This window comes from Erythrolamprus reginae, chromosome 9 (assembly GCF_031021105.1).
Source record: "Erythrolamprus reginae isolate rEryReg1 chromosome 9, rEryReg1.hap1, whole genome shotgun sequence".
In the NCBI taxonomy this organism is placed as follows: domain Eukaryota; kingdom Metazoa; phylum Chordata; class Lepidosauria; order Squamata; family Dipsadidae; genus Erythrolamprus; species Erythrolamprus reginae.
The window spans coordinates 30,135,296-30,423,653 of record NC_091958.1 but is presented as its reverse complement, the minus strand read 5'-3'; the positions used below and the strand labels follow the sequence as shown (position 1 = coordinate 30,423,653).

The following is a 288,358-nucleotide window of genomic DNA, read 5'->3' as shown; positions in this document are numbered from 1 at the left end:
GGCATGTCGAATACCACAAACAATGTGTATCAAAAGATTTCCCCCCCAAAATAAATAGTGAGTCACAAGGGAGCCTACAGCAACAAGTTCCAGCTTGTGCGTTGAGTGCCAAACAAACGATAAGTATTGGGACAAAATGTTGGGGTCAACAAGCACTATGTACCAAATTCGATGAGTTTCAGAACAGTTGAGTATCCAGGTACCAGTGTAATAACGTTGACTTCTGGGTACTACAATAAATAGAAATTTGCATGGACATAGTTTCAATTCTTGTCTGCAGTAGAGCATTTTCCCCAGCCATGTCATATCTTTGAGCAAGTTCTGAACTCAAAATTAAATGTCCAGGGAGTTGATATTTATTGCTATGTTGCATGCAAAACTGGAAAGATAAAGTATTTGATCCCAGAGAAAATATTGTAACCGGAGCTAATTTTTATAATACATAATCTGATGGCAAAAAGTCCTGAGACAAAGGACACATCACATCATAAACTAACTTCCAGATTGGTTTTTAAAAAAAATATGGTAACTACAGATGGTCCTTGACTTACCACAATTCACTGTCCAAAGCTACACCAGCACTTAAAGAAAAGCAACTTATTACTATTTTCACACTTCCAACTATTACAAGCATCCTAATGGCTGCGTGATCAAAATTCAGACCTTTGGCAACTGTTTCATAGTTACGACAGTTGCAGTATCTGGGGTCATGCGGTCTCCTTTTGCGACCTCCTTATAAGCAAAGTCAATGGGGCAGCCCGATTCACTTAAGAACTCTGTTAGTAACTTAGTGCAGTGAATAATTTAACAACTGCTGCACGAAAAGTCACAAAATGGGGCTAATTCACTTAAATGTTTTGCTTAGCCACATAAATGTTGGGCTAAATTATGGTTTTAAATCAAGGACTAACTGTAGTTAACTAATTGAGATAGTTTTTAAAAGGTGAGTTCGACGGGAGCTAACTGTACCCTTCTTTAAAGTGTTTTTACAAGATGGTTAACCAAGATCAACCATTTAGCATATTTTCAATGTGTTAATAAATTTCAGTGTGGATTTTCCAGCATATTATCACATGAATTTTTACAACGTACTAATACATTTCACTGTAGATTTTTACAATATATTATAAATTTCAGTATCAATTTTAATTTGGTCTAATATATTTTAACATAGATTTGCATACTATACTAATTTCACAATGGATTTTCACAATGGGATAATAACTTTTATTATAGATTTTCCCACCAGGCAACCACATGGATTTTTACAACATGCTCATACCGTATATTTCAATATAGATTTTTACAATATGTATACATTTCAGTGTTGACTGTAACCTGGTTTAATACATTGCAACATAGATTTAAATACGGTGCTAATCAATTTCAATGTTCATTTTCACAATGGGCTAATCAATTTCACATTGTGAAATTTCATACCATTTAGTAGCCGAGAGGACAGGCTATTGTGAAAACCCAGAAGTAAATATCTTCAGAGAGGGACAGCATATGAATCCAGTTAATAAATAAAATAAATAAATATCACCAAACAGGGGTGGGTTCTAACCAGTGAAGGGCTACCAAAAATTTTACTACCACATGGTGGGCGGGGCTTGTGCAGGACTCCCAGTATTTTCTTTTAACGTCTTTCAGTGCAAATTGGGTGCTCTGGGGTGGAGCTCCATTTTCGCTACCCCACTGCGTTCTCCCCCGTCCGGGCAGCAGCCCACCCCTGGTTCTAACTTCCCTCATCGCCAGTTCACTTCCTCCCATGCGGCATGCATGCAGGCGCATTGCGCTCCATATGCTCGCACTGTGCAGGCACACGCACGCACTGAGCTGAAAACTCAGCTTCTGTACATATGCAGAAGCAACAAAAAAAAACCTGTGCATGGACCAGCACCAACAGAACCAGCTCTGTGGCATCATCACTGGTTTACTACCGATTCTATAGAATTGGTTAGAACCGGTAGAACCCACCTGGGCCTCCAGAGTTAGGGGTTGCTTACCATACACTTTTAGGAACATGGACTTTGATCCGTGACAGCTGCCTCTCCAGGTCTTGGACTTCCTCTGTGAGCTTCGAAGAGCTTTGCAAGTCTTTCTCACCTCCTGTTGGAGGAGATCCAGATTTTTCCTCACGGCTCTCCATCTTGCTGCTCATAATGGCACAGGTTGTCTGAAGAAACCTGGGTGACAAAAGTCGCAGAAAGCAAAATCATACCTCACTCAAGATGTCCCTCACTCTCTGGATACGTTGCTCATCTATGTCAGGGTTGGGGAGCAATGGCCCTCTTCAGACTTGTGGACTTCAACTCCCAAAATTCCTGAGCCAGCATGGTGATTCACTTAACAACTCTAGCAAGTAAGGTCATAAAATGGGATAAAATTCACTCAACAACTGTCTCACTTAGCAACAGAAATGTTGTGCTCAGTTGTGGTGGTAACTGGAGGACAACCTGTCAATCCGGGTTCAACATAACCTACTTGTTCACATGCTGTGTGAATGAACATCTTTCAGGAATTTAGCTCCACGGGATGAAAGTTGACTATCTCCAAACTTTGGAGAAGCATTCATGGAAGGAAATGCTCCCCCAACTCTCAATAATGGTTGTGGACAAGCCTTGAAGCTAATTGTTTTTTCCTCAGTACAAATCAAGATGAACAACCATGGATGTGTTTGCCTTATCTCTGTCTCCACGCATCCCACGTCTTCCGCCGTGTCCTTCTTCAACGAGAAATTCCAAGGAGGTTTGTAAATGGCAGAGCAGAAATATATATATTTTTAAAAGGCTGGCAGCTTTACAACAGGTCAAGCTGTTCCCCACAATCCTCCTTCCCTCCCTCTTGATTTTGTCCACTTCCTTCTGAGAAGATAGAAAGAAGGAGACCAGCCTTCAAGCACATCCTTGATTTAACATTATTTGCGCAGAAAATACTGACCGTTAGTCCGGAAGATTATTTTAAGATTAGATATCTGTAATCACCACTGTGGTTATGTTTCTCAATGAAGCACTGCTAAGGAAACAATATGACAAGCTAAAGAGAGGGGCGGGGATTGTTGTTGGGGTTTTTTAAACTTCTCCTTTCAGACATTTAAAACTTCCGAGATCTTCTGAGGCATTTTCAACTCGATAATTATAATTTCTACTTTAAAAAAATAAAAATCCTCCTGAGATCCTGAGACATTTTCATCTCAATAATTATAATTTCCACTTCGCATTTGTCAGTGTATTTGTTTCCTGTTATTTTTCTTGAGAAATGAAAGTTTCTAGCAACCAAAATACAAAGTTTTCTTCCAGCTTTCCAGCATTTTTGGCTAACAAAATAGAACAGATTCTAAACTAAATGACAGAGAGAGAGAAAAATTACTACCAGGAGAAAATTACGGAAAGTGATAGTAAAAGTTACTTTCAAAGCAAAACAGAAGTCTGGGCTTCAGACACAGCAAATAGCAAAACGCATCTCCTTAAAAACAAATACTGTAAGTGCAAAGAGAAGATTGCAATATTTCTAGCACGTGGTGCTCCCCCACCCCACCCCAAGCTTTTAAACTTTGGAAAACTTGAAAGTACAATGCTTCCATGCCAGCCATAATGGTTAAAGGCATGTGAATTGCGCTGGCAGTTTTGCCCTTTGTTTCTCCTTGTTTCTTTGATTTTAAATGTGCTTGTCCCTTGTCCCTTGTCCCTTGTCCCTTTTCTAAATTCGCCCGTCCCTCCTACTGACCTCCAAGTCTCTGCTCTTTCCTGCAAGATCTGTTGATCTCTGTCTCCATGACAACCATCTTCCGGAAGCAGAGGCCTCTGGGAGTCGTAGTTTGCTCCTTTGCCCCAACCAGCTTAAAGTTGCTCCAGCTGAGGAAACAGGGATATTCAGAATGAAATTTCTGGAGGATTTCTAAGAGAACAGCCCAGCACTACCTCTGCAATAGCGATCAATCCAACCCACCTGTTTTAATTTTGGATTCTCCCCTCACCCCTTTTGATATCATCAATAGAAAAATTGATTTCTTCAATTTTCAATAATAAGTCTGTATAAACGGTCCTCAGCTCACAACTGCGACAAGAAATTATATGGCTAAGCAGCATAGTTGTTAAGTGAATCTGGCCTGATTCTACAAGCTTTTTTTTTGGCCATGGTTGTTAAGCGAATCAATGCAGTTGTTAAGCAAATATCCCCCGCAAGTTAATTTTGCTTATGTCCCTACTTACTGCCGCTATCGGTGCACTCCGGGTGGCTGAGCAGATTTTGCTTCTGCACATGTGTAGAAAGCAAAATATCGCATGCACATGCGAATTTTGCAATTCTGCACATGCAAAATTTTGGAGAGTTTGGCGCATGTGCGGAAGAATAAAATGCTGAAATCTCTGCTGTGTGTGTGTCCCCTCACGAAATTTTGCTTCCTGTGCCTGTGCAGAAACAAAATCTAGTTCGGATGCACTCGCTCGCCTAGCAGTCAGCTGGAGCGGTGTGCACGGCTCCATTTCTGCTACGAGAGCTACGGTGTGGCCTGTACTGGTAGCGGCCTGCCACTGCTTATGAGACACGGACAGGAAAGGCCACAAGTGGTCTTCACAACCATCCATTGAATATTGTTCAAAGTGACAGAGGCCCCCCCAAAAGGGAGACTAGACCATTTCCCACCCCTACGACCGTTGCAGCATCCCCCGTGGTCACGTGATCAAAATTCAGGTGCCTGGCAACTGGTCCATAGTTATGACGGTTCCAGTATCCTGGGGTCACGCAATCCCCTTTTGCGACTCTCTGACAAGCAAACGGAGAAGCCAGATTCACTCAACGACCGGGTTACCAACTTAACAACTGCGGAAGAAAGGTCGCAAAAAGGGGCAAAACTCACTTAACCACTGTCTTGCTTAGCAACAGAAGTGTTGGGTTCAATTGTGTTCAATAAGCCTGTACTGGTGAGCCATTACACAGCTCCAAAATAAAACATTTTGTGAAGTTCTGGTAGCCATGCATAAAGGAGACACCAGCATTGATTCCAATGGATCTTTTGACGAACTAACACAGACAAGTCCTTAATTTATGACCACAACTGAGCCCAACAGTCCTGGTGGCACAGTGGTTGAATGCAACACTTTTTAAAATGCCACAGGACGCGGAACAGATTGCTCAAAAGCGGGACATCTGATCACCTTATGCTAAACCCCTTAGATGGGACTTGCCATTGTGTCATAAACATATCTTGCCGCAATCATCATTTTTTCCCATCTTTTATAATTCTTTTTCTTTTCTCACCCATGCTCCTTCGGAGGAAGAAGTATTTGAAACTTGAACATTAGCCAAATAATTGGAATTTCCAGTGTTTGTGAAAAGAGTTTTTTATTTTATTTTATTAAATGTATAGGTCGCCCCTCTCTAAATAGGGCAACCTATAAATTGTGTCTTCTCTAATTTCCGGGTATCTCCTTCTTTCTTTCCTAATTCAAGCTAGCCACCAGTTTTCAGCAAAATAAATCAATGGATAAAATTTTCATCTCTTGATTATTTCTGTCCCTTGGAGCAGTGTTTCCCAACCTTGGCAACTTGAAGAGCATTCACTGGCTGGGGAATTCTGGGAGTTGAAGTCCAAATATCTTCAAGTTGCCACGGTTGGGAAACACTGCCTTAGAGAGAGCGGTGGGGGAGTCTGCATTAAATCTGGCACTGATTCTCTTCAAAAATCTCTCCCACAGCAGTTTTAAAAAGAGAGGAGGAGATCAAAAGTTGGGAAGAACCAAGAATTTTCTACCACCTGGAAAGCCAGACACCCCAAAATACAACCAGATTCTAAACAGTGGCTTCTTGCCTTGGACTGCTGTTATTAGACAGTATTTTCAGAGGCCTTCGAAGGTCTGAACCTGGCAAAGGAAGAGTCATCCCAAGAACCTTGGAAGGAGGAGATCAGCTGGTTTAGAGAGAATATATATAAGGGCAGAGCTGAGAAAAGCCGGTGCCATCTCCCCCTAGACGCTGGTGAGTTGCCAGATGTTATGGTGAGGACGAGACAAGACCAGGAGCAACCTGTTTGTCCTTACTCTGTAGTCCAGCAGGGATTACTTGCAAGTAAGTGGAACATTACATTGCATCACCTCAAAGGAATGCCTTTGTGTTGTGCTAATAGGTAGTTCATCTTTTCAACTTTTTAGATTTGCTTTTAGTTTTGGTATTGAAATAACTTGTTCTTCTTCCGAGAAAGTGACTAAAGAAACAGATGGAGTTCCTTTTTGTTTCCTTTTGGGAATTACACATTTCTTTCATCAGGAGTGTGTGTGCGTGTTTGAATTCTTCAAGAGTTCCCTTTGCAGGATTATTCTCTGAATTTCTTCTGAATCCCAGAATGACTAGTTGTGGATTCTTCTTTTAAATCACTTAAAAAAAACAACAACTTTGATGTGATTGTCCTTTACTAGAGTTCAAGAAGACAGGACAGCCACACAATCTCCGTCATTTGAGTTAGAGCAATTCTCAAAATTAGACTCTACCACTCCCCATTTCAGTTCTCTGTTGAGCTGATTAATTGTTTTAAACAGGTGTCTGAAAGATGGATTTTTAATCATATTTCACCCGGATGATGTAATGGGAATATCCTTGCTTGTTTTGAACCAGTAAAATGTATTTAAAGGCAAAAGAGTCTTCTTAGGGCTATAATTGCCTCTCTTCGTTGAACTAGAAAATATTTTTAAAATGATGGCCACCCTAAGAAACAAGTGGTTGAAAATACTTTTATCTACTGTTAGAGAGAATAATTAATACATTTTAAATTAAGATTGTGGAAGCATTTTTTTCCAGGTTTAAGTAATTATAGAACAAATACGTTGAAAATTGTTATGCTTCTGGGTTTTATAATATCTCAATGGCTGTAATTAGAGCAATATATTTCATTACATATATATTTTAATCATGTATGTATCTCTGAATTATATATTAGTAGCTAAATAAATTGAATTAATGCCAATTAATAAACTAACTGCCAGCTTGAAAATGTCTGTGGCATAGAAGGCTTTTTTAAGATGAGATATATTGCAATAGTCAGTTTGTCTTGCCCTAATGGAATAGTAATAGCCACAAACTAACCTAGTAAAACTAGCCAATGAAATTAGTTTATCATTCATTGTGTTGTGTGAACCAGAAACAATAGATTCAATTAATTGAACAGCCAATGCAATGTCTGAATGCAAGACAGGAGTTCAGTCAATCTGAAGAAACATATGTAAATACAATCTCTAGGATGTAAAACACAAACTACCCAGTAATCTTAATCACTTCTGGCCTACCTCAATGTGGTTAAGTTGATCCTTTGTGGCTTCATGTGGCTCTGAGAACACATGAAATAAATTTTGGAACCTGTAGTTAATTTATCTACCTAAAATGTGTTGCACTAAATATAGTCACTAAACATAGAAGAGAATTTCCCAACTCTATTCACCATAGTTGTGTTTGAATGGCATTCTGAACTACAAACTAGCTAACCATGACTGTAGCTTAGCCTGTCATGTGAATGTCAACAGTGAAGGTTGTTTATGGTTCAATGTGTTTCCAGTATGCAGGAAAGTATTGAGCTGAATAAGCCAACATTCTCTTAACAATGGTTGTGTTTTTAGAGACAGCTGATAAATAGAGGCACAGTGGTGCAGTGGTTAGAGGGCAGTACTGCAAGCTACTTCTGCTGATCACCAGCTGCCAACAGTTTGGCAGATCGAATCTCACCAGGCTCCAGGTTGACTCAGTCTTCCATCCTTCCCAGGTGGGTAAAATGAGGACCCAGATTGCTGGGGGCAAGAGACTGCTGTAAACTGCTTAGAGAGGGCTGTAAAGCACTTGAATCAGTACATAAGTCTTAATGCTATCATAGTGGCCAGATTTGAAGGAAGAGGGTTCTTGGAGGTGTAAGTGAACTGAGAATGTCACTAGGTCCCCCTCTAGTGAGGAAAGTTCTCCATTGCACAACTGTTCAGGATGAAGACCCTCCAACCTCTAACATGCCCACAGCAATGTCCTCATCTCAAAGGAATCAGAAAAGTTAAGATGGCGGCCATTCAAAGCCTACTGTTTTTAAAGTAAGTCATTTGCACTCAGCACCTTAAAAAGGGGAGGGGCTTAAGTCACATGGCTATGGCCACCATCTCAATTTTTAAAAAAAACCCCATCTCTGGTTTGCTACCTCACGTTCAAGGTGGGTGAACCTTGGGCACAGATCGATCCATCAATTGGGAAACAAATTCAGCCCGTGGGGGGAAAAACTATGAAGGTAAGGCAAGTAGAAGCTGCAACAAGATGTAAGGGTGAGCATAGAGCTCAGCGAACGAGTCTTTGGCCTCTGTAGTCATTCTTAATTCCATCCCTTTTCAATTGCAGATATTTTATCTGCATTTTTAAAAAAAAAATATTAAACCATTTTTTAAAAAATATTTTCTTCACATGTTCAGCAACCTGGCTAAAATTGCAAATAAAAAAAAAAGAATTTATTTTATTATGAATCAGTTTGCTTAGCATCCAGTCAGGGTTATGCGGGGTTATCACCCCAGAATTATGGGACATGATTAAAAACATTCAGATTGCAGAAATGGGGTGACTTTGGAAATTTGGAGTGAACCTGGAAGCTCAGCATGGTTGGTTGGACTCGATTAGATAGAAGAGCATCGAAAGAAGATCAGGGAAGCTGAAAAAAAGAGTGCTAGAAGATTCTGATGGCAAATCTTTCTATATGGTTACCAAAGCTCCATCAAAGCACCCAGGAATTAATTTCGATTTGAAGGAACCTTGATCCTAAACAAACAAACAAACAAACAAATAAATACCTTCTTCTTCTTTCAGGATATGATTATGATGTTCTGGCTTATAGTCCCAATTCTCTTCTTCCCTGTGATTCAAAGCTCTGACTGTAAGTTTCTGGTTTCCTGCTAAAGGGAGGGTGGGTGAACCTCCAGCTGCATCTAAGTCTACCACCTTGGTCCTTTAAGGCCCAGAGGTCTCCAACCTTGACAACTTTGAGACTTGTGGACTTCAACTCCCAGAATTCCTCAGCCAGCAAAACTTTAGGATACTCTTGAGAAGAAGCAAGGCCAGGAGTATTAGCTCCGTCCTTACGGTGGAGTGACATGAAAAGAATTTTGCAATTGGCAGCCTGAGCAACTAGGGAGGGTCTCTTCGGAGCATCTTGCATGCCCCACCCACCACCCAGCTGTGGGCCGTGCCATCTCTTATCTGACCGCTCTCTTAACAGTGTCTCTTGGCTCAGGCTCCAAGGTTTTTCCCACCCAGAGATGGATAGCCTAGTTCCCCAGAAGAACCTGTGAAAAACAATCTTCCCAAAAGATTTGTGGCTCAGTTGTATATCTAAATTGTTCAATCAGTTAATGTCATTGTTTCAATGAAAAGTGCAGTTTAATGTTTCCAAATGTAAAATAAAGCACTTGGGCAAAAGGAATCCTCAATCTGAGTATTGTATTGACAGTTCTGTGCTAGCAAAAGCTTCAGAAGAGAAGGATTTTGGGGTAGTGATTTCTGACAGTCTCAAAATGGGTGAGCAGTGTGATCGGGTGGTAGGAAAAGCAAGTAGGATGCTTGGCTGCATAGCTAGAGGTATAACAAGCAGGAAGAGAGAGATTATGATCCCACTATATAGAGCGCTGGTGAGACCACATTTGGAATACTGCGTTCAGTTCTGGAGACCTCACCTACAAAAAGAGATTGATCAAATTGAATGGGTCCAAAGATGGGCTAAGATAAACTACAGGAAATAGTATAAGGGCAGACTAGATGGACCAGGAGGTCTTTTTCTGCCGTCAGTCTTCTATGTTTCTATGTTTCTATCAGATATTACATACACCCAATTAAGGTTGTCCCCCACTAAAGGTGGATTGTGAGGCGAGACCTCCACCTCCAGGCCACAGATTCACCTGATGAGGCTTTGCTGGTTTGTACGGCCCAGTTTCTGGCACGCCATGTCCCGCACTGGCCCATGGACCAGGGGTGGGTGGCAACCCTGGTTTATCACATCCATATCAGTAGTGGGCTGCTGCAAGGATGGTCCCATACGCCATCCCAGTAGGGAAAATGGAGATGTGCACACATTTCCATGTCCCCGATGCGTGCACATGCTCCTGTGCAAGATTCGGCTTCACTGATCCATGTACCGTATATATCAGACACTCCTTTCCCCCCCTAAAAGAGAGTGGAAATGTTGGTCCATCTTATACACCGAATACAGCTATTTTTGGCCTCACAAAGCCCCACCCCCACGTTCCATTTTTGCAAAAAAAATGAGTCCATTATTTGCAAACAAATGGGTCCGTTATTTACAAAAAAAATGGGTCCCTTATTTGCAAAAAAATGGGTCTGTTATTTGCAAAAAAATGTCTTTGTTATTTGCAAAAAAATGGGTCCGTTATTTGCAAAAAAAATGGGTCTGTTATTTGCAAAAATTGGATGCTTGGAAGGTTTGGGAGACCTGCAGCATGCTCCTTGGGGCTGGGCGAAGGCAAAAACACCCCATTTGTGGGGGGAAATGGGCCATTTTGGGGGGAAACGGGGGTGCTTTTGCTTTCCCCCAGCCCCAGGAGCTCTCTGCAGGCCTCCCAAACCCGCTGCCCATCCCATTTTTGCAAGAATTGGGTCCGTTTTTGCAAAACGTGAGGTGCACAAAGGGTTTGGGAGGCTGGCAGAGTGCTCCTGGGGCTGGGGAGGACAAAACCTTTTTTTTTTTACTTACCTCTTTGAAATCTTGGTTCGTCTTATAGTCTGAAAAATACAGTACCTTGTAGCAAGTTAGCAATGGAGAGAGTGTGAGGCTGGCAGACATGGGCTGCAAAAGATGAAGGACCAGTAGATGGCAACAAAGCCACACAGAAAACAGTAACTCTGCTGCCATCTAGTGTTTGGTAAGCTGTGCAGCTTAAACCTGGTGCCTCCAAATGCATACTTTCATACAGAATTGAGGTGCACATGATGGGGAGGATATTTTTATAAGACTTCCAAGAATTGCTCTACCTGCCCTAAAGTGAAAGGAGCCAGAAATAAGTCACAGTAGTAGTGAGTTGCTACCAGTAGGGTAGAAGACGAAGCACTAGTGGTGGCTGCCAGATTGCGCAATTTGCGCACAACCGCTACTGGTGCCAGTCCTATGGTCACTGCCATCTTTTTTCATATTTTTGGTCCATGCACATGTGCAGAAGGAAAATCTTGTGATGTGACGTGCATGTGTATATGAGATTTTGGCGGGTCTTTTGCTTCTGTGGATGCACGGAAGCAAAAAAATCCACCAAATCTCACATGCATGTCCCCTTGTGAGGTTTCCATACAGAAGCAAAACCACACTGGGATATGCATACATAGTGCGCACATGCACACAACACAACCAGAGCTGGACACACAGCCCCCTGGTAGCGGCGGTAATGACAATCTGCCCCTGAGTCACAGATGTAGAGAACGGAGATGTTGGAGGGGAAGGGTCGAAATTAGGGTTTTCTCTGTGGGTGACAAACCAACTGATGGATCCTTTCTGTTCTAGACCATTTGATGGAACTCCGTAAACCCAGCGGAGAGGAGATGGTGAGACTGCGCAGGAGTTTGGGACCCTGCCTTCCAAACCCCTGTTTTCACCAGGGAGTGTGCAGGGTTGTAGACAACAGTGCAAATTGCACTTGTAAGACTGGCTTTACGGGACAATTCTGTAAAGGTAAGATGCATCTGCTCTGGGATGCAAAGATCTAGATCTCCCAGGTTCGGAAGGAATTTTGTTTGTTTGTTTGTTTGTGTTGGAAGGGACCTTATAGATCATCTAGTAGATCATCTAGTCCAGTGTTTCCCAACCGGTGTGCCGCGAGACAAGGTCAGGTGTGCCGCGAAGCTCCTAGGGAAGCTCCAGCTGGGTAAGGCACTGCCAGTGCCGGTGCCTCCGACCTGGAGCTCCCACTCGCAGCTGCTCCCTGGCTACTGCCCGATGCCACTGTTTCCGACGCTCTCCTGCTGGGCTCCAAAGAAGGAAGGCGGGGGAAAGGAGAGCTTCAGTCTTCGCACCTCCTTTCCCCCGCCTTCCTTCTTTGGGGCCCAGCAGGAGAGTGCCAGAAACAGCGGCAACGGGCAGTAGCTGGGGGGACAGTTGCGAATGGGAGCTCCAGGTCAGAGGCACTGGCAGCGCCCCGCCCAGCTGGAGCTTCCCTGGTGTCGGTGGCAACTAGTGTCCTTTGGGGCCCGGCGGGAGGGCACTGGCGGTGGGAGCGGGAGGGTGCCGGCTGCAGTGGCTCCAGGCAGTCGTGGGCAGATGGCAGCGGCGAGAGGGAGCTCCAGAGAGAGAGAGAGAGAGAGAGAGAGATAGGAAGAGAGGCAGAGAGAGAGAGAGAGAGAGAAAGAGATACATAGCAAGAGAGGCAGAGAGAGAGAGAGAAAGAGATAGCAAGAGAGACAGAGAGAGAGAGAAATATAGCAAGAGAGAGAGAGAGAGAGAGAGAGAGAAAGAGAGACATAGCAAGAGAGAGAGAGAGAGAGAGAAAGAGAGACATAGCAAGAGAGAGAGAGAGAGAGAGAAAGAGAGACATAGCAAGAGAGGCAGAGAGAGAAAGAAAGAAAGAGATAGTAAGAGAGACAGAGAGAGAGAGAAAGAGATAGCAAGAGAGACAGACAGAGAGACAGAGAGAAAGAGAGACATAGCAAGAGAGACAGACAGACAGAAAGAGAGACATAGCAAGAGAAGCAGAGAGAGAGATAGCAAGAGAGACAGAGAGAGAGAAAGAAAAAGATAGCAAGAGAGAGAAAGAAAGAGACAGAGAAAGAGAGATAGCAAGAGAGCCAGAGAAAGAGAGAGAAAGAAAGAGAGATAGCGAGAGACACAGAGAGAGAGAGAGCAAGAGAGGGGGAAGGAGGGAGAGAAAGAAAGAGAGCCAGAGAAAGAGAGCCAGAGAAAGAGAGATAGCAAGAGAGACAGAGAAAGAGAGAGAAAGAAAGAGAGATAGCGAGAGACACACAGAGAGAGAGCAAGACAGGGGGAAGGAGGGAGAGAAAGACATAGATGGAGGGAAGGAGGGAGAGAGAAAGAGAGCAAAAAAGAGGAAGAAAGAAAGAGGGATGGAGAGAGAGAAAAAAGGGAAGGAAGGGAAAGAGGGAGGGAGAAATAGAGCGAAAGGGAGGAAGAGAGAGACTTTTTTTGTCCAAACTTTTTTTAGCCCCCCCCCCCCCCCCCCAATGTTCCCCAGGATTTTTGAGCCGCGGCTCAAAAAAGGTTGTGAAACACTGATCTAGTCCAACCCCCTGCTTAGGCAGGAGCCCCTATAGACCATTTTGGACAAATGGCAGTCCAATTGCCCCTTGAAAGTGTGGGAGTGCTCACAACAACCTCACAGGCAAGCTGTTCCATGGGTTGATTGCTCTGACTGTCATGCGTGCTGGAGCTGGCATGGGGCAATGCCTCATGTGCTCTCCAATATGACTCCATGTGCCATCTGTGAAACACATGCCACAGGTTCTGTCAAGGTTCCAGGTAGCATCTAAGCTAAATCAGAGTCTGAGTCAAATTATTCCTCAAAGTTCCAATTTATTGCCGGACCCGTCCTGGTACCCACACTGGGAAACCTGAATCTGAGTTTCCCACCCAGTTGAAAGTTCTCATCCCTGTTGTCCCCCACCCACAACCTTGTCACATTGCCCGCTCAGATTGTGCCAGTGTGGCCATTCCTCCTTCTGCTTCCACCCAGGTGGTAGACATAGGATGGCCTTGAACCCCTCGAAAGAATGCTTTGTGGTTGCATCTGTTCTTCCTGAAAATCACCCCTCCCAAGTTCCCATAAACATCAGGCCTTCTGTAGATAGTGTGGCAAGCTGTCAGTTTCTCTTCTGCACCAGCTTGACAGGTTCACTATCACTGGTATAGGGTCTCCTGCTTGTTCAGAGGGGTGGACTAGATGACCTCCAAGGCTCCTTCCAACTCTATTGTTTTTCTGTTAAGATATGCTGGTGAAACTCCAGTGCAAGGAGGAGTACATGGAGATGCTGGTGAAGAAGGAAGTGTTGGAGACCCTGAAAGTGCCCCTGAAATTGGTGCATCTGAAGAATCGTTCCTGCGCTGTCTCTGAGCACGATGTGGATGGAGAAAGCTTTTTTGGAGCCAGGCTGACAGGCGAAAACCACACAGCCTGTGGGTCAGCAATCGAGGTAAGGGGAGGATACAGGCACAGTAGGTGGTCCTCGACTCACGTCCACAACTGAACCCAAAATTTTCCTCGCTAAGCAACACAATGGTTGAGAGAGTTTTGCGCCATTTTACGAGCTCTCTTGCCACGGCTGTTTCATGAATCACTGATGGGAAGTCAGTGGCACAGTTATTAAGTAAACCTGGCTTCTCTGCTGACGTTGCAGGTCAGAAGGTCTGTTTATTTATTAGTTGACAGGTTCTGCCTACTCAACAATGTTGTCTGGCAGGACCTAGGGGAAGAGCCTTCTCTGTGGCAGCCCCGGCCCTCTGGAATCAACTCCCCCCAGAGATTCGAATTGCCCCCACCCTCCTTGCCTTCCACAAGATTTTGAAGACCCATTTATGTCACCAGGCATGGGGGAATTAATGCACCCCCTTCTGACTAGTAAGACTTGGGTATGGGTATGGGTATGGGTATGATTGTGTAGTATTGATTGTCATTTAATGATAGTGGGTTTTAACTATAGTTTTAATCATTAGATTTGTACTGTATTGTTATTGTAAGCTGCCACAAGTCTTCGGAGAGGGACGGCATACAAATCTAATAAATTATTATTAATTATTATTATATTATTTTATTAGATTTATAAGCCACTCTTTCTTGATAGACTCAGGGCAACGTACTTAGATAAAACAATAAATTATAATTAAACCCTGTATGAAATATTCCTCCATTCTAGGCCAGAGCAGGATACTATGGCCCAATGGCCCCAGGCCAGCTGGCAAAGCCGTGTTTTTAAGGCCTTCCAGAAGCCTAGGAAGGTGGGGGGGGGGGGGGTGCGAATCTCTGGGGATAGTTGGTTCCATAAGGCTGGAGCAGCCACAGAGAAGACCCTCCCCTGCAGTCCCACCCGCCGACACTATCTGGATGAAGGGATCTGGAGAAGGACAACCCTGTGGAGTCTGATTGGCCGCTGGGGACTATGAGGCAGAAAACGGTCTTGTAAATGACCTGGTCCTAAGCCATGCAGCACTTTATAGGTGATGACCAACACCTTAAATTGCATTCAGAGACCAATTGAAAGCCAATGCAGCTCGCGGAGTGATGGAGTGATGTGGGTGTACCTAGGCAGAGGTCAGTCGCAAAAAGGTGGCAAAAAAGTGATCCTGTGACCCTGGGGCACTGCAGCCCTCATGAATACATGCCGGTTGCCAATCTTCTTTATTTTGATTATGTGGCCACAGGGAGGCTTGCAATGGTCATTATAAGTCACTTTATTCAGTGCGAGTATAACTTCAAACAGCCACCAAATGAATGGTGCACATGTAGGTCTTACAACCACAACTACTTTCATTAAACAAGTCATTATGTGACCAGGTTCAATGTTATATCCTTTTTTTTTGTCATTAAGCAAATCGGGCTTCTCCAATTGACTTTGTTTGGTGGAGGCCGGCTGGCAAGGTCACAATCAGCACTCAGGTGACCTTTTCTTGTGGCCTGTTGACCAACCAGCCCCTCCAGCAGCCGAATCAGAGGAAGAGGCAGTGGGGCGGGAGTCAGGGTCAGCATCAAGGCAACCTGTGACCTCCGAGGGGGAAGAGGGAATGGAGCTGGCCGAGAGAGTGACAGAGGCAGAGCCTGGGCTGGCCGTCAGTCCTCGGATGGAGAGTCAAGAGCCCCCAGGTCTGGAGGTGGCTGACGATGAAGAGGAGGGATGGCTGGGGCCAGTGCCTGATGCACGGATGCACGGAAGGCAGAGGGGAGGAGAGCAGAGGAAACCTATGGGCCGGTCCTTGGGAAGGAAGAGCCACTGCTGCTAATGAAGCCCCACCCTAGTTTTGGGATCAAAGGCAGGGGGCAGAGATGAATAAATGTGACAGACAACTACTCCTCTTCCGGATGGATGGATTTGTTAGCCTGCAGTGAGAGTGAAGCTTTTTGCAGGGGCTGCTAGCACTCCTAATAAAGGAATCATTGACTGAAATAGAGAGGGTTTGTCATGTTTGGAGAGTTAGAGCACCCTTGAATGCTGCCTTTGTTTTAAATAACTGCTCCCAAATTGTGAGAAACTTGCAATTATCATAAATGCGAGGACTGATCTTAAGCCCCTTGGTGGTACTCATAAGAGCTCATCCAATTTAGAAATGGCCACTTTGGGTATTGGATTACTAAAGTCTTCACGCACAGTTCTGATTTTAGCCCTTAATGTAGTTTCTGGTTCTTTTTGTAGGTCAACAGGTCTCACGTGTTTTACACCAATATGATTATGTCAGACCGGGAAGATAGTGGTGTGATTACCAGGAGTAATGTGATTATGATACATTTCTCCTGCATCTATGCCTACAAGCGTGTCGTCAGCTTGCAATACTCACTCAAGGCTATGGACAGGTACGTTGTGGCTTGGGTTATTCTAAACATTCCCTTTAGCTACCTCTCTCTGTTGTCCTGGATAACTAGGATGGCTATGCTAGTTTTAGGCCAGTCTGTAAACTGGCAAGCCTGCATTTCAATGGAGGAAGCAGTGGGCTTTGGCACCCGTTGTACGTTATTTTGAGACAACCATGATTAAAGTGCTTGGCTTGACTATGGTCTACAGATCAATGTCATGTTAGATCCCATCTCCAACAGGTTCAGCTAGAAAGGATCCCTATCTTAAACTCCAAGGTACTAAACAGATTACAGATTATTATTAGACTTGGAAGGGACCTTGTAGGTCAGTGATGGCAAGCCTATGACAGGGGTGGCACAAGTGGCACACGGAGCCATACCTGCTGGCATGCAAGCCATTGCCCAAGCTCAGCTCCAACATGCATGTGTGCCAGCCAGCTGATTTGTGGCTCCCATGGAGGCTCTGGGAGGGTGTTTTTGGCTTCCAGAGAACCTCCGGGGGGATGGGGAGTGGGGTTTTACCCTCCCCCAGCTCCATGGAATCTTTTGAGCCCGGGGAGGGTGAAACACAGGCCTACTGGGCCCACAAGAAGCATAGAAACATAGAAGACTGATGGCAGAAAAAGACCTCATGATCCATCTAGTCTGCCCTTATACTATTTTCTGTATTTTATCTTGGGATGGATATATGTTAAATCAGAGGCTAGAGGCCAATGAAGAGGATAACAGCTCTTTATTTAATAATCAGGAACATCTAAAGTGACCAGCTCGCAGGCAGGTAGCGACTTAAAAAACAAGCGGCCAAAACCGCACCTTATATACATTGTTACTAGCGCAGGGATTGGTGACAATGTTTCAAGACTTCGCGCTGGAGCTTCCTATTGGTTGAGCCCGGAGGCTCCTTATTGGTCGCGCCCAGGCTTCCCATTGGTTGTGCTAACAGGCTTCTTATTGGTCACCCTGCTCCAATCAGCGATCACCTTTATTTTAGCAACTTGCAAACATAACACCCCTCCCCCCATAGGTCGAAATGACTGTCAGTCATTTAGGTAGGTTACGTAATCCTTTAACCTGATTGGTGGCTTGGTTGCTCGCCCAGACCTGCGCAGTTCAGTTTGTTGGGAGTTGTCCTCCTGGTCGGCTGGCTCCTGTGCAGCTCCGTCCGGGTAAAGGTTGCCTTGGCCTATGGACGTCGATGCAGCCATACCAACGCCAGCCGCCAGGGTTCCAGGACAGCCATCGCTGGATGCCTGAAGATGTTGCGGTGAGTAGAACGGTTGTTCTTGCTGGTTTCTTGTGGTGTGATCTGTGGGGAGAATGTCATTGTTATTTTGGGGTAATTCTGTGGGATGTCATTTTCTTATTTGGTTGACGTGTCTTCGCCAAATCCTCCCATTGTGAAGGAGGATTGTATAGGATTTGGGACCGGTTCTATGTTCTATGGTCCCCTCCCTCCATTGGAGGTTGGAGTCAAAGTCTTTGGCATACACTGGGTCGCCCGCTTTAAAAGTCCTTTCAGGCTCCCCCGTTGGTTTGTCTCTTTCTTTGGTGTATTCCGGGTGAAGTCTGTCCAGTTTTCTTCCCATGAGAAGCTCCGTTGGACTTTTCCTGGTGCTGGCCGAAGGTGTAATGTGTTGGGCCATCAGGAACTCGTCCAGCTGCTGTTGCCAGTCTCCGGGTGTCGATCGGTGAAGGGCTTCTTTAGTGAACCTCACCATGCATTCAACCCGGCCGTTAGTAGCCACGAAATGGGGTGAAGTTAATGCATGGCAGATCCCCCGTTCGGCTAGGAAAACTTCCATTTGTCTGGATGTCAGTTGTGGGCCGTCGTCGGAGACCAGGACTTCAGGTAATCCGTGTGTTGCGAAAATTTTGCGGAGTGCCTTTATTGTAGCTGCCGTTGTAGTTGAGGTCATTAGAACAACCTCCAGCCATTTTGAGTAGGCGTCCACTATGATTAGGAACGATTGGCCCGCTAATGGGCCTGCAAAGTCTATATGAATGCGAGACCACGGTACCTTTGGAGTTTCCCACTCCATTGGCTTAGTCTTGGGCGGGTTTGGGCGAGTTTGTTGGCACGGATTACAAGTTGCCACCCATGTTTCTATGTCCTGATCCAAACCTGGCCACTATAAATGGCTCCTAGCCAGGCTTTTCATTCTCACCATGCCTGGGTGACCCTGATGCAGCAATTTTAATGCTTTCTTTTGTAGTTGCTTCGGAACTATTACTCGGTCACCCCACAATATGCAATCCCTTAACATACTTAATTCCATTTGTCTACTTTTAAATGCTTGACAAGTTTCTTTTGGTATTTCTTTTGGCCACTCCCTTAGAACCCATTGTTTGACTCGGGATAACACGGGGTCTATATTTGTTTCTCTGGCTATTTGGTCTGTGGATATTATCGGGTTTTCCTGCATTTCAATTAGTAACACATCTGAGGCTGGGGCTGGGTCCTTTACCAAGTCTGCCTGGGGGCATCTGCTCAGGGCATCCGCATGGCCAATTTCCTTCCCTCCCCTGTGCTTGAGGACATAATTGTAAGCCGCTAAGAATATTGTCCAATGGGTCATCCTTGGGGAGAGGAAAGTGGGGGTCTATCCCCCGCTAAAATTCCCAATAGGGATTTATGGACCGTAATTAAGGTAAATGAGCGACTGAACAAATATCCATGAAATTTTTTAACACCTGCAACCAATGCTAGCGCCTCTTTGTCTAATTGAGAGTAATTCCTTTCTGCCGGAGCCAGGGTTTTTGAATAAAATGCAATGGGAGCATCGGTGCCGTCTGGAAATGTATGACTGAGGACGGCTCCTATCCCGAAGGGGGAGGCGTCGCATGTTAAGGTTACAGGCATGGTAATATTATACTGTACAAGAACACTGTCTGATGATAGTAATTTTTTAATTGCTTGGAAGGCGTTGTGTTCGGTGGGTCCCCATGTCCAGACTGTGCCTTGTTTAAGTAGACGATGGAGAGGCTCCACTACCGTGGCTTTCTGTTTGAGAAATATGGAATAAAAGTTTAGTAAGCCCAAAAATGATTGTAACTCAGCCTTGTTTGTCAGGACAGGGGCATTTTTTATTGCTAGTACTTTTTCTTCTGTTGGATGGATGCCTTCCTTGTCTATAGAGAACCCTAGAAATTCAACACTGGGGACTGCCCACGAGCATTTATCTGGTTTTATGCGGAGACCCATTTCCTGGAATTTTGTTAGTACTTGTCGGATTCTTTCCCATAATTGGGGAGCTGATGTTGCAGAGATCAGCGCGTCGTCGAAATATGGCACCACCCTGGGGATTTTATTTAATAGGCGCTCCATTCGGCTTTGGAAGATGCCTGGGGCAATTGCATCTCCGAATTGTAATCAGGTGCATTTAAACGCCCCCCGGTGCGTTACTATTTTTTGAATTTCCGCTGTTTCCTCTGAGACAGGTAATTGCTGGCATGCCTGGGCTAAATCGATTTTGGTGAAAATGGAGCCATTTCCTAATGTGTGCAATAGATGTTGCACTACTGGTACTGGCTAGGCATTGTGCTGCAAAGCTCTGTTAATTGTTGCTTTGTAGTCAGCACATATTCGAACTGAGCCGTCTGGTTTTAAAGGAAGGACAATTGGGGTCTCCCATTTAGCGTGATCAACCGGTACTAGGATTCCTTGGGCAATTAATTTGTCTAATTGTTGGTCGACTTTTGGAAGCAGTGGTAAGGGTACCCTCCGGGGTTTGAAACAAATTGGGGCCACTGTGGGGTCAAGGTTAAATGAGATTGGGGTGCCCCTGTATGTGCCCAGTCCTGGTTCAAATACATCAGCAAATTCCCTCATTATATCCATCGGGGGTAAATTCGAGTTGGCAATGGAGTGAATTCCCGTAATGCCCATACCAAGCGGCTGGAACCAATCTAATCCCAACAAAGTATGTTTAGGCCCATCTACAACAATTAGTGGCAACATTCCCTTAAACCAGAGGTCCCCAACCTTTTTTGCACCAGGGACCGGCTTTAAGCTAGACCAGTTTTCCATGGCCCGGTGAGGGGGGGGGGGGAAGAGAGCTAGCTGTCAGCGGCGCCGTAAAAGGGGCGATCAAGAGAGGAATGGGTGAATGAATGGACGGAGGGTGGGAAGGAAGGAAGGAAAGAGGGAAGGGACAGGAACAAAAGAAGGGTGCAAAGGAAGCAAGGAAAGGTGTGAAAGGGGAGAGTAAGAGAGGAAGGAGTGAAAGAAGGGAATGAGGGAGGAAGGAAGGGAGGAAGGAAAAGGAAAGCAAGAAATGGAGGGAGGAAAGGAAGGAAAGAAAGAAAGAAAGAAAGAAAGAAAGGGGGAAGGGACAGGAACAGAGGAAGGAAGCAAGGAAACTTATGAAAGGGGAGAGTAAGGGAAGAAGGTAGGAAGGAGAAAGAAAAGAAGAAATAGAGGAAGGGAAGGTAAAAGAGAGAAAGAAAAAGAGCAAGAAAGAAAGCAAGAAAGACAAAGAAAGAAAGGCAACTTCAAAGAAAGGCTCACTGAGCATCTCTCACTCTCTCTCTCTTTCTATCCCTCTTTCTTTCTTTCTCTTCCTTTCTCTCTCTCCTCTTCCTTTATCTCCTCTCTCTCTCCCTCTCTCTTTCTCTCCCCCTCTCTCCCCCTTTCCCTCTCTCCCTCTCTTGCTATCTCTCCCCCCTCTCCCTCTCTCTTTCTCCCTCTCCCTCTCTTTCTCTCTCTCCCCCCTCTCTTTCTCTCTCTCTCCCCCTCTTTCTCTCTCTTCTTCTCACTTTCTCTCTCTTGTTTTCTTTCTGTCTCTTTTGCTTTCTCTCTCTCTCACTCTTTCTTGTTTTCTTTCTCACGCTCTTTCTCTCTCTTGTTCTCTCTCTTGCTATCTCTTTCTCTCCCCCCCCCTTTCTCACTCTCTCTTTCTCACTTTCTCTCTATCTTGCTGTCTGTTGCTCTCACTCACTCTCGTTCTCTCTCCATTCTTCTCAGCGATGACGCGCGCACGCCCTGCCCGCCTCACCTTTGCGAGAGCACTTTCGCCCCGGGCTCTCAGCAAGGGGGTTTGGAGGAGAGGCGGGGCCGGCGAAGGTGATATTGAATGTCGGGGGAGAACGGGCGGCTGCAAGCGCTCCCTATCCCCCTGCTAGCCCACTCGGAATATTCAAAATAAGAAAAGCCTTCGCCGGCAAAGGTTTTTCTTATTTTGAATATTCCGAGTGGGCTAGCAGGGAGATAGGGAGCGCGTGCAAATACCCGTTCTCCCCCGACATTCAATATCACCTTCGCCGGCCTCCGCTGAGGAAAGCCTTTGCCGGCATTTCCTCTCGTTGTCAAGGAGGCGCAGCGGCGGGCGGAGAGAGGGAAGGAGGGGGGGGGGCAGCGGCGTCCCTCCTGGCCTTGGCGGGCCGCCCAACCCTCCCCACCTCCTGCAAACGCGGCGGGCGGCGGGGGGAGAGCGAGGAGCCGGTTCCGGCGGGCGCGGGGCTTGGCTGGCTGGCGGGGGGAGCGCCGCTGGTGATGCGGAAAGGCCGAGGGGGCCCTGGCGCCGCGGACCGGCTGAAAAGCTCCAACGGCCCGGTCCCGGTCCGCGGACCGGCGGTTGGGGACCTCTGCCTTAAACCCTTCACAACATACAGGTACATTGATAGACCCCAACACAGGAATAGCATTTCCCTGAAAATCTGAAAGTCCAGAAGTCCAAGGAATTAATTGTTCCTTTTGCATGTGTGGCAAGTATAGGTGAAATTTATGCCATGGCATTATGGAATGACACGATCCCGTATCAATTTCCATTTTGCAGGGTCGATTGTTAATCAAAAGTGAGGTAAAAAGTTTCCCCTGCGTTGGTGAAGAGTTATAGTTAATGGGGAATGGGGAATTACCTTTGCAGAATCCTGGGCGGAAACCGGTGGTCTGTTTGAAGTTCCCGCGGTTATAGGGAGCGTTGAAATTTCCGGACGCGGTTGGTTGGTGCTGCCAGGGTTGGGCAAAATCCCCTGGCGAAGGTGCTCAGCAAACCTTGGTGATGTGCCCCTTTCTATGGCAACGACGGCAGAGGGCATCCTTGAATGGGCATCTGGATCGGGCGTGTGAGCTGTTGCAACCGAAGCATGGAGGAAAAGGTCGCCTTGGGTTGTTGTATTGTGGTGGGCGGCGAATCTGAAGACAGTAGTCCTCCTCTGTCGCTGGGTCGGGAGGTTGTGCAGCGGTGTCTTCGGTGGTTGTAGGGTTGTTTTCGGCTACCTTGTTTACTGTTGGTTCTGATCGCTTGAGTTTGGCAACAGATGCGTCGGAGACTTCCGCGGCTTTGACAGCTTTTATGATGTCTTGTAAGGAGGCGTTCTCATCGATGAGGTATTTTTTCTGAAGATTCAAATTGCTCATGCCGAAGATGAGACGGTCAATTAGCTGTTCTTCTGGGTCTTTGTATTTGCATTTTGCAAGTAAGGCCCATAGTCGGGTGACAAAGTCATTGATTGACTCGCCTTCAGCCTGCTTCAACTGGGAGAATTTGTTTCGGCTGATGCGAGCAGGAGTCGTTGGCTGGAAGTGGTTCGCGAGCTTTTCCTGCAGAGCCATCCAGGAGATGCTCTCGATGGATTCTTCATCTGCGAGCGTAGTAGCTAGGTTGTAGATCACTGGACCGCAGTAATGGAGGAATATAGCTCATTTTCTGTTCTCCGATGCATCGTCTAGGTTGCTTGCTTGGAGGAAGATGCGAAATTTGGACATATATGCCATCCACGTATCTTCATCGGGGTTGAAGAAGGGCAATGCGTGCGACATTGCTGAAGCCATCTCTGTAATGCGAAGGCTCGAACCCCTCGTCGCCACTGTTAAATCAGAGGCTAGAGGCCGATGAAGAGGATAACAGCTCTTTATTTAATAATCAGGAACATCTAAAGTGACTAGCTCGCAGGCAGGTAGCGACTTAAAAAACAAGCGGCCAAAACCGCACCTTATATACATTGTTACTAGCACAGGGATTCGTGACAATGTTTCAAGACTTCGCACTGGAGCTTCCTATTGGTTGAGCCCGGAGGCTCCTTAATGGTCACGCCCAGGCTTCCCATTGGTTGCGCTAGCAGGCTTCATATTGGTCGCCTTGCTCCAATCAGCGATCACCTTTATTCTAGCAACTTGCAAACATAACAATATATGCCATGGATATTGCCTATCTGGACTTCAACAAAGCCTTTGATACGGTTCCACATAAAGAGCTGATAGATAAATTAGTGAAGATTGGACTTAATCCCTGGATAGTTCAGTGGATTTCAAGCTGGCTGAAGCATAGACATCAGAGAGTTATTGTTAATGGCGAGTATTCTGAGCAGAGACAGGTTACAAGCGGTGTAGGGATTATGTAAGCCAAATAAAAGCCACACAAAGTAAATTAGCCATTTATTTATTTATTTATTTATTTATTTATTTATTTATTTATTTGTTTGTTTGGATTTGTATGCCGCCCCTCTCCGGAGACTTGGGGCGGCTAACAGCTATGCTTAGGATAATGCAGAAACAGTTATCTGGACAAGCCTAGTGAAAATTTGCTTGGAAAAAGTGACTCATAAGTTAGCCATGAACTTTGGACAGACAAGGAGCAATAAAAATTCCTTAGCACGCTCATGATAGACACAAACAGTGTGATTGGCTAGCAATTCAGCCTCCGATAGGAGCTTTAAGTAAAAGTTAGTAACCTATTAAAAGCTTTAGATGAGCGTTTTTGTAACCAATTAGAAGCTTAAAAGAAATAGCCTATAAAAACTTGTGTATTCAGAAGCCTTAAGGGTCTGTTCTGGGTCCTATTCTTTTTAATATGTTTGTGAATGACATAGGGGAAGGTTTGGTAGGGAAGGTTTGCCTATTTGCCGATGACTCTAAAGTGGGCAATAGGGTTGATATTCCTGGAGGGGTCTGTAATATGGTAAATGATTTAGCTTGACTAGATAAATGGTCAAAGCAATGAAAACTACAATTTAATGTTTCCAAATGTAAAATAATGCACTTGGGGAAAAGGAATCCTCAATCGGAGTATTGTATTGGCAGTTCTGTGTTAGCAAAAACTTCAGAAGAGAAGGATTTAGGGATAGTGATTTCTGACAGTCTCAAAATGGGTGAGCAGTGTGGTCGGGCAGTAGGAAAAGCAAGTACGATGTTTGCATGCATAGATAGAGGTATAACAAGCAGGAAGAGGGAGATTGTGATCCCCTTATATAGAGCGCTGGTGAGACCACATTTGGAATACTGTGTTCAGTTCTGGAGACCTCACCTACAAAAAGATATTGACAAAATTGAACCGGTCCAAAGACGGGCTACAAGAATGGTGGAAGGTCTTAAGCATAAAACGTATCAGGAAAGACTTAATGAACTCAATCTGTATAGTCTGGAGGACAGAAGGAAAAGGGGGGACATGATCGAAACATTTAAATATGTTAAAGGGTTAAATAAGGTTCAGGAGGGAAGTGTTTTTAATAGGAAAGTGAACACAAGAACAAGGGGACACAATCTGAAGTTAGTTGGGGGAAAGATCAAAAGTAACGTGAGAAAATATTATTTCACTGAAAGAGTAGTAGATCCTTGGAACAAACTTCCAGCAGACGTGGTTGGTAAATCCACAGTAACCGAATTTAAACATGCTTGGGATAAACATATATCCATTGTAAGATGAAATACAGGAAATAGTATAAGGGCAGACTAGATGGACCATGAGGTCTTTTTCTGCCATCAGTCTTCTATGTTTCTATATGTTTATCCCAGGTATGTTTAAATTGAGTTACTGTAGATTTATCAACCACATCTGCTAGAAGTTTGTTCCAAGGATCTACTACTGTTTCAGTAAAATAATATTTTCTCATGTTGCTTTAGATCTTTCCCCCAAATAACTTCAAAAGTTGGGAAACAGGCCGTTTCTGGCTTCCAGAGGGCCTCCAGGGGGTGGGGGAATCTGTTTTCATCCTCCCCAGGCATTGGATTATGGGTGTGGGCACTCATGCATGTGTGATAGCGTGTGTGCACATTCTTTTGGCACCCAAGGAAAAAAAGGTTCGCCATCACTGTTGAAGATCATTTTAGTAGGAGTCCCTACACCATTTCGGACAAATATCCGTCCAGTCCCCCCTTGAAAGTCTCAAGTGTTGGAGCTCTCTCACAACCTCCACAGGAAAGGTGTTCCACTGGTTGATCGCTCTCACCATCAGAAAGTCCCTCCTTATTTCCAGGTTGAATCTTTGCTTGGTCAGCTTCCATCTGTTATTCCTTATCTGGCCTTCTGGTGCCTTGGAAAACAGGCTTACACCCACTCCCCCAAACAGTATGTCTTGGCATAAAACAATTGCCAATAGGTTTATTATTTATAGATATATCAACAGGTCCCATATCTCCAAGGGCCAGAAGCAACAGATAGGGTAAGCAACCTCCAAGACCTGAAGATCACCTTTGGCATGGAGTGGGTTTTTTTGCCTAGTCAAAGGTTCTAACCAACAATATTTGCAGGATGAAATCTTATTCCAAGAATAACTTTTGTAATCTATAGAAGAATTTACCAATCTAGTGCCTAGCCTAGAGAAATAATAAGAATTATGCTCGGCCTTAACTCCTCTCTTCCAAGCTAGGATGTTTATGGGTTAAGTTGGTGAAGGGTGTTGGATACGTTTGTCGCCTTGACTGCCAAAGTTCTAAGCCAAAATTTCTTTGCCTGCCCTCGACAGGAACACTGCATGCTGGCTTTATTTATTTATTATTGAGATGTGTAAGCCATCCAACTCCTTTCAGACTCTGTTGAAGGCTACATCTCTTAAAGTTGCCAAGATGGGGAAACATGCTGTATTGTAGGCAGAATATATTATTGTGTATAATCTTTCTCTATTCTTAGAGAAATATAATCTTCTAGAGCAGCAGTCTTCAACCTTGGCAACTTTAAGATTTATGTACTTCAACTCTGAGAATACCTCAGCCAGCTGAGGACCAATCCATCTGAACCAGTAATATGATTTTTTTTAAATTACTACTTGTTCTGTGGGTGTGGCTTGATGGATGTGGCAGGGGAAGGATACTGTAAAATCTCCATTCCCTTCCCACTCCACGGGAAGGATACTGTAAAATTTGTTTGTTTATTATTGAGATTTATAAGTTTGTTTGTTTTTCAAAATATGTAAAAGATAGCAGGTGTTGGTAATAAACATAAACAAAAGCAAATAGGTACAGATAAATTTGGCCAATAGGACAGTAAGACAGGGATGGTAGGCACATTGTTGAGAGAACGAGTGGTGCCAGTGGTCAGTAGATCATTGACTGGTGTTGTGGTGAATGTTAGAGATGAGCGTCCTCATTCTGTTTTCCTCCAAGTGTGAAGTGCGCGCTGTCATGCGCTCCCTAAATGCTAAGGGCAGGAATGCTGCTGCGATGGGTGCCCAAGATTTTTCTCGCCGATTGCTGAATTTTGAATTTTTGGGCTGAAAGAGAATGGGCATGGCGCCACTGCATTGATTGACGTTTGCTCTCTGGAGTAGGGTGATAAGCCCAAGTTTCATCCCCTGTCACTATACAGTTGAGAAAAGCCTCGCCTTCAATCTCGAAACGGTCAAGAAATTCTTGGGCGGCACTGACTCTGTCAATTTTGTGTGCATCAGTCAGCATCTTGGGCACCCATAGCAGCAGCGTTCGTGCCTTTAGCATTCAGGTAGCATATTACAGCATGCACTTTGCACTTGGAGGGAAATGGAATGAGGGCGCTCCTCTCCAACCTTCCCCACAATGCCAGTCGACGATCTACTGACCCCTGGCGCTCCTCTCCAACCTTCCCCACAATGCCAGTCGACGATCTACTGACCCCTGGCACTGCTCGTTCTCTTCCGCTGGCTTCCTGCTATGTGATAGTAACACCTACTTCCCCCACAAACATTCCCCGTGAGAGCTACATACCTTGTAACCTCACATTATGGATAACCCTTGTAGCTGAGCTTCAAACTGAAAAGGTGCCATTGACTTCACATGGATTATTTAGGAGAGCAATGCCTTAGCCCAAGAGGTCTCCATATTGTGCAACTTTAGGACTTGTGGACTTCAACTCCCAGAATTCCTCGTCAGCAGGGCTTCGAAACTCATCCCCTCTTCACTCAGATACACCTTTCAGGCAGACAGGTTGACAGTGCGATCTCTCTCTTTCCTAGGGTTGTGCAATTTTCAGTCAAAGAAGGGGACTTCACCGTAACCATGGGCCTCTACGAGAGTGCCAACTTCAAGAAGCCTTACAGCCTGCAGTCGCTGCCACTCCTCATGTCGGACACCGTTTATGTCCTCCTGCAGATAGAAGGGCAAGACCAGGTGAAGTACTTCTTCCTAAGTGTGGAGGACTGTTGGGGCACCCCAACGAATGACCCCGACGACAGCACCAAGCACTACCTCATCATGAAGGGGTAAGAGGCAAGACTGGAATCCCCTGTAGGGTGGGTCCCCTGTAGGGTGTCCCCGGGGTGATTGGCCCTTGAACAAGTTATAAGTCGAAGACTACCTGTAGTCTCTCCAGTTGTCTTTTGTCCTGTTTATGAAGATTCTCCCTTATACCAAGTCATGATTGTCACAAAGGTGTTTCTTTTTCAAGAGTCAACTGGACTTTATTGTTTTTCTTTGAAGACTTTCTCTTCTCATTCAAGAAGTTTCCCCATTATCCAAAGCTTCTTGGGTGAGAAGCAAAACAAAGGAGACCAGTTGCCTCTTGAAAAAAAATACCTTTGGGACAACCAGGATTAGGGTGGAGGAGGAGGCAATTGTTTGGAGTCACCAGCACCAGCAGTGGGTCCCTACCGGAATGGTAAAGGACACTGCACCAATTGTGAAAGTTGAACTGTGTGCGCAGCTTCAGGTGTCCTGCGTGCACACACATATGTCCCAGCAGATTTTGCTTCTGTGCATGTGCAGGAAGCAACATTTCATGAGGGCATGCGTGTGTGTGTGAGATTTCAGTGATTTTTTGCTTCTGCATAAGCGGTGAAGCAAAAAATCACCCAAAACTCAGACATGCGTGCGTTTTTTCATGATAATTTGCTTCTTGCACATGTACAGAAGCAAAAACACTTTGAGATGCATGCACAACAAAGACACCAAAAGCTGCGTGTGCAGCTCACCAGTAGCAGCAGCAGGAGCACTCCATCCCTGGTCAGCATACTATGAAACCAATCTCTTTGAGTGTGGGTGGGTGGATGGATGGATGGATGGATGGATGGATGGATGGATGGATGGATGGATGGACAGGCAGTCCTTGAGTTACAGCCATTCATTATAAGTGACTATTTGAATTTACAATGGCACGGAAAATAGTGACTTATGATCACTTTTCACACTTACAATTGTTGCAACATCTGAGATCTGTCACATTATTAGAATATGAATGCTAACATATATTGCAGTGTCCTGAGATCATGGGATGACTTCCACTCAATTTTTTTTTACAAAAAAAGTATTTTTTTTTTTAATGATAGCACCTATGGCGTCCATTGGCACTGACAGAACTGGTTCTGTGACATTGTCGTAATGTCAGCAGTGCCTTGCTACTGGTTAGGGCGAACCAGTCTGAACCGGAAGGAACCAACCTCTGATCAGGGGGTGCAGATAATTAACAATCTCACTTGGTCTTCCCGCTCAACATCCTTAGTGAAGCGTGGAAATCAGCGTCTGCATTTCCTGCATCAGAAGAGGAGAGCACATCTTTCCCCTCTGTCCTGGCCACGTTTCACAGAGGCATAATTGAGAGCATTTTAACAAATTGCATCCTGGTTTGGTTTGGTGTCAGCAGTGCCTTAGATAGAAAGTCCCTACAGAGAGTGGTGGGGACAGCAGAGAAGATTATAGGAAGCCCACTTTCCATTATTCAGGATATTGCTTATAAGTGTTAAGTGCTTAGAGCTCATTGTTAGATACAACCCCCCACCCCCCCCCAAAAAAAATAATGGTTTCTGTTGCTCCCTTCTGGAAGAAGGTTTCAAAGTATTTCTAGTAGGACTACCAGATTCTGGAACAGCTTTTGTTCCCCAGGTCAATGATGGCGTACCTTTTTTGGTTCATGTGCTAAAAGGGTGTGTGTGCATGTGCTAGCATGTGCTCATGTGCCCTTCCCTCCCTCTGCACACACACGTGCTGCCCCTGCATATCCGCACAATCACCCCATCTCTGCACATGTGCACTGAAGCCTGCAACGGTGGAAAAACAGGCCAGTGGGCAAACTGGAAGTTCAAAAAAATGGACATCCAATTGGCCTATTGTGCTGTTTTTTGCATTCCAGAGGGTTTAGGGAAGCTTCTTCAAGCCCCAGAACACAAAAAACAGCCTAGCGGGCAAACTGGAAATCCATTCCCCAAACTTCCGGTTTGCCTGTTGGGTGGGTTTTTTGTACTTCAGGGCTTCAGGGAAGCATCGGGAAGGACAAACTGCCTTCCTCAAAGCCGAAGATGAGCTGACAAGCGTGCACATGCATGCTGGAGCTCACATCGGGCGACATCTCATGTGCCCTCCAATATGGCTCCACAGGTTCACCATCATGACCCTAGGACATCCATCTGTCTGATAGATCGCAAGATTTGTTTCTCTCGCCATGTACATGGATACATCCAAACTAGACTCTTGTGTCATAAATGTGGATGTATGCATGCCGTTTGTTTGTTTGTTTGTTTGTGATTAGTGTATATTCAGAGTGACAATAAAGTTATTCTAAGGCTAAGTCAATCTTGGCGTTAGTCTCTGCTTTGACTGCTGGTGGGAAGGGCAGCTTAAGGAAGCCTTGGTCTCTTCCAGGTGTCCACTCGACAAGACCCTGCAGTTCCTCGACGCCATCGGAACCAGCACCGTGGTAAAATTTAGCTTTCAGATGTTCCTGTTCACGAACATGTCTGAGGTCTTCCTGCACTGCCAAGTCCGTCTGTGCATTCTAGCTAACCAGGAGCCCTGCGTCAAGGTGAATGCACATCTCTCGCGCATGACTGTGCGACACTCGGGGCTTTCTTGGGGGTTGAACGGCTTATTTATTTGCATTTCCCCCCCCCCCAACTCTGGGGAAAGGATTGGAATCCCTGTGAAGAAGGAAAGAGCTTTTGGGAATCCTTGAATCAAGCCAAAACCATAATGGAGATCAGAATGGGGGTCATCGGTTGGTTTGGTTTACAGGGCGAGCCAAATAACCTCATGGTAAAGCCACTTTTATTTGGAGCCAGTGTATTATAAATATTCTGGTCTAATAGTCAAGGATTTGCTTTGTTCCAATCAAACAAGGCCATTTTTAGAACACAGACAGGACAGAATATTGGAATGAAGAATGGAATATAGAATAGAATAGAATAGAATAGAATAGAGTGGGGTGGGGTGCAATAGAAATAGAATTCTTTATTGGCCAATTGTCTTTGGTGCATATGTTCTCTGTGTACATAAAGAAAAAATAAAATACGTTCATCAAGAATCACAAGATACAACGCTTAGTGATAGTCATAGGCTACTACAATAAGCAATTAAATCAAATAGGAAACAAATGAAAACAATATAAATAGTAAAGATACAAGCAACATGGTTATAGTCATAAGTGGGAAGAGATTGGTACTAGGGAGGATGAGAGGAAGAATAGTTATACAGTCTTAATAAATAATTTGACAGTATAGGGGGCCATATATTGGGATTGCTTCATTATTGGCCATTAACTCACCTCTTTGTAGGGGCTTCTGTTGAGCGCGAATTTACCTCTTTCTTTTCGTTGGGTGAAAGCAATGTCCCATCAAGCAGAGGAACAAGAGGCAGCTGGAGGATGAATACATGAAGGTGGTATCCTACGGACCCATTGTGCTTGCAGCCCCCTCACGCAAGGAAACACGGAACACCAATGACCAGCCATCCTTCTGGGGTATGCCCCCCTCTTCGGTTTGGTGCCCCTGGGAGGAGGGGGCAGTTGTGATTCCACTTGAGATTTTTGAACCCCGATGCCCTGGGAGGGCCTTCTTTTGAAGCCCCCCAGAGTTAGAGGGTGGGGTGGGATCTTAAAGAGTAGCACTATCGGCTGTCTTCATCTCTTTATTTTTAATGTTCCCTGAAATATTCCACCCAAAACATACATCGAAAAAAGTATCAGCATTCCCATCCGTATCTCCAGTGGATCTGAAAAACTGATTTTTAAAAAAACGAATAAAAGAAAAAAGAGAATAGGCTTGCTTTCATAAATTATCTGGGCCATTTTTTGGAAGCAACATTTTCAGTTTCTAAACAGATTGCTGTAATATTGTCCTTCCGCCTGTCTTCTTTCTCCTCCTTCCTTTTCCTTATTCATCCATCCATCCTTCCATCCATCATCTGTCTCTGTCTGTCTGTCTATCATCCATCCATCTATTCATCCATCCATCCATCATCCATCCATCTATCTATGCCTGTCTGTCTCCATCCATCCACCCATCCATCCATCATCCACGCATGCATGCATGCATCCATCCATCCATCTATCCATCCATCCATCCATTCATCCATCCTTTCATCTATCTATCTATCCATCATCTATCCATCCATCCATCTATCCGTCTGTCTGTCTCCATCCATCCATCCATTCATCATCCATGCATGCATGCATCCATCCGTCCGTCCGTCCATCTGTCTTTTGTCTATCTATTTTTCTATTTTTACATCCATCTATCCATCCATCCATCTAATCTAATCTAATTTATCTCTATCTACCCTCCATTGTTTCCTTTCCGCCTCTTCCTTCCTTCCTTCTCCCCTCTTTCCCACTCTTATCTGTCTCTTCTTCTCTCATTCTCCGTCTCTCACCCCCGTCTCTCCTCTTTCTCTCCCCCTCCCTCCCTTCTCATTTCAGGATCGCAGGTGTGGGTCCCGGTTGTGATGACCACAGTAGCCATCATTGCATTCATCATCTTCGTAGCTGTCGTGAAAGGCATGAAGAAGTGAGAGACTTCTGCGAGAGCAGACTTCCAAATAAATCTATAATTGCAGATCACGTCGGGACCAGTTTGCCATTTTCTCCCCTGAAAGAGGTTTCCAACAGCTGCCGCCCTGCAATCTTTGGAGTGTCTTCCTACCGGGTTCTCCTTCAATGGAATGAACTTAGTTTCCAAGCTTCCTTTAAGGCAGAGGTCTCCAACCTTGGCAACTTTAAGCCAGGTGGACTTCAACTCCCAGAATTCCTCAGCTAGCAAAGTTGAAGTCCGCCAGGCTTAAAGTTGCAAAGGTTGGAGACCCCTGCCAGGATAGGAGAATGTCGAAGAGCTCCTCACAGTCAAAGGTCGAGATCTTGTCCTCCCTGAATGACCACGTTGCTCACATCCTGTCATCTCACTGGCTGCCCATAGATCCTCCTGAGAGATCTCTTCCGGGGGGCTTTTCCGGACTGGGAAGTATCAGCAGCCAGGGAGGCGGCAGGCCGGTGAGAAGACCTGGAGCAGAAAACGGCAACTTCGGCCGTCTCCCCAGGAGTGAAATGCTCCCGGTTGACTTGTGCCTGCCAGTCCCCACAGAACCGATCGCGAAGATAACGTGAGCTTCCGCCTACCTGCCCGGATGCTGCCATTTGGGTTCTTATGCCCTCTGCACCAGGCAGGGGTTGCAACTGACTTCCGCTACCGGTGCAAAAGCGTGCACAGCTCTGGGTGACCAGCATGTGTGCGTCCGGTGTGCGTGGGCACATCAGAGTGAGATTTGCCTTCTGCACTTGCACAGGAAGCAAATCTTGCGAGAAGATGCACGGGTGCACAAGATTTTGGCACAATTGCTGAAATCTCACACGCCTGCACATCCTCTCATGCAATTTTGCTTCCTGTGCATGTGCAGCCACCAAATCTTGCTCCGATGTGTGCATGTGCCCACCAGTCAGCCAGAGCTGCACACACAGTTCCATTTTCACTACTGGAACGCCATTTCCCCCCCATCCAGGTAGGAACCCAATAGTGCTCTGCGTATTTGCAAAGCATTCTGTGCATGTGCAGAGGGTAAAAGATCCCAAATGTTGGCATCCGGGCAAGTGGGTGGAGCCTCTTGCTGCCTTCACGACCGGCTCTCAGGCGATCGGCAGGCACGAGGGAACCGGGAGCGTTCCACCCCTGCGCCTCTCCCCCTCCCCCTCCAGTTAGAAGCGAGTGCGAGTGTGTCGCAGGGAAGTCTGAAAGAAATTCTCGAGTGTTCTGAGAATAAAGGGGAAAAACAGAGGGGGGGAAATTCTGAAGAAATTCAAAATTTGACAAAAGCGAACTTCAGCACGGCTTTATCTCTGAGGCACGGTCTGGCTTTGGGGAACCAGTGAAGCCGCAACATGATGACAAATATCGCTGTGTTCCAGTGTCTGGTCTTGCTGACCTTTTTTTTTCTTATTTTCTTCTTTTTTCTTTCTTCTTTCTTATTAACCCATGTTTCGGGGTAATGAAAGAAATGTTTTTGCAGGAAGTACGAAGTTCCTGACATCTTGATTTAGAAGAATGCCTCTTCTAAACCTGTTAGACCGCAAAGTTGTTGAAATGTGCTTGGTAGTTCAAGAAAAAATAGAATAGAAAACTGCTGGGAGCAAAAGTCAGAAACCAACCAGACCCACTTATATTCTGAAAAAGAGTATGTTAACCCTGACTTCCCTTTCCGTGGCCAACCCTCCGGTCCAAGGCCACACTCTCAAAATGTGGCCGCTGCCTCCCAAAGACAGCTTATCCTGTTGAAGCTTTCATCCGAGTTTGCAAAAGGGAACCAACAAGCTTCATTCAGAAGTTGGAATCTGACCTCACAATCCAGTTTTTACCTATGATGTGCAAAATTTGTAAAAAAAAAAAAATTAGGCATTTAGCCTCGATTGTTAGTGTGCTAATATACAGAGCAAGAATTCTAATTTAACTTTATGAAAACAGGCCTTCTCTTGCTCTAACCCGGTGTTTCTCTGTGGGTGAACTTCAACTCCCAGAATTCCTGAACCAGTGTGCCTGGGGGGGGGGGGATTTTGAGTGTGGAAGTCCACTCGTCTTAAAGTTGAATTCTGAGAGTTTAAGTCCACCTAAAATTCACCTATCCAGAAATTCCCAAAGTTGTGAAACATTGCTCCAGCAGATCTTTTTGCTAGGATTTTTATCACTGATGTTGGATTTCTTTTGCGGCTGTGGTTGGTGTGTATCAGCAGCGTGCAAGGATAGAAATAAATAAATGCAATTTGGGTCAACCCACCGGTTCTCGTTTACCTCAATTCAGTTGCTTAATCACACCCTATTCGGCTACACTTCCTTGACTTCCCTTCCCTTCCCTTATTATCTCCTCCCTTCTCTGTCGAATCATAAAATTGTAGGTTTGGAAAAAACCTTAAAAGCTGGGTTAGGGTTAAAGTTTTAGTCCAACCTCCCGTGCAAGCTAGGAGCCCTTATATGGTTGCCCCATTTTTTCTTGAAACCCTCCCATGATGGAGCACCCAAACCTCCGGAGGGCAAAGCCGTTCCACTGATGAAATTGTTCTCAGCCTGCCAAGAAATTTCTCTTTAGTTCTAAGTTGGATTTCTCTTGAATGAACTTCCATCTGTTACTTCTTAATCTGATCTCAAGTACTGTACTCTGGAGAATAAATGGATCCCTTCTACCCTATGGCAGGCCCCTTCAAGTCCTGGAAGATGAGCAGTGCATGCTTTTTTGAGGGTGGGGGTAAAAGTCTTTTTTATTTTTCTCCACTTTTAAACAGTGCAAAATCATGTACCTTCAATCTTGAATACAATACAATGAATTTACATTTACAGTATATTCGGTATTTATCATCCAACAATATGCTGCCTCCTTTACTTTTATCACCTGGAAAACTTTCATATAAACTTTTTCAATATCATTATAAAAACTTACAATACTATTACATCTCATCTATTTGCTTTCACTTATCTATTAAATTTTATTACATTTAGGCCAGTTGTTTTCAATTGTCATACAGTACATCCTTTTTTTAAAAAAAATATATTAAGTTTCTACATATAAAAATAGAAAGTCATATTTATTTACCTCTTAAAAATTTCTTTACCTTTATCATATACTAATTGCCCTTCAAAAATAAATTATTTAATCATAAATATTAATTATCCATACTTTATCATCCAAATTTTACAAGATATTATCATAAACATACTATTCCCAAGGAAAGAAAGGAAGCCAAATTATATCAATTAAATATACTTGATTTCTACTTAATTTTAAGCAGTGTATAAATTTGATCAATAATAATTAAGATGCATGTATCATGTCTCCCCTAAGCCTTCTCTTTGTTAGGCAAAGATACCTCCTGGATTCCTTTAGCTGGTCATAGGATTCAACCTCTAAATCCCTTGTTATTTTTAGAGCATTTCTTTGCTTGAGGCTCCGCCCACCTGCCCGGACGCTGCCATTTGGGTTCTTTTACCTTTCTTTTCATATAAGGCTGCAAAACTCAGTCAAGTGGACACCTGGTAGACAGTCTAAGGTTAAAAGTTTTTGGGGTTTGAGGAAGAAACCACAGAGTCAGGTAGTGCATTCCAGGCATTGATCCCTCTGTTGCTGGAGTTGTATTTGGAGCAGTTTACATTTAATTTGAATCTATTACGTGCTCCTGTATTGCTGTGGTGGAAGATGACGTAGTCATTAACAGGAAGGACATTTTGGTATATGATTTTATGAACTAGTTAGATCAAATCGGAAGTGACGTAGTTGTAAATTGTCTAATTGCAGTATTTCAAGTATGATTGAATCAAGGATGTCACAGTACCAAAGATATTTTGTGATGTGGTCTTAAGAGACACTATTCATCCATTGCAAACCCTTCTATGCTCCATGAGAGTGAGAAAGAAAGAGGGAGGGAGAGAGAGAAAGAGAGGGAGGAACAGAGTTAGGGAGAAAAAGAGATTTTTTTTTGCTCTATATAAACCAAATTTTTAATCAAGCCCCCCACCCACACATCACACACCCCACACACACCCATCAATGATGTACCTCTTTAACAATGTAAAAATCTGGTCACTTTACCCAATCGCCTAAGCATATTGCATCAGTCAAACTTTTCCATCAAACCTATCTCAGACAATCATGACCCCACGTGGCCCAGTGGGAATCTGACAACAGCCAATAGAATACATGTTTTTGTACAGGAACAGGAAGTTCAAGTGAAAAGCCCAAGAAAAAAACCCCACTCTCAACTCCATGTGGTCAGCTGCCCAGAAGCATGTGCTTGGTGGTTCTGCTTCACCATTAAACCCACTTTCCAATCAGCCTCCATGTTTCTAGTATCTTTCTCTTAGCTTGGGACAGAATCACATGGATAGTTCTCCCTACAACCAATTCATCTTGGTTAAATTTATATACTACCTCAGGCTTACACAAGCAGCACACTGTTGGAGTACCGTTTTGCAGAAGCTAGCTCACCCAGATAGCCAAGACTGCCTCAGACCAGGATATCAGGATATCCGACTTGCTTCAGACACTGGGCTTCTTGACAAAATGTATGCCTTCTGTCTTCACTCCTACCAGCTCTGGCCACCAATCCTGGTTTCCCCCAACCTGGTTTTCTTCTCAGTTCTTCTCCAGCTTTGGAACACAGGAATACTGGAACACTCGAACACAGGACCTTCAGTCTGGGCTAAGCAGCCTGCCTCGGACCAGGATATCAGGAACCCTTGTCTTGAAGCTAATTGAAGACACATACTGCAGTTTCTTAGGGAAATTTTTACTTCCTTCCCAGAAAACCTACTCTAACTATTTACAATGTAGCTATCTCTCTAGCCAGTTACTATACAAAGTACAGTACTCACAATTCTCTATCTATTGTTCCCAGTTACAATATTCAGCTACAAGTCTTCACCCACCACGAGCCACACAAATTCACAAGCCACTCTAAACCATACTAAGCTACAATACCTTCAAGCCAAGCCACAAGCCACACTAATGTAAAGGTGCATTATGTATGTATGTGGAATTCTGGGAGTTGAAGTCCAAATATTTTCAAGATGCCAAGGTTGGGAAACACTGAGTTAGACTAAGCAGTTGTTAAAGTTATTACAATTCTTCTCTGTGCAATTTGGAATATTGCATCAGGTAGGCCCCGATCCTGACACGCACCACAAACCCGTACTTCAGGGGTCCCCAAATCCCGGAACGCAGCCCACTACCGGGCCTCGAGCCCTTGGGAACCAGGCTCTGGAAATGGCAAAGGAGTGTGTGCCTGTGCACATCCTCACAATGTTAACCCCCCACCCCTTTGACAAACAAGTGCTGCAGAAAGTTATCCCCCACCCTGCTTCTAGTAGCTGGGGAATTCTAGGAAATAAAATCCACAAATCTTAAAGTTGCTGTGGTTGAGAAACAGAGTTTTAATGTCCCTCTAAGCAGGGAATCCCTGCTGACCAGTTCACGTCACTGCCTCTTTTAAAAAAATATAATCTGGCAATTTCTCACGTTAAAGTGCTGAAGGGTGTGTAGTTCCTTCAAATACAAGAAAATTTCTGTCGCTTGGGGTTGAACGGTAGAGTCTTGGCTGCTCCCTTGAGCTTCCTGGCAGACGTTTCATCACCCAACTAAGCGACAGCAACAGCATCAAGGGAGACATACTGGCCATATTTTTTTTTTTAAAATCATCCATCATAAATATGTAATTAAGAAGATACCTGTACTAATAAAAATTTGTATTTAATACGTGTGGTTTAAATTTCAATGTACTATCATCTATTTTTTACCTCATAGAAATTGTAAAAAATATTTACATTAGAAAAGAAGAGCCATGCAAATACAAATTGCGATTTATGACCACAATTGAGCCCAAAATTTCTGATATTTGTTAAATGAGTTTTTTCCCCATTTTATAACTTTTCTTGCCATATTTGATAAGTGAACCACTGCAGTTGTTAAGCTAGTTACACAGGTCTTAAGTGAATCCGCTTCCCCTTTGACTTTGCTTATCAGGTCACAAAAATATGTGTTGGTTGCCATGTGAATTTTGATCACACGCCCATGAGGATGTCGCAGTGGTTGTTAAGTGTGAAAAGTGTGCCGCTGTAAGTTTGAAAGTCACTAAACAAACTCTTGTAAGTCAAGATTTCCTATATTGAAGAAAAACAGATCAGTGTCCTCTCAAAACTATTCACAGGTATGAAAGTCATCCAAGTCCACCAGAGAATTGTATGGCTGAGTCCTTGTGCGAGCGTCTCTCATCCAAAGTCCCCCTGGACAGGATGAGGTCAGATGGTAGAGCTGGTGGACTGCAGCTTCAGGCTGCTGGAAGTTGTGCATTGCATGGAATTCGACCTGCGAGACTGGAGTACTTTGGCCAAGTACCAGAGGAAGATGAGGAAACCTGGAGGAACAGGAGGAGGTCACAGGGGTTAAGCAGTTCCCAGAAGGGAGCGAGGAATTCAAAGACACGGCTAGAACTGCAGTGTCATGTAGTACTGTAGGAAAAACCTCGAGGAAAGGAGAAAGAGCTGCAGCCAAGGCTGTTCTTCCCAGGCTGGTTAATTACCAATAATTAATCTACAATTAAGACTCAGATGCAAAGGCAACCTTATACAATTGTCTTTATCAAAACACATGCTAAAAAACAGCGATGAGATAATTGGAATGCCAGGCCAAGCGCCAATTCAGCCGTAATCCGCCAGGTCCGAAAGCAGGCCAAAATAGGATTGAAAATTCTTAGTCATTAATTCTCAGCTCTGACACTTTACTCACTAAGCCAGGGTATCAGAATCCAGGAGGATTACGAATGGCTCTCTGCTGCAAGTCTTTGCTCCCTATTGTAGGAACATTGATCTTCCACACCCACTTTTCTATGAGCCTCTCTATTTATACTCCCAGGGATGGCCACATGTACATAGAGATATTCAATGCCTGAATCTACGTCTATAGAGATATTCATGTCTAATTGCAGTATTTCAAGTATGATTGAATGTCCCTATCATCCTCTGACATTATCGCAGCTGGGGGTTCTACAGTCTCTGGTAGTTCCCCAGGTTCTAGACCCCCTTCACTTTCATTCTCAGACAATGTTCCCTCTAATTTTTTGTCAGTGTGGGCGGAAAAGTATAGTGTCTGAGGCGTCATAGAAGTATAAATAAATAAACAAACAAACAAACAAATAAATAAATTCCCTTCTTTTTTATTAAAAGAAATTAATAATAAAACAAAACCAAAATCTATTACTATTATTACTATCTTCTCCTCTTTTTCCATCCCTGTCTCCTCCCCCCTTGTGCGTGTGTGTGTGTGTGAACTCTTAAACCATTTCCAATAACAGGTGAGGGCTATTGGAAATGGTTCAAGAGTTCACACACACACACACACACACACACACACAAGGCTGGTTTTTTTTTTCTGTTATTATTTGGGTGCTTTTTACCATATGCTTTAAATCAAGAGTCATTTCTCTCTTTCTCTGTCCCCCTCTTGCTCTCTCTCTCTTTTTCTCACTTTCTCTCTCCCTCTCTTTCTCTCTCGCTCTGTCTGTTGCTCTCTCTCTCTCATTCTCTCTCTCTCTCACTCTTTCTCTCTTGTTTTCTTTCTCTCTTTCTCTATTGCTTCGTTTCTCTCTCACTCTTTCTATCTCTCTTGTTTTCTTTCTCTCTCTTGTTCTCTCTCTTACTATCTCTCTCTCCCCCCCTTTCTCTCTCTTTCTCACTTACTTTCTCTCTCCCTCTCTCTTTCCATCTTGCTCTGTCTGTTGCTCTCTCTCTGTAAGTGAGGGGGCTGCAAGAGTGCTTTCTCCGAGCACTTCGGGAACGCCTGCCCTGCCTCTACTGCAGCCCCCTTGCTGAAAGCTCGGGACGAAAGCGCTCCCAGTGAAGGGGCTGTGAGAGGGGTAGGGCGGGCATTCCCGAAGCGCGCGGAGAAAACCCTCTCCCAGCCCCCTGGCTGGGACCACAGATGAGCAGGAGGAGAAGCCGCCGCCGCCACCACCACCGCCGCCACCGCCGCCACCACCGTGGGAGAAGTTGCGCCCCAAGGTGGGAGGCGTAGAAAGCCGGAGAAGGGGCGGATCGGGCAGGTGGGAGGCAGCGGCAAGAGGCCAGGGGTGTGAGGGGGCCAGAGGCACTGTGGGGAGGCGGGCGTGGCCGCGGCTCCCTTTCTTTCCACCCACGGGCTGGCAGGGGGATGGGGAGCGCGCAGCTTACAGGGAACAGTGCTCTCAGACTCAGCTGGCAAAAACACTGGCCTAGGCTACCCAGACGGGTCCAGCTCATCCTCCTCAAAGTCCGCGACCTGCTGAATCGGCCCTGGGCCACTCACAACAAAGGCAACAGACCAATCAAAGAAATCTGAATCCAAGGCAGAAATGTAATCTGAATCTCAAACCACCTAACTCATTTTATGTAGTCTAACATGCTCTGCAAATCCACCCTGTAGATAGTGCAGGATAAAATAACGATGGTCCCAAAACCATCCAACAGGAATTGTCTTCTCTTCAAGTCCCAGCTGCTCCAATGTTACCACCACAAGTTGTTATATGTGGTAGATTGGTTAGGTCGGAAGGCAGAGGAGAGGAGAGGGAATCTATGGGCCGGTCCTTGGAGCAGAAGAGCCACCGCTAATAGTGAACCTCACCCTAGCTCTGGGGATAAAAGGCAGGGGGCGGAGATGAACAGACATAACAGACAACTATCCATCTCCCTGTCGGACAGACTTGTTAGCCTGCGGTGAGAGAGAAGCTTTTTGCCAGGCTTGCTGGTGCTCCTAATAAAGGAATCTGTCAGCCTTGCTGTGTTTCATCCTATCTTCAACTGTACTTCAGCTGTCATGAGAATGGAGGGGGAGGGGGGCTGTTTGGGATTTGGGAGGGGGAAGTCTGCTCAAGGAGCCCAAGAAAGTTTCGTTTCTCATGAGAAGGAGTGAAGAAGGGGGGGGGGGGGTTAATGGCATACATTCCAAAAGTATGACACGCTGGTGAAGATGCGTCCACCTGATGAAGATGGACCATGGGGATTGGGTGAACTGCCAAGGGGGGCAATTGGGGTTACTTTGCAATAGGCATCTCTCGTGCCTTTTTCCTCCGTCTTTGCTTTTCTTTCAATGCAGTCACTTCTGATTTAGTAAAGATGACCTTTGAAGTTCAAAATGGACTCTGAGTCTTCTTTTTCTAAATTCTGAGCAAAGCAAACCTGACCTTATCATTGATTTAATTTCAGAGTGTTTATCATGTTTGGGGAGCTGGATCAGAGTTAGATGAGCAACAATTTGATCATCCCATTCTGTTAGGATCTGTTTCACTTTCACAAGCTCAGACTGAATTGAAAAGGTGAAGTCACAAAGGCAAAATGCAACTCTTGTCTTGTGTTGTGTTGCATGAAAATCCAAGGGACAAAACCTGATAAAGTGGCAGATCTCAAGACGAAGAGGAGCAGGAATACTCACTGACCTTGGAGAGAGTTGATGATGGTGAAAAGATACACGACCACCAGGTTGAAGGTCCCAGAAGCGAAGGCAAAGAAGGCCAACCCCCAGGGGAGGCCCAGGACGCAGCTCAGGCCCAGGAGCATCACCACATATTCCCATTGATGCTCTCGATGTCTCAGCCTGAGAATCTTGTACACCATAGTGGCCAGCATGATGCTGTTAAAGAAGAGCACCAGGCTTAAATAGCCCAAATTCAAGAAATCGTTGATCTCCTTTTTGGTAATCCAACAGCTGAAGAAGAAGAAGAAGAGAAAAAAACAGAAAGGTTAAGTCCATATATTACAGTTTAGCTGGAAAGCACATGAAAACTGGAATATGAGCATTCAAATAGGCTGGGAAAGTTTCCTTAAGATGACACCTTCCCCCCAAAACAGGACTTTCCCGGACACTCTGGTACCAATCATGAAGACGATGCATCCCGCCCTCTTTGTCGCCTCTGCTCATTCCCTGATTCCCTTGTTCTCCAAGGAACTTGGTTGATGGAAATGATGTTACAGCATTACCTGGATACAGGTGTTTCCACCATGAGCCTCAAGGGGCCAAAAGATGGGCTATGCTAACAGGGCAGGTGGGATAATGAGCCTCGTTGCAATACATCTTGATAGAAACATAGAATCCCAGGCCTCAAAGGGATCTTTGAGGTCTTTTAGTCCAACCTAATTTTATTTATTTATTTATTCAATTTATTTTTAATGCCGCCCTTCTTAGACTCAGGATGGCTTACAACATGTCAGCAATAGCACTTTTTAACAGAGCCAGCCTATTGCCCAAAGACCTCTATCATCCTGGACAAATGTTTTTCCAATCCTGTCTTGAAACCCTCCAGTCCTGGAGCATCCAGCCAGCCAGCAATGGAGCACATTCACGATAGGAGATTAAAATAAATTAATCTGGGAAATTGCGATACAGATGAAATTCAAATATTCAGGCCGAAACTGAAGGACAGAAAGTGACTCTGTGTAAACATTTATGCGCCACCCAGGCAACAAGTCATGTGGGGTAACTTAGAAGAGTCTTTAGTTGACTTAGTACAGTGGTACCTCATGATACGAACTTAATTGGTTCCAGGAGGAGGTTCGTAAGGTGAAAAGTTCGTAAGATGAAACAATGTTTCCCATAGGAATCAATGTAAAAGCAAATAATGCGTGCAAATCCTTCAGGAAAATCCCAAACTTTAGAAGGGAGGTGAACAGAGGGCAGGGAGGAGCAGCTAAAGGGGGCGGGTGGAAGAAGCAAGGCTAGGCTACAGGGTGAGTGGGAAGGAAGGAAGGCAAGGGGGGCACCCCTCCCTTTTCTTTCTTAAAAAGACACCCCCTCAGTGCTTGCAAACACGCTGTACTCCTAGTTAATTAAATGGAGTTTTTTCCCCACTCCAAGCCACCCCTCCCTTTTCTTTCTTAAAAAGACACTCCCCTCAGTGCTTGCAAACATGCTGTTCTCCTAGTTAATTTAATGGAGTCTTTTCCCTCCTCTAAGCCACCCCTCCCTTTTCTTTCTTAAAAAAAAGGGGGGAAAGGAACCCCTTCATCTTAGCAGCAGCGGCTTGGGTTCATAAGGTGAAAATAGTTCGGAAGAAGAGGCAAAAAAATCTTAAACACAGGGTTCGTATCTTGAAAAGTTCGTTAGAAGAGGCGTTCGTAAGATGTGGTACCACTGTATATCAATGATTGAATTGTGACCTATTACTGTTTATAGTGACCAGTAATGGGCCGCAGCCGGTACGACTGGGATCACCGATTAGTTAGTAAAAACGGCAATGTGTGCGCAGCTACACACACACCCCAACATGCCCACGTGTGAGATTTGGCTACAGCACATGCACAGTGCATGAAATATCACATGAGGACACTCACATACATGAGATTTCAGCAATTTTCAGGCTTTTTTTTTGCTTCTGCGCATACGCAGAAGCAAAGAAATGGGCCAAAATTGCCAAAATCTCACGCATGCACATGTCCTCATGCGAGATTTTACTTCTCCATACATGTGCAGAAGCCAAATCTCATGCCAGGGGCGCATGCTTGCATCAGACGCCCATCCGCGCCTGTGCCCACTGCCGGGAGCGTACCTCTAGCACCAGCAGCAGGAAGCCCCTCAATGATAGGGACATTGTGAGTTTATGCACTGGAGACAAATTCACTTTACCAATAAGGAATTCTATGATCTTCAACACAGATTGGAACTACATAAATTAGTGTACAATTTGTGTATTCAGTCTATATGGATCACAGTGGGACCAGTCTGGGGTCTCTATACAGTGATGCCATTGTTGATTATATATTCACACTCATCTCAGGCAGGGGTGGGCTCCTCCCAGTTCGGACTAAATCACCCGAATCATTAGCGGCCCGCTGTTGATGTGACAATGGCATCACAAATCCTATTCTGTCGCTGCTATCAGCTGCGTTTTGTGCTCTGTCAGGCTAGTGAGTGGAAATGCATGACAGGACATCCGGACCACATTGTGATGCGAACCAGTGGCAAAGGTAACTGGAACCCACCCCTGACCTCAGGGTTATGATTTAGTGCAGTAATATCTCCAGATGTTGGTTCTCAGCCTCTGCTAACCAGAGGTGGCTGGCTGTTAACCCTCAAGGGGTCTGAATATAGGGTAGGGGGCATTTTGTTCCATTCCCCAAGAACTTACATAGTTGTGGTGATGTATTTTTCCCGAGACTGAGAGACCTTAAGAGCGTAAGGCCCATAGTAGGATTGATCAATCACAAAAATTAGGCATACGATGAGTACAGGAAAACCTGCAGAGGAGAACACCTGGAGTTAATGTCACATCCTGCCCCCCCCCCCAATTCCACAACAATTGTTGAAAAATAAGTTCAAGCCAGTGCCAGTGGGAAAGAAATCTTAGAAAAATATAATAGTTCCAGAGTAAGAGATAGTGAGGGACAGATCCAAAACAAAGATGGGGGGGGGGGAATTATCACTCACCCCAACCCATTACGGACAGCTTGACAAGTAAGCATTTCATGTAGGAGTCGAAGACTTGGATCACCATCCGGTAGAGGTTGTAGCCCTCAATGGCCATCCAAGTCAGGCCCGCAAGCATGCTAAAGTGTAGGAACATCCCGCCAGTTTTGCAAGCCGTGTCCCCTCTGGAAGGAGCCAGGTACATCGCAATGAGGAAGCTCACATCGAGAAGGAAGATGGCCCCAAGGAGATTCATGTGGACATAGATGACGTGGTCTCTCTGCCTTTTCCTGAGAAGAAGGAAGACCATCATATTTCTCTTCTTGGTTCTTATTTATTATTTATTTATTTATTGTTAGAGTTGAAAGGGACCATGCAAGTCATCAAGTCCAACCCTTGCCTGAGCAGGAATCCTAAAGCACCCCAGCCAAGTGGCAGTCCAATCTCCTGTTGAAAGTGTCCAGAGTTGGGGAGTTCACAACCTCCGCAGGCAGGTTTTTCCAATGGTTGATCGCTTTGACCGTCAGGAAGTTCTTCCTTACTTCTAGGTTGAATCTCTCCTTGGTCAGCTTCCAGCCGTTGTTCCTCGTCTGGCCCTCTGGTGCTCTGGAAAATAGAGTGATCCCCTCCTCTCTGTGGCAACCCCTCATATACCTGTATACAGCTATCATGTCCCCTCTGGCCCTCCTTTTCTCAAGGTTATCCATGCCCAGTTCCTGCAATCTCTCTTCATAAGTCTTGGTTTCAAGTCCCCTAATCATTTTGGTTGCTCTTTTCTGCACCTTCTCCAGAGTTTCAATGTCTCTTTTCAAGTGTGGTGACCAGAACTGGATGTAGTACTCCAGATGTGGTCTAACCAGGGCATGGTAGAGTGGTATTAATACTTCCCTGGTCTTTGTTCTGTCTGGGTGCCTCCAGACTTCAACACCAACTGAAAAAAGCAGCCAGACACGCTGGTAAAAAGCAAAGTCACTTTATATCTTTGAAAACAAACAGAGAACAAAAACTGTTCTTACAAACTGGAATGCTATGAGGCTTCACAGAAGAGTCACGATGGCCAGACAATACAGCAGGCTTCTTGCTGGCACACACACCACTGTAGAGAATAAAACCCACGCCTCCCCCAAGTTTTCAGCCTTCAAGGCCACAAGCCAGGATCAGAGACGCCAAGGATCGAAGCAAGGTCACAGAACTCCCACAAGATAACTCTCCACAATACAGGAAGGGCGGGCCTGCCTTTTCAACCTTTCTGGGGAGAACCACACCCAAACCCAGCTGTTGCCTATTAGGGATAGAAATACCTGGCTAATTGTCCCCTTCGTTGTGCTGCTCTTCTCTGCCTCATATCGATGATGGCTTGTGCGTTCTCATCTAAGGACTCCAGGCTACTCGCTGGGGAGAGCTCCCCCCGGGGGTCTCAGGCTGTTCTCCCTCTTCCTCGGCCTGACATTCCTCCTCCTCCCCGTCTGCCTGGTCCTCCTCCTCCTCCTGTTCCTCGTCCTCCCCCTCTGAGCATGGAGCTGGCAGAGTTCCAGCCGTTCCCTGAGGAGCCTCAGACTGAATCACAACAGTCTTGGAGTGTATCCCTCCGTTGATACAGCTTAGGATGGTGTTAGCTTTTTTGGCTGCTGCTGCACATTGCTGGCTCATGTTTAGTTGATTATCCACCAAGACTCCAAGATCTCTTTCGCAGTTACTGCTGCTAAGTGGGGTTTCTCCCAGGCTGTATGTGTGTCTAGGTTTTTTTTTACCAAGGTGAAGAATTTTGCTCTTGTCGACGTTGAACATCATGTTGTTAGTATGGGCCCATAGTGTTAATCTGTCTAGATCTTTCTGTATTTTGAGCCTAAGACTCTTAGAGTCTCTATGAGACTCTAAGCTGAAGTCATGAAAAGTCTTAGCACCTGTTGTAGGAAAAGGTTTAATCCCCAAAATATGATCCCTAAGTTATCTAACCTGCTTCTGTTGGAAGAAATATCCGTCTAGTTCGGTTCCAAGCTGGGAGAAAGATGCTGGAAAAAGCACAGAGGCTGATTGGAAAGAAAGTTGGTTAATTGATGAAGCAGAACCACCACCCGCATGTGGCTCTGGTTCAGCTGACCCAGAACTGCCTGCTGTCTTTGTGTGTTGCTCCGTTCATCAATAAACTTTCTTTCCAATCAGCCTACATGTTGCTTTCAGTGTCTTTCTTCCAGCCTGAAATTGAACTAGATGGATATCTCTTCCAAGGCTTTCCTACAGCTGCTCTGCAGACCATTCTCATTGTCCATTGCTGTTGGCGGTGCTGGTTGGGGTTCATGGAAACTGAAGTCCAAGAGACTGGACAGTCACAGGTCACCAACCTCTGTCCATCTCAGAAAACATCTATCCTTCAAGTGCACACAGGCTCCCATCCCCCAAAATGCTGTCCAGAGGAGATTCATGTGGATATAGATCTGCCAGTTCTCCAAAATTTCCACTACCGGTTCTCCAGAACCTGCTGGATTTCACACCTGCTGCAGTGTCTCTGCCAGTGAAAAAGGAGCTCACGGGCGCTGTGTGCTGTCCTCCCGAGCTCTGTGTTTGCTGGCAGAGGGTTGCAGGAGGCCATCACAGCCGAAAACAGAGCTTGGGAGCCTGTTTTCACTAGCAGAGCACTCGGGCCCAAAAGGCACCCTCAACATGAGTGACGTTGAGTTGGCCATGCTACCCCTGGTCACGCCAGACCCCCCCCCAGGTCAAACACAACCCTGATGCAGCCCTCAATGAAATCAAGTTTGACACCCCTGACATAGACAATATCCTGTCTGCTTCTTCCTATGAAAAAGAAAGTGCATCATACTCATCTTCCTGTTTCATGAGCCCCCAGTGGAGCACCTTCATCCTTCAAGGACAGTTGCATTACCTGCTGCTCTTTGGATATTTTGTACTGCAGCTTTGGCAGTCAATTGCTACCTGGGACTTATGGAAATAGGCCCAAAACAGCTCGAGATCTACCCTCAGAAAACGTATATCAAATGCTCACCAACTCCCACCCGCCTTTGACTACATGCTGTGGCGTTTCCTTCCTACTCAGATGGGAGGTGAATGTCCCACTCTTATGGCCATCTATCCATTCATTTTAGAAATCCTGCAAAAGCCTTCCATAATCCTGCTTTGGCAATTATCCCCAAACTCATTATCTGACACTTCATTGGTGTGTGGGTGTGGGTGTGAGACCACCTGGAGAAACAACAAAGTTCACACAAAATCCCACCTCAAATCCTTACAGATTGGTTGAGTACTGGAGAGAAGTGTTTTTAATAGGAAAGTGAACACAAGAACAAGGGGGCACAATCTGAGATTAGTTGGGGGAAAGATCAGAAATAATAATAATAATAATAATAATAATAATTATTATTATTATTATTATTATTATTATTATTATTTATTAGATTTGTATGCCACCCCTCTCCGAAGACTCGGGGCGGCTCACAACAATAATAAAAAACAATATTATAGTGAAACAAATCTAATATTAAAAAAGAAGCATATAAAACCCTATCAAATTTAAAAACCAAACAACACATACATACCAAACATAAACTATAAAGAGCCTGGTGGAAAGGTGTCTCAACTCCCCCATGCCTGGCGGTATAGGTGGGTCTTGAGTAGTTTATGAAAGAGAAGGAGAGTGGGGGCAGTTCTAATCTCCGGGGGGAGTTGATTCCAGAGGGCCGGGGCCACCACAGAGAAGGCTCTTCCCCTGGGGCCCGCCAAACGACATTGTTTAGTTGATGGGACCTGGAGAAGGCCAAGTCTGTGGGACCTTATCGGTCGCTGGGATTCGTGCGGTAGCAGGCAGTTCCAGAGGTATTCTGGTCCAATGCCATGTAGGGCTTTAAAGGTCATAACCAACACTTTGAATTGTGACCGGAAACTGATTGGCAGCCAATGCTGGCCATGGAGTGTTGTAGAAACGTGGGCGAATCTGGGAAGCCCCACGATAGCTCTCGCAGCCACATTCTGCACGATCTGAAGTTTCCGAACACTTTTCAAAGGTAGCCCCATGTAGAGAGCGTTGCAGTAATCGAACCTCGAGCTGATGAGGGCATGAGCGACTGTGAGCAATGACTCCCTGTCCAAATAGGGCCGCAACTGGTGCACCAGGCGAACCTGGGCAAACGCCCTCCTCGCCACAGCCGAAAGATGATGTTCCAATGTCAGCTGTGGATCGAGGAGGACGCCCAAGTTGTGAACCCTCTCTGAGGGGGTCAGTAGTTCCCCCCCCCAGGGTGATGGATGTGAGAAAATATTATTTTACTGAAAGAATAGTAGATGCTTGGAACAAACTTCCAGCAGACCTGGTTGGTAAATCCACAGGAACTGAATGTAAATATGCCTGGGATAAACATAGGTCCATCCTAAGATAAAATACAGGAAATAGTACAAGGGCAGACTAGATGGACCAGGAGGTCTTTTTCTGCCGTCAGTCTTCTATGTTTCTATGTGTCTACTGGGAACAGCCTGAAAATGATAAATTTCAGCTTGTCACTAGAGCTTTTCACAGCCATGTATAGGACTTGGGTAAAAAGGTGACCCTGCAGATTTTACTCCACTAGCCATTTGCTACTCTGCAGATGGTGCTCATCTCTTCTTTCAAGGCCATTGAGCCAGCACTGTCCAAAGACATTTCTTTAGTCATGTGGCCAGCACTGTTTTTTCCCTGCCTATTTATTTTCCCTGCCTATTTATCTACAAGGGTTATTTGGAAAGTGAGGTCACAAGGCACGTTAATCTCATGGGGAATGTTCGCGGGGAAGGTTGGTATTCCTATCGTGTAGTGGGAAGCCAGTGGTAGAGAAGGAGCTGTGCCAGTGGTCAATAGATCTTCGACTGGCGTTGTGAGGAAGGTTAGAGGTGAGCGTCCTCATTCCGTTTCCCTCCAAGTGCCAAGTACGCATTGTAATACGCTACCTGAATGCTAAGGGCACAAATGCTGCTGCGATGAGGACCCAAGATGCTGACTGAAGCGCACTAAATCGACACCTTCCTGCTTGGAGCTTAGGTCTCAAACCTGGGCTGCCAGTTTTCCAGTCGACAAGCCCAGAGCCACCACGCTACCCAACGTGACTCAGAGCTGGGGAAATTATTTTTCCGAATGCATGGTGAGATGTCCGTGCACGTGATCTCCCAGTGTTTGTCTTCAATGAGAAACCCTGTGTGTCTTTGCTTGTTCCTTTTTCGGTGCTGGTCTAAACTTCCTTCTAAAGTCCTTCTGGGTCTTCCTTCTTTCCAAATCCCAAAATAAAGCAAAGTATTAATGTATCCTACCTGAAGCAGAGGAAGACAATGGTGACGAGTGAAGCCAGAGCTGAAACGAGGCAACCGACATAACTGACAGTGGTCAGGTAGTTCTTGTGGATCTCATCTATCTCTGAAGAGGGGAGCTGCAGAAGGAAAGGCAGGAAGGGAAAGATGGAAAGGAGTGTGAAGGAGGAAAGACTTTCCAGCAGATCCAGGAGTCACAAATGTGGCTGCACCCAGGCGGGGGTTGCACTTACTGGCCACTACCGGTACGATCTCTGGGACCATCGAGGGCAAACGCACCTCCGATGTGCACACCCGTGCCCGTCAACACAAAGCAAGCAAAATCTCATGCGAGGATGCTCGTAAACATGAAATTTTCTTTTAATTGAATTTAATGGTTGTTTTAATGTAGTATTATTGGATTTATATTATTGTTCTGTTTTTGTATATGCTGTGAGCTGCCCCGAGTCCTCGGAGAGGGGCGGCATCCAAATCCAATTAAATAAATAAATAAAATAAATAAATTTCATTAATTTTCTGTGATTTGCTGGTGAATGTGCAGAAGGAAAAAATGCTGAACATTGGCAAAATCTTGCACACGAGAACATCCTCGCATGAGATTTCGATTAAATTTTCATTTGTCTTTAACATGCATGAGATTTCACTTGCTGAGCCAAATCTTGCATAGGTGCACATGTCGGGGGCGTGGAGATGCACACACATCTCAATTTCCGCTACCGGAACCCCAACCCCGGGCGCAGCGCCTGCACCCCGCTACTGGTGGGCTCACAGCTGGAAGACTTTGCAGGAAGCCGTGAGGGCTCCGTGTCCAGCATTCGTCTCAGGGGTCAAATGCCTGGAAGATGTCCGGCTTCCTCCTGAACACACACCCTGTGTGAAGAAAAAATCACTCTCTTCTTGGCTAATTGGCTCTACAACCAGTGGAAGAGCTTGCGTCCAGAGTGGAGTGGCTTCTCTCCATGAGTTGTGGGTCAGTGGTCGGCTCCGGACTGCTCTACTGCCAGTTTGCTCAGGGACGCACAGAACAAAAAACTAGGTGCAGGCTTAGTAGCAAAAAATTATATTCCATGGCGCCACTGAGAGTACCAGCCGGGAGGCGTGGCAGGCCTGGGTCACTGCCGGTTCCAGCAACAAAACAATGTCGTTTGGCAGGTACCAGAGGAAGAGCCTTCTCTGTGGCGGCCCCGACTCTTTGGAACCAGCTCCCCCCAGAGATTAGAACTGCCCCCACCCTCCTTGCCTTCCGGAAACTCCTTAAAAACCACCTTTGCCGTCAGGCATGGGGGAATTGAGATATCTCCCCCGGGCCTATACAATTTATGTATGGTATGTTTGTATATATGTCTGATTAATAATGGGGTTTTAAAATGTTTTTAAATTATTAGATTTGTTACAAATTGTTCTATTGCTGTTGTGAGCCGCCCTGAGTCTACGGAGAGGGGCGGCATACAAATCTAATAAATGAATGAATGAATGAATGAATGAATGAATGAATGAATGGATAAACAAACAAACAAACAAACAAACAAACAAACAAACCGGTCAGAACCCACCTCTGTTGTGGGTGCTCTATCATGGGAGACGCTTCAGAAGAGATGGAACAGCCACTTGTCTGGGATGGTAAAGGATCTCCTGCTTGAGCCAGGAGCTTGGACTCAAGCTCCCTTCCATCTCTGTTATTCTGTTATTACAACCAAACTATTCTTACCATTAAAAAGCTTTTTCCCATGGCTCAGCTACAATCTTTAACTTGATTTGGTCTCCTATGCACGTGATGGTGAACTTATAGCACATGTGCCACAGGTGGCACATGGAGCCATATCGGAAGGCGTTGCCCTACGTCAGCTCCAGAGCAAAATAACATGCTGGCCACCTGATTTTTGGCCTTGGGGAAGGCCACTTTTGCCCTCTGGAAGCTTCAGGAGACTTCCCTGAAACCTCCAGAGGATGAAAAATGGCCCAATGGGCCAACTGGAAGTTCAGGAAGTTTTTTCACCCTCCCCAGGCTTTGGGGGGCAGCATGGGGGCTTCTGCATGCATGCATGGGGAAAGGGAGGGCATTGCATTATGTGTGTGGACAGGCATATGTGCCCTTTTGGCATCCGAGCAAAAAAAAAAGATTTGCCGTCACTGTCCTGTGCTCTTGGCACCAAGGATCAAATCTTCCCCCGGGTGACATGCTGCTGTCGCATCTGGACAAATGGAAAATGGAATATGGTCCCTCAGTTATCTTTAGGGTTACCTTTAAGTCCGTTTTGGACTGTAAGTAATTGCCTGGACATGACTTGACAATTTTTAAAAAAATAATTTTTTATTTGTCTTTAACATACATGAGTGCTGAAGAAACAGTATGTACTGTATTGTCCGGGTCAATTTACCTATACATAATATCAATAATAACAATATTTATTTGTAATATTCTTCCAGCCTTTAATTTCAGATTTACGGTCTAACCATTTATAAAACAAATTCCAGATTTAAATTCAAGCTTTTGCTGGCTGGGGAATTCTGGGAGTTGAAGTCCAGATATCTTCAAGTTGCCAAAGTTGGGAAACACTGCTCTACAAGATGCTGATAAGGAGTTTGGTACTTACCATGAGCACCGCAAAGAAGGTTAGATGGTCACAAAGGCAGGTTGTTTGGTTCCCTCTATGCTCCACTTCACAGCCTGATGTATTCCACTTGCCGATGTCACCAGCTACGATCAACAGGAGATGATCAACTTTAGAGACGATTCTCTCAAAGGAGAAGAAAGAGCCCACCAAACCACGGAGACAGGGTTCCTTGGGTGTTGTTAATAGTAGCACAATGAGGAGAAATACAGGGGGTCCATAACTTAACCACCACAACTGAGCCCAAAACTCCCACTGCTGTGACACACTTGTTAAGGACCAGGAGTGGATTGCCATTACCGCTGCTACCAGTGTGCTGCATCCGCCGCTTCAGTTCTTTGGTGTGCGCAAGCATGTGCCCCAGCGTGTTTTTGCTTCTGCGCATGCACTGGAAGCAAAAATGCGCTGAAATTTCACAAGGGGCGCATGCAAGAGAGAGATTTCAGTGTTTTTTTGCTTTCATACCAGTAGCAACCCACTACTGTAAAGGACTAAGGGGGACATAGTAGCAGTATTCCAGTATTGGAGGGGTTCAGATACTGAAGAGGGTGTCAATTTATTTTCCAAAGCACCAGAAGGCTTGACAAGGAATAATGGATGAAAACTGAACAAGGAGAGAAGCAAATGGGAATGAAGGAGAAACCACCTAACAGTGAGGACAGCTAACTAGTTGCCTTCAGAAGTTGTGGGCACTCCATCACTGGAAGTTTCTAATTGTATAAGGTCTCCTGCTTGAGGAGTGGGTTGGATTAGAAAATCCACATGGTCCCTTCCAGCTCTATTCTGATTCTAAATTTATTTATTTATTTATTTATTGTTAGAGTTGAAAGGGACCATGAAGGCCATCAAGTTCAATCCCCTGCCCAAGCAGGAACCCTATAGTACACTAGTCAAGTGGCAGTTCAATCTTCTCTTTAAAATGTCCAGAGTATTGGAGTTCACAATGTCCGCTGATAGGTTGTTCCATTGGTTGATCGCTCTGACCGTCAGGAAGTTCCTCCTTATCTCCATGTTGAATCTCTCCTTGGTCAGCTTCCAGCCGTTGTTCCTCGTCCGGCCCTCTGGTGCCCTGAAGAATAAAGTGATCCCCTCCTCTCTGTGACATCCCCTCGTATACTTTTTTTAAAAAAAATAATTTTTATTATATTACAAAGGTAAAAAAGGAAGAGCAAGTATATCTTATTTTACATCACTATTTCGACGTATGCTTATAGTTATATAATCATTGTACTCATCTTCTTAATTATTTTGTACAGATATTCCATATCATTTCAAAACGAAAAGGTTATTATTTCAACAATTAAGAATAAATTCTAAACTTTCTATCTAAATACTTTGTACATTCTTGCCCTTCACTCACCCAAACCCCCCCCATTGAACTGTTTTATAACAGTTCCTGATTTCTTTAATTGTTGGTATGCGGCATATGATGGCCGTGGTTTTTAAGAGATTTTATTCTGGCTTATACTTTATCTAAGGTCAGTTTGGATTGAGTTTAATATCAAATCAATTGAAGATTTTCAGAATCTAGTATTTGTTCACTATCATTGTTATTTTCATGTGTCATCTTGTTTTTTGTTTTAGTTTTTTGTCTTTTTTTCTTGTTGTTACCCATTCATAAATTTTTCCCCAAATTTCGTAATATTTTGAGTCTTCTTTGTTTTTGAGTTTTTGGGTAAGTCTGTCCATTTCTGCACAATCATATATTTTCTTAATAATTTCTCTTTCTGATGGTGTATCCTCTTTTTTCCAGTTCTGTGCTATTGTAATTCTTGTGGCTGTGATTATGTGCTGAATCAGATAGTAATGATCTTTTTAAAGTTTTTGATCTATTATGCCCAAAAGAAAAGATTTTAGTGTGATTGTGGTAATCTCCCGAATCCATCCTTGAATTTTTTCCCAGATCTTTTTTAAATGGGGACATGTCCACCGTAGGTGAAAAAAAGTCCCACTTTTATTATTGCACCTCCAGCAGTTTGGCTTCAAGTTTGGGTAGATTTTAGCTAATCTCGCTGGGGCTAGGTGCCATCTATAAAACATTTTTTGTAAATTTTCCTTATATGGTATTGATTTCGTTAGTTTGAGATTTTTCCACATTTGTTCCCATTGATTTAAATATATATTATATCCTATATTTTGGGCCCAACTAATCATATTTCCTTTTACTATCTCTGTTTCCATTTTATACCCCATTAAGAAATTGTATAGCCTAGTTATAAAATTTTTATCGTGTCCTAATAGTAATTTATCCATTAAACTATCTTTTTCCTGGATTCCGTTATTCTTTTAATCTTTATTCCATTTCGCCCGGATTTGGGAGTATGGCCACCAGTCAATATTAATATTTTGATTTTCTAGTTGTTGCCTTGTTTTGATGTTTCCTTTCTCATCTAGTATGTAGTTATAATTTACCAGATTTTGAATTTGAAAGATATAGGGATGTGTAAGAGCTTCTACACTGGAGTACCATCTTGGAATTTTAAGATAGTGTTCTTTTTTGATCTTTGTCCATATTATCATTAAAGAACTTCTAATTATATGGTTTTTAAAATATGTTGGAATCTTGTTCTTTTCGTTCCAAAGGAGACCATGCCATCCCTGTAAAATATCGTGTCCTTCTAATGCTAGTAATCTTTGGTTTTTAAGGTCTATCCAATCTTTTAACCAGAGTAATACCGATGTTTGATAATAAGTCTCAAAGTCTGGTAGACCAAATCCACCTTGTGTAACTTTATCTTGTAAGTACTTAAATCTTACTCTTGGTTTTTTCCCTTCCCAAATGAATTTAGAAATAGTCACATTTAATTTTGTAAATAAATTTTTATTCAATTTTACTGGGATGGTTTGGAATAAATAAAGAAACTTTGGTAGAATAGTCATTTTGATTGTGGAGATTCTCCCTGTCAATGAAATGTGAAGCTTGTTCCATCTGATTAATTGTTCTTTGGTTTTTTTAATTAGTGTATCGTAATTATCTTTTTGGATTGTACTGCATCTTTTAGTTAATGTTATGCCTAAATATTTTACTTTTTTTACAGTTTGAATTCCTAAATTTCTTTCTAGTTCCTGCTCTTGTTTAAGGTTCATATTTTTAGTTATAATTTTAGTTTTTTGTTTGTTAATTTTTAGACCTGCCACCTCTCCATATTGTTTTATTTCTTCCATTAAAAATTCACCTGTTTCTATTGGGTCATCCAAAATGAATACTAAATAGTCCGCATAAGCCTGTACCTTAAATTCCTGTTTCCTAACCTTCAAGCCTGTAATCTTTACATTTGTTCTTATTTGGTTAAGCAATGTTTCCACCGCTAAAATGTATAAAAGCGGGGATAGCGGACATCCTTGGCATACCCCTTTCCAAATTTGGAACGAATTTGTTAATTCACCATTAATTATAATTTTTGCAGATTGAGTATGATATATTGTTTGTATCATCTGGGTAATTTTTGGTCCGAATTTCATTTTTTTAATTAATTCCAATATGAATTCCCATCTCAAGTTGTCAAAAGCTTTTTGAGCATCTAAGAACATAAGTGCTAGTTGTCTTTCCGAATGTACCTCGTAATATTCTAAAACGTTCAATATCGTTCTTGTGTTATTTCGTATATACCTTCCTGGCAGAAATCCGTTTTGATCATTATTTATTCTTTTGTTCAAAATTGGTTTCAGTCTCTCTGCCATGATTGACATAAAAATTTTGTAATCAACATTAAGAAGCGATATTGGTCTATAGTTTTGTATATTTTGTTTTTAAGAAGGGTCTTTCGGTATTATACTTACTGGCGCCTGTGTCCAAGCTGTGGGTAATGTTCCTTTTTCTAACACCTCATTAAATATAATTAGTAATATTTCCCCTAATATTTCCTTTAATTCTTTATAAAATTCAGCCGGTATCCCATCTGGGCCTGGTGTTTTGTAATTTTTTTGTTTGGATATCACGTTTTCCAATTCTATTAAAGTTATTTCTTTGTTTAGTATAGCTTTATCTAATTCTGATATTTCTTCTACTTTTACATCTTCTAAATATTTATTTAATTGGTCTTTTTTTGTTTCTTCTCTTTGATATAGTTCAGTGTAATATTTAACCGCGATATTCTTTTTTTTTGTCCATTGTGTATTGGGTTTCTCCATTTTCATCCTCTAGTGTTTGTATGTATCGTTCTTCTTCTTTTAATTTATATGCTAACCATCTACCTGTTTTATTTGCATTTTCAAATTGGTATTGTTTAGTCATCTTTAGTTTTGCGGCAATTTCGTCTTGTATTATTAAGTTAATATTATGTTTTGTTCTATCCCTTTCTTCTCTTATTTTTTCATTTTGGAAATCTTTTTGAATTTCTGTTTCTAGATATTTTAATTTATTTTTATATTCATTGAATTTTTTATCTTTAGATTTCTTAATTTTCGCTGAATATGCTATTGTTGACCCTCTCATAAATGCTTTTGTTGTATCCCAAATATTTTGAATTATGGTATCATTATTCCAGTTGTCTTTGAAAAATAATTTAAGTTCTTGTTTAATATGGTTCATGTAATTTTGATCTTGAAATAAGGCTTGGTTTGTAGACCAACAATGATGTCCTTTCCTCAGATTTCTAACTTTTATCAATATTGGATGGTGGTCTGCTCACAGATTCAGTCCTATTTCAATATCTTGAATTAATTTTCCAATTTCTTTATCTGCCCAAATCATGTCTATCCTGGACCAAGATTTCTGAGGTGGTGAGTAGAAAGTATATTCTAGATTTTGAGGGTATCTCTCTCTCCATATATCTGCCAATCTCTGCTCTCTCACCATCTCATGAAATTCTATTGGTAGTGTTTTCCTATCTTTTGATTTTTTCCTCATTGTTTTGTAGTCTTTTTTAATATCATACACCGCATTATAGTCTCCAATAATACAAATATTTCCCTTTTCTATCTGTCCTACGTGTTCCGCTAATTTTTTATAAAATTGTTTCTGTTTTGAATTTGTGGCATAAATTGCTATTATAACTATTTCTTTATTTCCTATTTTGATCTTTACACTTAATATTCTTCCTTCTTTGTCCGAATAGATTTTTTCCGGTTGCAGTGTATCCCTAATATATAGAGCTATCCCCCTTTTTTTAGAATCTGTTAATGCTGTAAATAGTTTACCTAATTTTTTATTTTCTAATAATTTGCGGCCCTGATTTCTTATATGGACTTCTTGTTGGCATAATATATCTGAATTTTGTTTTATTAATTTCCTCATTATGTGTTTCCTTTTAATAGGTGGATTCAATCCGTTGATATTTACTGAAAATAGATTAAGTGTTTTCGCCATATTTTTCTTCTTTCCTTTTTCCTGTTCCTCTCTTCCCCTCTTTTGACGCTTTGCCACCGCTCTTGTTATGACTCTCTCCTTCTTTTGTTGTTCTCCCTTGTCGTGGTCCTCCTCTCCTCTCTCCTCCTCCAATCTTTCCCCTCGAACTCGATCTTCTATACCTTGGCGGTTATCTTCTTCTTTTTCTAGATGTTGTTTGATAAAATAATCAGCTTTTTCAAATGAGTCAATTTTAATTTTCCTCCCATTCCATGTTATTAGGAGTCCGTCTGGGATTAACCATCAAAATGGTATTTCCCTTCTCATCAATTTACCCGTAAAATAGTGATATTCTCTCCTTTTCTCCCTTATTCTTTTGGGTATCTGTTTGAGGACCGTTATTTCTTTTTCTTGATAGATGATTTTCTCATTTCTTGTTGTTTTGTATAATTCATCTCTTATAGATTTTTTAGTGAATCTTACGTGAACTTCTCTCGGTAGTCTGTGATTTTTCGCGTAATTTGTCTGAATTCTATATATTTCATCGATGTGATTTTTCACCTCCTCGACTTCAATTTGTGTATTTTCACTTATTAATTCTGCTAATTTGTTAAATAGGTCTTCATCTGCGTTTTCAGAGATGTTTTGGAAGCGGAGGAAGTATGCTGATTTTTCCATTTCCAATATTGCGATCGAGGCCTCGAGATCTTTATTGGCCGCCTTTAGTCTTCCTTCTGCTTCACCTCTTTTCTCATCTATTCTCCTTGTATCTGTTTCTAATTTTTGAATCCTTTGTTCATGTTTAATTATGATCTCTTGTATATTCTCCATTCGATTTTCTAAGCCTTTGATTTTATCAGACATTTTTTCAAAGTTCTTATTTGTTTCCTCTTCATTCTGTTTTATAGTTTCTTGAGTTGCTGTTGCAGACTCCTGGCTCCGTACCATAAATTCCTGGATTAAATTTAGAGAAGCTTGTATGGATTGAAGAGATGTTTTATCCGTTGTCACCATTTCTATATTAGATTTTGTATTTTGAATGGTCGGGGTTCCTGGTGTAGATTTTTTCTGGTATTTTGAGAAGTTAGTTGACATAATATCTTTCTACTTAAACGTTCATAAAATGTCCTCAAATTTAAGAAAAAAATTACTCTGTAGGAGGTATATTCCATGGCTTCAATTAATTGTGGGGGAGAAATTGTAATTTAAATCAAAAATTCAATCAATCCCGCTTGTCAGATTTCACTAATTAACACTGTTCTAACTTATCAAATCTCAACAGTTGAAAAAGATCAACTTTAAATTTCTGGTTTCTAATTATCTGTCTATATATATATTTCTTAATTAATCAATAAATATCAGTAAGTAATTAGTTAATATCAATAAGTATATAAATAGAATATAAATAGTCAATTATGATGAATTAATAATTAACAATTAATAATTAGTAGTAAATAGTTAATGGTTAATAACAACAAACAGAAAACAGTAATAAATAGCTTAATATAATTATAAATTAGATTTTATCTAAAAGTTTTAATATCTTTACTCTTTAATACAGTAACCCAATAATCACTCTATAATCACTCTAGTTAATATCCGTTATCAATTAGGACCTTACCAATTTAGTAATATAATCAAACAGTTAATCTAACAATTAATCAATTAATCACTTTTGGTCACAAGAAGGAAAAGGGAAGTAGAAAGGAAGAAGCTGGTGGAAAGGATTTTGGGGAACTTACTAAGTAGCAATTGGAAAGAAAAGGAAGGAGAAGAAGAAAAGGGGGTCAGATGGAATAGGAAAGATAAAAATAGAGGATTTATAATTAATTAAGTTACAAGAATTAAGTTTTAAATTTAAACCCACATGTAAATAGTAAATAAAAATTAAGGAAAAAATTAAACGTTTTTGTTATTAACACCCGTTTATAGTGAGTTCAAAATTCTTGGGCAGTTGTTTTAAGAAGTATTAGCAGTTCAGTCAATGTCTCTAATCAACAAAGGTAGTATCCTGGGTTACCGTAAATGTTAATTTCAGCCTCTAGGTTTTCCCCAACAAACAAAGAATGGTGTCTCCTCTCCTTCAATCACGTGTCTTCTTTCTTCTTTCTTCCCCAACACACTGAGTTACAAACTCCCACTGACGTCTCCACTGCCACCAAGCCCTTTTCTCCCAATTCTCAGCTGATCCCCATTCTTTCACCGCAACCACGCCGGGTTATTCAGAGGCTCAAAGGAAGGAAACTCAGGAGAAAAGAAAAGAAAAAGAACGGTTGTCTCAAGATTTCAACTCCTTCCCAGCTGGTTCTGCCTTTAGCTCCGTCAGCACACTCGTTCACCGTCGCTGTCACCGCCACATTATTTGCTCTTTCCTCTACTCCATTCTGCTCCACTCCGCTCCGCTCTCTGGTCTCCATTCCAATCGCTCCTCTATGATCTTCCGTCTCCGTACTCTGTTCAGTGGGCCCACTTCCAATCACCTCTCAACACCACCGCTCCATGGCCACGTCCGGCTCCACCAAACAAAATACTCGCTTATCTTCCGCCCGGTCGCCACTCTCTCCCAGCAGGATCCTTCTTTACTTAACTTTCAGTCCGACTCCATTCAATTCCGCCCACCATCAACAACTTCCTTTTCCCTTCTCAGTCAAAATGCTCCGCTCTCCTCAATCGCCAATTGTCTATCACAGGAGACTACCTGGTTCAATCCAACCAACATCTTTTCACCCGTTAATTCTCGTGGGTAAGAAAATATAACAGTAGTAATTTTATACGAACCGCTGCAACCGCTGCTTCTCTTTGGCTTCCCTGCTGACAGCTCAGTGAGCCAAGCCTTTGGGCCGGAGATAAACCCCAACTTTTTTTCCCGTCCAAACATGGGGGTTCTGTCACCCGCAGGGGGGGTTGCACCCCACCCGCTATAGAGTGCTTCCCCTTGCTCAAACTCCTCTCACCGGGAAGAATTACCACCACAAAGTGGTTTTTGAACGGAAAATCTCGAATGCAAGCCAGGAGCTGCTAACTTGCACTTTGCTTCAGCTTGCCCCACCCCCGGAAGTCCCCAACATCCCCCCGTATACTTGTAGACTGCTATCATGTCTGCTCTGGCCCTCCTTTTCTCTAGGCTATCCATGCCCAGTTCCCTCAGTCTCTCTTTGTAAGTCTTGGTTTCCAGTCCCCTAATCATCTTGGTTGCTCTTTTTTGCACCTTCTCCAGAGTTTCAATGTCTCTTTTGAAGTGTGGTGACCAGAACTGAATACAGTACTCCAAGTGTGGTCGGACCAGGGCATAGTAGAGTGGTATTAAGACTTCCTTGGTCTTGGAGTGTATTCCCCTGTTGATGCAGCTTATGATTGTGTTGGCTTTCTGATTCGATTCTGATTCCTAACGAGGCCTCTTTGGAAGAAGCTCCCAGTGGTATAGCTGCCTGAGTCTCTGCCCAGGACTTGCTGCTCTCCTGGCCAAAAGAGTGACTCACGCAGATGTTCATAGGGTGCAGCTCCTTCTCTGGAGCAATTCTGACCCACAGAAAACCACACTTTCAAATATCAAGATGGCCCTCCCATGTTACAAGGGGGAAAAACCTATTTAATCAATTAGCATTTTGAAAAGCAAGGATTGGCCTAATTAGTTGTTGTTGTATTTATTTATTTGTTTGGTTGGTTGGTTGGTTTAAATTTCTATGCCACTCAACTCCCTCTGGACTCGGGGCGGCTCACACAAAAATAGGTATAGAACAATATTAAAAACGTTTAAATTTAAAATAGTCATGCGTACATTCATGGGCCAGCCTCGCTAATCATCCCACCCACCCACCTCGAGGTCATTGGTCCCAGGCCTGTAGGAAAAGCCCATTTTTTACAGCTTTCTGGATAGGCCAATAAGGTGTGGGTAGTGCAGGTTTCAGGAAGTAGCTGATTCCAGAGAGTTGGGCCCACCACAGGGAAGGCTGTTCCCCGTGGACCCACCAGCTGACACTGTTTAGCTGGTGGGACCTGGAGAAGACCAACCCTGTGGGCTTTTACCGGTCACTGGGAGATAGGTGGTAGAAGATGGTCTCAGAGATACTCTGGCCCTGATTGTTGTTGTTGTTGTTGTCATTATTGTTGTTGTTATTGTTGTTGTTGTTCCAAATGTATTACTAAATAATTGTCCTGAAACAGCAAATATACATAATATTCCTTTCTCCCATTTTCCTTACTACAACAACCCTGTGATGTAGGTTGAGCTGAGAGAGGGTGATTGATCCAAGATCACCTTGCTGGCTTTCACATCCAAGGTAGAAGTAGAACTTATCATCCCCTGGTTTATTAACCACTATACCAAACTGGCTCCCAATTATTTCCTAGTTTTTGTAAAGCTGCACTTTAATTAAAATGAAGAACTGCAAGAAATACTAAAGGAGATGCCCAGAGAAGAGATTGGACAGCCACTTGTCCAGAATAGTATAAGGCAGGGTTGGCAAACATTTTTGGCACTGAGTGCTGACATGGAAATTTGCACATGCATGCTGTGGGGCAGGGGTCTTCAAACTTGGCAACTTTAAGACTTGTGGACTACAACTCCCAGAATTCTCCAGCCAGCACAGCTGGCTGGAGAATTCTGGGAATTGAAGTCCACAAGTCTTAAAGTTGCTAAGTTTGAAGACCTCTGCTATGGGGGATGCACAGAAGTGCCAGAAACCAGAAGAGCAGTTCCTCGGTGTGCATGCAAGCAGTTCCTCAGTGTGTGTGCAAGTTAAGACCAGCTGGCCAGCACCCATGTGCCTGCCAGAACCTAGAATAGCCATGGGCAATGGCTAGTGTGCCCAAAGAGATGGCTCTTCCGGCACGCGTGTCACAGGTTCGCCATCACTGGTATAGAGTCTCCTGCTAAAGCAGGGGTTGGACTATAAGACCGCCAAGGCCCTTCCAAATGTGTTATTCTATTGTTTCTTTCAAATCTTCACATTCATGCTCCCAACTTCTTTGGACACTTACGCTTGGCGCCCATAACCCAGAAGACACAGCTTGGAGTAAAATTACTCTGAAATAAAACCAAAATTCAAATAGTGAATATAGTGCATGGTATTTTTTAAAAAAATGTAAAGTGTAGGGAGCTCTCATAGAGATACCTGCAATGTAACAGTATACAATATAAATATCTAAAAATCCAATTAATTAACTATTCTAAAAAACCCTGGTACCATGGAAATCGCTCATTTCCATTGTACCTTATGGTCCTTGATGGCTGTATCTTGTCTTTTTATGTACACTGAGAGCATATGCACCAAAGACAAATTCACTAAAGACAAGTGTCCAATCACACTTGGCCAATAAAGACTTCTATTATATTCAGTTCTTCTCTTGCTATGATTGCTTCTCTTCTCAGTTCAGTTCCTGTCTTCCTTCAAAATTTGGCACAATAAAGTCCAAGTAGATTTGACCCTTGTTGAGCTGTGCAGAGTCATAATTTTGAGACGTGTGGCTAGCTAAATTGAAATAATCAATCAATTAACCACTTGATGACCCTGGAATCTATTTCTTCAATCCTTCTTATTAGAATTAGTCAGCCAGCACTAATGACAAATGAGCAGAAACGTTATAGTTATGGTATTTCTCTATGATTTGATACTGAGCAACTTTCACTAAAGAATTTTTTCAGACTGAAAGTACTAAATAATAATTCTAATGAACTAAATAAATCTACCTACCTACCTATCTGCTGTGCCATCCCATTTAGTTCTCATTTCTTACATCATTTGTGTGAGAAAACCACAACATATGACTTGGTTTACCCCATACCACAAGAATGCAGAAACCTATGAAGAATTTTGATACAGACCTTCATGGCATTGAAAACAATCCAAAATTAGGGCAATGGGAAGAAGAGATTTCTGACTTACCTGGTTGTGCCAAAAAGTTATTGATATTCGCTCTTTCGGGAGCAAACTATGGACCGATGTGTTCCCCACTGAGATGCCAATCACTTTTCCCCCAAGGATTTGTTTGGAATCATTATCCTGCCAGAAACAATTATTAGATTATATAGATAATGATAGATGATAGATAGATAGTAGAGGGATAGGTAGGTAGGTAGATGGATAGATAGATAGATAGATAGATAGATAGATAGATAGATAGATAGATAGATAAATAGATAGATGATAGATAGATAGATAGATAGATAGATAGATAGATAGGTAGGTAGATAGATAGATAGATAGATGATAGGTAGGTAGGTAGGTAGGTAGGTAGATAGATAGATAGATAGATAGATAGATAGATAGATAGATAGATAGATAGATAGTTGTGCTATGTTCCTTCCTGCTTCAAACGCTCGACTATCATCCCAGTGCCAAAGAAGCCCTCCATCAAGGAACTGAATGACTACAGACCAGTTGCTCTAACATCTGTAGTTATGAAAACCTTTGAAAGGCTGGTGATGTTTCACTTGAAAACCATCACGGATCCACTGTTAGACCCCCTGCAATTTGCATACCGAGAAAATAGATCAACAGATGATGCTGTTAATATGGCTCTACACTACATCCTTCAACATCTTGAATCTCCAATGACCTACGCTAGGGTCCTCTTTGTGGACTTCAGTTCAGCATTCAATACCATCGTACCGGACATTCTCTTAACCAAACTAAATCAGCTAGCAGTACCTGAACACTCTTGTAAGTGGATCACAAGCTTCCTAACAGACAGGAAGCAGCAGGTGAAGCTAGGAAAAATCACATCAGATACATGTACAATTAGCACAGGTGCCCCCCAAGGCTGTGTTCTCTCACCACTTCCCTTCTCTCTATACACTAATGACTGCATCTCAAACGATCCATCTGTTAAACTACTGAAGTTTGCAGATGATACAACAGTGATTGGACTCATTCGAGACAATGATGAATCTGCATACAGACGCATACTATCCTTGTGGTGTGACCAGAACAATCTAGAACTGAACACACTCAAAACCGTAGAAATGGTGGTAGACTTTAAGAGAAACCCTTCCACCCTTCCACCTCTCACAATACTAGACAACACAGTATCAACAGTAGAGACCTTCAAATTTCTAGGTTCTATCATATCTCAAGACCTAAAATGGTCACCTAACATCAAAAACATCATCAAAAAAGCACAACAAAGAATGTTCTTTCTACGCCAGCTCAGGAAGCTCAAACTGCCCAAGGAGCTGCTGATATAGTTCTACAGAGGAATCATTGAATCTGTCATCTGCACCTCTATAACTGTCTGGTTTGGTGCTGCAACCCAACAGGATCCGCACAGACTTCAGAGGAGAATCAGAACTGCAGAAAAAACAATTGCTACCAACCTGCCTTCCATTGTGGACCTGTATATTGCACGAGTCAAAAAGAGGGTGGGGAAAATATTTACTGACCCCTCACATCCTGGACACAAATTGTTTCAACTCCTACCCTCAAAACGTCGCTACAGAGCACTGCACACCAAGACAACTAGGCACAAGAACAGTTTTTTTCCGAACGCCATCACTCTACTAAACAAATAATTCCCTCAACACTGTCAAACTAAATCTGTACTTCTATTCTACTAGTTTTTCTCATCATTCCTTTCACCCATTTCCTCCCATGTTGACTGTATGACTATAACTTGTTGCTTATATCCTAAGATTTTTATTAATATTGCTTCTTCATTGCTTATTTGACCCCTATGACAATCATTAAGTGTTGTACCACATGATTCTTGACAAATGTATATTTTATTTTATGTACGCTGAGAGCATATGCACCAAGACAAATTCCTTGTGTGTCCAATCACACTTGGTCAATAAAAATTCTATTCTATTCTATTCTATTCTATTCTAGATAGATAGATAGATAGATAGATAGATAGATAGATAGATAGATAGATAGATAGATAGATAGTAGAGGGAGGGAGAAAGAGGGAGAAGATATTCATGAACTGGGAGAGCCAATGGTAACAATGTCAGTCAATGAATAGGCATAGCAACTAAATCAGCCAATGGGAGCTAAATAAATCTGTGCAGAGAATCATAACTAGCTAGAGGGCTGGGCGTGGCTCAGCCCACTCTGAATTCTTGTCTCTCCTAAAAGCTGCTTGTATTTTGCTTGTAATTGCTACTATGTTGAAGAAAAACTCTACTTGTGGTATTGTAAATATATATATTACTATGTTTATAAGGAAGCTAATGAATCCAGCTGAATCAGTTACCTTTGTGTATTTCTGGATTTAATTTTTGCAACAATCTAGGTAGGTGGGCAGGCAGGCAGGCAGGCAGGCAGGCAGGCAGTAGATAGATAGATAGATAGATAGATAGACAGACAGACAGACAGACAGACAGACAGACAGACAGACAGACAGACAGACAGACAGACAGACAGAGATGAAAGAGAGAAATAGAATCAAATTGAGACAGACAATAGATAGATGAACAGAGAGACAGATACAAATATCCTTCCAGAAACAGTTTAGAGGGAGACCAATAGACAGGCAGATAGATAGATAGATAGATAGATAGATAGATAGATAGATAGATAGATAGATAGAAAGAAAGAAAGAAAGAAAGAAAGAAAGAGATATAGATGGCAGACAGATAAGGACCATTTTCTGTCTCTTTCCCTTTCCATAACGTATATTTTCAATGATGCCAGTAAATCCACATAAGTTTATGTTGTTAAGTTCTTTTCCTGCTTTGCCACAACACACAAATCATGTTCCTGTGTAGAGGCTTGCAGGGGTAACCCCAGCAGAGCTACATGGGAATCATTATGAGAAATTATTTATTTATTTGTTTATTATGTTTATTATGTTTATTTGTTTATTTGTGTATGTATGTAGTTAGTTAGTTAGTTAGTTAGTTAGTTAGTTAGTTAGTTAGTTAGTTAGTTAGTTAGTTACTTAGTCCAATACACAATGAGGGTTTTAGTGGGCATATATCTATATACACATAGTAAAATACATGATGAAGGTTATAGAGGAGATACTCATAGTAAAATATATTTAAGAAATAATAGAAAAGAAGATATAGTAATAGAACATATCAATGAAAGAATAGAAGAAGAGATATAGGAATAGAAGAAAGGAATAGGAGATATAGGAGAGCAATAGGACAGGGGACGGAAGGCATTGTAGTGCACTTGTACATCTCCGTCCTGAAGCCTTTCTCCAAATCTGTTACCTTGAAGAGCACCAGGCTGGTTGCTGCCAACATCACAACTCGTCCCTCCTGGTTGACTTTTGCACCTTTGGCTTTTGCTAAGACTGTTTTTGAGAGAGTCACTTGGAACTGGTTGATTCCAACATCCTGCAACACAGCAAAAGGGGTGGCTTTACAGACTCTGATTGGGAAGGAAGAAGAGCAGCAGTTGCCTTATAAAGAGAAGGCTGGGACCATCATTTCCCATCCAGATTTTCTTAATTTGGTTTGCATCTACTGGTTCTGCAACCAGGCCCATGCTGCTATCTATAATTTTCCAGATTATTATTGCATTCTTCTCATGTCAGAATTATATACAGAATAGTCCTTCAAGTTGTCACTGTTGGACACCTCTGATAAAGGGTCTCCTGCTCAAGGAGGAGGTTGGACTAGAAGACCTTCAGGGTCCCTTCCAATTCTGTTGTTCAGTATTCTATATTCTGGTATTTTCCCATCTCACTTCTGTACTCACCTGCACAATTTCCTCAATGGACAGATTTCCAGGTGTCTCGGGTCCAATTTTGTGCACATTGGCAAGAATCTTTGATCTCCCGAACCTCTTGTGAAGTCCTTGGAACTGTGTCTTTGCCAAAATTGACTCCAGATGTTGGAGATCTCTGTTAAGAAAAAGGGACCAAATGGATCCAGGCAACAGGTCCACAGCTGCCCCGCTCCCTCAAAGAGGCAGGCTGCCATTTCACTGGCCTATATTAGTCGAACAGGCAGCAAATCAGAATGATGTTAGAAGGGCAACACCTGTACAGTACAAGTAGTCTTTGTTTAAAAACAGGCTCTTTTAAGGACCATTCACTGCTTTTGTTTTTTATTCATAAATAATTTGAATACAGTGTATTGTCAGAGTATACCATATACCCAAGAAAAACAAGAAAAAGAAAAAAGTATAAAATGATATTGTCACACATTAGATTATATTTTTTGCACTCTATAACTTTAGCACTTTATAACTTTAACGATTTTTTAATAATTATATGTTATTCTATTAAGATCTTGAGAATAACTTAGTGTTAATTGGTATCCTATTTTAATGTAATTGATTTTTATATTGTTTTTTAATTGAATCTATATTGGATTTTTAATAATTAATATTTTAGCTAATTTTAGAAGGGGTTTTTAAAATTAATGAATTATTGGGGTGGGTATGATGATATGTATGAAATGAATGATTGTTATGGGTGGGCTGGGTGGAACTTTGGTATGGATGAAATAAATGGAAATGGTATGAATGATTTGATTAGCCTACCTGACACTGGAGAGGCAGGAGGGGAGGGGGCACCGATATCTGAGGTGGTAGAGGGTTGGAATATTCCGGTCCTGCTGGGGAGAGGCAGATATGGCGGGGGCCACAGAGCTAGCCGTTTCAGGGGAACGAGAGATCGTTGCTTAATAACGATTCCTTGTTCCGGCTCTGTGAACCCAATCCTGGGTGCTGGTGATGAGTGTAATTCTGGCCCTGGGCTCAAGCTGCTGCTACTCAATGCCAGGTCGGTGGTAAATAAAGCTCTCTTACTGAAACCTGGCTGGGCCCAGAGGGAGGAGTTCCTCTCTCTGAAATTTGCCCAGCCGGGTTTCAGATATGGCATCAGCCTCGACCCCAGGGAAGGGGGGGAGGAGTGGCTATTATAGCCAGGGAGAGCCTTGGCTTGCGTAGACTCGTTGCTCCAGAGATTGCGGGCTGCGAGTCCCTCCTGGTGAAGTTGGACTTAGGGGTCCAGGTGGGCTTGTTTCTCACGTACCTGCCTCCCAGCTGCGTGTCACAAGCCCTGCCTGTGCTACTCGAGGAGGTAGCCGGGTTGGCGGTGGGGTTCCCCAGACTTATTGTCTTGGGGGACTTTAACCTGCCGTCACTCGGTGAAACCTCTGGATTGGCACAGGAGTTCATGGCCACCATGACAGCCATGGACCTGACCCAAGTAGTATAGGGTCCGACTCACGAGGGGGGGCATGCACCCGACATGGTATTCCTCTCTGAGCAACTGAGTAATGGTCTGAGACTAAGGGGCTTAGAAGTGTTGCCTTTGTCATGGTCAGACCATTTTCTACTGCGGCTTGACTTCCTGGCTCTAATCCTTCCCCGCAGGGAGGCGGAACCGGTTAAGCTGTTCCGCCCCAGACGCCTGATGGATCCAGAGGGCTTTCAGAAGGCGCTTGGGGTTATTCCAGATACACTCGTACACAGTTCGGCAGAGTCTCTGGCTGAGGCCTGGAACAAGGCTGCAGCGGAGGCTCTTGACCGAATTGCGCCGTTGCGACCTCTCCGCGGCACTAGATCCCATAGAGCTCCATGGTTCAATGAGGAGCTCCGGGAGTTGAAACACCAGAAGAGACGTCTAGAGAAGCGATGGAGGAAGAGTAAGTCCGAATCCGATCGAACACTTGTAAGAGCACATGTTAAGACTTACAAAGTGGCGCTCAAGGCGGCAAGATGCGTGTATCATTCCGCCTTGATTGCATCAGCGGAATCCCGCCCGGCCGCTCTGTTTAGGGTGACCCGCTCCCTTCTTAATCAGGGGGGAGTTGGGGAGCCCTTGCAGAGTAGTGCCGAGGATTTTAACACGTTTTTCGCTGATAAAATCGCTCGGATCCGAGCAGACCTCAACTCCAATTGGAATACAGAGTCGACTGACAACGAGTCAGTTGAGGTGACTGGGGCACGTACTTGTCCACCTGTCTGGGGAGAGTTTGATCTGGTGACACCTGATGAAGTGGACAAGGCCATTGGAGCTGTGAGTTCCGCCACCTGTTTACTGGATCCGTGTCCCTCCTGGCTGGTTTCGGCCAGCAGGGAGGTGACACGGAGCTGGGTCCAGGAGATTGTCAATGCTTCTTTGGGGAGGGGGTCCTTCTCGGATCCCTACAAGGAGGCACTTGTGCGCCCCCTCCTCAAGAAGCCTTCCCTGGACCCAGCCATTCTCAACAACTATCGACCAGTCTCCAACCTTCCCTTTATGGGGAAGGTTGTTGAGAAGGTGGTGGCGCTCCAGCTCCAGCGGTCCTTGGAAGAAGCCGATTATCTAAGTCCTCAGCAGTCAGGATTCAGGCCCGGCTACAGCACGGAAACTGCTTTGGTCGCGCTGATGGATGATCTCTGGCGGGCCCGGGACAGGGGTTTATCCTCTGTCCTGGTGCTTCTTGACCTCTCAGCGGCTTTCGATACCATCAACCATGGTATCCTTCTGCGCCGGCTGGAGGGGTTGGGAGTGGGAGGCACTGTCCTTCAGTGGTTCTCTTCCTACCTCTCTGGTCGGTCGCAGTCGGTGTTAGTGGGGGGTCAGGGGTCGGTCCTCTCCCCCCTACTATTTAATATCTACATGAAACCGCTGGGTGAGATCATCCAAGGGCATGGGGTGAGGTATCATCAGTATGCAGATGATACCCAGCTTTACATCTCCACCCCTTGTCCAGTCGGCGAAGCAGTGGAAGTGATGTGCCGGTGCCTGGAGGCTGTTGTGGTCTGGATGGGTGTCAACAGACTCAAGCTCAACCCGGATAAGACGGAGTGGCTGTGGGTTTTGCCTCCCAAGGACAATTCCATCTGTCCGTCCATCACCCTGGGGGGGGAGTCACTAACCCCCTCAGAGAGGGTTCGCAACTTGGGCGTCCTCCTCGATCCACAGCTCACATTAGAGAAACATCTTTCAGCTGTGGCGAGGGGGGCGTTTGCCCAGGTTCACCTGGTGCACCAGTTGCGGCCCTATTTGGACCGGGAGTCACTGCTCACAGTCACTCATGCCCTCATCACCTCGAGGCTCGACTACTGTAATGCTCTCTACATGGGGCTACCTTTGAAAAGTGTTCGGAAACTTCAGATCGTGCAGAATTTATTTATTTATTATTTGGATTTGTATGCCGCCCCTCTCCGAAGACTCTGCGAGAGCTATCATGGGCTTTCCTAAATTTGCCCATGTTACACCAACACTCCGCAGTCTGCATTGGTTGCCGATCAGTTTCCGGTCACAATTCAAAGTGTTGGTTATGACCTATAAAGCCCTTCATGGCACTGGACCAGAATATCTCCGGGACCGCCTTCTGCCGCACGAATCCCAGCGATCAGTTAGGTCCCACAGAGTTGGCCTTCTCCGGGTCCCGTCAACTAAACAATGTCATTTGGCGGGACCCAGGGGAACAGCCTTCTCTGTGGCGGCCCCGACCCTTTGGAACCAACTCCCCCCAGATATCAGAGTTGCCCCCACCCTCCTAGCCTTTGGTAAGCTCCTTAAAACCCACCTCTGTCGTCAGGCATGGGGGAATTGACATGTTCCTTCCCCCTAGGCTTATAAAAATTTATGCATGGTACGCTAGTGTGTATGATTGGTTTTAAATTGTGGTGTTTTTTTTAAAGTAATTTAAACATTGGATTTGTCTTACATTGTATTGCTATTGCTGTGAGCCGCCCCGAGTCTGCGGAGAGGGGCGGCATACAAATCTGATTAAACTTGAAACTTGAAACATTAGATTAGATTAGATTTATTGGATTTATATGCCACCCCTCTCCACTATTGATAACAATAGTAATGATGTAACCAGATAGTTTGATTACATCATTACTATTACAGAATTGTAAAGAAACCAAATTTCTTTACAATTCTGTTACATATATTGGCATATTGATAGTCATAAACCGTCTCATATTTAATACATACATACTCTTTCTTCATCTCATTTCTATCTCTTGTCTCTAACCACTCATAAAATCTATTCCAAATCAAGTAATATTCTGTGTGTTCTTTATTTTTTATTTTTTAAGTTAGTCTGTCCATTTCAGCACAATCTAAGATTTTTCGAATTATGTCCTCACCTGGAAGGGTGTTCTCATTTTTCCAGTGTTTTGCAAATATAATCTTTGCTGCTGTCAGTATGTACAAAACTAAAACGTATCATAATGTAGGGACTTTCACTGTTATGGGGGTATTGAAAAGGTAAATGATTGAAATTGACTTGGTTAATGGGCATTACAAAGCAAAAGACAGCTATGAAACCAGAAATACTTCTATTGGAAATTATTGATCAGAAAATGGAGAAAAAATATCATTATATTTTACTACATATCCTAACTGCAGCAAGGATCCACCTCCCATAGCATTGGAAACAGAAAGATGTACCAATTGAAGTATTATAATTAAGAAATTTTTTGAATATGCAGAGCTAGACAAAATGACAATGGAACTAAACAAGAAGGAGGACTCGGAATTCTATGTAATCTGGACTATATTCTATGATTGGGTAGAAAAGAGAAAACAAAACAAAGTTGTAAATACTTAATTTACTAACAGCTATAGGATTGCGTACATTCTATGTTAGTATAAATATACCAACTGAGTAAACATGAAATATATTACTGAAGAAAGATCATAGAATTATGTTAACTATAAATATAATACCTACCATCGATATTAAATGCTGTAAGACAACTCTAGAGGTTACTTAATGTAGTTGTTGGTTTGTTTAATTGTTTTGGGGGGGTTTTGTTTGTGTTGTTGTTGTTTTGCTTTTTGTATTGTTTTTAAATGTATATAAATATTTTTTTTAAAAACATTTTAAAGGAAAGGTAAAAGGCTTTCATTCCTGAGGTGGGTCTGGAACTCCCATCTCCTAGTGATTGTCTCAAAGTTACCCAGCCTGATGTCTAAGGTGGAACTAGAACTTGCAGTCTCTTGGTGTTTGGCCCAGTCACCCAGCCAGCTTTCATTCCTAAATTGGGTCTAGAACAGTGATGGTGAATCTTTTTGGCCCGTGTGCCAAAAGGGTGTGCATGGGCAATAATGTGCACATATGCCCAGACCCATCCCCTAGCCAGTGGATGTGCACAATCCACACACTGCCCCTTGCACATGTTCACAGGCCTCACTGAAGCCTCCGGACTCCTGAAGCCCCCGGGGATTATGAAAAACAGCCAAAAAAGGCAAACTGGAAGTTCGAAAATGGGCTTCTGGTTGGCCCATTTTTCACCAACGCCAGGCCTTAAGAGGGCAAAAAATGGCCCAACAAGCAAACCAGAAGTCCATTTGTTCAAACTTCCAGTTTGCCCACTGGGTTGTTTTTTGCACTTTGGAGGCTTCAGGGAAGACTCCTGAAGTCCCTGGAGAGCAAAAATAGCCTTTCCCAAGGCTGAAAATCAGTACGCATGGGTGCTGGAGCTGAAATGGGGCAACACCTTGTTTGCCCTCTGACATGGCTCTGCTCACCATCATGGGTCTAGATGTCTTCATCCCCTGGTGATTGATCCAAAGACACCCAACTGGCTTTCACACCTAAAGGCAGGACTACAACTCACAGTCTCCTGGCAATTGTCTCAAAGTTACCCAGCCAGCTGTCATGCTTACGACAGGAGGAGAACTTACCATGTCCTATTTTCTAGCCTGGTGCTTTCACCATTACACCAAACTGGCTCTTTACAAACTTCTCCATTCTGTGAAACAAAGCCAAGATAGGTGGAACTGGCCTAAGCTTGCTATGAAGAAGAAGGATGTTTGAGGTAGGCCTCTGCAGCCTTTTTCCAGAATGGCAAGATGATTCTCTGTCATCTTTCTTAATATTAACTTACTTGATGTTTCTTAACCTCAGCAACTTCAAGAAGAGTGGACTTCAATTCCCAGCTAGGAATTGAAGCCCACTCTTCCTTGAAGTCACTGAGGTTGAGAATCCCTGCCTTAGAGACTCAACTAGGTTCTAACTAGGGAATTTGTGTTAGGACTCTGTCCATAACTGTTAGGTTAGCAATATATTGGCTGCAAGTGTTGCAGACAGCTACAAGAGGGAGCTAGAGTTTATAGCTTACTCTGAGTCACCCTCTCTGTTTCTCTTTGCCTGAGTACTCACTGTTAATGGCTACTCACTGTATGTAAGCTCTGCAATGGCTGTGCAACACTCTGCAATCTCTCTGTATTGTAGTCATGTATTATAGCTAAAATGTTTTTAAGCTTGATATTTTTGTTTACTGATTATTACAAAGACAACTGGTAAGTAAGACTTTGTACTTAGTAGCATTTGGATTGTTACTCTGACTTATTATGTGTATGACTTTAGACTGTTTATCTGAAGATGTTATTTCTGAAAGTAAACATTAAATCAAGTTAGTATATCTGTGTGTGGCTGAGTAGTTGTTCACAACTAATCTCAATCTAAATGTTTCTGTGTGTGCACAACCTTGGTAAACAAGGATTACTCTGCTTGCTTATTTATTTATTTATTTGTTTGATTGTTTGTTTGTTTATTATTAATTTGACTTCTACGCCGCTCAAGGACTCAGGGCAGTTTACAACAATATAAAATACAAGACAATGAAAAGAAGTCAAATATAAAACTAAGTTATAAAACCATTACCGTATTTTTCAGTGTATAAGACACACCTTTTTTCTCCCCCAAATAGGCTGATAATTAGGGTGCATTTTATACACTGAATGTAGCTTTTTTCCCCCAGCCCTAACTAGCTACTAACAATCTTCTCAGCTCTTATCCTGAAGGCTCTTTCATTGTTTCTCTCTGTGAAGAATGTTTTCCAAGCCCTAAGTCTTTGCAGGGTTTGTTTCATTACTCTAACTTACTCTGAGTAAGTTTCTTTCTAGCCCTAACCAGGTGCTACCGATGTTCCCAGCTCTTACCATTTGCAAGCTCTTTCACTGTTAATTTCTGCCAAGAATGTATTCCAAACCCTGCCTATGATTTTTTTCATTCTCTATTTGCTCCAAATGTTTCTTTCTAGCCCTAACCAGGTGCTAATGATATTCCCAGCTCTTACCACTTGCAAGCTCCTTCATTGTTAATCTCTGCCAAGAATGTATTCCAAAACCGGTCTTTTTAGGGTTCTTTTTTCATTTACAAGCTCCAGATATTTCTTTCCAGCCCTAACCAGCCCTAGCCATTAACCCAAGCTCTTTCATTGTTACTCTCTGTGAATAATATTTTCAAGCCCTAAGTCTCTGCAGGGTTTGTTTCATTACTCTAAATTGCTATGAGTAAGATTCTTTCAGCTCTTTCACTGTTACTCTCTGCAAAGAAGAATGTTTTCCAAGCCCTAAAACTTTGCAGGGTTTTTTCAATTGCTCTACTTGCAATGTAAGAAAGCTCTGAGGAAGATATCGGCTGGGGTGTGAGTTCAGATGGGGATGGCTAGCTTTCCACCTGGTTCTTTTCTTTTAAAGAGAGAGGGGGGTGGAGAGAAGGGGGGGTGAATAACAAGCTTCTCTAGAGAAAGAAATGTGTATCTCCCATCAATTGCAATGTAAAGACAGAAAGACAGAAAGAAAGACAGAATTACACTGCAATTGATGGGAGATACACATTTCTAGACTAGAGAAGCTGGTTATTTGCCCGCCTCCTTTTTTCTCTCTCTCTCTTTAAAAGAAAAGAACCTGGTGGAAAGCTAGCTGCCCCCCAGCCGAATTCACACTCCAGCCGATCCCAGGTGCATAGCCTTCATCAGATTTTCCTTGGCTTCCCACTCGGGGCTGCTATGTCTTCAGAGCCTGGAGCTGTCATGCAGTTGCAGAGCGATGCCAGCTCTAAGTCCAGCTAGAGCAGTAGGGAGTGTGAATCTGAACCATGGGGTGGGTGGGTATGGGGGGGGGGAGAGAACCAGGAGGAGAGCCGAGTCTAGCATGACTGATGGAGGAATTCTGGGAGTTGCAGTCCACAAGTCTTAAAGCTGTCAAGTTGGAAGACCCCCAAGTTAGAGGTTCGGAGTGCAAGGATCTTCAAACCTGACAAGTTTAAGGCTTGTGGACTTCAACTCCCATTTCTGAACTAGCATGACTGGTGGAGGAATTCTGGGAATTGAAGCCCACAAGTCTTGAAGCTGTCAAGTTTGAAGTTTGTATAAAGTGTACATGGTTTTAAAAAGTATACATGGTTGTAAAAAGTATTCTGCTACACTGGTATTTTATTAAACAATATAATACTACACCATTTGGTTCAGAATGCTTTTTTCCTTGTTTTCCTCCTCTAAAATCTAGGTGTGTCTTATACACCGAAAATACGGTAATCAGAAACCCTAATAAATATAACAAACTCATCCAACATGCACACTAAACATTCATACAATTTGGCCATTGTTGTTGTTGGCCCATGGCCCCCAGGCCTATCAGCAAAGCCAGGTCTTTGTGGCCTTACGGAAGGCCAATGGGGTGGGAGCAGTACGGACATCAGGGGGGGAGTTGATTCCATAGAGCCGGGGCAGCCACAGAGAAGACCCTCCCCCACGGTCCCGCCGGCCTGCATTTCTTCATTGACAGGACCCAGAGGAGGCCAACTGGGAGGCATGTGGCAAGAGGCGGTCCCGTAGATAGTTTGGTCCTGAGCCATGTAGGGCCTTATATGTGATAACCAACACCTTGAATTGTGCCCAGAGACTAATGGGAAGCCAGTGCAGTTCGTGGAGTGTAGGTGTTTCATGGGTGTTCCCCATATAATCCCATATAACATGGAGACTGCAGCGATGAAACAATTAAAAGGCAAGCCTCTTCTGTTTTGGAGCTGAGCGGAATCAAAGGCCCAGCTCTTGTTTTTTCCCCAGTACAGACGGCCATCAGCCCCTGTATACTCACATAAAGGGATCTTCACGTATGACATTCCTACCCTGCGGAGTCTCTTCTAATCTTGTCAATTTTGTTTCTATTCTTTCAATTTCGTTTTCCACGTCACTCATTCCGTCTGGGTTTCCTCTCCCCCACACTGTTGGGTAAAGCAAGAAAGAATAACAGAAACCTCCTTGCTCACCTGCAGCATCTCCTGAGGAGCATTTAGAGCAGGGGTCTCCAACCGTAGCCACTTTACGACTTGTGGACTTCAACTCCCAGAATTCCTCAGGCAACCCTCACTGGTGAGGTTGGAGATCCCTGCTCTGTAGCACCTTAGAAGGGAAGGTGAGATGTTGTGCTCCATAGAAAGGGAGACATGATATTACCTGGGAGCTGGAGAAGGAGGAGGAGAAGATAAAAAGGCATCGTAGGAGCTCTGGTCTCAATCCTGATGCTGCAGAGGCTTGATGGTGTCATTCTGGTCTTACACAAACCAGGTTTCCTTGCGCAACCTTTAGTAGTTGTCTCTTCCTCAACGCACCTGGAAAAGTTTGCAATTGTGCAAGTTAAAACCTCATCATTGTCTTTCAGGCAGGGCAGAAATGAGCTGTGAATATATCTGTTCTGTCTGGGTTTTCCCAGACCTCCACACCCACTGAAAAAACAGCCAGACACTCTGGTAAAATCCAAAAGTAGTTTATAGCAGGAAAAAAATAAGCACAAAGGAAAACCTGTCTTCACAGCAGACAGGTTACAGATACGTACAACAGGGTCCTGATGTCCAGTCAATTTCACAAGCTGCTTGCTGGCACCCCCCCCCCCAAGGTTTCAATAGTCCAAGGCACAAACCAGGATTGTAGCCACCAAAGTTCACAGACAGGTCTCACGAATCTCCAAGATAAAACTCCACAAGCCAGGAAGGGTGGGGCCACCTTTTATCCTTTCCCAAGAGCACCACACCCAAACCCAGCTGCAACCACTAATGCTGGAAATACCTAGCCAATTGCGTTCTCCTCTCGTTAGCTCTCCTCTGTCGCATATCTATGAAGTCACTAGCATCTTCCCCCAGGGAATCCAGGCTGCTTGCTGGGGAGAGCTCCCCCTGGTGGAACTCTGGCTGTCCTTCATCTTCAGCCTGGGATTCAGCTTCTTCGTCAGTCTGCCCCTCCTGGTCCTCAGCCTCTGAGCTGGACACCGACAGCAAATCAGCCATTCCCGGAGGGGTCCCAGGCTGAACCACAACAATATCTTGGAATTGGTATCTGTTTTTAAAGTCTCTGATCAATATAATAATAATAATAATAATAATAATAATAATAATAATAATAATAATATAAGATAAGATAAGATAAGATAAGATAAGATAAGATAAGTCCCTCTTGCTTAAAAGTCTGTGCTGACCAATCGGCCCCCATCTTCAACTGAATCTTCAATAAATCCCTAGATATGTGCTATTTTTCTTCTTGCTTCAAACACTCCACTAGCATCCTCGTGCCAAAGAAGCCCACCATCAAGGAACTGAATGACTATAGACCACTTACTCTAACATCTGTAGTTCTGAAAACGTTTGAGAGACTAGTGATGTCCCACTTGAAAATCATCACAGATCCACTGTTAGACCCCCTGCAATTTGCCTATCAAAGAAAGAGATCGATAGATGATGTTGTTAACTTGACTCTTTACTACATTCTACAGCATCTTGAATCTCCAAAGACTTATGCAAGTGGCCTGTTTATAATCTTCAGCTTAGCTTTCGATACCATCATTCCGGATATCCTCCTAACTAAACTAAATCAGCTCTCTGTATCTGACCACACTTGTCAATGCATATTAAAGGTTTTAAAGTGTTTTTAAGTACAGTAATACCTCGTCTTACGAACCTAATTGGTTCCGGGGGAGGTTCATAAGACAAAAAGTTTGTAAGACGAAACATTGTTTCCCATAGGAAGCAATGTAAGATCAATTAATCCGTGCAATGAAAAAAAACCGCAAAAAAATGCCGCCGCCCGGCTGTCACCTTTTGAAACAGCCGGGGGGGCTTCTCAGCGTCCTCCTGTACCCGAATGCCACACCCGAACTTCGGGTTCGGCGTTCAGGAGGCCGCCGAGAAGCCCCCGGCTGTTTTAAAAGATGACAGCCGGGCAGCGGGGCTTCTCGGCGGCCTCCCGAACACTGAACCCAGAAGTTCGGCAAAAGTACGGGTTTGGGAGGCCGCTGAGAAGCCCCCCGGCATTTTTAAAAGATGACAGCCGGGTGGCGGGGCTTCTCGGTGGCCTCCTGAACCCAAACGCCAAACCTGAACTGTAGTACTCTGAAGCTTTACTTGAAAGGGCCTTTATTAGTAAGTAACAACATACCGGAACATGGCAGGCACAGACTTAACATTTCACATAACTCAGCCTTTATATACACAGAGCTGGCTGAGGAACAAACCAATCCAGATACAGTAAACTTTCCCGCTTACATTATAACTGGGCGCGTGCGTCCAATCAGCACCCTGGATAGGGACACCAATCACTGCCGCTTGCCGCCGGCTGTTACCAAGCGGACACTTCACTCCTTCCCCTTTGGCTGGAGCACACATAGTCTTTTAAATACGCAGGCTTTTTACAAATTCTTCCAGAGCGTCTCAGCCCCACGGCACCTTCTGGAATTAACTCTGGGAGTGATTCGCTCTGTTCTGAGGCTGAACTTGGGACGGCTTCTGGCTGGGCAGCCTCCAGGGGTAAACTCCCTGGCTCGTCTACTGATAGGGGTGCATTTAGCAATTCCCTCTGAGAGACCCTGGGGCGGTCTTCGTCCCCCACGCCCCCTAAAGCCACGGCCCTATTTAATCGGATTTGATCCAGATGCCTCTTCCATATTTTTTTATTTTTTTATTTTTATTTTATTTTATTAATAGAGTTGAAAGGGACCGTTAGGTCATCGAGTCCAACCCCCTGCCTGAGCAGGAAACCCTACAGCACCCCAGCCAAATGGAAGTCCAATCTCCTCTTGAAGGTGTCCAGAGTTGGGGAGTTCACCACCTCCCCTGGCAGGCAGTTCCATTGGTTGATCGCTCTGACCGTCAGGAAGTTCTTCCTTATTTCCAGGTTGAATCTCTCCTTGGTCAGCTTCCAACCATTGTTCCTCGTCCGGCCCTCTGGTGCCCTGGGGAATAAAGAGACCCCCTCCTCACCATGGCAATCCCTCAAGTATCTGTAAACTGCTATCATGTCCCCTCTAGACCTTCTTTTTTCTAGGCTGTCCATGCCCAGTTCTCTCAATCTCTCTTCGTAAGTCTTGGTTTCGAGTCCCCTAATCATTTTGGTTGCTCTTTTTTGCACCTTCTCCAGAGTTTCGATGTCTTTTTTGTAGTGAGGTGACCAAAATTGGATGCAGTACTCCAGGTGGGGTCTGACCAGGGCATAGTAGAGTGGTATTAGTACTTCCCTGGTCTTGGAGCGTATTCCTCTGTTGATGCATCTTAGGATTGAGTTGGCTTTTTTGGCTGCTGCTGCACATTGCTGACTCATGTTTAGTTGATTGTCCACCAAGACTCCAAGATCTCTTTCGCAGTCACTACTGCTGAGTGGGGTATCTCCCAGGCTGTATGTATGTCTAGGGTTCTTTTTGCCGAGGTGGAGGACTCTGCATTTGTCGGTGTTGAACCTCATTTTGTTGGTATGGGCCCACTGTGATAGTCTGTCTAGGTCTTCTTGTACTCTGAGCCTGTCCTCAAGGGTGTTGGCTACCCCCGCCAGCTTTGTGTCATCTGCAAATTTTATTAGTTCCCCTTTTATTCCCTCGTCCAGGTCGTTGATGAAGATGTTAAAGAGTACAGGACTCAGTGCAGAGCCCTGTGGTACTCCACTGTCTACTTTTTTCCATGTGGATTTGGTGCCGTTGAGGACAACTCGTTGGGTGCGGTTGGTCAGCCAACTGTTTATCCATCTACATGTGTAGTAATCTACTCCATTTTTTTCTAGTTTGTGGATTAGGAGATTGTGGTCGACTTCATCGAAAGCCCTACTGAAGTCCAAGTATATGAGGTCCACTGAGTTGCGTTGGTCAACTGACTTGGTTATGGTGTTGAAAAATGATATGAGATTGGTTTGGCATGATTTGTTTCTGATGAATCCGTGCTGGCTATTGGATATGATCTTGTTTGTTTCTAGGAAGTGAGTAAGTTGTTTTTTGATTATTTTCTCCAGTATTTTTCCAGGTATAGAGGTCAGACTGATTGGTCTGTAGTTACCTGGGTCGGTCTTTTTGCCTTTTTTGTGGATGGGGACTACGTCAGCTCACTTCCAGTCTTCCGGTAGGTCTCCAGTGATCCAGGATATTTGGTAGATGAGGAGGAGTGGTTCCGCTATGGTGTCTGCCAATTCTTTTAGGACTTTGGGATGAAGTCCGTCTGGCCCTGGTGATTTGTATTCGTTGAGTTCCTTCAGGTACTCCCTCACTGTGCTTTTGTCTATGTTGAGTTCGGTTCTGGGGCAGTTTGTTGCAGTTAAATTGCAGATTGGTTGGAGGGAGGTTCCCTTTTGTGTGAAGACTGATGCAAAGTAGGCGTTGAGTAGCTGTGCTTGGTCATTGCTGTCTGTGATTTCTCTACCCTCTTCGTTTTTTAGTGTGATGATTGTTTCTTTGATTTTCTTCTTATTGTTGATGTGTTGGAAGAATCTTTTTTTGTTGTCTTTGACTTCCGCTGCAAGGTGTTGTTCATATTGTGCCTTTGCTGTTTTTATTTTTTGTTTGCAGGAACTGGCTGTTTGCTGATATTCCGCTTTGGTTATGAGTCCTTCTTTCCATTGTTTGTACTTAGCTTTTTTTCCTTTTATGTCATCTGCGAGGGCTTTGTTTAGCCATGCAGGTTTAGTTTTGGTTTTCCTGTTTTTCCTTTTCATGGGGATTGCGTTGTTTTGGGCGTCTATGATGCTGTTTTTTAGGATCACCCAGGCTTCCTGAGTGGTTTTTCCTTCTAAGAGTTTGTTCCAGGGGCATTGTTCAAGGTTCGCTCTGAGCTTGTTAAAGTCCGCTTTTCTGAAGTCTGGGACTGTAGTGGTGTTGGGTATAGTAGCTAGTGATTGCACTATGTTGAATTTGAGGATGACGTGGTCGCTCTCTCCCAGTTTCCCTTCTTCTTCTGTTCCTTCTATTGTTTCTTCCCTGTTTGTTAGTATTAGGTCTAATATAGCATTCCCTCTGGTTCCTGTTTCAACTTTTTGGGTTAGAAAGTTGTCAGCTAGACTGGAAAGAAATTTGGCAGACTTTCCGCTTGGTGCTGAGTTAGTTTTCCAGTTGATGTCTGGGTAGTTGAAGTCCCCCATTATTGTCGTGCTGTGTTTGTTGCATATGTCTGTTAGTTGGCATGTGAAGAGGTCGTCCATTGTGTCTGTTTGATTGGGTGGTCTGTAGTATACTCCAATTGTGGTGTTGCTCTTTTTTTCTTTTATGTTGACCGATATGATTTCTAGGGGGTTATCATCTTTGGTTGGATGTAGTTCTGTGGCAGTGTAGTGGTCTTTGATGTATATTGCAACACCTCTTCCTGTCTTGTTTGACCTGTTCTTCTTGAAGAGGTTGTAACCCATTATCTGTGTGTTCCAGGCGTGTGTTTCGTCCCACCAGGTTTCTGTGATTCCAATTGGATCGTATTGGCCCTCGTGTATTAATAATTCCAGTTCATCCTGTTTGTTTCCCAAGCTTTGTGCGTTCGTGTACAGGCATTTTAGATGTTTGTGTTTGTTTGCAGGTAGAAATTTTTTATTCTCAGGTTTGTTTGTAGGCTTGTCCCGTTCCCCTTCCTTGTTTTGTTCAGTGTTTTGTCGTATAGTTTGCGGCCATCCTTCAACACTGTCTCAAACGAACGGGGCCCCAATTCCCTGCTTACGGTAGCCAATTCCCAATTCCGCCCGCCCGCGTAAGAACGTACATACACTGAGTCACCTACCTCCACCTTCCTGCCCGGCAGTTCCGGCCACTGTGCCGCTTGCGAGTACAATGGATGTAGCCTGTCAAGGGTAATCCTAAGCTTCCGACCCATCAATAGCTCAGCCGGGGTCTTCCCTGTTGCCACACATGGGGTAGAATGTTGGACTAGCAATAGCTCAGCTAACTTCTGTTGCCAAGACCCCCTTGGCATTCTCTTGAGCGCATCCTTGGCCGAACAAACCATACGTTCAGCCTGCCCATTACTAGCCAGATGCCAAGGCAATGCCAACGCATGCCTAATACCCGCAGCCACCAGAAAAGATTCAAACACCACAGACGTAAACTGTGGACCGTTATCTGACACAAGAATGTCAGGGAACCCGTGCGTGGCAAATAAAGACCCTAACTCATCAATGACGGCCTGTGACTGGGTAGACCTTAGGTGAGCCACCTCCAACCACTTAGAGTGGGCATCTACCACAACTAAGAAATTCTGCCCCAGGAAGGGGCCAGCCAGATCAATGTGCAGCCGCGCCCATGGCCCTGCAGGAGGTTCCCAACACAATGGATCGGATCGGGGGGGAAAAGGCCGACTTTCCTGGCACAGGGAACATGCCACAACCCGCTGCTCAATCTCCCTATCCATGCCCGGCCACCAGACATAGTCGCGGGCTAGCCCCTTCATGCGGACGATGCCCGGATGCCCTTTGTGTAAAAGTGCAAGAACCTGACAGCGAAGATTCGGAGGAATCACCACTCTACTTCCTCTAAGTAGAGATCCCCTTTCCACAGAAAACTCATTCCGGCAACGCCAATACGGTGCAAACACCTCCGAAGGGGAGGAGGCAGGCCACCCTCGAAGCACCCACTGCTTGACTCTGGCTAACACCTGATCGCGCCCCGTTTCTCTAGCCACCTCAGGGGCTGCCAACAAAAGGGTTTCCTCCCCTAAAGCCATGACTGAACAAGCTGGTGCTGGGTCTAACAGAAGATCGGCTAGGGGACATCTGCTCAGTGCATCTGCATGAGCTATGTGGCGCCCCGGTCTATAACTTACTGTGTAATTATAATTATCCAAAAAAACTATCCAGCGAGACATCCGTGGGGATAACACAATTGGGCTTTGCCGGTTGCCCGCTAACAGCCCTAGCAAAGGCTGGTGGTCAGTCACCAGCTCAAAATGCCGTCCATATAAATAATCATGAAACCGGCGGACCCCTGCGATGAGGGCCAAAGCCTCCTTATCTATGTGGCCATAATTCCTCTCCGCCTTGGCCAAGGTCCGCGAAAAAAAAGCTAACGGAGCCTCCGTACCGTTGGGCAATCTATGGCTTAATACGGCTCCCACACCGTACTGGGACGCATCGCATGTCAAAACTAAAGGTAGAGCAGGTGAGTACTGCGTTAATACATTATTGAAGGTAAGTAAATCTTTAACTGTCACAAAAGCAGCTTCTTCACGTTTTCCCCAATGCCACATAGCTCTCTTGTCCAATAATCTGTGCAACGGCTCTGCTACTGACGCCTTGTGTGGCAAAAATAAAGCATAGAAATTCAACAGTTCTAAAAATGCCTGAAGCTCCGCCTTGGACTGTGGCCTCGGTGCCTCCCTAATAGCCCTCATTTTTTCTGCTGTGGGGTGAATTCCTTCAGCGTCTAGAGTAAACCCCCAAAATTCCATTTTTGAAACCCCATACACACATTTTTTTGATTTTAGTTTTAATCCCGCGTCCCGGAACTTGGCTAAAACCTTTTTTACTCTCGACTCTAGCTCCTCAGCTGTACTACCTGCAACCAAAACGTCGTCGAAGTAGGGTACCGTTCCCTCGATTCCATACACTAACCGCTCCATGAGACCCTGGAATATTCCCGGAGCAATGGATACCCCAAATTGCAATCGGTTGCACTTAAAGACCCCCCGATGAGTGATAATAGATTGTGCCTCCGCCGTCTCGGGGTCCACCGGGAGCTGTTGGTAAGCCTGTGTGAGGTCGAGCTTGGCAAAAATCTTACCATTACCAAGGGAGTGAAGTAGCTGCTGCACTACAGGAAGCGGAGAGGAATGATGGGCCAATGCCTTATTAATGGAGCACTTATAGTCCCCACATAACTGAATTCCCCCATCCCCCTTTACTGCAATTACTACAGGGGTTTCCCACTTTGCCTGATCAACTGGCTCTAAAACCCCTTGAGCTATTAATCTATCTAGCTCGGCGTCCACCTTTGGCCTCAGGGGAATGGGCACACGGTGGGCTTTTAAGCGCACCGCCGGTACCTGGGGGTCCAAACTGAATGAAATTGGGGAGCCCGTATAACAACCCAAATTCTCGTCAAAAACAGTGGGAAATTCCTTAGCCCACAGGTCAAACCCTGAACCTTCCCTCACAGCATTGACCCTGACCACCGAGAGACCCAATGAATTGAACCAGTCCAGTCCAAGCAAGTCAGAAAAGGGTCCATTGACCACAATTAGCGATAATTTCCCCACAAAATCCTTAAAACGCACAGCAAACCTGCCCTCCCCCACAACAGGAATAGGGGTTCCCTGATAGTCCCTCAAGTTCAAATGACAAGGTTGAAGGCAAGATTTCTTCAAAGCCGGAAAACAACACTTCATCGTGGACCAGGAGGCGAGCGAATGAGCAGAACCCTTGTCCACCTGCATGGAGCAAACTGCCCGTCCCAGGAAAACTTCCACTGAAATCTTGTCTGACGAAACAGACGTCTCCCGAACGTACGTTGGAACCGGACGCGGCAAACTGAAAATGGCATTACAATCTTCCCTCCGATTAAATGGCGACTTCCTCTGCCAATGAGAACAGAAATTTGCAGAGTCCCTCTGGTCCCTCGCAGCCGGCGGCGGGGATCTGCGAAACCGGCAGACCCTGGCGATGTGACCTCTTGCCCCACAACGCCGGCAAGCCGCGTCCCGGAAAGGACAAGCCGACCTGAAATGGCTTCCCCCGCACCCCCTGCAACAAGACAGCGGGGGACGGGAGCAGGCAGCAGGCAGATCACGCCACAACCCACCGCCAGCCGGCAAACCTCTTCTTCCTCGGCCACCCCAGGCTCCTCAACCTCTGGGGAAGGTCAAGTCCTGAATGGCCTTGTCCAGCAAAGGCGAACTCTTCAGCGTGACATTAACACAGCTGTCCATGACAGCTAGGGATTGGGTCGACAGCTCAAAAGCCCGAGCCTCCGCCAACGCAGCCTGGAAGGTCAAGTCCTGAATGGCCAGGAGACGCCGCTTGAGGCGGCCGTCCCTTACCCCAAAAACCAGTCTATCCAATAAGTAGTCATTTAAATTGTCAAATTCACAATAAAGGGCCGCCCTACGAAGGGCTGCTACAAATTCATTTATCGACTCCCCATCCCCTTGATTTCTGTGGTAAAACTTATAGCGGCGTGTACACCGGGAGGGGGTCGGAGCATAGTGATCTTGAAGCATTCTCAAAAATTCTTCCCAGGGAACGTTGTGAATTGAGACTGGAGCAAACAGAGCTCGAGTGGTCTCGAACATTTCGGTCCCACAGAACCCTAGAAAATAGGATCTCTTCCGATCCCCAGAGATCTCAGTGTACCCGTTTGAGATCAAAAAGCAGTCAAAACGGGCCACATACGAATCCCACGTCTCCCCTTGTGGGTCAAAAGGGGCGAAAGTTAACTGGGTTGACATCCTGAAGGATATAATTACCACTATATGACTGGAATCCTCGTCACCAATGTAGTACTCTGAAGCTTTACTTGAAAGGGCCTTTATTAGTAAGTAACAACATACCGGAACATGGCAGGCTTCTCAGCGTCCTCCTGAACCCAAACACCAAACCCATCATTTGCTTTGGGGGGGGGGGGAGCTACAATGCCCATTGTTTGTCTTGAGGGGGAGTGAGGACTACAACACCCATTGTAGGGGGAGTGAGGACTACAACACCCATTGTTTGCCTTGGGGGGGAGTGAGGACTACAATGCCCATCATTTGCTTTGAGGGGGATTGAGGACTATAAAGCCCATCATTTGCCTTGAAGGGGGGAGTGAGGACTACAGTGTCCATTGTTTGCCTTGGGGGGAGTGAGGACTGTAGCACCCATCATTTGCCTTGAGGGGGAGTGAGGACTACAATGCCCATCTTTTAGACTCCCGGCCTTGGCTACACCACCCTTTAGCCTCAAGTTTGGCGCTCTGCGATCCTCTTGGTGACATGTCGGCATTACCCAGAGCTTTTTACATTGGCACAGCCTGCACTACCCATCATCCACCGCCCCAGCTCCTTGCAGCCCCCTTGTCAACGGGACTTGTTCTATTGTCCAATGGTTTTCACTGGGAAGTCTCTTAAATGGCACAGACTACACCACCCATCCTCCCCAAGCTTGGTTACCCATCACCCATCAGCCCCAGGTTTGCCTGCCTTGCAACCTCTTATTGATGGGATGTGTTGTACCGCCTGATGCTTTCCACTTTGCAAAGTTCCTTAAATAGCATGGACTACACTACCCATCAGCTTCTCCAGGTGGAGTTTACGTATAGTTTTAAACATTATTGCATATAATTTATCTTCTGGTTACCTCTTATTTATTGGTATTATTGTGAAAACAAATATTTTTCTAGTGTGGTGCAGGAGTATTTTGTCTTTATCCTTTGTGCTATCTTATTGCTGCTTTTAATATTGTTGATGGCAAAATTAATAATATTTTGTTAATTTGGTGTATTTGCACTGTTCTGGTTATTTATTTATTTATATGTATGTAATATGTTGATGTGACTTGAATATATTTTCTGCGTTATTAACACATTGGTCAAAAACTGAGAGGCCAGCGAACAGACATGTGGAATCAGTGCGGCTTTACTAAAGCTGAATATATGACAGAACTGGTGGCCCTAGCAGCTGCACTTTATAATGTTATATTTGTTATATGTCTAGTAAATATTTGTATATGTTTACAGTTCACTGTGCTTTCCTTTATGATGTTATATTTGCACTATAGTAATAAACATACTTGACCAAAAGATTTAACAAAATGACTCACATTATTAATCTGTCAAACAAGTGTACCTTATAGTGGCAGGGTTTAAATTTTTTTTGTGAAAGGTAAATTTAATACATAATTGGTATGTCGCAAAATAAAAGTAGTTTTAAAATGGCGGGGGGGGGGGGTCCCCAGACACTTAGGCTGTATGGGGCCCCAAAATTCCTGATGGCTGCCCTGCCCATGGGAACCCAATACAGGTCCAGGGGGTGCCCCCTTTTGCAACCCTCTAGCAAGTCAACAAGACAGCCCGGATTCACTTAACAATTGTGGCAAGAAAATGAGGCAAAACTCACTTAACAAATTTTTCACTTAGCAACATAAAATTTTGGACTCCAATGATAGTCATAGGTTGAGGACTATTCTAAAGGCAGGATACATTTTAATAAATGAAAATAAATAAAATACAAATTCAAAGAATAAAAAGAAAACAGGTATGACAAAAGAAAAACCAGAGTAAGAAGAAAAACAGAACAATATGCATACACTAAAGACAAAGAAAAGAAATATATGAAGAAATGACTTTCCCCCTTTATCAATAATCTTAGTAGCATTACCTTCCAAGAAGCAAATTTTCTGAGGTGGACTTATCAACTGTATCTCCATGTTATTCTGATTCACTTGTTATGAAAATAAACTTGAGGTCAAAATCCCCCACCCCACCCCCTTTTTTTTTTGCTAAGCAAGCACAATTGAATGACTCCACAGACTATGGTTAAAAAAAAAAAAACCACTGACGCAAACTTTGTGTTACTTTTGAAAAAGTCAGATGAGAAAAAGTCATTTCCTCTTTTTCTCTCTGACAACCCTGATCAGGATGAAGAGCTGAGCTGTCCCAGCAGCTAAAAGAATGGAAAGAGTTGAGCTAACTGGGGTTTTTTACTCGTCTTTGGGTTATTCCACAATTGCATTGCGCTTACTACAAAAGGATCGTTCTATAAAAAGAAAATTGTTTTCAAGGAAATAGAAAACCAGCTGGGTCAGCAAAGTAGAGAACCCCCAAGATGGGACCATTTTCATTGTTTACTTTGCAGCCTGCGTCTAATGTAGTTGACCTTTTTGAAGTTTATATATGTAGATGTACGGAGATTTTTGTTAGACCTAATTTGAGGATATTGTATACCACTCAGAGTTGTCAGCAACTCAAGCAAAAATTTAAGCTCAGGAAGTAATAAATAACAAACGTTTCCAATCTTAGGTCTGGAAACGTGGTCCAGCAAATTAATTCCTCTTGTTTCTGTGAAGTCATATCATTCATTTCATTTTCATTTATTAGATTTCTAAGCCACCCAACTCCTTCTGGGCTCTTTTTTGGTGGTCTCTGAGCTGCCCTGTTCTCTTGTAGGCATTTCACAATACAGCTGGGTCACGTCTTCTGAAAATATGACCTAGTTGGGAATTGAAATGTCTGCAAGAAACCAACTGGGCTCAGACAGCATCAAAGACCCCACAGCTCAACCCTAAGCTACAGAGTTTATCTTCTCTTGATTGCTAACACCGATGATGTTACCTAGTTGGGTAATGAAACGTCTACAAGAAAATATTTACACTCAGATAGCACCAAAGGCCCCCACAGTTCAACCCTGAGCAACAAATATTCTCTTCTATTGGAACCTGTTATTTAAAAACGGAATAACAGAGCTGGAAGGGACCTTGGAGTCTTCTAGTCCAACCCCCAGATCTGCCATTTCTCGGGCTCTTCTGTATCACAGCCGCATCTAGACGGATAGCAGGCCAAAAACTCCAAGTGCTGATTGCATCTGATCTATAGGAAACCAGGTCTTAAATATTAATTAATGAATGCTTTAGTATTAATAATGAATGCTTTAGTTTGATTGTTGAATGAATGATATTGATAGTTTTTTAATTAGAATTTTAAAGATTGTTTTTTAATGTATTAATTGGATGTATTAATTGGATTGTTATTATTGTTTCTTGTTTTTCTGTACATGCTGTGAGTCGGCCCGAGTGCTCGGAGAGGGGTGGCAAAAGAAATCCAATTAAATCTAAATCTAAATCTAATTCCCACTACTGAGAGACTGCCACTCACTGACTATTGTACAGCACAGTGCAGTTCTTGCCAGTTTCAGCCACTTCTCTACCACCATAATGTAAATTTTGGTTATCCAGAAGATAAATCTATTTCACTTCTTCTGCTCCACAGTTTCTGCCTGCGCAATCATAGCAATATCTTCTTCCCTATGTTCTATTTGTGGACTGATGTCCTCTCATTTTGCTTCCCCCCCCCACACTGATTTTAAACTTGAACAAACATCCAAATGGGATAAGAAAGAGGAGCAGACAAAGAAAACATAGTGATGTGCAAGCAATCCTTGTGTTCTAATCTTTTGTAGTAGTGTTCCAATATTTAAGACGGTTAGTGCAATAAAGGGGGGATCAACTTAATCATCACATCCATCTATGACTTCAAAGGGCAGAGTGGAAAATAGGTTGGGCCCCCTCTTTTTTGAGGGGCTGCTACAAAGAAGGGGGGAGGTCAACCTATTTTCCAAAACACCAGAAGGCAGAGCAAGAAACAACAGGTGGAAGTTGTGGGTGCTCCATCACTGGAGGCTTTTAAGAAAAGACTGGACACAGCCACTTGTCAGAAATGGTGTAGGGCAGTAATGGCAACCCTGTGGTACACGGAGCTATATTTATGTATGTATGTATCTATCTATGTATGTATGTATCTATGTATGTATCTATGTATTTATTTATTTATTGGATTTCTATGCTGCCCCTTTCCAAAGACTCGAGGTGGCTTACAAGATATTAAAAAACAGTAAATCACAATAAAATCAAACCAATTAATTAAAATTTCAAAATCTAAAATCCCTGATTAAATTACAAATCAATCCCACCCATTTGTACATCAATCATACAATCATTCCTTGACCAGGGGCTGAGATCTAATCAGCCCAAGCCTGGTGGCATAAATGAGTCTTAAGATTCTTACGAAAGACGAGGAGGGTGGGGGCAGTATGGCTCTCTGGGGGGAGCTGATTCCAGAGGGGCGGCCCCCCCACAGAGAAGGCTCTTCCCTTGGGTCCCGCCAGACGACATTGTTTAGTCGACAGGACCCAGAGAAGGCCGACTCGGTGAGACCTTATCGGCCGTTGGGATTCATGTGGCAGAAGGCGGTCCTGCAAGTAATCTCGTCTGATGGCACGTAGGGCTTTATAGGTCATAACCAACACTTTGAATTGCATCCGGAAACCAATCAGCAGCCAATGCAGACCACGGAGTGCTGGAGAGACATGGACATGCCTTGGAAGGCCCATAACCGCTCATGCGGCTGCATTCTGCACAATTTGCAGTTTGGACTGCGTGATGTAGTGGCGGATTATGTCACTCTTCCTCAAGAATCTTGAGATAGGCAGAGAGGAAAGGAAACCTGGATTTAATTTGCTGCTCTTTTTCAATCAGTTTTGCTTCTTTCTCTCTCTCCTCTATTCCCCACCCCCACCCCATCTCTTTTCTGTGTCTCATTCCTGAACTTTCGCTCTCCTTTTTTGTGAACTTTGCTGGAGTTCTTAGTTTCTGTCTTCAGGCTGTCTGAAGTACTTCGGTTTCTTCAGTTCCTCTTTCATTCCCCGTTCACTCTCCTGCCACAAATGTGGACCAGTTTCTTTTTCAACCCTCTGGTTTCAAGGTTCAAAGCCTTCATTTTCATTGCACATCACGCATACAACGAAATTGGTTTTCTCTGCTCTCTGGTGTTCTGTCTGTCTTTGCTTCGTTGCAGGGAATATCTCTCTAGTGCTAGACAGAAGTTGCCTGAAGATGAGCTCCAGCGTGAGTCTGAAAGCTTGGAAGATAAAACCTCTGGTCCCACTCATCGACCCAGATTGGATCTTGCAACATTATCATGGGACACATATATTCCAGTGGTGAAATACAGTAGGTTCTGACAGGTTCTGGAAAACCAGTAGTGGAAATTTTGAGTAGTTCAGAGAGCTGATAATGGAAATTTTGAGTAGCTCAGAAAACTGGCAAATACCACCACTGGCTAGCCCCAGAGTGAGGAGGGAATGGAGATTTTGCAGTATCCTTCCCCTGCTATGCCCACCAAGCCATGCCCACCAAGCCACACCATGCCCACCAAGCCACGCCCACAGAACTGGTAGTAAAAAAAAGTTTGGATTTTACCACTGGTATATTCATTCATGAAAGTCAACCTCTCTCTTTAAGAACAGATCATTTCAAAGGTCTAAGACAATGATGGCGAACCTTTTTTTCCTTGGGTGACAAAAGAGCGTGCGTGCGCACTATCGCGCATGCATGAGTGCCCATACCCATAACTCAATGCCTGGGGAGGGTGAAAACAGCTTCCCCCACCTCCCAGAGCCCCTCTGGAGGTTAGAATCTGCCTGTTTCCCAACTTCTGGTGGGCCCACTAGGCTCGTGTTTCACCCTCCCCAGGCTCCAAAGGATTCCATGGAGTCGGATATGATTAAAAACGCCCTCCCCCACCCCCTGGAGGCTCCCTGGAAGCCAAAATAACCCTCCCAGAGCCTCTGTGCAAGCCAATAACCAGCTGGCCAGCAGAAACAAGCGCATTGTAGCTGAGCTAGGGCAACCCTTTGTGTGCAAGCAGATATGGCTCTGCGTGCCACCTGTGTCACCCATGCCATAGGTTCACCATCACTGGTCTAAGGTCTCCTGTCTTGGGCAGAGGGTTGGACTAGAGGACCTCCAAGGTCCCTTCCAGCCAGTAGCAGACTGCACACCATAGCAGCCTCCAGATTGCGCAATTTGCACACAACTGCTCTCGTAGCAGTCCTATGGGCCCCATCATATTATTTCGTATTTTTTGCTTCATGTGCATGCAGAGAAGCAATATTTTATGAAGGGACTTCAACTGTCAGGGAATTCTGGAAGTTGAAGTCCAAATATCTTCAAGTTGCCAAGGTTGGGAAACACTGCTCTATGCTTCTATCTCACATTACTTGGCTTAACTTCTCTGCAATGGTGTAGGTACTCCTGCTTGAGCAGGGGGCTGGACTAGAAGACCTCAGAGGTCACTTCCAGCTCCTTCCCTCCATCTCTACCTCCAGTTGCAACTTAAGACTTTCAAAGGGAGATTGAACTGCCATTGGTCGGAATGGTGCAAGGAGTCCTGCTTGAGGGGGTTGGGGTTGGACTAGATGACCCACAAGGGTCCCAAATCCCCCGGAGGCAAAGCAGCCTATCGCTTTCCCTACCTTGGCAAGGCGAAGAGGTCCGGGAAGCAGCTCCGGCTGCTTGGATTCCCCCAAGACCCTCGCTTGGGGCTCAGCTAAGCCCCCTCCTCCTCCCGGACAGCCGCGTGTTGGGAGCCAGCCGCCCAGGTGGGAGAGGGGCAAAACCTTGAGTCGGGGAGTCCCGCAGCCGCTTGCTTACCTGCAGCCTTTCCTTCCTCTCTCTCTCTCACTGCCGGGCCCGCTGCGTTCTCCTCTTCTCCGGCGGGAGCTAAGCAGGCACTCAAGCGACGGCCAGCCGGGGTTGATCTGCGCGGATCCACAGGCGGGGCTTTCCTTGCGCGAGGGGACGTTCACGGGCGAGGGGGGGGGAGTTGGTGGAGGCGTGGGAAAGACGGCTGTCCTTCGCACCCCCCTCCGCTCGGGTGGAATCCAGTTCTCGGCGGCAAGGTGCGCGGGGAGCGAGGCCGTTAACAGATTGACAAGAGCTGCAAGGGACCTCAAAGGTCATCTGGTCCAACCGCAGGAAACGCTGTATCTGCGGAAGGAGAGGAGGACGGGGCGAGCGGGAAAGAACATCCAAAGTGCGCGCCTCGCAACCGGTGAGGGCCAAAGTTTGCGAGGGTCGACCGCCGCCCCCCTCTCCCCCGCAGTTGCAAACAGGGGACCCTGAGACGCTTCGTCTTCGAGGCTCATCTTCCGCCTGCAATCCCCTCCGCCCCCTCCTCCCTCTTCTGCCCTCCCCTCCTTCCCGTTTTTGGGGCTTGGGCAAGAATAAAATTACGCCCAGGAAGAAGAACAAGAGGAAGAAGAGGAAGAAGGAAGAGGAAGAAGAGGAAGAAGAAGAGGAAGAGGAAGAACAAGAAACGCCAAAGAGCCTTTTCTGATCGTATAGGATAAGAATTCCGTTGTAGGCAAAAGCTGTTCTTTAGCCTATCGATTAGAACAGGGGTCAGGAACCTTTTTGGCTAAGAGAGCCGTAAACGCCACATATTTTGAAATATAATTCCGCGAGAGCCGTACAATATTGCTTCACATCTCAATATCCTTTTCGATCTAGTTTTTACGCCCATCGGTGAACGCAGGTCTGAACGAGCCCGTGGTATCCAAGTTAATTTCAAAGTACACTGCTCAAAAAAAAGTGAAGGGAACACTTAAACAACACAATATAAACTCCAAGTTGTCAATCAGCGTTGCTTCCTAAGTGGACAGTTTGATTTCACAGAAGTTTGATTTACTTGGAGTTATATTGTGTTGTTTAAGTGTTTCCTTTATTTTTTTGAGCAGTGTAGATAGAGCAGGAGGTCTCCAATCTTGGCGATTTTAAGACTTGCAGACTTCAACTCCTAGAGTTCCTCAGCCAGCGAAGCTGCCTGGGGAACTCTGGGAGTTGAAGTCCGCAAGTCTTAAAGGCCGCTAAAGAAAAGTTTGGACAAAAAACCCCTCTCTCTTCCTCCCTTTCACTCTATTTCTCCCTCTTTCTCTCTTTTCCTTCCTTCCCTTCTTTCTCTCTCTCCATCCCTCTTTCTTTCTTTCTTCCTCTCTTTTTTGCTCTCTTTTTCTCTCCCTCCTTCCCTTCCTCTGTCTTTCTCTCTCCCTTGCTCTCTCTCTCTCTGTCTCCCTTGCTATCTCTTTCTTGCTTTTTTCTCTCTCTCTTTCACTGTCTTGCTATATGTCTCTTTCTTTCTCTTTGCCTCTCTTGCTATCTCTCTTTCTTTCTCTCTCTCTCTCTGTCTCTCTTTCTTTCTCTCTCTCTCTGCCTGTCTTGCTAAGTCTCTCTTTCTCTTGCTATGTCTCTCTTTCTTTTTCTCTCTCTCTGCCTCTCTTGTTATGTCTCTCTTTCTTTTTCTCTCTCTCTGCCTCTCTTGCTAAGTCTCTCTTTCTCTTGCTATGTCTCTCTTTCTTTCTCTCTGCCTCTCTTGCTAAGTCTCTCTTTTTCTCTTCCTATGTCTCTCTTTCTTTTTCTCTCTCTCTGCCTCTCTTGCTATGTCTCTCTTTCTCTCTCTCTCTCTGCCTCTCTTATATGTCTCTCTTTCTTTCTTTCTCTCTCTCAACTGACCGCCACGTCAGGGCTCCCGCTTGCAGTCAGCTGAGAGAGAGAGAGAGCGCTCCCTCTCGCCGCCGCCTGGAGCTTCCTCTCGCCGCCGCCATCTCCCCGCGACTGCCTGCGGCCGCTGCAGCCACCCCCCCTCCCAGCCCCCCCTCCCACCGGGCCACAAAGGACACTTGCCGCCGACGCCGGTGAAGTTTCAGCTGGGCGGGGCGCTGCCGGTACTTCCGTCCTGGGGCCCCCGCTCGCAGCTGTGCCCCGCCTCCTGCTCGATGCCGCGGTTTTCGGCGCTATCCTGCTGTGCCCCAAAGAAGGAAGGCGGGAAAAAGGCGCGAAGAATGGAGCTCTCCTTCTTCCTGCCTTCCTTCTTTGGGGCACAGCAGAACAGCGCCGAAAACCGCGGCATCGAGCAGGAGCCGGGGGACAGCTGCAAGCGGGAGCTCAGTGCAAGGAGCCGCTCTGCGAGCCAGATACGGCCATCAAAAGAGCCATATCTGGCTCGCGAGCCATAGGTTCCCGACCCCTGGATTAGAATAAGAACAATTCGTCAGTGGAACGACTTGCCTCCAGAAGTTGTGGAAGTTTTTCAAAAGGGATTGGACAGTCATGGGTCTGAAATGGTACAGGATTTATAACCTCAGCTGAGCCCCCAAATTTCTGTTGATAATTGAAAGGGTTGTTAATTTTATGACCATGCTTGTCATACATTAAATAAATCACTGCAATTAAATTAGTAACCTGGTTGTTAAGTGAATCTGATTTTTCCATTGGTCACAAAAGGGGAACACATGATCCTGGACACTGCAACCATCATAAATGGGAGTTGGCTGCCCAGCGACTGAATCTTTAAAAAAAATATTTTTATTGAGTAAATTTTAAACAAAGCAACATGCAAAATATACATATATTCAAATCCGACATACAAAAAAACTATACCATAGCATAAACAGCATAATCTAACCTAAGAACATCAAAGATTAAAAATAGATGATATACACTCATATTACAGCGTTACATATCTTGATCGTATTTCTTCCATTTATCAACAATCTATTATATTATTTACTTTTAACTTATTTATTCTTATCTTTTCATCACCCAAGATGTCCTAAGTATTATTATTAGTTATTTTGATTCTTTTTTTTAATTGTTCCAACCATTTATACTAATTTTCCCAAATTCTAAAAATTCCTCTTTATCATGTAATTGCATTGTCAATTCACACATCTCTGCACATCCCAGTATTGTGGTTATAATCATGGTGTTTGCAGGGATTATTATATCTGTTTCCCAAAATTCTACATATAAGATTCTAACAGCCGTCGTGATATGTAATGTGAGATATTGAAGGTTTCTATTTACTTTTGTTCTAAATATTCCTCAAAGAAAAGTTTCTGGTTTGAGTTCAAGTTTGTTTAGTTATTTCCTCGATCCACTTCTTAAAAATGCCCAGCGGCTGAATGTTGATCACATAATCGTGAGGATCTGGAACGGGTCATAAGTGTGAATAACTTGCTTTTTCACCTCCGTTGTTATCTTTGAACAGTCACTAAATGAACTGTTGTAAATCGGGGCCTACCTGTATTGGGTTTCCTGCCTGAGTAGGGGGCTGGACTGGAAGACCTCCAAGGTCACCTCCAATACTGTTATTATGTTAACATGGAATAATTCAATGTTTTCAATGTTTTCTTTCCCCTGGGAAGAAATACCGGCAGAGCTCTGCGTGCCTCCTCACCCTGAGAGCACCATGGCCCAGTCATGGCTTTTCTCCTCCAAATATATGTTAAAGCTCAGAGCAATTTCCAGGTCAAGCACAAGATGTTTAGGGGACTGAAAGCTAAAACGTACGATGAAGAGTTGCAGGAACTGGGCCTGGCTAGTCTAGTGAAGAGAAGGACCAGGGGAGACATGAGAGCAGTCTTCCAGTATTTGAGGGGCTGCCACAGAGAGGAGGGGGTTGAGCTATTTTCCAAAGTTCCTGCAGACCAGACAAGGAATAATGGGTGGAAGCTGGCCCAGGAGAGATTCAACCTGGAAATAAGGAGAAATTTTCTGACATTGAGAACAATCAACCCATGGAATAGAAGTTGCCTTCAGAAGTGTTGGGAGGCTTTCAAGAAGAGACTGCCATCTGTCAAAAACCGTGTAGTGTTTCCTGCTTGGTTGGTGGGGTTGGACTAAATCAGTGATGGCGAACCCAAAAGGGGTGGGCATGCATGTACATGCCCACACCCCTTCTCTCCCCACTACATACATGCTCACGCCCCATCCTGCTCCCCACGCATGCGCACAGGCCTTTCTGAAGCCTGGTAGGTGAAAGAAAATGCCCAAATGGGCAATGCAGTAGTTTGGGAAAACACACTTCCGGTTTGCCCCTTGTGCTGTTTTTTGCACTGTGGAGGGTTCAGGGAAGCTTCCTGGACTCTCCGGAATGCAAAAAACAGCATAACGACAAACTGAAAATCAGCTGGAGCTGAAACATGGCAAAGTCTCCTGTGCCCTCCGATATGGCTCTGTGTGCCACCTGCGGCACACGTGCCATAGCTTCACCATCACGGGACTAGATGATCCACAAGGTCCTTCCCAACTCTGTTAGTCTGTTAATATTTGTTCAAACTATGCTGCGCTTTGATGTCATATATTAAATTATATGTCAGATATAATCTTGATGGCAGCAAGATTACTTTATGCACAAAAATGGAAAGGCTTCGATCCCCTCAATGGATGAATGTTAGCAGAGATGGCAAAATGTACTACTTTATTTAAGGAGTGGGGGGACACAATTGCTTTTGTTTCTCCTTGGAAACCACTTCTTGTGCTGGAGGTGGAAAAAATGAAACTTTAATTTTGGGGTTTACTGAATAGATAGGTTTGTTGTTGTAGAAATTGCTACTTTATACTATTATGTAAAAGTAAAAAGGTTGAGGTTTGATTCTATTATCTTATTCTACTGGACCAAAGGGAGTTGGAAATCAATGCCTTTTCTTTCTTTCCTATACTTTTGCCTCCCCTTCTCCCTCCCTTATTTCCCTATTATTTTCTTCTGTATTTTTGTATTTCATATTATAATAGCAATAGCACTTTGACTTATATACCACGTCACAGTTCTTGCTCCCAACAATCTGGGTCCTCATATTACCCACCTTGGAAAGACGGAAGGCTGAGTCAACCTGGAGCCGGTCAGGATTGAACTCCTGGCAGTGGACAGAATCAGTCTACAATATTGCATTGTAGATACTGCTCATGATGGATGGATGAATGGATGGATGGATAGAAGGAAGGAAGGAAGGAAGGAAAATAGCCATAGCACTTAGACTTATATACCATAAGCATCACAGTGCTTTACAGCCCTCTCTTTAAGCAGTTTGCAAAATCAGCCTATTTCACACACACACACATAGAAACATAGAAGTCTGACGGCAGAAAAAGACCCCATGGTCCATCTAGTCTGCCCTTATACTATTTTCTGTATTTTATCTTAGGATGGATATATGTTTATCCCAGGCATGTTTAAATTCAGTTACTGTGGATTTATCTACCACGTCTGCTGGAAGTTTGTTCCAAGGATCTACTACTCTTTCAGTAAAATAATATTTTCTCATGTTGCTTTTGATCTTACCCCTAACTAACTTCAGATTGTGTCCCCTTGTTCTTGTGTTCACTTTCCTATTAAAAACACTTCCCTCCTGGACCTTATTTAACCCTTTAATATATTTAAATGTTTCGATCATGTCCCCCCTTTTCCTTCTGTCCTCCAGACTATACAGATTGAGTTCATGAAGTCTTTCCTGATACGTTTTATACTTAAGACCTTCCACCATTCTTGTAGCCCGTCTTTGGACCCGTTCACACACATCTGGGTCCTCATTTTACTCACCTTGGAAGGATGGCTCAAGGTTTTGGCTTGAAGGCTAAGGATGGCTAAGTCAACCTTGAGCGATTCAGGATCAAACTTCTGGCACTGGGCAGAGTCAGCCTGCAATAGTGCCTTCTAGCCATTGCTCATCATGGATGGATGGATGGAGGGGGGGAGGGAGGGAGGAGGGAGGGAGGGAGGGAGGGAGGGAGGGAAGGAAGGAAGGAAGGAAGGAAGGAAGGAAGGAAGGAAGGAAGGAAGGAGGAAAAATAGCCATAGCACTTAGACTTACATACCACTTCACAGTGCTTTATGGCATTTTCTGGGTGGTGTAAAGTGTCAGCATATTGTCCCCAACTATCTGAGTCCTCATTTTACCCACTTTGGAAGGATGGAAGGTTGAGTCAACCTTGAGCAATTCAGGATTGGACTGCTGGCAGTGGCAAAGTTTGCGTTCTAACCACTGCGCCACCCACGTCTCTAAACTAATAAGAATAAAGGAACAGCCATTATGCTATGCTAAATTCAATCAGCACCAGGAGCACTGAACACCAGCAGAGCTCCTTAACTGGGAAAGAACACTTTGGTCATGGCAGCCCTGGCTAGTCAGTTTCAAAAGCGAAGTGAAACCGATGGTGGGATTCCCCTGCTTGTCTCAGCTGACTGGCCATGTCTGAGTTCTCAGGCTACACGCAGGCAGTCTTGTTGAAGTCTGGGATGGGAACCCGTGCAGAATTCCAGAACTGGAAAGAAAACGTTGCAAAACGTGGCAGTGCCAACCTCCTTTTGTGGTTTTGGCAGCGTTATTAATGCACGGAAAATTAGACAGCCCTGGAATTGTGGTCTGTTTGAAGGACAGCTCAATGAAGATGTCAACCCAGTGCACAGCAGCAGTAAAAAAAAAGCAAATTACATGCATGGCGTGATTAGGAAGGGAGTCAAAAATAAGTCGGTAAGTGGTGTATTGCCTCTGTACAAATCGATGGTGAGACCACATTTAGAGTGCTGTGTACAGTTCTGGTCACCGCACCTCAAGAAGGATAGAATGGAACTGGAAAAGATGCAAAAAAGCGCAACAAATATGATCAAGGAAATGGAGCCCCTCCCTTATGAAACCATGTTGCAACGCCTTGGTCCCTTCAGCCTTGAAAGACGGTGTTTAAGGGGTGACTTGATCAAAGTGTATAAAATCATGCATGGGATAGAAAAGGTGGATAGAGAAAAATTCTTTTCTTTATCACACAATACTAGGACAAGGGGGTACTCCCTAAAGTTCATAGGTAAAAAAGTGAGGACAAATCAATTTCTTCACCCAGATGGTCCTTGGTTTATGGAATTCACTTCCAGAAGAGGTCGTGACAGTTGTCAGCCTTGATAGCTTTAAGGCAGGATTGGACAGATTCATGGTTGTCGAGTATATCGATGGTTATTGAAATGGATGTCCAAGTGCCGTCTCTATATTGGTTGAGGCAGGCAAGGTTCCCTTGGGTCCCATTTGTTGGGGGTCAGGGGAAAGGGAGAGTTTTGCCTTCTCTTTCTGCTCAAGATCCCCATAGACAATTGGGGAGCCAATGTGTGACACAGAATGCTGGACTCGATGGGCTTTGGCCTGATTCCACAGGGCTCTTCTTATGTTCTTATGAGGGCTTCCTTCAGGCCACAGATAGGTACATTTGCCCCACAGGGACCACAAGGGTGGAAACTGATCATTATCAAATATGAGCACCACTTAGAATGAATGAGCTGGAAGGGACCTTGGAGGTCTTCTAGTCCAGCCCCCTGCTCAAGCAGGAGAACCTCCACTATTTCAGACTTGTGATGGCGAACCCATGGCATGTGGGGGGTTGCCCTATTCAGCTCCAGCGCTAGCCAGCTGTTCTTTGGCCTTAGGGAAGGCCGTTTTGCCCTCCAGATGCTTCAGGGAAGCCCCCGAGTGCTAAAAACTGCCTAACGGGCAAACCAGAAGTTCAAAAAAAATGGACTTCCAGTTTGCCTGTTGTGGTGTTTTTTTCACTCAGAGGCTTCAGGAAGGCTCCAGAGTGCAAAAAAACAGCACAATGGGCAAAGCGGAAGTCCTTTTTCTGAACCTCCGGTTTGCCTGTTTGTACATTTTTTCACCATCCCAGGTTTCGGTGAGGGCTGTGAGCCTGTGCAGGAACTGTGTGTGTGTGTGTGTGTGTGTACATGTACAGGGGCAGCGCAGGGGTTGCGAATGGCGGTGGGGGAATGGGGATGGGCACATGCGTGTATCCTAGCACACGCACACACCCTTTTTTGGCATGCGAACCTTACAGGTTTGCCATCACAGGTCTCGGCTCTTCTTAAATGAGGAATCCTGCCTGGTTACATTACAGGCAACCCTCAACTTAAAAACGGTTCATTTAGGGACCGTCCGAAGTTACCAAAGTGACTGTGACCAGAGGTGGGCTGCTGCCCGGACGGGGGGGGGGGGGGGGGGGGAACGCAGTGGGGTGCTGAAAATGGAGCTCTGCCACAATTTGCACTGAAAGATGTTGAAAGAAATGTAGGGCGTCCTGCATAAGCCACGGACAGTGTGGTAGTAAAAATTTTGGTAGCTCTTCACTGCTTATGATCATTTTTCATCCTTAACAACCTTTGCAACACCCTCGTGGTCATGTGATCCACATTCATATGCTTGGCTACTGACTCGTATTTATGATGGTTGGAGTCTCCCGGGGTCGTGGGAATCGCCTTTTGCGCCCTTCTGACAAGTGAATTCCAAGGGGAAGCTGGATTCGCTTAACAACTGTGTGGCTCGCTTAACCACTGCAGTGATTCCTTTAACAACTGTGGCAAGAAAAGTCATAGAATAGTGGCAAAACTCTCTTCACAGGGTTCTCACTTAGCAATAGAAATTGTGGGCTGAAATGTAATCATAAGTCAAAGATTGAATCAGAGGTCTTCAAACTTGGCAAATTTAAGACTTGTGGATTTCAACTCCCAGAATTCTCCAGCCAGCAGAGCTGGGAGTTGAAGTTTGCAAATGTTAAAGTTGCCAGGTTTGAGGACCTCTGGAGCAGTTCATTTGCAAAATAAATTACAATTTCTCTATTGCCAAATACCAAATTTCTTCTCTCTCTTTTCTCAGTTAAGAAATACAGTCAGCAACTTGGGGAAAACTTTTTAAACTCTGCAGCAAGTTTTTTTTTTTCTAATTTAGCACCTTACTCTCTCAGTCCTGCTTCCAATTCCATCCAGCAATGTTCGATGTTGGTAGTCTCCGTGAAAATACGTTTACCTTTGGATCCCCCAGTCATGACAATTTTATGTTCAACAGCAGCCGATTTGCACTGTGTGGTCTTTTTGTGCCCTCTAGAGGTTGTGCTTCATTTGCAAGGCGCCCAAAATTAGTCCTTTATTGCTGCTGTTCGGTTGATCGACTTTCCAGCACTTCTGGGTGGTTTCTAGAACTTCAGACTGTGGGCAGAGTTAAAGTCCCCAATACTGCATTCTAGCCATTGCTCCCTGACAATAAATAGCTGAATGGTGGCCCTTGCCACTCTGGAGCATGTCTGAGACCCAAAGGCAGACGCTGCCTTTATTTCATTTTTTTTTAATTTTACCCAAGAAACAAAGGTCATTTGTGGTCTTCTCTTGCATCAACATTTCTTAGGTAAACGTTCAAAAGAAATTTGCTGAGAACGGGCTTCAGAAGAAAAGAGGAAGGGCAGAGGGCCAGGTCATAGAATCCAAGAGCTAGAAGGGACCCTGGAGGTCTTGTAATCTAACCCCCAGGCCAAGGCAGGAGTCCTTAAACCAGTGGTTCTCAACCTGGGGGTCGGGACCCCTTTGGAGGTAGAACAACCGTTTCACAGGGGTCGCCTAAGCCCATGGAAAAGACAATTTTCCCATGATGTTAGGAACTAAAGCTTCTATTCTGGCACCTTGGAAGATATTTTTACAATCTGACCAATCAGGCGTTTACAGGGGGGGGGGTGTCCCTCTGACCTTCCTGACGAACTGCTCTCACAATAAGTAAATTGGCTTTTCGTGTCTTAAGTGCAGGAGCTTACGTGTTCTGACCCAATTTCCTAAACACAACCAAATCGCTGAAGTTAAGTTTCTCTCTCATCGCAGGCTAACAAGTCTGTCCGACTGGGAGATAGATAGTTGTCTGCTATGTCTATTCATCTGTGCCCCCTGCCTTTGATCCCCAGAGGTAGGGTGAGGGCTTCACTAGCAATGGTGGCACTTCCAACCAAAGGACCAGCCCTTAGATGCCCACTGCTCTCCTCTCCTCTGCCTTCTGTGCATCCGTGATCAGGTACTGGACCCAGCCGTTCTTCCTCTTCCTCACCAGCCACCTCCAAACCTGGGGGCTGTTGACTTTCCATCTGAGGGCTGATGCATGGCCCAGGCTCCACCTCTCTCTCTCTCTGCCAGCTCCATTCCCTCCTCAGAGCTCTCAGGTTGTTCCTGACTCCCACTCTTCCTCCTCTGATCTGGCTGATGGCCGACAGGCCACAGCATTACTTTTCTGACCCCCGAACTGCATTTAGTTAGTGGGAGGTTTGCTGAAGCTTGCTGTTCCAAGAACAGGCTGGGATAGGTTTCGTAGTCCCAGGCCTCTCGCAGTCCCAAACAACCAGCCTGGCACAGAACACAAACAAACTAGTATTCTGAGCTATATTTAACCACATGTAATCACATCTACACTAATAACATTTGTCTTTAATATACATAGTTTAAATTTCAATGTACTCTCATAAACTTTTTACACCAGTGGAATTTTTTTAAAAAAAAATATTTACATTGAAAAAACAGCCATACAAATATTGACAGAAAAGAAGATCAGCGTCGGGTTGAAGCTGCTCAGAGGTATGAAAGTCATCCAAGTCCACCAAAGAATTGTTTGGCTGAGTTTCCAGGAAGATCCTTGTGTGAGCGTCTCTCATCCAAAGTCCCCCTGGACAGGACGAGGTCAGATGGTGGAGCTGGTGGACTGCAGCTTCAGGCTGTTGGAGGTCGTGCACTGCATGGAATTTGACCTGCGAGACTGGAGCACTTTGGCCAAGTACCAGAGGAAGATGAGGAAACCTGGAGGAACAGGAGGAGGTCGCAGGGGTTAAGCAGTTCCCGGAAGGGAGCGAGGAATTCAAAGACACGGCTAGAACTGCAGTGTCATGTAGTACTGTAGGAAAAACCTCGAGGAAAGGAGGAAGAGCTGCAGCCAAGGCAACAGATAGATCGAAGAAATCTGAGTCTGGGGCAGAAATGTAATCTGAGAAAGCATCTCAGACAGGAATCTCCCTAGTTCACATGAAGATAGGTGGAAATGTCATCAGATTTGCGAGATTTTATTACTCTATAAAAAGTAGACAATAGACAAAGAATAATACAGTTTGAAGGGACCTTGGAGGTCTTCTGGTCCAACCCTCTTTGCTTAGCCAGGAAACCCTACATGACTTCAGACAGATGGTTATCCAACATCTTCTTAAAAATTTTGGAGCATTCACAGCTTCTGGAGTCAAGATGTTCCACTGATTAATTGTTCTCACTGTCAGGAAATTCCTCCTTATTTCTAAGTTGCTTCTCTCCCTGATTAGTTTCCACCCATTGCTTCTTGTTCTACCCTCAGGTGCTTTGGAGAATAGGTTGACTCCTTCTTCTTTGTGGCAACCATTGAGATATTGGAACGCTCCTATCACGTCTCTCCTGGTCCTTCTCCTCATCAAACTAGCAATGCCCAGTTCCTGCAATCCTTCTTCATGCCTTAGCCTCTAGTCCCCTAAATATCTTTGTCTCTCTTCTCTGCACCTTTTCTAGAGTCTCAACATCCTTTTTGCATCATGGCATCCAAAACTGAATGCCATATTCCAAGTGTGGCCTTACCAAGGCCTTATCAAGTGGTATTAACACTTCACATGATCTTGATTCTATCCCTCTGTTGATGCAGCCTAGAACTGTGTTGACTTTTTTGGCAGCTGCTGCACACGGCTGGCTCCTATTTAGATGGTTGTCCACTAGGACTCCAAGAGCCCTCTCACAGTTACCACTGCTGAGCAATGTACCACATATACTATACATGTGCATTTTATTTTTCTTGCCTAAATGTAGAATCTTAATGTAGAATCTCTCTTCTTAAAAGCCTCCAGTGATGGAGCACCCATAACTTCTGGAGACAATACGTTCCACTGATTAATTGTTCTCACTATCAGGAAATTTCTTCTTAGTTCTAGGTTGCTTCTTTCCTTCATAAATTTCCATCCATTCTTTCTTTAGGTGCTTTGAACACTAGGTTGACCCCTCTTCTTTGTGGAATAATATTGGAAGGCTGTCAAGTCACCCCTAGCCCTTCTCTTCATTGGATTAGATGCGCCCAGTTCCTGAAAAGTGTCATTTGTATATTTTAACCTCCAGTCTCATAACACAGTTCTACAAAAAATACTTTTTGTAATTATTGCAGTTGACCTTGTAATTTTCTAAATCATTTTTTGTTCTGATTTCAAAAATGTATATATTTTTTCTTTAGCAGGTTTAATTTCCACAGAGCGGCATCATTATTATAAGCCATAGGGAGTATATTCTGGCAATATTAAGAAAACAGAAATAATCTTTGATGGTCTTCTCTGCACTCTTTCTAGAATCTCACCAACTTAGGTTTCCTAACTTTGGTTTCCCGTGAAATGTTGACAAGCAGCAGTGTTGATGCCTTTTGAACACTGCTGCGTGTCAACCTTTCACGGGAAACCGGGGTGGCGCAGTGGTTAGAGTGCAGCACTGCAGGCTACTTCAGCTAACTGCTAGCTGTAGTTCAGCAGGTCAAATCTCACTACTGCCTCAAGGTTCACTCAGCCTTCCGTCCTTCCAAGGTGGGTAAAATGAGGACCCAGATTGTTGGGGGCAAATATGTCGATTCTGTAAACTCTTTAGAGAGGAATGTGAAAACTCTATGAAGCGGTATATAAGTCTAAATGCTAATGTTATTGCTATTTTCACCATCAGAATATTTTCACCATCAGATCTGTTGCGGATGGTCAATGTTGTGGAAGGGCTGAAATTCAGAGGTGAAACACATTCTTTGCATTGGTCACCACACTATAAAAATGATGTTGAGACTCTAGATTTAGAGTCTAGAAAGAGTACAGAGAAGAACAACCAAGATGACTAGGAGATTGGAGGATAAAACATACAATGAATGATTGCAGGAACTGGGCATGGCTAGTCTAGTGAAGACCATCATTTTCACAAGCTCAGACTGAATTGAAAAGGTGAAGTCACAAAGGCAAAATGCAACTCTTGTCTTGTGTTGCATGAAAATCCAAGGGACAAAACCTGATAAAGTGGCAGATCTCAAGACGAAGAGGAGCAGGAATACTCACTGACCTTGGAGAGAGTTGATGATGGTGAAAAGATACACGGCCACCAGCTTGAAGGTCCCAGAAGCGAAGGCAAAGAAGGCCAACCCCCAGGGGAGGCCCAGGACACAGCTCAGGCCCAGGAGCATCACCACATATTCCCATTGATGCTCTCGATGTCTCAGCCTGAGAATCTCATAGACCATAGTGGCCAGCATGATGCTGTTGAAGAAGAGCACCAGGCTTAAATAGCCCAAATTCAGGAAATCGTTGATCTCCTTTTTGGTAATCCAACAGCTGAAGAAGACGAAGAGGAGAAAAAAACAGAAAGGTTAAGTCCACATACTACAGTATTTATCTAGCTGGCAAGTGCATGAAAACTGGAATATGAGCATTCAAATAGGCTGGGAAAGTTTCCTTAAGATGACACCTTCCCCCCAAAACAGGACTTTCCCGGACACTCTGGTGCCAATCATGAAGGTGATGCATCCCGCCCTCTTTGTCGCCTCTGCTCATTCCCTGATTCCCTTGTTCTCCAAGGAACTTGGTTGATGGAAATGATGTTACAGCATTACCTGGATACAGGTGTTTCCACAATGAGCCTCAAGGGACCAAAAGATGGGCTATGCTAACAGGGCAGGTGGGATAACGAGCCTCGTTGCAATCTTGATAGAAACATAGAATCTCAGGCCTCTCTGAGTTATGCTAAGTGGGGCCTCAATAAGCCTAGTCACGAAATGTGGCAGTGCCAACCTCCTTTTGTGATGTTGATAGTTGTTGACATAAACTGTGGTCAGAAAGGTCATAAAATGGGGCAAAGTTCGCTTAACAACGGTCTCATTTAGCAACAGAAATGTTGGGCGGTTATGGTCGTAAGTCAGTTCGCTTAACTGAAGTGATTTGCAGAACGGGCAGGGGGAAAAAAGTCATAAAACTAGTCACGACTCAATTAACAAGCGCCTACTTAGCAATGGAAATTCTAATTCCAATTGCAGTCATAAGTTATTTTCTTTTCTTTTAAATATTTTTTTATTAATTTTCCACTTTTAGAAAAGAAAACGCAATAGTAAGTACAGAAGAAAATCAAAGAAAATTAAATTAATAGTAGTACATACATATATTAGAATTAGTATTTTGAGGGCAAAACAAGAAGGGGACGACAGAGAATGAGGTGGCTGGATGGAGTCCCTGAAGCAGTCGGCGTGAACTTCAATGGACTCCAAAGGATAGTAGATGGCAGGAAGGGCTGGAGGAACGTTGTCCATGGGGTCCTGATGGGTCGAACATGACTTTGCAACTAACAACAACAACTATATTTTGTCAGCTGCTAGGGTTATTAATCCTCAAGGAGAAATACACTTTTCTGAACAGACAGTAGGGGGCGCTTTTTTCACACACATCAAGAACTTACATGGTGGAATTGGTGTATTCACCTGCAGCCTCGTAGATCTTAAAAGAGAAAGGGCCGTAGTGGGACTGATCGATCACAAAAATTAGACACACAACAAATATGGGAAGACCTGCAAAGAACAACCCAAATTAGTGCCACATTGCTCGCTCAGAAAGTTTTGTATGCCGCCCCGAGTCTGCGGAGAGGGGCGGCATACAAATCTGATTAAACTTAAACTTAAACTTTATATAGTTTTATTTTGTATTACTGTTGTGAGCCGCTCCGAGTCTTCGGAGAGGGGCGGCATACAAATCTAATAAATTATTATTATTATTATTATTATTTATGTTTTCCATTGATTTAAACTTTTTCCATGCTGTCTACTGTATACTTCCCTCCTAGTCTCTTTCCAAGCATTATGCTGAATAAAGAAATATCCAATTAAAAACAGAATCGGAGAACCTAAAACTAGAGCCAAGTTAAATAATCTGAGACTCATGGGAGGAGACTCTCGGTGAAGAGCCATTTGATTCTAGCAAAAAAGAAAGAAAGAAATTGAAGGAAGGAAGGAAAAGAAAAGAAACTGAGAATAGCTTTTCTAAAGAGCAAATTTGATTAAAAAGGCTTTTTATTAAAAATGCTAATTAAATCATGCCATTTAATCACACGTTTGTCAAAAAGAGTAATCCATTCTGACAATAAGGGAAGAGATTTTTTAAAAGCATAATGTTTTCTTAAGAATATGAAGAAGACTATGGAGATTCTCCGCCATCCTAGGTCATGGTTGTCCCAAAGGTGCTTTTTCAAGAGGCAACGGGACTTTCTGATTTTTTTTTTTAAGACGTTTCGCTTCTTATCCAAGAAGATGCTTTGGCTCTGAGAAGCGAAAGCTCTTCAGAAAAAAAAAAAAAGTCCAGTTGCCTGTTGCAAACAAAAACACCTTTGGGATAAAGTCCCCCCAAATTGAAAAATGTCTAATACATTACAATCAAAAACAATGCCCTCCATTTATACCAGGGGGCTCCAACCGTGGCAACTTTTAAGACTTGTGAATTTCAGCTCCCAGAGCAAAGCTGGCTGAGAAACTCTGAGCGTTGAAGTCCACAGGTCTTAAAAGTTGCCAAGGTTGAAGCCCCCTGGTTTAAAGGCCTTTTTTCCCACCTGGTTCTTCTGTGTCTACATCCAGCAGGCGGGGGTTACCGCTCCTGCTGCTCCCAGGGTGCTGCGCGCACAGTTCTGTGTCTCTGGCGTGCGTGCAAATCTGAGCAAGATTTTGCTTCTACACATGTGCAGGAAGCAAAATCTCACAAGGGGACATGGGCACGTGAGATTTCGATGATTCGATGATTCTTTTGGCTTCTGCTTCCATGCATGCACATCCCCTTGTGAGATTTTGCTTCCTGCCCATGCGCAGAAGCCAAATCTTGCTCGGACGTGCACGTGCATGCATGCTGGAGCTGCGGAGATGCGCATGCACCTCCATTTTCGCTACCGGTACAATGGCGTCGACTGTACTGGTAGGGACCAGCTGCTGACATCCAGGAAGTTTTGTCTGTGAGAACCCGGCTCATCATTCACTTCCTGAATTCACAGCAGAAGCTACTCTGAATTGGAGCGCTGCACCAGTCTTTCGCGGCTGTGCCCACCTTCTTCCTCTCGCTGTCTGCTTCGCCTTCTAAGAAGCTGGTCATAACCTTTGAGGTTTTAGGTGACCTGAGATTTGCTTCCCCAAAGGCCTCCATCACTCACCCCAGCCCACCAAGCAGAGCTTGAGAAGCAAATGTTTGATGTAGGAGTTGAAGACCTCGACCACCAGCCGGTAGAGACTGTAGCCCTCGATGGCCATCCATGTCAAGCACGCCAGCATGCCAAAGTGTAGGAACATCCCGCCAGTTTTGCAAGCTGTCTCCCCTCCGGTAGGAGCCAGGGGCACGGCGATGAGGAAGCCCATGTCAAGGAGAAAGATGGCCCAGAGGAGGTTCATGTGGACGTAGACGATGTGGTCTCTCTGCTTCTTCCTGGGAAGAAGAAATAGCATTGTGCTTCTTTTGTTGCTCAGAGCTACAGCCATGGAAAGCCTTAGGACCTGTTGTAGGAAAGAGTTTCACCCCCAAGGCTTTGTACCGTGTTTCCCCAAAAATAAGACTGATCACACTTTTGGAATAAAGTACTCTAGAATAGAATAGAAATTAAATTAGAACAGAAGAGAACAGAAGAGAATAACATGGAATGGAATACGATGGAATGGAATGGATGGGATGAGATAGAATAGAATGGGATAGAATAGAATAGAACAGAATAGAATTCTTTATTGGCCAAGTGTGTTTGGACACACAAGGAATTTTTCTTGGTGCTTGGTGTACATAAAAGAAAAGATATGTTGTTTGAGTGCATGCACTAAAATAAGACCTCCCCCCAAATAAGACCTGGCCATTTTTTCAGGAGACAAAAGAAAATAAGACCCGGTCTAATTTTCAGGGAAGCACAGTAGAAAGTTAGCACCCACCCCTCTCCTAGAAGAATGAAATATTTTGAGGAATATTGTTTTAAAAGAAATGGAGAAACATTTGGCATGCGAACCAAAAAGATTCTGCCCTAGGGATTTTCACACACAATCTTTCATTCTGGTTTGGCATTACTTTTACTACAAGGTTTTTTTCTTTACAAATGGACTCAAAAATGTTTCTTTCCTAAGAGACCAAGTTTGGGCCGGGTCTGGCAGTCTCCCTCCAGAAATCCCTTCTGACTGGATTTCTGACATGTTGTTGGCCATGCTGGTTGGGACTCATGGAAATTGAAGTCCAAAAGACTGGGCAGCCACAGGTCATCAGTTTCCATCCAGCTCACAAAACACCTGTCCTTCCAATGCATGCAGATTCCCGCCTCCCGCAGACCCCCGTTTGTGGGCATCTCGTCTCCATTGATAGGGTGCACAAATTCCCCACTCCACCCCAACCTACTTTGAACAAAGAAAAAAGAAGATGGTGAAGAACGAAGCTAGAGCTGAAATGATGCAACCGACATAAGTCACAATAGTCAAGTACTTATGGTGGATGTGGTCGAGTTCCGGAGACGACACCTGCGAGAAGAAAGGAAGGAAGCGGTTTAGGAAGCACAAAAGGTGAGAAAAGATCACAAGAAATCTTTCAGTGAGCTCAGGAGCAAGATCCTCCAGACTGGGTCAAATTACAACACAATCAGTGGCTGAATTCCTTCGGATTATCAGTTGTTCTAGACACTCTGCAACATCTGGAAGGCCTCCCCCCTATTTTTTCCCCAACTTGCTCTGCAAAGATACTCACCAGGAGCACCGCGAAGAAAGTGAGATGGTCACAAAGGCAGGTTGTTTGATGTTCTCCTGGCACCACTTCACACCCTGATGTGTTCCACTTGCCCGGGAGGCTGGCTAAAATCAAAAAGATTTTAATTTCATAAACAATTCATCTTCTTGTGTCCACATGGGGATTCCAGACTAATTCCCCATTTGACTCCTACCACCTCAGCCAGTGACTCTCTGTTAGTGCTATGTACATAAATTATTAGATTTGTTCTTACATTGTCTTTGTTATTGTTGTGAGCCGCCCCGAGTCTACGGAGAGGGGCGGCATACAAATCTAATAAATAATAATAATAAAATAATAATAATAATAATCCTGATTCCTGTTTAAACTTTTGTAAAATATTTCTTATACCTTTAATCATTTCCATCGGGGTCTGGGTCAATATAATTGCATCGTCTGCAAATAGGTTTAATTTCATTTCTATTTCTCCTATTTTGTATCCTGCCCAAGTGTTGTCTTGTCTTATCTTATTAGCTAACATCTCTATTGCTATTACAAATAACATTGGAGATAAAAGACATCCCTGCTTGGTGCCATTTAATATTTTAATTTTCTGCGTTCTTTGTCCTTTCACCATTATATACGCTTCATTCCCTTTATAAACCTCTTTTATAATTTCACAAAATATATCCCCCATATTTAATTCCTTACATAGTTTATATAAATAACTATGGTTAACTTTATCAAAAGCTTTATAAACATCTAATTTCAAAATTCCTAATTTCCTTTTAGTAACGGTAGCATGGTGCATCACATTTTTTACATTTCTAATTGGTTCACTTATTTTCCTTCCCTTCACAAATCCGTATTGATCCTCTTCAATTATTTTTGGTAAAATATTTTCAAGTCTATTTGCCAATATCTTCATAAATATTTTATAATCTTGATTTGCCAAGCTGATAGGACAGTAGGACCCAGGCTCTCTTAGATCTTGATCCATTTTCAGAATAGTAACAATCTCTGAAAGCTTCCATGTCTGCGGGATATCATGAGATAACAATATAGTGATACCTCGTCTTACGAACCCCTCGTCATACGAACTTTTCAAGATACGAACCCGGGGTTTAAGATTTCTTTGCCTCGTCTTAAAAACCCTTTCTGTCTTACGAACCTGAGCCCGGGTCCGTGGGCTCTACTACTGTGCATGAGCTATCTGACTGCCGAAGGGATTCCCTTGCCTTGTGACTGTCACCACCGGGATTTCCCATTTGCTTGCATGGGAATTCCCCGACGGAATTCCCTGCCTCCTTTTGCTTGCACCTGAGGCGGAGAACGCTGGAGCTGCCCCATTTCCCTGCCACGTTCCCCTCTAGCCCTCTGCTTCCTCTGCTCCCCACAGCCGCCCCATCCTGCTGCCAAAATCCCCTCTAGCCTGCCGCTTCCTTCACCCCATCTTGCTGCTAAAATCACCAGTCCAAAAGCTTTGTATCTTGCCCCAAACCTCTCCAAAAATCGCTCCCCCAAAAGCTTCATATCTTGCCCCAAATCTCTCCAAATATTGCTACCCCAAAAGCTTCATATCTTGCCCCAAATCTCTCCAAAAATCACTCCCCCAAAAGCTTTGTATCTTGCCCCAAATCTCTCCAAAAATCGCTCTCCCAAAAGCTTCCTAAGCCACCCCAAATCACTTCCAAAGTCTTCCAAACTCACCTCTCCTTTCAAAATGCCTCGTTTCTTTTTGCTGCCTTTCTTCACTCCATTTGCCTTCGTTAGGAACTCGATTTAGCTGGCATAGGAAGCTTTTGGGGGAGCGATTTTTGGAGAGATTTGGGACAAGATAGAAAGCTCTTGGTGGAGCGATTTTTGGAGAGATTTGGGGCAGGAAATGAAGCTTTTGGGAGAGCGATTTTTGGAGAGATTTGGGGCAAGAAATTAAGCTTTTGGGAGAGTGATTTTTGGAGAGATTTGGGGCAAGAAATTAAGATTTTGGTGGAGCGATTTTTGGAGAGATTTGGGGCAAGATACAAAGCTTTCGGGAAAGCGATTTGGGAGAGATTTGGGGTGGCGTTAGCCTTCGTTAGGACCTCCATTCCTTACTTCTCCTTGCTGTCTGTCTCCACTCCGTTAGCCTTCACTTTGTCTGCCTGCCACTTTTTTTAAGCCTTAAAGTGGGTTTGCACACATTATTTGCTTTTACGTTGATTCCTATGGGAAACAATGTTTCGTCTTACGAACTTTTCACCTTACGAACCTCGTTTCGGAACCAATTAAGTTCGTAAGACAAGGTATTACTGTATATTATTAAACAGTTTCCCCAGGTATGGCAACAATACATTCATATAAGTTTTATAACATTACCGGTGCTTTGGTTTGTTTTAACCCTTTAATTACTCTAGTAATTTCTTTTTGTGTGATTTCTGCATTCAATATTTGTTTGTCTTCTTTGCTTACTATTTTCCCAACATTGAGGACTCCTATATTAACCTGCTTCTCTTTATACAAATCCTCATAATATTTTCTCATTATCTTCTCTAGCTGCTCTTTACCATATCTAACCTCTCCACTAGGGTCTCTCAGTGCTAATATACATGATTTTTCTTTCCTCTTCTTCAAATATCTTGCCATTTGTTGCATTGGTTTTGTCCCCTAACACAATGTTTTTGTCTCATCATCATTCTCATCTTATTCCATTGGATCTCATCATATACCATCAATTGTTTCCTTTTCAATTTCAATAAACTATTCCAATCCCTACTCTTAGTTAATCTTAGCTGCTCTTGTATCAAGTCTATTTCCCTTATCTTCATTTCCCTTTCTCTACCCCACCTCTTTCTAATATCTGCTTCCATACATATACATTGTCCCCTCATAAAAGCCTTACATGCAACAATTGATTGTTTAATATCACCTATATCATTAATTCTAAAATATCCACACAATTCTGTCTGCAATTTATCTTTATCTTGTTCACTAGCAGTTACAACTGCATTATATCTCCAAATTCTTTGGTTGCATTCCTGACCTATTTCCAATTTTGCCAATAGTGGGGCATGATCTGACAACCAAATACTTTTGATATCTACTTTTTAAACTTGTATATTGCCCACTCTATTCATTAATATATAGTCAATGCATATATGATATCTTGCTGAATAATACGTAGCTCTATTTGGGATATCTGCATGGAGATCTACCATATTAAGTCTATTTAAGTGTAACATCCTACTATTTCCGACCCCATTGTTAATTGCATATTAAAATCTCCTGCCAAAAACGTTGTGCCCTGCATAAAGTTATCTAGCTTCCTTTTTGTATCTATTATAAATTGTTTTGTTTTCGCATTTGGGGCATAAATTGCTGCCAATGTCAACTTCTTTTGATTAATTTTCCCTTTAACAAAAAAACCACCTCCCTTCTCTATCTTTCTGAACTCCAACCTCTTCAAATAAAACCCTCTGATGAATAAGAATCGCCATACCTCTACTATTTTGCATTCCTCGAGATTCATATACCCATTTCCAATTTCTATCATTAATCAATTTATCCCTTCCTCCCTGTCTTTTATGTGTTTCTGTCAAAATCATAATATCCACCTTATTTTGCTTAGCCATTCTCAATATCCTGTAACATTTTAAATCAGATCCCAAACCATTTACATTTAAAACCATTATATTACACTCATTCATAATATACAAAAATATCCCTTTCCCCCTCTTGTTTCACTCTTTGTTTGCTTGTTTTCTCCTTCCTTACCCCAGTTACCTCCCCCAAAGTGCCTCCCCCCGTGCTCCCCCCACCAAAAAAAAAAAGCCAACTTCTCCGGACACTTACCCTTGGAGCCTACGTCCCAGAACACACAGGTGGGAGTCAAATTCCTCTGAAATAAAACAAAAATCCAAATAGTGAACACAGAAACAGTGTCATCCTCTCTTCATGACCCTGTAATCCCTTGCATGGGGGCGGGGGGAGTCTTGGGCGACTGAATGGAGCTGAATGTTTACTGGCTGGATGCCCCACCTGTTGTCAATGCAGTTTTGTTCAGCAGATCTATTCTCATGGTGCCCAGAGAGAGAAATATCTGCCTTCTACTTAGGATCGAACTCACAGCCTCCTGATTGTGAGGCGAGAGCTCCAATTCTAGGCCACTGCACCACTCAATTAGGGAACACAGCACATGTCTAAAATATTGGTTCAATGCCTTTTGAAAGCTATCAAATGACTCGGGGGGGTGGGTTAGAAGAAGCCACCGCAAGGCAGCAACACAAAATAAAACATAAACAGCAGCCACAGACCAACAAATAATAGCTGCCTCGCCATCTCTAACGAACCCTCTAACATAGCAGTGGGTTCACTTACCTTCCCTACGGGTTCGCACTTGCGACAGAAATGTGCATTTTGCTTGCACGCGTGCCCCAATCACAGCATGCAAAAGACCCATAAATTACCCTTTCCACATATGCAGAAGGCTTCGCATGGCTTGTATTTTTGCAAGTCACCATGAACAGAGGACCAGTTTGGGAGCATGGACTGCCGGTCATTACTGCCGGTTTAGCAAGCGGCGGTAAATTTCCACTACCAGTTCTAAAAAAACGGTCCAAACCGGCATCAACCCACCACGACTCTAACCCCCGTGCCCGGGGACACACCCACGTGTGAAAAGACTTCCAAAAAGTCACTTAAATTCTTCCTGCATGCAGGTGACAGCCCCCAGACAGATAGTCCTTGAATTATAACCATTCAGTTTGCAACCATTCAAAGTGAGGGTGGAGCTGAAAAAGGGAATTTACGCTGACTGGTCCTTGCACTTACAACTCTTGTAGCATCCCTGCAGTCACGTGATCAAACCTCAGGCCCTTCACAACCAGCATCTGTTTATGATGGCTGCAGCATTCAAGGGCCATGTGTCCTGCATTTTTGGCCAAGGTGCAAATCCCATGGGGGAAGCCATATTGGCTGAACTGGAAGTCGTTTACTTAACAACCATGGCCCAGGAGGTCATACTATTGAGCGGGACTCACTTAACAACTGGCTCATTTTGGTAACTGAGGTTCTGGCCCCATCTGTGGTCCTTAGTCAAAGACTACCTATAACAGGAGTCTCCAACTTTGGCGACTTTAAGACCTGAGGACTTCAACTCCAAGCTGGCTGAGGAATTCTGGGAGTTGAAGTCCACAAGTCTTAAAATTGCCTAGGTTGGAGACCCCTGACTTAAATGACCCTTCAGGCCTCTTCCAACTCTATCATTTATGGCTGGCTGAGGAATTCTGGGAGCTGAAGTCCACAAGTGTTAAAGTTGCCAAGGTTGGAGAACCCTGACCTATAAGATTTGATTGTTTCCTTGTCTAAAAAAATGTCATGCAGCATTAAAAATTAAGATGGATATTCTTTATGGTTCTTAAAGTCATAATTAATGCCGTGCTAGGCATAACATCTGTCAAATTTTTGACTGTCCAAACCGAAGTTGTCTATGCTTGGTAAGTCATCCACCCTTTTCAATCTAATATGAAGAAAAACAAACTTTTATACCTAGGCAGGAAAAACCAAAGGTACAACAAGTAAAGATTAGGTGAAACCTGGCTCACAAACAGTAACTATGAGAGGTACTATGGAATCTTTGGAATGCTTCCTGAAACATGAGCCAAGAGTCTGCAGCAGCAGTCAAAAAGGCTAATGGCAATAGCAATAGCAATAGCATTTAGACTTATATATTGCTTCATAGAGCTTTTACAGCCCTCTCTAAGCTGTTGACAGAGTCAGCCTCTTGCTGCCAACAATCTGGGCCCTCATTTGACCCACCTCAGAAGGATGGAAGGCTGAGTCAACCTGGAACCAGTGGTGAGATCTGAACTGCTGAACTATAGCTAGCAGTCAGCTGAAGTAGTCTACAGTGCTGCACTCTAACTACTGCGCCACCCCAGTTCTAATACAATCCTTGGTTGTATAAACAGAGGCACAGAATCAAAACCACATGAAGTATTAGTACTGCTTTATAAAGCCTTAGTAAGGCTATACCTGGTGTACTACATCCACTTTGTTCAGCACATTACAAATTTTTTTTTTGATACTTTGGGAAAAGTGCAGAGAAAAGCAACTAGGATGATTAAAGGCCCGGGGAGTAAAACATACAAAATATAGTTTCAGGAACTGGTATATCTGGTCTAGAGAAAAGAAGAACTAAGGGAACAGATAGCAGTCTTTAATATTTGATAGGCTGCCACAAAGAGGAAGGGTCAATTTGTTTTCTAAAGCATCAGAGGGCAGGTACAAGAAATAAGGAATGGAAATTAATCATGGAAACAAGCAACGTGGAATAAGGAGAAATTTCCTGACAATGAGAACAGTTAACCCATGGCACAGCTTGCCACCAAGATGCACCTCTTGGAACTGGGGATGCTGAAAATTTGTGAGTGTTGACCGCTCCCACAGTTAAAACCAGCAGACACTTAGACGCCTCCTTCCTCTTCTGTCCTCCCCACATTCCGTTTTTTGGCTTGGGCAAGAATAAAAATACATCCATGAAAAAGAAGAAGGCCAAAGAATCTTTTCTGGGGTCAATGACGGTATAGGATAAAATTCTGTTGCAGGCAAAGCTATTCTTAGTCTATAGATTAGAATAAGAATAATTCCCGGGTGAAACAACTTGCCTCCCGAAGTTGTGGAAGTTTTTAAGAAGAGACTAGACAGTCACTTGTCCAAATTGGTACAGGGTCTCCTGTTTGAGGTGGGGGCTGGACTAAAAGACCTCCAAGGTCCCTTCCAGCTCTATTCTGGCTGGTTAGAGTGCAGCACTGCAGGCTATGTCAGCTAACTGCTAGCTATAGTTCAGCAGTTCAAATCTCACCACCAGCTCAAGGTTCACTCAGCCTTCCATCCTTCCGAGAGGGGTCAAATGAGGACCCAGATTGTTGAGGGTGATATATGCAGACTCTGTAAACCGCTTAGAGGGGGCTGTAAAAGCACTATAAAGTGGTATATAAGTCTAAATGCTAAATGCTATTGAAAGCTGCTGGTTTGAAAACAAAATCATCTTTTTAAAACTTCAGAAATTAAAACCGTCTGGGGAAAAAAGAAGCCAAAGTTTATTCAAAAGGAAGAAATTGGGTTATTTCTGATTACAAATGGATATTCTGCATTTCTCTGTCATAGCTGCTAGTTGACTGCTGCTTGAAAAAGCTGCCTGCTTGTAACCACATAGCAGTGATGCACTGTTTTATTTTGAGCTGTATTACGTATTAAGTGTACAAAGGAACCAATTTTCCAAGGGCTGAATAGATTTAAAAAACAAGGCTTTCAATTTGCATTGTGTTGCAAACAAAATCCTAGAATTTATGGGCGGGGAAAATGTGCTAAACATCTGGTACAGCACACCATTGTATAAGAAATGCTTTCTATGGTTTCTGGGCTGGAGGCCAGGGATTAGTTAGTCAAGGAACTCTCCCCCATAGTCAGGAAAACAAAATTCTGTGTTTATGTTTCTTAACTGAACACTTTGTGGTTTGGATGACCCCCTTGTCATCCAATCTATACCATCCCATAGTTTTTTGTCTAGTCTTCTTTTTTTAAAAAACACCCTCCAGCATGAAGCATCCACAACTTCAGGAGGCAAGCTGTTTCATTGATTAATTGTTGTCAAGGCAGTTCTCCCTATTTCTAGATTTAATAAGCTTCCACCAATTATTTCTTTTTCTACCCTCTGGAGCAGTGTTCCCTCTAATTTTTTTGGGGGGGTGGGCGGTAAAGTATAGTGTCTGAGTGGCAGTCCCTTTGGGACTGGGCGGCACAGAAATATTAAATAAACAAACAAACAAACAAACAAACAAATAAATAAAAAACCCACCCTGTTTTGCCTCAGAGAATTTCAAAATAAAATACTATACAGTGGTACCTCAAGATACGAACCCCTCGTCTTACGAACAACTCGTGATACGAACCCGGGGTTCAGAAAAATTTTGCCTCTTCTTCCGAACTTTTTTCGAGTTACGAACCGGCGTTTGGAGACTGCTGGGAAGCTGTGCGGCTGTTTTAAAAGGTAACAGCCGGGCGGCAGGGCTTCCCAGAAGCCTCCCGAACGCCGGTTCGTAACTCGAACAAAGTTCGTAAGAAGAGGCAAAATTTTGCTGAACCCCGCGTTCGGTTCGGGAGGTTGCTGGGAAGCCCCCCAGGCCGGCTGCGACCTTTTAAAACAGCCGCGCCGCTTCGCAGCTGTCTCCCGAAGCCAAACGCGGAAGTTCGGCTTTAGCGTTCGGCTTCAGGAGACAGCTGCGAAGCGGCGCGGCTGTTTTAAAAGGTCGCAGCCGGCCTGGGGGGCTTCCCAGCACCCCCCCCCCGAACGCCGGTTCGTAACTCGAACAAAGTTCGTAAGAGGCAAAATTTTGCTGAACCCCGCGTTCGGTTCGGGAGGTTGCTGGCAAGCCCCCCAGGCCAGCTGCGACCTTTTAAAACACCCGCGCCGCTTCGCGGCTGTCTCCCGAAGCCAAACGCGGAAGTTCGGCTTTAGCGTTCGGCTTCAGGAGACAGCTGCGAAGCGGTGTGGGTGTTTTAAAAGGTCGCAGCCAGCCTGGGGGGCTTCCCAGCACCTCCCCGAACCCCGAACCCGGGTTCGGGGGGTGCTGGCAAGCCCCCCAGGCCGGCTGCAACCTTTTAAAACACCCGCGCCGCTTCGCAGCTGTCTCCCGAAACCAAATGCGGAAGTTCGGCTTTAGCGTTCGGCTTCAGGAAACAGCTGCGAAGCAGCGCGGGTGTTTTAAAAGGTCGCAGCCGGCCTGGGAGGCTTCCCAGCACCCCCCGAACCCCGAACCCGGGTTCGGGGGGGTGCTGGGAAGCCCCCCAGGCCGGCTGTCACCTTTTAAAACAGCCGCGCGGCTTGCCGAAAGCCGTTTTTTTGCGGGGGGTTTTTTGGTTGCACGGATTAATTGACTTTACATTGTTTCCTATGGGAAACAATGTTTCGTCTTACGAACCTTTCGTCTTACGAACCTCCTCCTTGCACCAATTAAGTTCGTATCATGAGCTATTACTGTACTGTGTGTCTATAACAGTGAGCTCATAATAGGGCAACTCTATCAATATCAAAATGCCACTTAAATAGTTGAGCTAGTTTCAAACTAGATTTTGATTTTCTTTCTCTCTTCCTTACTCCAATTCTTTTTCTTTCTCTTTTCCTTCCTCTCTTTTTTCCTCTCTTTTTTCTTTTTTCTTTTTAATTTTTTTATTGATTTTCATAAAATAGACAAACAGACATATAAACATTAAACACAAAATGGGGATACATTTTCCCCGCTTATCTTGAAAGTATAAAATTCAAATACAGAAAAAGAATACATAATTAGATATATGTTAATTATTAAAAATTTTGCTAAGTTTTGAATTGAAGTTTTTCACATTTTCACTAATATATATATAAAACCAAAATTCTTACCATATTACTTATATATAAACTAATTCTAATATAGTCCTTAAACACAATAGATTTAACTAGTACTAATATAACCCAAGCAAAAATAAGTACCACGTGTTTACTAAAAATAGATTATATATCTTATTTTTTCTTATCTATCCATTTATAAACTTTGTTCCATGTTTCGTAGAACTTAGTATCTTCTTGATCATTTAAACATCTTGTCATCATATCCATTTCGGCGCAATCTAATACTTTTGCAATAACTTCTTCTTCTTTGGGGACTTCCTCCCCCTTCCAGTTCTGCGCATAGGTGATTCTAGCCGCAGTTAAAATGTGTATAATTAAGTATAAAATTTCTTTCTTATAAATCTGATTGGTAATTCCTAATAGATAGAATTCCGGGGTAATTTCTATATCTTGCTTTAGAATTTCTTTTATTATTTTCTCTATCATCTTCCAATATATTTTAGCTTTACCACATGTCCACCATTGATGGTAATAGGTTCCTATTTCTTTCTTACATTTCTAACACAATGGAGAGGTTTTAGGGAACATTTTTGCTATCCTATTTGGTGGGAGATGCCATCTATAAAACATTTTAATTTGGTTTTCTTTTAATGATACTGATTTAGTCATTTTCCAATTATTAATCCAAACTTTCTCCCATGTATCTATATCTATTTCTTTACCAATGTTTTTGCACCATCTTATCATATTATCTTTTAGGGTCAACTCTACATTTTTATGTGCAATGAGAAATTTATATATTTTCCCCATTGTTTTTGTTTGGTTAAGAGTAATTAAATTGCTTAACAGATTTTTATTCTTATTAAAGATGTAAAGTGTTTTATCCTTCTGATATCTGGATCGAATCTGTGCGTAATGCCACCAATCTATTGTTGTCCCTTCTTCTTGTAGTTTAATCCTAGATTTTAATTTCATTTGGTCATTTAATAGATCTTTATATCTTATTATTTTTTTGTCCTTTATGGACTTTGGGTGCATTATTGCTTCTAGAAGGGCAACCCATTCTGGAATGGTTAAAAAGTGGTTTTTCCTTATATCTTTCCAGACTTCTATTAGATATTTCCTTAGTGTATGTCTTTTAAAGTATGAGTGATTTTTCTCCTTATCATACCATATGAAGGCATGCCATCCAAGCATGAGATCATGCCCTTCTAAATTTAATATTCTTTTATTTTCTAAGGTTATCCAATCTCTAATCCATGTTAAGGCGGCAGCCTGATAATATAATTTCCAATTTGGAAGTCCGAAACCTCCCCTTTCTTTAATGTCCTCTAAGAAATTTATTTTTATCCTTGCTTTTTTCCCTTGCCATAGAAATTTTTTAACTATGTTTGTTAAGTTTTTTTAAAAAATACCCCCTGGATTTATTGGGATTACCTGAAAAAGAAATAAAATTTTGGGCAGAATATTCATCTTAATTGTTGCCACTCTTCCTAAAAAGGATATTTTTAAATTGTTCCAGATTTCTAAATCTTTCTTGATTTCTGTCAATAATTTTATGTAATTATCATTTTTTAATGTTATTGTTTTGGCTGTTAACCATATTCCCAAGTATTTTACTTTTTTGGCAATCTTTATTCCGGAAATGCGTTCTAATTTGGTTTCTTGTATTTTATTCATATTTTTGGTTAAAAATTGTGTTTTACTTTTATTTAACTTTAAACCTGCTACCTTTCCATAGTGTTCTATTGTCTGCATTAATATTGGGACTGTCGTTATCGGTTCTTCGATTATAAAGGTCAAATCATCTGCAAAAGCTTGGACTTTGTAAGTCTCGTCTCCTACAGTTAGGCCTTTTATTTTGGGGTCTGCTCTTATCTTGATTAATAAAGTCTCCAAAGTCATAATAAATAACAAAGGTGATATAGGGCAGCCTTGGCGAACTCCCTTGTTTATCTCAAGAGTTTCCAGTTGTTCATTATTTAATATTATGTTCGTTGTTTGTTTTGAATAAATGGCATCTATTAAATTAACAAATTTGGACCGAATCTCATTTTATTTAGTTGCATTTTTATAAATATCCAATTAAAGTTGTCGAAGGCCTTTTGGGCATCTAGGAACATTAATGATAGTGTTTTCCCTGGATGTTGCTCATAATATTCCAATGTATTTATGACCACTCTAAGGTTGTTTTTAATTTGTCTACCTGGTAGAAAGCCGTTTTGATCTTGATGTATTATCCCATTTATAACTCTTTTAAGTCTATCTGCATATATTGCAGTAAATATCTTATAATCTACATTTAATAATGATATAGGTCTGTAATTTTTAATTTTTTCTGGTTCTGTACCCGACTTATGAATTAGGGTTATTAATGATTCTGACCAGGATTTGGGAATTTTACCCTCAAGTCTACATTCGTTAAAAATTTCTAACATATTATTTCTTATTGTTTCATTTTCTATTTTATACCATTCTGCTGGTATGGCGTCTGGGCCAGTGGCTTTATTGTTTTTCTGTTTTTTAATAATTGTTAGGAGTTCCTCCATTGTTATTGGTCCATCCATAATCGCCTGTTGATCTTCTGTTATTTGTGGTAATTTTGAGTGTTCTAAGTAGTTAAAAACTTCATCTTCACTAATATTATCTTTTGTATATAGTTCTTTGAAAAAATTATATACAATGTCTGCTTTTCCTTCTGTGTCGTATTTTATTAAACCGTCCTTATCTTCTAATTTTTTAATTATTTTTGATTGCCTCTGTTTTCTAAGTTTATATGGTAGCCATCTGCCTGGTTTATTCGCATGTTCAAAGTGATATTGTTTTGCTCTTTTTATTTTTTCAGTTAGAAACATAGAAACATAGAAGTCTGACGGCAGAAAAAGACCCCATGGTCCATCTAGTCTGCCCTTATACTATTTTCTGTATTTTATCTTAGGATGGATATATGTTTATCCCAGGCATGTTTAAATTCAGTTACTGTGGATTTATCTACCACGTCTGCTGGAAGTTTGTTCCAAGGATCTACTACTCTTTCAGTAAAATAATATTTTCTCATGTTGCTTTTGATCTTTCCCCCAACTAACCTCAGATTGTGTCCCCTTGTTCTTGTGTTCACTTTCCTATTAAAAACACTTCCCTCCTGGACCTTATTTAACCCTTTAATATATTTAAATGTTTCGATCATGTCCCCCCTTTTCCTTCTGTCCTCCAGACTATACAGATTGAGTTCATTAAGTCTTTCCTGATACGTTTTATACTTAAGACCTTCCACCATTCTTGTAGCCCGTCTTTGGACCCGTTCAATTTTGTCAATATCTTTTTGTAGGTGAGGTCTCCAGAACTGAACACAGTATTCCAAATGTGGTCTCACCAGCATTCTATATAGCGGGATCATAATCTCCCTCTTCCTGCTTGTTATACCTCTAGCTATGCAGCCAAGCATCCTACTTGCTTTCCCTACTGCCTGACTGCACTGTTCACCCATTTTGAGACTGTCAGAAATCACTACGCCTAAATCCTTTTCTTTTGAAGTATTTGCTAACACAGAACTGCCAATACAATAGTCAGATTGAGGATTCCTTTTCCCCAAGTGCATTATTTTACATTTGGAAACATTAAACTGCAGTTTCCATTGCTTTGACCATTTATCTAGTAAAGCTAAATCATTTACCATATTGCCAACGCCTCCAGGAATATCAACCCTATTGCACACTTTAGAGTCATCGGCAAATAGGCAAACCTTCCCTACCAGACCTTCCCCTATGTCACTCACAAACATATTAAAAAGAATAGGACCCAGAACAGACCCTTGTGGCACACCGCTTGTAACCTGACTCTGCTCAGAATACTCGCCATTCACAACAACCCTCTGGTGTCTATGCTTCAGCCAGCTGCAAATCCATTGAACTATCCAGGGATTAAGTCCAATCTTCACTAATTTATCTATCAGCTCTTTATGTGGAACCGTATCAAAGGCTTTGCTGAAGTCCAGGTAGGCAATATCCACGGCACCACCTTCATCCAACACCTTTGTGACATAGTCAAAGAAATCAATGAGATTAGTCTGACATGATTTGCCTTCAGTAAAGCCATGCTGATTTGGGTCCAATAATTTATTGTTTTTTAGGTGCTGATTTATCCTCTTTTTCAGTAGAGTCTCCATCATTTTAACGACAACTGATGTCAAGCTAACTGGCCTGTAGTTATTTGATTTTGTTCTATCAATCTAATTTTATGTTTGATTACCTCTATTTTTATTTTCCAATCTTTATTCTTTGTATTTTGTTGTGATAATGATTCTAGTTGTTTTAGTTCATTTATTAGTTGTTCATATTTTATTTTTTTTTCCTTATTGTATTTTGCTGTGTAAGATATCGTTAATCCTCTTATGTATGCTTTAGTTGTGTCCCATAAATTTTGTGGAGTAGTGTCTGAGTTTTTATTAATTTCAAAAAATATTTTTAATTCTTTTTCAATCCAATCCTTATATTTCTTGTCTTTCAAAATATTTCTATTCATCCGCCAATTAACCTGTTTATTATTGGTTCTCATATAAACTACTACTGGATTATGATCAGCCCATGTATTAACATCTATCTCGACCTCTTTTATTTGTTCTGCAGTTATTTTTGAAGCCCATACCATGTCTATTCTTGTCCAGATTTTATGGGGGTTAGAGTAAAAAGTATATTGTCTCTTATGAGGATGTCTTTCCCTCCAAATATCATTTAATAATAATTCCGCTTTCATTTTTTGGAAAGTGCTAGGTAATAGATTCTTTCTTCTCTTTTTACTTTTATTATCCCCCCCCCCCCCAGAATGATCTAATTGTCTGTTTGTAATAAACATTTTCAATGTTTAACTCTGTTATTATTTGATGTAATTTTTTGTAAAAAGTCATTTGATCTTCATTAGGGGCATAGATAGAAACAATAACCAGAGGTCTAGGTTCAATGTTAACTTGTACAATCAAAATTCTACCTTCATCATCTTTAAATAATTGTTTGGAATTTATAGAATTCTCGACATACATCACTACTCCCCTTTTTTTTTGATCTGCTAATGCAGCATACATTTTACCAATTTTAGGATTCAATAATAATTTCTGGTTACTTTTTTTAATGTGCACTTCTTGTAGTATTGCGATTTGAGCATTTTGATTTTTAATTTTGGAGAACATTTGTTTTCTTTTCTTTGGTTCATTAAGTCCATTCACATTTACTGAAAAGATTTTTAAGTCTTTAATTATTGTCATTTGTTAAGTTTTTTGGTTTCGCGCTGAGGTTGAACTCTTCTAGCACCTTGGTCCTGCTCTTCTGTCTGTGCGGTAGCCCCCGTAGCTTGCTCCTGTTGCGCTGCTGATTCTTTCACTGTTTGCTGTTGTACTGGTTGTTGTTGTACAGTTTGTTGCTTTGCTGGTTGATCCAGTTGGCTTATACCACTGTTTTCAAAAAAATCCGTTGCTTGATCCAGGTTTTCCAACTTGTATCTTCTAGAACGCCAAGTCAATGATAGTCCTTGTGGAATGAGCCAACGGAAGGTTATATTTTCTTTGATCAAAATTCTAGTTAGAAAGTGATAATCTCTTCTACTTTCTCTGACACTTCTTGGGACTTGTTTTAGTATTTTTATTCCAAATCCTTTATGTTGCAGTTTTGAGGTTCTTGCCCAGTGCAGTATGTCATCTCGCAGGGTCTTTCTTGCAAACTTGATATGGATCTCTCTCGGGAGATTGTGGCGACGAATGTAGCTATTTGAAATTCTAAAAACTTCATCGATTTCTCTCAATATTTCTGTGGGGTCCACCTGGAGTATTCCTCCAATAGTTTCAGTCATAGTCATCTTTAAGTCTTCATCTTTTTCTTCTATTATATTCTGAAATCGTAGCCCATACGAAGCACGTTGCATCTCCAAGTGAGTGACTGATTCGTCATATCTTCTGTATTGTGAGTCAGCTCTACCTTCAAGGTAGTCCATTCTCTTCTCAATTTTGTCAGCCTTTTCTTCAACTGTTTTAACGTGGTCTTCACTTTCTTGTAGGGTTTGTTGAATCTCCATCTGTGCCTTCATTTCTCCCGTGTCTGCTTTTAGTTCAGCCATCTCTGTTTTAAATTCCGCCAGCTCTGATTTTATGGCTTCTCTTTGTTGTGTTGCATCGTCTTTTATAGCTTCTCGTTGTTGAGTTGCATCTTCTTGAGATTTAAGCATAAAGTCCTTCATTGCGTTTAAGGTTTCTTGTATTGTTGTCAGAGTAGGCTGCAGCGATTTGTCTTTGTCCTTCTCCTTAGTAGACATAGTTACAGATAAAACCTGGTGTGTCGGGGAAGGATAGGGTGATCCTTGTGGTGATGAAGTTGCGGCAGCTACTTGTTTTTTAACTGTTTTAACATAGGTTGAAGTGCTTGACATTTTCAAATTTAAAATTACTGTTAATTTATATGTAGTAAAAAGAAGAGAATCACTATAAATTCCAAACCTGTTCAATTTACTTTACTAACAATTTCCCTTAAAATGTAACAATGTATTATTGCCTAATAAGAACAACGAATATATCAGTCAAATTACTAGCAAAATTCACAATGTGAATTTAAATTAGCAAGACCAGAAGAAAAGAAGAAAAATATAACACTTTTAGAGGAAAAGAAAAGGAGGAAAAATCCAATACAAAAGAGGAAAGTACCTGTTGGAAAATAAGAAAGAGAGAGAATGGCAATATGTCTAAGAATGAATAAGAGAAGGAAAGTGTGAGAAGAAAGAAAATAAAAATAAAAAAAAAGAAAGGACTGTCTTAAGAGAGAAAAAGGCAAAAAGGGGTTTTTAATTTCACTAAGGTAGAGCAGGGAACCAAGGTTTGTTAACAGTGCATATGTTTTAAGTCAATTTGCTTTTTAGAACAACAATACGGAAAGAAAAGAAAAAAGGATTAATTTAAAACACAGAATATAAATATTATATACTTATAGTCTTCTTATAAATCAAGTAGTCTTTGTTAATGAAGAATGTTGTAAATCCAATAGTATCAGGAAATAGGCTTCTATATCGTTATTTTCTGTGTAATCCCAATTTTCCAATTAAAAGCAAAGACAAATTTTCTTTTGTTTTAAAATGGAGTCAGTTGGTGTTTCACAGTCCAAGACAAATGCAGGCAAAGTCTCCGCTATTTAAGGCTTAAGATGGAGTCAATTTATGCTTCACAGTCCAAGACAGATGCAAGGAAATCTCCGCAAATAATCCAAAGACAAACAGCAAGTAATCCAAAGGTAATAATCCAAAAGCGAACAGTCCCAAAAAAGAAGGCTAAATGAGTTCTTTTAGCTTTAATATATCAATTCATTTTATTTTCCATTTGTTTTCAAGTTGTTAATTTATTTCATTTTATTGTTGTAAGAAAAGGACAGAGAAAAAAAATGCAGCAAAAGTGTTCTTTATCCCTCCGCTGTCAAAATTAGAGCCCATGATACAGTGTTTGCTGACAGTTTAAAAGTTCCAAATTCTATTCAACTTTGCGAATTAAACCTTTTCTGAAATCATGTCAAATTTGAGTTATATTGTTAGTTCTTCAATATTTTTAATAGTTCAAAAATTCAAAGTTCAAGTTCAAAGTGAGAAACGAAAGTGAGAAGAAATTAGATCCGGCTGTTACTTGCGGTTGGATACAATTTTTCCAATAACTTTCACCTTCGCCTTGTTAAAGAAAAAACTTTCACTTGTAACTTTTACTATGATCCAGTCTTCCGTTTTTACACATGAAACAATAAAATTTTACCTTGAATTTTCTTGTGTATTGTATTCTTTTTCGGTCCAATAGGCTGCAGAAATCTTTACTTTCCTTTAGCTTTTCCTTGCTTCCCGCTAGGTTTGGAGAGATCGCACTGGCCGTATCCTCTTATGAAAGAGGATCGGTTCTCCCTTCTCCGAAGCTGCAGGGCAAACCGCTGTCTCTGGAGCTTCGGCAGCGGCTCCTTGGACAGAGGGGAACCCCCTGTTCTAGGATCGGGCCATCCGGACCGATCCGATCGCAAACCGCGACCTTCGGAGGGGTAGAAGGAGCCTCAGGGCAGAGCCCTGCCCGAGAGACTCCACTGCGGTCTCAATCCAGACCGGAAGTCTCATCCTTCCTCTCTTTTTTCTATCTGTTTCTCTCTCTTCCTCTCTCTCTCCTTCCCTCTCACTCTTTGCCTCTCGGCTTCTGGGCAGGTTTGGAAAACTCTGAGTTGATGATGATTTTTAAGTGAGCGATTGCTCACTGCTCAGCTTAGAGGGAACTATGCTCCAGACCCCTTATCATTTTTATTGCTCTTGTCTGGACCTTTTATAGAGTCTCAACATCTTTTTTTGGATCATGGTGACCAAAGCTGGATGCAGTATTCAAAGTATGGCATCAAAGTGTGCAGTATTCAAAGTGTGGCATCTTTTGGATCAAGGTGACCAAAACTGGATGCAATATTCAGAGTGTGGTATAAAATGGTACTATCACTTCTCATCATCTTGAAACTATCTCTCTGTTGATGCAGCTCAGAACTGCAGTGGCTTTTTAGCAGCTGAGGCACATACCTCTCACGTCAGTGACTCCCACTGAAGTCACACCAGAAATTCATTTTAGGAGCAAGGCTATTTCACACATTCACTGGATAGCATGAACATATTTACCATATTTTTTGGAGTATAAGATGCACCTGAGTTCTGAGGGAGGAAAATGGGGGGAAGTAAATCTGCCTACCAGGTATTCCTCTGGCTAGCATCCTTAGTTGTTCAGCTTTAGCAGATTATTTTATCCCCTGGTTGTTGTGATTCAGCCTGAGGCTCCTCAGGGACTGGCTGCGTCTCTGCTGGATCCATGCCCAGAGGAGGAGGACAGTGAACAGGAGGGGGAGGACCAGGCAGACGGGGGAGAGGAAAGTCAGGAAGAGGAGGAGGGAGAGCAGCCTGAGAGCCCCCGGGGGGGGGGCTCTCCCCAGCTAGTAGCCTGGACTCATTGGATGAAGAAGCACAGGCTATAATTGACATGAGACAGCGACGTACAGCTCAGAGACGGGACCAATTAGAAAGGTATTTGCATCACTGAATTGGCAACAGCTGGGTTTGGATGTGGTTCTCCTCAGCAGGGTTTAAAAGGCAGGCCCGCCCTTGCAGCCTTGTGGAGCGTTATCAACTGGAAGTTCTGTGACCCTGCTTCGCTTCTCGGCGTCTCTGATCTTGGCTTGTGGCCTAGAAGTCTGGAAGACTTAGGGGAGGCGTGGGTTTTGTTATCTCCAGCGTTGTTTTTGACAGCAAGAATCCTGTTTTATTTCATGGCCTTCGTAAAACCTCTGTAAAGTTCCAGCGTGTTCCTGTCTGTAAGAACAGTTTCTGTTACCTGTGTTTGCTTTGAATTATATAAACTGCCTTTGCTTTTTACCAGTGTGTCTGGATTCTCTTTTTGGTTGGTGTTGGCTTCTGGAGGGACCCAGACAGAACACTGGTTAGGGCTGAAAAAACTTTATTCAGAGGGAGTAGGAATGAAAACAAGCCTGCAAAGACTTAAGGCTGGAAAAAAACTTCTTTGGAAGGAGTAGGAAGCTCCTTAGCACCTAGTCAGGACTGGGAAAAAACCTTCAAAAAAGCTACATTCAAAGTAGATGCATCCAAATTTTCAACCTTTCTAGGGAGGAAAAATATGCATCTTGTATTCCAAAAATACGGTATCTACTTCCTTTTCTGAATGTGTTGGCGCTCCAATTCCATGTAGAGATTAAGAAGTGGAGAAGTTGATAAGTGGCTCCTAGAGTAATCTTTGGCTTAGTCTACCCTTCCATTATGTCCCAAAGTACTTTTTTCAAGAGGCAACCAGACTTTCTGGTTTTTCTTTGAAGACGTTTCACTTCTCATCTAAAAAGCTTCTTTGGCTCAGCTTCTTGGAGGAAGAAGTGTCTTCAAAGAAAACTAGAAAGTCCAGTTGCCTCTTGAAAATAAAACACATTTGGGACAAACGTGACTTGGTATAACAGATATTGTGGTTGGCTCTGGGCCAACTCCTGCAATGGGGAATTTGGACGTTGGTTTAGGAGAATTCTCAGGTTCTTGTCTTGGTTTAGGAGAATCCTCAGAGACTTGTCTTATTGCCAGCGTCTTCTGACAGTGAAGATTCATTGCCAAGGTCAAACGCTGGGGAGTGGAATCGGACGGAGAGGTGGATGCAGCCAGCCCATTAGGTAATGACCCCATTAGTGAGACATCAGACTCGGAGGAGGATCGGTTGATAGATGCCCATATGCACAGGCTCATAGCTAGAAGGGACCAACTGCACAGGTATCATAGAAGATAAGGGAGAATACCTGTGGCTGAAGCAATTAGGTTAATTGGGTTGCTGATAAATTACGGATATTGTGGGTGTTTATCCATTTGGAGAAAGACAATTGTTTTGGTTTGAACTGTTGCAGGACTTACACAGACTTTCTGGATATTTCTCAGTTAAGTATATCTTGTGGACTCATTACAGGGGGGCGGCTGTGACATTTTCACAGCTGCCCTTTATCTGCTCTGTTTGTTTTTGCCTCTCACAGCATTCCAGGACTGTAATCTGTGTGGGAGTAATTTTGGCTCTGTTTAAAGTGTGTGCATACAGCACTATTTTTGGATAAACGGATTTTCTTTTTTACTCTGAGACGGTGTATGTTTGAATTTACATTCCTTTTTTTTCAAAAAATATTTTTTATTATTTTCAAAAGAAAACAAACAAAGACATACAACATTGAACATTTAAGGAGCTACCATTGCTCCGCTTATCATAGAAGTCTAACTAATACAGAATATAAAAAACTCTAACTATTATCAGATCTAAGCAGAAAAACCACACTTGAAGATTACATTATCGTTAAGTTTAGTTATAAATTTTTAAAATTAAAATTATTAATTAAGTTTCTTTATGTGTTTTTTTTAAAAAGAAAAATCATGAAAAATAATATACTTATATATATATATATATATATATATATATATATATATATATATATATATCAAAAAGCAATAAACAAATTATTAGTAATACAAGAAGGAGATAATATAAACACTTCTAAGTTAGTTATAATATATACTATATAGTGCTATCTTATGATTTTAAAATAGTCATTTATTCTTATATATTTAATTTTTTATACTGTTTTTAACATTCCACCAATCATATACTTTATCCCAAATTTTATAAAATTCTGTTTCGGTTTGATTGTTCAAACGTTTAGTCATCATATCTAGTTCTGCACACTCTATAATTTTTTTAAACACCTCAGTGTCTTTCGGTATCGTCTTTTCTTTCCATTTCTGCGCGAATGCTATTCGTGCCGCTGTCAATATATGTATTATTAAATAGTAAATTTCTTTTTTATACTTTATGTTTGAAATACCCAATAGAAAAAATTCAGGAGATTTTTTTATCTTCTCCTTTGTTATTTCATTTATCCAATTCTCTACTTTATTCCAAAATATTTTTGTCTCCGGACAGGTCCACCATGCATGGTAATATGTGCCAACTTCTTTTTTACATTTCCAACAAATGGGCGATACCGAAGGAAACATTTTAGAGATTCTATATGGTGGAAGGTGCCATCTATAAAACATCTTAATTTGATTTTCTTTGAAAGAGATTGATTTTGTTATTTTCCAATTATACATCCATATCTTTTCCCTAGTATCTAAATCAATCTCTTTGCCAAAATTTTTGCACCAACTGATCATATTATCCTTCAATATCCAACCTATCGTTCTATGATTTAATAAATATTTATAAACGTTTCCAATTATCTTTGTTTGATTTTGGAATAATAATTTGCCCAATACATTATTTTCTTTTTAAAAAATATAAGTCTTTACATCTATTTGATATCTAGAACTAATCTGCATATAATGCCACCAATCTAAATCTATACCTAACTCATATAACTCTTGTTTTGTTCTTAATTTTAATTGATTATCTAACAAATCACTATATTTCCAAATCTTACCTTTTCCTTTAAGATTTGGGTGTACTATAGCTTCAAGGGGTGAAACCCATTCTGGCATTACTAAAAAGTGATTTTTCTTTATTTCATTCCACACTTCTATCAATGCCTTTCTAATAACATTATTTTTAAAATATGAGTGGGTTCTTAACTTATCATACCATACAAATGCTTGCCACCCGACCATCAAGTCGTGGCCTTCTAGATTAAGCAATCTTTGATTTTCTAGTGTGAGCCATTCTTTTATCCATGTCAGGGCCGTGGCATGGTAATATAATTTCCAATTTGGGAGACCCAGGCCTCCTCTTTCCTTACGATCTTCTAATGAGTTTTGTTTTATTCTTGATTTTTTACCTTGCCAAATAAATTTTCTTATTATCTTATTCAATTCGGCAAAAAATTTCGTTCCTGGATTTATTGGAATCACTTGGAAAAGAAACAATATTTTTGGAAGGATATTCATTTTAACTGTGGAAATTCTTCCTACAAGTGATAATTGTAGATTACTCCATATTTCTAAGTCTTTTTTAATCTGACTTAATAATTTTAAATAATTGTCTTCTTTTAAAGATACGGCTTTGGAAGTCATCCATATCCCTAAATATTTCACTTTTTTCGTGATCTTCATGTTTGATAGGTCTCCTAAGTATTTTCTCTGTATTTCAGTCATGTTTTTTGTTAATATCTGTGTCTTTTCCTTATTTATTTTCAATCCTGCAACTTTCCCATATTCTTCAATGACATTTGTTAAATTTAAAATAGATTCTATTGGGTCATCCAAAATAAACACTACGTCATCAGCAAATGCTTGTGTTTTATAGGTTTCTTTTCTAATTTTCAATCCTTTTATTTTCTTGTCTGCTCTTATTTTTATCAACAATGCTTCTAAAGTTAAAATAAATAACAATGGTGATATTGGACAACCTTGTCTTACTCCTCTTTGTATAATTACTTTTTCTGTTTGTTCATTATTTATTATAATTTTAGCAGTTTGTTCAGAGTATATAGCATCTATTATATTAAAAAACTTTGTTCCTACTTCCATCTTATTTAATTGTATTTTCATAAAATTCCAATCCACGTTATCAAATGCTTTTTGAGCGTCTAGAAATATAAGTGCCATTTGCTTTTCAGGGTGCTGCTCATAGTATTCCAAAGTATTAACTATTATTCTTAAATTATTTTTAATTTGTCTTCCTGGTAGAAATCCATTTTGATCACTATGTATCATATTATTTATAATACTTTTAAATCTATTGGCAAATATTGATATAAAGATTTTGTAATCGACGTTCAACAATGATATAGGTCTGTAATTTTCAATTTTTTCTTTCTTTGTATCTGCCTTATGTATTAAGGTTATTAAAGTTTCTGACCAGGTTTTTGGTAATTTACCTGTTGTCAATATTTGATTATATATCTCAAGCATGTTGGAGAAAAATATTTCTAGTTCTAGTTTATAAAATTCAGCTGGTATTGCGTCTAGACCAGTCGCTTTATTATTTTTTTGATTCTTTATAGATTGTTTTAATTCTATATCTGAAACAGGTCTATTTAATCTTTGCTGTTGAGCTTCCGTTAAAACTGGAAGTTCTATTTTTCCCAGATATTTAAAAATTAAATCCTCACTTATCTCTTCTTTCTTATATAATTGTTTATAGAATTCCGATACTATTTCCTTTTTATCTTCTATTCTATGTTTTATTGTACCTTTTGAATCTGTCAGATTTTTTATAATTTTATTTTCTCTCTCTTTTCTTAGTTTGTATGCCAGCCATCTTCCAGGTTTATTCGCATGTTCAAAATAATCTTGTTTTACTCTCTTTATCTTTTCTACAATTAATTCTTGTTCTATTAATCTCAGTTTATGTCTTATTAATTCTCTCTGATTTTTTAATTTGTCATCCTTATCCTCTTTTTGCATTAAAATTTCTAATTTTCTTAATTCTTCTACTAATGTTCCTTGATATTCTTTCTTTTCTTTATTTTTTTTTGCTATGAATGATATTGTTAATCCGCGTATATATGCTTTGGTTGTATCCCATAAATTTTGAGGGGTGGTATCTGTGTTTTTATTTATTTTTTAAAAAATCTCTAATTCCTTCTCTATCCATTTCTTATATTCAGGATCTTTTATTATTGTTCTATTCATTGACCAATTCTTTATTATCCTTTTACCTTTCCAATATATGGATAGAGGGTTATGATCCGCCCAAGTGTTTGTCTCTATTTCTATTTCACTTATTTGTTCCATTATGTGGATAGGGGCCCAAGCCATATCAATTCTAGACCATGTCTTATGTGGGTTAGAATAAAAAGTATACTGTTTATCTTTTAAATGCTGTTCTCGCCATACGTCTTTTAATGCTAATTCTGAACTCATTTTCCAAAATGAGGCCGGTAATATTACCTTTTTTTTCTTTTCTTTTCTTTTCCCGTTATAATCCATTTGGTCATCTGAAATTGCATTAAAGTCTCCTATTATTATCATATTTTCAATTGATAACTCATTAATTTTTTCATGTAAATCTTTATAAAATTGTTTTTGATTATCATTTGGTGCATAAATTGAGACAATTGTTAAGGGTTTTATTTCTAAATCTAATTGTACTATCAAAATCCTTCCATCCCCGTCATTGTATATTTCTTTGGATTCAATTAGATCATCAATATACATTACTACACCTCTTTTCTTTTGATTAGCCAAACTTGTATATAATTTTCCCAATTTTGAGTTTTTAAGAAGACTTCTTTTTGATTTTTTGATATGGACTTCTTGCAGGATGTTTATCTGGGCTTTTTGTTTCGTAAGTTTAGTTAATACTTGGTTTCTCTTCCTTGGGTTATTCAATCCATTTACATTGACTGAAAATATTTTCAGATCATGTGTCATCTTTATTTATAGTACCTTTTCGGTTCTTTTGGTTCTCGAAGTCAGGTATCCAAAATTAAGTCCTGTGAGATCTGTAGTTGTTTCTGCCTCACCACTAACGCTTCTTCCCCTCCACCACCTGTGGCCCCCATCGTTTCGTCGCTAGGGTTTGGTTGAATCTGGATTTGTGCGGTGCTGTCCAGTCCACTGCGTGCCAGGAAAGATCTTGCTTGTTCTACGCTTTCTATTTTCACTCTCGTTGATTGCCATGTTAAGGTCAAGCCTTCTGGGATCAGCCATCTGAAAACAATGTTCTTTCTGATTAAAATGCTTGTAAGAAAATAATATTGTCTTCTACTCTCTCGGATTCTCCTCGGAACTTGTTTCAGAATCGTGATTTCTTTCCCATCTCGTTTAATGGACTCATTTTTTGTGTATCTCAGTATCGTGTCTTTAACGATTCTTCTTGTAAACTTGATATGGACTTCTCTAGGTAAGTTATGGCACCTTACATATCCAGTCTGGACTCGGTAGACTTCGTCAATTTCTTTTACCAGGTCTGTTGGGTCTAACTGCAAAATAGCGCCCATGACTTCTGCCATTTTTGCAGGCAGATCTTCGTCTTTTTCTTCTTCAATATTTTGGAACCTCAAGCCATGTTGTGCGGAGTGAAGTTCAAGATTAGTTATTGCTATATCAAAATCTCTGCGGGCTGCATAGTTACGATCTTCATATTCTTCTACTCTCTGTCCCACATCTTGGATTTTCCCTTCTGTCACTTGTATTCTCTTTTCGCTGTCTTGTAATTTTTGTTGAATGACTTTTATGTTTCCATCCATTTCAACAACGTTCTCCCTTTTACTTCAGTTAATTCGGTTCTAAGTTCCGTAATTTCTTTTTTGATTTCGTCTTTCATCTCCTTCATCTCTTGCCTCAGTTCTTGTAAGTAAGTTTTCATTTCTTCCTTGTCAGTGTCACTTTGAGTTTTTGCCTGGGTTTGTAATGCCTTAATGTCTGCTAGTGCTTCTTGGATAATCTGGAAACTAGGGTCCATCGTAGGCTTATCTTTTTCTTTCTCTTTGGCCAACATTGTAGGTATGGTCCTTTGTTGTAGCGGTGATGAAGTTGGAGAGACCCTGGGTGTAGAGGTTGGGACGGGAGTAGTTGGTTGTTTTCGCGTTGTTATTGTAGTCACTGATGTCACACTCTGTGCCCTGTGGGAACCTTTCATAATCCAAAATCACTGTTATTATTTTATTTTAAAAATTATTTTAATCTAAATCTTATGTATTCTTAATGGGAAAGTAAAACAAAGGAGAGGGGGAAAAAAAGGAAATTAAGTATATCAATTCAATTCAATTTATGTTATAATTAATTATTTTGGTTTAATTAGAAAGAAAGGGAAAATGAAAAAAAATGGAAAAGAAAAAGGGAAAAGAAAGGAAGGGTGGAAAGGTAGAAAAATATTTCAATAAGTTCCTAGACTCCTTAAAGGGGGGTTCAGGTGGGGGAAAGGAAGAAGCCAATATTCTAGCACATATCTATTTGATACCAAAAAAGAGAAAAAAAATATAAATATGATTTTAAAAGGGAAAAAAGGGGAGAAAATTAATTGAAGGGAAAAAAAAAATCCAAAAAATCTAAAGGAAAGGTCCAATAGGTGAGGAAAGGAGCAAAAAAAGGAAGGAAACTATTAAGTCCAAAAATGCCAAATATAGGTTATGCTTTAATAAAAATCTCAAAAAAGAAGATACTCCAAGCAAGTGTCCACTGTAATATCCAATGTAATGTCCAGTTAAAATAAATGTCTTCTTATTATATGGAAAAACAAGGAGAGAAGAAACAAGCACGAAAAATATCCTTACACCTCCAAATTTGTGTTGAGAAAGAGAGAATAATCCCACTTAGTCCATAGGAAAAATAGGAAAAATATTTCTGGCAATAAATCCAATTAAAGTGAACCTTTCCAAATTCAAGTACTTATAAAATAATCTGAGTCTCTTTATTTTATAAAAAAAGGTAGAAAAAGTAAAAATACAAAAAATATCCTTACACCTCTATTATAACACAGAAAAATAGTCCCAAAAACAACAATAGAAGAGAAATAAAAATGATGTCAACAGTTTTAAAAATAGAAAAATAGAATAAGTAATCCAAATTTCATTTCAAATAATTATAGCTTCAGTAGGATTCCATTCAAATAACGTAGCTTCAATTTAATTCAGTTCATAGGTTCATGTATTCAGTTCATTGGTATATTTTACTTCACCCACTCAATGTTTAGCAAATCAAAGTTTAACTTTATTTAACTTTATTTAAAAGGAAGAAAAAGAAAATTTATATATCAAAAATATAGGAAAAAAGTAAAAAGGGAACGTGTACACACCACACTATAATCTTAAGTTTAGAAAAAAGTGAAAGTTATACTTAATTGTAACAAAGACAAGTAGTTCCGGCTGGCTTTCTCTTCAGCGAATGGATATCACTTTCAGTTTTCTTCTTTTGTGGATTCGCCTTAAAGTTTAAAAGCTTCTTCTTCCAAAGTCGTCCCGATACCAAAAGAATTCCGTGTGGTGCTATCGATCTCCTTTATCTGCCGATCTGTTTTTTGTAGACTTCAATTCTGTTTTTGTACTTCCGCTTTCGGCGGCCACTATGGCTGTGTCCAGGCAGCCGCCTGGGCACAGCTCTCCATTCCTGCGGGGTAATCCCTAACCCCCTGAGACCCCAGTGATCGGTCTCGGGGTGTCCAGGAGACCCCCTGTCCTGTGCCGACCCCTCCGGTGCCGGCACAATGCGAATCCGCGTCCTACAGGAGGGAAAGGAAGGTTGCGGAGCCGGAGCTTGGCTTCCGCACCTCCGACGCGGTCGAACTCCCTGAATTTACATTCCTAACTCATTAGGGGGACTCTTAGTGAAGGGCCTGGCATAACAACAGAGAGTCTCCATCGATATTTATCCTGCCACTAAGTTCTCAGGAGCTTCCTCATTTTCACATGAGATTCATTCGCAGTCTTTCAAGGCAGCCCATTGAAACTCTTGATGGAGATCTCTTCTGCCCCACCTGTATAAGCTTCCAGAAGGTGGGGAGGAGATATTTCAGACCTACCTGGAGGAGATGGTGCCAAAAGGTGATAGAGATCCGTTCTTCTTTGGGCAACCCATGGACAGGCATGTTCCCCACTGAGATCCCAACCACATTTCCACCAAGGAGCGAGCTAGAATCATTATCCTGCCAGAAAGAAAGTTTGAAAACTAAAAATACATACATACATACAGTTGTTTTCAACATCACACCTCAATATTAATTCAGGACACATGTGATATATTAGACTTTTTCACCTGTGCACTATGGGTCCCTTCTTCTATACTTTCTTCCCAAGCACTATGCAAGGCCACAATTTGTTATTAGGCAGAAATTTGCTTGATGCTGAGGCTGAGAAACTTTGTCTCTTCTAATCTGCAATATGGTTGGCTTGCTCGATCCCCAGAGATTTTGTCTTCACGGTAACTGTTGTCAATGCTTTTACTTTTGGTCTTTGTTTCACTCTTTTTGTATTTTTCCTACATGATGCGGAAAGCAATAAAGGCAAACATTTTTGCAAAAAAAGTTCAAGGTCAGCCCTTTTATGGCTCAGGATATGGAGCCCAAATCCATATATTTTGCAAAATCAGAGACCGCAATAGATTAATAGTGTTATATGGGTGCTATTGCAATGTTGTTGGAGAATAGATTAGAAGGCAAGTAGTCCTCAATTTACAACTACAGATGAGCCCAAAATTTATGTTGTTCAGCAAAACATTTCTTAGGTGAATTTGGTCCCATTTTACCACCTTTTAAGGCTTGTTGAGTGGATCACTGCAGTTGTTAAATCAGTAACATGATTGTTAAGTGAATCTGGTTTCTCCATTGACTTTGCTTGTCAGAAGATGGATTATGTGACCCAGGACACTTCAACCATCAAAAATGTGAGTTGGTTGTCAAGCTTCTGAATGTACTGTACTTTTCGGAGTGTAAGATGCACAATTTTACCCCCCAAAAGAGGGTGAAAACTTGGGTGCATCTTATATACCCAATGTAGCCCCCATTCTTTGGTCCCAATTTCCCTCCTGGCAGCAAACAGCAGCAGAGCCTGATTAGCACAAGCAGAAGCTTATCTGCCTCCCGACACTCAGCTGATGGATTGAAGGGCAAAGCCCTGTGCTAAAATAAAAGTGAAACTAAATCTGTCGGGAGGCAAATTGCTGCAGGGATTCTGAATCTAAACTAAATTTGTTACAACCCACCATACAGGATATAGCAGTGATGGGGAGCATTTATTGGCTCAAGTGCCAAAAGAGTCCTTGCGTGTGCAATAACATGCCCGCTCCTGCCCACACCCGTAATGCAATGCCCTCCCCCGTGCATGCACACAACCCCCACACTTCCCCCACACACACATGCACACAATCCCTCTGTGCTACACCACCCACCCTGCGCGCATGCACACGGGGCTCGATGAAGCCTCCGGATTTCTGGTAGGCCTATTGGGCCATTTTGCCCCATCTCCAAAGTCCAGGAAATCCTCCTGCAGCCTGGGGACAGTGAAAAAATGGAGTACTGTGTACAGTTCTGGTCACTGCACCTCAAGAAGGATAGAATGGAACTGGAGAAGGTGCAAAAAAGGGCAACAAGAATGATCAAGGAAATGAAGCCCCTCCCTTATAAAACCAGGTTGTAACGCCTCGGTCTCTTCAGCCTTGAAAGACGACGTTTAAGGGGTGACTTGATCGAAGTGTATAAAATCATGCATGGGATAGAAAAGGTGAATAGAGGAAAATTATTTTCTCTATCACACAATATTAGGACAAATCAAGGGAAGTATTTCTTCACCCATAGGGTCATTGGTTGATGGGATTCCCTTCCAGAAGAGGTCTGACAGCTGTCAGCCTTGATAGCTTCAAGGCAGGATTAGACAGATTCATGGATGCTAACTGTATTGGTGGTTATTGAAACGGATGTCCATGTGCCGCCTCTATGTTGGTGGAGGCAGGCAGGATTCCCTTGGGTCCCATTTGTTGGAGTCAGGGGAAAGGGAGGGTCTTGCCTTCTCTTTCTGCTCAAAATCCCCATGGACAATTGGTGGGCCACTGTGGGACACAGAATGCTGGACTTGATGGGCTTTGGCCTGATTCAGCGGGGCTCTTCTTAGGTTCTTATGGTCTTAAAAATGGCCCAGGAGGCCAACTGGAACTTCAGAAACGAGGCATTGCCCTATGCCAACTGGCCAGCTGATTTTTGGCCTTCTTTTCTGGTGTTTTTCGCCGTCCACAGGCTTCAGGAGGCTTTCCTGAACCCCGGGGACAGCGGAAAATGGCCGAAAAGAAGGCTGTAAATCAGCTGATCACGTAGGCTGGAACTGACATAGGGCAAGGTCTCGTGTGCCCTCACCATGCATACCATAGGTTCGCCATCACTGGCATATACACTGCAAGGGACGCTACATGGTTAGACCTATGTGACCAGGGAAGCTAAGCTGGGTCTGCTCCGTGCAGAATTTGGATGGGATACAACCAAGAGGTCTCAGAAATTCCCAGGGTAAAAACTGGGATCTCGGGGGTGGGTGGGGAAATGTTGCAAAAGAAAGCAGCGGCAAGGCAAGCCATTTCTGTCTTTCTTATGAACAAAGTTACCACACATTCTGGACTTGAGCTCAAAACGAAGATGATTTTACCTTCTGAGCAAACCTTTCTCAAACTAGGGTTCTTGCATAGCTGTTAACTTTGCAACAAACTCTTTCCCAGGAGCCTAATTTTGTTGATGCAGGTGAAAACTAAACCTGCGCGGTTTCATAATCGACGAGGTTTCCGTGTGACATGGAAATAATAAAATATCACACACACACAATCCCAAAGCAAATAGATTCTATCTAGCAGGTATTGCTAACATTTCATATTTTGGGTGGAGATTCTGAAAATAGGAAGCATATGTTTTCTTTGATTTTAGGCTAAATAAAGCACATATGCAGCATTTTAACGCAGCTCTTGGCTTCTGTATGACACAGAAAAGTTCAGACTGACTTGAAGGAAGGTTCAACTTTAAAGCCTAAAATAGGGGAACTTTAAGACTTGTGGACTTCAATTCCCAGAGTGCCATCTGTGGAGCATAGCTGGCTGAAAAATTCTTGGAGTTGAAGTCCACAAGTCTTAAAGTTGCCAAGTTTGAGGACCTCTGATCTAAAACATCTACTCTGAACTTGCTTTGAACGTCAGCTACTCTTGGCGCAATACTCAGACCAGTGAGGGGTTCCTACCAGTTCAGTCCGGTCCAGGCAAACCAGTAGCAGCAGTGACAGGAGGCTCCACCCACCCAGCACAATGTCATCATGTGCATACTCCCATTCCTGGTAGCAATAGTAAGTGAAACCCACCACTGACTCAGACGAAATAAATCCATTTCCTATGTTCCATCCAATTCTTTACTTTTTACATAGGCTAAGGAATCAGTGTCAAGTACAGCCAAAACTCTCCTGCCCATTGTTACCTGAAAGAGGGTCTCACTTGTGGCCAATAACACCACAACCTTCATCTCCTCATTCTTGAATCCGTCTCTGGTTGTCTCAAACACTTTTTTGGGCAGGTTAACTTTGAACTTATAGACGACTTTGTTCTCCTGCAAAAAGAAAACTAGCACAGCTTTACAAAAGAGAAGTAGATCTTTTTTTTAAAGTATTTATTCATTTTTGATATACAAATTAATAAACTTTTTTAACAGTAGTGTCATATGTATCTTATGATTATTTACATTTATCTCTATACATCTTTATTTCTCTGCTCTAACCAATTATACCACCTCATAAAATTCAATTTCCTCTTTGCCTTTCATTTCCAAAGTGAGCCTGTATATATCTGCCCATTCGAGTATTTTATGTATAATCCTTTCATCACTTGGTGTATTTTCTAGTTTCCAATACTGTATTGGGCATATACAATTTTTGTTGCAGTTATTATTTGTAGAATTATGCACTGGATTTGTTTCTTTATCTTGTAAATAATTCCTAATAGAAATAGTTCAGGTTTAAATTCTATTTGCCTATAATTTCTTGTAGTCATCTCCTTATCCGTTCCCAATACTTCTTCACCTTAGTACATCACCACCACGTGTGATAAAAAGTTCCTTCTTTACTTTTTTCATTTCCAACAATCCGGTTTTATATTATTATATATTTTTGCCAAATTTGCTGGTGTTAAATACCATCTATATAGCATTTTATATTGGTTCTCTTTAAATGCAGTCAACAATGTTTATTTACAGTTCTTATTTCATATTCTTTCCCGTTCCTCTAAATGTATATTACGGCCTATATTTTGTGCCCAAACAACCATCGAACCTTCCACGATTTCCTCTTCTATTCCCGAGAAGTAGGAAATCTTATTTGTAAGGCAGACAATTCAGAATGGTCCCCAACTCACCTAGACGTCTTTATTAAGAGATGCAGATGGCAAATGATAAATAACCATGGAAATGCATTCAGGTTTTCTTGCAAACATCTTCTTTCATTTGCAAACTGATGACGAAACACTGGGCAATGCAAATGTGCAACGGAAAAAGAGAAAACGGAGCAAGGTGGAACTTGACAGACATAATTTTGATGCTTGACTCACCTCCAGTGTAACCTCAATGGGCACGTTTTCAGGAATTTGGGGTGAGACTTTCTGGACATTTGCATGCATTATTGTCCCCTCGAAAGTCTTTTGAGCTTCCTGGAACTGCAGTTTGCCCAGCTTGGACTCCAACTGGTGTAGGTACCTGTTGAGGATGGGAGAACTGGATGTAGTTGGAAATATTCTGCTCCAGACCCCAGGCCACCAGCCTCCATTTTCTATGTCTGGGGTCTTTATTAGCACATCAGTGACCAAAATCACCCACTACATTGAACCATCATGTATCTGGGCTAACCGAGAGGGATTCATAAACCACAGCTTAGCTTTCTGTGTGAATCTGGCTCAGGGGTGAAATGCTACCAGTTTGGTGGCAGTAGCCACCAGCGATTCGGAGAACTGGAAGCAGCAGCCACGCGAAGTTCCGCTCACCAACCCGGACGTTGCATTTTCTTTTCTTAACTCTCTGCGCATGCGCAAAGCAAAGGAAAGGAAGGAAGGAAGGGACGGAGGGAAGGAAAGAAGGGAGGGAGGGAGGGAGGTTATAACCCATAACCATTCATTTAATGACTGCTTTAGAAAAGTGATTTAGGACCTGTACTCACACTTACAACTGTTGCAATACAGACGCGCGCGCACACACACACATGCAGTCACTTTATGACAATTCAGACAACTGGGTCATATGTATAACTGTTTGCAATGTCTTAAAGGCACATGCTTGTAATTTGCAAACTTTTTGGCTTGAATTCTCGTAAAAAAACAAAAAACAAAACACCCCAGCCATGGTGAGATTGGATTAGCTCAACTAGCCAATTTGCTTAATGTGATTTGTTTAATGAGCATCATAAAAATTGTTATGAAATCGGGTTGTGACTTCATTGATAATTGCAATGATTTACAATGGGAATTCTGTTCACAATTGTGGTAACAACTCAAGGACTATGTTCCAAAGAACAACCCCATAGAAAGCAGAACTCTGGTGCAGACAGATTTCTCAAAGAACAGTTTTAGTGGAGATATATTGGCACAAACTGGTGAAAACCGACTCTAGAAGTTCCCAGTTTTCACCTGATTAAAGGTGAAGGTTTCCCCTTTCCCCAAACAGTCAGTCACATTGTCCAATCAAGATGGAGGCTGGTTGCCCGGTTACCTCACCCCTCCTTCCTCAAGCTCCCTTTTGGAATGTCCTTGGTTCCCACAGAAAACTATTTTGTTTTGGCTACAAACACACACACACACACACACATCCAGCTATGCTCTCCCTTCTTCTCTTCTCTTTGCGTTGTGGCAACTCTGAAGCTCGAAAACGGCTCTTTCCAGGTTCGCTTCAGAGTGGACAGACTATCGGAGTCTGCGGAGAGGGGCGTCATACAAATCTAATAAATTATTAATTAATTAATTATTATTATTATTATTATTATTATTATACGTAAGTGCTAATCTCAAAATTTGGAAGATTCTGGGTCTCAGATGCAGACAGGATTTGTGCAAAGAGCATCTCCCACCACTGGCTCAACCGGACTTGTACAAGACCTGTGCAAACGGTACCTCCAACCAGGCAGGAGTTGCCACTCCCACATCGTTGCCGGTGCACGGTGTGCACTGCTCTGCGTCTCCAGCGTGCATGCACGTCTGTGTGAGATTTTGCTTCTGTCCATGCACAATAAGCAAAATCTCACGAGGAGACGTGTGTGAGAGATTGCAGCATTTTTTTGCTTCCCGCATGTGTAGAAGCAAAATATCACCAAAATCTCTCTCATGCGTGCATCCCTTTGTGAGATTTTGCTCCCTGCACATGCACAGAAGTAAAATCTCACTCAGACTCGTATGCACGCATGCTGGAGCGGTGTGCGCACTTTAATTTTCACTACCAGTACGATGCTGTCAAATGGACCAATAGGATCCGGCTACTGCCTCCAACCACCCTGTTCCATTTTCACTCCTTTTTGCCATCACTACGCAGTGCCTACTTTTTTAATATATACAAATGAATGAGAACGCAGATTGGCTGCCAAATACTCACACAAATGGATCTTCCGAAGGCCCATCTGTGCCACTGCTAGGCCGGGTTTCTAAGCTCTTCAGTTTCAACTCTGTCCGTCTCATTTCTACTTCCACGTTGCTGATCTGAATCAACGTTTCTTTCTGGGCTCTCTTCCCAAAATCTACGGAGCAAAGCAAACCAGCAAAGTGAAATAAACGGCCCTCCTTGTTTGGCTCTTCCTGGGACAGCCCACCATGTCCAGCTTGCCACGGGACAATTCGGCAGGGCCAGTTTGCCCAGGAAAAACTGGCTACAGGCAGGGGCAGATTCCACTTCCCACCACTACCGGTGCGCTTCCCACAGAGCTCCGCGACCCCGGCACGTGCCCGTGTGCGTCCGAATGAGATTTCGCTTCTGTGCATGTGCAGGAAGCAGAATCTTGTGAGGGAAGCGCACATGTGAGATTTTTGTGATTCTTTTGCTTTCACGAATGTGCAGAAGGAAAAAAAATAGCCAAAATCTCGCTCATGTCCGCATCCCTTCACAAGAGCTTGCTCCCTGTGCATGTGCAGAAGCAAAATATCGCTCGGACACATGTGCGTGCATGCCGGGGGCAGGGAGTTGCACTCACAGCTCCGTTTTCCCTTCCGGAGCTACAGTCTGGCCCGTACCAGTAGGAACCCAATACCAGCTGCAGGACAATTCAACAATTTTATTTCATTAAATAAAATAATTAAGAAATCATTTTGGGTTTGGTCATTCACGTTCATTTTGTCCCTTCTCTTGCAAATCTTTTATCTAATGATTCTATTTCACCCTTTCTTCAAATTGTATTTAATTTTCGTGCTGTGGCAACTTGTCCCATAACAAGCGATACTGGCCACAGTAAGCTGGCCGTGGTGAGCTGGACATTGCAAATTGGCAGTGGTGAACTGGCTCTCGTGAGTTGTCCCATTCCTGTTCCTATTAGGTGGAATTCAAGCTTTCTGATACCATGTTCACGATAGGAAATGGCATTGGATAAAAAAATAACAATAATCGACATCTTTACAATTGTAGCTGTTGATTTTTTTAAAAAAATGTTTTCAATTCCCACGGTAGCACTCTGCAATGTCTGATAAATTTTGTAATTTTTTTTTTAATTCTCCACAATTTCATACATAGAGCAATGCAAATGCCTTAAAACCGTGATGGTGAACCTATGACACGTATTAGAGGGCACGCAAGACTTTGCCCTGTGTGGGCTCCAGTGCACCAGCTGATTTTCAGCCTTGGGAAAGGCCGTTCTGCCCTCCAGATGCTCCAGGGAAGCCTCAGAGGCAGAAATAAAAATCGCCCAACGGACAAACTGGAAGTTTGGGAAAACACGCTTCCGGTTTGTCCGTTGTGTTGTTTTTTGCACTCTGGAGGGTGAGCACAACGGGAAAACCGGGAGTGTGTTTTCCCAAACTTCCAGTTTGTCTGCTTGGGCATTTTTTTCATGTACCAGGCTTCAGCAAGGCCTGTGGGCATTGGGGGGCAGCATAGGGGGTGTACATGCAGGGGGCAGGAAAGGGGTGTGGGCATGCTAGCACGCCCACACTCACACCCTTTTGGCATGTGAACCAAAAATAGTTCACCATCACTGCATTAAAATATATCAGTAACATACACAATTATACATTTTTATCCAATCAGTTACCGCATATACTCGAGTATAAGCCGACCCGAGTATAAGCCGAGGCACCAGTTTTGCCACAGAAACTGGGAAAACTTATTGACCCGAGTATAAGCCGAGGTTAGAAAATGCAGTGGCTACTGGTAACTTATAAAAATGGAAACCAATAAAATTACATTAATTGAGAAATCAGTAGATTAAATGTTTTAGAATATTTATTTTAAAGAAAACCAGTAAACTAGCTCTGTAAATTTAAAAGAGGGTAAACAAAAGCAATCTGGTAATAACAATAAATTAAAAAGTAAAAAAAGTAGCTCACTTAGCAACCAAGCTAAAACCTATTTCTAAACCTAACCCAGGGCTCTTTAAACTTGACAGTTTTCAGACTAGTGGACTTCAACTCCCAGAATTCCTGCCCCAGCCATGCTACCACAGGAGTGGGAGTTGAAGTCCACAAGCCTTAATCTTTTCAGGTTTGAAGACTCTTGCATTTTTAACCCTAACCCAGGGCTCTTTAAACCTGACAAGTTTTTAGAACCTGGGGAGAGTTCATGCCGTTCCCGCCCCCTTTAGCTTGCTGGCTGGCTCACTGGCTGGATCTCCCTCCCACCCTGATCCTCCCTCCCTGATCCTCCCTCCTCCTCCGTCTCTCTTTATTGCCCCATGTGTTGTTCGGGGAAGCAGATTTTCTAAAGAGATCCACTTGGGACGGCAGCTGCAGCTGCGAAAGAAACGGAGGAAGAGGAAAGAAAAAAGAAGCCTTGCCTCTTTCCTTTCCTCCTTTTCCTCCACGACTGCAACTGACAGGAGAAAACAAAAGAGGAGAAGAGGAAGCAGCCGACAGCATATTTATTTATCGGTATTTAAATATTTTAAAAAGAAAGAAAGCAAGTGAGGAGGTGAGAGAGACGAGCTGCAGGGCCCCGCCCCGCCCACATTTCTATCAATGTCTCACCCGGCTCCAGTTCTTCAGGCGGCTCTGTTTTTGAAGCAGCGGTGGATTCCTGCTTCTGTCTTCTCGCCGCCCCCCCACCTCACCAGCTTCCCATCGCCTCCCCCCCCTCTCTTTTCTGAACTCTTGAATTTGCCTTAAAGGAGCCTCCTCGGCGCCGGCATCATTCCTCCGCGCCACCCTTCTCTCCTAATTAAAAGTTGGAGCTGTGGAGGGTGGAAAAGCGCGACCTCTGCAGCCCAGTCCCTGTGTCCGGCTGTCAGAGATGGCACTACGTATTTACACAGACAGCAATGCCCTCCCTGCCCTAGCTCCCTCACCCGCCCAAGCCACCAATGCCTGCCGGGCTCCAGCGGGGCGCCCTCTTGTGGTGACTCCTCAGTGACCCGAGTATAAGCCGAGGTCGGGTTTTTCAGCCCATTTTTTGGTCTGAAAAAACTCGGCTTATACTGTATATACGGTATATATCAATATCTTATTCTGCACCTGTTTTACACTACTATCCATCCATCTGTTTTTCTTCATTTCTTTACACTCCCCTCCATCTCTGTCTCCATCTCCTCCTTCCCTCCTCTTGCTCCTTCTCACTCCTCTCCTACTTCCACTCCACTCCTTCTCTCCTCCCTTCACCTTTCTTCTTCCTCTTCCTCCCTCTTTGCCTTCCCCTGAGTGACTCTAATCCTAATTCATCTTGTATTGAACAGACTATTCCCGTACATCTTTAAACTATCGGTGTCTCTTCTAAACTCCTTTTCAATATGATGTCTGTACATTTAATATGCAGGAAATGCAATGTCTGATAAAATATTTAACCCCAACTATAAACTGGGCAGGATAAACTGTGCAAACGTTTGAGATTTTGTACCGTTTCCATCATTTGTTCCAATCTGCTTCTCTGGATATGTGTAGTAGAGATGAGAGGTCAAGCAATTCATTGGGGTTTTTTGTATATTTTGAGTCCCGAGTGACTACTGTGCAATGGACAGCCACATAAACCCAACAAACAAACAAAAAAGCAAGCTATATTCACACAACCAACTAAGCACAACAAAATACATGGGTGTATTTTTTTTAATCTATGAGAAAATAATAGAAGTTGTCCACAGCCAAATATAGGTAGTCCTCTACTGATGACCACAATTGAGCCCTAAATTTCTATTACTAAGCAAGGCAGTTGTTGTTTACAATCTTTCCTGCCAATTTGCTAAGTGAATCACTGCAGTGGTTAAGTTAATAACATCGTTGTTAAGTGAATCGGACGTCCCCATTGACTTTGCTTGTTGGAATGTCGCAAAAGGAGATAACGTGACCAGTGTTCCCTCTAAGGTGAGTTGTGTGTTATAGCGCAGGAGATTTGAGATGTCTGCCCACGAGTTTCCAATTCCAGCGTGGAGGTCTGACCTCTGGGCTGGAATTGGCAATTAGAATAAGGTTACCAGACCTTGATCATTTGTCCCAACTCCAAAATGCGGCATGACTTTAAAACTGACTGGATTGGATTTCCACGCTGGAGAGAAAGAGAGAAAAGCCCAGCCGGCTAATTTCCCCCCTGGATTGGATTTCCACCCTGGGGAAGGAGTGGGAAAGAAAGAAAGAGAGAAAAGTATTGCTTTTTCTAATTGGATATTGTATTTTTTAAATTCTCATTGAAGGCATTTGTAATTGCTTCTAAATGATGTTGGTTTTGCTTTTGCAAAAAAAAATAAAAAATCAAAACAACCTCCTTAGGTGCAGGTCAGCTGAAAGTCCTAGAGAGACTGAAGGTAGATAATTCATTAACAATCAAGGCATGTCAAACTGATCTGTGTTTCCTGAACTAGATGCTGGATATTGGATACTAGATGTAGAAGTTGTTTATGGATATTCCCAGTTTCTGGAAGTATTGTCTACAAGGTGGGAAGATGTTCCTCTAAAGAGATGTCTCTTGTGGCTTGTACAGATATTTTAAAATGTGAAACATTTTCTAACAACCAAGATGGAAGGGACCTTGGAGGTCTTCTAGTTCAACCCCCTGCTTAGGCAGAAAACCCTGCAGACAAGTGGGTATCCAACATCTTCTTTAAAACTTCCAGTGTTTGAGCATTCACAAATTCTAGAGGCAAGTAGTTCCATGGATTAATTGTTCTCACATTCACTCCTTGCTTCTAAGTTGCTTCTCTCCTTGATTAGTTTCCACCCATTGCTTCTTGTCCTACAGGTGCTCTGGAGAATAACTTGACTCCCCCTTCTTTGTGGCAGCCTCTTATTTACATTGTGAATAAGCTGTCTCAGACAATTCTCTTAAAACAGAACTCTTATAAAATTGAACATTAAGTAATATCCTAATATACATTTTGAAACTTTGAACTAGAGGAATCAGCAAATGTATGATACTTTAGTGACTGGACAGATATTTAGCAAGATATTTAATAAATTCCACTGCTGGTTGGCATTTATAGCCAAAGAAACATGCAAACAATTGTAGCCTTCTGTTAAAATGAAGCTTTCTGTGAACATAATATACTAGTTGGGAGTAAATCTACCTTTGTATTTCCACTCATAAATTAGTTTGATTAACAAAGAAGATGAAAACAAGGTTTTATCATGGTTAACATTTGTTTGTTTGTTTGTTTGTTTGTTTGTTTGTTTATTTATTTATTTATTTATTTATTTATTTATTTATTTATTTGATTTGTATGCCGCCCCTCTCCAGAGACTCGGGGCGGCTAACAGCGACAATAAAACAGTGTACAATAGTAATTTGGTATTGATGATTAAAAATCAATTAATATAAAAACCAAACATACATACATACATACCATGCATACAATTGTAAAGGCCTAGGGGGAAAGAGGATCTCAATTCCCCCATGCCTGGCGGCAGAGGTGGGTTTTAAGTTGTTTACGAAAGGCAAGGAGGGTGGGGGCAGTTCTAATCTCTGGGGGGAGTTGGTTCCAGAGGGCCGGGGCCGCCACAGAGAAGGCTCTTCCCCTGGGTCCCGCCAGGCGACATTGCTTAGTTGACGGGACCCGGAGAAGATCCACTCTGTGGGACCTAACTGGTCGCTGGGATTCGTGCAGCAGAAGGCGGTCCCTGAGGTAATCTGGTCCGGTGCCATGAAGGGCTTTATAGGTCATAACCAACACTTTGAATTGTGACCGGAAACTGATGGGCAACCAATGCAGATTGCGGAGTGTTGGTGTAACATGGGCATATTTGGGAAAGCCCATGATTGCTCTCGCAGCTGCATTCTGCATGATCTGAAGTTTCCGAACATTTTTCAAAGGTAGCCCCATGTAGAGAGCGTTACAGTAGTCAAGCCTCGAGGTGATGAGGGCATGAGTGACCGTGAGCAGTGACTCCCGGTCCAAGTAGGGTCGCAACTGGTGCACCAGGCGAACCTGGGCAAACGTCCCCCTCGCCACAGCTGAAAGATGTTTCTCTAATGTGAGCTGTGGATCGAGGAGGACGCCCAAGTTGCGAACCTTCTCTGAGGGGGCCAGTGATTCTCCCCCCAGGGTAATGGACGGACAGATGGAGTTGTCCTTGGGAGGTAAGATCCACAGCCACTCCGTCTTGTCTGGGTTGAGTTTGAGCTTGTTGACACTCATCCAGGCCCTAACATCCTCCAGGCACCGGCCCATCACTTCCACTGCTTCGTTGGCTGGACATGGGGTGGAGATGTATAACTGGGTATCATCGGCGTATTGATGATACCTCACCCCATGCCCTTGGATGATCTCACCTAGCGGTTTCATGTAGATATTAAATAGCAGGGGGGAGAGGACCGACCCCTGAGGCACCCCACAAGGGAGAGACCTGGAGGTCGACCTCTGATCCCCTACTAACACCGACTGCGACCGACCAGAGAGGTATGAGGAGAACCACTGAAGAACAGTGCCTCCCACTCCCAACCCCTCTAGTTGGTGCAGAAGGATACCATGGTCGATGGTATCGAAAGCCGCTGAGAGGTCAAGAAGCACCAGGACAGAGGACAAGCCCCTGTCCTGGGCCCGCCAGAGATCATCCATCAACGCGACCAAAGCAGTTTCCGTGCTGTAGCCGGGCCTGAATCCAGACTGTTGAGGACCTAGATAATCGGCTTCTTCCAAGGACCGCTGGAGCTGAAGTGCCACCACTTTCTCAACAACCTTCCCCATAAAGGGAAGGTTGGAGACTGGACGGTAGTTATTGAGTATGGCTGGGTCCAGGGAAGGCTTCTTGAGGAGGGGGCGCACAAGTGCCTCCTTATAAGGAGCCGGAAAGGACCCACTCCCCAAGCAGGCGTTGACAATCTCCCAGACCCAGCTCCGTGTCACCTCTCGACTGACCGAATCCAACCAAGAGGGACACGGATCCAGTAGACAGGTGGCGGAACACACAGCTCCAATGGCCTTGTCCACTTCCTTAGGTGTCACTAAGTCAAACCTCTCCCAGACAGATGGACAAAGACGTTTAGCCCCAGTCACCTCGACTGACTCGTTGTCAGTTGACTCGTTGTCAGTTGAACATGGTTTCTTGATGGTAAAAGATATATTTAGGCAGGGGTCCCCAAACTTTTTACACAGGGGCCAGTTCACTGTCCCTCAGACTGCTGGAGGGCCGGACTATAAAAAAAAAAATGAACAAATCCTTATGCATACTGCACATATCTTATTTTAAAGTAAAAAACAAAATGGTAATGTACTATTTAGAGGGGGGGAAGAAGTCTGAAATTCATATATGTTTATGTTTTGTTTTTAATTTAATTTTGTTGTTTAATATTAGGATGTATTAATTTGTAAAATTGGATTAGAACTTTGGAACTACAGTATATAGAATTACATAGGTAAAATTAATGGAAGATACATAGGATAAATAAGGGGTTTATGACATGTACTGTATGGTTTTATGAGTTTGCATTATGAATTTAAAATATACTTGGAAATGTAGAGGATTGATGAAAGTTAATGATAGTAAATGCTAAGTGCCTGAAAAGTAATTGAGCTTGGAAATATTGAATGAAATAATAGAAAAGTAATTATGGAAATGTATTAATTGATGCATTGGTGTTCAGATAGATTTTCATAGTATTACTAAATTACTATAATACTATGATAAATATTTAAGAAATGAAGATTTTAAAGCATGGATTTATTAATAGTTGTGTTTTTAGTTTTGCTGTTTTTTTTAGTTTTCATAGTAATAGATTTTGGTTTTATTTTATTATTAATTTATTTTAATAAAAAAGAAGGGAATATATATATTTTTTCAAATTAATTTTCAAATTCAGCAAAAAAACATGTGACATATATACAGTGGTACCTCAAGATACGAACCCCTCGTCTTACGAACAACTCGTGATACGAACCCGGGGTTCAGAAAAATTTTGCCTCTTCTTACGAACTTTTTTCGAGTTATGAACCGGCGTTCGGAGACAGCTGGGAAGCCGCGCGGCTGTTTTAAAAGGTGACAGCCGGGCGGCGGGGCTTCCCAGCAGCCTCCCGAACGCCGGTTCGTAACTCGAAAAAAGTTCGTAAGAAGAGGCAAAATTTTTCTGAACCCCGGGTTCGGTTCGGGAGGTTGCTGGGAAGCCCCCCAGCCCGGCTGTGACCTTTTAAAACAGCCGTGCCACTTCCCAGCTGTCTCCGAAGGCCGAACGCGGAAGTTCGGCTTTGGCGTTCGGCTTCGGGAGACAGCTGGGAAGCCGCGCGGCTGTTTTAAAAGGTCACAGCCGCGCTGGGGGGCTTCCCACCACCACCCTGAACCCTGAACTTTTGCTGAACTTTTTGAAAAAAAAGAAAAAACCTCCTCCCTTTTCCAACATTTGGTACTGTCAAAATCAATTTCATGCCCTGTAGTTTTGAAGTGTTGAAAAAAAGAAAAAACCTCCTCCCTTTTCCAACATTTCAAAACTACAGGACATGAAATTATTTTGATAGTACAAAATTAATTTCCAAAACAGAACACTACAGCAAAAGAATAATCAAGGAAGCCATCAAGATAGAAAAACATCCCCAAAATATGAACAAGCGGGATGATACCTCCCGCTTACCAGACATCTGGAAACCAGCCCTCAAACGTATCCCAGCCATAGAAACCAAACTCAGAACACACATTGCAAAACAATCAAGTAGCCTGCAAGCTCCAACTACTCAGGATATCACGCCTAATCTACAATCATTAACTAATCAGCATACCTCAGCTACATCAACGACCCCAGATGTTACCCCACTGACCCACCAGGAAGTTTCTACACAGCAGGCAATTGCTGAGCCATCAAACCACACCCAGCCACCAGTATTTATAGAAGGAAGGCAGCTCAGGTCTCGCAGTGTTCGCCCTAGAACAAGGACAGAAACACCAGCCTGAAGATGACGAGTGGGACCTTGTCGAAACGTTGCCAGAAATTTCCAAATCCTACACGGGAAGAAACCCGAATGTTTATGCGATGTTTCGGTGAAATCACATTCAAATCAATTCCATTTTACAACAGCACGAAGCTTGGAAACTTCAGCCTGATGATGGTGAATGTGATTTCACCGAAACGTCCCATAAACATGCAAAATATTACACAGGGCAAAACCCGAACTCAGAACAATCTACACACACATATATATATATATATATATATATATATATATATATATATATATATATATATATATATATATATATTGTATGTATGTATATATATTGTATGTATGTATATAAATTATATATATTATATATATATATAATTTATTTATTTATTCATTTTGGATTTCTATGCCGCCCAGTCCCGAAGGGACTGTCGCTCAGACAATATACTTTTCCGCCCACACCGAAAAAAAATTAGAGGGAACACTGAATGTGACCCTGGGATATGGGAACCGTCATAAATGTGTGTCAGTTCCAGTGCTGAGATCCTACTGGTACGCCCCATTTCAGGCATACAGGTAGCGGTGGCCACCAATGGTACGGAGAATCTGTACCAGCAGCATTGCAAGGCTCTGCCCACTGCCCAGATGTCGCCTTTTTCCTGTTTTAACCTTTTGCGCATGCACAAATAACAATAGCATTTAGATTTTATATACCGCTTCACAGTGCTTTCACAGCCCTCTCTAAGCAGTTTGCAGAATCAGCATATTTGTCCCCAACAATCTGAGTTCTCACTTGACCCACTTCGGAATGACGGTGAGATTTGAGCTGGTGGTGAGATTTGAACTGCTGAACTACAGCTAGCAGTTAGCTGAAGGAGCCTGCAGTGCTGCACTCCAACCACTGCGCCACCCGGCTCTGAATTACCCTCTCTCAGCGGTTTGCAGAGTCAGCATATCACCTCCAACAATCTGGGTCCTCATTTTACCCATCTGGGAAGGATGGAAGGCTGAGCCAACCTTGACCCGGTGGTGAGATTTGAACTGGTGAACTACAGCCAGCAGTCAGCAGAAGCAGCTTGTGGTACTTCACTCTAACCACCAAGGCTTCTGCGCATGCACAGAGGGTGAAAATGCATGTGCGACAGTGGCACACATGCGCAAAGCACGTCTTCCTGAACCAGTAGGGAAGATAAGTAGATTCCCCCACTGGCCAGTTCCAAAGTGTCCGGATTTTGATCACATGACATGAGGATGTTGCAACGATTTTCAGTGCAAAGAAATGGCCATAGGTCACTTCTTTTTCAGTGTCGTTGTAACTCAGAACAGTCACTAAGTGAATTGTTGCAAACCGAGCACCAACTGTACAGTTCAACCGTGAAAGCCAATGCTACTTAGCTTTTCTCTTTCCGCAAGCCATTCTGTCCTGGTTGCAACTTACCGAACTTGCATTCCAGCACACTTGGAAGGGAGTAATTGTCCGAGCCGTTGTCCAGGGCATAGGAGACGTGGTGGAGTAAATCGGGCCCGTCTTTGTTCTCGCGGCAGTTGACTTTTGGAAAGGAAAATGAATAATTGGCTTGGTTACTCAGCTGGTAGGGGTGGCTGATGCCGTAGGTAAGGTTGAACAAATGGTCCTCCTGAAACCAGTAAACGCAGAAGCGGTAAGTCCCCAAGAGTGGAGGCAGCGCCCAGGATTGCTGAGGTCCCGGTGGGAATGGGGCGCTGATGTTAAGTCCGCCAGCACCATTGGAGATCGTGATGGCATCTGGCTGGGTTCGGTAATGGATGTGGCCTTCAACCGTTTGCCTTCGGTCAGCACAGAAGCGGAAGTCCTCCTTGTAGTCGCTCATCCCATGCACGCCTGGACCACACACACACACACACACAAAAAAAAGAAAAGAAAAAAGATTTAGAGGGAACTGCCCTAGAGATCTACAAGAAACATTCACTCCAGCAGGGTGGGGAGGAGGGAATATTCAGAGAAATTCCACAGGTAGTCCTTGACTTACAGCCATTCGTTCAGTGACCGTTCAAAGTCACACTGGCAAAAAAGTTAATAAAATTGGGTGTGACTCATTTAGCAACTGCCTTGCTTAGGAAAAGGAATTCTGGACCCAATTTGTAAGTCAAGGACTTATTATGATTTATTATTTACTATTCTATTAATTGAATTTATATGCCGCCCTTTCCTGTACAAGGCGTAATAGCAATAGCCCTTAGACTTATATAAACAGATTACAGAGTCAGCATATTGCCTCCCAACAATCTGGGTCCTCATTTTACCCACTTTGCAAGGATGGAAGGCTGAGGGAGAAAGGGAAGGAGGGAGGGAGGGCAATAGCAATAGCCCTTAGACTTATATAAACAGATTACAGAGTCAGCATATTGCCTCCCAACAATCTGGGTCCTCATTTTACCCACTTTGCAAGGATGGAAGGCTGAGGGAGAAAGGGAAGGAGGGAGGGAGGGATGGAAGGAGGGAGGGCAATAGCAATAGCGCTTAGACTTGTATACCCCTTCACCAGGTGGGGGTTGCCACTCCCACCGCTCTTCTCAATTATTTTCTGTTACACACACACACACACACACCCCTGGAAGAAGTAAACATTTTGTGCGCCCCCAACTCTCTGCCGGGACAATTGTTTGCAATATTTGGCACATTTTCTCTGAAAAACCTCAAGCAGCTTGTCAGTGTGATTGGGATGTAATGTGTTTAAGGGGCGCCTTAATGTATTTGGCTTCATGCTGTCCACTCCCAACATTTTTAGACATAGTAAACATCTCGGTCTTTCCTCGTCTCCCATTGTAGTCACAGCGAAGCCAAGCGCCACATACGCTTCGTCATACTTCCTCGTCTTAGCTTTCGGAAGACTTATGTTTGTCTCATTGTCTCCATCTCTCTCCTCCTTTCTTTTCATCCCTGTTAAATATTTTTCCATGCTGTCTCTTAAGAGCTTGTTATCTGCACTTCATATCTCCTGCTGTATGATATTGTTCGGTTCAAAAAACCCTACTCCCTGTGGGGAGGTAAAAAGCATGTTCCCTGGGGTAACACGTGCCCCCACCCAGGGCATTGCTCTGCATCCCCCAGGGGGGGGGGCACCCCACTATTTGAGAAGCACTGGTCTAGGCATGCCCAATTCCTGTAACCCTTCTTTGTAGCTTTTAGCCTCCAACTCCCTAATTACTCTTGTTGCTCCTCTTTGCAATCTTACAGGAGAGTCTAACAAGATTAATAGCGAAGGTATTGTCAGGAGCCAAGGTGGTTCAAAACAATACAGGCTTATTGCATGCTAACACTTTCTGCAAGAATCTGAACTACTAACAGTCAAAGCAAATTGGTGGTGGATAAGAATCAAGGGAATTCAAGGAGGGCTGAACTCTTGTGGGCACCACGAGACTCCAGACTGATGGTGCGTTTGACACCTCCCTCAAACTCAGCCTGGTCATCTCTTACAGATATTTTTCCACTATTAACTTCACCCACTACCAGCAAAGCCATTAAACATCCATGATGGGACTTGTAGTCCAAAGAAACTGGGAGTTACCAGATTTGGCAAGGTGGAGAGCATATCATGATAAATTCATGGTAGAAGAGATGAGGTAAAAGATTCCAATTCTCCATGAATGGAGAAAATAAAGTTAAGAATGTTTATGTTACCTTGGAGCTGGAAGAAGGCAGAGAGAAGGTAGAAGAGCATTCTGGGAGATCTGATCTTGGGTCGAGGCATCCAACAAAGGCTTCTGCAAGACACCCTTCTTGACAATGTGGGTCTTCTGGAAGCATCTGAAATCCTGGAATCAAAATCCCATCATGGTGTTTCTGCAAAAGAATGGTTGAAAATGGGCGATCTTGTCAATTGTTTGCATGGTTTTTAATTGGGCCACCCAGAGGATGCTACGAATGGTCATAAAGGACCCGGGTTGCCGAGTGCCCACAAAGTCATCACGTGATCATAGAGGGGGAGAACCCATCAGAACTTCCAATCTGGGTCGTAAGTTTCTTTTATGTTTATTTGTAATTTTGAACCAGCATTGGGTTGCTAGCCTGTACGGGCCACACTGCGTACTGGTAGGGGAAATGGAAGGGCTTGTGCAGCTCCGTGTTGCCAGCGTGCGTGTGCACCCCAGCCAGATTTTGCTTCTGCACGTGCACAGGAAGCAAAATTTTGTGAGAGGACACACATGCCCAAGGGAGATTTTGGCAATTTTTTTGCTTTTACACATGCACGGAAGAAAAAAAAAAGCCAAACTCTCCCCCACACCTGCGTGTCCTCTCACAAGATTTTGCTTCCTGTGCATGGACAGAAGCAAAATCTGGCTGGGATGCACACGCATGCATGCCGGTGACGCATACCAGTAGCAGCGGTAAGTAACAAGGCCCGCCTGTTTTGAACCGTTGCTAAGAGACCAGTTCAAAGGTGGGTCCCTCCCAGTTCTGACTAGTTCTATGGAACCGGTAGTAACTTGGCGGCCTGGGTCGCTGGAACTGACGGTGCCCCAGGCCTGCCACGCCCGTGAATCAGCTCTCTCTGTGGCACCGTAGCCACTGCCATCTTGTTGAGCAGAAGCTGTTTTGTTGCTTCTGTGCATGCGCAGAAGCTGGGGTTTTAGCACCATGCACAAGGTGAGCCCAAAGCAGGTGGCACATCCGGTGTCCATGTGGTGGGGCAGGAAGCAAACTTGGCAGCAATGTAAACCAGAACCCACCCCTGGACTAGTTGTGAGTCAAGGGCCACCGTATATTTATATATCCTATTTTAGCCCAGAACTTGACTTTCAGAAGAGTTGGCCAATCTGGGAGTGGAATGGAAAGGGGGAAGCAGCTCAGCACCTTTACAGTAGCCACAAGCAAACTAGGTCCATTGAATGCCATTGGCCCTGATCTAACCAGGTATCTACCGTTGATTCCACTATTAGATGGGAAGATTTATGTTGCATAGACTTTAGCAATAAATCAGTCTAATAACTGAACCTTCAACCATTTGGACCTGGTCTTTCGCGCCTGACATTTTTTCTCTTTTTTTCTGGATTAAAATTGAAGCTCGTTTCAAAACAAAATAATATATTCCAGATCACTTCCAAATAAGGCTGTTTAGCTGCTGTTAGCCGCAGCACAGACTAAATTGTAGCCAGCAGCTCAACCACAGTGTTTCTCCTTCTCTCAACGGCCTCCCCACTGAAATGTTGACGAAAAGGGGGGGTGAGCATCAAGGCTTGGTTTCCTCCTCCCCCCCAAGAAGCAAGGGGTTCCCTCTGTGCATAAAACCTGCGTCGAATCTGCACCATAATTCTTGCATCAAAATGAACTGGAGAGCCCATCTAATTTTTTTTAAAATTAAGGCAAGGAAGCAAGAAGTATGAAATTTTCAATACTCAGTGTCCAATTTATGGCAAGAGGTTAACGCAAACCACACCTTTCTTCATTAAGAACTCAAAGCCCCCCACCCCCAAAAAAAACCCGGTTTCCCCATTTGGGGCTTGAGTCAGCCGTCCATAGAATGACCACCCAGGTCCAGATGAAGTTGCGTCGTTTAAGCAGAAACAGGCAAAGGAATCGTTTCCAGTCATTGTTGTTCATCTTTCTCCCCTTTTTCACAGCTAGACAAGGAAGGTTTCCATGAAGTGCAACTAAATCCTTCTGAAAGGAGCTCAATTTGGAGACAATTAAAAATCTGAAATGAAGCAGGACAAAGACGGCATGCCAGACAGAAGTCATAGGCAGACTGGGTTTCATTTATTTTGGGTGGGAACAAAAGAAACAACAACAACAACAAAAAAGAATTTTCCAGCACTGAAATGAGGAGCTGCACTGCATTTTTCTTTTCAATATGTCTTGGTGGGATAAATTGTGTGTCCATCCTCATCTACAATTCCACTTGCTGTGCAGAGAAGCAGGAATAGTCCAGCAGTCAAGGCTAGAAACCAGGAGACTGCAAATTCTAGTCCCAATTTAGGCATGACTTTGGGCCAACCACCAGGAGACTGGGAGTTCTAGTCCAACCTTAGGCATGAAAGCCAACTGGTTGACTTTGGGCCAACCACCAGGAGACTGGGAGTCCTAGCCTTGCTTAGATGTGAAGCCCACCTGGGTGACCTTGGGCCAGCCCCTCTCTTTCAAGCCACCTCACAGGAGTGAGGCGAAAATAGGAGGAGGAAGAAGTATCAGGTGGGTTCACTGCCTTAAGTTATTTATAAACATCCATAAAGGAGAAGACGCACAGTGTGTGAGATTTCGGCAATGTTTTTGCTTCCACGTTGAAGCAAAAGATTGCCAAAACTTGCCAAAATCTCGCACACGCGTCCATCCTTTAGTGAGATTTTTGCTTCCTGCACATGCCCAGAAGCCAAATCTCACTCCGAAGTGTGCGCCCGCCTGCCGGTCGCTTGGAGATGCATGTGCAGCTCCATTTTCACTACTGGCGTGGCATCCCCCCATCCCCCCATTCCAGTAGAAACCCAACATTGGTTCAAAGTTACAACAGCACTGAAACGACCATTTTTCACACTTGCGATCGTTGCAGCATCCCCTGGGTCACATGATTGAAATTCAGATGCTCAGTAACTGACTCACATGCAGGGGTGGGCAGCAGGCAGGACGTGGTGGAATGCAGTTCCACCGGAGGGAATGAAGATGCATGTGCAGCTCCAGATGATTGGCGGCTGTCACTTCCTGAATTACAGGTCTCGGCTCAGCTCTCCTTTTTTTCCCTTCTGCGCTCTTTGCTTTACTCCTCTTTCCTTCTTCCTGGCCTCGGACGAGCTTCCCTCTCTCCTGCCCGGCTCCCCTCCAACCTCACGCGGCCACCTCTTGCCTGAGGTGCAAGCAGAAGGCCTGGGTGGAAGTGGTGCTGGCAGCACTTATGCTTCTGGCAGCACCCATTCACCTAGCTACCCAGCCTGAGGTGGGGGGCAACCCAGGAAGGAGAGCCCGGGAAGCACAAAGCAAATTGTCACCCCAGCAAACGACACTGGAGAGGTTGTAAGTCGAGGACTTAATAGTTCACATGAAGAATGATCGTTCAAGCCACTCCCACCTGGTCACATGGCTGGCAAGCCACTCCTACACAGTCACATGGTCATTAAGCCACACCAACAAAATAAGCCACACTCGCAGTGTGGCAGTAAAACTTTTGGCTGCCCATTACTGCTCACATGTGTGACGGTTGCAGTGCCCCGGGGTCACGCAATTCCCTTTTTGAGACCCTTCTAACATGTGTTGTGGTTAGCTCTGGCCCAGCTCCTGCCCCAGGGACTGTGGATGTGGGGGAGACATCCACATGCTGCAGGCCTGTTTTGCCCCCAGTGGAATCTGCTGATGAAGGCTCCTCTGACCAAGAAGACATGAGTGACAGGGAGGAGAGTGTGGCAGACAGCTCAGAAGGAGATCAATTATCTAGCTCCTCCTTGGATTCAGAACAAGAGTTAATGATACAGCCACGCATGCGGAGAGCAATGCATAGGCAACAACTGAGAGATTATTATCAAAGAAAATGAGGCCACCTGTGGTTGGGTGGGGCTGTGGTAATTAGTGAGGCTGCTATAAATAGCAGCTTGTGGGTTTGGCCATTGTGGAGGATTATCTGATCCTTGTATTTCGTGCCTGCTTTACTGACTTTGACCTTTTGTGTGCTGATTTTTCCCCGCTTTGAAACTAAACCAGAGCAAAGTGTGTTTCACTTTGTGAAAGAAGGACTGTGAATTGCCTCACAGCTGCAAGCTAAGTATCACAGAACTGATAAGGGACTTGTAAAAATTATCAGTTTGTTTGGAGACGAGTGCTCTTTGCTATACGAAAAGAGGGCTTAGTTTAAGTGAATTTTCATTATAAAGAACATTGTTTTGAATTTTCAAACTTGTGTGTGTCTGAAATTTGTACCTGTGAATTTTTGGGAGGAGTCTACCAGAGCGCCCGACAGAACAACGTGTGTAGGAGTCCACGGGGAAGCCAGATTCACTTAACAAGCAGGTTACTAATTTAACAACTGCAGTGAATAGGCGTTGATTGCTTACCTGAACGCCTCTTCTCGTACAATGAGCAGGTACAGCAGTCACATGGGTTGCTCACTGTCCAATCCGTCGAGGACTGAGCCTAGTCTTTAAAAAGCCTGCTGGATCCACCCCTTCCCCAGAACTCACGAATCCGTAGACTTAGGCTCAATTGTGGTGGCTCCATAGAGTTCAATTCTCATGATAGGAAAAAAACAGGTTAAAGGAAAATAGTTAGAAAAGAAATACAGGGAGGGAAGTGACTGCTGTACCCGCTCATCGTACGAGAAGAGGCATTCAGGTAAGCAATCAACGCCTATTCTCCGTACTGAGAGAGCGGGTCCAGCAGTCACATGGGACATAGCCAATAGATGAGTCCCTAGGGAGGGATTAGTTCGCTATCGTGAGAGATAACGGATTGGAGGACTCTTCTGCCGAAGGCAGCATCCGCTGAAGCGTAAGAATCGTTTTTGTAATGCCTTATGAAAGAGTTTGGAGAGGCCCAAGTGGCTGCTTTGCAGACTTCTTCCAATGGAGCTTGAGTTGCCCATGCATTAGATGTGGCTGCACTTCTTGTGGAATGTGCTGTGTTACTTCTAGGTATGGTGAGGGAAGCTGACTCATAAGCCTTTGAGATAGTCCCTCGGATCCACTGGCCTATTACGGTTGAGGATACCTTTGATCCCATGGATCTGGGATGGTAGGCCACAAATAGAGCTTCAAACCTTCAAATGGCTCTTGTCCATTGAATGTAGATTCTCAGTGCTCTGGTGAGATCTAGTGTGTGCCATCTGGCTGCAAGATGATGGTTTTGGTTGGAGCAAAATGAAGGCAACATAATGTCCTGGGATCTATGGAACATGGAACTGACCTTGGGTAGAAAGGTGGGGTCCAAGTGCAGGACTACTTTGTCCGGATGGAACTGGCATAGATCCTGCCTAATTGAAAGGGCTGCCAATTCTGAGATGCATCGGGAAGATGTTATCACCACCAGGAATGCTACCTTGTAAGATAGGTACCTGAAGGACGCTCATCTTAGGGGTTCGTATGGTGCCTGTGTAAGAGAATGGAGAACCCGCGGTAAATCCCAGGACGGGTATCTATGAACCCTGGAAGGTCTGAGGTTTGAAATACCTTTAAGAAATTCTTGAATTTCCAGAAAGGAGCAGAGTGGTTGTCTGCGAGGCCCTGCTAAGACCAAAGATAGGGCTGCCAGATGGCGATGGATGGTGCTGGATGAAAGGCCTTGCTGGAACCCTTTCATGAGGAAGGCTACTATCCTGTGGATGGGAATACACAGGGGGGATAGATCCTCCTGTGAGCACCATTGCTGGAATTTGGATCAGTATGGTCGTAAATCCTGTTGGTGGACGCTCTTCTGGCTTTTAGAATTATTTCTACAGTGTCCGGGTCATATCCTCGCAGGTCTAAGTTGCGCCGGATAATAGCCAAGTGGTAAGATGGAACCACTCCAGATCTGGATGGAGAGAGGCGCCCTGCTGCAACATATCCTCCGAAACGGGGAGTCGCCAGGGGTCCTGGACGGACAGACGTTGTAGGTCCACGAACCAGGGCCTGTGTGGCCAGTGAGGGGCTATCAGAATCACCTGGGCCTTTTCGAGGATGATCTTGTGGATCATATCTGGGAGAATTGGAATTGGAGGGAAGGCGTAAAGCTGCCCTTGAAGCCAAGGGATTCTGAGTGCGTTGGTTGCCTCCACTCCCGGGGATGGGAACCTGGAGAAGAATCAAGGGAGTTGCGCATTGGCCTCGGTCGCAAATAGGTCTAGCGATGGGTGACCGAACCTGAGGCAGATTTGCTGAAACAGAGCCGGATGAAGGCTCCACTCTCCTGGGTCTAGAGTCGACCGGGAGAGCCAATCTGCTTGTACAGTGAGGACTCCCGATATGTGGTCGGCCTTTAATGACTGAAGATGCCTCTATGCCCAGAGACCCAACTTCAGGGCTTCTCTCATCAGGGCCTTGGACCTGGTGCCCCCTTGTCTGCAAATATGACTCTTTGTGGCTATATTGTCCGTGAGAATCAGAACATGTGCGGTTTGAATTGTTTGAATTGTTTGAGGGCTAAGGACACTGCTCTCAATTCCAGCCAGTTGCTAGGTCTGGAAGCCTCCTCCACTGACCACGTGCCTTGGGCTATCAGGCCCTGGGCATAGGCTCCCCAGCCTGATAAGCTGGCATCCGTGGTGATGGTGAATTGCCTGCACACCTGAAGGGAGATCCCTTGTCCAGGGCGGAGGAGATCCACCACATAAGGGATCTTAAAACTGTGGATGGGACTGTGATGAGGCGTGTCGAATTGCTGTTCCCAGATCTCTGGAATGGTAACAGAAGCCATTGGAGATCCCTGGTGTGAAGACGGGCCCAGGGGATAATGCCAATGCAGGATACCATCTTTCCCAGTAGAGAAGACAGGGTAACGATGGACGTCCTTCTCTGAGATCGTATTGTGGAAATGAACTCCTTAATACTGACTTTTCTCTCAGTAGAGAGAAAAACCTGAGAGAGATCTGAGTTAATGATGGCTCCTAGGTGTTGAATAGAAGTAGATGGATGGAGCTGACTTTTTTTGAGATTAATGGAGAAACCATGATCCTGTAGGATAGACATGGTAATGTTGAGGTCTGAGCAGGTGCCCTCTTTAGAGGCCCCATGAATTAATATGTAATCCATATAGCATAAAATATGAATGGGCGTGGCTCGAATGTGAGCCGCCAGGGCTCCTAGGAGCTTGGTAAAGACTCGAGGAGCCAAGGAGAGCCCGAAGGCCATGGCCCTATATTGATAGTGCTTGCCCTGGAAGGCAAAGCGTAGAAATTTTCTATGACCTTTGGCAATGGGAATATGAAGATAGGCTTCCGTGAGATCCAAGGAGACCATAAGGTCCCCAGGATGGATAGCGGCTAAGATGAATGACAAAGAATGCATCTTGAATTTCCTAAATTTAATAAACTGATTCAAATTTTTAAGGTCCAAGATGGCTCTCCATCCTCCAGAAGTTTTAGGGACCATGAAGAGGATGGAGTAGAAGCCCAGACCTCTTTGGGAAAATGGAACAGGTTGGATAGCCCCAATAGACAACAAATTTTGAATAGCTTCCTCCATTTGGATACGAGATGGGGAAGACCTGGGGGAGGGCATGAAATAAAACGTTTAGGAGGTATGGAAATAAACTCCAACTGAAGGCCCCATTCCACAGTAGCAATAACCTAGGGGTCCTTACAGGAATGGCGCCATCTGGAGGAGAACCAAGCCAGGCGCCCCCCCCATGGGAGTGGAATGAAGCTCACCATCTGGGCTTTCTGGAAGCTCTGGTCAAGGAGGAACCTCTTTGGTAACGGAATCCTCTACCCCTGGGGTTTCTGTCAACTTGGGAGCGAAAATGAGGGGAATACTGACCTGAGTTTCTTTGGAAAGCGAACCCTTGATCCTGTTGATGATTGGGACATCGAAAGTGTTGGGTTTTGATGGCCTTCTTGTTGGTGGGCCCCAAAACTTTCTTTTTGTCAGCGGTTTCAGTGAGAAGGGGGTCCAGGAGGTCGCCAAATAGGTGATCGCGCTTCAAAGGACCCATGGCAGCTGCCATTTTTGCCTCGCTCCCGCCTGCCACGGGCACAGCCATAGAAGCCTTCTGGCCGTTGTTGAGGCCGCTACTGACCTGGCTGCAAATCTTGATGATTGCAGGTTAGCATCAGTTACATATTGGGCTGCTGAAAAACCTTAGTTAAAATCCTGTTGGCCTCGTAGATCATCAGGGGGGATGTGCTGCTGGAGCTGTTGAAGCCATAAAAGCATAGCTCTAGAAAGGAAAGCTGCTGCTGCTGCACTCTTGATAGCCCAGGTATCCACAGGGAAACATATTTTGAGCATTTGTTCTAAGCGTTTGTCTTCGGGTTTCAAAACCTCCTCTGCTTCACCCGGCATAGCTGCCACAGAGTGTAGAGTCTTAACAGGTTCATCAGGTTTAGGGCAGACAAGAAGATCTTCATAAGAAGGAGAAAGCTTATATAATTTCTTGTCCTTGGTTGTGGGGTTGAAGCCAAAGGCTGGATGGTCCCACTGCTTGAGCAGAGCATCTTTAAACAATTTGGGCATTGGAATGACCTCTTTGTCTTCCTGTTCCTCCATGAAGTATGGTAGATTTTCCTCAGGAGGATCTGTGGAAGGAGCAGACTGTTTATCTTGCCCAGCTAAGCCTGTAGAAACTCTTGCTTTGAATAGAAGAGATTTGAAGATTTGGAATGGAAAGATCGCAGCTGGGGCTGGAATCTTAATTTGAGATTCCTCATCTTCTGACAGGCGCTGAAAAGGGTCATCATTATCCTCTACGTCCATGTCCTCGTTCTCATCCTGGGAAGAATCTGAATCCTCATTAATTGGAACTCTGTAGGATGAGAGGGAACTCACGGGCCGGGGGGCACGTGGAAGGGGACGAGAGTGAGAAGGCACATTGATAGCCGAGAGCTTGGCATCAATGGCTTTAGACAAGGCAGAAAACATAGATTGAAACTATGGAGGCAGATTAGTAATGGTTGCAGGTAAAGATGGAGATTCCCTAAAGGCCTGGGATGGGGATGGCTCGGAGGGATCATCCATAATATCTGGCTCCTCTGGACCTAAACCCCATAAGTTAGGTTGGGGTCTGTTTAGGTTTGGCTCATCCAGAGAAAGCACAGGGACCCCAGAGGGAGGCAGGTTAGAAGCCTCTGGGGGGTCAGTGCTAATGTGCACTTGGGCCTGCACCTTTAAACGTTTAGCTGATTTTTCATGGATTCTCTGCAAGGCTAGGTCCCTTCTCTTCTCAGTCCTGGTAGGTCTAGTCATTGTAGAGGCTCCCGAGAAAGAGGAGGAAGAGGCCTGGGGGATATTATCAATTTCATCACCAGTAGGCCTAAGCTCTCTGGGACCTTTAGATGTGCCTCTCTTGGGAAACGAAGTCATGGCCTGAACAAATTACAGGGACAAGACTTGAGCCAAAATCTGATGGGAGAAGCTATAAGGGCAACGTTCCCAAGAGGAAGACGGCCCGGCTCCCAGGCTTAGGAGCGTCTGCAACTCACAGTCAATCTGGACGGTACCAGAGTTCATTCCAGAGAGTGCAGAAGGGCAGGCCTCACTAACCTTAATCAAAAAAAGTAAACCAAGGCACACTGGTTTGGAGGCCTAGCCAGGGAGAAAAGGCCTGAGGGACTCAAAACGTACTCCAGGGCCAAGCGGTGGACTTACTGGCGCCAGATAGGATGCGTGTGGGTGATCCACAAGGGCCGACAATTACTGGGCGCTGAGGGCCTTCACGCCAAAATAAACCGCTCCGAGATTTTAAAAATGGAGGGGAGTCTAAAGTCCGGGGGACAATCAAGGGAAAACTTGCTAACAGTCCCACTCGGCAGGAGGAAAAAGAGCCCTTTTTTTCCTTTATAAATCAATCCTTAGCTTGCCAGTAAATCTCCTGGCCGAGTAGATTTACTTGTAAATGCAATCCGGCAGCAGCGTGAGCAGGGTGTTTGTAAAAAAAAAACCTCAGGAGCCGCGCCACTGACCCCAGTAAGGCTGGCGTGGAACCAAGGCAAGCTCTAGCAAAAGACAGAATTAAATTTTACTTATCTGAATAGGAAGAAGGGAAGGTGTTTTGCAAGAGGAATGAGCCACCACATGTCCTGCTGGATCGCAGGACCGAGCGAATTCTGCGGAAGGGGCGGATCCAGCAGGCTTTTTAAAGACTAGGCTTGGTCCTCGATGGATTGGACAGCGAGCAACCCACGTGACTGTGGACCCGCTCTCTCAGTATGGAGAATCGCTTAGCAAATGTGGCGAGCAAGGTCATAAAAATGGAGCAAAGCAAATGTCTCACTTAATGATGTAACTTTTGGGCTCAATTGTGGTCGTACATGGAGGACTAGCTGTCCATCCCCCATCAACCTCCCACTTCTGCAGGCCTGGAGCCCAAGAGATCCTTGCAAGGATGCCAAGAGGCGAATCCTGTTGTCCTTCTTGAAACACTCCCATTTTCCCAGGGTAAAATCCCCAGGAATGTGTGGGAGTAAATGCAGATTACCAGCATTTCACACATCTCAGGGTTTACATATTTATTTCTGAGCATCAAATTACAAACTGTTTCTCCTTCAGCCCAACTGAACGGTCTGTTTTCCTAAATGTAGCTTTTAAACCTAAAAGAACAGCAGAAAGCCATAGGAAATCCCAAAGGGGATATTTTTGAACCACTAGAAACGATTGGAATCAAGACATAAACAGAATCGAATGGCAGATTTAGAACAGTTAAGATAAAAGGTAAAATCCATCAGGAATTAATGAGATTTACTGGAAGAGATGTCAATTAGTTTCCCACTCTGATTCAACCCGCTGAAGTTTAGAGCTTGATTTAATATTTTATGATGTGTTGACTGTTTGTTTATTTATCAGATTTCTATACTGCCCATCGCACTTGCATGATTCAAATAAATCAGCAAAATCATGTAACCACCATTGTTAAAAAAAAGTTTTAAAAAATCAAATAGACAGTTATTTGTTTTCTTTATAAAACATATCAGATGGCTATCTTCCCACAGACTTTAAAAAGACAATTGCAATGTTTTAAAAAGAAATGATAATGTGGAGATTTATCCTTGCTAGAAATTCAGATTTTGTTTCCCAGAGCAATATAGTCAATTATTTATAATTACCAATGACATGTTGGAAAAATGATAACTTCCTGAACATATTCAACCTGTTTTGTTAACTTGTTTACTTGTTAAATCCCTTTGTAGGATTAATCTGTGCTGTTTATGAGTCTGCTGTAAAATTTAGCATTTCTCAATCTTGACAGCTTGAAGATGTGGGGACTTGTTAAATTCCACACAGCTTCAAGTTGACAAGGTGACAAAAGAAAGAAGAAAGCACACCAAGAAGAAAGTTCAACAGTGGGACTGGAACACGGAACATAGAATGAAAAGGTTGAAAGAAAACCTTAGAGATCTTATAGTCCAGCACCCTGTTTGATTTCTATTTTGGATAAATAGTTATGTGATCTCTTCTTGAAAACCTCCAATGATGGAGGTTTTCCAAAAGCCACAACTTCTGGAAGGAAGCTGCTCCAAAGATTAATTGTTCTAATTGTCAGGAAATTTCTCCATTCTAGATTGGACCTCTCCTTGATAAGTTCCCATCATCTGTTACATCTTTTACTGTCCTCAGGTGCTTTGGAGAACAGGTATCCCCCTCTTCTCTGTGATAGCCCCTCAAGTTTGGAACACGGCTGTTATGTCCCCTCTAATCCTTCCTAGCCATTGACTATATTTCCGTGACAGCTACAGTCTCTTATCATAGAATACAGGTCTTCAAACTTGGCAACTTTAAGACTTGTGGACTTCAACTCGCAGATTTCTCTGAGAGTTGAAAGTTATCAAGTTTGGGGACTTCTGTGACATAGAAGAAAACCCCAATCATATCAGCGTAGTTCTTTTTTTCAATAAACTAAACACACCTACTTCCCTCAGCTGCTCATCATATTGATTTAGCCTGCAGACCCCTTACCATCTCTTCTTGTGTAGTTTCCACCCATCGCTTCTTGTCCTTCCCTCAGGTGCTTCGGAGAATAGCTTGACTCCCTCTTGTTTGTGGCAGCCGCTCAAATATTGGAAGATGGTTCTCATGTCTCCTCTGGTCCTTCTCTTCACTAGACTAGCCAGGCTCAGTTCCTGCCACCGTTCACCGTATGTTTTAGCCTCCAGTCCCCTAATCATCTTGGCTGCTCTTCTCTGCACTCTTTCTAGAGTCTCAACATCCTTTTTACATTGTAATATCAATATATTGATATTGTTCTTCAGATGATGACAATGTTTTGCTATCTTTCTTTCCCTTAGGAAACATAAAGTGACTAAATATAATAATAAGAAATGAAATAATGCATTATTTGGAAGGAGGGAAACCAAAATTGTTGTATCCTGTAATGGCTACCTTGTATCTCTGTAAATAGTTTGTTCCTTGTTAAAGCGCTGTCTGAGCTAGAATCAGGAAGTTGCTCCTGATTGGCTCAGACGCGGCTGCTCTTGCTTTGGCGGGAACCGCAAATGTATAAAAGGAGCGGTTTCTTCCAGGTAGAGCAGACGGTACTAGCTGAAAGTCACTTACCTTTTCTGAGCTGAATAAAGGTACCGTTCTCACCTAACCCTGTCTCTGGGTTTACTTCAAAAATAAAGCAGTAATGCTTACTTTTTGTAACCGTAATCTACAGCTGGCAGGAAGATATTAAGAGAGAGAAAAATCCTCAGTTCCTTCAACGGTTACAGCTAAGGTTGGCATGGGAGACTTCACAGTTGCCTCTTCTGTGAAGCCAAATGTTTGCACCCACCTAATAAAAACTGAAATCTCTACTCAGTGCAATGTGGAAAGTCCTCTTTCCATCGGAGGTGAGAAAAGACAACACAGGGGTAGCTCCCCCAAACAAATCAAATGCACCAAGCAAAGGAAATGCATTCACATCGGCATCACCAGCTGTCAAAAGGGCGTGAGAAAAGCTTTCATAGTGGATAGTGTGGGTCCCAAAGTGGGAAGGCAAAGGTTGGGGTGTTTGGGCTGAGAGTACCAAAATCAGTCAAGGCAAGTTAAAAAACAGCAGATCTGGACCCAAACAAAATGCCAGCTGCATCTGCCTCTGAAATCCTGAAACAGGACTTGTTAGAAAAGGGAGGAAAAGAAACAGTCAATCCAGGAACTGTCAACCACCCCATGATATCTTCCAAAGACAATCAGAATTGAAATAAGGAGATAAGAAGAGAAAACAAGGAGAAATCAAAGGATAAGTAATATAGGCTACAGGAGAAGTCTCCAAACTTGGCAACTTTAAGGCTTGTGGATTTCAGCTCCCAGAATTCCGTGGCTGGCGAAGAAATTTTGGAAGTTGACGTCTACAAGTCTTAAAGGCCTCTGGGCACACACGGCAGTGTCGGCTCCAAAGCCACAAAAAAATCCTAGAAACAGCCTAAGACAAAGATTGACAAAGTTCCCTCCTCCTCATCCAAACATTTGAATTGGGCTTCTGAGCAACATCAAATTTCACCTTCTGCCTGCCAATTCTTCCATGAGTCCTGGAGGCGGAAGATATTATTTGCGGGAAGGCCTCCTTCCTCACATATCCCAGTAACCAGTTAGGTCACACAGAGTCGCTCTTCTCCAGGTCCCATCGGCCAAACAATGTCAACTGGCATTGTTCCTCTGGAACCAACTCCCCCCGGAGATTCGTACCTTCCCCCGTCTCCTCGCTTTTAGAAAGGCCTTGAAAACACTTGTATGCTGGCAGGCCTGGGGCTGTGCACGATAGTTCTCACTACGGCCAGGAGAGTGAATGAGGGATGATCGCTTTATACTGGGGGTTTTTTTCTTAATCCTTTTAATTGTTCATAATTTAACTATTCATAATTAACTTCACTTTATTGTTATATTGTATTTTATCCTTGTAAGCCGCCCCAAGTCCGTGAGGAGGCCTATAAATCCCATTCATCATCATCATCATCATCATCATCATCATCATCCCATCAAAGGCCGAGGCAGGGCAGTTCAAATAATGAAGTTACTGATCTCCACCATCTTCCAAAGCCTAAGCTGGAGTCACTGGCTGCCTGGTTTCTTAAGCAAAGAAGCCTCTCCTGACATTTAACAGGAACCTATGTTACTCCAAGCTGTTGTTCCTGCACTGCAGGTACAGCCGAAAAAGCCAATGCAACCCTGAAATGAATTAATAGAGGGATACAATCTAGGGAGGTACTAATACCACTGTATAAAGCCCTAGTTATTTAATTATGTATTTATTCGATTTTTATGCCGCTCTTCTCCTTAGACTCAGGGCAGCTTACAACATGTTAGCAATAGCACTTTTTAACAGAGCCAGCCAACTGCCCCCACAATCTGGGTCCTTATTTGACCCACCTCGGAAGGATGGAAGGCTGAGTCAACCTTGAGCTGGTCATGAGATTTGAACCGCTGACCTACAGGTCTACAGTCAGCGTCAGTGGCCTGCAGTACAGCACTCTACCTGCTGTGCCACCCCGGCTCATAGTTAGACCACAACTAGAGTACTGCATCCAAATTACAAAAAAGACATTGAAACTCTAGTGAAAGTGCAGAAGAGAGCAACCAGGATGATCAGAGGGCTGGAGACTATAACATACAAAGAGCAGTTGCAGGAACTGGGCATGGACAGTCTAGCGAAGAGAAGGACCAGGGGAGACATGAGAGCAGTGTTCCAATATTTGCGGGGCTGTCAGAGAGAGGATGGGGTCAGGCTGTTTTCCAAGACACCAGAAGGCCAGCGAGGAATAACGGATGGAAGCTGACCAAGGAGAGATTCAGCCTGGAACTAAGGAGAAACTTTCTGATGGTGAGAGCAATCAGCCAGAGGAACAGAAGTTGTCTGCGAAGGTTATGAGAGCTCCAACACTTGAGACTTTCAAGGGGAAACTGGACTGCCATCAGTCTCAAATGGTCTAGGGACTCCTGCTTGAGCGGGGGGTTGGACTAGATGACCTTCAAAGTCCCTTCCAAATGTAATCCCCAGGAGCGGTTAAAAATGCAACAATGCAACGGAAGCTGTGCTCCTTTTTAATCGGTGGGCCAGTTCACTAAAAAGAGGGTTTCAATTTCATGATCATACCTACCTTCCCTATAGATGCGGGCCCTGCTGCAGAAAACACCTTTTGAAGGACCCTTTCAAGTACTCAGAAACTACTCCCACTCTTTTCTCAACTCGGCTGTCTCGTTCCCTCAGCTTCTTCTCTTGAGACTTACTTCAAGAATCTGACTGAAAAGTTTTCAGCAGAAGTCCCAACGATATGCAATACCAAGAAGGGATCACCTCAAACGCTGTTGAATGCAAGCAACTGGGTTTGCCTCAACTTCTGCCTTTTATCTGAATCACCCACAATCAGCTGAGGATGATAAACTAGGTTACATAAAACCACCTACGACGACAACAGGACACACCGAACATTCCTGTTTTGCACAACAGTGTATCGGCTCATGCCCCGCAGCTACCACCTGATGGGGTTTGAAAGCTGGAAGGAAATTCGCTTTGGAGCAGATTAGGTTTTTTATTTTTGTTGTGGTTGTTGCAGTCTATTTCCTTTCTAGATCTTTTTAAAGTAATGTTATTATCTCAAAAATCAATTTTGTACAAGAAAAATTATGCCATGATGAATACAGAAAAAAAAATGTGGGGGATGAGAAATAAGAGAACAAATATCACAGAATAACAGAGTTTTATTTATTAATTTATTTGTCAAGTATGTATTGGTAGTATACATAGCTATAACACTGTTTATATACATGATATGGGTACTAATAAGAGGGAAACTATAGGACAGGGATTTATTTATTTATTTATTATTTAGATTTGTATGCCGCCCCTCTCCATGGACTCGGAGGGATGGTAGGCAGGCTGCTGCACTTATGCACGTCCTTTACTAACCTCTTACAAATAGGGTGAGGTCAACAATGGACAGACTAAGGGTAAAGTTTCAGGGGTTTGGTGATGTGACTACAGAGTCAGGTAGTGAGTTCCAGGCATTAACTACTCTGTTGCTAAAGTCGTATTTTCTACAGTCAAGTTTGGAGCGGTTTACTTCGAGTTTGTATCTATTGTGTACTCGTGTATTGTTGTGGTTGAAGCTGAAGTAGTCGTTGACAGGAAGGATATTGTAGCAGATGATTTTGTGGGGGATACTTACGTTGTGTTTGAGGCAATTTAATTGTAAACTATGGTACAAAATAAGAACATGGTTAGAAGAATCATGGGGTTCCAGTTCATCTGTCTGGAACCCACACCGCATTTTGGACATAAATACATTAGAAAGCATCCATAGATACTTACAATAAGAGCCCTGCACTCGTCTACTCACAACAGAATATTGTACGCAACCAGACTCGAAATCCTGGGCTCTAAGCTTTCTAATGTATACATTATACATAAAACACCACTACATCGCCACTGAGCTATATCAATCCAAAGAAGATAACCCCCTTGAAGCCATATGGGTTAACATAAAAGAAAAAAGGGACAACATTACAATTTGAGTTTACTACAGGCCACCAAACCAAACAGATACAATGGACAACCTCTTTACAACCCAACTATCAGCAATATGCAACAAGCACAGTACAATAATAATGGGGGACTTTAACTACCCCGACATTAACTGGAAAACAAACTCAGCACCAAGTGGAAAGTCTGACAGATTTCTCACCAGCCTCACCGATAACTTTTTTAGCTCAAAAAGTGGAAACAGCAACCAGAGGGACTGCAATACTAGACCTAATTTTAACAAACAGGGAATAAATGATTGAGGGAATAGAAGGAGAAGGGACGCTAGGTGAGAGTGACCATACCATCCTAAAATTCAACATTGTGCAATCACTAACTACAACACCCAACTCGACTACAGTCCCAGACTTCAGAAAAGCGGACTTTAAAAAGCTCAGATCGAACCTGAAAAATAAACCCTTGAAGGAACTTCTTAAGAGTAAATCCACACAGGATGCCTGGGAAGCCCTAAAAAACACTATCATAGAAACATAGAAACATAGAAACATAGAAGACTGACGGCAGAAAAAGACCCCATGGTCCATCTAGTCTGCCCTTTTACTATTTCCTGTATTTTATCTTACAATGGATATATGTTTATCCCAGGCATGTTTAAATTCGGTTACTGTGGATTTACCAACCACGTCTGCTGGAAGTTTGTTCCAAGGATCTACTACTCTTTCAGTAAAATAATACTTTCTCATGTTGCCTTTGATCTTTCCCCCAACTAACTTCAGATTGTGTCCCCTTGTTCTTGTGTTCACTTTCTTGTTAAAAACACTTCCCTCCTGAACCCTATTTAACCCTTTAACATATTTAAATGTTTCGATCATGTCCCCCCTTTTCCTTCTGTCTTCCAGACTATACAGATTGAGTTCATTAAGTCTTTCCTGATACGTTTTATACTTCAGACCTTCCACCATTCTTGTAGCCCGTCTTTGGACCCGTTCAATTTTGTCAATATCTTTTTGTAGGTGAGGTCTCCAGAACTGAACACTATCATTGAGGCCCAAAACAATTCCATCCCCACAAGAAAGAAAAGCAGAAAAACTAAAATGAAACCAGCATGGCTAAACAAGGACCTCGCAGACAACGTAAAAGAAAAAAAAAGCCAAATACAACAAATGGAAAGAAGGACTCATAACCAAGATGGAATATCAGCAAACAGCCAGAACCTGCAAGGAAAACATAAGAACAGCAAAAGCTCAACATGAACAGCACCTCTCAACGAAAATTAACGACAACAAAAAAAGGTTCTTCCACCACATAAACAACAAGAAAAAAATCAAGGAAACAGTCACCATACTAAAAAACAAAGAGGGTAACGAAATCACCAACAACAGAGACAAAGCACAGCTGCTCAATACCTACTTTACATCAGTCTTCACACATAAAGGAACCACCAACCAACCAACCTACAACCTAACTGCAAATAACAGCCCTGGAACCGAATTCAACACAGACAAAGCTACCATTAGGGACTACTTGAGGGAGCTTAATGAGTACAAATCACCAGGAACTGACAGACTCCACCCCAGAGTCCTAAAAGAACTGGCAGACACCACCATAGCAGAACCTCTTCTCCTCATCTACCAAAAATCTTGGGCCACTGGAGACCTACCAGAAGACTGGAAACGAGCGGACGTAGTTCCCATCCATAAAAAGGGGAAAAAGACGGATCCAAGCAACTACAGACCTATTAGCCTGACTTCAATACCTGGAAAAATACTGGAGAAAATAATAAAAAAACCAGCTTTGCCACTACCTGGAAACAAACAAGATAATATCCAACAGCCAACACGGGTTTGTCAGAAACAAATCATGCCAAACCAATCTCATATCCTTTTTCAACACCATAACCAAATCAGTAGACCAGCGCAACACGGTGGACCTCATATACTTAGACTTCAGCAAAGCTTTCAACAGAGTCGACCACCATCTCCTAATCAACAAATTAGAAAAAAGCGGAGTAGACTACAACACATACAGATGGATCAATAGCTGGCTGACCAACCGCACCCATCGAGTTGTCCTCAGTGGTTTCAAATCCACATGGAAGAATGTAGGCAGTGGGGTACCACAGGGTTCAGTCCTGGGCCCTGTGCTCTTCAACATTTTCATCAACAAGTTGCAGACGACACCAAGCTGGCGGGGGTAGCCAATACCCTTGAAGACAGGCTTAAATTACAGAAAGACCTAGACAGACTAACACAGTGGATCCATACCAACAAAATGAGGTTTAACACCGACAAGACCAAAGTCCTTCACCTAGGCAGAAAAAACCCTGGACACACATACAACCTGGGAGAAACCCCTCTTAGCAGTAGCGACTGCGAAAGAGATCTGAGTCTTGGTGGATAATCGACTAAACATGAGCCAACAATGTGCAGCAGCAGCCAAAAAAGCCAATACAATCCTAAGCTGCATCAACAGGGGAATACTCTCCAAGACCAGGGAAGTCTTAATACCACTCTACTACGCCCTGGTCCGACCACACCTGGAGTACTGTATTCAGTTCTGGTCACCACAGTTCAAAAGCGACATTGAAACTCTGGAGAAGGTGCAAGAAAGAGCAACCAAGATGATTAAGGGATTGGAAACCAAGACTTACGAAGAGAGACTGAGGCAACTGGGCATGGATAGCCTAGAGAAAAGGAGGGCCAGAGCGGACATGGTAGCAGTCTACAAGTATACGAGGGGATGTCACAGAGAGGAGGGGATCACTTTATTTTTCAGGGCACCAGAGGGCCGGACGAGGAACAACGGCTGGAAGCTGACCAAGGAGAGATTCAACATGGAGATAAGGAGGAACTTCCTGACGGTCAGAGCGATCAACCAATGGAACAACCTGCCAGCGGACGTTGTGAACTCCAACACTCTGGACATTTTTAAGAGAAGATTGAACTGCCACTTGACTGGTGTACTATAGGGTTCCTGCTTGGGCAGGGGGTTGAACTTGATGGCCTTCATGGTCCCTTTCAACTATAACAATGAATGAATGAATGAATGAATGGATGGATGGATGAATAAATAAATAAATAAATGTATTTATGTCCGAATTGCAGTGTGGGTTACAGACAGTATTCAAGGATTGGTCTGGCGAGAGTTGGGACCTTGCAGGTCTTCTAATCCAACACCCTGCACAAACAGGGGGCCCTATATTATTTTGGACAAATGCTTGGCCAGTCGCTTCTTAAAATCCTCCAGGGATAAAGCCTCCACAACTTTTGGAGGCAAGCCGTTCCACTGGTTAATTGTTGCAACGTTCAGGAAATTTCTCCTGAGTGCTACGGTAGAAGTAATCTCTCCTCAATTAGTTCCCATCCATTGCTTCTTGTTCTGCTGGATGAGATATTGGCAATCTTCAAGGAGGGGAAGCCAAGGGAACATCATACCAGAGTAGAATTGCTATTTGGGGGCCCACAACGATTCTCAGTTCCATCTGACTTGAAAAACCTGTTTTATTTCAAAAGCTTAAGTAGGAAGCTGTCTAACCACAAAACATCCTATTCACTGTTTCTCAACCTTAACAACTTTAAAACATACTGGACTTCATACTGGCAGAGGAATTTTTTTAAAAATAATTTGTATTAACTTATAAATGAATAAAGTTTATAAACTTTAAAAAATACATAAAAGAAAAACTAACAAATAAGACATTATACAATACAACCCACCCCCACATATATACATACATTTATATCTTTAAGGTTATCTTATGGTACATATATCGGCTAATATTTACTATTTTTACCTATGTCTTCCATCATTATAATCAATATATTTCCAAGGATCTTAATTATAACACCCATTACTTAATAAATATATTTCTAAGTATTAATGTAAAGAAGTATTATATCCATTTGTCCGTACATTCTTAGTAACAATATCCTAATGATTAATATTTCCTTCTGTCAAGCCACTCATACAATAAATTCTATGTTTATAATATTCTTTCTCTTTCAGTTCTATTGTCAATTTATCTAGTTCTGTGCAATCCAAAATCTATTTAATGATAACAATCCTGGAAACAATCCTCCTTGTTTCCAGGATTGTGCCAGGATGATTCTTACTGCTGTGAGAATATGTAATATGATATAATGGAATTGTTTTTCTATGTTTTGGTCCAGTATTCCAAGAAGGAATGCTTCTGTTTTCTTTTTAATTTTTTGTTTAGTTATTTCTTATTTATTTTTATTTTATTTCTTTTGTCAGATATGTATTGGTAATATATATAGATACTGTATAACATTGTCTCCCCCCCCCCCCGTCATAATTTTTTTATTTTTTCTCCAACACAAAGTTAAAAAACAATACATAGTTTCCAACACAAAATCCAGCTTATTGTCAAACATATACAATTTTTCCCTTTTTACTTTGTAGTCATTCAATGGAGGCTCTTATATCTCTTTTTTTCACAAAGTAATTGTAAAAACATATCATATCTTATATATTCAAAAACCTCTTAAATTATAGCTTTTCTCTATCTAATTTTAATATCTAATATTAAATCATTACAATAACCTTTACATTTGTATAATGTACAAATACATGAGATGGGTACTGTTAAGAGGGAACATTATGACAGGGATGATAGGCAGGCTGATGCGCTTATGCACTCCCAGCACTGACACCTTAGGAATCGGGTGAGGTCAACAGTGGACAGTCTAAGGGGGTTTGGTGAAGAAACCACAGAGTCAGGTAATGAGTTCCAGGCATTAACTACTCAGTTGCTAAAATTGTATTTTCTACAGTCAAGTTTGGAGCGGTTAACTTTGTGTTTGTATCTGTTGTGTATTGTTGTGGTTGAAACTGAAGTAGTCGTTGACAGGAAGGACGTTGTAGCAGATGATTTTGTGGGAAATGCTTAGGTCGTGTTTGAGGCGACATAGTTCTAAGCTTTCTAAGCCCAGGATTTCAAGTCTGGTTGCATAAGATATTCTGTTGCGAGAAGAGGAGCGTAGAGCTCTTTCTAATGTATTTATGTCTAAAATGCGCTGTGAGTGCCAGACAGATGAGCTGTAACCCCATTGTTCTTCTAACCATGTTCTTATTTTGTACCATAGTTTTTGTATCACTGGACAGGTCTACCACATATGATAATAAGTACCATTTTTATAGCCACATTCTTAAATCTTAAATCTTAAAATGTTTAAAGTTGAGAAACCCTGCCTTAAGAGTATTGCTTTTGGCCCCAGGAAGTTGGAGAAGCATAAGTCCACCACTCTTGAATATATGCATCCAAATATCCAAGAGTTGAAGGACATCAAAAGAACCCTGTTAAGTTTCTTTATGCAGAAGCAAAATCTTGCTTGGATGCGCGTGCACGCTCAGGTCACAGAGCTGAATGTTGAATGCGCCCTTGACAAGGAGTATCAATCCTTCCATTCCCCAACATCCAGCCAGAGCTGAAGAAGCTTTCTAGATAAGAAGTAAAACGTCTTCATAAATAAAACAAAAAGGTTCAGTTGCCTCCTGAAAAAACACCTTTGGAATTAGAATAAATAGTTGCAATTATTAATAATAGTTGCACGTATCCCAGGGTTTTGTGATGACCGTTTCAGCCAGCTTCCGACAAGAAAAGCCAGATTCATTTAATGACCAAATCAGGGGTGGTATTCACTTCCCTTCCCTACCAATTCGCAAATGTGAGTGTGCGCAATTGCATGCTTCGCTCTCATGTGCCACCTCTTCACATGCGCAAAGCCTTCTGCACATGCGCACAGCCTCAAAAAAGTGGATACATGTGATGTGCTTAAATTGGGATGGGTGGCCGTGGTCCGTGTTTCCAGTTCACCCAACTGGACTAGACCAAATGATTCACTCAACTGCACTTGCTTCACTTAACAACGGTGGCAAAAAAAGATCGTAAAATCAGGCGTGACTCTCTCCTTGCTTATAAATGGAAATCCTGGGCTGGGGCGTGGCCATAAGTCAAGGACCATCTGTATTGCGCAAAAGTCTGTATAACTACACATCTTCCATCACTTCCCGTATACCTGGAAAAACCAGCTCTGATTCCTTCGGGATTGGAGGTTGGAGATTCAGAGAAGCAAAATGTTTTATTCTAATTCTTTCTGGATTCAATATGAAACCTGAGACAAGACAGGTGCCTTTTCAATGAGAAGTCTGAAAATGCCTGCAGCTGCTTGGCTGGTTGGTTGGCAGAACAAAACAAAAATTACCGAGGATGGAGACTATTCAGAAGACATTAATCTCACCATGTTTCAACATGATTATCTTCAAAGGTTTCATCATCCCAATAAATCTTGGAAATATTTGCCTGCTCCTGCTTTGTGACAGATCACAGAGCAGCAGCTTTGGAATTATCCCCCAAAAAACCCCCTCAGGTTGCAATCTCTAAGTGGAATGAGCTAAGGGATGATGCTTCTACATTCTATTTTTGCATTATCATTGTGATAGGGAAAAAAATAAGTAAAGGAGAAGAAGAGGCAGAAGGAAAGAAATGGAGGAGAAGAAAAAGAGGAATAGAGGAGGATTGAGATTTAGATTTATGATTAGAGTTGGAAGGGAACCTGTTGGTCATCTAGTCCAACCCTCTGCTCAAGCAGGAGTTCCTACACTATTTAAGCCAGGTGCAAGTCCAATCTCCCCTTGAGAGTCTCAAGTGTTGGGGTTCTCACAACCTCCGCTAGTTCCACTAGTTGATCGCTCTCACCATCAGAAAGTTTCTCCTCACTTCTAGGTTGATCTCTCCTTGGGCAGTTTCCACCCACTATTCCTTGCTGACCTTGTGGTGCTTTGGAAAAGAGCCTGGCCCCCTCCTCCTCTCTGTGGCATCCCCTCAAGTATTGAAAGACTGCTATCCTGTCACTCCTGGTCCTTTTCTTCGCTAGACTAGCCAGGCTCAGTTCCTGCAACCGCTCTTTATATGTTTTATTTTCCAGACCCTTTGTCATCCTGGTTGCTCTCTTCTGCACTTTCTCTAAAGTCTCAATGTCTTTTTTGTAGTGTGGTGACCAAAAGTGTATGCAGTACTCCAGGTGTGGTCTAACTAGGGCTTTATAGAGCGGTGCTAGTACTTCTCCGGTCCTTGCTTGCAGGGCCACCGATAGGCCGGTACTACCGGTAGTGGTGTCAGGGGCCCGGCCAAATTTAAAATTGGGGGGCCCCCGGCGCCCGCCAAAAACTCTCCAATCCCGATTGCAATGGGGAAAAAGCGCGCCAAGGTGAGCGAAAGGACTAGAGACACCTCACCGACCGCGGCCCACAGCTTCCTTCCCACCCCCGCGAGGAAAGAAGGCAGGGAGGCCAGCAGGGAGCCCCCATGGCAGTCGCGGAAGTAGGAGCCCGGCCGGCTTCTCCGATGGCCTTGTGTCCCCCCCGAGGATTGTGAGGGCAAGAGAGCCGCGCCTTTTGGCCTCCGGAGGTGCTGGGCCGGGGGTTTGGGGGGCCCGTGAACACCGCCTGCTGCCCGGAGCCAATGGCTTCTTTTTGACGGGCGCCGACTTACTCGCTCGCCTTCCTGCTGCTGGCGTTGGGAGCAGGTAAGCACGCATGGGCGGCCGCCCTGGGGCGGAGGGTGGGAAGGGCGAGGCACGAGGGGGAGGCAAGTGGAGATCCCGGTCCCTGTTTTCATGCATCCGCTTCTTTCTTTCTTTCTTTCTTTCTCTTTTTCTTTCTCTCTCTCTTTCTCTCTTGCTCTTTCATTCTTTTTTTCTTTCTCTTGCTTTCTTTCTTTCTCTCCTTCCCTCCTTCCATTTCTTTCATTCCCCCTCTCTCTTTTTATTTCTCTTTCATTCTCTTTCTTTCTTTCTTTCTCTTTCTTGCTTTCTTTCTTGCTCTTTTTCTTTCTCTCTTTTACCTTCCCTTCCTCTATTTCTTCTTTTCTTTCTCCTTCCTACCTTCTTCCCTCCCTCCCTCCCTTCAGTCTTTCCTCTTACTCTCCCCTTTCATAAGTTTCCTTCCTTCCTTCCTCTGTTCCTGTCCCTTCCCCCTTTCTTTCTTTCTTTCCTTCCCCCTCCCTCCATTTCTTGCTTTCCTTCTCCTTTCTCCCTTCTTTCCTCCCTCACTCCCTTCTTTCACTCCTTCCTCTCTTACTCTCCCCTTTCACACATTTCCTTGCTTCCTTTGCACCCTTCCTCTGTTCCTGTCCCTTCCCTCTTTCCTTCCTTCCTTCCCACCCTCCGTCCATTCATTCACTCATTCCTCTCTTGATCACCTCTTTTACAATTAATTCCTTCCTTCCTTCCAATCCGGGCCCGGGCCGGCAGAGTAGTTTTGTTTTTGCACCCCGTCTTGAGCTCCGTTGGTGCCAACCCGGCCCTCCCCACTTCAGAGAGAGGGGGGGAGAAAGAGAGAGAGAAAGGGATAGAAAGGGAGAGGGAGGGGGAGAGAAAGAGAGAGAGAGAAAGAGAGAGATAAAAAGAGAAAGAGAGAGGGAGAGAAAGAGATAGAAAGAGACAAAGAGAGGGGGAGAGAAAGAGAGAGAGAAAAAGAGAGAAAGGGAGAGAAAAAGAGAAAAAAGAGAGAGAAAGAGATAAAAAGAGGAAGAGAAAGAGAGGGAGAGAAAGAGAAAGAGAAAGAAAGAGAGAAGAGGAGAGGGAGAGAAAGAGATAGAGAAAGTGAAATAGAGAGGGAGGGAGAGAAAGAGAAAGAAAGAGAAAGAGAGAGGTTGGGAGAGAGAGAAAAGAGAGAAAGAGATATAAAGAGAAAAGAGAAAGGGAGACAAAAAGAGAAAAAGAAAGAAAAGGAGAGAGAGAAAGAAAGAGAGAAAGAGAGAGAGAGAGAGATAGAAAAGCAGGTGGGGGAGGCGCACCTATTTTGCCAGCTCTCGGAGGGATCCGGTGTATGTGGAGGGAGGGGTCCCCAGCTTCTGTTCTGCAGAGGGGAAGCCAAAGCCCCCGCATGGGTTATGCAGAATGCCAGTGTTTGGGGCAAGGTGGGGGTCTTTCTTAACCCCCATTTCTTGGGCGGGGCTAAGAGGCCTGCCCAGCAGGGCTGATATGTTGCTGAAGGTCTTGTCGAGGGAGACCAGTGGAGCCCTCCCTTCCGCTCCCATCCCCAGGGAAGGGGGTTCTGGCATCACTGCCACTGGCTTTGGAAAGAAGCCCCCGGCCTCTTCAGGGGGCTTGAGGGAGGGGTCCATAGTGCAGGACTGGACAATGGCTGAAGACAGTTGACTGCAGCTTTCAGAATTCCTCAGCCAGGAATATGGAGGAGACAGTTTGAAAATTTAAAAGGGAAGGAAGGAGGAAGGAAGGAAGGAAGGAAGGAAGGAGGGAGGGAGGGAGGGAGGGAGGAAAAGAAAAAGAAAAGAAAAAAGGAAAGAAAGAAAAAGAAAAAAGAAAGAGAAAGAAAGAAAGAAAGAAAGAAAGAGGAAGGAAGGAAGGGGATGGGGAGGGAGGGAGGAAAGAAGGAAGGAAGGAAAAGAAAAACAAAAAGAGAAATAAGAAAGAAAAAGGGAAGGAAGGAAGGAAGGAAGAAGGGAGGGGGGGGCAGACACAGGCTGTATGGGGCCCCAAAATTCCTGATGGTGGCCCTGCTTGCTTGCATCCCTCTATGCAGCTCAGGACTGTGTTGGCCTTTTTGGCTGCTGCTGCCTATTGAGGAGGAGGAGGGGGGAAGAGGGAAGAGGAACAGGAGAGGAAGAGGAAGAAGAAAGGAAGAGGAGGAGGAGAAGGCAAAGAAAAGAGATGAAAAATAACAGGATTCAGAGTATTCCTACCATCATTATTACTGTTATCATTACCATTATTACTACCACCTGTCATGGCCAAATTGTGTTGATAGGATAGGTATGTATGTTTTGGCTGATTAGATTGTTTTGCGGGTATATAATGGGATTTTGTTTTTATAATTTTAATGTGTTTAGTATTAATATTGACTTCTACTACTATTGTATTGTATTGTGTTTTTTATATTGTTGTAAGCCGCCCTGAGTCCCATGGGATTGGGGGGCATGGAAGTCAAATTAATTAATTAATTAATCATAAATAAATATTCCACCCACCAAAGCAAATTTCCCCTTTCCTACCAGATCCTCCCACAACGTCCCCCTTGGACTGCTTCCTCCAAATGGCTTTTCGTCCTCTCCACATCATCTTCTCCTGCTGAGCTCATGCCATACGCAGACTCGCACTTAATCCCCTCTGCAGGCTGCCGTTCCAAATAAGGGCCAAGCGCTTTTGCATTGAAACAACAACAAACTGGGTCCTCTTGGACCCCCGGAGAGCAGATGGGAGAGCCAATCGCTCTCCTGTGGAAGGAGAAGACCCAGAGCAGAGGAACGTAGAGACCAAAGACTTGCCTTTGGAAACTAGAAGCTGGCATCGATAAAAGTGTTCAGCTGAGCAATGACTGGAAGGTTGCTTCTCTGCCCAAATCAAGTCAACCCACTTCCAATGTACCAGTTTCACATGGACCCCAAATTAAAGTCCCAGCAGATATATTTCCAAGAGTAGGTGGGAAAACCATCATCTTATAAGACAGGCAGATGTGTCTTCTCGGCTCCACAAGAAGCTGATATCTGAGTTAGCAGCTTGCAGCGGCAGCCAATAAAGCCACTGCAATCCTCAATTGCATGAACAAAAGGATACAATCAAGATCAAGTGAGGTATTCTATAAAGCCTTGATAAGGCCACCCCTGCATCCAGTTTGGGTCACCACTATATAAAAAAGATGTTGAGACTCTAGAAAAAGTGCAGAGAAGAGCAACCAGGATTATCAGGGGACTGGAGGATAAAACGTACGATTGCAGGAACTGGGCATAGTTGGTCTAGTGAAGAGAAGGACCGGAGAGTATGATAGCATCCTTCCAATATTGAAGCCACAGAGATGAGGAGGTCAAGTTATTTCCCAAAGCACTCAAAGGCCAACAAGGAATAATGGATGAAAACTGACCAAGGAGAGATTCAACCTGGAAATAATGAGAGATTTTCTGACAGTGAGAGCAATCAACCCATGGAACAGAAGTTGCCTTCGGAGGTTGTGGGAGCTTCATCACTGGAGGTTTTTAAGAAGAGACTGGACTGACTCCTGTCAGAAATAATGCAGGGTCTCCTACTTGGAGTGTTGGACTAGATGACCTAAAAGGCCCCTCCCAATTCTGTTAATCTGCAGTATGTTAGATCTCCATGCCATCTCCTGATCACCATGTTGAAGCTCTTTCTCAAAGCTAAGAACAGCAGAAGGCCATTAAACCGCCGATAAAATGAATGCATCATGAAGGAGAACAGCCAGTCTTGCCTAACATCAGAAAACACACTGAATTCTGTGCTAAGGTAACAAATCTCAACCATGCACCTGTCATTTAAGTAGAAATAAAAAATACATAATACTTGCAGCCAACACATGGGGAGGAAAAAAAGGTCCAGATCAGAGATGGGTTCCTCCCGGTTCTATGGAACTGGTAGTAACTTGGTAGCCTGGGTCCCAAGAACCGACAGCGGCCCAGGCCTGCCACACCCCCGAACCGGCTCTCTCAGCGGCGCCATCTTGGTTTTTTGTTTTTTTTTAGCACTGTGCATGCTTGAGGTGCGCCTGTGCATTGCGCAACATCCACGTGCCCACACAGCACATAAAGGAGCAAACCAGCAGTGGAGAAAACCAGAACCCACCCCCTGGTCCAGATGTTCAAGCTGACTTTAGAAAAGGCTGAGGAACATGAAACATTCTTCTGATGCATGTCAGATAATTGATGGGGCCAACAGAAACCAAAAGGAAGTCCATCGATTCCTCATTGTTTATAGAAAAGTTTTTTGTGTTAATCACATCAAAGTGTGAAAAGGGCTTGCAAAAATGGGAATCCTTAGAACATCCCATTGTCTTTTTTTTCAAAAAGTTTGAAGTGTTTTTCTCCATCACCATACATAAATCAATACACCTTAAGATATTACAGTATTAAAATAATGTATATAATTATACAATCATTTGTAAGTTTTTTTGTATGTATAACACACTTTTCCAGGTATATTTTATTGAAATAATATTGCTTCTAAAAAAAATAAAAAATAAAAAATCTAATTTTGTCTTCTGGGATCCCCACCAATTAATTTTTTTTAAAAAAAATCCCAAATTGAACACTATTCGCTTAATTTATCAAAATTGTTTTTTCTCTGGCCTTTTTATTTTTAGCCATGTTGCTTAAACATTTTTCTTGATCTTTTTATTCATCCTTTGTTTTTCTTATTCCTATTTTCTCATAACTAAATGCCCCATAAAAATCACAACCTATTCATATAATTTTCTTAAGTTGTCATAATGCTTCTCATATCAATTATCATTATTTTATCTACATTATTCAAGTCATTTCATTCTTCTGATCTCCGCGTAATAAATTTTTCAAATAAATTTCAAACCGATCTCATATATAAAATACTGGTATGTGTAGAATAACAAACAGTCAGAATATATATATATCTCCCCCCACCTTTAATCTGTTTCCACTCTCAGCTGATTCTTGATTTTCTACATTTATACTAATAATTAATTAGAACATCTTATTGTCTAGGTTTCTGGAAAGGTCAGGAAGTCACACTTCAGACAGAACACGGCAAAAAAGATTGGCACCAGGTTGGCAATGAAATGAGTTTATCCTCTCCTCTTAGTCAATCTCTCTTTAAATATACCGGTATATAGATAAGCTGCACTGAGGGTGCACGTGATTTTACAACTGGAGGAAGAACCATTAATAACCTGCACTATAATGATATCCTGAGAATGCTAAGGATATGCGAGCCTTTTTTTTTTCACTTTCAGTAAAAGCTGATTGAATGAAAAAAATGTACTGAAATTCAATATAAAGAAAACTAAGCCAATGACAACAGGCTGAGTTTAACACCCCTGATCTACACTGTAGGTTTGTTGGGCACTGAACTGGTAGGTTTCCATTGCAACAAAGCTGGGCTGTAGCCCAAACAATAAGAGAAAGGAAGTCCATGTTTCAAAGGTAGGAAGCTCTTTTCAATCCACATCTTCCTTTCCTGGCCACAACCATACCCTTGTGTCCCCAGGCCGCTACTTAGCATCTTGGGCGAGGCTGGGCCTTCTTGGCATTGGCTTCTTCTGCAACTAAGCCCCGATGCCAGACCCTTCTCACTTTGTAGATGGAAAATTCTATCCTTGAAGAAATGTTTTGTTTTGTTTTTTCAAACCATGGAGAGTGAATCAATTGTTTCAGCTAATTGTAACATGTCTAGGTTCCGTTCTCTTGAGATAACTCCTGTATTCTTGAAAAGACTCAACTAAAATTTTCTATTTCAGACAAGAATGTAACCATATATGAATGTGTGTGTTGCTTTTTAATTTGTAACCCACCACCTCAGATTAGCTGACGTGGGACTGGGAGGAGATAGGAGGATATAACAATGCAATCTGCTTCTGTAAAAGGTGCAATTCTTCTTAGAAGGAATTCACCCCGCTGATCTAGAGAGAACAAAGCTTTGATACTTTGATTCTGAAAGCCTCTTGGGAAATCTTTGAATTTCTGCAAACAACTTCAAGGCGCCTGCCCTATTTTTGAAAGCAAAGAGCTCAGCCTCCCCTGCACTCTGGGCGCAGCCACAACGGCGCATGGACACACGGGGCTTGGCACATGGAGCCATCTTATCTCAGAAGGTCAGGCGAGGCAGGCTTTCCTCTTCCCAGATGCTGCAGGGCCAAGATCCTTTATTTTTCAACCACCCTGCATACCGGAATTGAGGGTTTTTTTCCCCTCCTTTGTGGCAGAACAAAGAGTTCTATCTCCAGCCCAAGTTGTTCTCAAAAGGGCCTCCTTGGAGGATATTTATAACTCTCTTTCCAGCAGCCCAAGAGCCATCATTCAGTCGCACGAACAATTGGACGTAAAAAGTCCCTTCTTTGTCAGATGGAGAATTTGTCCCCAGGAGAACTCCAGAGGGATAAAACATTCACGCAATTATAACTGTTCTTCCTCTCCTCTGCTGCACTTCCTGCCTCCCCCCACTGCTATCATCAGCCATACAGCTACCTGGGAAAGAGGAATGACCTCACTGGCCTTGGGCAAGAGGCGCTGGACCGACAAAAGTGACACATGCACATTCCACAGATGAGTCAGGGCATCCTGGCAGCCCTGATGACACCCCGTTACTCAGCCCTTTTCTGTCCGGTGTCAACCATCTCTCCCCTAAACCTTATTTTTTTAAAAAACAATAATTTTTATATTAGTATATAAACTTTAAAAAGATACAAAAAGGAAAAAATATAAACAAACATTATGCAAAAATGCCAAACAAAAAAAAACACAAACAAAACATACAAACATATCTTAATACCTTTTACAATACAATATATAGACTTTTATTTTATGCTTACCGGTATTTACTATTTATATCTATTTCTATTATCATTATAACTTTTATATCTCTAAGGAACTTAACTATAACACTTATTAATATATTTATATATTATATATATAGCTAGCTAGATATTGATCTGATACAGTATTACATTCATTTGTCCTTACTAACATAGCATTGATGTTAGTACTGATGTTTAACATATGATCTTATTTCCTTCTTTCAAGCCACTCATATAATTAGTTCCACGTTTTATAATATTCTGAATCTTCTTTTTCCTTTAATTCAATAGTCAATTTATCTAGCTCTGCACAATCCAAAATCTTTTTCTATAATTGTGTTTTGGTAGGTACCCCTCCTTGTTTCCAATATTGTACCAGTACAATTCTTACAGCAGAGAGGATGTATAAAATAATATACAGTATTGATTGTTTTTCATTTTATTTCTTTATGCATTTTTTCCTGCCCATATTATTTTTCCAAGTAAACTAAGGCATAGAACATAGCCAATATGCCTCCCTCCTCCTATTTTCCTAAAACAACCTTGTGAGGTGGGATTGGGCTGAGAGAGAGAGAAGGAGGGACCGGGTCAAAGGCATTCAGCCTCCATTCTCACCCTCTTCTGGCGATTAGCCCAAAGTCACCCAGTTGCATTTCATGCCTAAGGGGGAACTAGAATTCATTCTCTTGTGGTTCCAAATCGCCAGCTTGCTTCTGCCTAAGGTAGGACTGGAACTCACTGCCTCCTGGTGATTGGCCCAAAGCAACCCAGCTGGTTTTTGTGCCTAAGGCAGAATTAGAACTCACAACTCTCCACTTTCTAGCCTAATGCCTTAACCTAGTGGTTCTCAACCTTTCTAACGCCACAACCCCTTAATACGGTTTCTCATGCTGTGGTGACCCCCAACCGTAAGTCAAGCGCCAATTCTCCCAACAGAGCTTTCAGCTGATTGGCAGGAAGGTCAAAGAGACACCCCCACTGTAAATGTCTGATTGGTCAGATTATAAAAATATATTCCAAGGCACCAGCTTTAGTTCCTAACACCATGGGAAATTTGTCGTTTCCCATGGTCTTTGGTGACCCATGTGAAACAGTCGTTCGATCCTCAAGGGGTCCCAATCCCCAGGTTGAGAACCACTACCTTAACCACTAGATAAAACTGGTTCTGTTTTAGTGTCACTCTTCCCATTTAACTGCAATGACAATAATCCCCATCCACCATTGAAGTCCAATGTCATTCATGAAATAAGTGAAACGTATGCTTATAATCTAGTGGTACGCAACCAGACTTTAAATCGTAGGTGTAGAAAGCGTGGAGCTTCGTCGTCTTAAACACGACCTAAGCATAGCTCATAAAATCATCTGCTACAACGTCCTTCCTGTCAACAACTACTTCAGATTCAACCACAACAATACACAAGCACACAACAGATACAAACTCAAATTAACCGCTCCAAACTTGATTGTAGAAAATAAGACTTGAGCAACTGAATAGTTAATGCCTGGAACTCACTACCTGACTCTGTAGTTTTGTCACCAACCCCCCAAAACTTTACCCTTAAGACTATCCACTGTTGACCTCACCCGATTCCTAAGAGGTCAGTGAGGGGCATGTATAAGTGCACCAGCATGCCTACCGTCCCTGTCCTAAGTTTCTCTATTATTAGTACATATCTCATGTATATAAACAATGTTATTTCTTTGTATACTACCAATATGTACTTGACAAATAAAATAAATAAATAAATAAATAAACTAGGCTAAAAAGCAGGAGACAGTTCTAGTCCCGCTTTAGGAATGAAAGCTGGCTGGATGAATTTGGTTCAATCACCAGGAGACAGTGAGTTCTAGTCCTGCCTTAGGCATGAAAGCCAGTTAGGTAACGTTGCACCAGTCACCTCACCAGGAGGCTGTAAATTCTAGTTCCGCCTCAGCTCTACCTACCTTGTTGTTATGGGGGAAATAGGTGAAAGGAGATGTGCTGAATATGTTCTCTGCCTTGAGTTATTTATTAATAAAAATTAATAATAATAAAAATTAAAAATCCATATCTCTATGAATTTCTCCTTTCTTTCACATTAAAAAGCATATTTGGCAGCCAGCTTTGGAAGCCAATGACAGCTCCAACTCCTCTATCCCAGGCGCTGGGCAGAAAGGGTCTTGAGAAAAGGAAACCACAAGATCATTCCAAAAATAGGATCTCTTGCATCAAACTGAACCCGTTTCCCTTCCTGGAATTCTGTCGGCCACTCAACCTACTTGAAGCCCTCAACCGTTGCTCCAAGTCAGGCATCTGCTCTCTCAACATTTCTTAGAAGTTTTTCTTCCACGTAAACAAGAGGCCTCTCCTTTATGGGGTGCCTTAGGATTTCTTAATTTAAAGCAGGGCTTCTCAAATAGTGGGGCGGGGGCCCCTAGGGGGGGCGCGTAGGGATGCAGGGGGGGCCATGACCAGTAATGGGCAGCCAAAATTTTTACTGCCACACTGTGGGTGTGGCTTCTTTTGTGGGTGTGGCTTCTTTTGTGGGTGTGGCTTGTTGGCCATGTGACTAGGTGGGGTCACCATCGATCAAGTGAACTGTTAAGTCCTCAACTTACAACCTCACTGTTCTGATTTCTGGTAGAACATTAGTTATTACAAATAACTCTTACTAAATGCAGTATTTCATAAACAAAGAAACTCCATCTTTATTTCTCTTCCCTTAATATTCAAAATACAGTTCATACTAGCACATTCCTCTCAGCCCGTTATCTTTCTTAATTGCATTCCTCACATTCCTCCTAGCCTTCTCCGTTTAACAAGGTTTATGTACTCACAGCATGATTCAAAAACAGCAGAACTGACTGTAAATTAACACAGAATGCATTTGCTTGCTTGGGAGCTGAACGGAAACCTTTCATTTTTCGCAGTACAACATTGAAACTCCACCCTTCTTCCCCATTGACCCCCTGACGTACCAAATACATCACTCCAGTATTTAACACATTCCTCCCCTTAATATCTTCTTCCAAACACCTGTTCTTTACGTTTTTGGACCCTTCTGAATTTAGGATTGACCCAGCGAACGTCTGATTCTTCGTCGCTAGATTCTGCACTCATAGCCACATCCTGTGGCTGGCCTACCTGTAACCCCGGGCCCACCACTAATTCATAAACACTATCTGTATCAGAGTCCTCAATTTCTTCATCATCCTCCAACTGACCAGGACTATGTACAATACTCACCAGTGTTGCTCGCTGGGGTGACAATTTGCTTCCCGTTTCCCGCGCTCTCCTTCCTAGGTCACCCCCCCACCTCAGGCTGGATAGCTAGGCAAACGGGTTCCAATCAGCTGTTGAAAAAAGAGGGGAGAGGAAAAGGGCCCCCTGCAACTCCTGCCAGTGCTGGTCTCCCTGCCACTTTCTGAGGAGGAGGAGGATGGGAGGGGGGATTTTAAAAATATTTGAAAGCCGAGGGAGAGTCACAAGGTTATTATTACCGCACAACACCTTTTCATCTCAGCTGCGAGCGGAGGGCTTCACGAGGGGATAAAGACCGCAGCCCAGACTGCTATGGCGCAGCTCGGCTCTCCTTTTTCCCCCTGCTGCTGCTGCTGTGTGCTCTTTGCTTTTTTCCTCTTTTCTCCTTCTTGGCTGTTGTGCCGGCATGTCTCAACCGCCCGTAATTATAGGGCAATTAGTCCGGGAAGACCCACACCACACGATAAAAGGATAACCCAAAAGTTTTTATAAACAGAAAAACAGAAACAGCTCCCTTTTTAAATGTCAAAGGGATTTTTCTGGTACACACAAGGCACAGGTTAAATGCAGTCCAATTGCTCACCCAATAATTGGGAAATTGAGTCCAATTCTAAAGTCCAGAGAGTCCACACACACAATCCTGAAGAGCAAAAACCACGATCTTGACGAAACAATGAATCAGATAAACTGCCATGAGGCTAAAACACCAGGCTGCACTTTTATCTGTAGCACTAATTAAAGCAGCCCCATCCAACCACAGGTGGCCTCATTTTCTCTTGTAATAATCCTTCAGTTGTTGTCTCCTATGCATCACTCTACGCATGCGTGGATGTGTCATTAATTCTTGTTCAGAATCCAGGGATGATACAGATGACTGATCTCCTCTTGGGCTGTCTGCCAAACTCCCCTCTTCCCTGTCACTCACACTTCCTTGGCCAGAGAAGACTTCGTCGGCAGATTCTACTGGGAGCAAAACAGGCCTGCGGCATGTGGATGTCTCCCCCACATCCACTTCCACATTCCTTGGGGCAGGAGCTGGGCCAGAGCTAACCACAACACTGGCCTTGGGAGGTAGCCACGTGACGCTGGAGGGGAACCAGGCAGGAGAGAAGGAAGCTCAATCGAGGCCAGGAAAGAGGAAAAAAGCGAGGAGCGCGCAGCATCAGGGGGAAAAAAGGAGAGCCGAGCCGAGACCAGTAATCCAGGAAGTGATTGCCGCTGTTCAGCTGGAGCTGCACATGTAGCTTGATTTCCACTGGTTGAACTGTGTCCTACCCCATCCTGCCTGCTGCCCACCCCTGGGTGTGACCCTGGGGAACATGCTTTTTATTTTGGCCACAAGGAGTAGGGGTTTTTTTGCACCGAACAGTAGCATACAGCACAGAGCAGGAGATATTAAGTGCAGATCACAAACCCTTAAGAGACACCATGGAAAGAAAGGAGGAGAGAGACAGGGATAATGAGACAAACGTAAGTCTCCCGAAAGCTAAGACAAGGAAATATAAATATTTCCTAAAACTTATGAAGCATAAAACTGATCAGGAAAGACTTCATGAACTCAATCTGTATAGTCTGGAGGACAGAAGGGAGATGGGGCAACATGATTAAAACATTGAAATATGTTAAAGGGTTAAATAAGGTTCAGGAGGGAAGTGTTTTTAGCAGGAAAGTGAACACAAGAACAAGGGGGCACAATCTGAGGTTATTTGGGGGAAAGCTTAGAAGTAACTTGAGAAAATATTATTTTACTGAGAGTAGTAGATGCTTGGAACAAATTTCCAGCAGACGTGGTTGGTAAATCCACAGTAACTGAATTTAAACATGCCTGGGATAAACATAGATCCATCCTAAGATAAAATACAGGAAATAGTATAAGGGCAGACTAGATGGACCGTGGGGCCTTTTTTTGCCATCAATCTTCTAGGTTTTTATGTTTAAATATGTAGCGCTTGCCTTCACTGTGACTACAGTGGGAGACAAGGAAACAGTGGTATGTTTACTGTGTTGGCAGCCTACAGCATAAATTAAGGCGTCACATTGCACCCCAATCACGCTGATAAGCCGCTTGAGTTTTTTCAGCAAAAATGTGCTGAATATTGCAAACAATCATCCTGGCAGACAGGTTTTTTTTGGCAGGGCATGAAATATTTACTTCTTCCTGGGGGTGGGGCAGGCATAACAGAAAATAATTGAGAAGCACTGATTTAAAGGATTTCTTAATTTTTTTTAAATGACATTGTTATAGAACAGGGGTCTCCAACCTCGGCAACTTTAAGATTTGTGGACTTCAACTCCCAGAATTCCTCAGTCAGCAAAGCATTTGCTGAGGAAATGTTTTCCTGAGCAAAGCTGGTTAAGGAATTCTGGAAATTGAAGTCCACAAATCTTAAAGTTGCCAAGATTGGAGACTCCTGCTATAGATTCAGCAACTTTAAGATATGTGGACTTCGACTCCCAGAATTCCCACAGCCAGCTACGAGGGGACTATCCAAGTGGTTAATTTTGTGGCTGTTCCTAATACTATTAATTAAAATAAAATACTGTAGTTCTTTGACTTACAATAGTTCATTTAGTGACCATTCAAAGTTACAACAGCACTGAGAAAAGTGACCTATGACAATTTTGCATTGTTACGACCTTCCCAGCATTCACATGATCGCGTGATCGAAGTTCAGACGCTTGGCAAGTGTTCATATTTGTTGCAGCTGAATCAGTTTACCAGTTATGGGAATGAAGACCACAAGGAGACTGAGCAAAACAGATTTATTTATGCATGCAGGTTCAGAATTATTTATCAGCTGCAGTGATTCACTTAACTACCGTGGCAAGAAATGTTGTAAATGTCGTAAATGGGGGGCAATACTCATTTAGCAAACATCTCACTTAATGACAGAAATTTTGGTCTCAGTTGTGGTCATAAGTTGAGGACTACCTGTAATAGTTATTAAATTAGTTTCATAAAACAAATCACTGAACAATCTGAAACTCCATGAAGCGCTCAATGAGCTTGGGGACTCCTGATCTGATCAATGAATGGTTTACACCAGGGGTTATGTCAGTATATGTACTTAACCGGTTGGGTTTATATGAACTAACCAGCAATATATGTTTGGAGAATTTAGTATGATGTTCCTTTAAGGGCTAGTACTGCAATTAGCTATAAAAGGGAGTCAGATGCCTTTCTCTCTGGCTATTGCTGCTATTGCTCTATATTGCTCTCTCTGCTACTTTTGTCTGTGTGACTATAATATGGACTTGCTTTGTGCTAATATGTTGGTCTATGTACTTTATATGTAAGTGTTACTTGTGTTATATAGAACTGTGTGTTTGGCAGGAGAGAAATATTGTAGAATTATATATGTGTATAGAACTGTGTGTTCTATGGGGGAGTATCATTGTTTAGCTGCTGTGTGTATAGAACTGTGTGTTCTGATATCAGGTTTGTACACGATTGCTTGATATATCTGTGTATGAATTGGATTGTTTACTAACTACTCTATTGAATATATGTAAATAATATTTATGCTCTACTTATATTAGTCTGGTTTATTGGCTGAATATCTACCACTGCCATATTACTCTGTATAAGTTTGTTCTGGAATATGATACATAATTCCTAAGCATTCTAACAAGTCAGCAACCTTAAACATGCAAAGAGCCACAAAGGTCCTAACCAGAAGCCCCCCGTTCAATTCTGGAACTGACCAGAAGTTTGGTTCCTCCACCATAGAGTTTCCTCCAAGCGCACCTACTTTTTCCTCTACCCGTCCTAACCGAAAGCCCCATCAATTGTGGAGCCAACCAGAAAATCTGCCCCTTGCCATAAGGTCTCCTCCTGGTGTGTTGTGTTTTCCCCACCTCCCCAAACTGGAAGCTCCTCTCAAAATTGTGGCGCCGACTGGTGACAGGGAGCTGCAGCAGAGGGCTGAAAGAGCCACAGGTTGCTGACCCCTAGTTTACACAGTCCTTATCCACACACTCAGGTTAACAAAGGAAACATCTGCATTTGTACACAATGCAGCACCCAAAGAAACAAGCCCCACCAGTTCACCCAACAGGAAGAGACAACAGCTGGATTCCTTCCATGGACATTCCCATTTTAATCCACCCTGGCAAGAAGGGTGAACTCAGCTATGTGAATGGAGTTTGGCCTTTCTCTCCAAGCAGATCCTCCTTCCAAAATACAGCTGTGACCAGCAGCAAAGTGGCACTTGCATGGAATTGGTTTTTTTAGAATTTGAAGGTTCCCCACTGCAAATTGAACTTTGGTGGTATAATGGTTAGAGTGCAGTACTGCAAGCTGTTTCTGTTGACTGCTGGCTGTAGTTCACCAGTTCAAATCTCACTACCAGCTCCAGGTTGACTCAGCTTTTCATCCTTCCGAGGTGGGAAAAATGAGGACCTAGATTGTTGGGGGCAAGAGACTGACTCAGTCAACTGCTTAGAGAGGGCTGTAAAGCATTGTGAAGTGATATATAAGTCTAAATGCTATTGCTATAACTTCAAATAGAGGAAAATGTAGCAAGAGCGGAGAGATCCACATCTCCATCATACTTTAAGTTCTCAACCATCTTTGGTTCAGATACAGGTTGTCCCCATACTCTCATCAGAACCACAAAGGCAACCATGAATCCCTAAGGTTTCTCAACCTTGGCCACTTAAAAGATGGATTGACCTCAACTCTTAGAACTAACAATGAAAATATTGGTTGTTGGCTTTTTAATCAGACATTTAGAAATGATAGAAATAAGGGGGGAAATGATGGGTAAAGATATTAAGGAAGAAGAGGAAGCAATATGGCTCAAAAATTAAGAGGCATGAGAGAAAATAACTACTGTATCTAGTAAAGTTAAGCCGTAGCAATTAATTGGGAATAAAAATTGAATATATACATATATATATATATATATATATATATATATATATATATATATATATATAAATAAATGCTGTATTGTCATTGTATGTACTGTATATACACAGTATGCGCATGCAACGAAATCTGTATGACGCCAAAGACCAATCTCAACATACATAACAATCCGAAAGAAGAGTTATATATACACAGAAATGATACAAAAACAATAATTTCAGGAAAGGCACAAATAGCCTAGTTTGGGAAACACTCTCAGTCTGTTAAATATGAGATGAGCTAGGACAAGAAGCACTCAGGGAAAGGCAAAAAGAGGGGAAGAGGAAGTAGAAAGGTGAAGGGAGAGAAGAAAGAGTGGAAAGAAGTCGAAGGGGGAGAGAAGGAGTAAGAAGGTAGAAGGAGGAGGTGGAGATAGAGGGAGGGGAGTGTAATGGAAAGAAGAAATACAGACTGGTGAATAGGAGTTGAAAATAGCTGCAAAATAAGAGATTGATTGTTGACTGATTGAATTCAAATGCATAAATATGTATGTTATTGATATGTTTTAAGGTACGTGTGTATTAATTGAATTGTGGAGAAAAATTAAAAAATGGAAGAAAAAACGTCTCAGAATTTGGGGAGTTGAAGTCCACCCATCTTAAAATTGCCCAAAGTTGGGAATCACTGCCCTAGTCTCATGACAAGGACCAACTCTGAAGGACAAGGCCCTGGGATGCCCACCAGATCTCCCTGCTCCACACCAGGCATATTATCAGGGTTCCAGGTAGCATCCAGGCTAAATCAGAGTCCAAGTGAAAGTACTCCTCAAAGTTCCAATTTAGTTCCAGAGCCATCCTGGCACCTGAATCTGAGTTTCTCACCCAGTCGAAAGTTCACATCCCTTGTCGCTGTCAAGAGTTAATTTTTGAACTTGCTTTGGAAATGTGGAGCATACCTGGTATTGGACAGTTTTCTTAATAAAGACACTACAGCAGGAGTTCTTTCTTCAGAAGGCTTTTACTTCTTCTTAGTATCAAAAACTATTAACTCTATACTATATTACAGAACACCTAACCAAACTATTACAATAGACCAGGAATAGGCAAAGTTGGCTCTTCTATGCCTTGTAGACTCCAACTCCCAGATAGCATGATTGGCTCAGGAATTCTGGCAGTTGAAGTCCACAAGGCATAGAAGAGCCAACTTTGCCTACCTCTGCACTAGATGACTATACTAAACCACAACAGACCAACCAACCAACCACAATAAACCAACCACAAACCACTAACCTCAAGACCACAACCAACCACTATCAGACCACACCCATACAAAAGAGTATTACACTATATACAAGTATTGACCAATAAGGTCAATACTTCTATATAGTGTAATAAAAGTATTGACCAATCAGGTCGTAGAACAGAGTGCCTCATTCTGCTGATGCACCATAACTCAGCATTCCTTCTACTTTACAGTAATTACAGCATTTCCACTGTACTTGGAATATTACCTCAGGTTTTAAATCCTGACAGTCCCCCACCCACAAACCTGTCACATTGCCCACTCAGATTGTGCCAGCGTGACCAGCCCTCCTTCTGCTTCCGCCCAGGTGAATGGGCATAGGATGGCCTTGAACCCCTTGAAAGAATCCTTTGTGGCTAAAGGTATATAGGTATATAACTAAAGGTAAAAGGAAGAAGAAACCGCTATGGTTTAGCAATGATGTAAGGACTATAGTCAATGAAAAGAAGGCTGCCTATAGGAGGTATAAAGAGTCTGGAAGTATAGCTGATAGGGAGGTATATAAAATGAGACAGAAGGAGGCGAAACAGATAATATATGCTGCTAAAGCCTCAAAAGAGGAAGAAATTGCCAAATCTGTAAAGAAGGGGGATAAAACCTTCTTCAGATATATTAATGATAAGAAGAAGAAAAACTGCGGCATCATGAAGCTTAGTACCGGGAAAAATACATGCATTAATGGGAATAAGGAGATCGCTGACCATTTCAATAGCTACTTCTGTTCAGTTTTCTCAAAAGACACCTTACAAAATAATACTATAGAGGGATATAGCATTGCTTCCAACTGTACGGATTCAGCTCCAGTGATCTTAGAAGCCGATGTCTTAGAAGAACTTGAACGATTAAAGATAAATAAGGCAATGGGTCCAGATGGCATCCACCCCAGAGTTCTTAAAGAACTCAGATCTGTCATTGCTACCCCCCTGACTGATTTGTTTAACCAATCCTTGTTAACAGGAGATGTTCCTGAGGATTGGAGAATGGCAAGTGTTGTGCCTATCCACAAGAAGGGCAGTAGAGAAGAAGCTGGTAACTACAGGCCAGTTAGCTTGACATCAGTTGTCGTTAAAATGATGGAGACTCTACTGAAAAAGAGGATAAATCAGCACCTAAAAAACAATAACTTATTGGACCCAAATCAGCATGGCTTTACTGAAGGCAAATCATGTCAGACTAATCTCATTGATTTCTTTGACTATGTCACAAAGGTGTTGGATGAAGGTGGTGCCGTGGATATTGCCTACCTGGACTTCAGCAAAGCCTTTGATACGGTTCCACATAAAGAGCTGATAGATAAATTAGTGAAGATTGGACTTAATCCCTGGATAGTTCAATGGATTTGCAGCTGGCTGAAGCATAGACACCAGAGGGTTGTTGTGAATGGCGAGTATTCTGAGCAGAGTCAGGTTACAAGCGGTGTGCCACAAGGGTCTGTTCTGGGTCCTATTCTTTTTAATATGTTTGTGAGTGACATAGGGGAAGGTCTGGTAGGGAAGGTTTGCCTATTTGCCGATGACTCTAAAGTGTGCAATAGGGTTGATATTCCTGGAGGCGTCGGCAATATGGTAAATGATTTAGCTTTACTAGATAAATGGTCAAAGCAATGGAAACTGCAGTTTAATGTTTCCAAATGTAAAATAATGCACTTGGGGAAAAGGAATCCTCAATCTGACTATTGTATTGGCAGTTCTGTGTTAGCAAATACTTCAAAAGAAAAGGATTTAGGCGTAGTGATTTCTGACAGTCTCAAAATGGGTGAACAGTGCAGTCAGGCAGTAGGGAAAGCAAGTAGGATGCTTGGCTGCATAGCTAGAGGTATAACAAGCAGGAAGAGGGAGATTATGATCCCGCTATATAGAATGCTGGTGAGACCACATTTGGAATACTGTGTTCAGTTCTGGAGACCTCACCTACAAAAAGATATTGACAAAATTGAACGGGTCCAAAGACGGGCTACAAGAATGGTGGAAGGTCTTAAGTATAAAACGTATCAGGAAAGACTTAATGAACTCAATCTGTATAGTCTGGAGGACAGAAGGAAAAGGGGGGACATGATCGAAACATTTAAATATATTAAAGGGTTAAATAAGGTCCAGGAGGGAAGTGTTTTTAATAGGAAAGTGAACACAAGAACAAGGGGACACAATCTGAGGTTAGTTGGGGGAAAGATCAAAAGCAACATGAGAAAATATTATTTTACTGAAAGAGTAGTAGATCCTTGGAACAAACTTCCAGCAGACGTGGTAGATAAATCCACAGTAACTGAATTTAAATATGCCTGGGATAAACATATATCCATCCTAAGATAAAATACAGAAAATAGTATAAGGGCAGACTAGATGGACCATGGGGTCTTTTTCTGCCGTCAGACTTCTATGTTTCTATGTTTCTATGGCTGCATCTGTTCCCTCATGAAAATCACCCCTCCCAAGTTCCCATAAACATCAGGCCTTCTTCTTTACCAGCTTGACACATATAATCTTCTAAATTAATTCTTCTGCAGAAAACTCATGAAGGAAGAACCTGTGTGTGTCTACTTGAGCTGGAATCCATTGTTCTTCCACATCCAAGATCATCCTCGGAATCCCCCTACCTGTTTAGGGATCAGGTAGTGTTTGGCCCCTCAATGGCAGAAGGACTTGAGGACACCCTTCTTCTCTCAGAAGCTCCTGATCTGGGTGGCGTTACAGGGGTCAAGAGCTCCTGCCACCGGACAGCTGCTCTCTTTCTGACAGCTGGGAAGGGACAACTGTATGTTTTTTCGGCCCAGCTTCCAAAGCAGATGGAATGACTCAGCTTCTGGTGAACTGTCCAGCTCAGGGAAGAAGACAATAAGCTAAGCATGGACACGCTTGGAGTACGAGAGGGATACCTTCTCCCCCCACACCAGTCTTATACCGTCTATTTTGCAAAAAATCTCCTTCTCAGCTTCCTAGTTCTCTGCAGTTGTTTACACAGATGCTACTTTGCCCCTCCCTCCAAATCCTTCCATTACAATCTGGACCACCACCAAATATGTAACATTTGGAATGACAACCTGCTTTGCTCAAGAGCCAGTCGGCCAGTGCCAATGCTGGAGGCTGGCAAATATATATTATGAGTGGCAGGGAACAGAAGGTGCTGGCTGATATTTGTCAGTGTGGAGGCTGTGATCCATTCTGGCTCAGCTTGGCTGAAAATCACAATAAATAGATAGGGAAAATTGCTTCCAGGCCATGCAAATGGCCCCCTGAAGATCTGCTTGTGTTTTGTAAGTGGGAAGTTCTCCTCTGCATGATTATGACATCATATGTTTTCATGCATTTATCACCTGGAAGTAATTTCACCAATAAGGAACAATCAATATAATAATTAGAATAACTTCAAACAGACAGATATTTGGCACATAGCACCCCAAATTTAACCATGGTTGATAAGAAAGACAAAGAGGCCTGGAGAGTGGATGTGGCAATACCTGGAGACAGCAGAATGGAAACAAAGGAAAAGAATTATATATATATATACAGTAATACCTCGTCTTACGAACCTAATTGGTTCCAGGGGGAGGTTCGTAAGACGAAAAGTTCGTAAGTCGAAACATTGTTTCCCATGGGAAACAATGTAAAATCCATTAATCCGTGCAACGAAAAAAAAAAAAGGTAAAAAAACGCCGCCGCCCGGCTGTCACCTTTTGAAACAGCCGGGGGTGCTTCCCAGCGTCCTCCTGAACCCAAATGCCAAACCCGAACTTCAGGGTTCGGCGTTTGGGAGGCTGCCGAGAAGCCCCCCGGCTGTTTTAAAAGGTGACAGCCGGGCGGCGGGGCTTCTCGGCAGCCTCCCGAACGCCGAACCCGGAAGTTCGGCAAAAGTTCGGGTTCGGGAGGCCGCTGAGAAGACCCGCCGCCCAGCTGTCACCTTTTAAAACAGCTGGGGGGCTTCCCAGCATCCTCCTGAACCCGAACGCCAAACCCGAACTTCAGGGTTTGGCGTTCAGGAGGCCGCCGAGAAGCCCCCCGGCTGTTTTAAAAGGTGACAGCCGGGCGGCGGGGCTTCTCGGCGGCGGCGGTGGCAGGTTCGTAAGAAGAAAAAAGTTCGTAAGAAGAGGCAAACATTTTCTGAACCCTGGGTTTGTATCTCAGGTTGTTCGTAAGACGAGGGGTTCGTATCATGAGGTACCACTGTATTATATATATACTGTATATAACAGAACAGAACAGAATAGAACAGAACAGAATAGAATTCTTTATTGGTCAGATGTGAATTTTCTATAGAGTAAAGTGGAGCGGAACGGAACAGAACAGAACAGAATTCTTTATTGGCCAAGTGTGATTGAACACACATGGAAATTTGTCTTTGGTGCAGAAGCTCTCAGTGTACATGAAATAAATGATACATTTGTCAAGAATGATAAGATACAATGCTTAATGACAATGAACTGGAGAAATAACAAAACACAAAGACCAGCAAATAGAAATAGAATAGTATAGAATACAATAATTGATTCCTTGGGTGTGAGGGAAGACCCCCCTCCTAGAACAATGAAATATTTTGAGAAATATTAAAAAGGCAGAATATTATAGTTCCCTAAAGGAGGAAGGGAAAAACATGCTCTTGGAGACAGAAAGTAGCTCCCAAGTCTTTCTTAATAGCCCCAACCAGCAGACATTTTGTGTCCATTGGGAAAGACTAGGCCACCCTATCTACAAAACAAAAGACTTTCAGCTCCAGAAGGATGGGACTAAGACATGGTCCTCCAGGACATAATTGGAGCGTGTGCACACATTTTCACACATGCACCAGTACCTACACCCATAATTCAATGCCTGGGGGGGGGGCAAAAACAGCTTTGCCCATCACCCAGAGACCCTCTGGAAATGGACTGTTTCCCAACTTCTGGTGGGACCAGTAGGCTCATATTTCGCCCTCCCCAGGCTCCAAAGGCTTCCCTGGAACCAGGGGAGAGTAAAAACACCCTCCCCCATCCCCCCAGAGGCTCTCCGTAAGCCAAAAATCAGCTGGCCAACACACACATGCACATTTGAGCTGAGCTAGGGCAATGGCTTGTGTGCCAGCAGATATGGCTCCGCATGCCACCTGTGGCACCCGAGCCATAGGTTCGCCATCACTGTAACACTTCTACCAACTAGCAGCAGAGCTCATCACATTACACATTCTCCTAAAGACATTGCATCACCCTCCAGGCTTCAACCAAACCGAGCTCAGACAACCCATAGAGCCAGCTATCACAACAGCCAGTAGAATGGACAGGAACAGGAAGTTCAAGTGCAAAGCCCAAGCGAAGGTATAAATACCCCTCACTCTCAACTCCATGTGGTCAGCTACCTAGAACCCATGTGGTTCTGCTTCATTAAACCATCTTTCCAATCATCCCCCCTGTTTCCAGTGCCTTTCTCCCAGCTTGGAACTGGACCAGATGGATATTTCTCCCAAAAGGTGCTGACATCTGGAGCACCAGTGTTCTTGACCAGATGTCGTCCTCTTGTGGATAGAATGGAAGAAAAAACAACCTGTGCACCTATCTTTTTGACTGTGTTGCCCAAGTGGTCACAGTCTTTCATTATTTGATTCATGTCTTTCCCTGTATCATTTATTCCTGCATGGATCACCAGTAGTGGGTAGTAGTAAGTGGGCTTTAATATTTTGGAAAGGTTTTGCATTATGTCAGAGATTTTGGCTCCAGGGAGGCAGCACACCTCTCTCGTTTGATTGTCCAATCTGCAGATGGTAGGTTCAGTTCCACTGAGAACTGAGTCTCCAATCACTAGCACTCTCCTTTTCCTTTTGATTGGGTTGGTGTGGTGGGCCTTTTTTTTTGTTGCGAGGTGTCAGTTGGTGCTTATTTATTATTAGAGTTGAAAGGGACCTTACAGGTCATCGAGTCCAACCCCCTGCTTAAGCAGGAAATCCTACAGCACCCCAGCCAAATGGCAGTCCAATCTCCTCTTGAAAATGTCCAAAGTTGGGGAGTTGACAACCTCCGCTGGCAGGCCGTTCCACTGGTTGATCGCTCTCACCGTCAGGAAGTTCTTCCTTACTTCTAGGCTGAATCTCTCCTTGGTCAGCTTCCAACCATTGTTCCTCATCCGGCCCTCTGGTGCCCTGGAAAATAGTGTGACCCCCTCCCCTCCGTGGCAACCCCTTAAGTACCTGTATACAGCTATCATGTCCCCCCTAGCCCTTCCTTTTACTAGACTATCCATGCCCAGTTCCGGCAACCTTTCTTCGTATGGCCTGGTCTCTAGTCCCTTTATCATTTTAGTTGCTCTTTTCTGCACCCTTTCCAGAGTCTCTATGTCTCTTTTGAAGTGTGGTAACCAGAACTGGATGCAATACTCCAGGTGCGGTCTGAACAGGGCCTTATAGAGTGGTATTATTACCTCTCTGGTCTTGGAGTGTATCCCCCTGTTCATGCACCTTAGGATTGTGTTGGCTATTTTAGCTGCTGCTGCACATTGCTGGCCCATGTTTAGCTGGTTATCCACCAAGACTCCAAGATCCCTTTCACAGTCACTTATGGTGAGTGTGGTTTTGCCCAGTTTGTATGTATGTTTTGGGGATTTTTTGCCTAGGTTTCTGTATCCTGTGCCTATCCTCTGGGGTGTTGGCCAATCCCGCCAGTTTGGTGTCATCTGCGAATTTAATTAATTCCCCCTCTATTCCCTCATCTAGTCATTGATAAATATGTTAAAGAGTACTGGGTCTAGGACTGATCCCTGTGGTACCCCGCTGCCTACCTCTATCCCATTGAGGGCTACTCACTGGGTGCGATTGGTCAGCCAGTTTTCAATCCATCTTGTTGTGTTACTGTCGATCCCACTCTTCTTTACTTTGGAAAGTAGAAGGTTGTGGTCCACCTTGTCGAATGCTTTGTTAAGGCCAGGTATATTATGTCCACTGCGTTTCTCTGGTCAATTGATTTGGTCATAGTGTCAAAGAATGAAATGAGGTTGGTTTGGCATGATTTGTTTCTGACGAATCCATGATGGCTGGTGGTTATTATGTTGTTCGATTCAAGGTGTTAACAGATCTGTTTCTTGATTATCTTTTCTAATATTTTCCCAGGAATAAGTGTTAGGCTGATCAGTCTGTAGTTTCCTGGGTCTGTTTCTTTCCCTTTTTTGTAAATAGGGACCATGTCAGCTCGTTTCCAATCGTCTGGTAGGTCACCTGTGATCCAGAATTTTTGAAAGATGTGGCACAGAGGTTCAGTGATGACATCAGCAAGCTCCTTTAGGACTCTGGGGTGCAGTCCATCTGGTCCTGGTAATTTGTATTAATTGAGTTCCAATAGGTGGTCTCTTACTGTATTTTTATTAAAGTACTGATTTGTTCCAGTTTTGATTTCTGCAGCTGTGATACAAGCTCGTTGTTTTGTTGTTTCTTTGTGCATGAAAACAGATGTGAAAAAGGTATTGAGCAGTTCTGCTTTTTCTTTATTGTCCGTTACTTCTGTGCCATCTCCTCTTTTTAGTGGACCGACTGCTTCCTTGATATTTTTTTGGGGGGGGGGGGTTGTTTATGTGTTGGAAGAAGCTTTTTTAATTGTCTTGGACTTTTGTTGCTAGGCTTAGTTTGTACTGGGCTTTTGCTGTCCTGATTTTTTCTTTGCAGATTCTGCATCTGTCTTTTTTTTCATTCAGTTTGTTTGTTAGGTCTTTGTGTAGCAAGCTGGTTTCTTTTTGGATTTTGGGTGTTTCTTTTTCATCAGGATAGCATTGTTTTGGGCTTTTGTGATCGTGGTTTTTAAGATTTTCCAAGCTTCTTGCATGGTTTTGCCTTTTAGGACTGTTGTCCAAGAGATCACTCTCAGGTTTTCTCTAAATTTATTGAAGTCTGCTTTTTTAAAATCTGGGATTTTGATGTTGTTGGGTCCAGTTGGTTGTGTTGATATTATATTGAATTTGAGGATGTTGTGGTCACTTTCACCCAGCACTCCATCTGTTTCGACCCCTACTATCACTTCTTCTCTTTTTGTGAGAATTAGGTCCAGTATGGCTGCCCCTCTAGTTTTCTCCTCTACTTTTTGGACTATGAAGTTGTCTGCAAGGCATGTCAGAAATTTGTTTGATTTTTTGCTTGGTGCTGAATTATTTTTCCAATTTATGTCCAGGTAATTAAAGTCTCCCATTATTACTGTGTTGTTTTTCTTGCATATGTGTGTCAGTTGGTTGTTGAAAAGGCTGTCCATTGTTTCTGTTTGGTTTGGTGGTCTGTAGTACACACCAATTGTTGTGTTGCACTTTTTTTCTTCTTTGATGTTGACCCATAAGCTTTCTAGAAGGTTTTCTTCTTTTGTAGCTTGTAACTCAGTGACATTGTAGTAGACTTTTATGTACAATGCAACTCCACCTCCTTTTTTGTGTGATCTGTTTTTTTTGAATAGTTTGTATCCTTTAATCTGTATATTCCATTTGTGTGTATCGTCCCACCAGGTTTCGGTGATTCCAACTATGTCGTATTTGCCTTCGTGGATTAGAATTTCTAGTTCACCCTGTTTGTTCACTAGGCTTTGTGCATTGGTATACAGTAGTCCCTCGCTATACCGCGCTTCACCTACTGCGGCTTCACTTCATTGCGGGTTTCTGAGGAAGTCGATCGGCAGATTTAAACAGCCCGCCGAACTCGATCAGCAGATTTTTTTTTAAAAAAAATAAATCTAAAATTGTAAATACTGTATTTAAATACTGTATCTAAAATAAATACTGTGTGGGAAGGGTTTATAAACACTTAAAACAATGAAAACTTACCAAACAATTACAATATAAATACTTAAATAAGTACTATCAGTCGATAAATTCCCCACCGCAGATTTCACCTATCGCGGCCAGGTCTGGAACGTAACACCAGCGATAGGTGAGGGACTACTGTAAAGGCATTTGAGTTCTTTGTGCCTGTTTTTGGGAGGGCCCTGGGTGACTTCTGGTTGATGTTTGTCTCCCTTCCCTTCCCTTTTTAGTTTGTTGTTGACCTTGCTTGCTGAGGGGCCCTGATTGGTGTTAGGTTCTGGAATATGGTTGCCCACCCCACACGGTGTTAGTTTAAAGCCCTTCTGACGAGTTAGGCTAGCCGGTTTCTAAGGATATTCTTCCTAGTCTTAGTGAGGTGTAATCCGTCTCTAGCTAGAAGCCCATCCTGGAGAAAGTATAGTTCATGATCAAAAAATCTAATGTTTCTTTGGCGACACCACCTTTTAGGCAGTGGTTCAGCTGCAGAATCTTTCGTTCTCTTGTTGGGTGCCGTCCTCTTGTAGGTAGTATGGTGCTGTTTAATTGTGCTTTCTTTCTGGTGATTCTTTGTCAATTATCTGTGCGTTCTCTTATGTTAGGAGTCCCAGGTATTTGTTGCTAGTAGACAGTGGGGTTGGGAGGGGCTGGGTTGGAATTGGTAGCGGTTTTGTATTTGGTTTGTATTTCCTTCTTTGGGTGACATGTGTCCAGCCGTTTTCATCATCTGGGGGGTTGATTGTGTTTTGCTCCTCTGAGGTGTTGGTTCTGATAGGAGTTTGTCGGTCTTTCTCGTTTTGATGTTTGAGTTTCAAAGTTTTTAGGTTTTTCTCTAGGTTTTCTATTTTTTCCTCAAGTAGTTGGATTAATTTAAAGTTGTTGCATGTAAAGTTTGAGGTTTGAGGGTAAAAGTGTGTACATGGAACACAAACTGCAAATCACCATGGAGTCAGTTCCTTCCTCAGTCTTCTGTGTGGTGGGTCTGTCTTCTATGTGTGTGGTTGGTACTTCTTCTGGGTATGTGGTTAGTTTGTCTTCCATGTATGTGATTGGTTGCAAAGTGGATATAGGAGAGTAGAATAAGGGAAGTTGTGCTTGTAGTTTGTTAGGTTCTTTTGTAGGGTGCCTGTAGGTATTTTGCAAGATGAGTGTGGTGGGAGAGCTGTATCCTGGTTGGGTGGGGTTGAGTGTTCAGTTATACAATTTGTGCACTGTTAGGTGTGCAGTCGCTACCTTTCTCCTCCTCTTCTTATTGAAACTCGCAGTCCTCTGGCAACTGCTCTTTCCCCAGTCTCTGTAAATAAAAACTGATTGGAGAATACTATTTCCCTCCTTTCTCCTCTTCTTCTTATTCAAACTTGCAGTTCACTGGCAGTTGCTCTTTCCCCAGCCTCTGTAAATTCAAACTGACTTATTCAAACTGACCAGTCTGGCCTGGCTTTTTTATTTTTTGTTGGCAAACAAATAAAATGCTGCACTTGTAAATGAGCAGGGAAATCCCTACTTAAGCCTACCCTACAATTATGACGTGAAGCCTGGGCTGAAATGCTACTGGTTCTCACCGGTTTAGACATATTGGTAGCGGCAGCCAGGTTGCCACTCACTCGCCCTGCAAGCTGATGTCCTGGGGCTCTTGGCCACCCACTGCCGCTGATGCTCCTGGATGCCTTTTGGGGGAGCCTGACATGCATCCGGCCTGCAGAATGGAGCCTCTCAAGTACGAGGACCTGGGCCACGCTGCCTTGGGCCAGACACATATCGGAGTCGCCAAAGCCACTTTTGCCTCGCACAAAGAACAGTGTGGAGCCTGGGAGCCGGAGAGGCCCGGTGACTTCCTCTGCGGGGCTGCACCCACCTGCAAGGCTTCTGTGATGGTGGGGGTGTTACCTTCCCATGAGGCTGCCAGCCCCTAACCTGGGGAAACCCCAGACTTCTGGACTTCAGTTCCCAAAATTCTCCAGCCAGCGCCCATATTACTTCCATGCTTTCTCCTGCTTTAAAACATCATTTAAGGGAAAGTTTATTCTGCAAAGCACCTGAAGGTAGGACAAGAAGGGATGGATGGAAACATAGAAACATAGAAGACTGACGGCAGAAAAAGACCTCATGGTCCATCTAGTCTGCCCTTATACCTAGGGGGAAATTAAAAAAGCTTCCCTACTGGTTCTGCGGGCATGGGTTGGTAGGTGTGGCAGGGGAAGGATACTGCACAAATCTCCATTACTACCCCACTCTGGGGCCACCCAGAGGTGGTGTCAGGGTTCCACGTAACATTCAAACTAAATCAGAATCCAAGTCAAACTGTTCCTCAAAGTTCCAATTTATTGCCAGAGCCATCCTGGCACCTACACTGGGAAAGCTGGATCTGACATCCATTGTCCCCTACCCACAAACTTGTTATGTTACCCACTCAGATTGTGTCAGCATGGCCAGTTCTTCCTCCACTTTCACCCAGGTGGGTGGGCATAGGATGGCCTTGAACTTCTCGAAAGAATGCATTGTGGCTGCATCTGTCCTTCCTGATTATCACCCCTCCCAAGTTCCCATAAACATCAGGCCTTCTATAGAAAGTATGGCAAGCCGTTAATTTATCACCAACTTCTGCACCAGATTTACAGGGATATTTGCTACTACAGTACTCAAAATTTCCACTACTGGTTCTCCAGAACCTGTCAGAACCTGCTGAATTTCGCCCCTGATGGAGACTTATGAAAGAGAGATCTGAACCTAGAATGAAGGAGAAACTTCCTGAAGGTGAACTTGATGCCACCTGTGGTAGTCTGAGTGGTCTGCCAGTGAAAAAGGGCTCTGATTTCCATTTTTGGCCTCCTGCAGACCTCTGTCAATTAAAACAGAGCTTAGGAGGGCTGCACACAGCCTTTCCGAGCTCCGTTTTCATCGGCAGAAGTGTCACAAGCCAGTCCTTTACTGCAGTGTTTCCCAACCTTGGCAACTTGCCAGCATCCGCTGGCTGGAGAATCCTGGGAGATGAAGTCCAAATATCTTCAAGTTGCCAAGGTTAGGAAACACTGCTTTACTGTTCCCAGGGCTGTCCCCTGGGCCAGATCTACGCACCCCACAGGCTGCATCCAGCCCATGGGCCTTCAATTCGACAGCCCTGCTTCAAGGGGCAACTCAACCACCCCTCCCCACCTGGTCTTGTTCAGGGACCAAGAGGGCCCTTACCTTGTTAGAAAGCAGTTCCTGGACCTGATACGATGAATGGATGCTAAATGGATCCCAGTTGGTAGGAAAGGAAAAGTCAACCTAGACAAATGCCATCTGCCTTCATTGAGCATGTAAGCATCCAACTTCTGGTGGGGGCAGAGCTCGGCAAGCTTTTCCCACATGCTCATTTAATGAAGCATGAAATCTGGCCACCGAAAGGAAAAGATTAAGAAGTAGCTGCGTTAATAGCTAACAAATTTATTCCTAGGCAACATTCAAGAATGCACAAGTGGCTTAATGACTCCTAAAGTCCTTAAGAACCCGGGGCTTAGTTTTTATGATGCTGGTCTTAACTAGCCCAGATTATTTGCATTCAAATAAACCAGAAGTAATATTGTACCTGGAATCTTGCATTGCACAGTAGTATGATTGTAATGCTTTGCCTATGTCGGTTATGTCACAGGTTTCCCCTAATTAGTGACCTGGATAACTGAGAATCTCCATAGACATTCAAGACATTGAAGCCCAGCCCTGCCCAGCTATTACATGCCAATAGGCATAATTTGCCTCTGAATCAAAAATTAAAAGCAGAATTTAGCTTTGCTGCCCAGCTCTGACTTTCACAAGTGGAACTATTAGCTACTTCTGAAGGCGCTTTCTTCCTCTGGGTTTTGTGAGACACAAGTAGCTGGAGAGAAAACAAGGAAAGAAGGGAGGGAGGGAGGAAGGAGAGGGAGAGAAGGAAGGAGAAAGAAGTAGGGAGGGAGGGGAAAGGAAGGAAGGAGGGAGGAGGGAAGGAGGGAAGGAGGGAGAGAAGGAGAAAGAAGGAGGGAAGGGAGAGGAAGGAAGGAAGGAAGGAAGGAAGGAAGGAAGGAAGGAAGGAAGGAAGGAAGGAAGGAAGGAAGGAAGGAAGGAAAGATCAGAATGCAGAGACCCAGCCAGAGCCCTCTGGGCAAGTTTGTAATTCCCTCAACTTGGAACTAAAGTCTAAGAAAGTAATAGTTAGATGCCATGGGAGAATTTTGGGTGGGAAGACAGACAAGTTGCAAAGCTAAAAGTGTGGGGAATAAAAACATGGAGGACTGGAAAAGATCTTGCAAGTCCTCTAATCCAGAGGTGTTAAACTGGATTTCCATTGTAGTTGATCTCCACGGGCCAGCCAGCTGGGGGAGACAGGACAGACAGTAGATGGGATGGATGCCTCCTACAGCACCCTGCTGGCCAAAATGGGCTGCAGTGTGGGGGAGACATTTTCGTTAGCAGAGGCACTGCAGGCTGGTCCTTTGCTATTTCAGGTTGGACCCACAGACTGGATGAGGCCCGTGGAGCTTGAGTGTTACACCCCTGTTCTAATCCAACCCCCTGCTTAAGGCAGGCGACCCTACAACCACTCCTGACAAATGATATAAAAAAGGCAATGGGACCCTACAAAGTATACAAAGAAGAGCAACAAAGCAACAAATGGTAAAGAGTTTGGAGCAGGGGTGGTCTGCTGGGATTCGCAGGGGCCCGGGAGAACCTCTAGCTAAGCCTGTGCAGTTAAGAGAGCCTGCAAATCCCACTCCTAGCTGGCCTTAGCCACCCGCGGGATGGAGGCTGAATTGTATGAGGAACGGTCGAGGGAGCTAGGCATGTCTAGTCCAGGGGTGTCAAACTTAAAGTGCATAGGCTGGATCTGGCCGGCAGGCTGCTTAGATTTGGGCCCGTCTGAAAATAGCAAAGGACCAGCCTGGAGAGCCTCTGCTAGCAAAAACGGGGCTGCCCATAACCACTTTTGACCTCCAAAGTGGTCCTGAAGACCATCCTTGACTTAGAAGGTTATAAAAGGGAGGAAAAATAAAATATTTTGCCTTTCAGGCTTGCAGAATTCTGCTACTATAGCCTATGTCAGTGATGAAGAACCTTTTTTCGCTCGGTTGCTGAAAGCACATGAATGTGCACTATTGCAGATGCATGAGTAATTCAATGCCTGGGGAGGGTCAAAATGGCCTCCCCCACCCCGTGAAGGCCCTCTGGAGACCAGAAACAGCCCATTCCCAGCTTCTAGTGGGCCCAGTAGGCCCGTTTTTCACCCTCCCCAAGCCCCAGAGGCTTCCCTGGAGCCTGCAGAGGACAAAAACACCCTCTCCCACACCCCTCTTAAGGCCCTCTGGAGGCTGAAAATGCCCTCCCAGAGCCTCTATGTGAGCTGAAAATCAACTAGCCATTCACACATGCAGGCTGGAGCTGAGCTAGAGCAATGGCTTGCATGCCGGCAAATATGGCTGCGTGTGCCACCTGTGGCACCCGTGCCATAGGTTCGCCATCGCTGGCCTATGTCAATCATTTATAGTCTTCTGATGGAGTCAGCTTCTTGATCTGCTCTCTCTCTCTCTTTCTCTCTGATAAGGTGATCAAATAGATCAAGTTAGTATTTAAAAAACAAAATTACAGAGAGGTACGCCTCCCTATTTTTATAAGTTTATAAACTATGTCTGTGCAGGTGCGGGCCCATGTCATGCCCACCATGGCCATGCTGCCCACCCAGGCCGCCCAGGGTCAGCCGCAATCCTGATGTGGCCCTCAGTGAAATTGACGTTGACACGCCTGGTCTAGTTCAGGGGTTTCCAACCTTGGCAACTTTAAGACTCCCAGAATTCAGGCCTCCCAAACCCTCTGTGCACCCTGTTTTTTGCAAAAATGGACTCATTTTTCACCTGTTGCGAAAAAACGAGGCAAGCATGCGCGCATGAAGCAAAAAATATGAAAAATTGAAGAAAAAAGATGTCGGTGCCCATCGGCCTGAGTTTGGAGCGGTCACATCCAAATTGAGCAATCTGGCAGCCACTACCGGTGCGCTGTCCCCTACTGCACTAGTAGCAACTCACTACTGAGTATAATGTAGTCTTTTAGGCTAACTCTGCCAACTGCTGGCAGTTCAATCCTGACAGGCTCCAGGTTGGCTCAGCCTGCCTTCCTTCCGAATTTGGTAAAATAAGGACCCAGATTATTAGGGGCAAGAGGCTGGCTCTGTACACCACCTAGAGAGAGCTGTGGAGCACCAGGAAGTCTAAGGGCCATTGCTCTTTCAAGGCGGAGATCCTACTCTCTGCGGGCTGCGATGTCTTTTCAATTGACGCAACCTTTGTGACTTCCTTCCCAGGAATCCTTCCCCAGACGGCTGTGAATTAATTCTTTGTTTGCGGCTGACTAATCTCCCCTCTGCCTATCTCCCTCTCCAAACAAAGCCCCACTTTCAGCTTCCCAGGCCAACCAGTCGATCCCATTCAGCACTGCACAGAAGCCAGCCAGTCACCTTTCCCTTCTTTTATTATTATTACTTTGCGTTCTGCCTTCCCTGCCCATTTTTCTTTCCAGTCTCCTCACTATTAAGCCTCCTCCTTCGAGTGCATCTCTGGCAAATTAATTTTGCTTCGTTTCCATTTGCCCAAACACTCCAAGGACGGGTGGGACAGATAATTTGCATCCTGTCTGGGGAAACAAAAGCCTCGCCTGGACCTGAATATTAAATAAGGACCTTGATCCACATATTGAACATGTGGCCCAGTGCCCAGCGAGAGGCCCACATTAAAACAACATACGCGTGTATGGCCAGAATCTGAAAATGACATTTAGGACTAAAATGGTCCGACTTAGATTGGCATAGGTGGGCCTGATTGGGGCAGATTGCAGGGGTGATTCAGAAATATAATTTTATGCCATTTCATTCTATTTTAGAATTGAATTGAATTTTTTTATTGGCCAAGTGTGGTTGGACACACAAGGAATTTGTCTTTGGTGCAGATGCTCTCAGTGTACATTGAATGGAATGGAATGGAACGGAACAGAACAGAACAGAACATATTGGCCAAATGTAATCGGACACACAAGGAATTTGTCATTGGTACATATTCTCTCAGTGTCCAAAAAAAGAAAAGATACATTTGTCAAGAATCATAATGATAGCCTTAGAGTACAAATAAGCAATCAAATCATACTGCAAAACCATCAACATAAATCATAAAGATACAACAAAGTTACAATCATCTTTATTTGGGGAGGGTGAGTCAAGAGAAAACAAGGAGTAGGGGGGACATGACAGCAGGATTCCAGTGTTTGAGATGCTGCCACCAAGAAGAAGTGGGTCCACTTATTTTCCAAAGCACCAGGGGGCAAGATATGAAATAATGGATGGAAACTAATCAAGAAGAGAAACAACCTGGAATTAAGGAAAAACTTCCCAACAATGAGGATCATCAACCAAGGAATGACTTGCCTTCAGAAGTAGTGGTGCTCCATCATTGGAGGTTTCAAAGAAGAGACTGGACAGCTATTTGTCTGTAATTGTATAGGGGGTTGGACTAGAACACCTCCAAGGTCCCTTCCAGCTCTCTCCTGGTTGGTTGGTTTTCTTGACAAGGCAGCAGGTAGAGAGCTTGTGTTCTCTGCTAAATATCCTAAAAGAAAGAGTCACCCTGGAAGGACAGCCTTTTTAGTCAATGGTTGTTGAAAAATCAGGAAGCTGGTAGCATCTTTTCCAACAAACCCATTTCCTTAAAGACTTTCGTTTGTGCCTTTTAAGGAAACATGTTCATCAGAAAAGGCATTACTAGATTCATGATTTTTTTTGGAGAAATGGTGCCTAAAGCAGAGTTTACTTGCTAAACCAGAATCTCAAGAGCTTTCTTTAGGGTGTTGTGTGGGAGCAGGGATGATGATTTCATGTCTTGGTTTCGACCAGGCAAAGCAGCTGGCGCTTTCGTGACTAGAATCAGCTGTTCAAACCAGGCAAGGATCTCCAATTGGCAAGAGGCACGGTGGGCTGGGGATGGCAATGAAGGAGAAAGCATAATAGATCCTATGGAGAAGATTAGTGTATGGTCTTTCTGATTGCCTTTATAATGAAAAACCAGGCTAAGCTAAGTGGGGGGGAGTCTCTCAAGAGCTGGAATAGAGAGGGTGCCTCAAGAGCTGGAGTAGAGAGGTCCCTCAAGAACTGGAGTAGAGAGGTCCCTCAAGAGCTGGAGTAGAAAGGGTTCCTCAAGTGCTGGAGTAGAAAGGGTTCCTCAAGTGCTGAAGTAGAGAAGTCCCTCAAGAACTGGAGTAGAGTGGTCCCTCAAGAGCTGGAGTAGAAAGGGTTCCTCAAGTGCTGAAGTAGAGAAGTCCCTCAAGAACTGGAGTAGAGTGGTCCCTTAAGAGCTGGAGTAGAAAGGGTTCCTCAAGTGCTGGAGTAGAGAGGTCCCTCAAGAACTGGAGTAGAGAGGTCCTTCAAGAGCTGGAGTAGAGAGGTCCCTCAAGAGCTGGAGTAGAGAGGTCCCTCAAGAACTGGAGTAGAGACGTCCTTCAAGAACTGGAGTAGAGAGGTCCTTCAAGAGCTGGAGTAGAGAGGTCCCTCAAGAACTGGAGTAGAGTGGTCCCTCAAGAGCGGGAGTAGAAAGGGTTCCTCAAGTGCTGGAGTAGAGAGGTTCCTCAAGAACTGGAGTAGAGAGGTCCTTCAAGAACTGGAGTAGAGAGGTCCTTCAAGAGCTGGAGTAGAGAGGTCCCTCAAGAACTGGAACAGAGAGGTCCCTCAGGAGCTGGAGAGGTTCCTCAAGAACTGGAGTAGAGAGGTCCTTTAAGAACTGGAGTAGAGAGGTCCTTCAAGAACTGGAGTAGAGAGGGTTCCTAAAGTGCTGGAGTAGAGAGGTCCCTCAAGATCTGGAGTACAGAGGTACCTCAGGAGCTGCAGTAGAAAGGGTTCCTCAAGTGCTGGAATAGAGAGCTCCCTCAAGACTGGATTAGAGGTTTAGCTCAAGTGATGGAGTAAAGAGGTCTCTTAAGACCTAGAGTAGAGAGGTCCCTCAATAGCAACATCACGGATCCTTCCAGAAGCATCTTGCAAACTTCCACATTCTAATCAAAGACTGCAGCTTAGGGCCTATAAGCCTCAAAGATGAAACACACATACATTTCTGACTCCTTCATAATCTTGGTTGGGCTTTATTCTGTAGAACCTTCTGAACACAAAGATTGAAAATCTGGCATCCCAGCAGAAACAGCCAGAAACTGTAGCCTAAGTCCTTACATTAAACTTAGCCCAGTTTAAAACTGGGGGGCGGGATTAAAACTTTCAACAGGTTGTAAAAGTGTTCTTAAATTTCAACACTTTGCACGTGGCATGGCTCCGTCAGTCATTACTCCATCCCCTGAAGACTCCGCCCTCTCAAACTCTTGGCTATGCCAACACTGGCCCTTCCTGTGTGCCCATCATCGATCCACCTCCCACCATCCTAATTAACTCAAATTAATTAACAAGGGAGTTGAACTTTCTTTTCTGATGCCATCTATTTCTTGGCTTTTCCCTGAAGCTCAGCAGCTGCTGCAGGATAGAGCCAACTCTTGGTTGTTTCTAGGCTCAGAAGACTTTTGGCACCAGCTTCCAGGGCTTTGGTCAAACGCGAGTGCTATCTTCATTTTTCTCACACAAACACATACCGACGTACAATGTTCCCTCTAATTTTTTCCCGATGTGGGCGGAAAAGTATAGTGTCTGAGCGACAGTCCCTTTGGGACTGGGCGGCATAGAAGAAGAAAGAAAGAAAGAAAGAAAGAAAGAAAGAAAGAAAGAAAGAAAGAAAGAAAGAAAGAAAGAAAGAAAGAAAGAAAGAAAAAATTCCCTTCTTTTTTTATTAAAAGAAATTAATAATAAAACAAAACCAAAATATATTACTATTATTATCTTCTCTTTTTCCACCCCTGTCTCCTCCCCCCTTGTGTGTGTGTGTGTGAACTCTTGAACCATTTCCAATTAGAGGTGAGCTATTGGAAATGGTTCAAGAGTTCACACACACACACACACACACACAAAACCGCTGGGGTTTTTTTCTCTGTTATTATTTGGGTGCTTTTTACCATATGCTTTAAATCAAGAGTCATTTCTCTCTCTTTCACTCTCCCCCTCTTGCTCTCTCTCTCTTTTTCTCACTTTCTCTCTCCCTCTCTTCCTCTCTCACTTTCTCTCCCTCTCTCTCGTTTTCTTTTTTCATTCTCTCTCCCTCTTTCTTTCTATCTCTCTTGCTTTCTTTCTCTTCTCTCTCTTGCTAACTCTCTTCCCCCCTTTCTCTCTCTCTCTCTTTCTCTCTCCCTCTCTGTCAGAGAGGGGGCTGTGAGAGCGCTTCCTCCGAGCACTTAGGGAACGCCTGCCCTGCCTCTACTGCAGCCCCCTTGCTGGAAGTCTGGGACGAAAGCGCTCCCAGCGAAGGGGCTGCGAGAGGGGAGGGGCGGGCATTCCCGAAGCCCGCAGAGAAAGCCCTCTCTCACAGCCCCCTGGCTGGGAGCACTTTCGTCCCGAGAAGCCGAAGCCGCAGCCGCCACCACCGCGAGTGGGGGGGAGAGAAAGAGAGAGAAGTCGCGCCCCAAGGCAAGATGCAGCGGCGGAGGAGAGGGGGCGGATCGCGCCCCAGGCAGGAGGCGGCAGCGGAGGAGTGGGGGCGGATCGCACCTCAAGGCAGGAGGCGGCGGCGGAGGAGAGGGGGCGGATCGGGCAGGCAGGGGGCAGGGCCGAGAAGCCAGAGGCACGTTTGGCCGGAGACACCGTGGGGAGGCAGGGGCGGCCGCGGCTCCCTTTCCTCCTACTGCCGCACCTCCCCGCCCCCCCCCCCCCCGTGGGCTGGCAGGGGGATGGGGAGCGCACGCCCATGGAAAAGGGCGTGCGGGGGGGGTATTTTGGGGCACGCGGGCGCGCAGCTTACAGGGAACACTGCCCACGTACATAACCCATTATTAGAAAAATCCTAGAATGTGAAAAATTAGAAAAACAGCCCATAGAATTAAAACAGAAAGAGGATTCAGAATACTTTGAAGTTTGGAATTTGTTCTATAATTGATTGGAAAGGAAGAATTTAAAAAAAAGAAAGATGATGTATAAATGTATATATTGATGTTTGGTTAAAGAATGAATATAGGATTCTATAAGTTTGGTTGTAATATATATATATTACAAGGCAAAGGTTGCAGGTTCAAGTCCCAGTGGGTATGGCTAGCTGATGAGGCCAAAATAAGGCCGAAATAGATCTATCCTAGTCTCCCTTAATTTTCAAATTCAACAAAAAAAACCCACCATGTGACATATATATATATATATATATATATATATATATATATATATATGTCACATGTTTAAGCTGAATTTGAAAATTAAGGGAGACTAGGATAGATCTATAGAATATATATATATATATATATATATATATATATATATATATACACACACATATACAGTGGTACCTCAAGATACGAACCCCTCGTCTTACGAACAACTCGTGATACGAACCCGGGGTTCAGAAAAATTTTGCCTCTTCTTACGAACTTTTTTCGAGTTACGAACCGGCGTTCGGGAGGCTGCTGGGAAGCCCCCCGGCTGTTTTAAAAGGTGACAGCTGGGCGGCGGGGCTTCCCAGCAGCCTCCCGAACGCCAGTTCGTAACTCGAAAAAAGTTCGTAAGAAGAGGCAAATTTTTTCTGAACCCCGGGTTCGCTTCAGGAGGTTGCTGGGAAGCCCCCCAGCCCGGCTGTGACCTTTTAAAACAGCCGCGCGGCTTCCCAGCTGTCTCCGAACGCCAAACACGGAAGTTCGGCTTTGGCGTTCGGCTTTGGGAGACAGCTGGGAAGCCGCGCGGCTGTTTTAAAAGGTCACAGCCGCGCTGGGGGGCTTCCCCCCCGAACCCCGAACTTTTGCCGAACTTCCGGGTTCAGGGTTGGGGGGGGTGCTGGGAAGCCCCCCAGCCCAGCTGTGACCTTTTAAAACAGCCGCGCGGCTTCCCAGCTGTCTCCGAACGCTGAACGTGGAAGTTTGGCTTTGGCGTTCGGCTTCGGGAGACAGCTGGGAAGCCGCGCGGCTGTTTTAAAAGGTCACAGCCGCACTGGGGGGCTTCCCAGCACCCCCCCGAACCCCAAACTTTTGCCGAACTTCCGGGTTCGGGGGGGTGCTGGAAGCCCCCCAGCCCGGCTGTGACCTTTTAAAACAGCCGCGCGGCTTCCCAGCACCCCCTCGAACCCCGAACCCGGAAGTTCGGCAAAAGTTCGGGGTTGGGGGGGTGCTGGGAAGCCCCACCGCCCAGCTGTCACCTTTTAAAACAAGGTGACAGCCGGGCGGCAGCTGTTTTTTTGCAGGGGTTTTTTTTTGGTTGCACGGATTAATTGACTTTACATTGTTTCCTATGGGAAACAATGTTTCGTCTTACGAACCTTTCATCTTACGAACCTCCCCCTGGAACCAATTAGGTTCGTAAGACGAGGTTTGACTGTATATAATATATATATATCATCTTACAAACGCCTCATCATACAAACTTTTCAAGATACAAACCCAGGGTTTAAGATTTTTTTGCCTCTTCTTACAAATTATTTTCACCTTACAAACCCACCGCCGCCGCTGGGATGCCCCACCTCCGGACTTCCGTTGCCAGTGAAGCGCCCGTTTATGTGCTGCTGGGATTCCCATGAGGCTCCCCTCCATGGGAAACCCCACCTCCGGACTTCCATGTTTTTGTGATGCTGCAGGGGAATCCCAGCAGCGCAAAAACGGGCGCTTCGCTGGCAACGGAAGTCCGGAGTTGGGGTTTCCCAGCAAGGGGAGGCTCAGTGAAATTGCAGCACCACAAGAACACAGAGGTCCGAAGGTGGGGTTTCGAGGACTTTGGTGTTTTTGCGATGCTGCAATTTCACTGATGCTCCCTTCGCTGGGAAACCCCACCTCTGGACTTCCGTTGCCAGCGAAGCACTTGTTTTTGCGATGCTGGGATTCTCCTGCTGGGATTCCCCTGCAGCATTGCAAAAACACAGAGGTCCGGAGGTGGGGTTTCCCATGGAGGGGAGCCTCAGGGAAATCCCAGCAGCACAAAAACGGGAGCTTCGGCTGGCAAAAGGGGTGAATTTTGGGCTTGCACGCATTAATCGCTTTTCCATTGATTCCTATGGGAAACATTGTTTTGTCTTACAAACTTAAGAACCTCGTCCAGGAACCAATTAAGTTTGTAAGACAAGGTATCACTGTGTGTATATATATATATATATATGGTTTTTTTATGTCGGATCACCCTGGTATAAAAAAACATATAGCCCCTCCCTGGTACAGAGCTGGAGGGATCAAGGTCTGGTGACTCAACTGTTAATTCTCTGCCTTACAAGGCAGAAGCTGCCAGATCGAATCCCAGTAAGGAAGGGTGTGGCTAGCTGATGAGGCCAGAACAAGGCCAAAATGGTACCATCCTAGTCTCCCTTAATTTTAAAATTTCAGCTAAAAACATTTGACACACACACACACACATATATATACAAGGCAAAGGTTGCAGGTTCAAGTCCCAGTGGGTATGGCTAGCTGATGAGGCCAAAATAAGGCCGAAATATATCTATCCTAGTCTCCCTTAATTTTCAAATTCAGCAAAAAAACATGTGACATATATATATGTTTTTAGCTATATAAATATACCAGGGTGATCCGACATAAAAAACATATATATATATATATATATATATATATGTGTGTGTGTGTGTGTGTGTGTGTGTGTGTTTTCGTAGATTTTCACGGGTATATGTATGTAGATTGTCCTGAGTTCTGGTTTTGCCCCGGGTAATATATATATTAATAGATAAGTAGATAAAAACTGTAAAGGAAATACAGTTTATTTGAATGATATATAAATAAAAATTTAACATTAGGACAATTTACCATAGAAAGGTTATAGATGGATTTGTATGCCGCCGAACTCCCAAGGGACTATGGGCAGCACACAATCAAAGAATAAAAACATTGATGTGACATTAAAACCCCTTAAAAACAACTCAAAACACCATAAAACCATCACTGAAAAACAATTAAAACAGTTAAAAACAATGTGTGTCATTAATGGCTGGATCCCGATGATGTACCATCAGATCAACGGCCCCAGGCCTGCTGGAAAAGCCAGGTCTTTGCAGCTTTCCAGAGGTTAGTAAGGTAGGGGCAGCCCGGATCTCAGGAGGTAGCTGGTTCCAAAGAATCGGAGGAGCCACAGAGAAGGCCCTCCCCCCATGGACACATGACACTGTTTAGCTGACAGGACGCGGAAGAGACCAATTCTGTGGGCCCTGATCGGTCGCTGGGAGCGATGTGGTAGAAGACGGTCCCGAAGATAGTCTGAGAAGTACAGCAATAGCAATAGCACTTAGGCTTATATACCGCTTCCCAGTACTTTCCAGCCCTCTCTAAGCGGTGTACAAAGTCAGCCAATTGCCCTCAACTATCTGGGTCCTCATTTGACCCACCTCGGAAGGAGGGAAGGCTGAATCAACCCAGAGCCGGGGGTGAGATCTGAACTGCCAAAATTGCAAACCACTGCACCACCATGGCTCATAGTATACAGATCGATGATGACGAACCTATGCCACATGTGCCACAAGTGGCACGGGAGCCATATCTGGGGGCACGCGAGGCTTTGCCCTAGCTCAGTTCCATTGCACCCTTGTGCACTGGCAGCTGGTTTTCAGCCTTCTTTTCGGCCATTTTCGCTCTCCCCAGGCTTCAGGAAAGCCTCCTGGACTAGGGATGGGTTCCTCCGAGTTCAGATCAGATCTCCTGAACTGGTAGTGATCTGCTGCTGACGTCATGTAACTGGATCGGCCGGCGTTGCCCTCTTTCTTTTTGTTCAACTGCTGAAAAATGGCCCTCCTGCCCGCCCCCCGTGCCCCCCGGGTTAATACTGACATTTATTTCTTCATACAGCTGATCGCTTCCTCAGCTGTGTTTCAGGCTGATTCTGGCTGATTCTGGCTCCTGAGAATGTGCAGAAACCTAATTGCACGAGGGGACACATGCGCAAAACAGCGCAACGTGAACCCGTGGGCAAGGCAAGCGCAACCCACCCCTGTCTTGAACCCTGGAGGGGGGGGAAACGGCACATTGGGCAACCGGAAGATCATTTCCAAACTTCCCGTTAACCCCGTTAGGCCATTTTTCGCTCTTTCCTGAAGCCTGGGGAGAGCAAAAAGCAGCCATGGAGCCCAACGCATGTCTGGAGGCTTCAGTGAGGCCTGTGTGCATGTGCAGGGAAGGGGGCAGTGTGTGGTGTTTGTGTGCATGCGTGGGGGGAGGTCATTACATGGGTGCACTATCCCCGTGCGCACACCCTTTTGGTATGCTTGTTGACTGAATGTTAATGGAAGTTTTTTAAAAAATCAGAATTTTAAGGATTGTTTTTTATGGACATTAATTGGATTGTTCTACTATTGTCTTTTTGTATATGTTGTGAGCCACCCCGAGTCCTCAGAGAGGGGCGGCATACCAATCCTATTAAACTTGAAACTTGAAACTTGAGGCCAGAAATGGTTCGTCCTCATTGGTATAGATGGACTGTTCAAAATGACCACAGCACTGGAAAAAAGTGGCCTGAGCATTTTTACACTCATGACCACTGCAACTTCGCCGCGGTCATGTGATTAAAATCTAGCCACTTGGCACCTGCTGTGTACCTGCAACGGTCCCAGTGCCACGGGGTCACGGGATCAGCGCGAGAGAGACTTCAGCCATTTGTTTGCTTCACCGCATGCACAGAAGCACAAAACCGCCGAAATCCCACACGTGCATGCGTGTCCCCTCACGAGATTTTTCTTCCTGCGCATGCGGTGTGTGCCATCAACTACCCTTCCGGCAGCAGCCCAAGACTGAGCCATATTCACTTCACAACCGCACTTCACAACTTTAACAACCACAGCGATTCACAACAAACGCCTTTCTTAGCAGCAGGAATTTTGAGCTCGACAGTGTACGTCGTAAGTTGAGGACCGCCCATCCCGGTAGACCTTCCGCTTCAAGAAATGCTGCCTAAGCCAATTGCTTCTCCTCTCAGTAGGAGTTCAGTCTGGCGGGAAGAGTGGAGGGGGGGTGCAAAGAAAGCAGAATTTTTCCACTCTGCCAACTGGCTCAACCAAGAGAGGTCACACACTCCTGATTAGCCCAAGAGGCTTTTATGTTCTCCCCCCATCCTCCTTCTGTGTATGTGTGTGTGTTGAATGAACAAAAGGGGGCTGAAACTCCAGCCAAGTAATCATACAGATGGAAGGTGGCTTAACCCTTTCCTCTCCAGAATGAAGGACGGGCAAGCAGGTTCTTGGGTCTATGCCTCTTTCCTTCCCCATGGCAATCCAGCTGTTTGTTCCCCTTTGCCCTTCCTTGATTCCTGTCGTACTGATGAGCACAGTTCTTGGAAAGCAACTTTGCTCAGAAACAACTGGAGTTTTGGGGAGGCCGCTTGAAGGTCACTTTGGAACAACACTGAACCCAGAATATAAATATGCAGCTGCACAAAACTTTTAATTACCGGCAAATTTGTTACTGTTATTTTTTTCCCATTCCCCAATAACAAATTGATATGCTAAATGATTTGCCTTTTTAGCTATTACTGGTTTGCATCCTGATTTTATTAGTTTTTAACCCATTATTCAAGGTGTGAACATATCCAACATGCCTTCCTCCTTCTGTTTTTCCCAAAACAACCCTGTGAGGTGGGTTGCGCAAAGTCAGAGGGATTGGCCCAATGTTAGCCAGCTGGCTTTCATGCCCAAAATGAGACTAGAATCCACATCCCCTCATATTTTTTTACTTTTGTTACAAAGGCTGGTCAAAGACCATAATAAAGAGTTTTGATTTGATAAATATTGAAAAATGAGAAATCCAGATAACCAGGGCACAGCCTAATTGATGAAAAACACAAAAACTTAGCCGATATCAGGATCTTAAAATCGAACTACAACAACTCTGGCGTAAACCAGTACAGGTGGTCCCAGTAGGACCAGCACCCAATCAGCACACTGGATACTGTGCCGGCATTTGAAAACAATAAACATTGAAAATACATCACACAGTCCTAGATGCTTGGGAAGTGTTCAACTTGTGATATTGCGATACGAAATCCACCATATAAATCTTGTTTGCTGTGTATTACTGTTTTTGATGAATAAAATAAGAATAATAATAACAGTAACAACAACAATAACAATAACAATAACAACAACAACAGAGTTTGAAGGGTCTCTGGAGGTCTTCTAGTCCAACCCCCTGCTTAGGCAGAAAAGCCTCTACCACTTCAGACAGATGGTTATCCAACATCTTCTTAAAAACTTCCAGTGTTAGAGCATTCACAACTTCTGGAGGGAAGCTGTGGTATTAACACTTCACATGATTAAGGATCTTTGCTGTGAACTCAAGATACCCCTAACTGCAAGAGTCCCAAGTACAAGATTTGGACCAAAATTTTTCAGAGCTGCAACCCACCCAAAGTGACTTTTTAGGATATCCTTCCTAAAATTGCAATTGAGGTTCTAGAGTTGCTTCGTTCTGAGTTCTAGGCAACCTGCCCTGTTCTGGGATTCTCCATTCCCTTGCACAAGCCTTACACATCTGTAGCCAAGAACACACCTACCTCACCTAGTTTGCTTTCCCTCATACAGTAGTAATCCATTCCATGACTTTGGGCGCAACCCAATTCGGTTGTGACCGGAAGTGAGACTGACTGCACATGTACATGCATTAAAAATAGCGAGGATTACAGAATTACAAAAAAGAATCATACAAAGTCCAGGCATTTGCTGATGATGTGATCTTTATAATAGAAGATCCCATGACATCAATATTAAAATTAATAGATTTAATAGAAGAATATGGGAAAGTGGCAGTTTTGAAAATTAATAAGGAAAAGACGCAATTATTAACATAAAATATGATGGATTCACAGATAAAACAATTAGAAAACTTAACAAATATGAAGATAACAAAAAAAGTAAAACATTTGGGTATTTGGATCTCAGCCAAAGCTATATCCTTAAAAAATGATAATTATATAAAACTTTTAGGTCAAATTTAAAAAGATCTGGAAATATGGAACAATCTACAGTTATCTTTACTAGGAAGGATTTCTACAATTAAAATGAATATTCTCCCTAAAGTATTGTTTTTATTTCAGGTAATCCCAATAAAAAAATTATTTTTATAGTTACAATGTACTCAAAATGGCATTTAATTTTGTTGCACCATGCCCAATGACAATAAAGTAAACTAAACCTAAACTCCAACCTGGAAATAAGGAGGAACTTTATGACGGTGAGAGGGATCCACCAGTGGAACATTTCCCTGCGGAGGTTGTGAATGCTCCAACCCTGGAGACCTTCAAGAAGAGATTGGACTGCCATTTGTCTGGGGTGGTGTAGGGTCTCTTGCTCAAGCAGGGGGTTGGACTAGATGACCTACAGGGTCCCTTCCAACTCAAGTAAGTAAGTAAGTAAGTAAGTAAGTAAGTAAGTAAGTAAGTAAGTAAGTAAGTAAGTAAGTAAGTAAATAAATAAATAAATAAGAAATAATATAGAATAGAACAGAGCAGAGCAAAGCTGGGAGGGACCTTGGAGGTCTTCTAGTCCAGCCCCCTGCTCATTTTCTCCAGGTACAGCAAGGGCAACTGCCAGATGTGCCAACAACGATCGCCCAGAATCTCCAAGCTGGAATCTCTGGCAACCGTATTTCCAGCACATCTGGAAAACAACCGACTGCCAACAGGTATCTCAGACTAGTGGGCAAAAGGCTGAGTCAGACCTCAGCTGCAAAAAAATCCCTTTATGAGCCAAGTGGGAATTCTGGTCCCAGACAGCCCTTATGCATTTTTCAAATCCATGCAAAGGGAACCCATAGGGCGGGGCAGGTGGGTGTGGCCATAACCCTATTGTTGCCAGCCCCCAAGAGCAGTTCTCGTCCCCCCCCCACAAACAAATGGGGAGGGCTTCTCAACAGCCACAAGGGCAGCAGACACTGTAAGGGGGCCTGCATAAGCTCACCAATGTGCCCACCGTCCCTGTCTTACTGTCCTCTTGTCCAAATTTACCTGTACCTATTCTGCTTTGGTTTCTATCCATACCAATACCTGCTATGTTGTTCATTTTTGACAAATAAAATAAAGTAAAATAAAATAAAATAAAATAAAAATAAATACAATAAAATTAATAAAAAATAAAAATACAATACAATACAATAAAATTAATAAGTAAAATAAAATAAAATAAACCAGCCCGAGAGAAAGATGGTGGCTACCAGCATCCCCTCTTCAGAGACCCAATTGATACAGCTGAGTAGCTTTCCCGCCCCCACCTCTTTCCAACCAGCCCAGCGTGGAAGGGGGGGGGGGAGAGAAAGGGCTCCGATTTGACAAGGGGTCGCGCCCCGCTGCACCGACTGGAAGAGCAGCCCCAGAGACCCAGCCAGGTCCGCAGCAAAGCCGGGCAAAGCCAGGCACGAACCCCAATCCGGCAGGTGCATGCAAGAGCGCTCTATGCCGCGCCCACAAAGGGCTTTGTAGTCCAGGCTGGGAGCGCTCGAGGGGTTTTGTGGTCCAGGCTAGGGGAACCGAAAGGGCTTTGTAGTCCAGGCTAGAGGTGCCCGATGGGTTTTGTAGTCCGGTGCCCCCGGAGGGATGCCAGAGTGGGGCGGCGGAGAGAGCAGCGAGTCCGGCGGCTTTGCCAACCGCTCCTGCCTTCCACGCTCCCCGCCCGCGGGAGCCCCAGCCTGGCCCCCGGGCTCTGCAGGCCCCCGTCAGGCGGGCCGCGATGGCGGGGGAGTCCTTACCTTCGCTGGAGAAGCGCCCCGCGCGCAACGAGGCTCGGTCTGCAGGAGGGGCGGCAGCGGCGGCGCTGCTGATTCCTTGCCCAAGGCGGAGTCGGGGGCGGGGGGCGGCGGCTTCTCTCTACCACCCGCTCCGTCAGAATAGAAGCTGGTAGGGGCCTCGGAGGTCTTCTAGTCCAGCCCCCCCGCACAAGTCCCCAGCATTCCAGACAGAACGGAACACAAAGAATTTGTCTTTGGTGCAGATGCTCTCAGTGCACATAAAAGAAAAGAGACATTTGACAAGAATCATGAGGTAAAAAATACTTAATAATTGTCATAAGGTTTCAACAAGCAATGGGGAAACTATCAATATTAATAAAAATCATAAGGAAACGAGCAACAAGTTACAGTCATACAGTCCTAAGTGGGAGGAGATGGGTAATAAGAATGATGAGAAAAAAACTACTATTAATAGTAGTGCAGATTTAGTGAATAGTTTGACAGCGTTGAGGGAATTAGATTATCCAAGATGGCGCCGACCAAAGCTGCCTCGGTGAAATGAAATGAAATGAATTGAATTATTTGTTTAGCAGAGTGATGGCGTTTGGGAAAATACTTTTCTTGTGTCTAGTTGTCTTGGTGTCCAGTCTCCTCTTAAAATTCTCCAGTGATGAGGCACCCACAAACAACTGGTGGCAAGCTGTTCCACTGATTAATTGTCCTCACATTTGGGAGGTTTCTCCTTAATTCCATACATACCACCATGCCCATGCATTGAGAGGTTGCTTCTCCCAATGACTTCAGTCAGAACTGAGCTGGAAGGGACCTTGGAGGTCTTCTAGTCCAGCCCCCTGCTCAAGTAGGAGAACCTATACCCATTTCAGAGAAGTGTCCAGTTTCTTCTTTAAAACCTCCAGGAATGGAACACCCACAACCTCTGGTGGCCAGCTATTCCACTGGTTAATTGTCTTCATGGTTAGGAAGTTTCTCCTCAATTCTAGGTTGCTTGTTTCCTTGATTAGAATAAATAGTATAGTACATAGTATACTATAAATAGTGAAAAGGAGGTCTTCTAGTCCTACCTCCTGCTCAAGCAGGAGATCAGGCATCATTTCAGAAAAGGACTGTCTAGTCTCTTGTTTGTTTGTTTGTTTGTTTGTTATGCTGCCCAACCCGCAAAAGGGGGTGGGGAGGGAAAGAAAGAGAGAGAGAAAGAAAGAGAGAAAGAAAGAAAGACTTTTTAAAAAACTTCTAATGATGAAGCACCCACAACTTCTGGAGTCAAGCTGTTCCACTAGTTAGTTGTCCCCACTGTGAAGAGATTCCAGGTTGCTTCTCTCCTTGATTAGATTAGAATAGTATAGAGCTGGAAGGGACCTTGGAGGTCTTCCAGTCCAGCCTCCTGCTCAAGCAAAATAACTTATACTATTTCAGAGAAGTGACTATCCAGTACATTCTGGAGTCTGCGGAGAGGGGCGGCATACAAATCTAAATAATGAATGAATGAATGAATAAATAAATAAATAAATAAATTGTTAAAATCCTCCAGTGATGGAGCTCCCACGATATCTGGTGGCAAGCTGTTCCATTGGTTAATTGTCCTCCCGGTTAGGAAGTTTCTCCTCAAATCCAGGTTGCTTCTCTCCTTGAGTGACTCCCTCCTCAGCTGTGTCTTCCAGATGTGTCTGTGGGAGGCAGCCCACCCCCACCCCTCCCTGGTTTATACATCTGGCAGGTTGGAAATAATAGATCTCTCAATCCTTTGTTTTCCCATCCTGTATGATGTGTGAATCAGGCCCGTAGAACAAAGAAAACTCAAGGCATTTAATTATAAAACAAGACTTGTTAAGGTTAATTATTATTATAATTATTTAATAATTTTTACAGCCAAACTCCACCAATGGTTTTGTCAGCTGTTTTGCTGTTTTGCTGATACAGTAGCTGATGAGTCTGGGCTGCCTCCAAAGATGCCAATTGCCCTTTGCCATGTTCTGTATCATGGGGACGGTGACCATATTTTCTTGGAGACAAAAAAAATAATGAATAACCCAGAATAAAAGGAACAAATCTGAAAGAGGTTCATCAGGATAAAAATATTAATAATTAGATTTCTAGTTCTGCTTTAGGAAAGAAAATTCAAGAGAAAACTTTGAAAAACTTGACCAAATGCATATTCTATTTTTTTAAAGCTGCAAATATTTTAGACAGTGGATGTAAATGTATTTAAAAAAAAACAATTTGGTTTCTATATTTTTTCACATGAAGACTGTGTATTAGGTGGTAACCTGGGTAAAAGTCAAATGATCAACATTACAGAATAGCAAAACTTGGAAGATTCTCTAGTCCAATCCCCTGCAAAGCAGGATAATCTATTAGATAGCTAGACAGACAGACAGACAGAGAAATTATAAATAACAAAAGTGAGATTTTGAAAAGAAACAAAGAGAAAGAAAGAAAAAAGAAAGGGAGAAAGAAAGAAAGAAAAAGAGGGAAAGAAAAAGAGAGAGAGGGAGGGAGGGAGAAAGAAGAAAGAAGAAGAAGAAAAAAGAAGAGGGAGAGAGAGAAAGAAAGAAAAATTGAGGGAGGGGGGAAGAAAAGAAAAAAGAAAATAAAGAAAAAAGTGGGAAAGAAAGAAAGAAGGTTTTGAACCACAATTTTAAAGCAAGGACTCTCCTTTAGAATAAAAGGTGTTCCATGTAGTTGTTTATTATGGGTGATAGGCCACTGGGAGAGAGACCTGAGACAGCCCGCCATGGAGATGAAAGCCCAAACTGCACCCTTGCATTGCACCAGCATTTGAAATTGGCAATGCCACAGCTAGAAAGAATACCTTTGGCACAGGGGTGTCCAACTTCGGTAACTTTAAGATCTGTGGACTTCAACTCCCATAATTCCCCAGTCAGCCAGCCGGGGAAATTCTCGGGATTGAAGTTCACAGGTGCTAAAATTGCCAAGGTTGGACACTCCTGGTTTTAGCAAATCCACAACTGGCGCTGTGACCCAGCACAACCTAATCCCACTGGGTCGTTAGCAGAAGGAGAACACAACAGGATAACCATAAGGTGGTGATGGTGGGGAGGTTAATGCCACAGCCCCCAAATGCTCACTTCTGCCCAATGATGGTGCATGTAGCATTGCTCAGATTTTGGCCAGCCAACTGCTAAATACAGTCTGCAAAAGGCTAAACATGGAAGGCGAACACGAGGAAGGGAGAATTGGTGACTTGGTTACAGTTCAAGAATGTTTAAGGGCTCTTCCAGATTAAGCCAATTTTGCAACTGGAATAATTAAATTCAAGCAATTGAAAACCAGGAAAACTAAGCCAACTAAGAAGGAAAAAAAGAAATCACAGGCGGGAGCAATTTGCAACTGAAGCCCTTGAATCCACTTTTTTGGTTTCCTGCCATTTATTTTTTACATGAACACATGAAAACTGGAGAGTGAATCTTTTTTTAAAAGGCTTATTATGGTAACATTGTCAGCGCACACTTGTCAAAATTCCCCAAGCCCAGAAAAAAAGAGGTGGGAGGGAGAAAATCCCAGGTGACCCCAGTTCTTCACTCCATCACTCTGGTCTGCATGGGAATGTGGTGGCTCTTGGCAAGGCGGCTTCCCACCTGGTATCCAGCTGTTTGCACTGTTGCACTGACACCTGGGCTAGATTGTTTACAGGCCTCCTCAACATACCTGCATAACATCATGTTTGCAAGAACCGCACAGCCTCTGTTCCTGTTTCTTTGTAGGTGGTGTAGTCTGTCGGCTGCCGGCCCCTCCACAAGCCAAATTGGAGGAGGAGGAGGAGGAGTTCAGAGCCAGCATCAAGGCAACCTGAGAGCTCGGAGGGGGAAGAGCCATGCGAGGTGGGCACTTCTGAACTGGTAGGGGAGGAGGGCGGGCGGCCCCGAGCTCCAGCCGTACGGCCTGTTCTCTTCTCTCCCGCGCCGCAGGCATCTCTCAGCACGCCGGAGAGCAGAAAGCAGGCCATGCTGCCGGAACTTGGGCAGGCCGCTTTTGTTGCTGGCCCCAGCTGCCACTCTGGGCGCCGCAGTGAAATTCAGCTGCTGCACATGTACAGCAACCGAAATGTCTTGCGCGGACGTCCTTCCGTTTCTTTGCTTTTGCGCATATGTGGAAATAAAAATACAGTAATTTTTACCAGAATTCGTAATAATATTTAATGGGTTGCGCCTGCACGGGCAGCGGCAGTGGAGCTAACCTACATGCTCCATTGCCGCCACTGGAACGCCGTTCTCACTGTTCCGGCTTATAGCCCATCCTTGGTCGGTGGTGAAATCCAATTTTTTTTACTACCGTTTCTGTGGGTGTAGCGAAGCAGGGGAAGGATGCTGCAAAATCCCCATTCCCTCCCCACTCTGGGACCAGCCAGAGGTGGTTTTTGCCAGTTCAGTGAACTACTCAAAATGTCCGCTACCTGTTCTCTAGATCCTGCTGGATTTCACCCCTACCCTGTGTAAAACTCAAATATTTTTTGACCATGGTTCAGTCCGGAGGGGGGGGGGTTGCCATTCCGCACTGCTATCGGTGCGATGTGCGCCCAGTTCTGTGTTTCCACATGCTTGCGTGCATATCTGACAGATTTTGCTTCTGCACATGCACAGGAAGCAAAATCTTGCAAAGCTGCGCACATGAGGGAAAGATTTCAGAGATTATTTTGCTTCCGCTCATGCGCAGAGGCAAACTCTCATTTGGACACATGCGCCTGCACACTGGAGACACGGAGCTGTGTGCAGAGCTCCATTTTCGCAACCGGAGCTATGGTATGGCCCGTAGCGGTAGCAAGCCACTAATCTCTTTAACTACAATAAACCACAGAACTGTAGAGCTTCTAATTTCTTTATTTAAAACAAAAACAAATAAACACAGTTTCTAGTCCCTGTAAGTATCTAATCATGCAACAACCCATGATTTTACGCTGTCCAGTGCCTCTCTACTTCTTCTTTCCACCTCTTCTTGACATGAAATCACAAGCTTCAGCCCAGGCTCAACATGAAGATAACATTTATCTAGCTAGGCTTGGGAAAATAACATGGTGAGCCAAAACAAGAGGATATGGCAAAGATAGAATCAACTGCGTTTTCATTTTCCTTCAATAATCCCCCCCATGACCCACATTCCTCAAAATTCTTTTCTGTGCCCTGCAAGGACAACTTGTTTTGTCTGAACTTATTTATTTTGCTTAAGCACTGCCTGACTGCAAACTGATTCTGACGGGAGTACAATTATGTGCATGTTATTATGTTGAGTAAGCATCAAGGGTTGTCCTCCGATTGATGGTTCCTTTAGAGCAGGGATCCCCAAACTTTTACACAGGGGGCCAGTTCACTGTCCCTCAGACTGTTGGAGGGCCGGACTATAAAAAAAACAAACTATGAACAAATCCCTATGCACACTTTACTTATTTCAAACTATGAACAAATCCCTATGCACACTTTACTTATTTCAAAGTAAAAAACAAAATGGGAATGTACTATTTAGTGGGGGGGAAGAAGTCTGAAATTCATATATATTTATGTTTTTTTTAATTATTATTTTGTTAACATCTGATTGTAGGTTTTCTTGGCTTATATAAAAATGTATAAAGAAAGAAGGAATAACTTGGCATAATGGTTAATAAGTTAGAAATATAATTGGTGTACTTTCTGAAGGAACATTTAGGAGGGAATTTAATTAAAAGAAAATGAATGTAACTGGATGACAAAATTAGGGAAACAAACTTTTGCAACTTTTTTGATGATTGATATTAGTTACTAACAAAATACCACATTTTATTCATAGAAAATTAGATGGAACACTGTGTTGTATCACTCATCCACGGGCCGGATAAATGGCCTCAGCGGGCCGCATGCGGCCCACGGGCTGTAGTTTGGGGACCGCTGCTTTAGAGGAATGAAAGAGGCTAAGGAGTCAAAGGATCGAAATACAGGATGTTCTCAATTTATAACCATAATTAATTAACCAGTGGAACAGCTTGGCACCAGAAGTTGTGGGTGCTTCATCCCTGGAGATTTTTAAGAAGAGACTGGACAGTCACATGTCTGAAATGGTGCAGAGTCGCCTGCTTGACCAGGGGACTGAACTCGAAGACCTCCAAAGTCCCTTCCAACTCTATTCTGATTGATCAATTGATTGATTGATCTAATGACCTTCAAAGTAACAACGGCACTGAAAAAAGTGACTTATGACCAATTTTCACATGACCGTTGCGGCATTCCCAAAGTCATGTGATCAAAGAATTTGGACACTTTTGACAACTGGCATGTATTTATGACCATTGCAGTGTCACGGGATCATGTGATCAGCTTTTTCGATCCTCTGGCAAGCCAAGTCAATGGGGAAACTAAACTCACTTAACAACTGGGTTACAAACTTAATAACAGCAATGATACATTTAACCAATGTGACAAGGAAGGTCGTGAAACGGAGCAAAATTCAAATGTCTCACTTAGCAGCAGAAACGTTGGGCTCAGTTCTGGTCGTAAGTCGAGGACTATCTGTGCACGAACTTTCAAAAAGTTTTACCAAATATCCAAAGTCCTGCAGAGCAGCATTCGGTAGGGCTGTGGGGATGAAGACCTTGGAAAAGCTCTTCCCTTGACACCCTGATGCGATAAAGGATGGGAAATCCCTGCTTCGTTGGGTCATCATTTCAGAGATACTTTATATCCTTATCTATACAGAGAAACAGAATGGCCACAACTGTGTGTGTGTGTGTGTTTTCATAGATTTTCACGGGTATGAAGGTCTTAGCATATTCAGTTTTTTTCCCATGTAAGTTTCAGAGATTCCTGGCGACATTTTGATGAGGTCCCACTCATCATCTTCAGGCTGGTGCTTTCGGCTTTGTGCTAGGGTGAGAGAAAGAATGAGAAAAAGAAGGAAGGAAGGAAGGAAAGAGAGAGAGAGAAAGAAAAAGAGAAAAAAAGAAAAGAAAAAAGACAAGAAGAGAGAGAAAGAGAAAAAGAAAGAAACAGGAAGGAAGGAAGGAAGGAAATAAATTCCCAAACTCAACATCACTCTGACCACCATTAATCAATCCATCAACAATACCTCTGAAAGAAAAGATGAAGGCAGTCGAATTATTTTAGGCTGCAATTAAATTCATACTTCTCCAAAATATCTCACGCCACACAGCTTGACTTCTTTCTAAGTAAATATTCTTGCAAGTGTTGCAAGCTTCTCAGCAGCTTTGTAGTCACGGTCATGCAAATGGTATTTGGCAAATGAAAAAACCCAAACTTCATTCCCGAGTCTTCGGAGAGGGGCGGCATACAAATCTAAGTAATAAATAAATAAATAAATAAATAAACTCTCATTGTCCTTAGGCAACAAAATCAGTTGATTTCTCACTAATCAAAGTACAGGGTGAACAGCTGCAAATGCCGTTTTGTAGTTAGGACATTTGAACATCATAGAGGAGAGGAGAGTAGAAGAAGAAGAACAGAACAGAACGGAATAGAATGGAATAGAATAATAAGAATAAGAGTAGAGTAGAGTAGAATAGAAGCTGGAAGGGACCTTGGAGGTCTTCTAGTCCAGCCTCCTGCTCAAGAAGGCGAACTTATACCAGAGTGTCAAACTCAAGGCCTGAGGCCCAGATCCGGCCTACGTAGTACTTAGATGTAGTCCATGAGGCCATCCTAGAAACAATGGACTGGCCCACGATGCTACTGCCAGCAAAAATTGAGTTTGGGAAAGCCGCATGCCTCCCGAACTCCATTTTCACTGGAAGAGGGTTGTAGGAGGCAGTAGCAGCTTGAAAACAGACCTTGGGAGAGCATTTTTGCTGGCAGGGCCATCACAGGTACCTCTGACATGTGTAACGTCAAGCTGGCCACACCCACCCTAGCCACGCCCATGCCCCCCCAAGGTCACACACATTGATGCAGCCCTCCAATGAAATCGTGTTTTACACCCCTGAACTATACAAATGACTGTCCAATCGCTTCTTAAAATCTTCCTCCAGCGATGGGGCACCCAAAGGCAATTTGTTTCACTGGTTAATTGTCCTCCATTAGGGAGTTTCTCCTTAATTCCAGGTTGCTTCTCTCCTTCATTATTTCAGTCCATTGTTTCTTGTCCTGGGAGTCTGGGAAGTCCACAAAATTCAAAAAGGGGCCATTGTTCCCCATGCCTGCTCTACTGAATGGTTGGAGAAGGCTGGGCAATTATTTCTGTACCCATGGAAAACAAAACCAGCTCTGATTCAATTTCCCGGGGTAACGTTGGAAAGGCTATGCCCATCTATAGAAATGGATAGCTGATAGGATGTACATCCATGAGGAGTTGAAAAGGAACATGAGCATGGCAAATTCGGCTTCCTTTGAACAGATGGCCTCCTGTGAAAACAGTGTGACGAAGGCAGCGTGACATGGCTTCTCATGCCTACTCTGGGCACAATCGGATCTTTGTGCCTCTCATTCCGATGCTCGCGACTCATGCTCACGTGCCAGCACATCAAGGGGCCAATAAGACAGCAAAACCAGCAGTGGAGGATGATATCTTTGCTTGCTGCTGGCACAAAATTGGCAGATTCGCCTTAAAACATTGTTTAGTGAATCAGAAACAGCTCAAATGTTGGTACCACTTTATAAAACCTTAGTGAGACCCCCCATCTGGAATAGTGCAACCAGTTTTGGTCATCACATTACAAAAAAAGATGTGGAGATTTTGGGAAAAGTACAGAGAAGAGCAAATAAGATGATTAAAATCTTGGAGACTAAAAGATAGGAAGAACAGTTGTAGGAACTGGGTATTATTAGATTTGTATGCCGCCCCAAGTCTTCGGAGAAGGGCGGCATACAAATCTAATTAATAATAATAATGATAATAATAATGATAATAATAATAATAATAATAATAATAATAATAATAATAATAAAAAAAAAAATCTTGAGATCAGATGCAAGTAACTTGAAGAACATTAAGGAGCAGAAACTGAACAATCAGAAGATCAAAGACTTTGACAAAAAAGTACTGGCTTAGTACAAGAAAGATCGAGGAAGCTCTGGAAATTGTAAAGCAGCAGATAACAGCGACAGCCAGGAAAATTGAACGATATGAAGCTAGGATCACTCAGTACAGGCAGAATCAAACATTTCAATCCAACCAGAGGCAGTTCTACCAGAACCTGCATCAGAAAACAGATAAGAAAATTGAAAAGCCAGAGGTGAAAATAGCAACAAAGTTCTGGAAAGATCTCTGGGAAGTCGAAAAGGACTATAACAAAACTGCTGGGTGGATAAAGGAGTTTGAGAAAGAATTATCAAAGAGCAATATGCAGCAGCTGGAAATAACACCTGAAATGATTGCAAAAAGAGTGAAGAAAGTAAAGAACTGGACATCCCCTGGCACTGATCAGGTGCATGGTTTTTGGCTGAAATACCTGACCAGCCTGCAGGCAAAAATGGCCGAATTGTTCAACAAAATGCTGCAGACAGGAAATATCACTGAATGACTTACAACTGGCAGAACATATTTAATACAGAAAGATGCAGCGAAAGGAGCCATACCAGGAAACTATAGGCCAATAACCTGTTTGCTGACCATGCTCAAACTTCTGACAGGTATCATAGCTGACAGAATTCAGGACTACCTAGAAGAAAATGACATCATGCCAGTGGAGCAAAAGGACAATAAAAGACGAAGCAGAGGTATGAAAGACCAGCTCCTAATTGATAAAATGATTTTGGAGAACTGTAAGAACAAGAAAACAAACCTATACGTGACCTGGACAAGAAAGCCTTTGATTCATTGCCACACAGCTGGATCATAAAATGCCTGGAAGTCATTGGAGTCAATGAAAACATCAGGAAATTCATAGAAAAGGCGATGAAATATTGGAAGATTGAGCTTTTTGTTGGGAATGAAAGCTATGGACTGATCAACATCAGAAGGGGCATCTTCCAGGGGGACTCTTTGTCCCCATTGCTATTCATCATCGCTATAATCCCGTTGTCACTCATCCTACAGAAAATAAACCTAGGCTACCAAACTGCTAGGAATTCACCAAAAATTTCACACCTGCTGTATATGGATAACCTGAAGTTGTACGGAAAATCAGAAACTGAGATACAGTCACTAACCAACACTGTGCGAATCTTCAGCAATGACATCAGCATGGAGTTTGGCCTGGATAAATGTGCCACAGTGGCACTGAAAAAGGGGAAAATCACTGAAAGTGAGGGCATTGAAATGCCAAATGGTCAAACCATCAAGTGCCACCAGCCATAAACCTAAAGATACTTGGGCATCTTGCAACTGGATAATATCAAGCATGGTCATGTGAAAGCTGTGATCAGCAAAGAGTACATCCAGAAGACCAGAAAAGTTTTGAAGAACAAACTGAATGGTGGCAACACTATCAAGGCTATAAATACTTGGGCCATACCTGTCATTAGATACACAGCTGGCATAGTAAACTGGACTCAAGCAGAGCTAGACAACGTGGACAGGAAAACCAGAAAATTAATGACGATCCATCATGCACTACACCCTCGCAGTGATGTTAACAGGCTGTATTTACCAAGGAAAATAGGCGGCAGAGGACTTTTGCAAGTGAAGCAGACAGTGGAAGAAGAGAAGCATGTATTAGCTGACTATGTGAAGAAGAGCAAAGACTCAGCGTTGATGGAGGTCAACAATAGGAAGCTTCTCAAGCTGAAACAAAGTAACTCAATGTCGTATGGACAGTTGGTGGAACAAAGCATTGCATGGCCTGTTCTTGGAGAAGATTGAAGGCAAAGTGGATAAAGAAAAGACCTGGTTATGGTTTACAAGTGGAACACTCAAAAAGGAGACAGAAGGACTAATACGGGCGGCACAAGAACAGGCCATTAGAACAAATGCTGTCAAAGCCAGAATTGAAAAATCAACAGACGATCTAAAGTGCAGACTCTGTAAAGAAACAGATGAAACAATTGATCACATACTCAGCTGCTGCAAAAAGAATGCACAGACTGACTACAAGCATAGACATGATGCTGTGGCACAGATGATCCACTGGAACTTGTGCCGGAACTACCATTTACCAGTGGCAAAGAACTGGTGGGATCATAAGCCCGAAAAAGTGGTTGAAAATAAGCAAGCAAAACTACTGTGGGACTTCCGACTTCAGACTGACCGAATTCTGAAGCATAACACACCAGACATCCTGATTGTGGAGAAAAAGAAAGTATGGATCATCGACATCGCAATCCCAGGGGACAGCAGAATTGAGGAGAAGCAGCTAGAGAAATTAGTGAAATGCGAAGATCTAAAAACTCTGGCATAAGCCAGTGAAAGTGGTCCGAGTAGTACTTGGCACGCTGGGCGCAGTGCCAAAGGAACTAAGCGGACATTTGAAAACCATCGGAATTGACAAAATCTCCATCTGTCAATTGCAAAAGGCCACTTTACTGGGATTGGCAAACATAATTCACGCAGTCCTAGGTGCTTGGGAAGTGCCTGACTGGTGATGAAATACGAAATCCAGCATAGTGATCTCGTTTGCTGTGTTGTATTGACATCATCATCATCATCATCATAACAACAACAACAACAACAACAATAAAGAAAAATAAAGAAAACAAGGACTAGCGGAGACATGATAGCAGTATTCTAGTATTTGTGGGGTTTCCCACAAAGAGCAGGGGGTCGACGACAGGACAAAAAACAATGGATGGAAACTAATAAAGGAGAATACCAATCTAGATTGCCTAACTATGAGAACAATTAACTAGAGGAACAGTTTGCCTTCAGGAAGTTGTGGATGCTCCATCACTGACGATTTTTAAGAAAAGATCAGAGAGCCACTTGTCTGAAATGGTATAAGGTCTCCTGTTTCAGCAGAGGTTGGACCAGAAGCCCTCCAAGATCCCATCCAGCTCTATTCTATTCTGATTGCTAGCTTGAACCAAGTGGAAGACAGGGTGGGAGGGAGGGAGGATTTCCCAAGTGGCAACATCACCATGACCATCATTAACCAATCCATCAACAATATCAGTAGAAGAAATGATGGTGGCAGAAAAGTTATTTTAGGCAGCAATTAAATTCATACTTCTCCAAAATATCTCTTTGGAACATGTCACACTTAAAATTCTTCATCATAATACAATCATTTACAAGCTTCAGCTCAGCCCATGTAGCAGTTTCCAACTAAAAGTTCTCGATGCATTTTAAAAATGAAACACATTAAAATCAGATTAAAACAAGTCACGGAAACATGAATACCAGCAGATGTTGAGACACATGGAAACACACAAACTTACTAAGGAAAATGAGATTATGCAAAACAATAGATACATTTTTTTAAAAAACACAGCTCTTTTTAAGGTCAGTCGCAGGTGGAAAGGATTCTGGTCTGGCCCATCATTTTCCTATCGGATATATTGGTCAGGATTTTGTTCACCCATCCTTGAGGAGGCCAAAAAATCTACTTTGGAGCTTTTTCTGGCTGGGGAATTCTGGGAGTTGAAATCCACACATTGCCAAGCCAGAGAAACATTGATTACAGCAGGGGTCTCCAACCTTGGCAACTTTAATACTTGTGGAGTTCAACTCCCAGAATTCCTCAGCCAGCTTTTCTTAGCAAAGCATTTCCTCCGCAAATGCTTTGCTGGCTGAGGAATTCTGGGAGGTGAAGTCCACAAGTCTTAAAGTTGGCGATGTTGGAGACCCCTGATCTAAAGAGATCAAGATTGGAGAATGGCCTTCTTGGTGGAATCACTTGCCCCAGAAATCAGACAGGCCCCCAACTCTTTCATGTTTTAAGAAATTGGTGAAAACAATTTTTCCATAGGATGTTTAATAAGAAACAATTGGTATCAAGGCAGCAGTGAGAACTGCTTTTAGACTAACACCGGAGTGAGCTCATGGACATTATAATGTGTAGATCAGCAGTCCCCAAACTACGGCCCGCGGGCCACATGCGGCCCACTGAGGCCATTTATCCGGCGTCTGGTGAGTGATAAGAGCACAGGGAAAAGAGAGAAAGAAAGAAAAGGGAAAGAGAGGGAGGGAAGGAGAAGTGGAGAGGAATGAAGGAGGGAAGGAAGGAAGGAGAAATGGAGGGAACAAGGAAGGAAGGAAGAATGAAATGAATGGAGGGACAGAGGAAAGAAGGACTGTTTTTTGGGGGGGGGAATTTTTTTAAATTTTTCTCTCAACATACATTCAAACAACACAGTGTACCATGTAATTTTCCATGAATAAAATGCAGTTTTTTGTTAGTAACTAATATCAATCATCAAAAAAGTTGCAAAAGTTTTTTTTTCTAATTTTGTCATCCAGTTACATTCATTTTTTAAAAAATTAAATTTCCTCCTTAATGTTCCTTCAAAAAGTGCAACACCAATTATATTTCTAACTTATTAACCATTATGAATTTCATATATGAATTTCAGACCTTCTCCCCCCTCTAAATAGCACATTTCCATTTTGTTTTTCACTTTAAAACAAGGTATGTGTAGTGTGCCTAGGAATTTGTTCATAGTTTTTTTAATAGTCCGGCCCTCCAACAGTCGGAGGGACAGTGAACTGGCCCCATGTGTAAAAAGTTTGGGGACCCCTGGTGTAGATAGTAAGCTGCTTGAAGTCAGGCAACCAAGTGTCTACAATAAGTAATATTTAAGACAAAGGTGCAGCCTCATATTATTTGAAAAGATCTCATGCAAATTACCTTTAGAAATAATAATAATAATAATAATAATAATAATAATAATAATAATAATAATAATTTATTAGATTTGTATGCCGCCCCTCTCTGAGGACTCGGAGCGGCTATAGAGTTAGGAGTGCATCATTCCTTTCATGAAGTGTGTTTAATTGGGAGGCTGTGTCCTCTATATCCACGATGGCCAACCTATGGACACAGAGTCATATCTGAGGGCATGCAAGGTGTTCCCCTAGGTCAGCTCTAGTGTGCCTCTGTGTGCTGGCCAGCTGATTTTCAGCCTTCTGGAGGGTGGGGGAGGTCATTTTCAAGAGCCTCCAAAGCCTGTGGAGGGCGAAAAATGGGCCCAACCGGGCCTACTGGAAGTTCAGAAATGAACTTCCGGTAGGCCTGTTGGGCCCACTTTCCGTCACCCGCAGAGTCCAGAGGCTTCAATGAGGCCTGCACGCATGCACTGGGGCGAGTGTGGGGGGTGGAGGGTTGCATGCATGCATAGGGGAGGGCATTGCATTATGGGTAGGGGCACACACGTACACATTCTTGCTTATGCCCTTTTGGCATCTGAGCAAAAAAATGTTCACCATCACTTCTATGTATGTCTCACCATCTCCGTCTCAGCCTAGTGCCCCGAGTAAGGAAAGATTAAAATGTTGCAGGATTTGGGTCTGGCTAGTCCAGAGAAAAGAAGGACAAGGGGAGACATAATGGCAGTATTCCAGGATTTCAGGGGCTGTCATAAAGAAGAGAGGGTCAAATTATTCTCCAAAGAACAAGAAACTATGGATGGAAACTAATCAGGGAGAGAAGCAACCTGGAACTAAGGAAGAATTTCCTGACAGAGAGAAAAATTAACCACTGGAACATCCTCCCTCAGGAAGTTGTGGGTGCTCCCACACTGGAGGTTTTTAAGAAGAGATTGGATAGCCATTTATCTGACATGGTATATAGCCATGATGGCGAACCTATGGCACGCATGCAACAAGTGGCACACAGACCCATATCAGACAGCATGTGAGTCATTGCCCTATGTCAGCTTCAGCATGCATGTATGCCTCGGCCAGCTGACTTTCAGCCTTGGGGAAGGCTGTTTCACCCTCCGTACGCTTCCAGGAAGCTTCCCTAAAGCCTCCAGAGTGCGAAAAACAGCACACCAGGCAAAACGGAAGTGTGTTTTCCGAACTTCTGGTTTGTCTGTTGGCTGGTTTTTTGCACTTCGAAGCTCCAGGAAGCTTCCCTGAACACTCTGGAGAGCAAATAAACAGCACAATGGGCAAACAGGAAGTCCAGGTTTTTTGAACTTCTGGTTTGCCGGTTTGCCCGTTTTTTCACAGGTCCAGGCTTCAGTGAGACCTGTGGGCATGTGTGGGGATGGTGGTGGGGAGATTGTGCGTATGCACAGGGGCAGCACATGTGTGGGTGGGTGTGCATGTGTGGAGGGGCAGGGAAGAGGTGTGGGCATGTGCACACATGTTAGGATACCCACACACACCCTTTTGGCATGCTAACCAAAAAGGTTTTGTCATCACTGGTATATAGGGTCTCCTGCTTCAGCGGGGAGTTGGACTAGAAGACCTCCAAGGTCCCTTCCAGCTCATCTTTAATGGATCAATTAAATAAAAAGAGCGGTGGGAAGTTTGTGCCTTCTGATTTGCAAAATTCTGTTAATACAGCCTCACAAAAAATAGATGTAATTCATCTAGTCCCTTTTCCTGTATGGTTTGCAAGAAATATTTCAATTCACTGACACTTATTTTCAACATTAGCTACTGTGTACATCAATGTACTGCAAATTGGAACTGACTTCTCTTGTTTTCATCCTTCAACACTTGGAATAAGAAGGAGAAAGATGTTCCTTATCCAGACATTTTGAAACAGAAGAGTATTCCTGCTTGGAAGATCTTTATAGGTGTTAAACAACATTCCTTGAAAATGAGGTCTGCCTGCCTTTTGTAATAATGGGAGTTGTAGCAAGCAAAAACATGTTAACATTTAAGAAAGGAATCGTGTGAAATTAGCATGCATGTTATTTAATGGAAAGAAATATTTTAAAGGAAAACTTCATTGTGAGAACAGTAAGAAATACGACAAAAATTCAGGTATCCCTCCAACTTTCTGTTATTAAGTTCTCACATTTCTGTTACTGAGGCAGATAAGTGAAGTTTGTCCCATTTTGTGATCTCTTTTTAATTATTTATTTTAACCCCCATGTTCTGTTCGAAAAAACTTCCTAATGTTATGTTCGGGTCACATACGACCCGGACCAAAAACTCTTCATTTGAAGTGCTTATGTTTGGTCAATTTGAAAACCTTTTTCACTTGGAAAGTAGTCTGAACATTTCTGCACACAATGATATAAAAATTGAAATGAAAAAAGTAAATCTTATTGGTTTATTTTGCGGATATATTGCATGCCCCCCCGTTTTTGTGAATTTTTTTCAATTTATGGATAGGTTTGCTTGCAAAATCCATTCTATTTTACTAAAGTTGGTGTGGGATTGGTAGCTTGAACATTTCTGAACATAATGATATGAAAATTGAACTGGAAAAATTGATGCATATTGGTTTATTTTGTTGATGAAATGCATGCCCCCCCCCCGTTTTTTTTAAATAGTCTTCACTTTATGGATAGTTTTGCTAGCAAAATACATTCTATTTTACTAAAGTTGGTGTGGGATTTGTAGCTTGAACATTTCTGAACATAAGGATATGAAAATTGAACTGGAAAAATTGATGCATATTGGTTTATTTTGCACATAAATGGGCCCCCATGCTTATACTCAAATAGGCTTATACTCGAGTAGGCTTATACTCGAGTACAAGACAATATGGTTTTATATTAAAAAATAAACCAATAAGAATCATTTTTTTCAGTTCATTTCTATTTTTCTTATGTTCAGGATTGTTTCAAAAGGATATTCCAAATATTTCTAGCCAAATATGTATAAAAAGTGACAATAATGGCACACAGCAAGGCCGAGGGGGGGTGGCCCTTTTGTGGCAAAAATAAACCAATAAGAACCATTTTTTCCAGTTCATTTATATTTTTCTTATATTCAGAAATGTTCAATTTAGTATATCAAACCTTTTGGGGGAAAATTCCTTAGGGATTTGTAGCCCTAAAAAATAGAAATTGACACGAAATTCAGAAACGATGGGGGGGCGGAGCCAGCGGAGGAGCTGAACGGACGGTGTGGAGTTGGGCTCCGTTATACACCTCCGTTTTTATAGGTTCTCTTTGGTCCCTTGAGGGCCACAGACCCTGCGGTCAGGGGTCTGACGGATTGGGGGTGACGCTAGTTTGATCCCGAGGCGGCAGCCCGATCAACGGAGCGATCTATCCCCTTCACGATTGAGTGCCTGTAAGCTAGGAGCAACATGGCGGCCTAGAGAGCTCCCAGCTGGATACGACTAAACGGTGACTAGCGGAGGTGAACGAGACGGCGGAGTTGAGTATTCACATACCAGACTAAGATCGTACTGGAGATTTACAACCAGAGAATTTTCTTTCCCCCTCCTTTGGGCAGCGTCTTTTGAGCTCGAAAAGCAATCAGCTCTGACCAAGAGAAGGAGAGGGAGGAACTGACATCTTCCTCCTTCCGGCTGGCGGCGATCTAGCGTTTCGGGTCGTAACAATCTCCAACAGTCTATTTCATCGACTAACATCATTCGAAGTTTCTACAATACAGTATGAAGATCTGACGTCCCAGAGGGAATTTTTATCTTCTTAGAAGTGCTCCCACTTTGTCTTCCTTTATTTCTGAAGCTCATTTAGAGGCTCCGATTTATTAGCGTGATTCGTGTATTTCCTGTTTCCTGTTTCTTCTTTTGATCTCCCTTTTTGTTGCCGAGTCACAGTTTGGTCTTATTCTACACTCTGGTAAACTGGCAGCAAGGAAAGGATTTGCTTCATAATTCCCCACGCAATCTAGATAGACTATGTGAAGCTACAGGACTGGAAATAACCCTATACTACATCTGTGACAGAAGACCTTTGGAGCGATCACGTTAATATCGAACATATTCAGTAAACTACTTACCAACCTAACCAACCTAACCAATAACCAACAGCTTGCAGCATCACTGAAATCCTACCTGAACTTTACGACTTAGATTTGGAGGACTCAGAAGGGTTTGATATTCTATTTAAATGTATAATAAGTAATTTTCTAGCTCTAAAGTCTTGCTATATTCCTATTAATATTTGATAATTCACACAAGGTTTTTCTACCGTACAATATCTGATTTTTTATAACTTATAATTTCATAATTTATATTAAAATACTCAGTATATTAATTAATCTAAATTTAATGAATTTACCTTAATGAATTTATTGACCTTACTATTTACTATAATAGGATATCAACTGCTACCAATTGTATCAACTAACTAATCAATTGTATATATTAACTGATATTCATTTTCCACTTGTATAGAATATTTTGCTAGGAATCTACTAACTTATCTATTGTCTTATAGGCTATTTGACTACATTACCAACTTTTTAAGTGATTTTTCCTCTTGAATATTAACTATTAATTATAAGGTTACTAAGCTTAACAATAGAAATATTAGATAAGATTTACTTACTGTATTAATTTGATTTAGTTTATATGTATTATTCTGTTTTTGTTAATTTTCTATTGGTCTTTAGTAAGTGACAACTCTCTTTAGAAGTTAACTACAATTAAGACAAGGCAATACCCTCTTTGTAATATATATATACTCTATATAATCTATACATACTCAATTAATATAATATATATAATTAATTAACATAAAATCTGTTAGAACCTGTTCCTTTTCTTTTTCTTTTTTTCTTCCCTTTCATTAGAGGGAAGAATTACCTTTAAACTTTATATTTACACAAAATAACTGAAACTAATTTACCCCACTACTTTCTTACCTCCCATTACTCTTTCTATTCCCTTTAGCTACTTACTATCTCTCCTTGCTATTTGTTCTAAGGTTTTTCAATAGATATAACTTGAATTGCTTTTCCGTCTTTACAATATCTAAAAGTCCAACAATATACTCTACTTATATTAAATTCTGGATCGGACCATTAGACAATTGTATAAGTGGGCTAGCTGGTGGTCCATCGCAAAAATGACAAGCCTCTCTAATTTGTCCAGACTGGGATCTGGGAAGAAATCAATTAATCATTCTACCTCAGCCATACCAAGTCCTTCTACCCAGAGATCTCTGGAAGATATGTTACCTAGAGAAAGGTCTAATTCCTATAAAGACCTCCAAACTACACTGCTTCAAATGCAAGAGTTAATGCTCAAGAACCATCAAGACATAAAAAAAGAAATAGGCGAGGTGAGGAACGATACATCTGAGTTAAAAGAAAGGATGCAAAACATGGATAAAAGGCATGAGGCCTTCCAACAGCAGATGATTAAGCATGAACAAAGAATTCAGGACTTAGAAGATAGAATTGATCAGGATCATAAACAAATGGAAGACCTGACAGAAAAATTAGTTCATGCCAATAAAGAATTAGAAAGTACAGTAATTCAATTAGAGAGCGAAAAAGCTAATCAATACCTTAGATTCCAAAATCTTAGGGAGGAGAAAAGCGAAGACCTACCAGACATTATGGCTGATATTCTTTCAAAGGCTCTGGGCATTGAAAAGGACACAATGCTAAATGAAATTGATGAAGTCTATCGAATAAATACTAATTACGCCAGACGCCATAACCTCCCCAAGGAAGTTCACATCAAGTTTGTTAAAAAATCAGTTAGGGACGAAATTCTTCATAGAGCACGGGAAGACCCCATAGATTACAAGGGGAGACAATTGGTAATTCTAAAACAAGTCCCAAAACACGTTAGAGAATTACTTAGGCCATACACCTTTTTGTCAGCCAAATTGACCAGGCACAACATAAACTTTAGATGGCTTGTCCCAGAGGGTATGCTCGTGACCTGGCAAGACAAAAAGCTGAAAATTGATTCGGTAGAAAAAGCAGAACAATTTTTTGATAAAAACTTTCCCACTGAACGGACATCCGAGATACAAGATAGTAAAGGAACAAGGAATCCCCCATCAACCAGTGCACAACCTATAGAACAGATCCCAATCAGTTCGGAAGGAACACAGGCTACTGACAATTTAACTTTAGGTAATAATGGCTATGCAGGATACCCAAAAGAAACTAGAAGCACAAGGGCTACAAGACCCAAGTATAGATAATTTAAATTTGGCACAAGAAAAACCAAACAAAGGAATTGAGTTATATTCAACTAATATAAATGGATTAAATGCACCAAAAAAAAGAAATCAAATTTTAAACAAAATTGCTAAATTAAATTTTGACATCATTGCAATGCAAGAAGTCCATATGAAAAATAAATTTGAACATTTACTCAAAAGAAACAAACTTGGGAATCTGTTTACGTCTCTAGCTGCGGAAAAAAAGAGGGGTGTAATATGTTACATCAACTCTAATATCCAAGCTAAATTGAAATACAAAGATAGGGAGGGTAGAGTCCTAATTTTAGAATTAACCATAGAACGGGATACAATAACATTAATTAATATCTACGCTCCGAATGAAGGCCAAGAAAGATTTTATAAAAGATTGCTAAATACCATTAAAGAACATTCTACAGACAATATCTGTTTATTAGGAGACTTTAACGGTATAATTAATAATGAATTGGATTATAAGAATGATAAAACGAACAAACAAAAGAAAAGAATACTACCGAAAGCCTTTTTCGAATTAATTAAAGAACTAAAATTGAAAGATAGCTGGAGAGACAGAAACCCCAACCTTAAAAAATTTACCTTCTATTCTGACAGGCACCAATCTTGGTCAAGATTGGATATGGTCTGGACAACAACAGAAATCAATACTAAAATTCATTCGATAGAGATAGATCCTAATTACATCTCAGACCACAGTGCGCTCAAAGTAACTTGGAAAGGAACTAAACAGTGTTGTAGATGGTCTCTTCAAAAATCTATACTAAGCCAGGAAGATTTTAAGCAAAAATTCAAAACTGAAATGAACTTTTTCTTTCAAGAAAATCTTAAAGACCACACTAGTCTCCAAAATGTTTGGGACACAGCCAAAGCCGTTATCAGAGGGATAGCCATTTCATATATGGCCAAAGAATTTAAACTAAAAAAACAGAAATTTAAAAAAAAAAGGAAAAAAAAGGCTAAACTAGAAGAAGACTATAGGGCCTTAGAAGAAGAATTACAGAAATTCCCCCCAAAAAAAGAAATTAAACAAAACATGCTACAAATAAAACATCAACTAAATTTAATAGACCAACAAAATTTGGCACAACAAATAAAAAGAACTAACCAATATAATTTCGAAAACGCTAATAAACCTAGCAAATGGTTAGCCAATAAACTCAGAAAACAAAAAGAAAAGAAACTTATAAACTGTCTTAAAAACAAAAATGGGGAATTATGTCATGATCTGGAAAGGAAAAAAAAGATTGCTGGCGATTTTTATAGTAAACTTTATGAGTATACCGATATTACACAAAACAATACTCATGATCTAAAAACTCAAGAAATTCTAGAGCAGGCCAAGCTACCCAAAGTACCACAAGAAATGGTTGACACAATTAATAAACCAATCACCGCTATAGAACTAAAAGAAGCAAAAAAAAACAATAAAGCCCCGGGTCCGGATGGGCTCCCCATAGAACTCTATAAAGATCTTCCCAAAGAAATGGAAAAGGCCATGTTAGAAACGTTAAATGAGGCTCTAGACAGAGGTAAAATCCCAACTTCATGGACAGAAGCAAATTTAGCGTTAATTCCAAAAAAAGATACAGATCATATAGATATAACTAATTACCGCCCGATTTCTCTCTTAAATGCCGATTATAAAATCTTTACCTCCATCTTAGCAAGTAGAATCAAAGGATTCCTAAATTATTTTATACATTCGGATCAAAATGGTTTTCTTCCCGGGAGACAGCTAAAGAACAATATTAGAATTGTATTAAACACGCTGGAGTATTATGAAGCCCATAATGAAAAACAAGTGGCGTTAATATTTCTTGATGCCCAGAAGGCTTTCGACAACGTGTCTTGGAAATTTATGATCAAACAGCTTGAGTATATGGAATTTGGCCCCAAATTTATAAATGCAATAAAAGCTATTTACTCTGTCCAATCAGCTTATATTATCCTCAATGGAGATACATCGACAAAAATCTCTCTTTATAAAGGTACAAGACAAGGGTGTCCACTGTCCCCTTTATTGTTTATCTTAACCCTTGAAGTATTAACTAGAATTATTAGAGATAAGGAAGATATAAGGGGATTAAAATGTAAGAAAGAAACCTATAAGCTTCAAGCCTTCGCGGACGACCTGGTATTTATCTTAGAAGACCCTTTAGAGCAGCGGTCCCCAAACTACGGCCCGCGGGCCGGATGCGGCCCGCTGAGGCAATTTATCAGGCCCGGGGAGGAGCGCACAAGATTTTATCAATAGATATAAGCTCCCGAATCTCCTGTCCATTAACCGCGGTCTGCTGCTGAGCAAGGAGGCGGTACAGAGGCAAGGTCCGCTTTCCTCCCCGCCCCTTGCCTCTGCACCGTCTCCTCCTCACCTCATCCTCCGCGGTGAATGGACGGGAGATTCAGGAACCCCCCTGAATTTGCCCGAACGGAGGCGGTGGCGGCTTCAAGGGACCAACAGCTGGTCCTTCTCGGCGCTGCTTTGCTGCAGTCTACAAGCTCCGATGTTGTCCCCGGGCACTGTTACCTCTAAGTTGCGCTGAGAGAGAAATAAAGAGAGAGCAGAGGGCGGCTTGCCGGTCCACGGCCCCCTGGATGAGCGGCCCCGCATGGCCCCAGCAGCGGACTTCGCCGTCGCCTCTGCCCACGTCCGGCTCTCCAGCAAAGAGGCAGCAGCCACGTCCACCCTTTTGCCCTCCACGGCGCCCAGAGCCCAGCCCCAGGCCACTGCCACCTCCTCCTCCCGGTAGCGTGCCCAACCTCTTCCTGCAGGAACGGGTGGTGGGGTGGAAGTGGTTGGACATATCTACACGCGCGCCTGCTGACTTGGAAGAGGGGAAAGAAAAAAATCTGTGTCTCCAAAGAGGGGGGGGGGAGAAAGAAAAAAAAGAGCTCCAACTTGGCGGAAGGCAGAAGGGGAGAACCGAGCGTGCTGCAGCAAGTTTGCTTGGCGAAAAGGCAGCTACTCCTTTCTGGGGCTTTTTTTTCTCCCCCGAGCGTGCTGCAGCAAGTTTGCTTAGCTTTCTGGGCCTTTTTTTTCTCCCCTTCCACCACCCCTTTACGAATGTTGTTTGCCGCTTAGGAGTGACCCTCTCTCGGGCTTGTTGTGGATACGGCGCGGATGAGGGGGAAAGCCGTAAGTGCGAATTAGCAAAACCAATTCAACCTCTTCTTCGCCTCCTTACCGACTACTGAAAAAAAGAAGAAGCTTCGTTGGGATTTTGGCTCTCCGCAGATACTTTCCAAATGTGCTTTCCTGGGCAGCTGGGCTTTTCCCCTCATCCGCACTGCATTCACAACAAGCCCGAGAGAGGGTCACTCCTAAGCGGCAAACAACATTCAGACAGGGGTGGTGGAGGGGGAGAAAAAAAAGCCCCAGAAAGCCAAGCAAACTTGCTGCAGCACGCTCGGTTCTCCTGCCTTTCGCCAAGTTGGAGCTCTTTGTTTCTTTCTCTCCCCCCCCCTCCCCTCTTTGGAGGCGTAGATTTTTTTTTTTTCCCTCTTCCCAGTCAGCAGGCGTGCGTGTAGATAAGTGACTGTGCCTCTTAGCTGGAGAGCCGGACGGGGGCGGAGGCGACGGCGAAGTCTGGTACTCTCCGCTCTCTCTCTCTCTCTCAGCGCAGCTTAGAAGTAACAGTGCCCGAGGACAGCAGCGGAGTTTGGAGGCTGCAGCAATATAGCACCAAGAAGGACCGTGTGTTGGTCCTTTGAAACTGCCGCCGCCTCCGTTCGAGCGAATTCAGGGGGTTAGCTGGAGAGCCGGGTGGAGGCGATGGCAAAGTCCAGTGCTGGGACCATGCAGAGCTGCTCATCCAGGGAGCCGTGGACAGGCAAGCCACCCTCCGCTCTCTCTTTCTCTCTCTGTTGCCAGCGTGGTGTATGAGAGAGAGAGAGAGAGAAAAAGGAGGGGAGAGAGAAAGAGTGAGTGAAAGAGAGAGAGAGAGAAAGAAAGAGAAGAGAGAGAGATAGGGACAGAGAGAAAGAGGGAGAGATAGAGAGGAAGAGAGAAAGGGGGAGAGATGGAAAGAGTGAGAGACAGAGAGAAAAAGAGAAAGAAAAATGAGAAAATTATGGAGAGAAAACGAGGGAGAGGAAAATGAAACAAATGAGAGAGAAGGAAGAAAAGAGAAGGAAGAGAGGTGGAGAGGAAGGAGGGAGGGAAGGAAGGAATGAGAAATGGAGGGAGTTTCTTGATTTAAGTTTAAATTTACTTGTTAATAAAAATGTATAAATTATTTTATTACTTAATTACTTCTTATTTTAAATATTGTATTTGTTCCCATTTTGTTTTTTACTTTAAATAAGATGTGCAGTGTGCATAGGGATTTGTTCATAGGGTTTTATTTATAGTCCGGCCCTCCAGCAGTCTGAGGGACAGTAAACTGGCCCCCTGTGTAAAAAGTTTGGGGACCCCTGCTTTAGAGTCAGGTCCCAAATTACTAGAAGTTCTGGAAGATTACGGTACAGTGGCAGGCCTCAAAATAAATAAAACTAAAACGCAAATTCTAACCAAAAATATGCGACAATCACAGAAAGATATCTTAACAGCTAAACTGGATATTCAAATAGTTACAAAAATTAAATACCTCGGCATTAATTTGACAAATAGAGTGTCCAGCTTAAAATCAAACAATTATGATATTTTATTAGACAAAATACAAGCTGACTTGTTAAAATGGAGAAATTTACAACTTTCCTTACTTGGGAGGATTGCAGCCATAAAGTTAAATACTCTGCCCAAAATTCTCTTTCTATTTCAAACAATCCCTATACAATTAAAACAGGAATTTTTCAATAATTTGACCAAAATAACTAACAATTTCATCTGGCAAAATAAACGTCCCCGAATTCGATTAAAATATTTACAAGGAAAGAAAGAAGAAGGAGGACTGGCTCTCCCAATTTGGAAGGATTACTATATTGCTGCATCTCTATCATGGACAAGAGACTGGATGAGCCTAACAAATACTAGACTTCTTAACTTAGAAGGCCACGACCTCCACTTAGGGTGGCATTACTATCTCTGGGATGAAAAGCTGACAACCCATAAATACTTCTCCAATCACATGATTAAGAAATCGCTTATTTACACTTGGAAAAAAATTAAACCTAAACTTTATAAAGGAATTCCCATCTGGTACGCCCCTTTAGAAGCCTATGTTCATCCTAATTTACACAAAAGAAACAATATAATAAGATATAAAGATATTCTAAATTCAAATGGGGCAATTAGAAGAAGGCTAGAACTAGAAAATCTTGGTCAAAAAGTGGAATGGTGGGAATACCTACAGATTCAAACTAAATTTAACAAAGATAAAAACAAAACCGGGATAAGCAAAAATGCCCTGCTAGATAAGCTATGTACAGGCCCTCAAGATCAGCTAATCAAAATTTTTTACTGCTACTTAAACTACAATGAACTGGACAACTTTAGCACAAAAATTAATGTCAAAAAATGGAATTTGGACCTTAAAAATGAGGTTAAAGAGGAGGAATGGCAAATACTCTGGAGTAGGAACTATAAATTGACTATTGCCACATCCTATAAAGAAAATCTACTCAAAATGTTTTACCAATGGCATATTACCCCAATTAAGCTAACCAAATTAAATAATAAACTCTCACCAAATTGTTGGAAATGTCAACAAGAATTGGGCACCTATTTCCACCTATGGTGGCAATGTACCAAAGCTAAATTATATTGGAACAAAATTGGAATTTGGATTGATGAAATACTAAATCTATCACTAGACAAAACTCCTGAATGTTTTTTATTGGGCATAATCAGACAAAACCTATCGAAACCCCAAGTACACTTAATTATTCACTTAACAACGGCAGCAAGATTAACTTATGCGCAGTGGTGGAAAAATGATGAGCTACCCCCAAATGAAGTAATAATTAAAAAAATAATATACTGCGCAGAAATGTCGAAACTGACTATACTAGTTAGAAACGAATCATTGGCTACGTTTAATAATTGTTGGGACCTTTTTTATAATTGGTTAGGAAGCAAAAGCGAGAACAACAGGCTACAAGATTGAAATGTCAGACATAACCTTGAACTGTTACAAATCTGGTATAAAGCAACTTTTTATCTAATATAATAACATGAGATTTTATATATATTTGGATATGAATTTTATTATTATCTGTTAATTTCTCTGCAATCCGTTTATTTCAACCCTTGCATTTAATCATTCTAGATAAACTATTCGAAACATGGTAATGAGCAAATATAATTGGATCTAGTTTTAGTTTTTAATACAACTCCCCTGTATATTCGCCGATACTTTTATCCTTACTACCTGTTTGGATTTTGTTTGTTTGCTTTGTTTTTTCGTATTTTATGTTTTATGTTTTGTATTGTACTAGATGTTGTACTAAATGATGTACATGTTTCAATTTTAATAATAAAATCTTTTAAAAAAAAAAAAGAAAGGATGGGGGGAGGGGCTTTTTGATCAAAATAAAAATATAAGTCTCAATTTTTCCAGTTCAATTTTCATATCATTATGTTCATAAATGTTCAAACTAGTTTTCCAGTTGAAAAAGTTTTCAAAAAGATCAAATTCAAGTACCAAAAAAAATTCTTTTTGGTCCGGTCACATACGAACAGAAAAAGACTCGAAGTGATGATTTTTTTTTGCCCAGAAAACAATTAGCCACCACCCCAAAAATATTTTTTGATGATCAGCATTGTTAAATTGAGTAAATGAATGCCTAAGATTTTAAAGAATATTTCGGATTTGGAGCATAAAAAAATAAAAAGTGAAAATGGTTGCAAGCAGCCGAGGGGGGGGGGGGGAAGGCCTTATTTCTGATGTTAAAAAACCAATAAGAATCATTTTTTTCAGTTCCTTTATATTTTTCTTATATTCAGAAATGTTCAAGCTACCAATCCCACACCAACTTTAGTAAAATAGAATGGATTTTGCAAGCAAAACTATCCATAAATTGAAAAAAAATCACAAAAACGGGGGGGGGCGTGCATTATATCAGCAAAATAAACCAATAAGATTTACTTTTTCCATTTCAATTTTCATATCATTGTGTGCAGAAATGTTCAGACTACTTTCCAAGTGAAAAAAGTTTTCAAATTGACCAAACATAAGCACTTCAAATGAAGAGTTTTCGGTCCGGGTCGTATGTGACCCGAACATAACATTAGGAAGTTTTTTTGCCCAGCAAAAACTAAGCCCCCACCCCCCAAAAAAAATTATCATAGAGAGAACCCCTGAAATGATGAAAAGTCATGAAATTTCAAGTTTCAGATATGCAGGGAAAATGTTTTACCGGGGACTCAAACTTGGTTTCGGGTCACATAGGACCCGAACAGAACAACAAACATTAAAAACATTGGACATCATGTAACCATCCTATTTTGGTTATTTCATAATATTCACATAACAAATGCAGTTATTGCTCATCATACATTGCTATTTTAGTCTTACCAAAGATATTCCTCATCATTACTTATTTACATATCTAAACCTTGTCCGATCTCCATTCTTCAAATCCTGAGTCTCTGCTTCTCTGACTCCTTTTTTCTCCTTTCTACCCCTTGATATAGTTTGTCCCACACTTCAAAGTATTCTCTCTCATCTTTATCTTTGATCTCTAATGTTAGTCTGTCCATTTCTCGATTTTCCATTTTGTCATCTTTCTTGCTATAGTTGTTGTGAATTACCATATTTTTCAGAGTATGAGATGTACCTTAGTTTTGGGGGAGGAAAATGGGGAGGGGGGAATCTACCTACCAGGTATTTATTCTTCTGGCTAGCATCCTTAGTCTTTATAATTTTTTAATTGATTTTATAAAATATGAACACACACACGACATACACGTGCTCTGTGATTGGTGCCCACCACCAGACAAAACATTCACACCCCACCACCAAATTGGGGGTGTTTCTTATACCGTATATACTCGAGTATAAGTCGACCCGAGTATAAGCCGAGGCACCAATTTTTGCCACAAAAACTGCGAAGACTTATTAACCCGAGTATAAGCCGAGGTTAGAAAATGCAGTGGCTACTGGTAACTTATAAAAATGGAAACCAATAAAATTACATTAGTTGAGACATCAGTAGATTAAATGTTTTAGAATATTTATTTCAAAGAGGGTAAACAATATTTATTTCAAAGAGGGTAAATAAAAGCAATCTGATATTTACAATAAATTAAATAAAATTAAATAAATTAAAAAGTAAAAAAAGTAGTTCAATCAGCAACCAAGCTAAAACCTATGAGTTAAAATCCCTCAAAACAGGATTCCTCCTCCTCATCTGTTTCTCCAAATAGAGCTTCAGCATTAGCTGCTGTGAGATTATCAGCATAGACATTGTCATCATCGCTGAGTTCACAGTCATCACCATCACTGCCATCATTCTCAAACAAAGCACTGTCTTCACTGCCATCCATGGCATTACTAATGCCACATTTCTTGAAAGCATGTTGTACCATGTCTTCTGGGATGTCTTCCCATGCATCACGGACCCACTTTGCTATTAGTTCTATGTCGAGCTTCTTCAGATTTCCGACTTTTGTCAGATGGGCTTGACCAGATGACATCCATACATGCCATATCTTCCTAACACGATCTTTGAAAGGTTTATTTAAGGAAACATCTAGGGGCTGCAATACAGATGTAAGCCCACCTGGAATAACGGCCAAAGTAACTTGAGAAGACTTTGCCAGTTTTTTAATGTGATCAGATGTGTGGGCTCTGAACATATCCCAAACAAGCAATGATGGTTTTTTCTTTAAGGCTGCTCCTGGTCATCCGTTCCAAATCTGTTCCAGCCATTTTTTTGTTCCGTCTTCATCCATCCAGCCTTTAATGTGTGCATGCACAGTAATTCGTGGTGGGAATCTTACATGCTTAGGCAAGGTCTTTCTTTTAAAAATAATGACAGGCCATAGCTTCGTTCCATTAGCCAAACATGACAGAACAACTGTGAAATGTTTTTTTTCATTTCCTGTGGTTCTGAGTAAAATAGTTTTATCTCCCAAACTTGCCACAGTTCTGTTGCTTGGAAGATCAAATGTCATAGGTGTTTCATCCATATTCCCAATATCTCCCAGGTCATAGTTATGGATCTTTCTTTGTTTTAGGATAAATGAATGGAATGACATCACTTTTTCATCAAGGTCTTTTGGCAATTTTTGTGAAATCTTTGTTCTTTGCCGCAAACATAGGCCAAACCTGTTCATGAAACGGGTACACCATCCTGCTGATGCAACAAAATTTTCAATGCCTGGTGCTTTCAATTTGTCATCTTTAGCCATCTGAAGGGCACACAGGCGAATTCCCATTCGTGTTACACAGTAGCCATTTTGACGACACTCCATAACCCATTCATACAACTGAGTCTCTAAAGCCCCACATGACGTTGATAAACCGCATCAAGCTTATTTTGTCTTTGGAATCTTCTCCAAGTCAGCTTTCATTTTCCTCCACTCTCTCACTTGTTTTTCGTCAACACAAAATTCCCTACTTGCAATACTGTTATTGCTTGCTTCTGCTCTTGACACAACCTGAAGTTTAAAACTAGCTGCATATGACCTCCGTTTTTGTTTTGGTCCAGGATTACCGGTAGATGTACTGGGATCCATTTCTAAGAGGATAAAAAAAATTGTTTTAATAAACCCTGTGCTTATCTCAATCTCCTGCTGCTCTGCCTCCCTGCTGCTCTGTCTTCTTACCGGCACAGAGCGTTTGATGTTATCATGCTGCCTGTGCCAGATACCAGTACTCCAGATAGCCGGAGGTCTGCGGCTGTCCAGAGTCCACTGTGGAGCAGGGAGTGCTCACTCTCTGCCCTGTAGTGGTAGCTCTTCACCTGTATGCCCCTCCTGAGGAGTTGCATATACTGTATTTTTCAGACTACTGTAGTATAATAGGCACAGGAGCATAACAATCGCATAGATTTTAGAAGTGGAAAACAAGGAAAAAATTACGGTACCATATTCTGAACAAAAAGGTTTAGTAGGTATTGTTTAATAAAATACCAGTGTACAACCATGTATACTTTTTAAAACCATGTACACTTTTTACAAACTTCAAACTTGACAGCTTCAAAGACTTCAAGCTTGTGGACTTCAACTCCCAGAATTCCTGCACCAGCCATGCTACCTCAGGAGTGGGAGTTGAAGTCCACAAGCCTTCAAGCTGTCAAATTTAAAGACCCTTTGCACTTCTAACCCTAGGGACTTTAAACTTGACAGTTTTAAGGCTAGTGGACCTCAACTCCCAGAATTCCTGCACCAGCCATGCTACCTCAGGAGTGGGAGTTGAAGTCCACAAGCCTTCAAACTGTCAAGTTTAAAAACCCTTTGCACTTCTAACCCTAGGGACTTTAAACTTGACAGTTTTAAGGCTAGTGGACTTCAACTCCCAGAATTCCTGCACCTCTTGCAATAGACTGGCTACCGGTAATGGGAACTGCCTGACTGATAGGATTTATTCGGTACTGTAAAAGGTGGTCGGGCAGGGAGAAAGGTCCCCAGGGGAGGGGGAGAGGCCCATACACAAAATACTTTCGCAGCACAAAAGCCTCAAATCTCCCTCACATGAGCGCAGGAACCGTCGTCTCCACGGCAAGCACTTCAGGAGCCAAGCACGGGAACTGAGGGGAACCACGCATGCGTGGGCATGCACTTTTCCCGCCCAATCCCTCTCGAGCAATTGCTTTGCTCAGGGAGTTTGCAATAGATTGCATTGCTCGGGGAGTTTGCAACAGATTGCATTATTCAGGGAGTTTGCAACAGATTGCATTATTCAGGGAGTTTGCAACAGATTGCATTGCTCCATGCATTTGGATCAGAGGGCGCCAAAGAGAAGTGGCGAAACAGAAGGACCAGGACTCCCATTTTTGAGAGTCAGACATGGGGATCGGGCTGCAGAGGTCGCGCTTTTCCACCCTTCACGGCTCCAAATTCCAATGTAAGAAAGAAAGGTGGCATGGAAGGACGATAATGGCGCTGAGGCACTGCCTTTAAGGCAAATTTGAGGTGTTTTTTATTCTTGCTTTTCATAAAAGGGACCGGCAAAGGCTTCCCTCAGAGCTACCACGAAAGAAGCAAGGCTGCTGCCAGCGCCACCATGCCCACCCCATTCTTCAGCCTCCAGCCCCGTTCTCCTTCCTCTTGGTTTGAGAGGCGAAGGGCACTCCGATCAAAGTGGCTGTGGGAGGGGTGTGGCAGGTGCCTCCTCTCCCGGGCTGAGGTCCACCCATACCGGTAATTGCCCAAAGCTGAGAACCCCTGCATTCAAACTTAAGAAAGAAACTTGGCCAGTTTTAAAAGGGGGGTTACATAACTCCGTCAAAGTGGTATCAGACACAAATCATGCCTTAGTTGTCCCTACCAGTTTGATCGTGCGATCTCTGCCCTTTTTGCTCACTTGCAAAGAATGGACATGTTGCCTCTAGCTCCTGCAGGCACTCGCGGGGAAACCAAAGCAGCACCGTTGGGGGGTTAAAACATGCATGCGTGTTGCCAACGCTTCTCTCCCTCTCCCCCTCACACTAAAGTTCCTCTGGAATAGACATTTTAGACTACGGTACCCTTCTCCTCATTGGCCGCTTTCCTCCCATCACGTGCATCTACCGTAAGTCCATGCTCCCCCCTGGGTCTCATTCTCTTTCAGAGGCAATGGGCACCAATACCTTCGCGCCCCTTCCTATCTCTCTCTGTCTCTCTCTTGTGCGCACTCAGTTCCTCCAGCTTGGATTACATGTACTGGTACTTCCTTCCCCTATTGGCTAAAGGCTTTTGGGCAGCGGGGAAGAAGAGAGAGTGCGCGTCTGTGTGCGCCTTTTCTCCCCCCCCCCCGCCCCACCAGCGTTTCTGTCAACGTGTCCCCCGGCTCCAGTTCTAAGAGGAAAGGCAAAGGGCGCTCCGAGCGAAGCGGCTGTGGGAAGGGTGGGGCAGTTGCCTCCTTTCCCCGGCTCCAGCAAAGGCGCCAGCCAACTGCGAGAGGGGGAAAAGACGATGGGAAGCCGGTGAGGTGGGAGGGGGACTCGTGAAGCAGGAATCCACCCCCGACCTCACCGGCTTCCCATCGTCTTTTTCCCCTCTCGCACGCCGTCGGAGCAGTTGGCTGGTGTCTTTGCTGGAGCCAGGGAGAGGAGGCAACTGCCCCACCCTTCCCACAGCCGCTTCGCTCGGAGCGCCCATTGCCTTTCCTCTAAGAGCTGGAGCTTCTGTCTTCTTGCAGCTGCCTTTCCTTCCCCGGCTCCAGCAAAGGCGCCAGCCAACTGCTCCGACGCGTGCGAGAGGGGAAAAGACGATGGGAAGCCGGTGAGGTCGGGGGTGGATTCCTGCTTCACGAGTCCCCCTCCCACCTCACCAGCTTCCCATCGTCTTTTTCCCCTCTCGCACGACGATGGGAAGCCGGTGAGGTGGGAGGGGGACTCGTGACTGCTGATTGGCTAGACCAGTGATGGTGAATCTTTTTTGGTTTGCGTGCCAAAAGGGAATGTGTGCGTGTGCTGACACACATGCATTTGCCCACTCCAATTCCCCCCAGGCATGTGCATCCTCCCACTCTGCCCCACACATGCACACAATCCCCCCCCCCTTCTGTCCCCGTGCATACGCACAGGCCTCACTGAAATCTGGGACAGGGAAAAAAAACGGCAAACCAGAAATTTGGAACAACTCCAGTTTGCCCGTTGTGCTGCTTTTCACACTCCAGAACTTTCAGGGAAGCTTCTTGAAGCCCAAAGTGTGAAAAACAGCACAACGGGCAAACCGGAAGTCCATTTTCCAAGCATCCGGTTTGCCTGTCCTGCTATTTTTTGCACTCCGGGGCTGCAGGGAAGTTTCCCTGAACTCTCTGGAAGGGGAAATGGACTTCCCTGAGGCTGAAAATCAGCTGTCTAGCACCAGCATGCGCACTGGAGCTGACGTAGGGCAAGGCCTCGCATTCCCTCCGATGTAGCTCCTTGTGCCACCTGTGCCAGACGTGCCATAGGTTCGCCATCACTGGGCTGGACTGGCTGGCCGCTCCCTATAAAAGGGCTGCCTATCAGTCGGAGTCTTTGCTGGGTTGTAAATAGCTGCCAGATAAAGAGGCCACTTGTTTTGAAGCCACTTCTGTCGTCCTCTTCCATTCCCCCCGTCTAACACAGATGAACTGCAGAAATTGCACTTGCAGTGATTTTTATCTCTGGATTCCCCAAATCACAATCTCTGCTATCTCTCGATCAGAATTCGGTTAATACTGTCAAGTAATCAGCCAGCATCATCTGAGTATGCAAAGCTCTGAACCACAAAAACCTCAAAAGATCAAGGGAACTTTTAGGAGTACGTTCAGAGTTGAGATGAATCCATCGCAGGCCCATCCTCCTAGCTGGAGAAGGAACTGTGCCCGATGCCCTTTCACCTCCCTGATCCTTATTGTCTCTGTTTTCAATGGGACCCTCAAGCCAAATTAAATAAAGCTCTCAGTGGTTCTGCTTGTTTTGCAGATATAGTTTAGCAGTATATATTTAACACTTCTTTTTTCAGAATTCTCTAAGTGGTTTGTGGAAAAACAAGTGGTTTCTTTTTTTAATTTTTAAAAAAATCTCCCACACACACTCTAGGAGACTCAGGGAGATTTTGCGAGCAGGATGTGTTTGTTTATTTTTAGAAATATTCTGAAAAGTGGTGGATACGGTACTTTTAATGGTTTTGAAAAGACAAATTGTACAAAGAGCTATTCAAAATATGGTTCACACTTCGTCTAGACTTCCTACTTGCTTTCCTTCCTTCTCTCCCTCCCTTCCTCCTTCCTTTCTTCCTTCCGTCCCTTCTTTCCTTCCTTTCTTCCTAGACTTTCTACTTGCTTTTCTTCTTTCTTCTTTCCTTCCTTCGTTCTCTCCTTCCCTTCCTTCCTTTCTTTTTCCTTCCTTCCTTCACTCCCTCATTCCTTCCTTTCCTTTCCTCCCTTCCTCCTTCTCTTCCTTTCCTTCTTTTCTTCCTTCCTTCTCTCCTTCCCTCCCTCCCTTTCTCCATCCTTTCTTCCTTCCCTCCTTCCTTTCCTCCCTCCTTTCTTTCTTCTCTCCTTCTCTTCTTCCTCCCTCCCTTCCTTCTCACCCTATCCCACTCCATCCCATCCCATTCTCTGGGTCTGATCCTGTCTGCCAGTCTTTTTTTTTTTTTAAACTTCTGACTGGGCTACATCTTCATGGCCAAAGCTTCTTCTGTCAGAGCTCTCCCTTTGAACTTAAAGTGAAGAAGAAGCATATTGGTCATAACAGTTCTGTATCGCCAACTGAAAATAACTAAGGCAGCCAAAAGGTTCTAAACAAGCTTGACTCTTTCCTTTTGAGAGGAAAAGAAAATTTTTTGTCAGTCTCAAAGAATCCAGAAGAACATCTTCCAAGCTTCAGGGGCATCATGATTGCTCCTGAACATCAGGGAAGCCTTTGCTTCTCCTGGTGGGGCATCTATTTTGGGAGAAGTAGGAGCTGGACTTCATTTTATTTCCCAACAGTGTGATGTCAGGATGGCTGTTTGAAGCTGCCGCAGAAAGAGGAGGAAGATAGCATAGTACAGTATATATATTATATTTGACATGTCTCTGAAGCACATTCCAAGATTTAAAAGATATGTAAAGCACCCCGTGCACAAAATCCTGTTTTCCAGCTTCTTAAACCAACAATAGGAATAAAAAACGGGATTATTTGTAAGCCAAAATCTTAATGCAAGATTTTTTAAAAAAACTTTTCTTGCACCCCACCCCTGTCTTTGGCATGTCTACCGGTGGGCACAATGGTTCTCTGGTTTGGGCATTTGTGGGGTTTGGTGATCAAACTCTTATTTAGATGTCTGCAGTAGTAGAGACTGGCCACTGTCGTAATATTTAATGACTCAAATAATCCCAAATGTGATAGATATTTGTAAAGATGGGACACTGTAGTTTGTAGTATCTGTATGTGTCTCTGTCTATGTGTGCATACCCACATATGTCCACACCACTTCAAAATAGCCAGCCAAACAGACAGATCAGATGATAGAGGATAGATGAATAGATGGATGGATGGATAGATAGATAGAAGAATCTCAGAGTTTTGAAAGTGCTATTTAAGGGCACAATTCAGCTCCAAAGACCAGAAATTACCCATAGCTGCATCAGATCCATCTATGTAGCATGTTTATATCTCCTCTTCTGCCAATAAAGCTCTTAAGATAAGCTTTGCACTCCTGATGGCTGTTTTGGCACAACATGCTATAAGTCAAATGATTTTTGTGTATATAACTAAGCGCGTTGCACACACGCAGCTCCTTCTCCTTGGGTTAGTTAGTTGATACTCACCTCCGTCTCCATGTATTCTGGTGTAGGAAGTGTGCACCCACCCCTCTCCTAGGGCTATGTGATATATTAGGAAATATTAAAAGGGAAGAATAGAAGGCCCTTCCCAACATTGTTTGGCCGACGGGACCCGGAGAAGGCCCACCCTCTGGTTGCTGGGAGCTGTGCGGCAGAGGCAGTCCTGAAGATAGTCTGGCCCTAAGCCATGTAGGGCTTTCTAGGTGATAACCCACATCTGGAATTGCACCCACAATAGCTCACGCAGCTGCATTCTGGACCAGTTGAAGTCTCTGAACGCATTTCATGAGTGGTCTCGTGTAGAGTGTGTTGCAATAGTCTAGCCGTTAGGTGATAAGGGCACGAGTGACCATGCAAAGAGCCTCCTGGTCCAGGTAGTGCAGGGATGGGCCATGAGCTGGAACGGCGGGAACGCCATTCCAGTGGTGGAAATGGAGCATGTAATCTCGCTCCATTGCTGCTGGGCGTGCAACCAGCGCAATTCCGATGAAAATTACTGTGGGTTTTGCTGCTGTGCAAGCATGGAAACAAAAAATTGCAATTTTTGCCCACTCTCCGGCCGTGTGGGTGCCACAGGCAGATGCCTGCCATGCAAATAGAACAGAATAAGCCACGTGGCTGGAGCTTGGGGCGGCACAGCCTCCTCCCCGCGCCGCATGCAAGCACCAGAGAGAAAGGTAAGGCAGGTGGCGGGAGCGTTCAGGTCACAGGTGCTGCTGCGTGTGGCAGGGCAGGCGGCTGGCGGAGGAGCACTCGAGCTGCGAGCAGCAGAGCCATCGCGAGCAGCAGGGCAGGCGGCTGGTAGGCAAATGGGCAGGGCAGGTGGGGGGGATTGCTTACCTACTTTTCACCGTTTCCGGCTTTTTTGTTTATGTGCATTCGCAGAAACAAAAAGCCAGAAATCACACATCCTTGCGCGAGCTTCTGCGCATGTGCAGAAGCTGAATCCTGCGCCGGGAATGGTGGCCCGTCACTGAAGTAGTGTCATAATTGGTTCACATCCGGCATCATTGTTCACCCATAGGCTGATTTTTACCTTCCCCCTTTGCTTAAATCTCCTCCTCCAGGTAGTCCCTTACTTCTGATCTTGCAAAACCTCCAGATTTCTATCTCCATGTGACCCGAATTTCTCTTTCTCCCCCAGCCCCTCTCCCTACAATTTCCTTCCAGTCTTCTTTCCACCCACCGTTCTGATTTTTATTCCTCTGGTGTGTGTGTTTTTCCCTTTCCCCCTTCGTGTCCTCTTCCACTCTGGTTTGAAGCAAATTATAAACAGTGTTCAACGTTTACAAACAACCTGTTTAAAAACCCCACTCACTGGATTATGTAAGTGCTGCACAGCAATTTATCTTTTGATACTTTCTGTTCCACAAAGCTCAGGGTACTGCTGCACGTAATCCCTGTTGTATGTTATGTTTTTTCACAGCCACCCTGCAGAGTAGATAAAAGCCAGAGAGAAAGTGACAAAAGTTTTAGAAAGTCAACAGAGTGGAGGGTCTTCCATCTGTGGACCCCTGGCATCTTCCTTCTTTCTCCAAGAACTCCACGGGAGCCTTTTCTCAGCAAGCGATGTCAGGACGTTTGGCTTTTTTTCCTGGTTTTATTCCAATGCACTGCAGGCAGTCCTGGGCTTACAACCACAACTTGAGCCTTAAATTTCTTTTGCTAAGGGAGAACACCTCTTAAGTGAGTTTTGCCCCATTTTACGATCTTTCTTGCTTTTCTTGTTAAGTGAATCACTGTTAAGTTAATAACACAACAGTTTAGTGGACCTGGCTTCTCCATTGATTTTATTTATTTATTTATTCATTCATTCATTTACTTATTTATTTATTTGGACTTATATGCTGCCCAAATCCCAAAGGACTCTGGGCGGCTTACAACCAGATACACATAAAATGTAGTATAACACCCCCCCCCCCTAAATATGGTTCAAAACAATTTAAAACCAGCAATTAAAACAGTTTTTAAAAAACATGCATGTCTTAATAGTTGGAGCCCGATGATATACCCTCGGATCAATGGCCCCAGACCTGCCGGAAAAGCCAGATCTTTACAGCTTTTCGGAAGGTCAGTAGGGTGGGGGTAGTGCAGATCTCAGGAGGCAGCTGGTTCCAGAGAGATGGAGCAGCCACAGAGAAGGCCCTCCCCCGCGGACCCACCAGCTGACACTGTTTAGCTGACGGGACGTGGAGAAGACCAACTCTGTGGACCCTTATCGGTCGCTGGGAGACCAATCGGGAGCCAGTGCAGTCCCTGGAGGACTGATGTAACGTGGGTGTACTTAGGTCAGTATTTCTCAATTATTTTCTGTTATGCCTCTCTCCCCCAGAACAAGTAAACATTTCATGCGCCCCCAACTCTTCGCTGGGACGATTGCTATTCCGTATGTTTACACTGAAAAAAACCAAGCAGCTTATCAGCGTGATTGTGTCATTTGTTTAAGGCACGCCTTAATTTATTTGGCTACATGCTGTTCTCTGCCAACGTTTTTAGACACAGTAAGCATACAAGGGATGGCGCAGCAAGTAGAGTGCTGCACTGCAGGCCACTGAAGCTGTCTGTAGATCTGTAGGCCAGCGGTTCAAATCTCACCACCGGCTCAAGGTTGACTCATCCTTCCATCCTTCCAAGGTGGGTAAAATGAGGACCCGGATTGTGGGGGGATTAGGCTGGCTCTGTTAAAAAGTGCTATTGCTAACATGTTGTAAGACGCCCTGAGTCTTAAGGAGAAGGACGGCAGAAAAATTGAATAAATAAATAAATACCAGTCTTTCCTCATCTCCTACAGTAGTCCCAGTGAAGCTAAGCACTACATACACTTCGTCATATTTCCTCATCTTAGCTTTTGTGAGACTTACGTTTGTCTCATGATCTCCATCTCTCTCCTCCTTTCTTTTCATCCCTGGTAAATATTTTTCCATGGGATCTCTTAAGAGTTTGTTATATTCACTTCATATCTCCTGTGCTTTGTGCTATTGTTCAGTGCAAAAAACCCCTACTCACTGTGGCAAAAAAAGCATGTTCCCCGGAGTCACGAGCCCCCCTGGCATCGCTCCATGCACCCCCCAGGGGGGCCCATCCCACTATTTGAGAAATACTGACCTAGGTGTACCCAGAACAGCTCACACAGCTGCATTCTGGATCAGCTGCAGTCCCCGAACGCTCTTCAGGGGTAGCCCCATGTAGAGCACGTTGCAATAATAATTTTGCTGTCCATAGGATCCCAAAGGGAAGGGGATGTTGCAAGGCCTTGGGGCACAGCAATGTTCATATCTCTGAGCAGGGGTAGATTATTCATTTCTTCACTGCCGGTTCGTTCCTTGAGGTGCTGCTAAAGGTCCAGCTTCTGTGCATGCGCAGAAGGAAAAAAACAAGATGGTGGCACCTGCAGCACCGCTGAGACATCCGCTTTGGGGGAGTGGCCAGCCTGAGTCACTGCCGGTTCTAGCCACCCAGACCACCAAGTTACTGGTCTGAACTGTCAGAATGGCACGTTTTGCCTTCACCACTGTTTTGTATCCTGGTGTGGAACATCCCATCACGCATGCTCACTAGAGCCGATAGAGCCCGAAGCACAGCTGAGGAGCTGGTCAATTCTGCTTCAGGGAAAGGAATAGTCTGCGGAGAGGGGCGGCATACAAATCTAAATAATAAATAATAAATAAATAAAATAAAGATCAGGATTCCCCTCTGGGTGGGCAGGAGGGCTTTTTTTCAAGTAGAAGAAGAGGAAAAGTCATCGAAAGATGGAAAAACTTCACCAAAAATTCTTTTAAAAAAGAAGGCGGCGCCCATGGACCAGCACTGACCAAACCGGATCCATGACACCAGGGGTGGATTGCCTTTACCACCACTACCAGTGCACTACATGTGCCGCTTCAATTGTCTTGCATGCATGTACACACGTCCCCAGCATGTTTTTGCTTCTGCGCATGCACAGGAATAAAAAATGTGATGAAATCTCACGAGGGGACACACACACGAGATTTCAGTGATTCTTTTGCTTCCACGCATGTGGAAATCTTACATGTACATGTGTCCACTCACAGATTTTTGCTTCTGCGCATGCGCACGTAGTAAAAAATACAAAAGATTGGGGGAAAAGATGGCGGCACCCATAGGACTGCCACTGGAGTGGTTACGCGCAAATTGCGCAATCAGGCAGCCACTACCGGTGTGCAGTCCACTACCGCACTGGTAGCAACCCACTACTGTGTGACACCATTGTCACATCATCCGCAGGTCATTAACGGTTCGGGCACTCTGTTCCAAATACCCCCCCCCGCCCCCCTCTGAATCGGTTGCCATCTGGCTCTTGATCACATGATCAAAGGTCATGTGAAGTGGGAAGAACGGTTATGAGTCCTCTTTTTCCAGTGCCGTTGTGACTTTGAACGGTCACTAAGTGAACTCTTGTAAATGAGGACTACCTGGAGTCCATTCTAGTTTTCCCCCATTGGGTGCCTTCAAAGACTTAGATCAATTCCGCCAGTCCTGTTCTCCTGGGGATTGTAAGAGTTGACACCCAACACATCTGGAAAGCATCAGGCTAAGGAGAGCCATCTACGATTGTTTAAAAAAAATACAGCTCCTTGAACTCCTTGACTTGCAACGGTTCATTTAGTAACTGTTCAAAGTTACAAGATCCCTGAATAAAAGTGACTTATGGCTGTTTTTCATACTTGGGACCTTTGCAGGATCACCATGACCATGTGATCGAAATTCAGAGCGGCACTGGGTTCCTACCGATAGCGGACCACGACATAGCTCTGGTAGTGAGAATGGAGCTCCACGCGCAGGTGTGCGTCTCCAGCGTGCATGCGTCTGAGTGAGATTTTGCTTCTGTGCATGCTCAGGAAGCAAAAACTTGCGAGGGGACGCGTGTGTGAAATTTCAGCAATTTTCTGTTTCCACACATGCGCATGTACAGAACCAAAAAACTCTCCAAAATCTTGTACATGCGCACATCCCTCTCATTGGGACACACGTGCATGTGCCGATCACCCGGAGCTGCGCACGAAATGCATGGGTAGCGGCAGTAAGTAGGAACCCCCGCTGGATTCAGAAGTTTGGCAACTGACTCATTTTTATGACAGTGGCAACGTCTCATGGTCATTTGATCCCCTTTTGCAACTTTCTGGCAAGCAGAGCCAATGGGGAAGCCAGATTCACTTAACAACTGTCTTGGCTACTGCAGAATTCACTTAATGACTGTGCCGAGAAAAGTCATAAAAGGGAGCAAAATTCTCTTAACAACAGCCTCGTTTTAGCAAAAGGAAGTTAGCGGCTGCCAGTGTAACGCCCCTAGTCTTTGGAGAGAAGTGACATAGAAAATAAACAAACCAACTAACAAACAAACAAACCATTGGTCTGTGCAGATACTACCAAGAAGACGTTTGCATAAATACATGACTAAATTTCATTGCTTATCCTTGAAAACGGGTGCGGGGGCTTTAAAGCCCTTTCAAATCAGGGAAGGGGGAGAGGAGGGGCCAGAAGGGAGAGGGAGGAGAGGGAGACACAGAGGGAGGGGAGTGTAAAGAAAAGAAGAATGACAGGCGGGTAAGTAACAGGATAGAATAGGTTCAAAAATAGGACATTGATTCAGGATCGATTGCAATATCAGATTGCTGCTCGGTACAGGTCACAGTTTATTTATTTATTTTGTCCAATACACAATAATACACAATGAAGGTTATAGAGGATATAGTAGAGAAGAAATGCGAGAAATGCGAGTCTGCGGAGAGGGGCGGCATACAAATCCAATAAATAATAATAATAATAATAATAATAATAATAATAATAATAATAATAATAATATAGGAGAGACTATAGGACAGGGGACGGAAGGCACTCTAGTGCGCTTATGTACGCCCCTTACTGACCTCTTAGGAATCTGGAGAGGTCAACCATGGATAGTGTAAGGGTAAAATGTTGGGGGTTAGGGGATGATACTAGGAGTCCGGTAATGAGTCCCACGCTTCAACAACCCGATTACTAAAGTCATATTTTTTACAGTCAAGTTTGGAGCAGTTAATGTTAAGCTTGAATCTGTTGCGTGCTCTTGTGTTGTTGTGGTTGAAGCTGAAGTAGTGTTTGACAGGCAGGACATTGCAACATATGATCTTGTGGGCAATACTTAGATCATGTTTAAGGCGTCGTAGTTCTAAGCTTTCAAGACCCAGGATTGTAAGTCTAGTTTCGTAGGGTATTCTGTTTCGAGTGGAGGAATGAAGGGCTCTTCTTGTGAAGTATCTTTGAACATTTTCAAGGATGTTAATGTCTGAGATGTGATATGGGTTCCAAATAGATGAGCTGTATTTGAGGATGGGTCTGGCAAAAGTTTTGTAAGCTCTGGTAAGTAGTGTGAGATTTCCAGAGCAGAAGCTACGTAGGATTAGATTAACAACTCTTGAGGCTTCAGGAGACAGCTGGGAAGCGGCGCGGCTGTTTTAAAAGGTCGCAGCCGGCCTGGGGGGCTTGCCAGCACCCCCCCGAACCCCGAACCCGGGTTCGGGGGGGAGCTGGGAAGCCCCCCAGGCCGGCTGTCACCTTTTAAAACAGCTGCGCGGCTTCCCAGCAGTCGCCGAAAGCCGTTTTTTTTGCGGGGGGTTTTTTGGTTGCACAGATTAATTGACTTTACATTGTTTCCTATGGGAAACAATGTTTCGTCTTACGAACCTTTCGTCTTACGAACCTCCTCCTTGCACCAATTAAGTTCGTATCATGAGGTATTACTATATGCACATAGACCATCTGGACCGACTGATAGGGAAGGTTTAAGGTCATGTAATGGTTTTTCAACTCGGTCTTCAGTGAAGTCTATTTGGGTTAGGTCATTGAGAGTGTTTGAGGTGCGAGTGATGAATTTGGGGGATGAGCCGTTGCTGTTGACAAAGACAGAGCCAAAGAATGAATTGAGAAGGTTAGCTTTAGATGAATCATCGTGGTATTCTTTGTTGTTGGGTCTTTTGAGAGGTAGGATAGGTCTAGAGTCCTTGAGTTTGTTGTTGACAAAATTGTAGAAGGCACGATTGGATTTGGTGCGTAGAAGGTTTTTCTCTTGTATGCTGTGGTAGTTGAGACATTCTGCTTTTATTTGTTTGCATATGCTTTTATAACGGCTTTTGAAGTTTACTACTTGTCCTTTTTTATTTTTACGCCGGAGATATATTTTTTTAATTGTAATTTTCTTATTGAGATGGGGAGGTTATTTTTCTTGGTTGAGGCAAATGCAAATGGTACGTAAAGTCTGATGATTATTTTCATCTCAAGCAAGAATGTGTTGTAGTGGTCATCCATAGAGTTGCAATTAGAGAATAAAGTTTGCCAGTTTAATGTTGAAAGATGGGCATCAATGAGTTTGTAGTTCGCTTTTTTGAAGTTGAATTTCGGAGTGTCGTTATTTGGGTGGATCTTAGTGTGGCTTAGGTTGAGACGAAGTTTATCATGCTGTGGTCACTGTCGGAAAAGGGTTCTTTTATTTCTAAACCATATATTGTACTTTTGCTGTTGCAGAAGATGAGATCTAGACAGTTATCTAATCTAGTATTGCCACTTACTAGTTGGTCAAGTCCCAGACTGGTGACTGGGTTATATATAGTAGAGTGGATAGGTTCGGTGCTACATTCATTTAATGTCCAGTTAATATGTGGTAGGTTGAGGTCACCAAGGAAGATGATGGGGTGTGGGCAGTGGAATCGCCAAAATGTTGCACGAGTTGTTATTATTATTATTATTATTATTATTATTATTATTATTATTATTATTATTATTATTTATTAGATTTGTATGCCGCCCCTCTCCGTAGACTCGGGGTGGCTCATAAGTTTTTACTTCCTACTCATGCACAGAAGCAAAATCTCACTGAGATGCACACGCATGCACGCCGGTGACCTGAAGCGTGTGCATCGTACTGGTAGCGGCAGTAAGCAGCAACAGCCCCCCAATCTATTGGATAAAAATTTATTATTATGTATGTTATTGACATGTTTTAAGGTAGTATATGTATTGATGTATATATGGAAACGGGGGGGGGGTGTTTAAAAATACTTTTTATTCAAAAGAAAGAAAGAAAAGAGGCATTAAACCAAATTTACTTTGATTTAAATTATCTGGTTTTTTGCATTGCCCCACCTATTTTAATGATATTTTATGGCATGTTTTTGTTCTGTTGTTTATTTCTGTTTCAGGAGATGTTTTGGCATTGAAAGTGGCAAATAGCAATAAAAGCATAAAAATACAAATAAAAAAATACCCCTTTCAAATCATTGTCATGATAATGAGCGAAATGTGCAGCTTTTAAACAATCAGAGCAGAAACAGAGTAAAGATCTTCTTTAGCACCTAAATTATTATGTTCATTGTAAAAATGTTTTTTTTTTAAAAAAAAGCCATTGATATTGCCTTTTATGTGTATAATTTTTATTATAAAGGTCTTTTTTGTGGGATTGCAGCTAGGAAGGAGGAGGTGATGGGGGGAGACTGTAGCGAAATGGCAGGTTTATCCAGAATGTATTAGATATCTACACACTGATTCTTTTATTTGTATGCATGTATGTATGCATGCATGTATACATGTATGCATTTATTTATTCAGTCAGTCAGTCAGTCAGTCAACATATTTGTAATGCACATAGATATAACATTGTTTATATGCATAAGATGGCTACTGATAAGAGGGAAACATTAGGACGGGGACGCTGGTGCACTTATGCATGTCCCTTACTGACCTCTTAGGAATCGGGTGAGATCAACAGTGGATATTAAGAGTAAAGTTTGGGAGGGTTGGTGACTAAACTGCAGAGTCAGGTAGTGAGTTTGAGGCCTTAACCACTCCGTTGCTAAAATCGTATATTTTCTACAGTCAAGCTTAGAGCGGTTCACTTGGAGTTTATATCTGTTGTGTACTTGGGTGTTGTTGTGTTGAAGATGAAGTAGTCGTTGACAGGTAGGACGTAGCAGATGATTTTATGAGCTATGCTTAGGTGGTGCTGAAGGCGACATATTTGTAAGCTTTCTAAGCCCAAGATTTCAAATCTGGTTGTGTAAGGTTTGCCTTCTCCCCAAAAGTTAAACCTTGTCAGCTCTATTTAGCACCTACAGCTCAGTGGCTTAAGGACGTTGGAGCTGTTGGAGCTGCTTGAATGGCAGTTTGAACCCCAGGACTGTGTGGCAAGGTGAGCTGCTATCACAGAGGCAGTGGAGAGTCAAGCCGGTGCTCTGGGCAGTCAGTCAGATTCCTAATGGCTCTGAATCTTCCTGATTGTGGCAACCGTTTGCAAGGCAGCTTCGGTGGAAGGAGGGGAATTTGGGTGATGCTGCTGCAGGAATCTCCCTCCCTCTTTCTGGTGCGAAGCTAGCTCGCTCTCCTGTGGTTCTCCTGTGGGAAGCCTTCAAGCATGTCCTTCTCCAGGGCTCATGTCTTGGCCAGCTGAAACTACTATTGTGCAATGGCATTGGGGTCTCCTGGTTAGTGTAATAATGCCACATCCTAATAATAATAATGCAGGTAGTTCTCGACTTATAACACTTCGCTTAGTCACTGTTCGAGGTTACAACGGCACTCAAACCCCCCACCATTTTTCACACTAATGATCGTTGCAGCATCCGTGTGGTCATGTGATTTACATTTTGAATGCTTGACAACCGACTCGCATTTATGACGGTTGCATTTGTGTCCCCGTTTGCAACTGTCTGAAAAGCAAAGTCAGTAGGGAAACCACAGGCGGGGTTTCTACTTACCGCCACTACCAGTGTGTTGCGCGCACAGCTTTGGGTCACCAGTGTGCATATACGTACATCCCAGCGAGATTTTGCTTCTGCACATGCGCAAGAAGCAAAATTTCATGCGAGAGAGTTCGGCAATATTTCCGAATGCGCGGAAGCAAAAAAAAAGAGTGATAATTTTGTCACTTGGCGGCATGAATTTTGGGCTCAGTTGTGGTCATAAGGACTGCATGAACCTGCATGGAAGAACATCAGCCAATCCCGTGGCCTGTCTGTCCACTAAAGGGGGACAGCAACAAACCAGAGGAAAATCTCAAAAGCCCCCACGGGAATTGAACAAGGCTTTAATTTTTACTTTTTCCAGTTTGCTCTGCTACTGAAGCTGGATACAGCCATGTCCTCCGATCCATGATCCTTTTTCCTCCAGGAATTCCTACAGATGTTGCCGGGCTGGCACAGTGGTTAGAGTGCAGCCCTGCAGACTGCTTCAGCTAACTGTTAGCTGTATTTCAGCAGTTCAAATCTCACTTGACTCAGCCTTCTCTCCTTCCGAGATTGGTCAAGTGAGGACCCAGATTGTTAGGGGCAAGAGGCTGATTCTGTAAACCGCTTAGAAAGGGCTGTAAAAGCACTAGGAAGTGGTATATAAGTCTAAATGCTATTGCTTGATATATCATATTTGCCTCAGGAAAAACCAGATGTTTTTTTTTAAAAAATGTCATTGGTGCCTGGTCTTTTGTCGCCATCTAGTGGTCTTTTTCTCCCATTCAGTTCCTTCTGAAGCTTTATCAATGCTAATAGGGTACTTTCTTTATAGGGGGCCTGTATGATGTGATTATGTCAGTGGACTTGTCAATGGCAGGTGGCAGTTTGAGACTCCATTAGCACACAATAGGATGAGATCCCATTCCTGACCCAGCTCCTGCCAACAGTTTTGAAATGCAGGCAGATGCCAATATTATTATTATTATTATTATTATTATTATTATTATTATTAATTAGATTTGTATGCTGCCCTTCTCCGAAGACCCGAAGAATAGATTACTACCATTTCACATTAATGTTAAAGATAGAACTAAAACCTGAACTCTTTTTATTGGGTATTATTATCAATAAATAAGAAAAGGGAACAATATATTTAATGTTAACACATTTTGACTGCTGCTACATTGGCCTTCACACAAAAATGGAAAAACAGCACAATTTTGGAAAGCAGACATAATCCCTACAAACTCTATGAAAATAACTAAAATATTAGAATGTGCAGAAGTGTGCAAAATGACAATGCAATTACAGGATAAAGGGGAGACAGAATTCTATAAAATTTGGGGAAATTAGTACAAATCGTTGGAACACAAAAAAAATGATATAATAAATAATATTATATAGGACACGATGGGTGATGAAAGATGATAAGGACAGGAAGAAAATCAAAGTTAAACCCTGCTGTTCTGTTCGGGTCGTATGTGACCCGAAGCCAAGTTTGAATCCCTGTAAAAAAAATTCCCTGCATATCTGAAACTTGAAATTTCATGACTTTTCATCATTTCAGGGGTTCTCTCTATAAGGATTTTTTTTGGGGGGGTGGGGGGTTTCTTTCTTGCTGAAAAACAAAAAGTCACACTTCTTCTGTTCCCGGGTCACCCTGACCCGGACCGAAAACTCTTCATTTGAAGTGCTTATGTTTGGTCAATTTGAATACTTTTTTCACTTGGAAAGTAGTCTGAACATTTCTGCACACAATGATATGAAATGAAAAAAGTAATTCTTGGTTTATTTTGCTGATAGAATGCATCCCCCCCCCCCCCCCCCCCCGTTTTTGTGAAATATTTTTCAATTTATGGATAGTTTTGCTTGCAAAATGTGTTCAATTTTACTAAAGTTGGTGTGGGATTGGTAGTTTGAACATTTCTGAATATAGGAAAAATATAAATGAACTGAAAGAAATATTTCTTATTGGTTGTTTACAATCATAAATAAGCCCTCCCCCCCCCCCTTGGCTGCTTGCAAACATTTTCACTTTATATTTACGCAGGCTTCAAATCTGAAATATTTTTAATATCTTATGCATTCATTTACTCATTTTAACATGGCTGATCGTCATAAAAATATTTGTGGGGGTGGGGGAAAAAAATTTTCTGGGCAAAAAAAAAAAAGTCACGTTTACTCTGTTTCGGGTCATATAGACCCGGACCAAAATGGTTTTTTTTAGGTACTTGAATTTGGTCTTTTTGAAAACTTTTTCCACTGGAAAACTAGTTTGAACATTTATGAACATAATGATATGAAAATTGAACTGAAAAAAATTGAGGCTTATATTTTTATTTTGATCAAAAAGCCCCTCCCCCCATGTCAATTTACATTTTTTGTCAATTTATATATTTTTAGGCTACAAATCTCTAAGGAATATTCCCCCAAAAGTTTTGATATACTAAATTGAACAATCCTAAACATAAGAAAAATAGAAATGAACTGAAACAAATTATTCTTATTGGTTTATTTTTGCCACAAAAGGGCCATCCCCCCAGGCCTTGCTGTGTGACATTATTTTCACTTTTTATATATATTTGGCTAGAAATATTTGGAATATCCTTTTGAAAAGCAAGCATATTGTAGCCAGACAACTAATCCTATGAAAGAAATCCATTTTACTAAAACCAAGTATGTAAGTTTGAAATTAACAGCATAATTTTTATATCAATTAAAATAGGCCGGGAGAGACTTTTATTTGCAAAATAAATGAATATGCATCAATTTTTCCAGTTCAAGTTTCATATCATTATGTTCAGAAATGTTCAAGCTACCAATCCCACACCAAGTTAGTAAAATATAATGCATTTTGCAGGCAAAATTATCAATAAACCTTAAAAAAAAATCACAAAAACGGGGGGGGGGGGACATTTATGTGTGAAATAAACCAATAAGGATTAATTTTTTTCAGTTCAATTTTCATTCCATTGTCTGCAGAAATGTTCAAACTGGTTTCCAGGTGAAAAAAGCTTTCAACAAGACCAAATATAAGTACCTAAAATGATCAATTTGCAGTCCGGGAACATAAGATTAGGGAGTTTTCTCGAACTGAACAGCAGGGTTCATAATAGACACGATAGCAATACATAATGCTGTAATACACGTATATAAATATTTTTTATTTTTTATTTTTTCTTAGTTTTTTCATATTTTGTAGACATGTATATTCTGTATTTTGTATTTGTATTTTTGTTTGTTGTACGTTGATTTGTTTTAAATTCAATTACAAAAATTAAAAAATGGAAAAACAAAGAAATCCCCACAGAAGAAGAGATATTGCATAAAATATTGTCTTTTGTGGAAATGGACAGATTCACAATGGAACTAAAATAAATAAATAAATAATATTATTGGTGGGAATCTAAGAGGAATATTGGAATTATGATTTAGCGATGTCAGAGATGGATATATTTTCATAGTAGTAAAGAAGGAAAATGGATTTAGTACTGTACATAAAAGGAAGATATATTTATATAGAGATAAATACTTGAATTTAGAAAGAGAAATAACTCAATGAAAATGTGTAAACTGGAATATCATGTCATCTCCATGTTTTTTCTGTTTGTGGGCTATAAATAATATATATATATTTTAAAAAGATAATTACCATTTCAGTGGGAAGGAGCAGTATTCTGTGTGTTCAATGTATAGTATAGTCATGCTGGCCACACTCCCACGCTGGCTTCCTCAGCTAAGAAATGGAGATGCAACTGGACAGGGGATGCCTTTTACTTTTAATACTTTAATACTTTACTTACTTAATACTTTACTTAAACTTAAAACAAAAAGTCCACATGTAGATTGGGAGAAACCAGGTTTAACAGCAGTGACTGTGAGAGGGATCTTGGAGTCTTAGTGGACAACCAGTTAAATAGGAGCCAGCAATGTGCGGCAGGAAGCCAAATCTCATGTGAGAATGCTCACACGTCTGAGATTTGACTGATTTTCGGGGCTTTTTGGCTTCTAGGCATGCGGGGAAGCAAAGGAATGGCAAAAACTGGTGAAATCTTGAACACGAGAGCATCCTCACACAATACTTGGCTTCCTGTGCATGTGCAGAAGCCAAATTTTGCATGGGCAGGCACACCCACCGCCAGTCATGCACACCAGTAGCAGCAGCAACAGGGAACCCTTGCCTGGATGGGATGAAACCCGGTTCCTTTGGTCATTTTTCATAGGTTTTCGCCGCCAATGGAGTTCTACATAGAAACATAGAAGATTGATGGCAGAAAAAGACCTCCTGGTCCATCTATGCCCTTATACTATTTCCTGTATTTTATCTTAGGATGGATCTATGTTTATCTTAGGCATGCTTAAATTCAGTTCCTGTGGATTTACCAAACACGTCTGATGGAAGTTTGTTCCAAGCATCTACTACTCTTTCAGTAAAATAACATTTTCTCACGTTACCACTGATCTTTCCCTCAACTACCGTCAGATTGTGCCTCCTTGTTCTTGTGTTCACTTTCCTATTAAAAACACTTCCCTCCTGAACCTTATTTAACCCTTTAACATATTTAAATGTTTTGATCATGCCCCCCTTTCCCTTCTGTCCTCCAGACTATACAGATTGAGTTCATTAAGTCTTTCCTGATACGTTTAATGCTTAAGACCTTCCACCATTTTTGTAGCCCGTCTTTGGACCCGTTCAATTTTGTCAATATCTTTTTTTGGTGAGGTCTGCAGAACTGAATACAGTATTCCAAATGGGGTCTCACTAGTGCTCTATACAGCGGGATCGCTGGTGAGACTAGGAAAAATAGAATGGAGCTGGAAGGGACTTTGGAGGTCTTCTAGTCCAGCCCCCTGCTCAAGCAGGAAAACCTGTCCTATACTATTTCGGATAAGTGACTGTCTAGACCAGTGATGGCTAACCTTTTCTGGTTCTTGTGCCAAAAGGGGTGTGTGGGTGGGGGTGTTAGCACACGTACATGTGCCCACACTCCTTCCCCCCCACACACATGAGCACCCCCCACTCTGTGCCCCACGCATGCGCTCAGGCTTTTCTGAAGCCTGGTAGGTAGTAGTGGGTTCCTACCGGTCTGCTCCAGAGTTCCGCACTGTAGGAACCCACTGATGCAATTTTGGGCGATTTTTCCCCAGCGTCTCCAAGTCAGAAAAACCCTCTGCCCGCCCCCCCTCATCTTCCTCCTTCTCAGGAGACGCTGGGGGAAAAAATCACTGAACATTGCATCCATGTGGGTTCCTACTGATGTGGAACTCTGGACCAGACCAGTGTGAATCCACCACTGCTGGTAGGTAAAAAAAGATGCCCAAATGGGCAAACCGAAAGTGGATTTTTTTTTCCTCTGGGGCTTCAGGGAAGCTTCCCTTAAGTGTCCAGAGGATGAAATAGCCTTTCCCAAGGCTGAAAATTACATTGGAGCTGAAACATGGAAAAGTCTCCCATGCCCTCCCATACGGCTCCGCGTGCCACCTATGACACATGTGCCGTAGGTTCACCATCACGGGTCTAGACTCTTGTTAAAAGCCTCCAGTGATGCAACACTCACAACTTCTGAAGTCAACTTCTGTTCCGCTGTTTAATTGTCCTCACTGTTAGGAAGTGTCTCCTTAATTCCAGGTTGATCAGTTTCCAACCAGAGCTGTGGCCTTTTCAAAAAAACTATGCAGAGATTTACCAACTCTACATGGTCAGTCCAATAATTTTCTGTCATGATGTCATGATAGCAGGGTTCCAATATTTGAGGAGCTGCCATGAGGAAGAGACGGTCAACCTATTCTGCAGGTGAATGCAGGACAAGAAACAATGGATGGGAACTGATCAAGGAGCGAAGCAACCTAGAAGTAGCAGCCATAGCAACAGACCTTACACTTATATACCACTTCATAGTGTTTTACAGTCCACTCCAAGTGCTTTACAGAGTCAGCCTATAACCCTCAACAATCTGGGTGCTAAGGAACAATTTCCTGACAGTGAGAACCATTAACCTGTAGAACAGCTAGCCTTCAAATGACGGTTACCTAACTAACCTCCATGGAAAAAGTTGTAAAATTGGGTCCCGTCACAGGGTGAGTTACTTTACGGTCGGGGTCAATTGTGGTTGTAACTCATATTTCTATGTTCCGCATTTCTATGAATTTAGCTACGTCAACAAAGGAAATATTCTCAAAGGCTAATAATACTTTATGGTGACTTTAACATTTAAAAGGGAAATCAAATCCTACAGAGGGAAGATGAATGAGACGTTATTCTACAAAATAAAATAATAATAGAGGACTCTTTAAAATAATTTATTGAGAAAAGTCTTACAATAAAGGTAATACCATCATAAATACAATAAAGGTCCAGGTGTTAGAATAATGTAGGCAAAGAGAAACGACCTTTTGTTCAACATCATAGCAAACATAAAAAGCAGAAGCAAGAGAAAACAGAAGTTACTTTAATTGCGATAAAGAAGGAAGAAGCAGCATTATAAAAATTTCCAGGGAAAAAAGTGTTTTATAACAAGTCAGCCTTGCATAGCAACAGTTTTTCTGTGTTAACCTGAAGAGAAATGGAAACAAAAATAACTGTGCTTATCAGAGAAATGTTGTGAAAACGGTTGGCATATCAATTGCAAAAGGAGAAGAAAGGGCATCTGCTCCCTTGTTTATCATACAACAGCTGAGTTCATGCTAGCTTGGTCTCAATGCAGGGGTGAAATCCAATTTTTTTTACTACCAATTTTGTGGGTGGGGCTTGGCGGGCTTGGCAGGGGAAGGATACTGCAAAATCCCCATTCCCTCCCCACTCTAGGGCCAGCCAGAGGTGGTATTTGCCGGTTCTCCGAACTACACAAAATTTCCACAGCCGGTTCTCCATAACCACTCGGAACCTGCTGGATTTCACCCCTGCCTCAAAGACTCTGGTTGGGAACAGACACAAAAGTCACGAGCCTGATTTTGGCTCACGTTTGGTCCAAGGGCTGTCAGAGAGAGATGCGGGGCATATAGGTTTAATAAATAAAATAGAATAAAACCTTTAGTATTAGGCATCAGTACTAAACAGTATTAGTATTCAGGACCTGTATACTGCACAAGTCAAAAAAAGGGCTGTGAAAATATTTACGGACCCCTCGCATCCTGGACACAGATTGTTTCAACTCCTACCCTCAAAATGTTGCTATAGAACACTGCACACCAAGACAACTAGACACAGAACGCCATCACTCTGCTAAACAAATAATTTCCTCAACACTGTCGAACTATTCACTAAGGCTACATTGTTATTACTATTAGTCTTCTCATCGTTTTTGGACTCCTCAAGGATGGGTGAACAAAATCCTGACCAATATATCCAATAGGAAAATGGTGGGCCAGAATCCTTTTCACCTGCGATTGACCTTAAAAAAGGTTGTGGCTTTTTAAAATTTTATCTATTGTTTTGTATATTTTCATTTTCCTAACTACCATATTTTTCAGAGTATAAGGCGCACTGGAGTATAGGACGCGCCTAGATTTTAGAGGTGGAAAACAAGGAACAAAGTATTCTGAACCAAATGGTATAGTAATATTATTTAATAAAATACCAGTGCAGCAGAATACTTTTTACAACCATGTACACTTTTTACAAATTTCAAACTTGACAGCTTTAAGACTTGTGGACTTCAACTCCCAGAATTCCTCCTCCAATCAGGCTAGCTTAGGAATGGGAGTTGAAGACCACAAGTCTTAAACTTGCCAAATTTGAAGACCCTTGCAACCCTAATCCCTAAGCCAGAGGTCTTCAAACTTGACAGCTTTAAAAGTAGTGGACTACAACTCCCAGAATTCATCCTGCAGTCCTGGGGCAATTTTTGCAAAAAAAAACAAAAACAAAAAACCTGGCCTGTTTTTTTGCCTGTTTTTCGCAAAAATTGGGGGGGGGGGGGTTCTGGAAAGCCTGCAGAGAACTCCTGGGAACTGGAGGGTGGCAAAAATGCACCCATTTTTGCGCAAAACAGGTCATATTTTGCCCATTTTTTCACAAAAATGGGTGATTTTTGTCTTCCCCCAGGAGCTCTCTACAGGCTTCCCAGAACCTTTGCCTCCTTCCCCATTTTTGTGAAAAGCAGGCCCATTTTTCACAAAAATGGGAAGCAGGGGCAGGGCTTCAGGACAACAAAAATGGCTGTATTCATTGTATAAGACACACTGACATTTCCACCCTCTTTTAAGAGGGAAAAGGTTGTGTCTTATATTCCGAAAAATATGGTCAGTTTGTGTTTCCCTGTGTCTCAACATCTGCTGGCATTCATGATTCTGTGAGTTGTTTTAATTTGATTTTAATGTGTGGGCTGAGCTGAAGTTTGTAAATGATTGTACCTGTATTATGATGAAGAATTTTAAGTGTTTTCAGGATCCAAAGAGATATTTTGGAGAAGTATGAATTTAATTGCTGCCTAAAATAACTTTTCTGCTGCCATCATTTCTTCCACTGGTATTGTTGATGGATTGGTTAATGATAGTCATGGTGATGTTGACACTTGTTTGTTTGTTTGTTTGTTTGTTGATTGATTGATTGATTGATTTGATTAGATTAGATTTTTATGCCGCCCTTCTCTTTAGACTCAGGGTGGCTTACAACATGTTAGCAATAGCACTTTTTAACAGAGCCAGCAAATTGCCCCCACAATCCAGGTCCTCATTTTACCCACCTCGGAAGGATGGAAGGCTGAGTCAACATTGAGCTGGTGATGAGATCTGAACCCCTGACCTACAGATCTACAGTCAGTTTCAGTGGCCTGCAGTATAGCACTCCACCTGCTGCGCCACCCCGGCTGCTTAAAGAGAGGGCTGTAAAGCACTGTGATGCATATGGTATATAAGTCTAAGTGTTATGGCTATTGTCCTTCCTTCCTTCCTTCCTTCCTTCCTTCCTTCCTTCCTTCCTTCCTTCCTTCCTTCCTTCCTTCCTTCCTTTTACCAAATGAAAGCATATTCATATTTCATGACTTTTTAAGGGTGCACCACATCTCTGCAGTCTTCCAAGATGGAAGACACCAGTTTAGCAAATGTGCTTAACACTCCTCATGTGCCCCATAATGAGCACATCAGTCTAGCTCCATAGGTTTGGTTAAGCATCTGCTACAATCTCTGGGTCAATCAGAGTCAACCCAGCATCATCGTTTTCATGTACCTCCCAGAACCTCGGGGATGAATTCTTAGCTGGAATCTCCCACTTGGTTCAAGCTATCAAGAAAGAATAATAAAAATAAATAATGTTATTCTTTATAAAGAATAGAATAGAGCTGGATGGGACCTTGGAGGTTTTCTAGTCCAACCTCTGCTGAAAGAGAAGACCCTCTACCATTTGAGAGAAGTGGCTCTCCAGTCTCTTCTTAAAAACATTCAATGATGGAGCATCCACAACTTCTGAAGGCAAACCGTTCCACTGGTTAATTGTTCTCATGGTTAGGCAGTGAGCTTAGGTTGGTTGTCTCCATGATTAGTTTCCATCCACTGCTTCTTTCCTCCCTTCAGCGCTTTGGAGTTTAGGTTGACCCCCTCCTCTTTGTGGCAACCCCTCAAATACTAGAATACTGTTATCATGTCTCCCCAGTCCTTGTTTTCTCTAGACTAACCATACCCAGTTCCTGCGACCGTTCTTCATATGTTTTAGTCTCCACGCCTTTATTCATCTTAGTTGCTCTTCTCTGCACTTTTCCCAAAATCTCCACATCTTTCTTTGTAAGTATTGCAGTATTCCAGATGTGGACCTCACTAAGGTTTCATAAAGCGGTACCAATATTTGAGCTGTTTTTGATTCACTAAACAATGTTTTATGGGGATCTGCCAATTTTGTGCCAGCAGCAAGCAAAGATATCATCCTCCACTGCTGGTTTTGCTGTCTTATTGGCCCCTTGATGTGCTGGCACGTGAGCATGAGTCGCGAGCATCGGAATGAGAGGCACAAAGATCCGATTGTGCCCAGAGCAGGCGTGAGAAGCCATGTCACGCTGCCTTCGTCACACTGTCTTCACAGGAGGCCATCTGTTCAAAGGAAGCCGAATTTGCCATGCTCATGTTCAACTTGAAAAGCTCACTAAATGAATGGTGGTTAAGTCAAGGTCTACATTTAGAGCAGGGCTCATCAAACTTGGCAACTTTAAGAGTAGTTGTTATTGTTATTATTATTGTTATTATTGTTGTTATTATTTTTATTCTTATTCTTATTAATTGTATTTATATGCCACTCATTCCGAAATGGACTCATAGCGACTAACAAGTGGGATAAATACAACAATACTAAAATACAATCAAATACAATAAGACAATAAAGCAATATATTAAAAAGAAGCATACATACACAGCAGTCAATCTAATTCCAGACCTGCTGGAAAAGCCAGGTCTTAATGGTAGGGAGGAGAATCTCTGGGACCAGTTGAAGTCCACAAGTCTTAAAGTTGTCAAGCTTGAAAACCTCGGCAGTACAGTGATCTGTCCTTGTCATGAAGACAAAGCATCTTTCCTTCCAGGCCTAGCTTAGGAGGCAAAAGAACGTCCCCAGTGCATGCTATGGGGATGCAGTGCCCAGATGTCTTTTTTGGAATCTGGGTCCTTCGCTGGTCCAGAGTCTTCACAAACCAGGTGATGCTGCAGATGACTGAGAGAATCCGGAGGACACTTTGGATGCTGAACGACATCGTAAAAAGCAATACCAGAGAGAGATGATGGCTCCTACATGAAAAGAGGGGGGGAGGGGGGAAGCAGAATATTTGCATACTGGAATACACTTGGGTGGAGTGGGGGGGTCTATGACAATTCGCCCCAGCCATCTCACCACAGGACCACTCACTGCTGGACAAGAGCTACACTAATATCAAAGAAATTGTATTAAAGAAAAGATGCAAAAAGAGGGACAGAATGAAATGTGAATGGCAAAAAATATTTTTATTTATTTTAAATAATTAAATAGAAATTTTAAATTGTCCTGCAGCCAGTTGTCCCATAGTGAGTTGTCCTTGAGTTGGCTGCAGCAAGTTGGCCATGGCTAGTTGGCCATGATGAGATGGCTGCAGTGAGTTGGCCATGGCTAGTTGGCCATGGTGAGTTAGCTGCTATGAGTTGGCTATAGCAAGTTGTCCCATTCCTGGGTTTCAGCAATCTTACAAACCTTGGAGCGAATTGAAGATGGTAAAGAGGAAGATCTGTGGGACTAAGAAGACCCCAAAGGACATGAAGGCCAGCATCCAGGTGGTCCCCAGGAGGAAGGTCATCCCCAGAATGGTCCCCACGTCTTTGCAGGTGTGTTCCTTAGGCCAATGAAGAGGCTGAGCTCTGAGCTGTCTGAGCCTCTGCACAACCATCACCAAGATAACCATGTTGAAAAACACGGTGCCACCAATATAAACAACGGTGACGTGGCTCAAGCTTGGGGAGGTGATCCAGCATCTGGAGGAGAAGAAAACCCAGGTATCAGAGGCTCCTTCAGGTTTCCCAGACAGACCAAGGAAAGTCTTGTGTCAATCTGTGAGAAGCCCCCATCACACAACACCTTCAATCTGCTCCCTGCGTTAACCTGAGCTCAAAGAAGCCACGTTTGAGCCACACATTAAGACATGTACAAAGCAAAACAAAACAAATCTAACAAAGACTAACACCAACCAGGTTTAGCATGTTCTGACATGTGGTTTCTACATTTTTAAGATGAGTTGGCTAAGTTCACCGTGCAGTGGTGAAATTCATTTTTTTTTACTATTGGTTCTGGTGGCATGGCTTGGTGGGCATGGTGCGGCTTGGTGGGCATGGCAGGGGAAGGATACTGCGAAATCCCCATTCCCTCCCCATTCTGGGGCCAGCCAGAGGTGGTATTTATTTTTATTTGTTCCTTTGTTTTGTCAAGTACCTATTGGTGGTATACAAAGATATAACAATGTTTATATACATGATACTAGTAAGAGAGAAACATTACAGAAGGGGGCGGAAGGCACTCTAGTGCACTTATGCACTCCCCTTGCTGACCTCTTAGGGATGTCAACAGTGAATAGCTGAGGGTAAAGTTTTGGGAGTTAGGTGATGATACTACAGAGTCTGGTAGTGAGTTTCATGCATTAACTACTGAGTTACTAAAGTCGTATTTCCTGAAGTCGAGTTTAGAGCAGTTTAAATTTGTATCTGTTGTGTGCTCGTGTGCTGTTGTGGTTGAAGCTGAAGTAATCATTAAAAGGAAGGACTTTGTAGCAGATGATTTTACGGGCAATGCTTAGGTCGTGGTTAAGATGACATAGTTCTAAGCTTTCTAAACATAGAATTGTAAGTCTAGTTGTGTAGGGTATATTGCGAGTGGAGGAGTAAAGGACTCTTCTCATAAAGTATCTCTGGACACTTCCTAATGCAGTGTTTCCCAACCTTGGCAACTTGAAGATATTTGGACTTCAATTCCCAGAATTCCCCAGCCAGCGCTGGCTGGGAAATTCTGGGAGTTGAAGTCCAGATATCTTCAAGTTGCCAAGGTTGGGAAACATTGTTCTAATGTATTTATGTCCGAAATGTGGTGCGGGTTCCAGACAGAGGAACTGTATTGGAGGATTGGTCTGGCAAATATTTTGTATGCTTTAGTTAGTAGTGTGATATTACTGGAGAAGAAGCTACATAGGATTAGGTTAACTCTTGAAGCCTCTTTGGCCATGTTGTTGCAGTGGACTTTGGCACTCAAGTCATTTGATATGAGCATTCCAAGGTCTGACAGTTCTCCGAACTATTCAAAATTTCCGCTACTGGTTCTTGAGCACATGTCAGTACCTGCTGGATTTCATGCCTGCCACTGTGTGAATGCAACCTAATTTTCAACTTTCAAAAAAAGCTATAAAAATCACCAACAATTATTTTTCCATTTGTCTGTTCATTACAGGATAGTAGCAGGAACATGTCGAGGTAAAGCGTGTTCTGCTAGATCATATGGAAGGTCTTTTGGATTCAACTTCCATAAGGAAAAGCCAGAGATTTGGCTATGTCAAGAGGATGTTTATTCTGTTCTGTTGTAATCTAGAATCATCATAGAATCATAGAGTTGGAAGGGACCTCCAGGGTCATCGGGTCCAACCCCATGCTAAATGCAGGATTGTTTGTTTGTTTGTTTGATTGATTGATTTTTTTTTAATGCCACCCTTCTCCTTAGACTCAGGGCGACCTACAACATGTTAGCAGTAGCACTTTTTAACAGAGCCAGCCAATTGCCCCCACAATCCGGGTCCTCATTTGACCCACCTCGGAAGGATGGAAGGCTGAGTCAACCTTGAGGTGGGGATGAGATCTGAACCGCTGACCTACAGATCTACAGTCAGCTTCAGTGGCCTGCAGTACTGCACTCTCCCTGCTGCGCCACCCTGGCTCACTAAACCATCCCAGAAAGATGACGGTCCAGTCTCTGTTTGAAGACCTCCAGTGATGGTGAGCCCACCACCTCCCTGTGGCAAACTGCTCCACCGGTTTATTGCCCTTACTGTTAGAAAGTTTTTTTCTGATATCTAATCTAAATCTACTCCCCAGCAGTTTCATTCCATTGTTTCTAGTTCTTCCATGTGCTAATGAGAACAATACTGATTCCTCTGCTCTGTGGCAGCCCTTCAGATATTTGTAGATAGCTATCAAGTCTCCTCTCAGCCTTCTCCTTTGCAGACTAAACATCCCTAGATCTTTTAACCGTTCCTCGTAGGACATGGTTTCCAGACCACTCACCATCCTTATAACTCTCCTTTGAACTTGCTCTAGTTTATCAATGTCCTTTTTAAATTGGGGCCCCCAGAACTGAACACGGTATTCCAAGTGTGGTCGTACCAAAGTACTGTAGAGAGGAATAATTACTTCACGTGAGCGAGATTCTATGCTCCTCTTGATGCATCCCAGGATTGTGTTTACCTTTTTTTGCAGCTGCTTCACACTGTTGACTCATGTTTAGTCTGTGATCCACCAATACACCCAGGTCCCTCTCACCTGTGCTGCTGCTCAGACATATTCTTCCCATTCTATATGTTTCATTATTTTTGCCCACATGTAGGATCTTGCATTTCTCTCTGTTAAATACCATACTGTTAGTTTCAGCCCATTGTTCAAGCTTGTCTAGATCTTTTTGAACCCTATCTCTATCTTGTTAAGTATTAGCAATCACACCTAGCTTTGTGTCATCAGCAAAGTGTTCAGAATTCTATTGTATTCTATTCTTCTATTCCCTATTCTATCCTATTCTATTCTATCCTATTCTATTCTATTCCACTCTATCTTACCCTTCATTCCAATATTGTATGTATTGTATTGTCTTCTGTTGTGTTCTAATTCTATTCTATTCCCACTTTTTTCAATGCTGTTGTAACTTCAAGTGGTCACTAAATGAATCTTGTAGGTGAAGGCCTTTCTGTATAATGTATAGGAGTGAGAACTATATATCTGAGGCAGCCACTTCCCTGCTACTCACATGGAAGCGTTCTTGTATTGAGTGCCGATCCTGATGTGATGCTGACCATAAACGTTCTGCATGCTCAGGAAGCTGGCCAGGATCACGATTGCAGGGAACCCTGCAGAGTGAGAGAAGACACAGCAATGGACTCCAAAATAAGAGTGTAGCAAGCATATACAGGTCGTCCTCGAGTTTCAACAGTTCACTTAGTGATCATTCAAACGTCACTGGGGAAAAAAAGATTGTTGATGATTTTTCACATTTGCAATCCCTGCAGCATCTCCATGGTCACGAGATGTATATTCAAATATATGGCAACTGACTCATAATGTTTGCCTTATTCTCAGATCACATGATTCCCTTTGTGCGACCTTCTGGGAATCAACGTCAGTGGGGAAGCCAGAGAAAAACCAGGTTATTAACTTAAGAACTGCAATGATTCCCTTAACAACGGTGGCAGGAAAAGCCAGAAAATGAGACAACACTCGCTCCACAAATGTCTCCCTTAACAATATAAATTTTGGGCTCAATTATAGCAATAGTTGCCGAGCATCTGAACTTTGATCACATGACCTCAGGATGCTACAATGGTTGAAAAAGTGTGAAAAATCGTCCTAATTTTTTCAATGCTGTTGTAACTTTGAAAGGTCACTAAATGAACTATTGCAAGTCAAGGACTACTTGAATTTTACAACAGAAATTTTCCAAACTTGGGAACTTTAAGACTTTAATAGACTTCAACTGATTGGCTGCTTTAGAGAACAAGAACTCTGAATTTGCAGCAAGACTAGATTAGTTGCTAGAATAGAATAGAACAGAACAGAACAATAACTTTATTGCCACTTTGAATGTACACTAATTGGTATGTTAAAGTAAAATTTCGTTGCATAGAGCTCACAGAGGGTCACAACTCCTACAATGCACTACAATATTTATTTATTTAATTAATTGGATTTGTATAACGTCCCTCTCTGAGGACTTGGGGTGGCTCACAGCATATTTAAGGAGACTAATAAAATCCAACTAATATACATAAAAACAATCCTTAAAAAAACCTAACTTTAAAAACTTCCATTAACATTTATTCAACACATCGTACTAAAATCATTTGTTGGTCAGGTGGGAGATCTAATGACCCCAGGCCTGGTGACAAAGATGAGTTTTTTAGTTCTTTCAGAAGGGAAGGAGGGTGGGGGCAGTGCAAATCTCCAGAGGGAGCTGGTTCCAGGGGGCCGGGTGCATTTTGGACAATTTGAAGTTTCCGAACACTCTTCAAAGGTAGCCCCATGTAGAGAGCATTGCAGTAGTCGAACTTCAAGGTGATGAGGGCATGAGTGACCGTGAGCAAAGACTCCCTGTCCAAATAGGGCTGCAACTGGTGCACCAGGCGGACCTGGGCAAACGCCCCCCTCGCTACAGCCGAAAGATGGTGTTCTAAAGTCAGCTGTGGATCAAGGAGGACACCCAAGTTGCGGACCCTCTCCGAGGGGGGTCAATAATCCCCCCCCAGGGTAATGGACGGACAGATGTCCTTGGGAGGCAGTACCCAATATGCTCTATACCTGCCCTATAGGGCAGTGATGGCGAACTTTTTTCCTCAGGTGCCAAAAAAGCGTGGGCGTGCGTTATTGTGTGCACACAGGTGCCCACACCCATAACTCAATGTCTTGGGAAGGTGAAAACAGCTTCTCCGCCCCCTGGAGGATCTCTGGAGGCCAGAAATGGCCTGTTTCCCAACTTCTGGTGGGCCCAGTGGGCTCATATTTTGCCCTCCCTAGGCTCCAATGGCTTCCGTGGAGCCAGAGGAGGGTAATAATGCCCTCCCTCCATCCCCCCGGAGGCTCTCTGGAAGCCAAAAATGCCCTCCCAGAGCCTTTGTGTGAGGTAAAAATCAGCTGACAAGCACACACATGCATATTGGAGCTGAGGTAGGCAACAGCTCGTGTGCCAGCAGATATGACTTTGTGTGCCACCTGCGGCATCCGTGCCATAGGTTCGCCATCACTGCTATACGGTATGTGTTATGTGAAAACTGTAAGAGGGTGTGCTATGGACACTGCTTTGTTGTGTTCCTGGAAGATAGGAAAGATGATAGGAGAGAGAGAGAGAATATAGATAGATAGATAGATAGATAGATAGATAGATAGATAGATAGATAGATAGATAGATAGATAGAAGTTGAAGTATTGTCCCTATTATTGTCTCTTTTCTACTATTCAGATATGACTTCTTTCTCCCACTGGAGAAGCTCAGTGCAAATAATTTTTCAACCAGATGCACAAGCTGCATTTCTTGTTTTGGAAAGCGCGCAAGAGACAAAGAAATTCAGAGGGTGACTTCACAACGATGTGTTTTTCCAATACAGGCAGTGTACTAATCCTTACCCCACCCTGCAGCACACAGCTTAAGCAAGTAACGGCTTATGTAGGAGTTGTAGACTTTGATCACCAGCAGGTAGAGATGGAAGCCCTCAATGGCCATCCAGGTCAAACTGCAGAGCAAGGAGTAGTGGAGGAAGGCAGCCATGATGCTGCACCACCAGGGATGTTCAACCGAAGTCTTGCCTATCAGGAATGACACGTTGAGAAAGAAAAGGGCACCCAGAAGATTGATGTGGATCTTTGTGGTGGAATCGTGATAGAGTTTCCTACAAGGAGAAAGGGAAAGAAGATCAGCTGGAGCTGGTAGAGTCCAGAAAGGAGAGAAATACTACAGGTAGTCCCCAACATACAACCACAATTGAGCCGCAGGTTTCATGTCCATCTATCAGGAAGAGGAATAGTAGGGTGGGGGCTTCATTAGTAATGGTGGCTCTTCCATCCAAAGGACCGGTCCATAGATTCCCACTGCTCTCCTCTCCTCTGCCTTCTGTGCATCCATGCATCAGGCACTGGACCCAGCCATTCCTCCTCTTCCTCACCAGCCACCTCCAGACCTGGGGGCTGTTGACTCTCCATCTGAGGGCTAATGAATGGCCCAGGTTCCACCTCTGTCTCTCTCTCCCCTCCATTCCTTCTTCCCCCTCGGAGCTCCCAAGTTGCCTTGATGCCGACCCTTGACTCCCACAGCTCCTCTTCCATTGTTAGAGAGATCGGCAGCCAACAGGCCACAACACTTGTCTTGCCACAGTTGTTAAGTGGATCGCCCCAGTTGTCATATTAGTAACACAGTTATTAAGTGAATCTGGTTTCCTCATTGACTTGGCTTGTCAGAAGGTCGCCAAAGGGTATCAGATGACCCCAGGACACTGCAACCGTCATAAATGTGAGTCAGCTGCCAAGCATTTG

General features: G+C 43.2%; 5 protein-coding genes across 14 annotated transcripts in view; 1 reads left to right on the top strand and 4 right to left on the bottom strand.

Annotated features, from left to right (window-relative positions):
- Positions 1-32,096, bottom strand: part of DRC7 (dynein regulatory complex subunit 7) — a 95,121-nt gene extending 63,025 nt beyond the window's left edge. Inside the window, exons 1-3 of one of the 6 annotated variants that reach the window (XM_070760696.1) lie at positions 31,178-32,096; positions 3,730-3,857; positions 2,010-2,189 (exon numbers count right to left, since the gene is read on the bottom strand). In XM_070760696.1, coding sequence (XP_070616797.1) covers positions 2,010-2,164 — 155 coding nt within the window. In that variant the 5' untranslated portion in view covers positions 2,165-2,189; positions 3,730-3,857; positions 31,178-32,096. Of the gene's footprint in view, positions 1-2,009; positions 2,190-2,224; positions 3,858-31,177 lie in introns of those variants that run through there. The other 5 variants (XM_070760700.1, XM_070760701.1, XM_070760698.1 and 2 more) reach the window with 5 other exon arrangements.
- Positions 5,581-34,663, top strand: LOC139172045 (uromodulin-like). Of its 5 annotated transcripts, XM_070760707.1 has the most exons (10): positions 5,581-6,069; positions 7,608-7,750; positions 8,821-8,887; positions 11,516-11,683; positions 13,946-14,151; positions 16,363-16,520; positions 27,663-27,908; positions 30,280-30,439; positions 31,237-31,372; positions 32,330-32,470. In XM_070760707.1, exons 3-10 carry the CDS (start codon positions 8,824-8,826, stop codon positions 32,419-32,421), a joined length of 1,230 nt encoding a protein of 409 aa, XP_070616808.1. In that variant the 5' UTR covers positions 5,581-6,069; positions 7,608-7,750; positions 8,821-8,823; the 3' UTR covers positions 32,422-32,470. The 5 variants fall into 5 exon arrangements, with proteins under 5 accessions (XP_070616808.1, XP_070616807.1, XP_070616810.1 ...); XM_070760706.1 differs by lacking the exon at positions 32,330-32,470 and having other exon boundaries at positions 5,978-6,069; positions 31,237-31,511; XM_070760705.1 differs by lacking the exons at positions 5,581-6,069; positions 7,608-7,750 and adding an exon at positions 8,173-8,254 and having other exon boundaries at positions 32,330-34,663.
- A 3,448-nt stretch (positions 34,664-38,111) lies between these two features.
- Positions 38,112-93,571, bottom strand: LOC139172044 (adhesion G-protein coupled receptor G1-like). Its single transcript, XM_070760704.1, has 13 exons — positions 93,030-93,571; positions 77,091-77,245; positions 76,732-76,858; positions 67,644-67,788; positions 67,154-67,279; positions 63,879-63,995; positions 62,974-63,019; positions 52,689-52,792; positions 50,098-50,213; positions 44,827-45,095; positions 44,528-44,636; positions 41,843-42,111; positions 38,112-38,791 (listed from the first exon to the last, which is right to left on the bottom strand). The coding sequence occupies exons 2-13, from the start codon at positions 77,179-77,181 to the stop codon at positions 38,676-38,678; spliced, it is 1,635 nt and encodes a 544-aa protein (XP_070616805.1). The 5' UTR covers positions 77,182-77,245; positions 93,030-93,571; the 3' UTR covers positions 38,112-38,675.
- A 9,795-nt stretch (positions 93,572-103,366) lies between these two features.
- LOC139172042 (adhesion G-protein coupled receptor G1-like) lies at positions 103,367-225,824 on the bottom strand. Its single transcript, XM_070760695.1, has 14 exons — positions 225,740-225,824; positions 157,156-157,317; positions 154,933-155,355; positions 144,605-144,746; positions 142,582-142,726; positions 141,461-141,589; positions 138,047-138,169; positions 114,555-114,600; positions 110,745-110,848; positions 110,403-110,521; positions 109,192-109,460; positions 107,464-107,572; positions 106,081-106,349; positions 103,367-103,791 (listed from the first exon to the last, which is right to left on the bottom strand). Exons 2-14 carry the CDS (start codon positions 157,223-157,225, stop codon positions 103,676-103,678), a joined length of 2,064 nt encoding a protein of 687 aa, XP_070616796.1. The 5' UTR covers positions 157,226-157,317; positions 225,740-225,824; the 3' UTR covers positions 103,367-103,675.
- Positions 225,825-280,821: 54,997 nt separating this feature from the next.
- Positions 280,822-288,358, bottom strand: part of ADGRG5 (adhesion G protein-coupled receptor G5) — a 67,564-nt gene continuing 60,027 nt past the window's right edge. Inside the window, exons 11-14 of the mRNA XM_070760747.1 lie at positions 287,456-287,718; positions 285,090-285,189; positions 281,793-282,070; positions 280,822-281,356 (exon numbers count right to left, since the gene is read on the bottom strand). Of these exons, the coding sequence (XP_070616848.1) occupies positions 281,256-281,356; positions 281,793-282,070; positions 285,090-285,189; positions 287,456-287,718 (742 nt within the window). The 3' untranslated portion in view covers positions 280,822-281,255. The remainder of the gene's footprint in view (positions 281,357-281,792; positions 282,071-285,089; positions 285,190-287,455; positions 287,719-288,358) is intronic.

Bases quoted from the DNA above. Each gene is read 5' to 3' on its own strand.
- LOC139172045 (XM_070760708.1), top strand. The intron at 14,152-16,362 runs GTAAGGGGAGGA...TTCTTTTTGTAG, and splicing joins CCTGTGGGTCAGCAATCGAG to GTCAACAGGTCTCACGTGTT. The intron at 16,521-27,662 runs GTACGTTGTGGC...TCTCTTTCCTAG, and splicing joins TCACTCAAGGCTATGGACAG to GGTTGTGCAATTTTCAGTCA.
- LOC139172044 (XM_070760704.1), bottom strand. From the start codon at position 77,181: ATGACACCATCAAGCCTCTGCAGCATCAGGATTGAGACCAGAGCTCCT. The intron at 63,996-67,153 runs GTAACAGATTTG...TGTTTCTGGCAG, and splicing joins CCAGCCTGGTGCTCTTCAAG to GATAATGATTCCAAACAAAT. The intron at 63,020-63,878 runs GTAAGTCAGAAA...GTTTTATTTCAG, and splicing joins TAACTTTTTGGCACAACCAG to AGTAATTTTACTCCAAGCTG.
- LOC139172042 (XM_070760695.1), bottom strand. From the start codon at position 157,225: ATGCCTCGACCCAAGATCAGATCTCCCAGAATGCTCTTCTACCTTCTC. The intron at 109,461-110,402 runs GTAGGTTGGGGT...TCTTCTTCCCAG, and splicing joins TTCTTTTTTCTTTGTTCAAA to GAAGAAGCAGAGAGACCACA. The intron at 103,792-106,080 runs GTCAGTGAGTAT...CTGTTCCTCCAG, and splicing joins CATCATCAACTCTCTCCAAG to GTTTCCTCATCTTCCTCTGG.